This window comes from Rattus norvegicus, chromosome 6 (genome assembly GCF_021556685.1).
Source record: "Rattus norvegicus strain SHRSP/BbbUtx chromosome 6, alternate assembly SHRSP_T2T, whole genome shotgun sequence".
Taxonomy (NCBI): domain Eukaryota; kingdom Metazoa; phylum Chordata; class Mammalia; order Rodentia; family Muridae; genus Rattus; species Rattus norvegicus.
Window position 1 is genome coordinate 121,094,641 of NC_141539.1, and position 288,358 is coordinate 121,382,998.

Genomic DNA, 288,358 nt, shown 5'->3' on the forward strand with positions numbered 1-288,358 from the left:
CACACAACCCCATACCCCTTGCTCTTCCCCTCTGAGAAGGACACAGCTCCCAAGGGAACCACATGCACACAACCCCACTGAGGCCAGACATGACAGACCACCTAGGGAAGAAGGATCCAAAGGTAAGCAATGGAGTCAAAACATCCCCCCTTGAATTACTAGAGGACCCACACAAAGACCAAGCTGCATACTGGTTACACATGTGTAGGGGGCCTATGTCCAACCCATGCATATTCTGTGGTTGGTGATTTGATTTCTGTGAACCATCATGGTCCAAGGTTAATTAACTCTGTAAGTCTTCTTGACACCTCTGGCTTCCTCAATCCCTTCCAGACTCTTCCACAAGACTCCATGAGATACATTTGGCTTGGGTCTCTGCATCTGTTTCCATAAATTGCTGGATGAAGCCTCTCAGAGAACAGTTATGCTAGGCACCTGTCTGTAAGCATAGCAAAGTTTCATTTCGTGTGTCAGGGGTTGGTTCTTTCCTATGAATGGATTCCCTCAACCTCTGTGCCCTGCTCCATCTTTATCCCCGCATATCTTCTAGGCAGGACAAATTCATAATCAGAGGATTTGTGGGTGTTTTGCTATCCCCCTCCCTCCAGTGGAAGTCCTGCTATATTTAGTCTCCATATCCCCTGCTTCTCGGAACCTTAGTTAGGGTCACCTCCACAGATTCTAAGGAGCCTCCCCTGGACCAGGCCTCAGTTCCTCCCACCAATTTCCATTCTCACTCCTAGCTCTCTCTTTCTGCAATCTTCCCACAACAGGTCCCTGACCCAATACCCCTCCCTGCATGCTTACCCACCCAGTTCTCTCCCTTCATCCTCCTATGCTATTTTATTTTCACTTCTGAGTGGGATTCAAAAATTCTTTCTTGGGCCTCACATATTACTTAGCTTCTTTGGGTATATGGCTTATAGTATGGTTATCCTGTAATTTATGACTAGTACTCACTTATAAGTGAGCTCATATCATGATGTTCTCTCTGGGACTGTTACTTGATGAGTAATCGTCTTTTTCTAGTTTTATTCATATGTCTGCAAATTTCATGCCTTTGGTTCTAATAGCTGAGTAATATTCCATTGTGTAAATGTATCATATTTTCTTTATCTTTATTTTCAGGTGAAGGACATCTAGGTTTTTTCCAGTTGAATAAAGTTATTATGAACATAGTTGAAGAAGTGCCCTTGTAATATAGTGGGACATCTTTTGGTTATAGGCTCAGGAGTGGTATAGCTGGGTCTTGAGGAATAACTATTCCCAGTTTTCTGAGAAATGTCCAAAGTGATTTTCATAGTGATTATACAAGTTTGTACTCCTACCAGCAATGGAGGAATGTTCCTATTTCTCCACATCCCAGCCAGCATGTGCTATCATTGAGTTTTTTTTTTATCTTAGCCCTTCTGATTGGTATAAGATGGGATATCTGAGTCAATTTAATATGCAGTTCCCTGATGCCTAAGGATGTTGAACATTTCTACATGTATTTCTTGTCCATCAGAAATTTCTCTGTTGTGAACTATCTGTTGAGCTCTGTACCACTTTTTTTCTTTTTTCTCTCTTTTTTAAACTTATTTAATTATTTATTATATATGAGTACACCATCCTGTCTTCAGACACACCAGAAGAGGGCATCGGATCCCATTACAGATAGTTGCGAGCCACCATTTGGTTGTTGGGATTTGAACTCAGGACCTCTGGAAGAGCAGTCAGTGCTCTTAAACACTGAGCCATCTCTTCAGCCCCTCTGTACCACTTTTTAAAATTTGGTTATTTGGTTTGTTGGTGTCTAATTTCTTGGATACTAGCCCATTGTTGGGAAAAGGATTGGTGAAGATCTTTTCCCATTCTGTAGGCTACCATTTTGTCCTACTGATGGTATCCTTTGCCTTAAGAAGCTTTTCAGTTTCATGAGGTCCCTTTTATTAATTGTTGATCTTCTTACCTGAGCCATTGATGTTCTATTCAGAAAGTTGTTTCCTGTGTAACTCCCCACTTTCTCTTCTATCTCATTTAGTTTATTTGGTTTTATGTTTTTAGGTTTATGATCCACTTGGACTTGAATTTTGTGCAGGATGATATATACATATATATCATATATATACATATATATATGGATCTATTTTCATTCTTCTACATGCAGACATACTTTTAATCCAGCACTGTTTGTTGAAGATGCTTTCTTCTTTCCCTGTATGGTCTTGGATCTTTGTCAAAAATCAAGTGTCTGCTACAAGTGGGTATACTTTTGAGCTTTGATTCTCTTCTATAGATCAACCTATCTGCTTTTATGTAAGGCAGAATTCTTTAAAAAAGTCATTGAACCTTTAGGGTTTTTTATCATTACATTCCTCAGGAATATAAGACCTTAATTTCACTTCTATATATTATAGTTCTGTTCTTATGATCTCCCTGAATCTGGGCAGCTGGAACCTTCTTTGTATCTGCCCCTCTAAAGGGCCATCTATATATTGGTATTCTTACTTCCATACATGTTTGAGTATAATTTGTGTTCCTTACAAACTAATCTGATCATTTTACATCCCTTTGAAAAAGTTTCCCTATCTGCCCAAGTAACTTGGAATGGAACTAAATGTACCTTATTGGCCATGAGCTCTTAGGTGGCACTGGTAGCTACCAAGTCTTGTCTAATCCATAATCCCAATGACAGTATCAGCCTTCCTTTAAAGGGATTTAGTAGGCAGCCTGTTTGCTGTAGGATTTTCCCTTTCTTTTCTGACTGTATTTTTTTTGTTTGTTTGCTTGTTTTTGTTTTTTTTTTTTTGTCCACAGCTCTGTGCATGTTTTGACAGCTATATTTAGGGCTCTTCTGAACAATGGCATTTGCTATTGCCCAAATTTTCACCTTCTTTTCATTATTTAATCCCTTTTAGCACTGAAACAAACTAGAGAAACTGGTAACCCATTTCAAGGTACCAACAGTAATATAAATGCTTTGAACCCTCTGCACTGATGTTTACAACTATCTATGACACCATGGGGAAGTGTTATCCTTTCTTGATCAGATAATTGCCTTTTTACTTTTTCTCTTAACTGATCTCTGCTCTATATAATGACTCAGTCATTATTTGAGAGGAATATTACACTATAGTGAGTAAGATCCAGTGTATCAATCATTAGGCAAATGCAAACCCAAGTCATAGTGAAATAACTCTTTGTACTCACAGAACTGTGCTTCATTATATACAAATTGGGAATGGCCAATTTTGACCATGAGGATAAATTGAATAATTTTACATTCTTCAGAGGATTATAAAATGGCAACTCTGGAAAAGGCTAGTCCATGTATAATTAGCATATGAGCTATCAATTATAGTTCTGAATATGTGTACTCAAAAACATGGAAGCAGAGATTAATACAGATATTTAGATATTCTTGTTCATAACTGTACTGTTTCTTATTTTCCCCCAAAGAAAAATAAAGATAGAATCATTCCGTGTGTGTGGATAGAAGAATGGTTAAGCAGAATGTGGCAGATGCAGAAAATGGATCATTGGTCAGATGTTAATCGAAGGGAAATTTGAGCACACAAGCTACATCCGGAATAAATCTTACATATATTATTATAATGGAAATAAGCTATGTGCAAAAGGACAGCTAATTTTCTTTTGATTCCACTAGCTTGTGGTACTAAATTAGAGAAATCCATACAGAACGTAAATGGTTATCATCCAGGAGTGGGAAGACAGAGGAAGGTAGAGATTTCTTTCTGCGGGTAGAAAGGTTAGGATTTGAAACATGAAAAACACTTGGAAAGTAGATGATGGCAGCACTTGCATAATAGAAAGAACATTCTTAACACCGCTGGACTGCATGGTTTGAAATGATAAAATCATAAATCTTATGCTATATTTATTTTTAATAATAATTTATATGGACAAATAATAATGTGTATAAGATATAAAAGTAGAAGCAAAGTTGTCTCAAGGAAGGGAGAGGACTAGCAGGAGGCAGCTCAGAAAGGGATGGAGAGGGATGGCCTGTGCTTTGTTAGAAAATTTAAGAGCGTTATATATTTATATGGGAAAATACAGATGAAATCCATCCATATATATATATAGTGCTAATAAGTCAGAATGTTTCTTCTTACATTTACATTCTACTGAGAACACAGTGATCGAAGAAGAACTGAATGCCTTATCACAAGGCACAGTATTAAATATCTTGCCACAGCAATTGTCCTCATTTCCCTCTCTACACGTTGTGTTTGTCATTATAGTCTGTATTATACACTAAATTTATATTCTCTGAGGGAAAGAAGGTCAGGACTAATTTTTTCATTTGATTCTGGTTTCTTAAATGTTACACAAAGTGCTGGTCATAGAGTCTCAATGAATATTTGCTAAGACACAATATTAATAAGCCAAGAAGAATATGATTGGATGACATGTATATTCATGTATTTTCAAGTGATTACTCTGTTTTACTTTGATGTTGAAGAGTGGAATCCACCCCATACAGTTTAAAATACAATTGGAAAGAGAATAGAGAATCATGAAATCACTCTACTACATGTCCCTTGGGAGAAGTTTCAAGTGTAAAACTAGAGACAATACTGTAACTTATGTTTTTGTTCTGGATTCAAATGAACGTTTCAATGTGCCTGAAGAACTGTCATTAATGTCTGGGTTGTGGGAGTTAAAAGTCATGGAGAGTTCATGTTCAGGTGGCTGCCGCTTTTAAAACTTCTAGAAACAATTTCATTAACCCTTTATATGGCTCTACACTTACAGTTCCTCATATAATGATTGATGAAGGCAAGGAGATAGACTTCTTTAAGCATTGTGGTAACTATGTACCTTATTGCTAACCTAAAAAGTTTATAAAGGTCTAAAAATTCACCATGGAGAAGAATAAGCAGGGACCAGAAGACAAAGTGGTGGCATCTTTATGGTTTTCCTTCCCAACTCAGCACAGCACTTAATAAAGAACAAAATGAAATATCCAACTTTGAACCTCATTCTGATTTCACAAAACAAGACATAAGATATTTTGATATAAAATTATTTGAGAGTTAACTCTTTTAAAGTCTTGCATGTTACTGCAGGCTTTTTCCTGTGCTAGAGTATGTTCTTGGGGGCTTCTAAATATATGATCTCATGTTCTCTCACTTGTATGTAAGGAGGATATCTTTATCTGATCTCTGGAAGAAACAAGGTCACCAAGTGTGCTGTTTCAAATCCTTAACAGGGAGATGAATGTGTGTGCTCATTCATTAGCCACCATTTTAACCTGGTAGGAAATATACCCTAGTATGCATCTTCTTCTGTACTGAGTAAAAACTGCTTTACAATGTACGAAAGGTCACTACCATCAAAGAGCCATTGCTGGCTGCATCCTTCACTGTATAATGAATGACAAGAGCACCAAAACAGGATCTTTTTATATGCACATGTTTTTGAGTCATTCTGCAATACTTAAGATGTGCCAATAATGCTTCTTGGTTTTAATTTCAGTTGCCATATAAACACCGTGATATGTGGTCACTAAATAATGTGGTAGTATTATGGTTTATATTTTGGAGAACCTCTATATAGATTAAAAATTTGTACCCCACTCCCCAAATTTACATGTTGATTAGTAATTTCCAATGGTTTGTGGACTTGTGGCCTATAGGGCATGATAAATCCTCTTCCAAAAGGTGTGGTTTGCCTGAGGGAAGAGAAAAGAAAGACCTCCTTCATCATTTCTGTTATAGACGATATAATAAGGCATCAGAACATACATCAGGAAGTAAGCCTGCAGCGCACACTTAGTCTGTCTGGGTCTAGTCATGATTTCCAGAACTGTGAGGAAAACATTCATGGTTCTTATGGAACAACCATCTATTTTGTCATGATAGTGATGGCTCACCAGAATAGTCAGACCTTCATGATGTTTTCCCTACAAAATGAGCCATTCTTCTCCTCCTCCCAGTACCATGCAAGACTTCCAGGATTCTACATCCTTCTTCACATTTGGTCTGAAAAGGTACTTCTGCTTCTCTTCCTGTTTCATCTTCTTCATTCTTCTTTTGATTAGAGTGTTTCTGACAGAAGTGAGGAGTACCACATTTTGGGTTTCATTTACATACCTGATGATTAGTGATGTTGCATATACAAAGGGATTGTAACCAAAGTTCAAAATATCAAAAAGAAAGAAATCAACAATAAGTGAACTTCTGGGGTATCACCATACCTGACTTCAAGCAGTATTACAGAGCAATAGTCATAAAAACTGCATGGTATTGGTACAGAGACAGGCAGGTAGATCAGTGGAACAGAATTGAAGACCCAGAAATGAACCCATACACCTCTGGTCACTTGATCTTTGACATAGGAGCTAAAACAATCCAATGGAAGAAAGATAGCATGTTTAACAAATGATGCTGGTTCAACTAGAGGTTAGCATGTAGAAGAATGCAAATCGACCCATTCTTATTACCATGTACAAAGCTTAAGTCCAAGTGGATCAAGGACCTCCACATCAAACCAGATACACTCAAACTAATAGAAGAAAAAGTGGGGAAGCATCTCGAACACTGAGCACTGGGGAAAATTTCCTGAACAAAACACTAATGGCTCATGCTCTAAAATCAAGAATCGACAAATGGGACCTCATAAAACTGCAAAGCTTCTGTAAGACAAAAGACACTGTCATTAGGACAAAATGGCAACCAACAGATTGGGAAAGGATCTTTACCAATCCTACATCTGATAGAAGGCTAATATCCAGAATATACAAAGAACTCAAGAAGTTAGACGCCAGAGAGCCAAATAACCCTATTAAAAATGGGGTACAGAGTTAAACAAAACATTCTCAGCTGAGGATTATTGAATGGCCAAAAAGCACCTAAAGAAATGTTCAACATCTTTAGTCATCAGGGAAATGCAAATCAAAACAACCCTGAAATTTCACCTCACACCAGTCAGAATGGTTAAGATAAAAAAATTCAGATGACAGCAGATGCTGGCAAGGATGTGGAGAAAGAGGAATGCTCCTCCATTGTTTGTGGGATTGCACACTGGTACAGCCACTCTGGAAGTAAGTCTGGAGGTTCCTCAGAAAATTGGTCATTCCACTACCTGAGGACCCAGCTATACACCTCTCCTGAGCATATACCCAAAAGATGCTCCAACATACAACAAAGACACATGCTATACTATGTTCGTAGCAGCCTTATTTATAATAGCCAGAAGCTGGAAAGAACCCAGATGCCCTTAAGCAGAGGAATGGATTTAAAAAATGTGGTAGATCTACACAATGGAGTACTACTCAGCTATCAAAAACAATGACTTCATGAAATTCATAGGCAAATGGAATGAACTAGAAATATCAACCTGAGTGAAGTTACTCAATCACAGAAAAACACACTTGGTATGCAATCATTGATTAGTGATTGCAAAAAGCTCAAATTACCCAAGATGCAATCTACAGACCACAGGAAGCTCAAGAAGATGGTGACCAAAATGCTGATGCTTCCACTCCTTAAAAGGGGAAAAATATCCATAGGAGGAGATATGGAAGCAAAGTTTAGAGCAGAGACTAAAGGAATGGCCATTTAGAGCCTTCTCCACTTGTGGTATATACATATATATTCACCAAAACTAGATAAGATTGATGAAGCTAAAAAAATGCATGCTGAAAGGGACCAGATATAGATTTCTCCTGAGAGACAAATCCAGATCATGTCCAATACAGAGGTCAATGCTAGCAGCAAATCTGAGAATAGGACCTCTTGGGGGGAAATAGAGGAAGGATTGAAAGTGTTGAAGGAGTTTGCAACCTCCTAAAAACAACAATGCCAACCAACCAGAGCTTCCAGGGACTAAACCACTACTGAAAGACTATACATGGACTGACCCAGGGTTCCAACTGCATATGTAACAGAGAATAGCCTTGTTGGAGCACCAGTGGAAGGGGAAGTCCTTGGTCCTGCCAAGGTTGGACCCCCAGTCAGGGGAGTATGGGGGGGGCAATAAGGTGGATGTATAGGGGGAGAGGGAAGGGAGGGAATGGGTACTTATGGACAGGAAACCGAAAGGGGAAAAACATATGAAATTTAAGTAAACAAATATATCTAATAAAAAATTTTTAAAAAGAGAACAAAAGAACAACATTTCCACATGTGACAACAGGAACTTCTCCTAAGGACACCATTGTAACTGAAATAACCAGCCACCAAGAACAGTCACAGGATTCCATTTTTATGATGTATACACAATGCAGAGATTCAGAGAATCCTGGTAGAATAACTGTGCGCAAAGTATAAGGGAGAGTGGAAATATGGTTTCTCATTATTGGTCAGGAAGATTCATTTATACACAATAGAAATTCCAGAGACATGCTGTTCAATGCTGTAGTTCTAATTCACAAAACTGTGTTATTAAGGTGAGTATTTCAGAAATCAGGTGTAACACGGTTCCTTCTAGTATATTCTTCCCCACCATCTCCTCCATCTGGATATACACCTGTTCTGTCTCTTGTTGGAAAACAGGCATATGAACAATAATGATAAAATAAAATAAAATATGAGATAAACAAAAACAAATGTTTCAGTATAGGACACAAGTAACATAAGAAAAAGAGCCAAAGCAAAAGCAGGAGAAGCACATATAGATGTAGAAACATAAATGAAACACAAACCTGGAATCCATAGTATACATGTATAACAAACCTATAGGTTTAAAAACAAACAAACGAAAAACTAAAAGACTTGACATAACATTATGAGACAAAAAAAGTGTCCAAATAATTCTTTGAGTCTGTTTTGTCCTCTTGGCCATATGGTACGCATAGAACCTACACTTAAGAGTTGTCTGTATCTTCAAGAAGAATCCCTTGGGGAAAACTAAGTGTCCATTTGGAAGTGGCTAGCAGATAGAGCTAGTTTCTATGCTAAGGATGGGTGTGTGTTCAGCTCCAGGACTTCCTCTGATGCAAATCTGTTTAGGCCCTGTATATGCTACCAGTTTCTGAGGTTTTTCATCAATCCTGCTGTGTTGGGGAGACCTTATTTCCTTGGTACCCTCTATCCCCTTTTCATTTTACACTCTTACAACCTCTTCTTCTGCAGAATCTCCTGAGTCTCAAGATTAATGTTACATCATCCCATAGGGAGCAATTTCCTAGCCTGGCTGAAGGTGTGAGGCTCTTTTAAGAGGAGGTTACCAGATTTGCCCTGAAGTCTCTCTAGAACTGGAGACTCGGGCCACAGTAGCTGCAGCTTCTCCAAAGCACAGCATGGGTCCAGAGAAAGGTCTGAAATCATACTAGAGAGAGCTAAATGGGCAAAGTCAGACCAACACAGGAAAAGCCTAAAACTGCCCAGAGAAAGGGGTTGACTTGAAGGGGGCAAAACCAGGAGCCAGCAGCCTGCAGGAAGACTGAGCTAGACTGAGCAACTATAGACCCATGCTGGCCTGAGGAACCTGAAGGTTTTCCTGGAGCTTTGATTGGACTAAAAATACCCAAACTTCTGAAGTGGGAAAGTATTAAATTTGAAAACATTAAAATAAAAAAGAAACTATTTATAAAAAATCATAGGAAAAATATTTATTTTGAAAATAAGAAAGTGAAGTCCTTAGGAGGGAGTTAAAGATTAATAAGAAAAAATATTTTCTCTGTTTAAAAAAAGGGGAAATCTGTAGAAGTGGATATATAAACCCCATGTAGTTTTGTTTTGACTGTCAGCATAAAAATAATTATATGTTCACTAACGATTACAAGTTTAAATATGCTTTTTAAAAAAGATTAGAATAAAACAAACTTAAACAAGAAAAGGCCTGCAAGATGAAATGCTAGATTGGAGGCCACAGATGAGGGGTTAGAGGATTCTTTAAATCAGAATAAAGAACATTCAAACGATTCTAATCTAGAAGAACAAAAAGAAAAGTTCCCTATGAGAACCCTATAAAGGCTTGAGGAATTAGAACAGTAACTCATAGAGATGAAATATTCTGAGTAAAAAGACAAGAAATTGTACATATATTGAAGAGGGTTTTAATGCTTCTAGAACAGAAGGGGATATTAGATCTCCATGAAAGATTAAATGATGCTTTATTGGCTTTAACTTTTTAAATTTAATTGATTGACTCTAAAATGTCAATAAAACAGAACACACACACACACACACACACACACACACACACACACACACACACACACACCTGCTGTGCTGAAATAAACTGAATTGTAGAAAGCACTGATGAATTAGATCAACCTAAATATGTGGTAACTTCAGAATGAAAGACAGATAATGTTACACTGGGGGATATATTTTGCCTTTGCTTCTGCAGGAGCAAAAATGTTTTTGATTCCATGCAAGTTGATAAAAATCAGATTTGGCAGGAAAGACCTCCCAAAGATTTAGGCTGCACCTATGAAGAAAGAAACTAAGAAGAACAAAAGAGGTAACATAAATGGTTGAGCCCTCTATATCAGTACAGCTGTGAGCCTGGCTAAGACATGAAGGTGTGTTCAGCCAGAGATTCAGCTATGCATAGCCAGTAAGTCTTGCTAGCTACAGAATTCCCAAGACATATCATGCCATCCTTTCAAATGGCATAGATAAAAATTTATACTACAATTTGTTTATATAATCCAAAGTAACTTATAAAGTAAGACAGATCACTTACCTGCTTGAAAAGAGAGCACAGAACCATCTTTAACTGAATTGTGCACACTGCACATTCGATGCATTTGTTCTTGCAGGAATGTATATCACCTGTGAAACTTTATATGTTTACAGATGTCAATGAAGTCAATACAGTCCTGACAAAATTTGCTTTCAGGAGAGCTCAGACACTGAGACGTATTTATTCCAGGATCCTGCTTGAGCCTACCTCAGACTGTCTCAATGCTGTTTCCTCAAAAGCTGCATCCAGGACACTTTCAAACTGGATAACTAGATCATTCAACATCACATACTATTCCAGTTAGGACTTTAGTTAAACCTTGAAGTTTCTAAGTACGCATAGACTTGACAGCAAATGCTACAGCTAGCTTTCTTCAGACTGACTAATATACCAATTTGAGGGGGATGTGAGTGCAAAAGAAAAGTGATACCTCAAGTCAACAGGAAACAATTTTAAGGGAAAGAGGCCCCCATTCACAAAAGGGGCATTGATTTTTATTTTGGTTGTTCAATGGTTTTGTTGTTATTAAATGAGGGCTGGTTACAATTTGTTAATGGTTTTAGTCAGGAAAGAAACAAAATATAGAAGGTAAGACTCAAGAATTTCTCTTTTTCTTTCCATGATTCTCCTTTCTTATCTATGTTAAGAAGACAAAAGGGAGAAGGGATGAAAAGATGAAAAGGTGGTATAGGAATAATAATATAGGAATAATAGGAATAAATGTTAAATTATTGAATCTACTTTTAAAGTATAGAACAACTACTGTCAAAAATCTTACAGATCTTTGTATATTGATACAAAATTATGTATCAACAAAGGTAACGCTTTGTTAAAACATGCTATTTATCAACTTAAGGTATTGTATTAGATAATTCTTTAAAATGTAATGTTAATTTGTTGTCCTTTTGAATGCTGCTATTACAAACTGTTTAGGATAATTAAGAAATGCAAGTTAATAGTTAATCAATCAAACTATGTTCATGATTGCTACTAGTCTAGTTTATTGCAAAATTATGTTTTCAAAGTCAGATTGTTGATAGCTAGATACAAACAATTCAGATATCAATAGATAGACAGATGGTCTTCAGAAACCTGAGAGGTCTACAGGAAATGTCACTTAAAGATGTTTTATCATAAAAGGCCATTTTTGACAATCAGACAGGTTTGCTCTGGACAGTACCCTATTTTACTTCAAAGAAGATGATGAGCATCGAAGAACTTCCTTATGGTGTTCACTTCATATGTGAAAAGCTAGCCATAGGACAGGAAATTGTGCTTGATTCAACTGCTTATAGTATGCTGTCCAAATTGGAAAAACAAAAAAACAAAACAAAGCACAAGGAAGCTCACTGCTGAGCTTTAATCAAGATAGAGCAAATATTCATTCATATTTTTTGCTCTCCAAAATAGCCTATCAGATTTTCTGGGCCAGAAGGCTGAAAATGATGCTCCAATAACACAGCAAAGTCTTGGAGGATGGTCCAGGAAGCTAGCTTTCTCTGCCATCACATCTATAGTTTTGGAAGCTGCTTACCTGTACCTTCCTACTTAGTAGGTAATTCCTTACTATTACATACTAAGCTGCATACTTAGTAGGTAACACTTATTTCTTCACAGGTCTTTGGTGTGGTTGAAGACTAGATAGATATACTTTCCCATAATGGGGATGACATTAGCTGAAATACCCAACAAACGGGAGAGAGACAACCTGTAAAGACCATATTCAGAGGTTAGGCACGCCGCCCCCCCCACCCCCACAGTTAAGGCTACCTGCCCACCTCAAAAATATTAACCAAGAATTGTTTCTGTCTAAAGGAAATACAGTGACAAAGAGTGAAGAAGAGGCTGAAGAAAAGACCATCCAGAGGCTACCCTACCTAGGGGTCCATCTGCAGACACCAAACCCAGTCACTATTTCTAATGCCATTAAGTGCTTGCTGATAAGAGCCTGGTATTGCTGTTCCCTGAGAGGATGTTGCTAGAGCCTGACCAATACAGATGAGGATGCTTGCAGCCAACCCTCTGACTGGGCACAAGGACCTCAATGGAGGACTTAGAGTAAGGACTGAAGAAGACGAAGGAGTTTGCAACTCCATAAGAAAAACTACAATATCAACCAACCAGAACTCCCAGAGCCTCAAGAGCTAAACCATCACCCAAAGAGTACACATGGAGGGACCCATGGCTCCAGGTGCTTATATAGCAGAGGATTGCTCTATCTAGCATTGATGGGAGGGAAGGACCATGGTCCTGTGGACACTTGATGCCCCAAAGTAGGTGAATGCTAGGGTGGTGAGGTGGGAGTGGGTGCAGGGGCTTCTTTATAGAAGCAACAGAGGGGAAGGGGATAGGAGGGTTGCAGAGTAGAAACTGGGAAGGGGGAAAAGTTTGAAATGTAAATAAGTAAAATAACTAATAAAAACAGAAAAAAAGATTAAGTTATTTAGTATTTAAGAGGCTGCTTTTAAGTCTAGGAAGATGTTTTAGGTTGATAATGCAAGTTATGATAGAAATGTTAGCTATAATACTCTGAACATACGAAAATAGGTTATGTAATATAGTACTTTCTTCAAGGCTGCCAAAGCATATGGACTGGGCATTATGAATCTAATTCTTGCCTGATAGTTTCATGATTGTTCCTATTTTATAGTTTATTGATGCAAGAGAAATAGCCTTTTATTCAAGTAAACAGGGGGGATATATGGACAATCTCCTGTGTTACGTTTGGGAGCATTTCCATCAACAAAATCTGTTGTCCTAGTTATTAGCTTAGGCAGAAAATAGGAAGTGGGAGTTTTGATGGTGGGGTTGTTTTCCCTTCCTAGGGAAATTCATGTGTCTGTTCACCATGGACCTCTTCTATTCAATTAACCTATTTAGGACTACAGATTGTAGCTTAGTTTTCATTTACTTAATGGGTAAAATATAGTATTTGTCTTTCTGGGTCTGTGTTACCTATTAAGCAATTTTTATTTCCTAGTTCCATTTATTAACCTGCCAATTTCATGATGTAATTTTTGTTGTTTTCGTTGTTCAGTTTTTTAAATCATCTCAGCAATATTGCGCTGTGTAAATTTACCACATTTTTATGGCCCATTCTTCTGTTAAGGGAAAAGAATATTATTTCTAGTTTCTGGCTATTATGAGTAAAGCCAAAATGAACATGCTTATTTGATCTTGATTTAAGTTTGGTAAGTGGTACCTATCTAGAAAATTATCCATTGAATTTTGATTTTTCAATTTTGTGGAGTATGAGTTTTAAAATTATATCCTTAACATTCTCTACATTTTCTGGGTATCTGTCATTATTTCTACCCTCTTCTCTCTAATTTTGTTAATTTGGATCTTTTTTCTCCACCATATTTTAGTTAATTTGGATAAAGGTTTATCAATATGACTGATTTTTCTCAAGGCACCAGATATTTATTTCATTAGTTCTTTGTATTGTTTTGTTGTTTTAATTTTATTCCTGCGTTTGATACTTTCTTGCCATCTACTCCCTCTCCTTTTTGATATGACATCTTCTTGTTCTAGATCTTTTAAGATGCTTTTGTGCCTGGTGTTTGCAAAAGAATGGATTGAGCCATCTATAAGGAGTTAGTTGGTATCTGGTGCCCTCTCTGTTTCTTAGTGTAGTGGTTGTGGTTTGCCTAGAAGAGAATGCTTCTGATATCATATTGGGCCAGATATAGAATACTTTCCTAGGTATTGTGAGCTGACGTTTAGGGGTGTGGATGTTCTAGATATGAGGAGACATGAAGGGGTCCATAGCAGAAAGAAAAGCAGTGTGCATTAGCAGTATCTATAGGCCCCTGGGAATGGAGACAGAGAGGGAGCAGAAGTCACAGCAGGTGGTCTGATACAATGAAGAGCATGAAACTAGGGGACTGGATTTGGAAAGAGGTGAATATGTCACTGTTTTCCTGGCCAGCCTGGCCAGCTGGTTCTAGGGACAGAATAGTTATTGTACCTTTACATGAATAAAATAATTTTCAAAGTATTTTCAAAAATATTTAGCTGGGCATTGTGGCACATGCCTTAATTTCATTCAGCACATGGAAGGCAGGATTCGGTGTATCTCTATATGTCTGAGGCCAACCTGGTCTTCATAGAAAGTTTTAGGATACCCAGTTTTACCCATAGTAAAGACTTACTTAGAAGTAATTTTTCCACCTGTGAAATGAGCATCCACTGCTTGGTGAGAGATTGTGAAGGAAGTCTTTAAAAACTGTATTGAGTATTCAGTCAAGCTCCTGCAAGTGACTCTAGGAAATCATCCCTTCCCCCTTCGTCTAGAAGGAACTGAAGCCTTGTTCTGGAAGAGGGGATGTGTATTCTAAAGAAATTACTAAGATGCCTTATGGCTGAAATAAAGTAGAATTAATTTGAATGAGTCTTACCTCAGGAGTTGAGCCCTTTCCTGAGAGAAAGGACCCTGCCTGCTGTTGACTATCATAGAATTAAACTGGGAAGAACTCTACATTTGTAAGTTTTGGATCAACTTAAAAAAAAAGAAAAGAAAAGTGAAAGTAGAAAGAGATCCTTCCAGGCTCAGCCCTGCAGCCAGAAACAAAGCCCCAGCTGTTGGCTTATTTCAATCACAAAAGAGTGTGGTTAGAGAACCCAAGTAACTGGTTCAAGTGAACTCTTGATTTACAGAAGCTGAGACATAACAAGTTGTTTTAAATGTCTGTCTTTGCAGTGTTGATGCTTATGAGAAATTTCTTGACAGAGGACTTTCCTAGTATGTATGGTGTCCTGGGTTAAATACCCCGTCCCACAAAATAAATAATAAACAGACTACTTAACTTCTCATCTTTTGTTGCAACCCATTACAAACTGATGCATAAGAATACGTGAAGACAGCTACTTATTCATGATATTGGCTGTGTTCTCAGGGGAAAGGGACAAAGGACATCTGACAAAAATTCTCTCCTTAAGAGAATCAGATAGCCTGATGTGACAATCAGAGAGCCTGATAGTGTTTTAGAAGCACCATATACCTGCCTTATGTAATGTAAAACACAATTTATTTCAATTTTAAGTGACTACATCATCCTCCCAACCCTTTGAATGCCCACAAGCCACAATTCCAATTATTCCTCAAGTATAAAATATACATCCATCTGGATAAAAGATAAAAAAAAATCTGAGTGATTTGAGAGCTGCAGTTAAACAGAGTCTTATTGTTGAACTCGCTGATAGTCTTGGCTGCTGATCTCTCCATTCCTTTCGTGCTTGTGGAGCATGCACCTGCAGCTACAGACACTGATAAGTCGAGTGACATGATAATATGAGTCAGCATCCCTGAACCACACATGATAATGTGCAATTGATAGGACGCTTCTGTTTATCCCCATGTCAGAGCATAATGTGTACTTAAAGAGTTATAAAACTCACAGTCTTCCAGATAAGTGCAGCAGTCTTTGTATCGTGTTTCTTATTAATATTTCAGCCAGCTTTCTTTTTCTTGTATTCTAGTTTTGTTCTCCAACTAGTTTTTTCCTGTGATAGCATGGAAAGGATACACCCTAAAGCTGTGTTTCAGTCCGGAAAAGTCCTATTTGGCTACAGCTTGGAGGATTTCGGTCAGACAGAACACACAGTTAAATCTAGAACTTAGCATTGTGAACTACAATAAAGCATTTATGTGTGTATTTATTAATTTAGAAGAGGATTAACAGCTTTTCATAATTATAGTACATTGGTAATCATGGAGAATATTACACATATAACACTACTATATTTGTGTTTTATATACATTAAGTGAAAGTGAATGAATAGGAAGGATATTTTATAAAAAACAAAGTAAATTTGATAGACTCTCCCAAATAGAGTTTTAAGGCATGTGTTAAGACACAATTATTGGAAAGTAAGAATTTCTGGAAGAAAATGCAATATTTCCTAACCAATTTTCTAGTTAAATAATTGTGCATATTTTATATCTAAAACCTGTAACATAAGAGAAAGAAATGAATTTATTCTTACAAAGTTGGCATGTAAGAGTGGTATAGGCATGCATTTAAGTAGGAGAGATCATGTGTGCCTAAGTGTGTATGAACATGTATGAGCATAGAAGACAGCTTTCATGTGAGCTGTGCTCCTTCATTCTTTCCACACTTAGTTTGTGAAACGGTTTTTCACTAAATTGATGGGCAATGAACTTGGAGGATTTGCTTGACTCTGTACGCTTCAAGTGCTGTAGTTACACAAGCGTGCAAACAGCTACTACCTCAACTACCACGTCCAGTTGGGAACAAAATCTCAGAACCTCATGCAAACATTCACAGCAAACATGTTGCTGACTGAACCATCTCTAAAGCCCACATTTTTACATGTGTGTATGTGCACACATGTGCATATGTATCAGCATATGCCCATACATGTAACGCAATTATATGTAACATATACTATATATACATAATATATAATGTTTGTACACATGTATACAGGTATGTATGTATGCGTTTATATATTATGTTTATATTATATCTATTAATATATTTTAAATTATATTGTACACTGGAGATTGGACACGAGATTGGTTGTGTAATTTGACACAGGAAAGCTTTTTTAAAAAATTTAGATAGTGGTATTTTATTATAGAATATTTCACCAGCTGCACTGTTAGAAATGTGCACGTACCTGTGAATGTCATGTGGACAGTTACCAAATGCATGACAGTGTTAAAAATTTGGATAGGCAGACAGAAGTTTATGAGAAGTGTGAAATGAGGACAACAGCTGAGAATACTTCCACAATTAGAGTTTAATTATTGAAAGTTTTAATTGTTCAGACATTTCTTATTAAACTTTGTTGTCTCATTGTCAACAATAGCACTGTTTATCAGTAGTGGATACTTGGAGTTTGAAGTGCTTCCCTATATGTTATTTCAAGGAGGGATGATTTCCTTTAAGAATAGAAAAAAAAAATGTTTGTTTTTGCTTCTGCTGAAGGTCACCTTAGGCTGTTGAAATGGAAAGCATTTTTATGCATCCAGATTCATTTATTTTTTGGGCTTGAATTTTTGTAGCAGAGAAAAAGCACCAATTCCACACTGTTTACTGCTGTGAACAGGTCCAGTTGCCCGTGGGTGGTCTAGAGAGTGGTGAAGCAAAGGCTCTTTGCACAGTAAAAGAAGCTGACCATGGTCTTCCAATTTGGGTCCCTAAACTGTAATTGCACAAATTGGCACAATTTCCATGGAGAGAATTTAGTTTGACAAACTCATCACTTTGCTTACCAGAGCATGATTCTATCTAAGAATATATCTCCTATGTGTGGAGAGTAGTACTAAAATTAAAAATACATATTACTTTTAAATTTCATTTTAAAATTTTAACTTTAAATACAATGACTGGGTCATCAATTAATGAATAATTGTGAATTTTAAAAATTATTCAATATGGAAATAAGATAGCATTTATTGTTACGTAAGTGCTAAAAAAGATTAAAATATGTAGACTAGAGAGTGTAAAGTTAGATTCAGGTTAAATTATTGCCCTGGAAGTGCAAATTTTTGTACCTAGAATATATATGAAAATATTTCTTCTTTGGGGAATGTAAATTTAAATATTCTGCTCTATATAATTTTAAGCCTAATATCTTTAATATTTAGTAATTGTTTGTGATATTGTAGTTTGCATAAATTGCTCCCTGTCCTGGCCATTCAGAGATAAATATGATATACCCAGTGGTACAGGCCAATGGTAGAAAAGACCATGCACTCTGATAGAAATAGAACCTAAATAAAGGACGCATGATAGCCAGATAGGACACCTTGTTTTAATCTACCTTTTCTCCAATGTAGAAATGAGAGGGAAGTATGGTTCACTTCCCGGCAGTTAATCATATTCAGGGCCCTTGTACAGGTTGGTTGCCCTTGCAGGGTGGCTGACTATGCAGGAATTATTATTATAGATGGAGAACAGGATGTGAGAAGGGGGGACTCTGGAGTCCAGTAGGCTGAGTGTGATTCCCAGGTCAGCCCTTATTTCCTCACTGTGTGACCTCAGCAAGTAATGAGCATCAGAGTGCAGCATGCCTCCATGGCAACACCAGGGTAGTAACCACGGTAACTCATTATGGAGAGAGGATTAAAGAGGTGATTCACATAAATAATGTAGGACACTAAAGTGTTATTAATGACTATGTATGGGCTCAGTGCTGCTGATTCTTTATAAACATTAAAGTAAAAAAAAACTTGCAAAAAAAAACTTGCTCTATCATAACATAGGAAATTCAAAATACTCTGCATAAGAAACTACATAAGCATTTTAAATATAGATCTGGCTAAAGAAAACAATCAACCTCTAACCATAGGAAGTTAGGAGGAGGATTCAAGTGACAGGTAAGACCAACAGACTTAATTAGAAACTAATTAATTATAAACATTAGGATGATTAATATTTTTTGAGGCAAGGTCTTATTATGTAGCTGAGACTTGCCTGGAACTTATTATATAGTTAGGTTGGTTTTGAGTCTCTAGTCCTTCTGATTAAGCTTTTTCAGTGCTAAAATTATAGGCATGTTCATCAATGTTTGGCATCATCTACACTGGAAATTGTATTCTTACAAGTATCTCTAAAGAATTACGCTTAATAATCAAAGGAATCTACTGAGATTTATTTGATTGTCCAGTTTACAATTAGGATAGTGAAGTCCAGACTGGTTAGGGGATCTGCTCTTGGTTATATAATTATTCAAGTACAGAACAAGATTTAGGCCTAGTACCTAGTATCAGGATGGGCTTGAACTCCCTGAGATACACAGAGATATGTCTGGCTCAACTTCCTGACTGCTAAAATTAGAGGCATGCACCAATGCCCAGTTCTCATTCTTCTTTTGAAGGACATTTAGATCGTCTCCAGTTTCTGGCTAGATGAATAAAGCCACAAGGAAAATAGGTAGGATGGAGTAAATTTTTGGTATGTGTCCAAGAATAGTATATTTGGGTCTTGAAGCAGATCAATTCTGAGGACTGGAATACTGATTTTTCTAATGCTGATTTTTTTGTAATAGTGTACAAACTTTCACACCCACCAACAATGGATAAGTGTTCCCCCTTTCCTCAGCATCTTTGTGACCACATGTATAAGCTGTAACTTGTCTTATTGATCGTAAACATTCTAGTGTCCCACGCGCGACCTCGCCAGCAATAAAACACGCGGGGACATACGAATCCTTGCGGCAGCCAAACTTTATATTAAATCTTAAAGAGAGCCCCGCGAGCCCGCATGGCGTGGCTTATATACACCCTAGTGTGGCGCATCCACACATGATTGGTTGCTTACCCATGATCTCATTAGGCACGCCCCGGAGTGGGCAAAGACCTGGCACGAAGGCACTCTTGCACATGCGCACACAGTTAACTTCCTGAAAGGAAGTCAGCTGGCGCAGCAGAGGCCAGCGCCATCTTGTAATGGCGGAGTCTATCCTGGCCTTCCACGTGGGGCACAGTGGAAGCCAGCGCCATCTTGTGGTGGCGAATGTTAAAGCGGCCCTCTACATTCTAGTACTATTTGATTTGCATTTTCTTGGAGGGTGTTGAATAGTTCTTTTTTTCATGTGCTAGATCCTTTTTTTTTTTTATTTACTGGATTTTTTTAAATTTATATTTCAAATGTTGTTCCATTTCGCAGTTTCCCATCAATAAGCCCCCTATTCCATCCTCCTCCTCCTTCTACAATGACGGTGTTTCCCCTTCCCAATCATTCCCCCTCCAGCCCTGACATTCCCCTACACTTGGGGGTCGAGCCTTGGCAGTACCTAGGGCTTCTCCTTCCACTGGAGTCCAGCAAGGTCATCCTCTGTCACATATGCTGCTGGAGCCATGGGTCTGCCATGTGTACTCTCTGGTAGAAGTTTAGTACTAGGGAGCTCTGGGTGTTTGGTATTGTTGTTCTGATGGGGTTGCAAGCCCCTTCATCTCCTCCAAACCTTTTTCTAATTCCTCCAATGGGGAATAGTTAGCTCTTTGTTTCTCGTCCATCTGATCTTTCTCCATTGGCTTCTCTGCTTATTTATGTAGCCCATTTTAAAATTAGTTCACTTGTTTTTTTATATCAAGTTTTTCATGTTCTTTATATATTTTAGATATTACAATAGCCCTCTGCTAGATGGTAAAATAGGTGGTAAAAATCACTTTTCATTTCTTAGGCTATTACTTTGTACAGTTGATTGATATTTGAACTTGTCTAATAGAACTTTGTAGAGTTGATTGTACTTGTCAATAGAACTTTTTTAGTTTTATGAAGTTCCATTTATTAATTTTTGATCTTTGTGCCTGATCAACTGGTGATCCTTTCAGAAAGTCAGTCACTGTACCTATGCATTCTGCATTTTCCTTTCTATCAGATTCACTGTATCTGGTTTGTTTGTTTGCTTGGGATCTTTTTTATTTTTATTTTGTTTGTTTTTTCTTGTTCTTTTTACTGTTGTTGAGGTCTTTAATTCTCTTGGAGTTGAGTTTTATGTGATAGAAATTGATCTACTTAAGATCTTCTACATGCAGAAATCAATTTGACCAGCAACATTTGATAAAGGTGCTGTCTTTTGTTTAGTGTTTATTTCTGGCTTCTTCTACAATACCTGGTGTCCATAGGTATATTGATTTATGTCTGTGTCTTCAATATGATTCGATTGATTAATCTTTATATTTTAAACTAATAACATGTTTTTATTTTTATTATGATAACTCTGCACGATGGGTTTTAGTTGTGTGTGTGTGTGTGTGTGTGTGTGTGTTTTCATATGTGTTTTCATATGAAGTTGAAACATGTTCTTGCAACGTCTGTATAAAATTTTGTTGGAATTTTGATTGGGAATTCATTGAGTCTGTAGATGGTTTTGATAAGATGCCCATATTTACTAGGTGAACATAAGAGATCATTCATTGTTTTTATATGTTCTTCAGTTTCTTTCTTCAAAGACTTGACCTTTTTATTATATAAGTCTTTCACTCACTTGCTTAGAGTTATCCAAGGTAGTTTATATTATTTGAGGCTACTGTGAAAGGTGCTGTTTCCCTGCTTTCTTTCTCAGTCTATTTGTCATTTGTATATAGAATGATTACTGATTTTTTGAGTTAATGTTTTAACAGGATTCTTTGTTAATATTTATCAACTGCAGGAGTTCCCATATGGAAGTTTTAGTGACAATTGTGTATATACTAGCATATAATCTACAAATAAAGTGCTTTGACTTCTTCCACTGCAATTTTATCCTCTTGATCACCTTCAAGCACCTTGACTTAGTGCCCTAGCTAAGATCTCAAATACTGTGTTGAATAGTTATGAACAAAGTGGATACCCTTGGCTTGTTCCTGATTTTAGTGGAATTACTTTTGAGTTTCTCCCCATTTGATGATGATGTTGATGTTTCCTACAGGATTGCTGTAAATGCCTTGTTATGTTGAGGTATGTCCCTTGTATTTCTAAGCTCTCCAGGACCTTGATTTTTTTAATAAATGGGTATTGTTTTTATCAAAGTTTTTTTCTAACTAGTGAGACTAACTAACTCATGACTAATAAGATAGTCATGTTTTCCTTTTTTTCTGTTTGTTTATATGGTGAAATATAATTATCGTTTTTCATATATCGAACCATCCCTGAATCCTGAAATGAAATCACCTTGATCAGGTTAGATGATGTTTTTGATAAGCTTTTGACTTAGATTTGCAAGTATTTTATTGAATATTTTTGGATTTATGTTCATAAGGGAAAGTAGACTAACTTTTCTTCTTTTGTTGGGTCTTTGTGTTGTTTACATATTACTATAACAATTGCCTTATGAAAAATTAGACAATGCTCCTTTTGTTTCTATTTTGTGTATTAATTTGAGGACTATTGCTATTAACTTTTCTTTAAAAGTCAGTTAGAATCTTTGTTGAAATCCTCTGGCTCTCTATTGGGGTTCCCATACACAATCTGATGGTTAGACCCAAGTATCCTCATCTGTATCAGTAAGGTTCAGGCAGAGCCTCTCAGGAGACATTCATATCAGGCCTCTGTCAGCAAACCCTTCTTGGCATCAGCAATAGTGACTGGGTTTGGAGGCTGCATATGGGATGGATCCCCAAGTGGGACCGTCTCTGGATGGCCTTTCCTTCAATCTCTGCTGTACTTTTTCTCTCTCTATTTCCTCCCATGAGTATTTTGTTCCCCTTTCTAAAAATGACTGAAGCATCTACATTTTGGTCTTCCTTCTTCTTGAGCTTAATATGGTTGATATCTTTGTCTTTCCTGTGGGGTTGCAACACTTTCAGCTCCTTCAGTTCTTTCTCTAACTCCTCCACAGGGGTCCCAGTTTGATGGTTAGCTGCAAGCATCTTAATCTGTATGAGAATGCAATGAACATGATTAAGTGCTAGGAACTTGACTAGAACCACTTTCATTGTTTTTCAAAAGTTTAGGTATGCTGCATCTTCATTTTCATTGAATTCTAGAAAGTCTTACACTTCTTTATTTCTATGATTTTCACTGGATAACAAGTTTATTCATGAGTTTACAAGCTTTCTATTGCTTCTGTTTTTGTTGATATCCAGGTTTAGTAAATAATAATCTGATGGGAAAAAAGAAATTAGTTCAATTTTCTTTTACTTATTGAGACTCACTTTTTTTTTCTACCTATGCAGTCCATTTTAAGAAAGTTTCATAGGATGTAGAGAAGGAGCCATATTCTTTTGTATTTCAGGACACTGTTCTCTAAATATCTGTTCAACCCATTTGATTTATAACTTTATAGAGTTTTTAATCCAACAATTTGGCTGCTCTGGCCAGGGATCACATCCAAAGACTTTCTATGTCTGTGTGTTCTGGCTGGAATAACGCTCCTTTAATCCTCTGCCTGAAATACAGACACACCCTTAGTGCACAAACTATGAAGGTAATATAGAAGGAAATGGCCATATTTGTGTGATTTCTCATTGAGGGACACTAAAATGATAAATTAGAGGAATATTTGATAGAAAAATCAGAGATGAGATGAGCCTGACTCTCATGAGAACGGCACAGTAAAGAGAGGCAACTTAAGAGAGGAGAGAATAGACAGAGACAGAGAGACACACAGACAGAGAGAAAGAGAGAGACAGACATACAGATGAGAGATAGATAGAGATAGAGATAGAGATAGAGATAGAGATGGAGAGATAGAGAGAGATAGAGATAGAGATAGAGAGAGAGAGAGAGAGAGAGAGAGAGAGAGAGAGCAGACAGTTATAACAAGTCAGTTTTACAGAGACATGTTGGTGGTAAAGATAGAATGAGTCAGAGAATGAGGATCCACTATATTAGCACACATTGCCAGTTAGTTTTAGTCCAACAAGAATAATTCAATCAGAAGCCAGTTTGAAACAATCAGCTTGTAGAGAAGATTGAGACACAAGAGCAAAGCTGAACCAGCCAGCCAGAGTTCACAAAAAGATAGAAAGGAAGAGTCCATTCAGCAGTAAACCTCTGAGAAAAAAAATTACATCTGGTGAATAAAAGTTACTTTTACATTTTTTAGTTCCACTGTTTCTCTTTTTTAATTTTTGCCAGAATGACGTATCTGTTGGTGAGCAGTTTATTGGTTTCTCCCACTATCAATGTGTGAGAGTCATTGTTTAAGGTTCAGTAAAAGGATTTGTGATTTAGTGGACTTCTTTAAGGGATTATTTATTTTCTCTTTAAGTAATTCTATCATATTCATAAAGTCTGTTTTAATGTCTTTTTCTTTGCTTCAACTGTGTTGGAATATTCAAGGTCTGTTGTGGCAGGGTAGCTGGTCCCCAGTAGAGATACATTTCCTTAGCTGTTATTGTGTGTTAATCTGGTGTCTACACATCTAGGATTGTGACAGTGACAGGCATAAGTTCTGACTTCTGGAATTGTCATCTTTGGTAAGTGTCCCCCACCCCTCTGGTTTCTATTTCCTCTCTGAATTTTCAGGGTGGATGATGCCTATGCTTGGTCTGGTGGGAAATTTTCTTTGAAACTGATAGTTATGGCCTCTTGGGGTACCAGGTAAAATGTGTTTCTTGGTGTTGTGAACTCACACTATGAATGGGGATGGGCTAAGGGTATGAAGAGTTTAATTAAGAGAAGGAGAACAATGAGTTCAAACCAGATCTGCTTCTTTCTTCTCCTTGAAATAGTGGGAGACACTCCCAGAGGATCTACTTTAGTGCTGGAGAAGACTTGGGGTTGGGATCCAGAGAAACATAAAGAGAGGTGAAGGTCTACCATAGGATTACCTGCTTTCTTGCCAGGAGTGGTCTGGGGATTGGCAGGAAGTGCCTGCTGGCTTTGGGTGCTTGGATAAAAGAGGTGGAGAAACAGAGGGGGTTGTTAGGAGGAGAGAGAGGATCTACAGAACCCACAGGACATGTGGCAGGAGGGGGAAGGAGGGTGCAGCAGGTGTTTTCTTGCAGAGATAGGGATGAGACTGGAGAATTGGATTTGGATGGGAGGAGGAAGTGGTGCTGGTCTTCAGTCAGATTGCCTATTTTCCTGGCCTGCTTAGCCAATGTTTTCACAAGGAAGACCTGCTGGCATTGGATGCTAAGATACTGGGTTGAGATGGGAGAAGGAAGAGACCTGTGAGATCCACTGGAGGTAGATTCTGAGAGGAGAGGGAGAACACATTGTATTATTCCTATTTAGCTGAGGATGTGACCTGGAATATTAAGCCTAGAGGAGTAGAAGGAGAGGTGTGAACAAATCCGCAATCTGCCTACTTGTCCTGTCAGGAGCAGCTCCTGGGTTAGTAGGGATTGCCTACCTCATTTGTGGACTAAGACAAAGCAACCAGTTAAATGAGGGAGGTTAGAAGGAAAGGAAGATCTGTGGGATCTGCAGGAGATGGGGGGCAGGGAAGACTGCCCCCCCATATTCTGCTGCAGAACGAGTCATGAGCTAGGTGACTGGGATAAGGTTTCTTCTTGCTTCAAGTGCTTCCTGTCTCCCCTCTTCTAAGAAGACCTATTCCTAAGTTAAAGTTAAGTTTTGTGATTTTATACAATAACAATTAAATTTTAGCATCTAATTTCTTGAGCATGTACTATTTATTGAAAGAGAATTAAGAATTATTTGATTTCTCTTTCATAGTGGTTTCTAAAGAAAATATAGGTTGAAAAGCAATGCATAAAATGGTTGCAACTTGATTTGTTTAACATGTATCTGTACTGTACCCAGCACCTATGTATAATGAGGGACAATGCACCCATCATCTCTAGTTTATCATGGAAATATAGCATCAAACTCCAATTTATCTCAATTTTAAGCTCATGATTAAACCTTTATTATATTCCCTCATTGCCCAGTTTCTTTGCTTATCTTCCAAAATAACCAAAATTAATCACAATAAAATGTTAGCATATTGTTAAACTCTACGGTGCAGCCAGCTTTTTAAAATGCAGTTTCATTATCCTATCTAATATATTGATTTTTGTGATAAAGGAATGGGAAACAGAGTGTAAGCTCAAGAAACTAGCACAGACAGGATGTGAATGAAGGTGCTTCATTGCTGTATGTGATGTATTCTCATTCTTAGGATACTCCACCCTCAACACAGACAGCATTCTTTATGAGTCCAAATGCACAAGAACAGAATCTCCGTTGTTTACTTCAGATAGCAGTTACTTCATCGGTTTGTAGCTGTGGCCTTCCTTGGAGTCAGACTTTCTCATTGCCAAATTCAGGATTTTATCATCTACCTTCAGGGGCAGCACAGCAAGGGTCAGGGAATATATTGTTTCAGGAGTTGTCCTTTGTGTTTCTGGATATAAATGACAATTGTAACTTCTATGAGTAGTTCCTGAAAAAACATGTTTCCAACCAATAGGAGGGAGTGCAGAGTTCAATCCTATAATATGCTCCAAAGCAATGGGGAACATATTTTCATGGAAAGGTCTGTAATAACAATGAAATAATTAAAAAGTAACTCATTTAATGTTATACCAATTAAGAGACTGTACAAACCCATGATGTTTCTAATGGAGATTATTTTTGTTACTTTTCTTCCCTTTAGGGAAAAGAGGAGAGGTTTAACTTTGCATTTATTTATAATAAGGTGCTTCTCTAAAGTGTCTTGAGAGTTGACTTGTAGTTATTTCAGGTGTTGCTGTTGTTGTTGTTGTTGTCATTATTCTTCATTTTTGAGATTGTTTTGTATTGACAACATTTCTCCCTTCCTTATATTCCAAGCAAATGCTTCCATATACCTGTTCTTAAACTCCTTCAAACTTATGGCCTCTTTTCTCATTAATTGTTATTGAATGCACACACACACACACACGTGCATGCCTGTATACAAATACATATATAACATATATACGCATACATTTCCAAATATATTCCATGGGGTGCATATATTACCTCTTTGAATGTTTTCTGGATTCACCACTTGCACTGGATAAGCAATTGGTATGCTCTTCTCTGGGGAAGACTATTTCTTCATTCCAAGCTTTCTTCAGTTAGCTATGTATAGGGTTCTATGGACCTACCTTTTGGTAGAGCTGAAGCCTTGTAGATATTTCGATTTCCTTTGTGTGACTTGACCTTGAATTGACCTTGTTCAATTCATGTTTGGGCAGTCACCTCGGTGTGACTTTATGGGTATAATTTCTGATGATACTAGGAGACATAGTTTCACAACAAAGTCCCCAGTTCTCTGGCTTTTATGGTCTTTCCACACCATCTCCCTCAGTATTCCATGAGCCTATGTGTAGTACCATTTTGTAGATGTATGCATTGCAACTGTCCTGCATAACTTTGAGTATTATTGGTTGTGGTTTTCTATACTGGGCTTCATTTGTGCAATCTGTAGTCTATATCTGTTTCCTTGATGTGAGATAAGGATTGCATTCACTTGTGTGCTTAAGGACAGATATTTATAGACAGTTGTTAGGAAATATGCTGGTTAGGCAAATTAGTGTTATAGATTTCCTTCCAGTAGCAATGATTTCGCTTGCACCAATTATTTATCCAGGTGTCTAGTTCTAGGCACTACAGAAGAAGATAGGAGGAGAGTAAAGGGGAATAGTGGGACATAAGTGATTCATGTGGGGGAAAGGAAAAAGAAGAGGGGGATCTTTATTGAAGTGGGATGGAAGCAAATACATTCAGAGGAAGGATGTAAGCAAAATAACAATGGATGGCGGAAATAGCCATAATAATAAAATATACTATTAAAAAACACCCCCAAAGCACAATTCATGTAATTCAGTTTATAAATATGCATATATACTTTTAGTAAACTCTTTACATCTAGGTGGACCATGCTCCTACAAAAAATGAAAACTACCTGACAATGTCTCACTACCAAAGGTGAGACATTCTCTTTTGAGTTGTTGTCCATGGTTACCTAGGATACTCCAAACCATGCGGCCTATTGCTCATGCCCTTGGTTATACCCTACAAATGGAAATCAAGTCCCTATTGCTTTAGACACCATGCATTTCAGAATCAACACCTAGAGATAGCTGGGCTAGAACAGATCTGGACGACGCCTTCCTGAGTGCTTGCTTTCATGGTAGCTATCTGTGTTATTCAAGTTTCCAAAGGAGATAGGCAGTCATTTTTATCTTTATATTTGATCTCCTTAAATCTTCATAGATATTAAATAGATTAAACGGCAACCAACAGATTGGGAAAAGATCTTTACCAATCCTACAACAGATAGAGGCCTTATATCCAAAATATACAAAGAACTCAAGAAGTTAGACCGCAGGGAGACAAATAACCCTATTAAAAAATGGGGTTCAGAGCTAAACAAAGAATTCACAGCTGAGGAATGCCGAATGGCTGAGAAACACCTAAAGAAATGTTCAACATCTTTAGTCATAAGGGAAATGCAAATCAAAACAACCCTGAGATTTTACCTCACACCAGTGAGAATGGCTAAGATCAAAAACTCAGGTGACAGCAGATGCTGGCGAGGATGCGGAGAAAGAGGAACACTCCTCCATTGTTGGTGGGATTGCAGACTGGTACAACCATTCTGGAAATCAGTCTGGAGGTTCCTCAGAAAATTGGACATTGAACTGCCTGAGGATCCAGCTATACCTCTCTTGGGCATATACCCAAAAGTTGCCCCAACATATAAAAAAGACACGTGCTCCACTACGTTCATAGCAGCCTTATTTATAATAGCCAGAAGCTGGAAAGAACCCAGATGCCCTTCAACAGAGGAATGGATACAGAAAATGTGGTACATCTACACAATGGAATATTACTCAGCTATCAAAAACAACGACTTTATGAAATTCGTAGGCAAATGGTTGGAACTGGAAAATATAACCTGAGTGAGGTAACCCAATCACAGAAAAACACACATGGTATGCACTCATTGATAAGTGGCTATTAGCCCAAATGCTTGAATTACCCTAGATGCCTAGAACAAATGAAACTCAAGACGGATGATCAAAATGTGAATGCTTCACTCCTTCTTTAATAGGGGAACAAGAATACCCTTGGCAGGGAATAGAGAGGCAAAGATTAAAACAGAGACTGAAGGAACACCCATTCAGAGCCTGCCCCACATGTGGCCCATACATATACAGCCACCCAATTAGACAAGATGGATGAAGCAAAGAAGTGCAGGCCGACAGGAGCCGGATGTAGATCGCTCCTGAGAGACACAGCCAGAATACAGCAAACACAGAGGTGAATGCCAGCAGCAAACCACTGAACTGAGAATAGGACCCCCGTTGAAGGAATCAGAGAAAGAACTGGAAGAGCTTGAAGGGGCTCGAGACCCCATATGTACAACAATGCCAAGCAACCAGAGCTTCCAGGGACTAAGCAACTACCTAAAGACTATTCATGGACTGACCCTGGGCTTTGACCTCATAGGTAGCAATGAATATCCTAGTAAGATCACCAGTGGAAGGGGAAGCCCTGGGTCCTGCTAAGACTGAACCCCCAGTGAACTAGACTGTAGGGGGGAGGGTGGTAATGGGGGAGGATGGGGAAGGGAACACCCCCCCAAAAAAAGAAAAAAAATAGATGGTTTGAAGTTCATCTGTCATATACTTTCTCTGTGGACTCAGTTTATCTTCTCTTAAAATGGCATGAGGAACATGTTTAACAAGGGTGAGGCTAGGGAGAACTGTGCTTGAGGCACTGTTTTAGGCACCTCAGCTCTCCTGTCCTGAAAAGTGTAAGGCATTAGTTTTTAATATGAGTTTCCTTCATGTGTGGTCATTTTTCACTGTTATCTTCTCCTTACTGTATTTACTGACTTGCTTACTTTTGAGTTGTAAAACATTAGGGCTGGTCAGATTATTCAGTAAGGTACTAAGCCTGACAAGCTGACTTTCATTCTCCTTAGGAATTACCTGTTGGGAAGAAAGACCCAGTTCAAGCACGTTAAGTAGGTACACACATTCATGCACAGCCAATAAATTAAAAAAGTTGTTATAGAAGACATTGTTCAAATAAACATTGGAGTAATCATGTAAGTTTTCTGAATAAGTCCCTGGTAGAAATTTCTTCCTAAGGGTTTAAGATGCAGAATCATGTACACATAAGTTATCTTATCATATTTAGACATATTATTTAAACAACTTCACAACAGCTAGAGAATTGATTAGAGCAGTGAAGAGCATTTGTTGATCTTGCAGCAGACCTGTGTTTTGCTTTCCATCCCCATGTGGAGGGTTGCTAACAGCCCTCTGTAAATATAGTTGTAGAATATTTGACTTTCTTGGGAACTGTATGTACAAGGTACACAGACATGTATGAAGGGAGTCCACATATATAATATGTATATATGTGTATATATGTGTATGTATGTGTGAATATATTAATTATATGTATATTAATGTCAAATAAAACAACCTCATGAGATAAGCTAAAACTCATATTCGATTCAATTCTGATTAATAGATATTTGATATTGGAAAGGTGACGGGAAAGGTGACTTGCCAGGCTAGAGGAACACACTTTCTGAGAGCTTAGAATTACAGAAGATTACAGAAGCCTGTATACAATTCACTACCCACCTCACCATGAGCAACAGCTTATATGAGAATGCTTAGAATGTAAGTAATCAGGTTCTGAAAGTGACGTACAGAACTACATTGGGCTTGATCAATACACGATAACGTCTGTGTATGGCTCTAATATAGGTGTTTTCAGTGCATGTTAAACTTCTTTTCCTACACATTCCCCTCCCAACTTTCCTCTTTACTGCTGCTGTTTCTGAAGGACCCGACAGCCATCATATGTTCACCATTCTGATTTTCGCTTGTTAGAATAGATTTGACTCATGTTGTAGATTGTAGTATTTATGTCCCCACATTTATATCTTAAAAAGCAAGCCACAATGCAATGTCATTTGAAATTTCCAGTTCTTAGTTAGCCTTATATAACAGAGAAAAGGCCTCATGTGTATATGTTCTAATCCTATGAGATTTTAGTAATTAGGATCAGGGTTCAGGACCATTGATTGTGTAGGACCCTGTGGAGGACCCTGAATTTTTGTGTTTATGAAACCTATTTTGGAGTTTGGAAATAGCTCAGCAAAGTACGCCATCAACCCTGAGGTTTACATCCAATGGACTTGTGTTATTAGTCTCAGTGTTGGGTATTTCTACTCTTCATTATGGAATTGAGTTGGGCTACAGACTGAATATTTATGTTCATGTGCTAAAATGAAACCAAGATATAATGGTCTTGCAAGATAAGACTTTTAAACATATTTTATGCAAGCGCAGCATTCTTGGTGAGATATACCTAAAACAAAGAATTACAAGCCACAAAACAAGCTTTCACTAGAGATTGGATCAGCTTAGGTCCTGTTCATAGATTTCTTGACCTGTAGAACATGAGGGATTAGATTCTTCTGCTATGAAACCAACTAATTGATGGTATTTACAGCTTGAATTAGTCACCAAGCCCACAATGAGAGCAGCAGCATCTTTAAAATTCATCCTTTAATAATTCAAATTTTATTTTTTTACCAGTTTCTCAGCAAAGTAATAATTGGAAGAGCAGTTACTGTAGCAATATACATATATATATACATATATATTAATGTTTATGATGGAAAAGGAGAATGGAGATATTTTTTCATTACTTTTTTCTGTATTGAGACAAAAAAATCTCAAAGTCTAAAAAAGTCTAATCTAAAGTTATAAAAAATAAAGTTAATTTTTGATTCAGTTTGATATCACGGTCCATTCTAACAGGAGGTGCATCTTCGCATGAACATGACGAGTCACTTTGATCCACAGTCAGGAAGCGTAGAACAGGGACCAATGCTAATGCCCACCTTCCTCCTTGCAGAACTCCAACACGCGGATTGGTACCTGCTACACTGAGGGTAGGTGTTCCCATCTCTCTTAACCTAATCTAGCTAATCCTTCATAGATATATCCCAAGGTTTGTTCCACTGATGATCAGTTCCTGTTGACATTTTTTTATTTTTCTATCATTCTAGTAATAAAATAGGTTACTGTTGTTGGATGTGTGTGTACGTGTTTGTATTTGTGGGGATACATGTGTGGGTACATGTATACAGGTATGTAGTGGTCAGATCAATTTCAAGTGTATTCCTCAATTATTTTCAGCCTTATGTTTTTAAGACAGTATTTCCAACCCTGATCTTACTTGTTGGAGTCTCATAGAAGTCGTAGAATATATACATACTTTTATTTGCTATGTTAAGTTATTTGAACCATGGAGAGTTCCTTCACCCGATGTCTCTGATACCATTTGAGTCCTAGGTGAGCTTTTCTCTCTTTCTTTTTTTCTTTCTTCTTTTTTTTTTTTTCAGAGCTGGGGACCGAACTTAGGGCCTTGCACTTGCTAGGCAAGCGCTCTACCACTGAGCTAAATCCCCAACCCCTTCTCTCTCTTTCTTGTATTTTTATGTTTGCTTCTTGAATTCACTGAGGAATGAACATTATTAGGGAATGTGGGAAATCAGGTGCATTGGAGTGTATGAAGATTGGATACAGTGTGTGAACATCCATGCGGCCCTGTGTGGTTTTTCATGCTAAGGTACAACAGTATGAGAAGATGAGAGATAAAACCCTGCGTGGGGAAGGCATGCATATGCTTCTTCCAGACTTTACAAATTTTATGGCTGGACCTTTTGGAAGTGGTAGGAGAGAAAGAGCTTCAAATAATCGGACTTTAGTTTGAGGCCATTTAATTGCGGTACTGTTTCCTAGGGAAGAGTAAAGTGGAATGACTATGGAGCGACTGACAGGCTGTGTCAGGAAGATTTGGTTGGTTATCCTGTCTTCTGATAGAAAGCAAGCTCACGGAGTCACAAGAATGGCAAGAAAGCGATGCTGAGTGTTAAGACAATTTTAATTGCTACTGGGAACCCGAAGCTGCTTTTAGAGCTTGAATTAAAATGAAAACACAGTAACTGTCCAATTCTAGCAGAGTCTTGATGCAACCTCTGAGACAGTTCCTGCGTCTCCGTCCTCCCCGGTGCATCCTTCCAATTAACCCCAATTCCCAAAGGCCCCGTTCTGTTTCTTGCAAATTGTTTCCTGAGACCTTGAGTAGCTGGACCAACCCTACTGTCTAGGGGGATAATTACTCTCAACTTGAGTGCTTCTTTTTCTTTATCTAGGGAGACTTCTAGTCAGGAAATTTATCCTTCTATTTGAGTTTGAAGTTATCATATCAAAACTCCGATAAACAAGAAAGCCGCCCCTATTCCTTTCAACTGGCAAGAGACAAGCAAGTATGATAATCCAAGGGTATAAACTGAATTATGGAAGAGAAATGGGTTGAAACCAAGGCTGAGTTACTATACAGTCTCGAGAACCCTTTAGACTCAAAGGCATTACTCCAATATTACATTTATACGCCTTGACTCATACTTATTAGGCTGTTTTGGAAACATGGTACAAAATAACTTTTTACAAATGTTCCCATTGTTTTTCTTTATTATTATTGTAACCTTCATATTTGGGGGTTACTGTAGCAAAATACTGAGCATTTCATTTCCTTGACCTGCCACACAAGCCCCGCTCTACAGCTCTAATTTCTAACTCCCGTTGAGAACCATTGTGCGAAGGCATTGTCAGTCTTCTTTGCCCACTGGGTCTCTGGTCTCTCTTCCTAAGCTTCCAGCAGAGCCAATTAGCAGAGCATGTGGTGTGAGTTTGCCGAGTGAATGTGGTCGCCAAGTCCTGAAAATGTGGCCTAAATGCTAATTGGCCTTCTGACAAGTTCTTGGGTGTGAGTGCTGGGGCTTGATTAAATGCAGCGCACATGGGGCATGGGAATTAATCCATTTACCCCTGAAGGTCATGGCATTCCGTGTACATTAGAAAATATCTGAAAGGAGCCGGAATGCTCTACAAATGATGTTTTAAAAAACTAATGAAAAATTGAAGGTAACTAAAGTAAGTAAGTAACTTAAATTTTTACCCGAGAAGAACGTCGGAGGGTGCTAGATTTTCAAGCCTATGCACAGATCTGTTCCCAACCAAAGGTACGAACATCTATTCATCTGTCACTGCTTACTTTTCATTGCTTCTTTCAACACTTAGAGCCTTTATTTTCAGTGAAAAGTGTCATTTTGTATGAATAGACTTTCCTTGTGATGTTTCCCACTAGTTTTGGCTCTCCTTAAAAGTTTCTTTTCAGTAAGTGTTGTCCTCCTTCCAAATTGCACTGAATTCTCCTATAGTTTACTGTCATGTTTTCTGTTCTGGTAATTCTATCTTCATGTGTATAGATTCCCTTGAAAGACAACATGAAAGTTTGATAAGATTCCTTGCTGACCACCTGAAGAAAGAAATTTTCTAACAATTGGCACCGTTCAATGCTGGAATCTCTCAGAACTTTTGCTGTATCACTTATTTAGTGGAAAAAATGGTTACTAAATTATCTTTTTTAATCTGTTATAAGGATTTAGCCACATATGTATAGGGAAAGAAATTTCTTCCAATTCATATACCTTTTTCTTGTGTCTGTGTCACTTATTAAATGATTCTGCCATGGGAGACAAGAGTGGTCCCAGTGACTGACCTGATAGAGTACTATCTTTTTTCAGCAGAATGTCAAACATGCCACAGTCAGTTTCATAAAGGCTTTTGATGCTGTAAGTTTTATTTTAAGGTGGGCTCCAGAAGGTTAAATAGTTCTTTCAAGGCTATACATATAACCACAGGTTGCACCAAAAAAATGTCAAATAAACATCAGCTTAAAAATGTATCATGAGAATTGCATGCATCCATATAACGAAATATGAATGTATCCCCCATTTCCACTTCTTAGAATTACCACAACAGGTTCTGGGTGGGACATCCATTTAGAAATCTTACCAGGGGGCATAACTTCAGTGAAGAATGATTGTCCCTGTCCTAGCAAAGACCTGCTTTTATTTTAAATATCCTTGTGCAACAGTTTCTGCTCTAGTTGTCTCCAGGGCAGCTGACCTTTAGGGGCCTCTAATACTTAAAAGCCTCCAGGCAATAATGGCCTACCCTTTTCACTCTCTAGAGAATGTCATATCTAGCACACACTATACCAACACTCAACCCCCCATCAAATTCCCCCTTTTTTCACTTTGGAGAAAGGTCTGTTAGGAACTCTACTTCCAAACTCATTAAAATGAGCCAAGTATGCACCGCAACTGAATGTCAAAACCCACTTTTTTATGAGACCTTATGTTTTCAGGTTTTTTTTAACATATGTCAAATGAGTGGTACAATACTAAATAACCAACCAATGAGCATACATGGGCTGGACCTAGGCCCTCACATACATATATAGCAGATATGTAGCTCAGTCTTCCCAACTAACTAGAGTGGGACCCTTCCCCAAAGCTGTTGCCTGTATGTGGAATCCATTCCCCTAACTCTGCTCTCTTGTCAGGCCTCCTGTGGGGAAGAGCCCAGTCCTGCAGAGACTTGATGTGTCAGGGAGAGGGGATACCAAGGAGGCCCTTCACTCTCTCAAAGGAGAAGGGGAGGGTGATAGAATGAGGGAATGTGGGCGGAGGACCGGGGTGGGAGGAGACAGCGATTGAGATATAAAGTAAATAAATAAAATAAATAAATAAATAAATAAACATAATAAAAGTAAATATTTCTTTGCTGTCTTTCAGTCACCCCTATTAAAAAATCACATGTGTGCTTGCCTTGTTAGATCACCCAATGAAACAATCTTGTATTGCACTGGCCAGTTAGCATTTTGGCCAAGTAAGAATGGAGCTGTTTTTCTATTTCCTATACTTGCTTTGCCAAGTGGTTTTTCCCATCATAATTTGGGCTTTAGTAAGAACAGAAACTTCTTGCTGAGCAGATCAACTAACTTTCCTCATATGTCAAGCTTTCATCTGAAGTTTAAAAAGGGTCACTCCTGGTCCAGCTGGGTTTAAGTCAGTGACCTGGTCCTTGTGCATATCCTATTACCAAAGCCCAGCAGTACAAACCACAGTCTGTCTAAGTATGTGCATGGAACCCAACCCTGACCAGAGATTACGCAGTTTGGGCTGGCAAAGGCAATTCTGTCCATTTACAAACATCTGCCAGGAAGGTCATATTCAGCCTGGCCACTTCCTGGCTCCTGATTCTGCAGACTGCTTTGGTACTATGTCCAAGGAAAATGAACGAAAAGGAAAGCTCAAGTTAATGTAGACACGTCTGGAAGTTGAATCAAATTCCTACAAGCTAAGATTTCTTAGTCTTTTTCCCAAAGATGTTGAACCAGGAAGATTTTAAACAAGTGAGTGGAGCTTTTTCTTCTAGTTCTCACTTCTAATAAAGTACTTAAAACAATGAGAAAGATATGGGAGGAAGAAAGAGGAGAGAATTAGAGAGAAAGTGAGGAAGAGAGAGAGAGAGAGACAGAGAGAGACAGAGAGAGAGGGAGGGAGGGAGGGGGAGGGGACAGAGAGGGAGAGGGAGGGAGGGAGAGAGACAGAGACAGAGACAGAGAGGGAGGGGGAGAAAGAGTATACTACTTCTTCATTCTAAATTCAGACATTTGTTCTTTTTTTCCATAAAGAAATTGTTTTCACTTAAGCAATAGGCTAACAAAATATGGAACATTTGATTTAATTTTTCTTTTCATGGAAAGCTATGCTAGCACTCAAGTTAATTTAAAAGAAAGTCCCTCATGATAATGTGCAGTTTGAGCAGTGAAAACAGCAGAGACTGTCAGATTCCATTTCAGAGTATTGGAATGCAATGTTCCTTCATTTGGGTCAGTGAATACTTACTGTTACCATCCATTCAATCCCTTGCTCCTAAAGAACTCATTTTCTCAAGCTGATCTGCCTAGCTATGTACTCTATCAGGGAGATTCATTACCAGACTCCCAGTAATGCCAAAGGAACCAAACTGCTCAGGAAAGCACACCGCACAGGCACATGCACAGGAATCAAAACCTATTACCATGCATTGGCTACTACGAGAAATTTCCTCTCATGATCTACAAATATGGCTTTAATTTAGTGGAGTTTATTTTGAGGTAGTGCAAAGGAAGATGGGATAAAGGGAACGGGGAGAGTTTTAGAACACTTTCTCATGTTAAGGAACAGCATGTTTCCACTGACGGGTGTCATCTGGTTCCAACAGGAGACAAACAACAAGCCAGAAAGCTTCTAGCACATGTCAAATTCTTAGCACATTGTAGTGAGGGAAAACTTCAAGAAATACCTGGTCCACGGGTTAGCTGGGAAGTAGTATGAAAGTTCTGTCTTTTTTATTTCAATGTTTTAGAGGATGAGGATATGGGGGTATAAATCCACAGTCTTATGCACGTTAAAAAAATCTTTTCCACTGAGCATCATTCCTGCACTAGTTTGATTATTGTGTGTGATAATCTCTAACAAATGTTTCATCCATCAGCGGGACTTGATAGGATCTGTATCATGTACTGAGACCATTTCACTCTGCAAGGGTATTTGTAGGACAGTTATTAAATCTTAATCTTTTATCAAATGTATCATCAGCTGTCTTAGGGGTAGTCTTAAACGTGATCTGTTGTCAAAGAACTATAGTATAGAACATATTACACACCTTTAAATTCCAACCCCACACCTTTGCTGGTTTAAAATATTTTGTGTAGGATGTAGAGGGAGTGATGTTTGGACTTTGAAGTTTATATTGTCAGAATTCTGATGGATAGTTCTCTAGTCTTTTTTTTTTTTTTTGAGTGTTCAGCCTAGGAACTCTCAGATAGGATGGAGGACATTGAACAACATAGAACTTTAGATTTAATCCATCAAAAGTCAGCATTTGTAACTGAGTCCAGCATCTGGAAAATGGTTGCAGTACTGAAAGCCATGGGTTAGATCCATTAGCTTGACCAGTATAACTGATGAAAAGCCATTAAAATGACAGCCCTTGGAGCAAGAAAAGCTTCCCAACTTATCTGTCAACTCCAGAAGCCACAAGAGTAATTGTTGTTTTATGTGGATGTTAAATATGATAGACATCTGAACAATGTGTCCTACAAGAATGGAAAAACATACTTCGGAACGAGAGAATGGTCACTGGTTCCTATCTCTTTTCTGACATTAAAAATAAAATTAAATCACAGAATCACAGATAGATGTTGCTATGTGAAATTTTCCCTCTATCTGTCTTCTCTAGCCCAGGACAAATCTGAATCTCAGTACCTTTTTTTCAAAGCCTTCTTCTTTAAAAAAATGTAGTTCCTCAATGGTAGGTCATTTTCTAACTTAAAAATCATTGAGTAATGTAGGAAGAACTTAATGTGCATCTCTAGAGAGCAAAGTCTTTCACTCATTACTGTTTACATTTATCACAAATAAATATCAGGCATGTAGGTGAAGTTCAATCATGATATACTGAAAAGTTGCTATGCCTTCTCTTGGCTATTTTTTCTACCTATTATAGGGCACTAGTTATCATAATGACAAGTAGAACCATGTTTGGGTTCTAAATACATCAAATATCAGCATGAGACTGTGTGTATGACAAAGTGCTAAAGTACAAATATTTTAATTTCAATCCAATGCCAGGTATCATCCAACCTCAAGAAAATGTTCACAAAGTGGCTTAAAATGATTCCTTTCATACAGATATTATATACTTTATTAATAATTTTTAAAAACCAGGAAATTCCAAATAAAACTTGATGAATCATTAGTGTGGCAAAACATATATTTCCTTTTGTGCCCATTTTTTCCTCTTTGGGATTTTGGCAGCTAAAAGAGTAAGTTACAAACCTTTATGTTATTTAAAATAAAGCTGAAAATGATTCAGTTTAATGTTACATTATGAATACATCAGGGTGAAGCCATTTGTTTTCTTGATGGAAACTCATTGGCCAATACATGGCATATAGTAGACTTTAAGATGGTTATGTGTTTGGTGAATTTTTAAGAAAATTTTACTGTGAATATATGGGAATTTTTATATATTATTGACTTTCAAGCTTAATACTAAATACAACTAAATAAAATATAAGTTGAAAAGTAAATGGGGATGAAGGAATATGTAGTCAAATCACAAACAATGGGATGGGGACATGGCTCAGCGAATATGCTGCTTGCTGCATGAGTCTAGGACCTTAGTTCAGATCCCCTAGACTCACAAGAATGCTGGGTAAGACCCTGTATTCCTGTAATGCACATGTTGAGTCAAATGGATCCTTGGGGCTTGATGACCAGTCATTTTAGCCAAATGCCAAGGTTCAGTACGAGACCCAGTATCAAGAAATAAAAGTTATTGACAAATTATTCTTATGTCATCTATCTTTGTCTACATGCTCCTACACAGGGTAACACAAATGTAATGCCTCTCTCTCTCTCTCTCTCTCTCTCTCTCTCTCTCTCTCTCTCTCTCTTTCTCCCTCTCTCTCTCATTTCTCTCAAAATTCCAGAAATGATAGCTGCTGTTATGGCCATAACTTTCATCACAAATACTTGAGTTACTCATAGGAATAAGAGTGATAAAAAGAAAATGTTAAAAAAACCTAGGGAATTTGTTTGATGGAAATTAGGGGAATTGTATTCAGCTAATTTCTTTTTATAACAAATTTGTAATTATTTCTATATATTTTATAATTTTATTGTAATTTAATAATAATGATGATACAAATGTCCTTCAATAAGAACTAGCTTGCTGTTATACGTTTTTCTTTTTTAAAAAAACTTGGGTAAATATAGGAGGGACTTTTGATATTACTTATAGATAATTATCATTTAAATTGTTAGTACCATTACAGTTATTCTGCATTGAGATATGAACATTGTTATGGAAATAAATGTATGCATTAATTTTTTGTGCACATAATACTGACATTAATTATTATGTTACAATTAACTTCATCCCATGCACATATCAACATCTCATAGAAAAACATAATTGCTTTACCAAGTGATACTTATGTTTAACTTCTACTGAGACATGGGCAGGTGATCCTGGGAGAAATGTAAGAGGATGGGAATCAATGAAACAATTTGTCAATATTATAAAAAGAAATCAATAAGAATTGGGAGAGCTATGACAACTAAATGGTTGAGGAACAAGGGGCAGATCTTCTAGGCTTCTACCCTGTACTGCTTTCCACATTTTCCTTTTTAGTAACAGTCACTTTCATTCTATGCTCTAAGTGCTTATCCCCTTGGCTTAGGTTCTGATTATACTGTGTATTCCACAGGAAATGAATTTCACTGTATTACTCTCACTGGCTATAACTGCATCATACTGAAAATACAATTTACAGCTCACGATTTCCCTCTTGCTTGTGGTCTTTTCAGTGACCAAGATTACATCTTTACCTTACTAGGATTATTATTGCAGAAATAAGACACATGCAGGAAGAAGTTTTACATGTTTTTAATTTATCTAGTATTTCAAAGATTAGGGGAGTAGGTAACAAGACATCCCACCAAGGGGGCTGCTATGGAACTGTATGCAACCGAAACAGAAAAAAGCCCTAAAATAAGACTGGTTACAGATAAAGAAGTGCTATGTACTTTTTTCTCATAAGAGTGACTGAAACTACTTCTTGTTTCCTCCTGCCTGCTTTCCAGATAGGATGGAGAAGCATATACGCACACAACAATAACACCCAGCGTCTTTCTTCCTATCTGGCTTTTTGCTGAGATGCAGACTAATCCTGTGCTATTATAGGAGCAGGTAAAACATTTTGGTATTCTTACGATATTTTGGTGCTCATTTCTTAAGAATTCGATGTCTGCATTTTGGCTTGGAAGAGTCAGAGAAATGGTATGTATAGCCTGTAGCTCACTATTGTAATGGCTGAAAGAACAGATGTATAATGGATACCAATAATGTGAGCTCAGGGAACTGTTCAGCTTATGGACAGTTCTGTTTCTTGTTTGTTGACTTTGCAAAATTACCCTATCACATATTGTGATGTACTAAGCTTATTCTGAATAAAGCAACCCAGATTTCTTTTTTAAAATGTTACAAGTTTGAATGAGCTACATGGGCCATATCTGTACCTTCCTTACTCTTTCTCCCAGCTTATCGGTGAAAAAAGAATTTAGCTGGGAACACAGTTTGCACACAGAATTAGAATCAACCATTTTGCAATGTCTTGATCAAGTGAATGTTATCCTGGATGAGTGTGACCTAATCAGATAGAAGTATGTGATAATCAAACTTTGATTCTCTTTCTATTTACCAGTCTCTCAAAGGGTGTAAGGCAATTTTCATTGTAATAAATATATGTTAAACTTACTTATAGGTTACATACTTATCTGTATATGTGCAGTATATATACATTATGTGTGTAATTTATAATCCTTTGTTTTATTTCTATAGTTGTAACCTATTTGTATAAAGTATGTGTATAGAAAATAATTTGGAAATATTTGAGATTCTTGAAGTTATTTTTCCATATTAATTCCATCTTAAAGAATGTCTCTATGCACAATAACCAGCAAATAACCAAAAATAAAACACTAGTTGGATGAGCTTACTTAAATTCTGACCTTGTATTCCTGAGTTCATATCCTGAACTCACAAGAACTGTGCTTGGATTCTGAGGTCCTGCTAAGAGATTCCTTCGCTCACAATGGCAGGGTTGTTTCTTATACTTGTCTCTTTTCTAAAGTGCTGTGTCTTGTTTAGGTTTTTGCCTTAATTTAGTAATTAAGGAAGCATATTGAAATTTTAAGTTGTTAATGAAAAGAAATTCTGGGAAATAACCTGCAACGACTCTGAAAAATGCAACATAATACATCTTAAGACTTTCGAATAACTAAAATGTCTCTTTTTATAAATGAAATGTGCCACAGACTGACCCATTAGAGCCCAGAAGAGAAGAATGGAAGTCAATCAGAATGTACTTAGGTATCTGGTGAGGAAATACAACAGATAAAGTCATTGTTGTCAAAACCCACCGATCCCAGCAGCTGAGGATGTGACCTTCTTGTTTTGATCAATCACAGAAAAATTGTCCTTGATATCTTTCTCTTGTGACTACATAGTGTCTATCATTGTGGTGAGGATAATAACAGATCCGGTCTCAAGCCTAAGCTGAATGTGTGTTGTTGAGTCCATAAGTGGTGTGAACAAATTGATAGCTTGCATATTTTGTTATGTTCCTCATATTTAACCATTATAGTGAGTCTGGAATTAAGACAATTCAGGAAATATCATGTCTGTTTGATGGGAATAATTACCATGAGTGATACTCATACTGTTTTTTGAGTACCAACAGTATATTTGAATATTTTTTGTCATGGTAATCATAATTCATCCTACTTTGCACACATTTTTTTTTAATCACTGACAAATTTTATTATCTATGACTCAGGTTTTATGTATGAGGACAACATGATGAAATAAAAGATGGTTGCCATGTGGAACTCATCAGGCTAAACGAAGGAACATTTAAGTAGCAATGCTTTATATTTGGCAGAATTAACAGTTATTTATATATGGTCTTTTTTTTTATTAACTTGAGTATTTCTTATATACATTTCAAGTGTTATTCCCTTTCCCGGTTTCCGGGCAAACATCCCCCTCCCCCCTCCCTTTCCTTATGGGTGTTCCCCTCCCAACCCTCCCCCCATTGCCGCCCTCCCCCCATAGTCTAGTTCACTGGGGGTTCAGTCTTAGCAGGACCCAGGGCTTCCCCTTCTACTGGTGCTCTTACTAGGATATTCATTGCTACCTATGGGGTCAGAGTCCAGGGTCAGTCCATGTATAGTCTTTAGGTAGTGGCTTAGTCCCTGGAAGCTCTGGTTGCTTGACATTGTTGTACTTTTGGGGTCTCGAGCCCCTTCAAGCTCTTCCAGTTCTTTCTCTGATTCCTTCAACGGGGGACCTATTCTCAGTTCAGTGGTTTGCTGCTGGCATTCGCCTCCGTATTTGCTGTATTCTGGCTGTGTCTCTCAGGAGCGATCTACATCCTGCTCCTGTTGGTCTGCACTTCTTTGCTTCGTCCATCTTCTCTAATTGGGTGGCTGTATATGTATGGGTCATATGTGGGGCAGGCTCTGAATGGGTGTTCCTTCAGTCTCTGTTTTAATCTTTGCCTGTCCCTTCCCTGCCAAGGGTATTCTTTTTCCTCATTTAAAGAAGGAGTGAAGCATTCACATTTTGATCATCCGTCTTGAGTTTCATTTGTTCTAGGCATCTAGGGTAATTCAAGCATTTGGGCTAATAGCCACTTATCAATGAGGGCATACCATGTATGTCTTTCTGTGAATGGGTTAGCTCACTCAGGATGATATTTTCCAGTTCCAACCATTTGCCTACGAATTTCATAAACTCGTTGTTTTTGATAGCTGAGTAATATTCCATTGTGTAGATGTACCACATTTTCTGAATCCATTCCTCTGTTGAAGGGCATCTGGGTTCTTTCCAGTTTCTGGCTATTATAAATAAGGCTGCGATGAACATAGTGGAGCACGTGTCTCTTTTGTATGTTGAGGAATCATTTGGGTATATACCCAAGAGAGGTATAGCTGGATCCTCAGGCAATTCAATGTCCAATTTTCTGAGGAACCTCCAGACTGATTTCCAGAATGGTTGTACCAGTCTGCAATCCCACCAACAATGGAGGAGTGTTCCTCTTTCTCCACATCCTCGCCAGCATCTGCTGTCACCTGAGTTTTTGATCTTAGCCATTCTCACTGGTGTGAGGTGAAATCTCAGGGTTGTTTTGATTTGCATTTCCCTTATGACTAAAGATGTTGAACATTTCTTTAGGTATTTCTCAGCCATTCGGCATTCCTCAGCTGTGAATTCTTTGTTTAGCTCTGAACCCCATTTTTTAATAGGGTTATTTGTTTCCCTGCGGTCTAACTTCTTGAGTTCTTTGTATATTTTGGATATAAGGCGCCTATCTGTTGTAGCATTGGTAAAGATCTTTTCCCAATCTGTTGGTTGCCGTTTTGTCTGAACCACAGTGTCCTTTGCCTTACAGAAGCTTTGCAGTTTTATGAGATCCCATTTGTCGATTCTTGATCTTAGAGCGTAAGCCAGTGGTGTTTTGTTCAGGAAATTTTTTCCAGTGCCCATGTGTTCCAGATGCTTCCCTAGTTTTTCTTCTATCAGTTTGAGTGTGTCTGGTTTGATGGGGAGGTCCTTGATCCACTTGGACTTAAGCTTTGTACAGGGTGATAAGCATGGATCGATCTGCATTCTTCTACATGTTGCCCTCCAGTTGAACCAGCACCATTTGCTGAAAATGCTATCTTTTTTCCATTGGATGGTTTTGGCTCCTTTGTCAAAAATCAAGTGACCATAGGTGTGTGCGTTCATTTCTGGGTCTTCAATTCTATTCCATTGGTCTATCTGTCTGTCTCTGTACCAATACCATGCAGTTTTTATCACTATTGCTCTGTAATACTGCTTGAGTTCAGGGATAGTGATTCCCCCTGACGTCCTTTTATTGTTGAGGATAGCTTTAGCTATCCTGGGTTTTTTGTTATTCCAGATGAATTTGCAAATTGTTCTGTCTAACTCTTTGAAGAATTGGATTGGTATTTTGATGGGGATTGCATTGAATCTGTAGATTGCTTTTGGTAAAATGGCCATTTTTACTATATTAATCCTGCCAATCCATGAGCATGGGAGATCTTTCCATCTTCTGAGGTCTTCTTCAATTTCTTTCCTCAGTGTCTTGAAGTTCTTATTGTACAAATCTTTTACTTGCTTGGTTAAAGTCACACCGAGGTACTTTATATTATTTGGGTCTATCATGAAGGGTGTCGTTTCCCTAATTTCTTTCTCGGCTTGTTTCTCTTTTGTATAGAGGAAGGCAACTGATTTATTTGAGTTAATTTTATACCCAGCCACTTTGCTGAAGTTGTTTATCAGCTTTAGTAGTTCTCTGGTGGAACTTTTGGGATCACTTAAATATACTATCATATCATCTGCAAATAGTGATATTTTGACCTCTTCATTTCCGATCTGTATCCCCTTGATCTCCTTTTGTTGTCTGATTGCTCTGGCTAGAACTTCAAGAACTATATTGAATAAATAGGGAGAGAGTGGGCAGCCTTGTCTAGTCCCTGATTTTAGTGGGATTGCTTCAAGTTTCTCTCCATTTAGTTTAATGTTAGCAACTGGTTTGCTGTATATGGCTTTTACTATGTTTAGGTATGGGCCTTGAATTCCTATTCTTTCCAGGACTTTTATCATGAAGGGGTGTTGAATTTTGTCAAATGCTTTCTCAGCATCTAATGAAATGATCATGTGGTTCTGTTCTTTCAGTTTGTTTATATAATGGATCACGTTGATGGTTTTCCGTATATTAAACCATCCCTGCATGCCTGGGAAAAGCCTACTTGATCATGGTGGATGATTGTTTTGATGTGCTCTTGAATTCGGTTTGCCAGAATTTTATTGAGTATTTTTGCGTCGATATTCATAAGGGAAATTGGTCTGAAGTTCTCTTTCTTTGTTGTGTCTTTGTGTGGTTTAGGTATAAGAGTAATTGTGGCTTCGTAGAAGGAATTCGGTAGTGCTCCATCTGTTTCAATTTTGTGGAATAGTTTGGATAATATTGGTATGAGGTCTTCTATGAAGGTTTGATAGAATTCTGCACTAAACCTGTCTGAACCTGGGCTCTTTTTGGTTGGGAGACCTTTAATGACTGCTTCTATTTCATTAGGAGTTATGGGGTTGTTTAACTGGTTTATCTGTTCCTAATTTAATTTCGATACCTGGTATCTGTCTAGGAAATTGTCCATTTCCTGAAGATTTTCAAGTTTTGTTGAATATAGGTTTTTATAGTAAGATCTGATGATTTTTTGAATTTCCTCTGAATCTGTAGTTATGTCTCCCTTTTCATTTCTGATTTTGTTAATTTGGACGCACTCTCTGTGTCCTCTCATTAGTCTGGCTAAGGGTTTATCTATCTTGTTGATTTTCTCAAAGAACCAGCTTTTGTTTCTGTTGATTCTTTCTATGGTCCTTTTTGTTTCTACTTGGTTGATTTCCGCTCTGAGTTTGATTATTTCCTGCCTTCTACTCCTCCTGGGTGTATTTGCTTCTTTTTGTTCTAGAGCTTTTAGGTGTGCTGTCAAGCTGCTGACATATGCTCTTTCCTGTTTCTTTCTGCAGGCACTCAGCGCTATGAGTTTTCCTCTTAGCACAGCTTTCATTGTGTCCATAAGTTTGGGTATGTTGTACCTTCATTTTCATTAAATTCTAAAAAGTTTTTAATTTCTTTCTTTATTTCTTCCTTGACCAGGTTATCATTGAGTAGAGCATTGTTCAATTTCCAAGTATATGTGGGCATTCTTCCCTTATTGTTATTGAAGACCAGTTTTAGGCCGTGGTGGTCCGATAGCACGCATGGGATTATTTCTATCTTTCTGTACCTGTTGAGGCCCGTTTTTTGACCAATTATACGGTCAATTTTGGAGAAAGTACCATGAGGAGCTGAGAAGAAGGTATATCCTTTTGCTTTAGGATAGAATGTCCTATAAATATCTGTTAAGTCCATTTGGCTCATGACTTCTCTTAGTCTGTCGACATCACTGTTTAATTTCTGTTTCCATGATCTGTCCATTGATGAGAGTGGGGTGTTGAAATCTCCCACTATTATTGTGTGAGGTGCAATGTGTGTTTTGAGCTTTAGTAAGGTTTCTTTTACGTATGTAGGTGCCCTTGTATTTGGGGCATAGATATTTAGGATTGAGAGTTCATCTTGGTTGATTTTTCCTTTGATGAATATGAAGTGTCCTTCCTTATCTTTTTTGATGACTTTTAGTTGGAAATTGATTTTATTTGATATTAGAATGGCTACTCCAGCTTGCTTCTTCTGACCATTTGCTTGGAAAGTTGTTTTCCAGCCTTTCACTCTGAGGTAGTGTCTGTCCTTGTCTTTGAGGTGTGTTTCCTGTAGGCAGCAGAATGCAGAGTCCTTGTTGCGTATCCAGTTTGTTAATCTATGTCTTTTTATTGGGGAGTTGAGGCCATTGATATTGAGAGATATTAAGGAATAGTGATTATTGCTTCCCGTTATATTCATATTTGGATGTAATGTTATGTTTTTGTGCTTTCATTCTCTTTGTTTTGTTGCCAAGACGATTAGTTTCTTGCTTCTTTTAGGGTATAGCTTGCCTCCTTATGTTGGTCTTTACCATTTATTATCCTTTGTAGTGCTGGATTTGTAGAAAGATATTGTGTAAATTTGGTTTTGTCATGGAATATATTGGTTTCTCCATCAATGTTAACTGAGAGTTTTGCTGGATACAGTAACCTGGGATGGCATTTGTGTTCTCTTAGGGTCTGTATAACATCAGTCCAGGATCTTCTGGCCTTCATAGTTTCTGGCGAGAAGTCTGGTGTGATTCTTATAGGTCTCCCTTTATATGTTACTTGACCTTTTTCCCTTACTGCTTTTAGTATTCTTTCTTTATTTTGTGCGTTTGGTGTTTTGACAATTATGTGACGGGAGGTGTTTCTTTTCTGGTCCAATCTATTTGGAGTTCTGTAGGCTTCTTGTATGTCTATGGGTATCTCTTTTTTTAGGTTAGGGAAGTTTTCTTCTATGATTTTGTTGAAGATATTTACTGGTCCTTTGAGGTGGGAGTCTTCACTCTCTTCTTTACCTATTATCCTTAGGTTTGATCTTCTCATTGAGTCCTGGATTTCCTGTATGTTTTGGACCAGTAGCTTTTTCTGCTTTACATTATCTTTGACAGTTGAGTCAATGATTTCTATGGAATCTTCTGCTCCTGAGATTCTCTCTTCCATCTCTTGTATTCTGTTGGTGAAGCTTGTATCTACAGCTCCTGTCTCTTCTTTTGGTTTTCTATATCCAGGGTTGTTTCCATGTGTTCTTTCTTGATTGCTTCTATTTCCATTTTAAATTCCTTCAACTGTTTGATTGTGTTTTCCTGGAATTCTTTCAGGGATTTTTGTGTCTTCTCTCTATGGGCTTCTACTTGTTTATTTATGTTTTCCTGGAATTCTTTCAGGGATTTTTGCGATTTTTCCGGCATTTTTGCGATTCCTCTCTGTAGGCTTCTACTTGTTCTCTAAGGGAGTTCTTCATGTCTTTCTTGAAGTCCTCCAGCATCATGATCAAAAATGATTTTGAAACTAGATCTTGCTTTTCTGGTGTGTTTGGATATTACATGTTTGTTTTGATGGGAGAATTGGGCTCCGATGGTGCCATGTAGTCTTGGTTTCTGTTGCTTGGGTTCCTGCGCTTGCCTCTCGCCATCAGATTATCTCTAGTGTTACTTTGTTCTGCTATTTCTGACAGTGGCTACACTGTCCTATAATCCTGTGTGTCAGGAGTGCTGTAGACCTGTTTTCCTCTCTTTCAGTCAGTTATGGGGACAGAGTGTTCTGCTTTCGGGCGTGTAGTTTTTCCTCTCTACAGGTCTTCAGCTGTTCCTGTGGGCCTGTGTCTTGAGTTCACCAGGCAGCTTTCTTGCAGCAGAAAATTTGGTCTTACCTGTGGTCCTAAGGCTCAAGTTCGCTTGTGGGGTGCTGCCCACGGGCTCTCTGCAGTGGCAGCAACCAGGAAGACCTTTGCTGCCCCTTCCGGGAGCTTCAGTGCACCAGGGTTCCAGATGGTCTTTGGCTTTTTCCTCTGGCGTCCGAGATGTGTGTGCAGGGAGCAGTCTCTTCTGGTTTCCCAGGCTTGTCTGCCTCTCTGAAGGTTTAGCTCTCCCTCCCACGGGATTTGGGTGCAGAGAACTGTTTATCCGGTCTGTTTCTTTCAGGTTCTGGAGGTGTCTCAGGCAGGGGTCCTGCTGCTCCTGGGCCCTCCCCCACGGGAGCCCAGAGGCCTTATACAGTTTCCTCTTGGGCCAGGGATGTGGGCAGGGGTGAGCAGTGTTGGTGGTCTCTTCCGCTCTGCAGCCTCAGGAGTGCCCACCTGACCAGTCGGTTGGGTCTCTCTCTCACCGTGTCTGGGAGCAGAGAGCTGCTGCGGGCCGGGATCCGCGGGTGTGGGACTTCCGGTAAACACAGAACGTGCCCGGTCCTAGAGGAATTCTGCTTCCGTGTGTCCCAAGCTCACCAGGCAGCTTTCTTGCAGCAGAAAAGTTGGTCTTACCTGTGGTCCCGAGGCTCAGGTTCGCTCGTGGGGTGCTGCCCAGGGGCTCTCTGCCTATATATGGTCTTATTAAGAACAGTCTATCCCATTCTTGAATGAAGTAAACGATTCACTTAATGCTTAAAATTCTTGCAAGGTTTAAGAGTCACAATGGTGTTTTGTGATAAATCCATTGAGAACTTCTAGTCTAGAAACTGTGTTTGTATGTGTTTGTGTGTTTGTGTTTGTGTGTGTGTGTGTGTGTGTGTGTGTGCGTGTGTGTGTGTGTGTGTGTATTCTGTCCAGTGATACTTTTGAGCACAGGTATGTAAGCTGTTCAACAAATTTTAGGGATAAAATTCAGGGAATAAAAACAGATTGTTTTCTTCCTATTAGGATGCAGACACATTGCATTAATTCATTAACTAAAATGTTGCTACCTGTTCAACTTTGACTATTGTGTTTTATTTTTAATTGTTAGAAGTTATCATTAAAAAATAAGACAAGTTCTTAATATGAAATAAACATAAATATTATTAGCTTTATATGATTTTATAAAAGTGTCTGATCATGAATGTATGTACTTTGTTACCATGGAACTTATCCCAGGAATGCAATAATTTATTTGAAAATAAGTCAATTTTTTGTGATTTATATATTACAAAGACACAAGAAAATGGCTTTATCCTTTCTTCTTTGAGAGTTGCTACCTCATGGACAGGTTGACGTTTTGATAAATATAGGAAGGTTTTCTTTGGATGTGATTAACATTTCTTTACCGATAGCTTTCCTTTATTTTAAATATTATATAAACTATATGCTTGACCTTAAGGTAAAAAGATAGTTGATGGATCCAATTTTAACATTTTGCCATTATGTTTTACAGACAAACAGAGCTCTGGTTAGGCTCAGCTTCAGCAGAACAACACACGTGTTCATTAAGTTGTTTTAAAATAATTGGTTTTGTCAATGTTGACTTCAAATTGCCTTCAACAGCATTGTCAAGCCTGAAGCTAAGCAAGAACATTTCTGATTCACCCATGCTTTGTAGGTGAAGGTTTCATGGATTTGTACTTTAAGCTGATAGTTAAAAAGAAAAGCAACATCGGCAAAATAGAGCTATATGTAAAATATGACATGATCTGAAGTCCACCATATTCAGCCCAGCATTAGAGAATCATGTCTGGGTTGGAAATTTCATATGTGAAGAAGAATTTCATCAGGCTTCTTCAGTCTTTCTCTTTGCCTCCAAGATTCGCATAAGTGTCAATGACATAAAATTGTTTCTACCATTTTCTCTGAACTAAACACACCCATTGGTATCTGACCTGGAAGGAAAATATAGAAAGAAGTAATCAAAACAATATGTTTTGCATAGGTTTTGGAAGGAATAGAACCTTTGTATGAGGTTCATACTTTTTACCTAAAATCAAAACAAAACAAAAGCCTATGTAGTTGATGTTCATTCTTTAATTCTTAGTATCATTTCCTTTTGCTTTAAACTTAGTTCTAAAGATGTACTTATTATCATTTCTAGTTCTGTGCAGCATGACAGTGAGAGTTTATGGGCACTAAGTGTGTGCAAGATCCCATAGCAGACAGAAGAGGACATCGTTATCTCCTGGAAGCAGTTGTAAGCTGCCAGTGTAGGTATTCTTTGGGGAGAGGAGTATTTTATGTATTTACATTTCAAATGTTATTCCCTTTCCTGGTTCCTCCCCATTTCCCTTCCCCCTCCCCCTGCTTCTGTGAAGATGTTCCCATTCCCAGCCACCCACTCCCATCTCAATGCACTTGCATTCCCCTACACTGGGGAAAAGAGCCTTCACAGGAACAAAGGTGTCTCTTGCTATTGATGCCAGATAATGCAGTCCTCTACTACATATGCCGTTGGAGCCATGGGCCCCTCCATGTTTACTCATTGGTTAGTGGTTTAGTCCCTTGGAGCTCTGGGAGGGGGGATCTGTTTGGTTGATACTGTTGTTCTTCCTATGGGGTTGCAAACCCTTTAGGCTCCTTCAGTCCTTTCTTAAACTCGTGCATTGCAGTCCCCAAGCTCAGTCCAGTGGTTAGCATTGTAGGTATTCTTAATAGAACTCAGATTCTTTGTGAGATTAGTATTCACTGTCAACAACAGCTGAACCATTTCTCCATCCCCTGCTTTAAATGTATTGACTGTTGTCTGAACACCTAATTTTTTGAAGCAGTTGGTCATGATTCATAACACCCCATAACACATTTTACTATACTATATTTCTCCATATATCATACATTTATCTTGGATATGTGATATTTTGAGCACAGTTAAGGAAAACAAAATCTCAAGTGCTTTAAAAGGTAGCAGCGGGCTTTATGAATGATGAAATAAGTATTTCCAAAACTTTCTGAACATACACAGTCATAAACAATTATAGCAGCTATTATAAAAATATTATTGATGGTGATGATGTTTTAAGCTGATATAAAAGCCAGACCTACATATATATCTTTTAAAACTAAAGTACTAAAAAGATTCTGAAAGCATTAACCCAGTTGTTATAAGTGTTTCATGATCTATTGTCTTATTTTGATTCTGTTGTTAATATCTTAAGATAATCTCAAAAGAAGAGATGGAGTTTTACTTACTGTACTGTGAGTATCATTTCTATGGGCTTCAGTCCTCTCTCTTTATCATGTTTCCTTTCACTTGAGGTTACTCTGCTTAGAATTCAGTATCCAAAGATATTTCAAAATGTTGGTCAAAGAATGAATTTCCCTACTAGTGTCTGCAGTCTTAAGCTTGTAGAGGACCTTTGTCACTTTGGATGACAGATGATGTAATGGCCTCCAAGTTTGACTGAATCTTGTTCCAGATCAGAACACGTTTAGGCCTTACTCTGACACTAATCTAACTAGAAATGATTTAGTTTCAAAAGCATAGTGAGTTTCCACATACACACGAGACAACACACCCCAGGTTAGTACAGTAGGCTTCTGAGCAGTTCTACCAATTACTGATATTAATGTTCATTTTGGATTATTGTGTATACCATGTGCTAATGTCAAGATATCATTTATCTTGAAACGAATGCTTAGGTAACATATAACACTTCATCTTTTGCCATAGAATCTTTTCAGATCAACCACCGAAAAAGTATCCGGAGATTCTGCATAATGTTTGTTTCACAAATTTGTCTGGACTAATACTTGTCTCAGCTCCCATATCATTCTTTTTAAAACCTCAGTTTTGTCTTCTCATTGAATCAGCCGTTCTAGGACTGCGTGTAGTGGTAATTGGCTACACCACTTTGGCTCTTCTCCGGGAGGGTTGCATACACGCACCCGCCCAGGAGCAGTCTGTAATCACAAATGGAAGACACACATGGACAGGGTAGCTCAAAGCCTGATCAGTTGTAATCCTCCCTGCAGCTAGCAAATATTTCACTCCTGTAATTTTGGCTTAATGCTTTCTAATTCCATATTTTATCTTTGCTGCCTTGGCTCCTTCTGGGCGACTTGCTAGTCTTTGCTGCCCAATATGTTTTTGACTAGCCCTTCTGAGGGCCACATTCCTTCTCACCTACAATTCGGACGACTTTCCTTCTGCACCTTTAAATCCGATCCATCTCTCTCTGATTCACCACAATTCCCTCTTCCTCTCTTCTGGTTCCTAGCCTGCACAATCTAAATGTCCCTCTCCTCTCTCTCTGCTCATTCAATTGGCTGTTGGCTCTTTATTGATGCATCAAACGCCAGTTGGGTACAAGGTCGTTCAGCGTTTTGACATGCAGATTCCCAATTAATTCAGAGCATTAGAACTAATTCCCAGCAAAGCTCATACTTTCTTCCCTATACTATCAGGGACCTCACCCATCGGAATGGTAGTGCTGGCATTTAGGATGGATGTTCTCACCTCAATTCACCTTGCCAAGACAATGCCTTCAGAGGGATACCTAGAGATTTATTCCTAAGGTGAATGCCATATCCCATTAAGTCGGCAAAGAGACATCAGGCCATCTTTAAATGTGAAGGTAAATAAAATTCTGTAAAAAAGTGTTTAAAGAGTATAAAAGGGTAGCTGCACGAACTATTAGCTCTTGTTTATTATGAACATGAAGGCCATTATACTAGGTGCAGTTTTATGTTCTGTTCTTTTGTCTGACAGGCAATTGGTTTGTTCGTATCAGCCTTACCTAGGACCACACAGAATTGAATGGTATGCTCCTCTTACGACTTTGAAATCATGACCTGATAAGGCTGAACTCACTAGGAAGCAGAGATTTTTTCTCCTGTATTACGGATACTATAATATGGTTTGTCAGACACAATTATGCAGGCATTCAGGTACTTTGTAAAGTCTGGTTTCTAAGGCAATTTTGTGAAGAATCCTTTGCTTTTAATGCAAACAGAAAATGGGATTTTCTGAGAGTTCGCTAGGCAACGTTTGACACATTTAAAATTAGGCTGTGAATGATATAAGGACTCTGTACTCCTTGGATCATGAAAGTCCTTGAAATCATTTTTATAACCCATTCATCATCAGTTGTTACATCAATGGTGAACTGCTTTGGCAACAAAATTAATTTAAATATATTTGAGGAACCCTTCATCACAAAGATTGAGAAAATATCTACCGTATTGCATAATGCTGTTTTTTTTTCACCTATTTTCATTGAGCCCCGCGTACCTAGTTTACACTTTGTTAATTCAACCCCTTGATCAGGTGACTACAGAAGCCTGAGCCTAATAATGTACTGCCTCAAAAACTTGTAACAGAATCTGAGCCTTTGACCTCATCATAGCAAAACAGTAATTTATGTCAGATAGACCTTGATAACACTATTAAAACTGTTCTCAACCTTGCAACAGCTAATTAAAGAGTGAAGATTCCTATATTACTTTAGCAAGCAGGGTCCCACAGTGCCTATTATCTTCCTGATTAAATACAGTAAAATTTCCAACACATTAGGGAAATCATCAAATGAGGCATGCTTGGCATAGGATGTGTTTACACAGGGGATGTTTTAAAACAGCAGCGTTCCCCTGTCATTTAGAAAGTGAAATGACACTTTGACCCATCCCTTTCTTTACATGGTGACGGTACAAATTGTGATTGGGGAAGTTATGAAACTTGGCTAAGGTCACTGCTGGGTCCTGCAATCTTGTCCAAGATTAATTTTTCCAATATATTTTGTGGGTGTAGAGAGGATCAGAGGGAACTTGTAGGTCACACTAGTGTCTGATGAAATTTTCCTGTGACACCTGCTGCCCGTCCCACATTTTTCAATGTGGAAAACTTTTAATCTTAATGTACCCAAATATTTTGCCTTTTGCATTATTTACTAAAGAATAAATAAAACCCTGAAAGCCCTACATCATTTCTAGACTCATTGAGTTCTAACTAGAGCTGGAAAATAAAGATATATTTTGCACTAAAACTTTCTTCCAACATTTCATATTAATTAAAGGGTAAGACACACTTGGCAATGCTATTAAAGTAATTTGTAATACCAGGACTTCACACTGTCAACACTTGGTCAAAATAATCTCCAGTCTTTTTAATAAATCTCATGATTAGTTCACACAGTATTATTGGATTTCTTCTCTAAAGTAGATGTGGTATGCAGGGCATTCTTTAAATGGTTTTTTTCCCCCTTGTGACTCAAATAATAAGTGGGGAACGAAAACCAAGTTTACATCAACTTGAAACCTCCAAAGTACCATTTTAAATACAATAAAGTAAGATAAATCATGAAAACAGATTAGTATATACACATGAATAAGTTAAGTTGTAAATTTTAAGTATTACCCTTAAAGAAATTTGTAATTTATTTATTTATTTTTTGAAACCCAAAGGATTTGAAGGAGTTTATATGCTCTTTTATGTACCCATACATATATTTACATTCATATATAAACTTTCCATCTACAGAAATAGTGTTTTCTGTGATTTTTACATTTCCCAGTATTTTATGGACATGTTGGCCCTTACTTATTTATTGCTATAGAGTTAATCCTATAGGACAATGAGACATGTTTTTGAGTTCTTATTAACAGCATGCTTTTTTTAAGTGCAGCTGAAGAATAATTTACCATTTCTCTGAGTGTGATGGTACCATCTTCCAATTCCAGCATTTAGGAGACAAAGACAATAGGATTGCAAGTTGAAAGCCAGCCCAAAACACATAGACTCTCATATAAGGAAAAAAGAAAGAGTTTAGCATACATTTCAACAATCTGTGAATAATCATTTATCCTGAAGCTATAGTTACAAGCTGTGTAAAGGTTCATATTACTTAAAGTAGCATAAGTTTGAAAATAACCAAATTAATACAATCTAAAAGAGAGTGAAATTTGTAATTTATAAGAGGAATTGATAACTGTAATTCTGCTTAATTTCTTCACTGGTTTAGTCACAGTTTAAGGTAGATGCACTTTGATTAGAGATGGGTGATATTGGCTCACAGTCTTTGAATATGTTACACACTGTACATACTAACTTTTCATATTTCTTAACAAACATTTTTGACCACAAAAATGCCCAAACTTTTGTGAAATGTATGACCGCTTCTGGTTACACCAATCACTTATTTCTTACTATTGTCCTTGTAGATACTAGGACTTGTACTGATTCATTTATGCCTGATTTCTTTTTAGTATATTTTTACAATTTTTATTCTTTTTTGATTTATCCTCTCTCTCTCTCTCTCTCTCTCTCTCTCTCTCTCTCTCTCTCTCTGTACTTCCCACTATAGAACCTTATGAAATAAATCTATACAATGGATTTTTTTTATGTTTTATTGTGTACCTGGCATGTATTAATTCATTTAGTTCCACCAGCAATCCAAGACATCAAGAATTACTGATTTCTCTATTTTGCAGAAGTATTTTAGCTTTAGAGGAATTGAATCATTTTTCTAAAGATATTTATAATCTATGTATGTAAATCATATTACAGTGTGTGATGAGACAATAATCTAAATGCAATGATGAAAGTATATATTAGAGGTAAAAATCATTTAAAAGGCTCTTGTTGTGCATAGCAAGACAGAGCTTCAAAGTAGGACTCTACCTATCTTGTGCAACCCACTTGCTTAGGCTGGTCAATTAAACACACACACACACACACTCACACACACACTTGTATACACACATACCTATAAACACACAAACAGAAAGAGAGAGAGAGAGAGAGAGAAAGAGAGAGAGACGGAGACAGAGATATACAGACACAGGAAATGGCAGAGAGATGGAAAGAAAAAGAAAGAGACAGTGACAGTTTAGAAACACACACACACACACACAGAGAGAGAGAGAGAGAGAGAGAGAGAGAGAGAGAGAGAGAGAGAGAGAGACGGAGACAGAGATATACAGACACAGGAAATGGCAGAGAGATGGAAAGAAAAAGAAAGAGACAGTGACAGTTTAGAAACACACACACACACACAGAGAGAGAGAGAGGCAGAGAGACAGAGAGATAGAGAGACAGAGAGACAGAGAGACAGAGACAGAGACAGAGACAGCAGCAGACAGAGACAGCCAGAGACAGAGAAAGAGAACAAAGGCAGAGGGACAGAGACAAAGGCAGACAGAGAGTGAGATACACAGACACGGACCCATGGAGTTACAAAATAGTTCCTATGACACTGGGCTTGATTGAAATGAGTAATCTTTATAAACTATACTAGGAACTTTAAACTACTGTGACAGCCACTTGCTATATTTTACATGAAGTAAACTTAACAAAACATGAAAATAATCCCAGGTCATCACATCTTATGTGATGAGGTTATAACTTAAAATAACTACGTAACACTTTCATGCAATTTCATTGATAATTTATTTTGCTAATGAATATTTTAATGTATTTAGTCAAATTTCTAGGGTTCGTTATAGGGTGTAAAAAGACAAAAGCACAAAAATTGTACAAAGATACGTAAAATTGTCATAAATATTTGTGTCAGAGCAATATACATTCTTCCAATCTATAGTGTCTTTACCTAGGCAAACCAACAAAGTAAAGAGAAAAGAAAAAATATCCAGAAGATAATTTTACCATTAAATTCCTAGCGATTTTCTTAGTAGAAATAAGAACAAATTCAGAAGATTAAACTAAATTTGCACACACACACACACACACACACACATAAATGAGGACTTAAATTTTATTAACAAAAGAAAATATTTTTTCATGAATGTAAGAAACACCTTTTATTCTTTCTGGGTTTTCTATCCTAACCTGGAGCCGTTTCTGGTGGAAAATAATTTTATCTTAGTCATTGGTTTTCAGAGATAGGAATACCTTAAAACTCATCAGTATCTTGAAACTTTTACCCTTTCAGCCAAAATCAACTTTCAATGAGGGGGAAAAATGTGCCCTGTAAAAACACACAAAACAAGGAGATGAAGGTCTAGGTTTCTTTCCTTCTCTGTAGAGGGCTGTCCAACGATTGGAGCAGACATCAGGAAATTAGACCAAATGGCAGTGTTAAATCCATTAACCAGCCTGCGTTCTGCAGTGAAAAATGACATAACTTTTAACAGTTTGGGTGAAAAAAATTGAATATGTGGCTAGGATCTTTAATTCCTCTGTGGCTTACTCCCCTCATAAGTATTCGCTAAAGTTTCACCATATGTACTTACTTGGCTCATGCTTCGGTCACGTGTAAAATTTATTTAACAGGCATAGTCTCAAAACAGGTTAAGCCACAAGAGGTCTTTCTCCATTTCCTTGTTAGGTTTATGTTCCTTGTATTTATCAGGGTTTTCAGGGGCTTGGTACATCTCATTTTTAATCAACCTCAATCAGTATCTCTCTCTCTCTCTCTCTCTCTCTCTCTCTCTCTCTCTCTCTCTCTCTCTCTCTCTCTGTGTGTCTCTTTCTGTCTCTCTTTCTGTCTCTCTAAGTCTCTCTCTGTCTCTCTGTCTCTGTCTCTCGCTCTCTCTCTCTCCCTCCTTCCACCTCTCCTTCTCCCTTTTTGTCTTTCTACCTCACTTCCCTTCCTATCCCTCAGCCCCCTCTGTGTGTGTGTGTGTGTGTGTGTGTGTGCGCGTGCGTGCGCACACGCCTGTGTGGTGTGTTCATATATGAGTTGTTGGATTCCTTTTTTGTTTGTTTGTTTGTTTGTTTGTTTGTTTAATGCTTGATACAAAGACATTTCATTGTAGCTGTAAAGGCAATTTAGAAAGCATAATTATTTAAAATTAATTAGCCCTTTCCATTTTGGACTAATTTTCTTTATTAAAATTAAAATAACAAAGTCTGTTATAACAAAGCACAGAGAAGTAACAATTCTTGTTACCTAAAGAAGTTGGACTTCAAATTTGGATTTCACTTAAGGTGTGTTTCCCAAAGGCATGTTCTTGCAGTAATTCTGTATGAGTCCCAACTTGAAATGCTATTGTTTTTCTCAGCAAGTAAAACTCTTCACAGGATTATTGAAGTGCATCTTAAGCTTTAAATGTGCTTTGAGGCTTCTCAAAACTAAAAGTTGGGGGAGCCGTATTATTATTTTTTCTAGTATTTTCTAGTATCTTATTTCTGAGGAGGCTCCTTTTCGAACACAGACAGGCTTCACTGAGGCAGGATGGACCACTCAAATCTTTGTGATTACATCTCAGAATATTGTCAATATAGTGCCAGAACAAGTGGGAGAACTTACTAGATCTATTCATGAAGACAGGCCCACCTCAATTAGTGTCTAGGGTTTGTCACTGTGATAAAGAGGGTGACAACTGTTTTATGTGAAAGAAACTAGCTCTCACAGTTTTAACCAGCAGAAATCAATGTACTGCAAAACTGGGAAATCTCATGAAAGTGGGAAACCGGGAGAGTTCAGGGGTTTGTTAGACTGTTTCAAAATTTACTCAAAGTCACATCACCCCTATAAAAGGATATCATTTATTTATTTTAGTGTGTGAGTATAAGTGTGTGTGTGTGTGTGTGTGTTTACACATGTGCACATGGGATGGGAGTTAGAAGGTTGGGAACCACGTGGTTGGGAGCTCTAAGCTGATCTCAGGGCTGATGGAAGTGCAGGGAGTTCTCTTAAGCACTGAGCCATGTCTCAAGCTTTAGCTCACTCTTGTTGATTTCTCCCTTTGACTTTGATTTGGATCCTTTTGCAGCAGCCAAATCTGAAGCAACTGTTTGCCTCAATTCCGGAGCACACAGGGCTTTTCTCTTTCTGTACTGTCTGTATCATTCTTCATGGAGGCATACAACATCATTTCTTCCCTTTGCCTTTAACCACTTGGAGTCTTTGACTCCACATTTGTGCTCTATTATGTAGACACTCTCTCAGCTTATTCTGATGCTTAGAGCTATGCACTGGGAAGACATGATGGAAAATGATTTTCCTCAAATGCTTAGGCCTTTTCTTCATCCACAGTGATAAAAAATTGGCTATAGGCTAATAGCTGCTATTTCCTCTAAGTTTCACCTAATTTGACAAGATTTTACTGACTTCCATTGATTTGCATATGTATTCATATGTATTTCTAGTGATAAACTCTTTCCCTGTCAATCTGCATGGTTATGCATGATTAAAACAGCAATTTTCTTTTTTTATTAATCTTTTTATTCATTTACATTAACCCTTCAGCAAAACCCCATCCCATCCACTTCCCCCTTCCCTTTTGCCTCTATGAGGGAGCTCCTCCACTCACTCACCCATTCCTGCCTCACCTCTCTAGTATGCCCGGAAGCTGGGGCATCAATCCTCTCTCCCCTCCCAATGATGTCAGATAAGAGCATCTTCTACTACATATGCAACTGGAGTCCTTGGGTTGGTGGTTTAGTCCCTGGGAGCTCTGGGTGGTCCAGTTCATTGATATTGTTCTCCTTATGGGGTTCCAATCACCTTCATCTCCTCCAGTCTTTTCCCTGGACTTTTGGGGTCCCCATTCTCAGTCTAATGTTTGACTGTTAAGTACCTGCATCTGTATTATTCAGGTGCTGGCAGAACCCCTCAGGGAACAGTCATATCAGGCTACTGTCAGCAAGCGCTTCTTGGCATCATCAATAGTGTGAAAGGTTGGTGTCTACAGATGGGATAGATCTCCAGGTAAGATGGTTTCTGGATGACCTATTGGAGCATTGCTTCCACATGTATTTATTTTAGTTTCTATGTGCTTGCATATTGTAAAAAGGTCAGAAAACAACATGGTTAGAGTCAGTTCCTCTGTTGACCATATGTTTGGGATTTGACCACAAGCATTCTAGGACAGCAGCAAGCACTCACCTGCTTAGCCATCTCACAGACCCCTAAGTAGCTGCTTATTGAGTAAATTCCAAGCAGACTTGCCTAATTTATTTTTGGCTATTTTGAGAAGGAGCCTGCATCTTACAAATTCTACTATAAAAGTTGAGAAAACTTAGCATTCTTTTTGGTGTTTAAATTTTTCAGGGGCAGGTAGTTCAATAGGCAAGCAAGCAAGAGGGTACACAGGAAATGATGGAACTGAATCCAGTAAAAATTTCAAGGGCTGACTAAAATGGTATTAACACAAAATCATATAATCAAGGGATAGAGAAACCCATGACATAAACTCTCAACTCAAATAAAACCCCGTATCCCACATGCTTCCTTTAATAATAAAATGAAGACGAATCTGTCAGAACAGGTTCGTCAGGAAAAGAGCCACCTTAATATTATACCATTAAGAATTTAAAGCTTGAGTAAGTTTGAGCATGAATTTTCATCATATTGTCTTGAATAAAATTGTTAAGAAACAGTAGTGTTTGGTCTGAGGACATAAGCCATAGGTAAATTTCTTGCCTTGTTTGGAGACCCTAGTTTCATTACCTAACCACATTCTCTCTCTCTCTCTCTCTCTCTCTCTCTCTCTCTCTCTCTCTACCACATTCTCTCTCTCTCTCTCTCTCTCTCTCTCTTTCTCTCCCTCTCTCTTTTTAACCCCCTTTCACATACACACATCACACACACACACACACACACATGACCATCTCAGGGCTGGTAAATTTAACCTTGGAAAGCATGTTTCTTGAGTGAAAAGCAGAATCTAATCTGGAGTAAACTGAAGGGGAAGGTAGAACTTACGTCACACAGAGTGTGAGAAACAGACATTGACAAGTATTAGATAAACAAGTCTATAGCAAATAGGTAAAATACTACTTCTCCTGTGTTTGCTCCAAATTTGGTCTGAGTGTTGCATGTCTGCCAAGGAGAGACCAAGAATTGTCAATGGTTTCAGAGTGACATTTCATGTGAGTAGACTTTGGATCAACTTAGCCCTAAGTACAAGGAAAAAAAACAATATCTTATTTTTTTCTCTTACCCCAATTCAAAATATATTTTATTGAACAAATGACAAAAATATGACCAAGGTTTGATGCCATTAGCAGTTCTTAAAGGCTTAGTTAGTTTATATCTCTTGAAGTATTACAGGTAATTTAGTGTGATTTTCAGCAAATATACAAAACACAAACAGACAACAAAAACTTCTTTTGGGTTGTTTTAGGAAATGACTGAAGTGATTATTTAAACTGTTATTGCTCTGAATATTCATGATAGATTGGGGTACTATAGCTAGAAAGAAGAATAATTAGTATTTGTAAAAATTATAGTATCATGAACTCTACACTGATTTGCATACAATGCTAATTATAATAATATATTGATATTGATGTGTCTTTAGAATATTTTGAGGTTTGGCTAACATTAGAAGTCATTAAAGATATTGAATTTAAATTTATCTATCAGTAGAATGCTCTCTAGTTCTAGCAATTAAATGGCACTTAACAAGCATTTTAATAAAAAGCAAAATAATAAATTAAGAAAACAAAGCAAAACTCATGCAAATGTAGTTTTTAATAGAGTATGTACTCAGTCTTATCAATTTCATTGTCCTCAATATTTCTTCATACAGTTTAAAAACATTCATTCTTCACATGTCATGTTGTATACTCTTTTGACTTTTTTTATGTCAACATTTTTCCCTACCAAAAAAAAAAATCATAGGCCCATCTTAGTCATTCAACACCTTGATTTCTTTTAATTCTTAAGTTTGGTACATGAGAGATATCTATATATTTGCAATGAAAATCTACATATTTAACTTGTACCAAAATTATTTTGGTTTGTATCTTAGGTGCAATATTAATCCATTAACTATGGGAGTAGAGAGTAAGTAAGCATTGTGCCTTACTCTTCTGTTTGATATCCTTGTATATATTTTGATGAAGAAGAGACCTTTAAAGATCCAAATGTTAAGTCAATTTAGTTAAGAGTTATATATAAATTGCTAACAAGAGCAATAATTCTAAGCTTTTACTTAGCACATTAACTATCCATATTTCGTTCTGCTTTTGCTATAGTTACAAGGTAGAGAAGAAACAGATACTACACACAACACTTGTTATTATTTTGGGAAAAGAAGAAACACTTCTAGAGCTGCTATGTCTCCTCACCTTAGAGCGTGGGAAAATAAGAATCCATATCAGGGCCAAAGTATTGCTATAGATCCATTTCACCTGCTGCTACCTAAAATGACTTAGTTTATCTTCTCTGTAAAAGTAGAGACAGAAGAGTTTCTAGCTCCAAGGATGTCTGAAGATGAGACATACAGATGCTGGCTTATCCTTCTAAAACTCTTCAGAAAAAAATATTGAAACCCTTTGCATGTTGCCCATATGCTAGTATTGCTCGCTTTTAAATCTCACGTGCCTTTCACTGGAATTTATTCAGGCTACAGACTTTTAAACTATCATTAAACTACCAAATTTTTACTATACTATGACAGGAAGCACAGTGACATGTTAAATTTCTTTCCTATAATGGCAGAAAATAAACACGCCATCTTTCCTAGTTCTCTCCCTTGACTTCTCTACTCCATGTCTGAGGATATTAGGGAAATAATGACAATGTGTGAGGGCATTCCGATAAACAAGGGGATGAAGGATGATGAAATTTTGGCAACTTCCATTGATTCAAGTCTTGTTGACCTAAGTTTAAATCTAATATTCGTCTTCTGAAATGATGACATGTTTTACTGCTAAATATTAAGGAATGTGGAAAGGCTGAGAGAGCTTTGAAGTCCAATTGATAAATTATCTCCAGGCCATGTAAAACGATCATGATACAGCCGGATTACTGCATATTCAAATTCAATTTGCGGCACCAAGAAAATTGCAGCCATGTGTTGAAGTCATAATTTTGTGTGTGTATATGTGTGGCCATGGGAGTAAGTATGGATTAGGGTGCATACACAGGTCCATTCCCACGATGTGTGTACATCAATTTGGAAATATTGCCAGTCAACAAAACTGAGCCTGCATGATGGATGCTTAACTGTAAGGTTCATATGATCCTAAACTATCTGATTGCAAGTTGTTAATGCGTTTCTCTGGTATGTTCCGATACTCTTTCAGGGTAATATAGACTTTCTCTCTAGTGACTTTTCTTACACTACTCGTAACTCTGCTGCAAGATTGGAGGAAATGACCACGGGATCATTGAGAACAATTATTTCTTCATATCAGAAAAGAAATTGCACTTTGCTGCATGCAGAGGGGATCTTCTTTCATCCAGGAGCCTGCTTTTATGACGCAGAGTGTCCAAGAAAGCTGGGCTGTGGAGTCCTCTAGCCAGCACACATCCCAACACGCTGTTTGTGCTGTTTAGCTCTCTTTAGCACTTTGCCCATGCTTTGTTTCACAAACTGTGAAATTACTGTCTATTGTTCATGGTAAAAGCCACAGTTTGTGTTTCACCTTTCAGTTAAAACCATTTCTTTCCCTCCCTTTCCTGAATTCACTCTTCTGGAAATTGAAATTTATCTCTTTGCTAAACTACAAGGCATGCCAAACCCCAAATAGCTGAGGGATCATAATTCAGAAGCCACTGGCTCAGTTTCTTGCATGCAAAGACTGTATGAGTAACCATAGGCATTGAGATACATTTCTTAGAACAGCCAGAAAACTCAGCAGGAAGATGCTGAACTTGCCTGAAAAAGAACTTGCCAGAGAATTGCTGGGGAAACCGTCCATATTTTACACCATATGGTAATATGGGCCGGGTCCCTTCCAGGTAGCCAAACCTTTTTTTACAAGTAGATAAGTGAGTCCTTGGGACACAGCACTTGCTTCTCACCTTCCTCATGATTTAAGAGAACTGGACTGGGATTTTAAAGATTTAAATACTAGTCCCTGCTGAAATGTTAACTAACTGTGACCTTGGGAAAGTTGTACACTCACTTAGCCCGTTTCCTCATCTGAGATTTGAGGGGATTCCAAGAAATGATCTCCATGGCCTTGTCTAGCTCCACATTTCTGTGATTTTGCCCAATGCTTCTTCTCTTACATGGCTTCTCTCCAGGGAAAAGTCACAAGAGGCTTGTATTTACTTAGCTTTGCTTATGAGTGAGTTTGTGTGTGTGCATATATGTATGTACATACCTGAGTGTGTGTGTGTGTGTGTGTGTGTGAGCATTCTTATTTGTTTTTTTTTTCACCATTTATAAAAATAAAAAGGAATGCCCTGTGGTCTGTGAAAATGTTTCACATTGAATGCTGTGTGGGGCAGCCAGGTTTTTCATTTTAATTCTTCTAAAATATTTGTACATGCAAAACAGGCATAAATTCCAACAAAGCTTTCCTGTGAATTGCTGGATTTTGAGTGCTCTGACCTCTCCACAGTGTTGAATTGCTAAAAGAATGGCAGTTTAAATGCTCCCCGAAACCAATTGTGGTATTAGAACAGCATTTGGTGTTTGGCGAGGGAGAGAAAGCGAGGGCTGAACAACTGTGTCTCATATTCTATGTTGCTTGTTTTCCTTGGAGACATAAAATGAGATCACACCTATTAAAGGCATTGATGTTCACATCCCCATAAGGAAAACTGTCCTAAATGAAAGATGGATGGACAACTGAAGAAAGAAAGAGAACACATGTTAGAAAGGGGCAGAGGAGGGATAGTAAAAGGAAAAAAATGGGAAATAGAATAATTAATGGAGAATAAACCAACAAGAGACAAAATGATGCTGTGAAGGTAAGAAGAAGGATGAGCTTGTTAGCATAAAGTTATGGATCCTTGATAACTCTGTGGAGGAGATTGCCTTACGAGGGACAGAAACTCTACTAAAATTAGGATGCATACCAGATTAGGAGACGGATGAGGGACTCTGAGCTTGTCTGCAGAGAGATGTCCAGTAGAGAAGTCCAAGGAATTACAAGCTTCTGTTTCTAGGTGATACCCTTTATTCCGGAAGCACAAAACAATGACAGTAAAAAGATTTGAAATAAGGCTGAGTAAAATGTTTTTCCTTATATACCACTTACACACAGAGATGAAATTCACAACAGAGTTGAAACTGAGGGCCTAGAAACTTAGGAAAGTTTGCATTAGTAATTGATATTTATCCACGAATAAGTTTGATATAGTAGTTTTGTCTGCTCTCCCCCCTGTACAAATCCATTTCTTGTAGCATAAAGTCCACTTAGTTTACTTGTCTATTCATTAGACATCTCTTTGAAGCCAGTACTATGCTCCTGGCTTAGTGGGGTCAGAAAGAAAATGTGATCATTCTTTTGATATTCCAAATTCAAACTATGACAAAAATATCAAACGTGCTTGTCTAAATGTACACCAATATTCCTACAACATCACATAGTGAAAAAAATAGCTATGGTTATTCTCATCAATTACATTTCCAGAGTTTTCCCCTGCACCAGATTTATCTTTAGGTAGAACATGTATTTCAGTCTCGTCAGTAGGTGGTTTTCTTGTGATATTTTTCTGCAAATATTCAGTAGTCCTATACACCTCCATTTCTGACATCTAGAAGTATAATGTGCCTAGACACCCTAAAATTATTCCCACCTGTCATTCTCTCAATCCTTTCTCCCCTTTCTCGTTGTTCTTATGGGGTTGCAAGCTGAATCTTCTATAGGCTTCAAATATTAACCATAGACAAATTGAAAATAAACAAAGTGTATACAGGAATTACAAAGACATTTGAAATTAACTTCACCTTTGACCATTACAAACGTATAAGTGGGAGAGATGTTTATTTTTATGCAGCAGTATGAAAAAAACAACCTTTACTTTATCAAACCTCTTTCTTTCTCTAAATTCTTTTGCCAGGTTCTTTTTGTGAGCAGATGGTATGAGTGGGTTTACTCTCTGCCCCCTCATTCATGTATGTATTTTTCTATATGGGCAGTGGTTAATCACTTAAAAATATTACTGTGACTACTCCTGAGCATATTAAAGTTAAATGTCTCACACAGTGCATGTATGGGCTGTGATGGAAAGAGGGAGGCACAGTATCATTCTTCCCTTGTATCACAGTTGTTCCCATTGAAGATAGAAGCCAAGGATCCCCAGCCTTCTTCCCACCTTCTGATTTATGTTTCTTCCCACACATTTTCTTCTCCATTTTCTCCTTGTAAAAGCACTATAAACATATTTGTCTTATTTCCCTAGCATTTCTCTCTCCAATTATATAACTATTTCCTATATATAGTAAAAAGGACATCATCAATTAACTCCTAACTTCTTAACAACCATGTGAAGTGAATGCTATATTTTTATAGGTGAGTAAACTGAGACTTAGAGGGACTCAATCATTCCCCTAGGCTCCCACAGCAAATAAGCAATGAAATCAAATCATACATTCTCCAAACCAGCTTCACGCAGCACTGCTGTGTTACATGTAATAGAATTATAGTGTTTAATTTTGTTAAAAGATTTATTTTTCTCTTCCAAATGATAATGTAATAATGTGTGTGGTTAATTCTCAAAAAGAAATGGAAAAATAATCTGGAAAGGGAAAATAGTGAAATTTGAGGAGATTCTGAGAAAGTCATTTGAATCTATCTTAGTTCTGATCTAGTTGTTAGGGACGTCTGCCTCAAGTGAACTTGCCTTACCAGTTGCAAGGAACTGTTCTGTGTGGCATAAAATTCTTCTAGAATCATTATTATTTTCAAAGTTTCTTGCATGCCCAGTACGTATCAATCCTCTAACTAGTCTAAATCTCAAATACCACATGAAAAGGTACATGCAAACAAACACATTCACACACACACATGCACACACATATGCACATGCATATGCACACGCATACTCACACAGATATGCTCCTGCCTCCTCTGTATGGTTACAAAAAACTCATAGGCCTTCCACAGTCTCGTCTCCATTTTCATCCTTGAAGTTAGGATGTTAGTTAGGAACAATTCTGGGTCAGAGTTTTTGACAGTGGGATAGCAACCCCATTCCTGCACTTAATGCTTTCTCTGTCTTTCTATTGAAAGTAGACTCTATAAGTTCCCTCTCCCCACTGTCGGGCATTTCATCTGCCTTTTAGTCCTGAGAGTCTCTACCTCCCAGGTCTGGTACTTTCTAGACCATCTCCTCCCACCTCTGAGGTTTTATATTTCCATTCATTCTGCTGGCCCTCAGATAATGTTTGGATACTATGTCTGTGCCCTCTAGTTAGTTTGGCTAAGGTTTTATCTATCTTGCTGATTTTTCTCTCAGAACCATATTTTACTTTTGCTGAATCTTTGTAATTCTCTCTTGTCTGTTGGTGAGAGTAGGGAGTTGAATTCTCTTATCATGGAGTGGGGTCCAATGTGTTTTTTGAGTTTTAATAAATTTTCTTTTATGAATGTGGATACCCTTGCATTTAGGGCATAGATATTTAGAATTGAAACTTTCTCTTGGTGGATTTTTCCTTTGATGAAGTATCTTCCCCCATCTCACTTGATAACTTTTGACTGAAATTCTATTTTATTGGATATTAGAATGGCAACTCCTACTTGTTTCTTGGGACCATTTTCACTGAAGACATTTTTCCAGCCTTTCACACTGAGATAGTATCTGTCATAGTCAGAGGTGTGTTTCTTGTGTGTAGCAAAGTTCTAGATACTGCTTGTGTTTCCAGTCTGTTAGTTTATGCCTTTTTATTGAAGAATCGAGTCTGTTGTATTGAGAGGTATTGAAGAGAGATGATTGTTAGTTCCTGTTATGTTTGTTTTTGTAGATGGTATTATGTGTATGTGATTCTCTCCTTTTGGTTTTGTTGTGAAACGATTAATTTCTTGTTTTTTCTTTGGTGTAGATATCTTGTGTAAGTTTTCATTCCAGAATATTCTGTAGGTCTGTATTGACAGATATTGTTTAAATTTGGTTTTCTCATGGAATATTTTGGTTTCTCCATCTGTGATGATTGATACTTTTGCAGGGGATAGTAGCCTCAGCATTTGTATTCTCTTAGAGTTTGCTTCTTGTATTCTTGTATTCTCTTAGAGTTAACTTCTGTCCAGGCTCTTCTGGTTTTAGGCTCTCTGTTGAGAAGGCTGGTTTAATTCTCATACATATCTGCCTTTATACATTACTTGGCTTTTTCCCCATGCAACTTTTAATATTCTATCTTTTTTGTTCATTTAGTGTTTTGATTATTATGTGATGAAAGGATTTTCTTTTCTGGTCCAATCTATTTGGTGTTCTATAGACTTTTCTTACATTTATCACCATCTTTTTCTTAGGTTGGTGAAGTTTTTTTCTATGATTTGTTGAATACATTTTCTGGTACTTTGAGCTAGAAATCTTTGCTGTCTTCTAATCCTATTACTCATAGGTATTTGTGAGTGTGTGTGTGTGTGTGTGTGTGTGTGTGTGTGTGTGTGTGTGTGTGTGTGTGTGTGTGTCCTGGATTTCCTGAATGTTTTGAGTTAGGAGTTTTTATGCTTTGTATTTTCTTTGCCAATTATGTCAATATCTTCAAGGAATCTTCTAAGCTAGAGATTCTCTCTTCTATCTCTTGGATTCTGTTGGTGAGCCTAACACATTTCCTAGGTTTGTCATTCCCAAGTTGTCCTGCCAGGACAGCAGACATGTAGCATCTGTTTGTTCACTTAGTGTGGAGCCATATTGCTGCTGGTTGACGAAAGCTCTATCACTCAGCCCCATCTTTAGCCTTAATTGTATTTGAATCTTAGAATTATTCTCACACTTTGTTTTTTAGAATCCTTAAGTTATTCAAAGATTCCCACACTCTTCATAAGCTTTCTACCTCAGAGCAGCATGCTACGGAAGAGAAAAGGCCTGAGGAAGTAAAATAGAGCAAACACCTTGATACACTGATGAGACTGACTTATGTAGAAATATTGGGGTACTTTTGTTCATTTGTTTAAACAGTGTAACTCAGGATAGTGGAATCAACTTCAAGAGTTAACGCATGAATCAGAAGTATAAGGTCTGAGGGAATGACTGAACAGATAAGACTGCTTACTCCTCTTGCAATTTTGGTGGTTCATGACTGCTTTTAACTCCAGCTCCAGGGGATACGATGTCTTCTGTCTTCTATGTGCACCTACACACTCAGATACACAGGTCCACACACAGATATGCATACATGTACATCTTAGAAATAGTTAAATTAAAACTATAATCCACACACCTGCTAATTATCTACTTTTTTGAGTTCAATGTCTGAATGATCTCAGTTATTGATATTGGCATCAAATATCTTTCTTACTCTAAACTTCAGACTTTAAGGTTGAGTTCACTTAGCTGATGTACTAAGGAAAGAACAATTAATAGTGGCTTATCAAATCTCTACTTTTTCTGTCCCTTGAAACTACAGTATTCCCCAATAGGAGCCGGGTCAGAATCGACTTGTCATGGAATGTAATGTGGTTACAAAATCAACATTGATTTTGGAAAGTTGCTGAGATGTGTTTTTTGTTTTTTTTTTTTGTAAATAAAGAGTACTATCATGTCTGATTGAGATGTAAAGGGGTGCTATATCCACACACAGTTGTAGCAAACACAAAATACAGTGAAAATGGGAAATTCTAAGTGAATTGAAAATAAGCACTGTCTCTGTATCTTACTTGTTATGTGTATACTTTTATCATAAACTGGATTGTTAATTAATACCTTAAGAAAACTTCAATTTTTGCTGAAATATGGCCTTTCAGAACTGATGATTCAAAGAATGCTTTGCCCTGCATTTAGAGTCACAGCTGTTTCAAGGATTTTAAGCTAAGAAATATAAACTCTGAAATTCGACAAAACACTTAATTTTCTGAACCTCAATGAAATTGCTGCCTTTCAATGTTTTGGGCAGCAAGGGCCACAATTATCTAAAAGTATTTGCTTACTCCTTAGATCCCTGTCAATATTAATTTTTATGTTAAAAACCACTCAAAAATAAAGGAAAATGTTTCATTAAGATGGTGAAAAGTTATGGATCAGTACGTTTCTTTTACTAATGGAAAACCATGTATCTCAAAGTTGATCTATAAATATACAACATTTAAGATTTTTAGTAAAAAATACACTAAATAAACCACTATTTATTATTTAAAATACTCCTAAAAGGGTATTTCTTGTTTTAAAGCAAACAATCCTTCTTCCTGCCAAGCAGTTGTGGCTCTTTGCTATCTCTTTTTGTGCTTCAAACATTTGGTAGAATGTTTTTTCAAGAAATTTGGTTAAGGGTTTTAAAATATCAAAACTATATCTATTTCACACCCAAGGAGGGACAGAGTGATTGAAGTAAAATGAACAAAAATATGATGCCTGTCAGTTTCACTTTATGTGACATAATTAATCTTAATGCAATTTTTGTGAGGGTTGTTTCTGTTTCAAAGATAACAAATTTTTGGGATTGGTATGAAGCCTGTTCATGGTACTAGTCACTGTCCTATATGGTTTCAAGACACGGTGAGCAAAACAAGTTTCATATTGCCACGGACAGCAATTATTTTGAGGTTGGAGATGGAAAAGTTGAACATAGAGTCTACCTGAGATACTACCCATAGACAATAGGAAATTAAAGGTCTAAGAAGACAGACTGCAGAGTTTGCTATGAAAAGATAACTCTGATCTTGTACAAAGCAATGAGATCCCCTGGGAGTTAGTCAGGCGGCTGCTTTGAGCATTGATGCAGTGGCAACACTAAGTGCAGAACAGTCTAACGCTCTGTGCGTCTGAAAAACAACAAATAAACCAGGTAACTGGAGATGTGTGAGCACGAGGCAAAGGAGTTGGATCCAAGTTCAAAGAGTTAGCAGGACCTGAGTGTCTTTCAGTAGGTTTTATGAGCTTGAGAATTTAATCTGACTGAGCTTGTCATCTATTCCAGGATTCTGAACAGAGACCCAATAAACTCTAATATGTTTTAAGAGACTACTTTGGAAAGCATGGGTGAAAGCAGAGAGGCAAGTAAGGTAGTCTGTACAATAATTTAGGGGAGATATGTTTGGACAAGGTGAGGAGTGGCTGAGTTAAAGTTTGCAGTGAGTGTTCAGCTTGGCTATATCTAAAAGTAGGTCAAGTTGGCAGCTTCTCTATTGCATTTCAATGGGCTGTTTCTAGTGCAGTGAACAGCCCATGAGAAATTAACATAATCGTTATACAATATAAAATCTTTTATTTATAAATGATTTACTCTTTTAACGTCTAACAATTTTTATGTGATCTTTACAACAGTGTCTCACACACATATTTCTTCATCTAACAAAATGATCATTACAATGCAATATTGTGTGTGATATAAAATAGATATATACACACATACATACATACATGAATACATACATACACATGCATACATACATGAATACATGCATACATGTAGTCTATGCATATATATCCTGTAATGTTCACAATACATATGTACATATGTACATATATATGTGTGTGTATATATATATATATGTAGTACATATGATGAAATAATGTGATATAATATGAACAAGACAACTTATAGAGAAAAGTTTATCTAGCTCCAGGTAATGGTTTCAGAGGGTAAGACTTCATGATGGTGGAGTGAAGGTATGATGGCTGTGGTAAGAATCCGAGGACTTATCTTCAACCAAGAGTGGCTTAGAAACCTCAATCTCGAAATGATGTAATGCTTTAAACTCTCAAGGCTAACCTACAGTGACACGCTTTCTTCAAAATAGCTCCTATGGTGCTCAAACTGCTATGATGGGCCAAGAATTCAAATGCACAAGGGTATTTGTGCATGCATGACTCAGTGTTGGTCTTTAAATGACAGGAGTCAACATTATGTAGTACTCTTCCAAATAAAAAGCAGTGAATAACACTTTTATGTTCGTGCACATACAATATTATATGTAATCATATTTAACATTAAGTCTTTCAGGTCATGGTTTGTTTCATGGGTACACTGGCAGAAATCCAATTATTATAAAATTATTGATTGTAACTAAATATTCATTGAGCAAAGAGATGATGGACAGTCATGTTTCAAAATGGTAAATATTGGAGAAAAGTTCCTCAGTGCTTTGAAAAAGTTCAAGGCTACTGCTTCCATGGTTGACCGGAGTCTCTGAAATAGATTTGGTTATAACTGGACAACTTCTGTCCAGCAAACAGAGCACTCATTAGTTTTATTGTCCTAGCACAGATTTTTTTCCTCTAAACATTGAAAATCACTTTTTTCACATAGGTATTATTTTGATTATTATTTTTACTACTATTACTCATCCTAGATCATCTTGAGGGACACAAAAACTAACGACAAAAAACTTAAATACCACAGGCATACACACACACACACACACACACACACACACACACGGACACACTGTAGGCTTTCAAAACACTGATAAAAGGTTGAATATGTAAAATGTACTTGGGTCTAAACTGACACTGACTGTCATCAAACTTAGAGGGAGTCGATTGCCTTTCTGCTGTCCAGGCAGCTTTATGTTTACCCAGGTTTATTCCTTTGCATATAATCATTTTGTCAGCTTGCATAGATAATCACATGCTTCCCCTTAGATAATTTTGGACAGCCATGCCTAGGTCCGGTTTAAGTTCATGTGTCAGCTATTTGGTGAAGTTTGGGGCTGTTTCAAGTTGTTTTCTGACCTCTAGTTGACCATTTTATTTTTCACATGATTTCACACTTTCCAAAAATTCTTGGGAGTCATCAGTCATCAATGTTTTCTGTATTATAATTTTATATATCCTATTTCCATATAATTTTCTTCTCCAACTGAGCTGTTTTAAATTACATGAGTATTTGTAACCACAGTGGGCACAAGTAACAGGAAGCAAGAGTAGAAAATTGAGACAGAATGACAGAGTTACTTGTTTTCATCTCATGGTGATTTAGACTGTTGTTTACAGTAATATTTATTAATTCCTAGTGTTTTAATTAAGATCAAATGGAAGGAGACCTGGGATGGCAGGAATAGATTCAATCTGTTTCAGTGACTATATATATGGAGAGAGAGGGGGCAGGGGAGCTGTGTTGTGTATACTCTTGGAAGAAGGTTGCCAGGATAAATTCCAACCATAGGAGCAATGGCTAAGAATTCTCATTTTGTATGACTGATAATTTCTTGCTACAGTAAAATGGATACTGGTCTACATTTAATGTCTAGTGAAAGGAGAAAATTAAGCTGCTACCAATTGCAATAATAATAACAAAAATTATTCATATAATGATATGTTCTGGCATTTTAGTGATTTGTTTCATGAATTTTTTTCATTGCACTTTTATAGTAATATGCTAAGTAAACACTCTCCACTAACTTGCCACCTATATTTAACTGGAAAAAAATATAACAAAAATCTGAATTTTTTTATTCAGGTATTGTCTGGAATTCCCTTGTGACATCCTTTCATTTGTAAGTGAGGTAAATGATCATATTTATTAAAAATCAATAAGAGCCCTCTTCCAGATAGAAGGACAGCACTGTTTTAGCTCAAACTAAAGCAAGTCTAGCCATGGGGATTATCTTTGTATATAATTTATGTTTGCATAAGTATATTGAAATAATAGAACTAATATTTTTGTTCTTATCTTTATATTTCCTTTGGGGTAAAAGTTGGAAGTGTATTTGCTAGGGATTTTCTAAGTACTTTTTCTAATAATAAGGTCAAACGTAATGAACAGTAGTATTTTCTAAGTTTAAATATGTCCTTAAATAAACAAATGAGTAGTATTCCTAGTTTTCTTTAGACTATAGGGTTTAGTATACGTGCCACAGTTATTTACAGACAAAATATCTCTGATTTGGAAGGCTGCAGGCTTGTCAAGTGGAAGGCATATAGGCAATCAGATGTCTGTTTTCTTTCTTCCTTCTTTTGGTTCTTTCCTTTTGTCTTTGTTTTTTGATGTTTTATTTTTAATTGGTGTCTTAGTTGGATTTCTATTACTGTACAAATTATCACGACCAAGAAGCAAGTTGGGGAGAAAAGGGTTTATTTAGCTTACACTTTCCACATTGCTGCTCATCACCAAAGGAAGTCAGGACTGGAACTCAAGCAGGTCAGGAAGCAGGAGCTGCTGCAGAGGCCATGGAAGTATGTTACTTACTGGCTTACTTCCCCTGGCTTGCTTAACTTTCTCTCTTTCTTTCTTTCTTTCTTTCTTTCTTTCTTTCTTTCTTTCTTTCTTTCTTTCTTTCTTTCTTCCTTCCTTCCTTCCTTTCTTTCCTTCTTTCTCTCTTTCTTTCTTTAATGTGTACAAGTTAGATTTCTTTATTTCTTTTTTTATTAGATATATTTCTTTACTTACTTTCAAATGTTATTCCCTTTCCCGTTTCTTCTCCATAAATTCCCATTCTGTCCCCCTCCCCCATACAGGTATTCTCCCATTCATCCTGCTTACTGCCAATCACATATTCCTCTGCACTGGGCGTCCAACCATGGCAGGACCAAGGGCTTCCCCTTCCACTGGTGCCCCAACAAGGATATTCTCTGCTACATATGCAGTTGGAGCCCTGGGTCAGTCCCTGTATAGTCTTTTGGTAGTTGTTTAGTCCCTGGAAGCTCTGGTTGGTTGGCTTTGTTGTTCTTATAGGATTGCAAGCTCCTTCAACTCTTTCAATCCTTCCTCTAATTCCGCTCAAGGGGGTCCTGTTCTCACTTTGGTGGTTTGCTGCTAGCATTGACCTCTATACTGGACATGCTCTGGATTTGTCTCTCAGGAGAGATCAATATCCAGTCCCTTTCAGCATGCATTTTTTTTACTTCATCAATCTTACCCAGTTTTGGTGGCTGTTATATATATGGGCCACATGTGGGGCAGGCTCTGAATAGCCATTCCTTTAGTCGGTACTCTAAACTTTGCTTCCATATCCCCTCCTGTGGATATTTTTTTCCCTTTTTAAGAAAAAGTAGGAGAATCCATTTTTGGTCATCCTTTTTCTTGAGCTTCTTGTGGTCTGTGGATTGCATTTTGAGAAATTCGAGCTTTTGGGGTAATATCCACTTATCAATGAGTGCATACCAAGTGTGTTTTTCTGTGATTGGGTTACCTCATTCAGGATGATATTTTCTATTTCATTCCATTTGCCTATGAATTTCATGAAGTCATTGTTTTTGATAACTGAGTAGTACTCCATTGTGTAGATCTACCACATTTTCTGTATCCATTCCTCTGTTGAAAGATATCTGGGTTCTTTCCAGCTTCTGGCTATTATAAATAAGGCTGCTATGAACATAGTGGAGTATGTGTCTTTGTTCTATGCTGGAGCATCTTTTGGGTATATGCCCAGCTTTCTTATAGAACACAAGACTACCTGCCTAGGGACAGTATCACCCCCAAGTGGCCCTCCCACTCTTGATCACTAATTGAGAAAATGCATTGTAGCTGGGTCTCCTGGAGGCATTTCTTCAAGGGAGGTTCCTTTCTCTGTGATAATTCCAGATTGTTTCAAGTCAATACACAAAACCAACCAAATAATTAATTAATTAATTTATATCCCAAATGCTGCTCCTTTCCTCCCTTGTTACTGAGACCCTTTCCTGGACCCACTCCACTTATCCTCTGAGAGTGTGGGGCTCCTCTTGAGTATCTCCTCATCATGGCACATCAAGTCTTTGCCAGATTAGGTGCAGACCTGTTGGGCAATGAATACCACAGTCAGGCCATAGCTTTAGGGAGAGCATCTTCTCCAGTTGTTAGTTGGCCTACATGGAGAATGAACTGCACACCTGCGACATATGTACCTGGGCCTCTTTCAAGCCTGTGTATCTTCTTTGGTTGGTAGCTCAGTTTTTTGAGAGCTCCCTTAGGTCCAGGTTAGTTGATTCTGTCAGTGGAACTGTGGGGTTTCCATCCCCTTCAGGTCTTTCAATCTTTCCCCGAACTCTTCCTTAAGAGTCTCTGACCTCCATCCAATGTTTGGCTGTGGGTATGTGCATCTGTTATAGTTAATGTTGGATGGAGTCTCTCAGAGGACAGTTTTGCTAAGTTCTTGTCTGCAAGCATAACATTAGTGACAATCAAATTCTTAATTGTAAAACAATGGATTTACTTTTAGAAGTTCAGGTGTGCCTTCCTTAAAAAGTTTTATTCTCCTTCTATACAGAAAACAAAGTTTTGATGGTATAAATAAAGGGATGACTGTACTGACTGTGAAAAAATTGACCAACATAATTAATAATACGATCATATGTAGAATTTTTAGACATAACATATTGACTTACCCCAGGTTTATTAAAACTACCATCACAGTAGTGTGACAGTTCAAACACTAATTTTGCTTCATTTTTATTCTTACATTCTAAAAAATAAGAGAGATGTTTTTACTGTGTTCTGTTTGTTTTGAGAAATGGTATCACTAGATTACTGTTGTACATGAAAACACTATAGGAAAAAGAAAACTAAGATTATCAACTCTAAAAGTAACGACTTTTCTGAGCCTGCACTTGCTCTAAATTTTGCTACCAAATGACATTATTTTCAATCCATGTGACAGTTTTTTGTTTTAATTCGTGCCAACAGACTACAAACAGATCTCTGAGTACAGAAATCAGCATTTGAATACACCATGCACAAAATACCCCCAACAATCAATCACCCATTTCTTAAGTAATAAATGAACTAATTAATTAATTAACAGTTTAGAATGAGTCACATGTAGGCCAAGCTGTCCTTGTCCCTTGTCTTACTCTATTAAGAACTTAGATCACATCTGCGAGCTTCAGGCATTTATTGAAAAAAACTCTGCTGTCACGTGGTACCAAATTCAATTTACATAACTGAAAATAGGCAAAACAATTTAGTATTTTTAAAAGAGTACATCAGTATTTCAAATAATATATGTTGTAAATTTTATTCCCCATCCCATTATAGTCTTTATAAAATGTAATAATTTAGAATAATTATACATTATTTAAAAATAAATATATTAAAGGGTGTTTTTCTCTCAGAATATATGAAAATTAAAAGTGATCACAGCTCTAACATTTTATCCACAATAGTAAGCAAAACAAAGATTTTCTTAATTGACAGCTCCAATGCTTAGTTCAAATACACCAGCTATATTAAGTACAGTTTTTAATATTTTTTAATTAGAACCATTATCATGTCAGTGAACATAAATATTCTGTAGTGGTCTTTCTGGGCTGAAATAGGAGCATCCCTTCTGAGTTAAATTGGGTCGTATTACAGACAATACTTGCTTGGTGGGTCCTCACGGGGTTTGAGGACTCTAGTTTATGATTCTTAAATTAATGTCATTGAGAAAGGAAAATTTTTGAGTAATCACAATACATGCTATAAAACACCTGCACTGAGCCCGGGGTTGCACATCAGAGACCAGTGTGTGCATGGACTCGGCTGAGTTCTGGGCCCCCAGTCAAATCTCTTTTATCAGTTTCAGGCATCAAACTCTTCGCTCACACTTTTCATCAATCTTAGTCACCTTGGAGACCCTCAATGATCATTTACCGAAAATATGTGAGTTTTCATTTTCACACTGTTGGGATTCAAACATAATCCCCATCTATTGCATTTTAAAAACATTTCTGATGCCAATGTAAAAATGCTGGTGGCCAAAATCTCTTCTGGCTTGAATTTGATGTCCTGTATCCTGAAACCCTATAATCAGCACACTCAGGGGATTCACATGAGGTCTTATACATATGAGAAGCAGGAATCTAACCTCCATTTGGGTAGGTAAGTCTCAAGTTTTAGTCTTGGTTTTCTTGTGTTATTTAGAAAATTAGCTGCAAACTGGTTTTGTCAGTTCTAATTCCTAGTTCAAAGGAAACAACTGTATAAAGAAAAGTTGGTGTATAATATTATATATATATATATCAGAGCATAAATGTGCTTATTAAATGGAAGTGCCACAAGAAGGTAGGCTTGAGGAAATATTTATTTCATATCTGCCATTAAATTCCTACTCCCTTTTTGCAATCTCATACCAACTCACTGAGTCAATACTTCATCTCCATGTAGGAGAGGAAATCTTGAATGTCAGTGAAAGCAAAAGGCAGACTGAAGGCTTTGTGACTCGAAACTCATAGTATTTGTAGAACAGAAAAAGTAAAATCTATTTGACAAAGGAGCCAAAACCATCCAATGGAAAAAAGATAGCATTTTCAGCAAATGGTGCTGATTCAACTGGAGGTCAACATGTAGAAGAATGCAGATTGATCCATGCTTATCACCCTGTACAAAGCTTAAGTCCAAGTGGATCAAGGACCTCCACATCAAACCAGACACACTCAAACTAATAGAAGAAAAACTAGGGCATCATCTCGAACACATGGGCACTGGAAAAAATTTCCTGAACAAAACACCAATGGCTTATGCTCTAAGATCAAGAATCGACAAATGGGATCTCATAAAACTGCAAAGCTTCTGTAAGGCAAAGGACACCGTGGTTAGGACAAAACGGCAACCAACAGATTGGGAAAAGATCTTTACCAATCCTACAACAGATAGAGGCCTTATATCCAAAATATACAAAGAACTCAAGAAGTTAGACCGCAGGGAGACAAATAACCCTATTAAAAATGGGGTTCAGAGCTAAACAAAGAATTCACAGCTGAGGAATGCCGAATGGCTGAGAAATACCTAAAGAAATGTTCAACATCTTTAGTCATAAGGGAAATGTAAATCAAAACAACCCTGAGATTTCACCTCACACCAGTAAGAATGGCTAAGATCAAAAACTCAGGTGACAGCAGATGCTGGAGACGATGTGGAGAAAGAGGAACACTCCTCCATTGTTGGTGGAATTGCAGACTGGTAAAACCATTCTGGAAATCAGGCTGGAGGTTCCTCAGAAAATTGGACATTGAACTGCCTGAGGATCCAGCTATACCTCTCTTGGGCATATACCCAAAAGTTGCCCCAACATATAAAAAAGACACGTGCTCCACTATGTTCATAGCAGCCTTATTTATAATAGCCAGAAGCTGGAAAGAACCCAGATGCCCTTCAACACAAGAATGGATACAGAAAATATGGTACATCTACACATTGGAATATTACTCAGCTATCAAAAACAATGACTTTATGAAATTCGTAGGCAAATGGTTGGAACTGGAAAATATCATCCTGAGCGAGGTAACCCAATCACAGAAAAACACACATGGTATGCACTCATTGATAACTGGATATTAGCCCAAATGCTTGAATTACCCTAGATGCCTAGAACAAATGAAACTCAAGACAGATGATCAAAATGTGAATGCTTCACTCCTTCTTTAAAAGGGGGAACAAGAATACCCTTGGCAGGGAATAGAGAGGCAAAGATTAAAACAGAGACAGAAGGAACATCCATTCAGAGCCTGCACCACATGTGGCCCATACATATACAGCCATCCAATTAGACAAGATGGATGAAGCAAAGAAGTGCAGACCGACAGGAGCCGGATGTAGATCTCTCCTGAGAGACACAGCTAGAATATAGCAAATACAGAGGCGAATGCCAGCAGCAAACCACTGAACTGAGAGCAGGACCCCCGTTGAAAGAATCAGAGAAAGAACTGGAAGAGCTTGAAGGGGCTCGAGACCCCATATGTACAACAATGCCAAGCAACCAGAGCTTCCAGGGACTAAGCCACTACCTAAAGACTATACATGGACTGACCCTGGACTCTGACCTCATAGGTAGCAATGAATATCCTAGTAAGAGCACCAGTGGAAGGGGAAGCCCTGGGTCCTGCTAAGTCTGAACCCCCAGTGAACATGATTGTTGGGGGGAGGGCGGCAATGGGGGGAGGATGGGGAGGGGAACACCCATAAAGAAGGGGAGAGGGAGGGATTAGGGGGATGTTGGCCTGTAAACCGGGAAAGGGAATAACACTCGAAATGTAAATAAATACTCAAGTTAAGAATAAATAAATAAATAAATAAATAAATAAATAAATAAATAAAAGAAAAAAAGTAAAATCTAAACTCTAAGTATTATTGTAAAAACCTTGTATTTCAAGGTTTGCTTAAAAAAATACTAGAGATCGCTTAGAGATGGCTTAGACTTTTTGATTGATGACACGATAAGGAATTCTGTAGAGAGAGAAACATTTCCACTAGCTCTGAAATAACTCTGTAATGTGAGTACAGATGTACGTTAGTAGACATAGAGCAATGCTGGGTACGTTCAAAGCTGTCACTCACATCCCCGGGATTATACCAAATAGAAAATGATTGTATGCCCCTGTAATCCCAGAACTTTTGTACGGTAGAAGGATCTGGAGATCAGCGTCTTCGTTTTGGCCAGTTTGAGGCCAGACAGGAGCCACATGAAAGACTGCCTTAAAAAAAAAGTTCGTCCCCAGCTCCGAAAAAAAGAACCAAAAAAAAAAAAAAAGTTCGGGGCTCTCAATGGAAGATTCAGGGGAAGGGCTAAAGGAACAATATGAGATTGCAACCCCATAAAAGGAACAACAGAATCAATTAACTGGACCTATCAGAGCTGCAGGGACTAAACCACCAACTAAAATGTGTACGCGGACCAGCCCATGGCTCCTGCCTCATATGTCACACAGGACTGCCTCATCTGGCATCAGTGGGAGGGGTGCCACTAGTTTCTGTGGAGACATGATGCTCCAGAGAAGGGGGATGCTAGAGGGGTGATCCCTGAGAGGATGAGTGGGTGGGGGAGCATCCTCTTAAAGGCAAAGGGAAAGAGGATGGGGTTGGGGATTCATGAAGGAGGGACTGGGAAAGTGGATAACATTTGAAATGTGAACAAATAAAATGATTTATAAATAATGATAAAAAGAAGAAAGAAAGCATCTGACCCAGATATGTGAAGGCATGCTTCTCTATTTAGAACAGAGGTTCTTGATCCTCCTAATGCTGCGGTCTTTTAATATTTTTATATTTTATCTAATTTTATTTTATTATCATCATTTTTTAAGGTGTGTGTTTGGGTCCTAAGGAGAGATAGAAAGAAAGAATATGGACTTTGGTGAGTGGACAATTGGGAAAGATCTGGGAGATGTTGCAGAAGTGGATACATGTTCAGAATATATTGTATTACAAAAACTATTTCCAGTAATTAAAGAAAACAAACAAAAACACACACAAGAAAATAAATATTATAAGAACATTGATAGTTGTAGAGCAGAAAGATAAATTTTAAGGGATAGGAAGAGCTGTAACCTAGAATGTGAACGAGAGGAATACTGTGGTCAGATGGCAGCTCTCTATGTTTTAAGTGTGACAAAGGATCAATAGTGTGATCTGATCTGTGGTTTGGAGAAGAGGCTTGGAAGCAAAAGAGCAATAATTAGCACTTCAAGACTTTGGCAAGAGATAATTATATTCTCAATAAATTGAAGTTATTACTTATCTGGTAAGAAAATGTGCTCTTTTGGGTAAGTGTCTGGACACTAAAATAACTTCCAGCAGAGGCAACACTTTTTAAGAACATGATTTTAATTTTAGATATTCACAGTAAGTTGCAAAAGATTTGGATATGAGGCACTTATTCTAAGAGATTCATAGTCCGTGTAACAGATAAGAAAATGTGCAATCATAAATGACGTCTTTGAAATGACAATGCAAATTTATCCACAAATTGATCACATTTACAAACTGTTTATTGTTGTAATTTGCAAATAAACAGCAGTGCCATAAACTAGGAACCTATAACACAACATGGAAAATTCTCACGTGTCTTTTAATCTTGTTGAAAGCAAAGCAGACTATGGAATGAGGTGCTTGTCCCTTTTTATTTTATTTTAATTTTGTGTGTGTGTTTATTTTTGTTTTTGTTTTTAAATCCTCTGTCTCGGACTGTCTGGTCAGACTGTGTAATTCAGTAACAAGAAGAAACTAAGAATCTAAAAACATTCTTCTTCCAAGCAACCAGAGCTTCCAGGGACTAAGCCACTACCTAAAGACTATACATGGACTGACCCTGGACTCTGACCTCATAGGTAGCAATGAGTATCCTAGTAAGAGCACCAGTGGAAGGGGAAGCCCTGGGTCCTGCTAAGACTGAACCCCCAGTGAACTAGTCTATGGGGGGAGGGCGGCAATGGGGGGAGGGTTGGGAGGGGAACACCCATAAGGAAGGGGAGGGGGGAGGGGGATGTTTGCCCGGAAACCGGGAAAGGGAATAACACTCGAAATGTATATAAGAAATACTCAAGTTAATAAAAAAAAAAAATTCTTCTTGACAAGAACAAAGAGGGAAACTATTTCTAACTGAAGTTTCTATTGTTTATCTGAGGTTATAAAAGTACCTGAAATGGGAAGATAAAGTATTAACTCATTCATAAAGAAAATGTTTTCTTTGCCTTGCCCAAATCTATGACAAAAATTTGCAGCAAGATTGTTTCTAGGCTCCCCCAATCATTTCTTCTGGATAGCTGCAAATGCCTGATTTGATGGTGTTCTTTTACTTAGAGATCTCACCAGAGGGGCATTCTCGTGCCCTGGACACATAATGAGAAACTCCTGATGACCCTCTCAGCACGTTTTCCCCAGTCTGTGTCTCCAGTGTGTTATGCACATTGCTTGTGATGATTCTACCTTATGATTGCTCCCTTAATTAGTTGACTCTAGATCTCTGCTTATTGTGATGATCACCTTATCTTATGATGTTCATCAAGTATCCTTGTGTCTGCTGCTTGCTTTGTGCTATTTAGCTTGCTTGCATACATAAAAGATTTATTCAATCGAACCAAAAAGTGTACTTACCGTTTACCATTCTCCAGGCTGTAGAGAACATATAAATACCATTGTAGGTTCAAGGGTTTCATAATAACCTTTCAAACATTATGTAAAAGAGAACCGAATACAACATAAAAATATTCCACTCCATACACTAGGTTTTTTTTGGGGGGGGAGCTTCTGTGGTGCTAAGATAGGAAAACAAACAGATGCATTCCTGTCCAAACATCTATGTTTGGTATTTTATGCCAATCACAGACTATTTCTAAAGATCTGCTCGGTGTGTCTCAAAAGACTGTGATGACATTTCACATTGTACTGCATGCACGACCATGAACTGAAACCTTTCAAAGCATGTTCAGTAAATACTTGAAGATGTCTTGGGTGGCCATATTTCTTTTATTTCTCCTGTTCCAGAAGGAAAGGAGGCTGACAAACCAGTGTCATAAAGGTAATTAAGATCTACAAACTATAGCGGTACTGCAAAAGAGAGAGCTCTCAAATATCAGGAACTCCTTGAGGCTCTTATCTAAGAAATGTGAAGAAGGACAGATATGTCATAAGCATCATAGTAAATTTATAGAAGATAAGGGGGATTGTCATTCCTAACAACAGAGATGGCATAAGAAAGGATCTAAACAAGAAGCAGCACTTAGAGATGTTAAAGAAGTAGGTACCAGTGCTCAGAGTGAAGAGTAAGAGTGAAAAATAAAAGTGTGTACCTAAATTTGATGTGGTATAGCTAGGTCTTGGTCAGATCATACATCAAAAAGTAATACAGTACAATATATGGAGAATAACATCCAACTTTTCCAAACAGGTAAAATTACAGAAGAGTAGATTTGAACTATGGCTTGAGATATCAATTTTCCCCTATGCATTTTCTATATTATATACTTCTTTTGATCTTAATATAAAATACAAATGATAAGGTTTTGTCACTACATAAACTAATATAATAGCAGAGTCTATTATTTTCAAAAGGAGAAAATAAATAGAAGAAGAAAAAGGAGAGAGACAGACAGAGAGAGAGAGAGAGAGAGAGAGAGAGAGAGAGAGAGATCCCAATTATCAGGGTAAAGAAAACTTTCATTTGCTGATTCATTTATTCTTTTATTAATTCTCTCTCTAATCTTTTCTTTCTTCCTTCTCTCTTTACTTTCCTCCCACCCTCCTTCCTTCCTTCCCTCTGTCCTTCCTTCCTTCTTTCCTTCCTTCCTTCCTTCCTCCTTTCCTTCCTTCCTTCCTCCTTTCCTTCCTTCCTTCCTTCCTCCCTCCCTCCCTCCCTCCCTCCCTCCCTCCCTTCCTTCCTTCCTTCCTTCCTTCCTTCTTACCTTCCTCCTTCCTTCTTTTCCCACTAGGCTGAATTATCTGTAATGTTTCTTTACTCTCTCCTACTGAAGGACAAAATAAATCCTGGGATGGCAGTCTGTCCATTCAGACCACTATTTTTTCATGGCTTTTTTCTCTCCCCATTTTTCAAAGCACTATTTGTTTAGCTGTACTTCAACTTAAGTAAACTGGTACATACAAATTTTTAATAAATTAATTTTCCCTTAGAGTATCATAAAATTACACCATTTTTCTTTTCTTTAGAAGACTTCCAATCCCTCCAATATACCTCTCTTTGCTCTTTTCTGAATTCATGGCCCATTTACTTATCTATCTATCTCTCTATCCATCTCTCTATCTCTCTATCTATCTATCTATCTATCTATCTATCTATCTATCTATCTATCTATCATCTATTTCTCTGTGTTGTTTCACGAATATATCTATTGGTTTTGTCTGTATAGTGTTACTTGTAGATATATTTTCAGAACTGATTGTTTAGCATTGGACATCCAGTTGATGAGTTCTTAGAGAAGACTGTTTCACCCACTTGCAGAATTCTTCAGTTCCTCTTTTGCCTAATATATTTTCTGATTATTTCTTTGTGGTTTAACTCGAGTTTAAATGTGTTCCATTCTCCAATTTCATGTTGGTAGTAAGAAGAAAAAAAAGTACATGACATTTTCTGTTTATTTTAATATCTGTCTAGCTAGGGTGTCCTTGCTAGGTGAAGAGGTACCATGACTAAGGCAATTCTTTTTTTTTTAAATAATGCAACAAATGTAATATTATATACCTTGGAATTGGTATTATTTAATGAAATAGAATTTCAGCCAGTTCACTGTAAAATAGTTTATTATTGGTAGTAAACAGATTTCTTAAAATTTTTTATTGGCTGTATTTATTTACATTTCAAATGTGATCTTCTTTCCCAGTTCTCCATCCCCCCTCCCTCTCTTTGAGGGTGTCTCCCCCCTCCCCCACCAACCACCCAACCCTTCCCACCTCCTTGCTCTGATATTCCCCTACACTGAGGGGATGTGTTCTAGCCTTGGCAAGACCAAGGGCTTCTCCTCCCATTGGTGCCCAACAAGGCCACCCTCTGCTACATGTGTAGCTGGAGCCATGGGTCTGTCCATGGGTATCCTTTGGGTAGCAGTTTAATCCCTGGGAGCTTTGGTTGGTTGGCATTGTTGTTCTTATGGGTTGCAAGCCCCTTTAGCTCCTTCAATCCTTTCTCTAACTCCTCCAATGGTTTGCTGCTCGCATTCATCTCTGTATTTGTCATGCTCTGGCAGAGCCTCTCAAGAGACAGCTATATCAGGCTCCTGTCAGCATGCACTTCTTGGCATCAGCAATATTGTCTGGGTTTGGTGGCTGTGTGTATATGGGCTGGATCCCCAGGTGGGGCAGCTCTGAATGGCTCTCTGACAGGAATCTTCACTCTGCTCCAAAGTTTGTCTCTGTATCTTCTCCTATGAATATTTTTGTTCCTCCTTTCAAGAAGGACTGAATGATCTATACTTTGGTTGTTGACCAAGGAGATTCTTATTAAAGACATTTAATTGAGACTGGCTTACAGTTTCACAGCTTCAGTCAGTTATCATCATGGTGGATAGCATGGCAGCTCTGAGGCAGACATGGTGCTGGAGAACAAGTTGTGAATTCTCCTTCTTGATGTGAAAGAAGCCAGAAGACTGGCTTCCTCAGGCAGCCAGAAAAAGGATCTCTCTTCTATACTGGATGGAACTTGAACACTAGAAGTCAAAGACACACTTCTTTCAACAAGGCCACAATTATTCCAACAAGGCCACACTTCCTAATAGTGCTACTTCCTATGGGTCCAAAATAATCAAAACACCCCAATACTCATATTTTCCATAGTGTCTGACTGATAGTAAGAAAATGAAGCATTTTTTGTGCACAAAATGAGTACATGCTCACTGTAATTGCTAGTCTAACTGATATCCTGATTGATACATTCTCTATAATGTATCAATGACTATACCTGAGTCTGTATTAATAACATAATTCTTAAACTGAGACATCACAATATACATTCTCAGTAATGTCTTTCTCTGCCGAGATGGACACTACTTTTTTTTTTTAAAGAGGGCTAAACTTAAGTTTCTTCAAGAATGAAAATATACTTGCTGTCCTTCCCAGACAGACTCAACAACAGATCTTTCTGATCAGTTAAGAATCACCAACTATTACCTCCATCCATAAATAATAACATAGCTATAACTGTAGATTCTTGAATATAATATTTTCCTGAATGTCTTCATATCTCCTGTTCTCAGGGTTGAGTTTCCAAGAATAGTTTCTCATCGAGCTCCCACAGTTATAATGGAAATTCAAGTCACTTTGCTGCTTGAATACCTACTCAGGCTGCTCTTAATAAATGCAGCTGTTATTTCTAAGCCAGTTGTTGTAATTATATTTTTGTTGGCTTTCTTCATTATATTTCTTCTCCAGATGGTGCACAATTTGGGTTTTGGCATCCCTCCTAATATCAAGATATAGGAATATTACACCATCTACTTGAAAAACAAATCTCAATTGGTTTCTTATTTGCCAATGGCCAGAACCTTAAAAGCCCTCATCACAGGACTTCATATCTCAGTGATTATATTATGGATGAGAAGCCCATGGGAGACTGTGTTTCTCACTGAAGTTTGAACAGCATTCTGATTTGACTCTGGTATCATGGATTAGATAACGACATCAGTACTTCTCTTCCAAAACTTTGCTGAATTGAGACTCGGGATTTACCTGACTCATGACAACACCAACTGCAATGCGAGACTTTGCTTTAGAAAACAAGCAAGAATAGTGTGGTGGAGACTTTGAAGGGCTTGCTGTATAATTCTAGAGTACATCTCTTCAATTTAAAGACTGTTTATTTCTATATTAATTTTATAAAGAGAAAAAACATATTGTTTACATCAATTATCTGTGAGTTAATTGCCTTTAAAAAATAGAAAAAATCAGCACTGATCTTATATTTCCTTTGAGGACACAATGCCAAAATTACTTATTTCCTCTAACCATGTACAATAGTGTCTGACTTAAAATTTTTTCCACAAACGTTGACTATTATAATTATTAGCTGTAGTGGCAGGAGTGTGCATCAATTTCATACACTGTGTTATTAACTATAGACACGAAATTACTTACTGTTTATATATAATTAGTGGAGTTTGCCAGGGGTGATTATCTTCCCACCTCTCTTTTAAAGAAAATGAATACTAAGAACCACCATATGTAGCTTTTTGAAAAAAAAAAACATGGTCAGTAAATTTAACATACTCCATAAGCAGAAATTTTAACAGCTTAAGCATTACATTGGGAAGGCACTTCAAATCCTAAAAATTTGACAGTGAATAGGTAATTTAAAAATAAGTAGAAGTACTTGGCAAGGAATAAAAACTATGAATCTATAGGGAGGAGTAAGAATTCTCACATGGTTTCCCGGGGAGTGGCTGGTGAAAACTATAATGGAAAGATTTCTTGTCATTGCTAATACCATTCTAACACATCATAATTTTGCATCAGAAGTAACTGCCATCATGCCTGGGGGCAACTTTCAGTAACTCAAAATATGTCTCTGTTTGAAATGTAACATGGGTAGATGACTGTATCATTTCGTGTAGTAGACTCTACTGGAGATTGTCACAGAGAAAGCAGAAGTATTCACCCTAGCCCTGTCTTCCACATGGCACCCTACTGCTTTCCAAATATCTTCTTCATCTAGTGAGGTGGTAATTTATCATTATATAGGATGAATTGATATTAAAAATTAATATGAAGGGGAATAAGAAGAATATAAAGCTAAATGACTATACACTTCTCAAGTTGAAAACATTAAATAATCAATTTTTTGTAACTTCACTATGTAATGTTGAAGACAACACAAACAAAGAGGCAAAAACCATGACATTTGAAAATGCCATCTGGAACCCTGGTGCACGGAAGCTCCCGGAAAGGACGGCGCAGATCTTCCTGGTTGCTGCTGCCACGGAGAGCTCCTAAGGAACACCCCACGAGCAAACTTGAGCCTCATGACCACAGGTAAGACCAACTTTTCTGCTGCAAGAGACCTGCCTGGTGAACTTAGGACACACAGAGGCAAAATTCCTCTAGGACCAGGCACTTCCGGTGTTTACCAGGAGTCCCACACCCACGGATCCCGGCCCGCAGCAGCTCTCTGCTTCCAGACCCCATGGGAGAGAGACCTCGCCGCCTGGTCAGGTGGGCACTCCTGGGGCTGCAGAGCGGAAGAGACAACCAACACTGCCCACCCCTGCCCACATCCCTGGCCCAAGAGGAAACTGTATACGGCCTCTGGGTTCCCTTGGATAAGGGCACAGGAGCACGAAATCGGCTGCCTCTGAGAGACCACCGGAACCTGAAGGGACCGACCGGATAAACAGTTCTCTGCACCAAAATCCCGTTGGAGGGAGAGCTAAACCTTCAGAGAGGCAGACATGCCTGGGAAACCAGAAGAGACTGCACTCTGCACACATCTCTGACGCCAGAAGAAAACACCAAACACCATCTGGAACCCTGGTGCACAGAAGCTCCCAGAAAGGGCAGAGCAGACCTTCCTGGTTGCTGCAGCCGCGGAGAGCTCATAAGCAACACCCCACGAGCAAACTTGAGCCTCAGAACCACAGGTAAGACCAACTTTTCTGCTGCAAGTGACCTGCCTTGTGAACTCCAGTCACAGGCCCACAGGAACAGCTGAAGACCTGTAGATAGGAAAAACTACACGCCCGAAAGCAGAACACTCTGTCCCCATAACTGGCTGAAAGAAAACAGGAAAACAGGTCTACAGCACTCCTGAAACACAGGCCTATAGGACAGTCTAGCCACTGTCAGAAATAGCAGAACAAAGTAAGATTAGAGATAATCTGATGGCAAGAGGCAAGCATAGGAACCCAAGCAACAGAAACCAAGACTATATGACATCATTGGAGCCCAATTCTCCCACCGAAGCAAACACGGAATATCCAAACACACCAGAAAAGCAAGATCTAGTTTCAAAATCATATTTGATCATGATGCTGGAGGATTTCAAGAAAGACGTGAAGAACTCCCTTAGAGAAACACAGGAAAACATTAATAAAAAAGTAGAAGCCTACAGAGAGGAATCGCAAAAATCCCTGTAAGAATTCCAGGAAAACACAATCAAATAGTTGAAGGAATTAAAAATGGAAATAGAAGCAATCAAGAAAGAACACATGGAAACAACCCTGGATATAGAAAACCAAAAGAGACAAGGAGCTGTAGATACGAGCTTCACCAACGGAATATAAGAGATGGAAGAGAGAATCTCAGGAGCAGAAGATTCCATAGAAATCATTGACTCAACTGTCAAAGACAATGTAAAGCAGAAAAAGCTACTGGTCCAAAACATACAGGAAATCCAGGACTCAATGAGAAGATCAAACCTAAGGATAATAGGTATAGAAGAGAGTGAAGACTCCCAGTTCAAAGGAACAGTAAATATCTTCAACAAAATAATAGAAGAAAACTTCCCTAACCTAAAAAAAAGAGATACCCATAGGCATACAAGAAGCCTACAAAACTCCAAATAGATTGGACCAGAAAAGAAACACCTCCTGTCACATAATAGTCAAAACACCAAACGCACAAAATAAAGAAAGAATATTAAAAGCAGTAAGGGAAAAGGTCAGGTAACATATAGAGGCAGACCTATCAGAATCACACCAGACTTTTCGCCAGAGACTATGAAAGCCAGAAGATCCTGGACAGATGTCATACAGACCCTAAGAGAATACAAATGCCAGCCCAGGTTACTGTATCAGGCAAAACTCTCAATTCACATAGATGGAGAAACCAAGATAGTCCATGACAAAACCAAATTTACACAATATCTTTCTACAAATCCAGCACTACAAAGGATAATATATGGTAAAGCCCAACATAAGGAGGCAAGCTATACCCTAGAAGAAGCAAGAAACTAATCGTCTTGGCAACAAACAAAGAGAAGAAAAGCACACAAACATAACCTCATATCCAAATATGAATATAACGGGAAGCAATAATCACTATTCCTTAATATCTCTCAACATCAATGGCCTCAACTCCCCAATAAAAAGACATAGATTAAAAAACTGGATACGCAACGAGGACCCTGCATTCTGCTGCCTACAGGAAACACACCTCAGAGACAAAGACAGACGCTACCTCAGAGTGAAAGACTGGAAAACAACTTTCCAAGCAAATGGTCAGAAGAAGCAAGCTGGAGTAGCCATTCTAATATCAAATAAAATCAATTTTCAACTAAAATTCATCAAAAAAGATAAGGAAGGACACTTCATATTCATCAAAGGAAAAATCCACCAAGATGAACTCTCAATCCTAAATATCTATGCCCCAAATACAAGGGCACCTACATACGTAAAAGAGACCATACTAAAGCTCAAAACACACATTGCACCTCACACAATAATAGTAGGAGATTTCAACACCCCACTCTCATCAATGGACAGATCATGGAAACAGAAATTAAACAGAGATGTAGACAGACTAAGAGAAGTCATGAGCCAAATGGACTTAACAGATATTTATAGAACATTCTATCCTAAAGAAAAAGGATATACCTTCTTCTCAGATCCTCATGGTACTTTCTCCAAAATTGACCATATAATTGGTCAAAAAACGGGCTTCAACAGGAACAGAAAGATAGAAATAATCCCATGCGTGCTACCAGACCACCACAGCCTAAAACTGGTCTTCAATAACAATAAGGGAAGAATGCCCACATATACGTTGAAATTGAACAATGCTCTACTCAATGATAACCTGGTCAAGGAAGAAATAAAGAAAGAAATTAAAGCCTTTTGAGAATAATGAAAATGAAGGTACAACATACCAAAACTTATGAGACACAATGAAAGCTGTGCTAAGAAGGAAACTCATAGCACTGAGTGCCTGCAGAGAGAAACAGGAAAGAACATATGTCAGCAGCTTGACAGCACACCTAAAAAGTTCTAGAACAAAAAGAAGCAAATACACCCAGGAGGAGTAGAAGGCAGGAAATAATCAAACTCAGAGCTGAAATCAGCCAAGTAGAAACAAAAAGGACCATAGAAACAATCAACAGAACCAAAAGTTGGTTCTTTGAGAAAATCAACAAGATAGATAAACCCTTAGCCAGACTAACGAGAGGACACAGAGAGTCTGTCCAAATTAACAAAATCAGAAATGAAAAGGGAGACATAACTACAGATTCAGAGGAAATTCAAAAAATCATCGGATCTTAGTATAAAAACCTATATTCAACAAAACTTTAAAGTCTGCAGGAAATGGACAATTTCCTAGACAGATACCAGGTACCGAAGTTAAATCAGGAACAGATAAACCAGTGAAAAAACCCCATAACTCCTAAGGAAATAGAAGCAGTCATTAAAGGTCTCCCAACCAAAAAGAGCCCAGATCCAGACGCGTTTAGGGCAGAATTCTATCAGACCTTCATAGAAGACCTCATATCAATATTATCCAAAATATTCCACAAAATTGAAACAGATGGATCACTACCGAATTCTTTCTATGAAGCCACAATTACTCTTATACCTAAACCACACAAAGACCCAACAAAGAAAGAGAACTTCAGAACAATTTCCCTTATGAATATCGACACAAAAATACTCAATAAAATTCTGGCAAACCGAATCCAAGAGCACATCAAAACAATCATCCACCATGATCAAGCAGGCTTCATCCCAGGCATGCAGGGATGATTTAATATACGGAAAAACGTCAATGTGATCCATTATATAAACAAACTGAAAGAACAAAACCACATGATCATTTCATTAGATGCTAAGAAAGCATTTGACAAAATCAACACCCCTTCATGATAAAAGTCCTGGAAAGAATAGGAATTCAAGGCCCATACCTAAACATAGTAAAAGCCATATACAGCAAACCAGTTGCTAACATTAAACTAAATGGAGAGAAACTTGAAGCAATACCACTAAAATCAGGGACTAGACAACGCTGCCCACTCTCTCCCTACTTATTCAATATAGTTTTTGAAGTTCTAGCCAGAGCAATCAGACAACAAAAGGAGGTCAAGGTAATACAGATCGGAAAAGAAGAAGTCAAAATATCACTATTTGCAGATGATATGATAGTATATTTAAGTGATCCCAAAAGTTACACCAGAGAACTACTAAAGCTGATAAACAACTTCAGCAAAGTGGCTGGGTATAAAATTAACTCAAATAAATCAGTAGCCTTCCTCTACACAAAAGAGAAACAAGCCGAGAAATAAATTAGGGAAACGACACCCTTCATAATAGACCCAAAAATATAAAGTACCTTGGTGTGACTTTAACCAAGCAAGTAAAAGGTTTGTACAATAAGAACTTCAAGACTCTGAAGAAAGAAATTGAAGAAGACCTCAGAAGATGGAAAGATCTCCCATGCTCATGGATTGGCAGGATTAATATAGGAAAAATGGCCATTTTACCAAAAGCGATCTAAGGTTCAATGCAATCCCCATCAAAATACCAATCCAATTCTTCAAAGAGTTTGACAGAACAATTTGCAAATTCATCTGGAATAACAAAAAACCCAGGATAGCTAAAACTATCCTCAACAATAAAAGGATTTCAAGGGGAATCACTATCTCTAAACTCAAGCAGTATTACAGAGCAATAGTGATAAAAACTGCATGGTATTGGTACAGAGACAGAAAGATAGAACACTGGAACAGAATTGAAGACACAGAAATGAACCCACACACCTATGGGCACTTGATTTTTGACAAAGGAGCCAAAACCATCCAATGGAAAAAAGATAGCATTTTCAGCAAATGGTGCTGGTTCAACTGGAGGTCAACATGTAGAAAAATGCAGATTGATCCATGCTTATCACCCTGTACAAAGCTTAAGTCCAAGTGGATTAAGGACCTCCACATCAAACCAGATACACTCAAACTAATGGAAGAAAATCTAGGGCAGCATCTGGAACACATGGGCAATGGAAAAAATTTTCTGAACAAAACACCAATGGCTTATGCTCTAAGATCAAGAATCGACAAATGGGATCTCATAAAACTGCAAAGCTTCTGTAAGGCAAAGGACACTGTGGTTAGGACAAAACGGCAACCAACAGATTGGGAAAAGATCTTTACCAATCCTACAACAGATAGAGGCCTTATATCCAAAATATACAAAGAACTCAGGAAGTTAGACCGCAGGGAGACAAATAACCCTATTAAAAATGGGGTTCAGAGCTAAACAAAGAATTCACAGCTGAGGAATGCCGAATGGCTGAGAAACTCCTAAAGAAATGTTCAACATCTTTAGTCATAAGGGAAATGCAAATCAAAACAACCCTGAGATTTCACCTCACACCAGTGAGAATGGCTAAGATCAAAAACTCAGGTGACAGGAGATGCTGGAGAGGATGTGGAGAAAGAAGAAGACTCCTCCATTGTTGGTGGGATTGCAGACTTCTACAACCATTCTGGAAATCAGTCTGGAGGATCCTCAGAAAATTGGACATTGAACTGCCTGAGGATCCAGCTATGCCTCTCTTGGGCATATACCCAAAAGTTGCCCCAACATATAAAAAAGACACGTGCTCCACTATGTTCATCCCAGCCTTATTTATAATAGCCAGAACCTGGAAAGAACCCAGATGCCCTTCAACAGAAGAATGGATACAGAAAATGTGGTACATCTACACATTGGAATATTACTCAGCTATCAAAAACAATGACTTTATGAAATTCGTAGGCAAATAGTTGGAACTGGAAAATATCATCCTAAGTGAGGAAACCTAATCACAGAAAAACACACATGGTATGCACTCATTGATAAGTGGCTATTAGCCCAAATGCTTGAATTACTCTAGATGCCTAGAACAAATGAAACTCAAGACGGATGATCAAAATGTGAATGCTTCACTCCTTCTTTAGAAGGGGAATAAGAATACCTGTGGCAGGGAATAGAGAGGGAAAGATTAAAACAGAGACTGAAGGAACACCCATTCAAACCCCGCCCCACTTGTGGCCCATACATATACAGCCATCCAATTAGACAAGATGGATGAAGCAAGGAAGTGCAGGCAGACAGGAGCCGGATGTAGATCTCTCCTGAGAGACACAGCCAGAATACAGCAAACACAGAGGCGAATGCCAGCAGCAAACCACTGAACTGAGAATAGGACCCCCGTTGAAAGAATCAGATAAAGAATTGTAAGAGCTTGAAGGGGCTCGAGACCCCATATGTACAACAATGCCAAGCAACCAGAGCTTCCAGGGACTAAGCCACTTCCTAAAGACTATACATGGACTGACCCTGGACTCTGACCTCAGAGGTAGCAGTGAATATCCTAGTAAGAGCACCATTGGAAGGGGAAGCCCTGGGTCCTGCTAAGACTGAACCCCCAGTGAACTTGATTGTTGGGGGGAGGGTGGCAATGAGGGGAGGATGTGGAGAGGAACACCCATAAAGGAGGGGAAGGGGAGGGGGTGTTTGCCCGGAAACCGGTAAACGGAATAACACTCGAAATGTATATAAGAAATACTCAAGTTAATAAAAAAAAAATAACATTCCCACTTTACTAGGACCTTGGCATTACATTAAAAAGTTTTCCAAGCATTTATATCAGAAATCCAATGTAAACAGTTTCTGAGCTGAAACAGAACCAATAGACAGATCAAAAGCAATCAAAAGGAATAGTAGATGCACTCAGTATATTATCTTGCCATAGACATTTGGCCATCCTGACTGCATACAGATATATTAATTTGATTTAGCTTTAAAGGAAAGCTCAATTATCTGGAAGAATGTGGGTATCTTCATAGAACACAATGCCAAATGGAATATTTCAGCCACAAATTGTCAAGTATAATATGAGCCCATTCATGTGTACATTCTAAAATCTCCTATTAAAAAATATATATCAGTATTTTTCAAGGGTTGTACCTTGGTAGAAATATGGAGATGTCAATCAAAGAGTCAAACAATGAACTATGAGAGGAGAAGCTTTGTGAAATATGAAGTGCAGTGACGATGGATATGCTCCTTTGATTTGGATGATCATTGAATAACATTTCATCTCAATCTTTATTAGTTCAAAAAAGATTGATTCAAAGGAATAAACAATTGCCTCACAGATCAGCATTACTTATTATGAATTTATTTCAAAGGTTTTCTCTCAGTTTCTCTCATGCCATTCTGTCTTGTCTCTGTCTCAGTCTCTCCGTCTCCTTCTCTGTGCCCTCCTCTCTCTGCCTCTCTCTGTCTCTCTTTCTTTGTGTGTGTGTGTGTGTGTGTGTTTTCATATATATGTATATATGACTCCATAGGCATTGGTGAAACTTTAATTTTTCTCATTTTCCAAACAAAACAATATCTAATTTTAACATAATAACTCACAACTTTTAATGTAATAATTTATATTGGCCTGTGTTTAAAATGAACTGTATTTGGAATCATTCCTATTGTTCTTTTTCTCTGCTTATATCTTTCAAGGTCATCCATAATATAGTATGAAGTTTTAATTTGTTCATTCACATTATTGTATAGAAGTACATTTTTATCCATACTATTCTATGTTGATATATGCGTAGAATCCAGTTGTCTCCAATGCCACAGAGAGGAACCATGGTCAAGGCAACTCTTATAAAAGCAAACATTTACTTTGGGCACACTTACAGATTTAGAGGCTGAGTCCACTATCATCATAGCAGGAAGCATGACACCATGCAGGCAGATTTGGTGCTGGAGAAGGAGCTGAGAGTTCTGCATCTTGATTCAAAGGCAATCAGGCAAGATTGGCATCCTCAGGCAGCTAGGAGGCAGTTCTCAAAGTCCACTCTCACAATGACACACTTCATCCAACAAGGTCACATCTACTACAACAAGGTCACATCTCCTTAGAGTGCCACTCCCTGGGCCAAACATTCTCAAACCACCACTTTCTATGCCCTGCTGCCCTTTTAATTCTTGATACATACATTTTGTTTTTTCCTTTCCAAATTTGCTACGTTTGACCAAAACACTCCTCATAATAGTGAACCACAGAACAAAGTCTAAACTTGGTCGTTTTGAGATTTTTCTCCGTCAATGCAATTAATTTGATGAATCTCTTCACATTAGCCTCAGTCAGATTCAAAGGGGAAAAAAAGTCACATTCTTCACCAAAATATTGTTAGAATGATCTCCAGGCAACATACTAAAATTTCCCTCTTCTGAAACTTCTAAAGCAAGGGCTACACAGCTCAAATCATCCCCAGCATCAATATCTCTTATCAATATCTCTACTAAGATGGTTCCTTATGTCCCACTTAAAGCATCCTATTGCTTTCCACATCCAAAGTCCCCAAATTCACATTCTCCTAAACAGAAATATGGTCAGGCCTATCACAGCAATACTCCAGACCCTGGTACTAACTTCTTTATAATCTGGGATGCTGAAGAAGTAGATGCAATTGCAAGGACGTGCAAACAGGCAAAGTAAAAGGAAGCCTTCCTTTTTTCATTGCCCTCATGCAGTCCTCTAGCAGAAGATATGGCAAGATTAAAGCTGTTCTTTATTTGGAAATTGCTCTGTTCCAGGCTGGCCTTGAATTCAGAGATAAGCTTTTCTCTGTCTCCTGAGATTAAAAGTGTGTAGCACCTTGCCTGGGCAAAATTTTTCATGGCCATTATGCCTCAAGTTCGGGGTCAAAAGCCTGTGTCTTCCAGCCTCAAGATCTGGACCATAGGTGTGACTTCCATTTGTATTGTTTTTCATTCCAGACTTAGTCAAGGGGACAACTAGGAATAGCCATCACACCAGTGGAACCTCATTTTATATGTCACTCATGCCTGTGAGTAAACATTTCCATGAATTGTATTTGTTACACATAGAAGTTTTTCTTCTCTTTCACATGTCCTATAAACTGATTTTTAATAAGGGATGCCATTCTGTGGTTTGGCAGTGAAGTGGTTTGGGGGCTCAAAATGTGAGATTATTCTCTATTGACTGGCAGACTCTGAGACAGGGACAGTGGCTATTATGTTGAGGCTCCAAGACGGTTTGACTTAGCAATCATGATATGAGCATATATTTTAAGAAGTGAATGCACAATAAGTTATGTTGAAATATAATAATGGCAGTTAAATAAGAAAGTTTTAGAAGAGAAAACAAATAAGGTCACAACTGCAGCTGCCTAGAGAACAAAGTTTGAATATCTGTATGTATAACAGTTATCAGAGCAAAGTAGAGTAGGTGGTAGCTTTACAATTCTTATGAGGTGATATACTGGCTTTATCAACGGGTGGACATTGTCCGGGTGAAGGCATGAATAAAAAAGAAAGGGGAGAGAGTCATGGCCTCTGGATAGTATCACATGGATTACTACATAATAGTGAGATCTAAAAGCTGATATATGTATATAAAATTTCGAAGTTGTGCTGAGAACGTAAATCCACTAAGACCTGGCCATTATTCATGACATAAGGGTACAGGTGGTTGGTGTTGATAATTTCATAACCTAAGAGGTGAAGGCAAGAGAAATAGAAGAACCTGGTCATCCATATCAACATAATTTATATTCCAGATTCTTTTCTCAGAAATCACACATGCTCTGAAATGACCTGAAAATGTCTGTTGAATGAGAAGTAGTCTAAGAAATCACAGGTCAACATTTGCATGGTGGCAAATGAAGAGGCTCATAGGAAGCATGGTGTGTGAGGAAAGTATGTGGAAAAAAAAACTATGCTAAAAACATAATAAAATGTAGGTCTTGCTGAAGGACAGAATGCTGTCCTTCACTTACACTTGACAGTTAGGTAGGTGCTTGCTGATTTTTGTGACCTGTGTTGTCTTGTAGAGGCAGACTCCACATTAAAGGTTGAAATTGGAGAATGATTTAGTGGAGTACAGAAAGTCAGGAGTTTGCATGAGAAACAAGGGATCAAAGAGGTATATGTGGGAGAAGATATGGGATTAAAAATAGATGGCTCTTTTATTCATTACTTTTTGTTTTAGAACTGGAGAAAACAAAATATTGAAATTAATTTAAAAAATATCATAGACCAAGTGCACATGGATATACATGTCTTTTTTTTAAGACCTTACATATTTAATACAGTGTGTTACCCCTGTACAAATGGAAAAATCTTAAGTTCAACATTTCTAGACCAATATGGCTGTTAATTTCTGTACAGTGCCAACTCAACACAGTAAATGGGGATACTTTTTTCCAAAGTTGACCGCACAGGTAAAGTTTCAAAAAATTCAAATTATATATCTGTATATATATATATATATATATATATATTTATATTTATATAAAAAGACCAATAATAGCAGTGTGTTATGCATCAACAGCAGCAACAGCTTTTCCAGGTTCTGCAGTCATCTGAACAAAACTGTAGAGACATCCAGCATACTCCATTAAAAAAAAAAAAAGTAAAAAAACAAAACCCGAGAAAACAGCACAGTTCTGTTACTCTTGTGGTACCTGGCACCATTTTCTTTTTTTAAATTAGCTTCTCAATCATCATCTGGAAAGAAAACATTCTGAGCAACATCATTAAAAACAGCTCTGATAAAGCATGGTCACTAGTACGTATCATAAAGCAGGTACAAGCTATTTTACATCCACAGAGGTATGATACAGTACTGTCCTACATCTATAATACTAGAGGATACAATTTAAAAGGCATTATTTGAGACTTGATTCTACTTTTCCAGCAGAGGGCCCAAAGGATGGTGTGACACAGCTTTGTAAAGAAACATACTCTAGACAGGATTTCCTTTCACTAGTGGCACAGTTCTAAGGATTCATTCTCTCCATGAATGTCAGCTAAAACCGTTATTAAAAAAATGAAATATCCCTAGAACAAAACGGTATAACCACCGGATTCACATGAAGATGACCTAGTGGAGACAAGCTGGACCTCACCTTACCAACAAGCTATCAAATATGTTATGTTTAAACAGTGAGACCGCCAAGGAAGGAGATGCCAAGTAGTGCTTCAAAGCTTCGGACCACAATCAAACACAGCATCCTTTTCAACAGAAGCAGAAGCTCATCTGAATATGCTCAAGGATGCTGACATCAACATTTAATCATCTCCTCACTCATCCAGGAAGAAGGGGAGATCAGTTACTACTGTACTTTATTGTGTTCAACCAAATCACCATGTTACAAAAATTGCAAGCTGCCATAATAAAAAATAAGGCTCCTCTATTCAGCACCAGATAGCATCATTTTACTTTCAAGCCTAGAAATTGCACACTTGTATATAAACCAATCGAAGATGAGGATTGAGAGTTCATCTTGGTGGATTTTTCCTTTCATGAATATGAAGTGTCCTTCCTTATCTTTTTTGATGAATTTTAGTTGAAAATTGATTTATTTGATATTAGAATGGCTACTCCAGCTTGCTTCTTCTGACCATTTGCTTCGAAAGTTGTTTTCCAGCCTTTCACTCTGAGGTAGTGTCTGTCTTTGTCTCTGAGGTGTGTTTCCTGTAGGCAGCAGAATGCAGGGTCCTCGTTGCGTATCCAGTTTGTTAATCTATGTCTTTTTATTGGGGAGTTGAGGCCATTGATGTTGAGAGATATTAAGGAGTAGTGATTATTGCTTCCTGTTATATTCATATTTGGATGTGAGGTTATGTTTGTGTGCTTTCATTCTCTTTGTTTTGTTGCCAAGGCGATTAGTTTCTTGCTTCTTCTAGGGTATAGCTTGCCTCCTTATGTTGGGCTTTACCCTTTATTATCCTTTGTAGTGCTGGATTTGTAGAAAGATATTGTGTAAATTTGGTTTTGTCATGGAATATCTTGGTTTCTCCATCTATGTTAATTGAGAGTTTTGCAGGATACAGTAACCTGGGCTGGCATTTGTGTTCTCTTAGGGTCTGTATGACATCTGTCCAGGATCTTCTGGCCTTCATAGTTTCTGGCGAAAAGTCTGGTGTGATTCTGATAGGTCTGCCTTTATATGTTACTTGACCTTTTTCCCTTACTGCTTTTAATATTCTTTCTTTATTTTGTGCGTTTGGTGTTTTGACTATTATGTGACAGGAGGTGTTTCTTTTCTGGTCCAATCTATTTGGAGTTCTGTAGGCTTCTTGTATGCCTATGGGTATCTCTTTTTTTAGGTTAGGGAAGTTTTCTTCTATGATTTTGTTGAAGATATTTACTGGTCCTTTGAACTGGGAGTCTTCACTCTCTTCTATACCTATTATCCTTAGGTTTGATCTTCTCATTGAGTCCTGGATTTCCTGTATGTTTTGGACCAGTAGCTTTTTCTGCTTTACATTATCTTTGACAGTTGAGTCAATGATTTCTATGGAATCTTCTGCTCCCGAGATTCTCTCTTCCATCTCTTGTATTCTGTTGGTGAAGCTTGTATCTACAGCTCCTTGTCTTTTCTTTTGATTTTCTATATCCAGGGTTGTTTCCATGTATTCTTTCTTGATTGCTTCTATTTCCATTTTTAATTCCTTCAACTGTTTGATTGTGTTTTCCTGGAATTCTTTCAGGGATTTTTGCGATTCCTCTCTGTAGGCTTCTACTTGTTCTCTAAGGGAGTTCTTTATGTCTTTCTTGAAGTCCTCCAGCATCATGATCAAATATGATTTTGAAACTAGATCTTGCTTTTCTGGTGTGTTTGGATATTCCGTGTTTGCTTTGGTGGGAGAATTGGGCTCCGATGATGCCATGTAGTCTTGGTTTCTGTTGCTTGGGTTCCTGCACTTGCCTCTCGCCATCAGATTATCTCTAGTGTTACTTTGTTCTGCTATTTCTGACCGTGGCTAGACTGTCCTATAAGCCTGTGTGTCAGGAGTGCTGTAGACCTGTTTTCCTCTTTTTCAGTCAGTTATGGGGACAGAGTGCTCTGCTTTCGGGCGTGTAGTTTTTCCTCTCTACAGGTCTTCAGCTGTTCCTGTGGGCTTGTGTCTTGAGTTCACCAGGCAGGTTTCTTGCAGGGGAAAAGTTGGTCCTACCTGCGGTTCCAAGGCTCAAGTTTGCTCGTGGGGTACTGCCTAAGTCCTCTCCGCGGCGGCAGCAACCGGGAAGATCTGAGTCGCTCTTTCCGGGAGCCTCCGTGCACCAGGGTTCCAGATGGCGTTTGGTGTTTTTCTCTGGCGTCTGGATGTGCACAGAGTGCAGTCTCTTCTGGTTTCCCAGGCGTGTCCGCCTCTCTCAAGTTTTAGCTCTCCCTCCCACGGGATTTGGGTGCAGAGAACTGTTTATCCGGTCTGTTTCCTTCAGGTTCTGGCAGTGTCTTGAGCGCAGGGGTCCTGCCGCTCCTGGGCCCTCCCCTATGGGAACCCAGAGGCCTTATACAGTTGCCTCTTGGGCCAGGGATGTGGGCAGGGGTGGGCAGTGTTGGTGGTCTCCTCCGCTCTGCAGCCTCAGGAGTGCCCACCTGATCAGGTGGTGAGGTCTCTCTCCCACGGGGTTTGGGGGCAGAGAGCTGCTGCGGGCCGGGATCCGTGGGTGTGGGACTTCCGGTCGGATATACATGTCTTATGACAATAGTGGAAGGGTAAATAAACAGTCTGTAAGAAGCTTAATACTGCTGAGGTGGTTTCATTTTCCAGTGGCCATCAAGCTAGTTATATAGATCTATAACGATAATATTAATGGCATATAAAACTGAATGAGCAAGTCCCCAGGCTGGGGTAGTGCAGCTTACTCTATATATTCCATATACTTGGGAGACCATCATTTGATTGCAAAGGGCTTACTTAACTTAGGGATTGAAAGTGGCCTCACAACCCTATAAACAAATCAGCTAAGTAAGTAATCAAGACTAAAGAGCTGAACCTGGGTTTAATCCCTGATCAGAGAAGAACTACAATCCCTGCTTTTTCTACTACTCCAATACCCCTGATATGTAAACTTAAATTTGTCATCATCTTCATAAAAATGCTTCTCTGCTAAAAGCAGTAAAACTAATTGTCTAATGCATCTACTTTCATGTCTTGTGAGTAAAGTATGATGCTAAATGTCCTTTGATACGGAACAGTTCCTTTGTTTGACTACACCATCTATAAGAAAGTGTTTGTTGGATTTCTTTCTGAGCTTTCCATATCGTTAGTTCTTAGAATGTACATCATGATTGCCCACTTACGATGGCTAACAAAGAATGCAATTATCTTAAAGATTAAAAAAAGAAATAAATGGATCATTTTTGAGTGTTCTGTGTTAAAATATCTATATTTTATGTAGTACATTTTAAATATCACAGTAGCCTCTCCACTAGCAATCTGGAAGTGAAAAGAGAGACTGTAAATATATGGATCACAGCATTAGAGAAATTGATCTCCAACCCAGGAAGATCATACACAGTGGGATGAATAGCCCTCCTTTGAATTTATACATATACCCTTAAGGAAGCTTACAGGACCAAATATACATTTTCTGAGAAATAGAATATTAAGGAAATATAAACTGAATATGAATATGAATATTGACAATTTTTATTGAGTAGCAAAAGCTACTTGTGGTACTACTGAGGCCTAAGATGTGATGAGGAGAATGGCTTCTCACACATAAATCTCAGGCTGTAGCCTTGTGTCACTATGTCAGCTGGCACATTTTAGTTTTCTTATGGATGATGGTCCTTGATTTCAGAAGAATGAAGCTTATCTGGTAAGATATTTTTCACCTGTTGTTATTTTGCTTTTCTTGAATTAACAAGATCATATTCCTACATATCACTTTGAATTTTTAAGTTACACAGACTGAAGTCTTGCCTGTCCCTACATTCATGTGCCATTTGTTTAAACAATAGTTTGATTCTTTGGGTAATTTATTTAACAATGGCTGATCAGTGATACTCTTTTTTCAATAATTATTTTATTTATTTACATTTCAAACATTGTCTCCCTTCCTTGTGCCACTCCATGAACCCATATCCACCCTCCCTCCCCTTACCCTCTAATACATTTCTGAAACAAACAGATTGAGATTGTCTTTTGTGAATTCTACATTCTCCCTGGGATAAGCTTTAAACAAGAAGGTGGATGCTCACAGCCAACCACTGGGCTGAGAATGGGGTCTCCAATGAAGGAATTAAAGAAAGGACTGAGGTAGCTGAGGGGGTTTGCAACCCCATAGGAAGAACAAAAGTATTAACCAACTAGACACACCAGAGCTCCCAGGGACTAAACCACCAACCAGAGAGGACACATGGAACTATCCATGCCTCCAGCTGCATATATATATAACAGAGCCTTGTCTTGTAGAGCATCAATGGGAGGAGAGGCCCTTGGCCCTGTGAAAGCTTGATGCCCCAGTGTAGGGGAATGCCAGGGCGGGGGGGGGGGGGGCAGGAAGGAGTACGTGAGTGGGTGGAAGATCAACCTCATGGAGGCAGGGGGTAGAAGATGTGATGTGGGGGGAGGGTTTCCAGAGGGGAAACCTGGAAAGGGGATAACATTTGAAATGTAAAAAAGGAAGATATCAAATAAAAGAAAATAAAAATTAAAAAGAATATATTTGATATTAAAAGTTAAAGTCAATGTAGCAACACAAAAGAGGTGCAAAGAAAGTACAATGAGACTGGGATGCTAATGTTGTTATGAAATACCTCCTTCAAGCTTATGGCATTTGGAACGAAATTTAAAGCAGAGGCTAAATAGACAGAACAATTTAATGCAATATATGATTCAAAATTTGGGAATCACATATTTAATGAAATCAGACAATATGCTTCCTGATGTTATAGAGGAAACACAAAGGAGGTTTTGATTCTATATTGATTATTTCCTAATATAATGAATGGAATCATGGGGTATCATTTGAATACAGAAGAATGGGGATTTTATTTCAGAACAAATCAAATAAAGGAACTGACCTTCTTGTAGGCAGAGTGCATCTTTAATGAAAGATGCTATTTTCCCATCATCTCAAAAACAAACAAATTGAGATGGGAAGTGAGAGTCAGATCAGCCACAAAGGTCAGATTACATAGAGCACTTTATTAGTTATTGGGTTTCCTGTGATATAGAATGCTACTTCAATGCCGTTAAAGTATATTTGCCATAAGTTACTATTCAGAAGCAGAGGTAAACAGAGACGGTTTACCGTTCTGTGGACTACATACACACCTTTGCAAAGACGTGTTATGTGGTATTTACTTTTGTGGGAGAAATCTGTGTTTATATGCGTTTTATGTCGGATTCATATTATGTATACTATCCAAGGTTGTCTAGAGTAACACAAGCACTCTTATATGCTAGTGTCTGGGTGGTACAGCCATGCTTGGACGACAACAGAGAACCTGAGATTTTGGGCATTCTCAGTCCGTCGGGTTGGATGTCCCAACAGTACTAGTCTGGTGTAAAAGTATTACAGGATTCTTGGCAATTTTCTGAAAACCAGAAGAAGCTGAATCTAACACCGATAAAGGAGGACAGTAGCGGCAGCTACTGAATATATAATCTTGCCAGCAAGAAAAAAGGAAAGCAGTCAAAAAGCAAAGTTCCCTTCCTCCATCTTCTTTATGTCTCCATTATCTGGAAAGAGTTTCTCACATGGAGAGTGATTCCTTCCAGTTCAAATAAGCTGGTTCCAGGAAAGCCCTCATGTAAAATGTTTGCAAATCAACTTGCCTTTTAGTTGATTCCAAAGCTACTTGAATTGACAACCAAGATATCACAGTGTCAAATGAATACATGGGATAAAATATTCTATATCAGCTTTCCTGGTAATGTAAATGCTGAGTAATCATCCAATAAGCTCTTTTTCGCTTGTTTAGATGCACTTTTCATGAAATGCTGCACTCATTTCTTGAAACATTGATGTCTTGTAGCCTTACTAGGGAAGCTCGGCCTGTATGTGGAAGTCAAAAACACATGGTTCTTATAAAAACACATGTTCAGTATTCAGTTTTAAATTATGGCTAAATGCATGAATTCATTTCCCTTGAGTTAATAGCCTCACAGCTTCGTCAAACCCTTTATTGGAATTAAAATGTCAGGAGAGCGCTGAGATGTTTGTGCTGAAAGTTTATTTCTATTAAGAACTGCTCAATGCTCATGTTTCCCAAGGATTATTGCTGAAACTTCATGGTTCATAAAAATGAGGAGAGGATTTAAGAATTAAAATAATTCTTTTCCGGCTAACATATGCTGTGCACCATAGTCCAGCTCTATGTACATTAATTATTCTTCTATAATTTGCATATCCATACAATTTTTAAGTAAATAGTGTGAGGATTATGATGAAATTTAAATGTTATTTTGAGGGAATACCTAGTGACTCCTAAACTGTACAAGTTTTAAAATAAATGCCTTGCTTGTTTGCAAAAGGAAACAAATGATTTTCTTTCTCTAACAATTTTATGTTGTGAAGATATTATGACCACTAATATCTGTGTAAACTTTTACTTTTATATAAAAAACTATAGAGATAAAAATTGGAAGCAAAATGGTTCCATGTATAAACAACACTTTCTGTAAATATGGAGGACACGTGTCTGATTCTAATGCATAAGATTAAAATCATGGTGGAAAACAATGGCCAGTTCTCCCACATTGTCCTCTGACCAGCATGTACATTATACCACATATAATCACATACACACACACACACACACACACACACACACACACACACACACACACATGCACGCACGAATGCACATGCACAAGGACAAGCATGCACACATGTGCACACACATGCACATATGAAATAAACGAATCAATGAAGTTGTACATGAATAGAACATGAAATTTGCTTTTAGTATCTTTAACATAAATTGAAGTTTTCATTGTCACTCTCTCTGGACACCTCAAAGTTCATTAATTCTTCTGCTCAGTGTAATTTTGTAAAGGATTTGATAATGTAAACCGCTGGCCATTCAGAAACCAAAATGTTCTTTCCTATTTTCAGTTGTCTTTTTTTCTAGAGAAAACTATCTTTGCCTGAATGTTCTAGCTCATCTATATTCAACATTACTTTGCATTATTCTTCTTAGATCCTGGGAGGATTTATATCTGATGAGAGATGTCGATAAATGTTGGTTCAATGCAATTTTTCTGGTGAAAACAATTTGGTAAACCTGGTTCACACAAGCATTTAGGGTCACAAAGATTGTTTCCTCAAGCATTTCAACGTACATATATACTCACTGATCCACTATACCAACCACCATAGCTTACAAAAGCATAGATACTCAAGGCACAGAAAGTAATAAAGTTTCCTTTGAAAAGTACATACTTAGCACGCCTTGTGAGTAAGAAAACTGATAAATGATTCCCAAACCAAACAGATCATGTTACAGTTCACTGGTAACACTGGTTGTAATTTTCAGAGTAAAATGTAATTTAATGATGGGCAAGTCCTGACATTTACCAATATTGTTCAAAGATTAATTTATGGATTATGTGAAATAGACATGTGCTAAATAAAACAAAAAATATCATTTAAATATTAGCAATATCAACAGTATATAATGAGGAAGTCCACAAGTCAGTTCTTTCATGCAGATTGGTTGAGAGGCCCTTTATGCCAAAGATTCCTCAGCTGGTTGAAGATTCAGGAGCTATTGTATCGAATCACTGTCTTAACTAAGCCAGTGTCTTTACTACTAGAATAAAAGACTTTACTACTGAATATAGAAGGCAAAGTAACAAGAACTGACTACAACTTTCTATCCATTTTACTTTTTTCCTTGTGTATATGTGAGGGTTATAGAATATCTGTGTGCTTGCAAGTGCCTCTACGCCTATGGCATCAATTCCATATGAATGTACTTATATGTGAGGGCCAGAGAACGATCATAATTTCCTTTGTCTTCAAGCATTATCCATCATGCTTTTGGAGACATGCTTCTCATTGGAATGTGGGACTCAATACTTAGGCTAGACTGGTTTGCCAGCAAGCCTCAGTTTACCAATCTGTCTAGATTTCTACATGATTAGTCTGACTAAAACCAGCTTCTTATGCGTGCACATTAAGCACTTTGCCTTCTGGGAAGTCTTTCGATCCCTATTGACTTGGCCAGTCTTTGTGCAATGCTCTGAGTGTCTGAGCAACAGGGATATGTATCATAGTCACAGCTATTATCCATGAGAAGGACAGCAGGGCATGGTGAGTCTATCTACAGCACAAGGCATGGACCGACACACCTATGGTTCTGAATTACATTTGAAAAGATATTATTTGATTTCATAGTTATGATGTATTTATCTTTGATAACAACAGAAGCGGTACTTGGATTCTTTGGCCTCTGATGAAATGTTTGTTACTTTGTTTCAGTTTAGAAATATGCTGTTTTTATTTTTTAACATTTTTGAAAACTTTATTATAAATTACCAAATTTCTTTACAGTAATAATTTTTTAATTTTTTAAAAAAATATTTAAAATTTTTCACTTTTTAAAAATTATTAGATATATTTGTTTACTTACATTTCAAATGTTATTCAGTTTTCTGGTTTCCAGTCCATAAGTCCCCATCCACTCCCCCTTCCCCCTTCCCCCCTACCCCTCTTACCAACCCCCGTGACAGTCTCCTGCACTGGAGGTCTAACCTTGGCAGGACCAAGGGCTTCCCCTTCCACTGGTTCCTCAACAGGGCTAGTATCTGCTACCTATGCAGTTGGAGCCCTGGATCAGTCCATGTATAGTCTTTTGGTAGTGGTTTAGTCTCTGGAAACTCTGGTTGATTGGCATTGTTGTTCTTATGGGGTTGCAAGCTCCTTCAGCTCTTTCAGTCCTTCTCTAATTCCCCCCAAGGGGGTCCTGTTCTCATTTCCATGGTTTGCTGCTAGCATTGACGTCTGTATTGGACATGCTCTGGATGTTACTTCATCTGTTGATTCATTTTTAGGTATCATAAAATTTAGAATAATGAACTAAATGAAAACTTTTGTGGGAACTCTCTGACACAGAATAAGAATTGATAAAAGGTTATCAAAACATCTCCAATTATCATATACGTTGCCACTTGGTAGACAGAGGTTGGGTTTAAATTCTAGGGAAAAAAGAAGAGCCAAATTTGTTGTCTTAAGCATGACCATGACTGTCCTTTCTTGCCCTTGAATGAATTGATTCAATAGAACAAGAAATAGAAAAACACACATGCTCCTTACATGCATCAACAGATCTGAAAAACAAGGCAGACTTGAACAAACATGGTAGCATTAGTGTACAGTTACAAAAAGCAGCATATATTCTTTGAATTTGTAAAGGAACTCCAGCTATGGGCTTCATCCTCCCAATATAACAATTTTATATAGTTTATATGACAGAAAAAAGTTAAGCAAGAATCAATACTACTTAGGACTTCAAGCTAGTTAGTTGAAGGTGACCATTTTATAGGTGCATTTTATTCTCATCCTTTTCTTGGGTGTATTGGAAAGGTATTTCGGTGCAGTGCTGGCATTTAGCTGTAGTCACAATGAATTGCAGCCATGATTGCAATTGTTTTGTGATGCCTGTGGTGTCATTACCAAGACGTGATTACCAATTGCTATATGAAATTAGTTATGCATGAAATGAATGGGAAGCATAAATACTAGAAGAGAGAGTCTGAGCGCAGACTTCATCCTCATTGTCTTCCAGATCCACTGATGCTTATGCATAATGCGCTCATAAAACTTTAATTTATTTCAGAGTCAGAGGACTAGAAGGGATCTTTAAAGGTCATCTAGGACAACCCTCAGCTTCCAGGCCCTTGAGCAAACCTAAAATGATAACTGATGAACCTTTTTCTCAGGAGCAAATTAAAAATATTTCATGGACTATACTTAGAAATGAGTCAAGTTGTGATAGTAAGAATTTCTCCTGTCATATTGCACACTATTCACCAATGAGCACAATATAGTTTTATATGTATTATACATTAAACTAATGTACAGATATATTTAACTCTATTTTAAATATTTAATGTAAGAGCATTTTATTGTGGTAAAACTTGTAGTTTTTATAGGGTAATTGCGAATGTATGGAATTTTTCATTTTAAAGAATATCATATCCAAAATAATTTCTCAGTAAATTGTGCGATGTTTAAAATTTCCTGTGTTTGATGGTATATGATGTGTGTGCATATACTGTGTGTGCAAAAACATGCTTATGTGCATTAATGTGTAGCAAGAAGTTTATTCTGGATGCCTTTTTAATTACTTTTTAACTCTTATATTTTGAGACAAATTCTTAGTAAATTTTGAAGATCACTGGTCCACCAAAAGTGGCTGGCTAGAAAAATCCAGACATTCTGTCCTCACTTTGCCACTGTGTATATAAGTTCAACCCATTTCTTTTCTTTTGAAATAAGTAATTTAAGAATTTTGTGTAATATGTTTTGATCATATTTACTCCTGTTACAATTTCCAGATTCACCATCCCTTCTTTACTCACCCAGAAATTTGTATTCTCTTTTCTATTCCTTTGTTTGTTTGTTTGTTCCTCTTTCTTTCTCTCTCTCTCTCTCTCTCTCTCTTTCTTCTTTCTTTCTTTTGTTTTTGTTTTGGGTTGTTTCTTTGTTTCATTTTTCTTCTTTTCACTTGTCAAGTAAAAATTGTTCTGTGATCTTCTGGAAAATGGGCAACACCCTTAAAACAACAACATCAACAACAACAACGACTTTGTCTACCAGAAGTAGGTGATTGGTAATAGCTCTTCTGTGAGAGGTGTGCCTTCATGCACACATTTCAGAATTTGATCTGAATTGAGTTTTGATGGGCTTTACATACAACCCCCAAGTGCTGTGAGTTTACCTGAGCTGGAAGCCCTACTTTTTTCCAGAAAACACTATATCCTTTTATCCATGTACTGCCTCTGACTCATACTTCTTTCCACATCTTTTCCTGCAGTGATCTCTGAACCTTAGGATGTGGATGCATGATACAGATGTCCCATTTAGAGTTAAACATTTTACAATCTTTCATCTCCACCTGTTTACCTGGAATTGGTGTTTATGTTAATATCTCTCCACTGGTGTTCAGAGCATCTCTGATGAGGTTTGAGAAATGCATTGATGTATTAGTACGACAACAACTCATTACAAATCAACGTAATTAACATTTAACAGAAAAAAGACATTTTCCCTGAGGATTTTTTTTTTAATCTCTCCAGCCACAAGTTCTTCAGTCAATAATAATGTTACATGAGAGTTTCATTTTTTGGAGTAGGAACTTAAATTCAAATGGAACCTGTTTGGTTACTTATATGATGTATCATACTAGATGCTAGTTTTGAATCCACAGATATTAATCCACCTTTGAAAAATAATATGGGACTTCTGTGTTTCAGCATCTGAATTGCCTTCTCTAGAATGATTGTTTCCAGCTCTATCTATTTTGGAATTTCATTTCTTAAAAGCTGAATTGTGCAACTTAAAATCTCATTGTGCAACTATAGTGAATTTGCATTATCTATCATTAGTTGATGGAAATCTAGATAGTTTCTATATCCTGGCTCTGAGGAACTGAGCAAAAATAAACCTGGATGAGCAGGTATGTCTATAATTGAATATATAATATTTTGAAAATTAAGTAGTATAGCTGGATCACATAGTAAGAGAAATTTGTAGACTTTTGAATAACCTCTACATAGATTTCATAGTACATTTAACAAGTTGCACTTTCTTTTTTAGTATAAGTACTGGAGGTCTTAACTCAGGCCATTGGGCTACATTGGTAATCACTCTCTCTTTTTTTTTCTCCATCTCTATTAACTTGGATATTTCTTATTTACATTTCAATTGTTATTCCTTTTCCCAGTTTCTAGGCCAACAGCCCCCTAACCCTTCTCCCTCCCCTTCTCTATGGGTGTTCCCCTCCCTACCCTCTCCCCATTACTGCCCTCCCCCAACAATCACTTTCACTGGGGGTTCAGTCTTGGCAGGACCAAGGGCTTCCCCTTCCACTGGTGCTCTTACTAAGCTATTCATTGCTACCTATGCAGTTGGAGCCCAGGGTTAGTCCATGTATAGTCTTTGGGTAGTGGCATAGTCCCTGGAAGCTCTGGTTGCTTGGCATTGTTGTTCATATGGGGTCTCAAGCTCCTTCAAGCTCTTTCAGTCCTTTCTCTGATTCCTTCAGCCAGGTTCTTCTCAGTTCAGTGGTTTGCTGCTGGCATTCGCCTATGTATTTGCCATATTTTGGCTGTGTCTCACAGGAGAGATCTGCATCTGGTTCCTGTCGGCCTGCACTTCTTTGTTTCATCCATCTTATCTAGTTTGGTGGCTGTATATGTATGGGCCACATATGGGGCAGGCTATGAATGGGCATTCCTTCAGCCCCTGTTCTAAACTTTGCCTCCCTATTCCCTCTCAAGGATATTCTTGTACCCCTTTTATTTTTATTTTTTTATCTTTATTAACTTGAGTATTTCTTATTTACATTTTGATTGTTATTCCCCTTCATGGTTTCCAGGCCAATATCCCCATAACCGCTTCCCTCCCCTTCTAGATGGGCTCCCCCTCCCAATCCTCCCCCCATTACCACCCTCCCCCCAACAAACACTTTCACTGGGGGTTCAGTCTTGGCAGGACCATTGGATTCCCCTTCCACTGGTGCTCTTACTAGGCTATTCATTGCTACCTATGAGGTTGGAGCCCAGGGTCAGTCCATGTATAGTCTTTGGGTAGTGGCTTAGTCCCTGGAAGCTCTGGTTGGTTGGCATTGTTGTTCATATGAGGTCACGAGTCGCTTCAAGCTCTTCCAGTCCTTTCTCTGATTCCTTCAACAGGGGTCCAATTCTCAGTTCAGTGGATTACTGCTGGCATTCGCCTATGTATTTGTTGTATTCTGGCTGTGTTTCTCAGGAGAGATCTACATCTGATTCCTGTCAGCCTGCACTTCTTTGCTTCATCCATTTTTTTCTGGTTTGGCAGCTGTATATGTATGGGCCACATGTGGGGCAGGCTCTGAATGGGTGTTCCTTCTGCCTCTGTTCTAAACGTTGCCTCCCTATTCCCTGCCAAGGGTATTCTTGTTCCCCTTTTAAAGAAGGAGTGAAGCATTCCCATTTTGGTCATCTTTCATGAGTTTCATGTGTTCTGTGCATCTAGCATAATTCAAGCATTTTGGCTCATATCTGCATATCAATGAGTACAAGTGTGTTTTTCTGTGATTGGGTTACCTCACTCAGGATGATATTTTACAGTTCCATTCATTTGTCTTTGAACTTCATAAAGTCATTGTTTTGGATAGCTAAGTAATATTACATTGTATAGATGTACTACATTTTCTGAATCCATTCCTCTGTTGAAGGGCATCTGGGTTCTTTCCAGCTTCTGGCTATTATAAATAAGGCTGCTATGAACATATTGGAGCATGTGTCTTCATTATACACTGGGGCATCTTTTGGGTATATGCCCAAGAGAGGTATAGCTGGGCCCTCGGGTAGTTCAATGTCCAGTTTTCTGAAAAACCTTCAGATTGATTTCCTTAATGGTTGTACCAGTCTGCAATCCCACCAATAATGGAGGAGTGTTCCCCTTTCTCCACATCCTTGCCAGCATTTGCTGTGGCCGGAGTTTTTGATCTTAACTATTCTGACTGGTGTGAGGTAGAATCTCAGGGTTGTTTTGATTTGCATTTCCCTTATGACTAAAGATGTTGAACATTTCTTTAGGTGTTTCTCAGCCCTTCGGCATTCCTCAGCTGTGAATTGTTTGTCTAGCTCCGAACGCCATTTTTAATAGGGTTATTTGTCTCCCTGCAGTCTAACTTCTTGGGTTCTTTGTATATTTTGGATATAAGGCCTCTATCTGTTGTAGGATTGGTAAAGATCTTTTCCCAATCTGTTGGTTGTCCTTTTGTCCTAACCACAGTGTCCTTTGCCTTACAGAAGCTTTGCAGTTTTATGAGATCCCATTTGTCGATTCTTGATCTTAGAGCATAAGCCATTGGTGTTTTGTTCAGGAAATTTTGTCCAGTTCCCATGTGTTCAAGATGCTGCCCTAGTTTTTCTTCTCCTAGTTTGAGTGTATCCGGTTTGATGTGGAGGTCCTTGATTCACTTGGACTTAAGCCTTGTACAGGGTGATAAGTATGGATCGATTTACATTCTTCTACATGTTGACCTCCAGTTGAACCAGCACCATTTGCTGAAAATGCTATCTTTTTTTCATTGGATGGTTTTGGCTCCTTTGTCAAAAATCAAGTGCCCATAGGTGTGTGGGTTCATTTCTGGGTCTTCAATTCTGTTCCATTGTTCTATTTGTCTGTCTCTGTACCAATACCATGCAGTTTTTATCACTATTGCTCTGTAATACTGCTTGAGTTCAGGGATAGTTATTCCTCCTGAAATCCTTTTATTGTTGAGAATAGTTTTAGCTATCCTGGGTTTTTTGTTATTCCAGATGAATTTGCAAATTGTTCTGTCTAACTCTTTGAAGAAATGGATTGGTATTTTGATGGGGATTGCATTGAATCTGTAGATCGCTTTTGGTAAAATGTCCATTTTTACTATATTAATCATGCCAATCCATGAGCGTGGGAGATCTTTCCATCTTCTGGGGTCTACTTCAATTTCTTTCTTCAGAGTCTTGAAGGTCTTATTGTACAGGTCTTTTCCTTGCTTGGTTAAAGTCACACTGAGGTACTTTATATTGTTTGGGTCTATTATGAAGGGTGTCCTTTCCCTAATTTCTTTCTCGGCTTGTTTCTCTTTTGTGTAGAAGAAGGCTACTGATTTATTTGAGTTAATTTTATACCCAGTCACTTTGCTGAACTTTTTTATCAGCTTTAGTAGTTCTCTGGTGGAACTTTTGGGATCACTTAAATATACTATCATATCATCTCCAAATAGTGATATTTTGACTTCTTCTTTTCCAATCTGTATCCCCTTGATTTCCTTTTGTTGTCTGATTACTCTGGCTAGAACTTCAAGAACTATATTGAATAAGTAGGGAGAGAGTGTGCAGCCTTGTCTAGTCCCTGATTATAGTGGGATTGCTTCAAGTTTCTCTCCATTTAGTTTAATGTTAGCAACTTGTTTGCTGTATATGGCTTTTACTATGTTTACGTTTGGGCCTTGAGTTCCTGTTCTTTCCAGGACTTTTATCATGAAGGGGTGTTGAATTTTGTCAAATGCTTTCTCAGCATCTAATGAAATGATCATGTGGTTCTGTTCTTTCAGTTTGTTTATATAATGGATCACGTTGATGGTTTTCCATATATTAAACCATACCTGCATGCCTGGGATGAAGCCTACTTGATCATGGTGGATGATTGTTTTGATGTGCTCTTGGATTCAGTTTGCCAGAATTTTATTGAATATTTTTGCGTCGATATTCATAGGGGAAATTAGTGTGAAGTTCTCTTTCTTTGTTGGTATTTGTGTTGTTTAGGTATAAAAGTAATTGTGGCTTCATAGAAGGAATTCGGTAGTGCTCCTTCTGTTTCAATTTTATGGAATAGTTTGGATAGTATTGGTATGAGGTCTTCTATGAAGGTCTGATAGAATTCTGCACTAAACCCGTCTGGACCTGGGCTCTTTTTGGTTTGGAGACCTTTAATGACTGCTTCTATTTCCTTAGGAGTTATGGGGTTGTTTAACTGGTTTATCTGTTCCTGATTTAACTTCGGTACCTGGTATCTGTCTAGGAAATTGTCCTTTTCCTGCAGATTTTCAAGTTTTGTTGAATATAGGCTTTTATAGTAAGATCTAATGATTTTTTGAATTTCCTCTGAATCTGTAGTTATGTCTCCCTTTTTTTTCTGATTTTGTTAATTTGGACGCACTCTCTGTGTCCTCTCATTAGTCTGGCTAAGGGTTTATCTATCTTGTTGATTTCCTCAAAGAACCAACTTTTGGTTCTGTTGTTTCTTTCTATGGTCCTTTTTGTTTCTACGTGGCTGATTTCAGCTCTGAATTTGATTATTTCCTGCCTTCTACTCCTCCTGGTTGTATTTGCTTCTTTTTGTTCTAGAGCTTTTAGGTGTGCTGTCAAGCTGGTGACATATGCTGTCTCCTTTTTCTTTCTGCAGGCACTCAGAGCTATGAGTTTTCCTCTTAGCACAGCTTTCATTGTGTCCCATAAGTTTGGGTATGTTGTACCTTCATTTTCATTAAATTCTAAGAAGTCTTTAATTTCTTTCTTTATTTCTTCCTTGACCAGGTTATCTTTGACTACAGCATTGTTCAACTTCCATGTATATGTGGACGTTCTTCCCTTATTGTTATTGAAGAAAAGCTTTAGGCCGTAGTGGTCTGATAGCACGCATGGGATTATTTCTATCTTTCTGTACCTGTTGAGGCCCGTTTTTTGACCAATTATATGGTCAATTTTGGAGAAAGTACCATGAGGAGCTGAGAAGAATATATATACTTTTGCTTTAGGATAGAATGTTCTTTAAATATCTGTTAAGTCCATTTGGTTCATGACTTCTCTTAGTCTGTCTACTTCTCTGTTTAATTTCTGTTTCCATGATATGTCCAATGATGAGAGTGGGGTGTTGAAATCTCCTACTATTATTGTGTGAGGTCTAATGTGTGTTTTGAGCTCTAGTAAGGTTTCTTTTACGTATGTAGGTGCCCTCATATTTGGGGCATAGATATTTAGGATTGAGAGTTCATCTTGGTGGATTTTTCCTTTGATGAATATGAAGTGTCCTTCCTTATCTTTTTTGATGACTTTTAGTTGAAAATTGATTTTATTTGATATTAGAATGGCTACTCCAGCTTGCTTCTTCTGACCATTTGCTTGGAAAGTTGATTTCCAGCCTTTCACTCTGAGGTAGGGTCTGTCTTTGTCTCAGAGGTGTGTTTCCCGCAGGCAGCAGAATGCAGGGTTTTCATTGCTTATCCAGTTTGTTAATCTATGTCTTTTTATTGGGGAGTTGAGACCATTGATGTTGAGAGATATTAAGGAATAGTGATTATTGCTTCCTGTTATATTCATAGTTGGATATGAGGTTATGTTTGTGTGCTTTTTTTTCTCTTTGTTTTGTTGCCAAAACGATCAGTTTCTTGCTTTCTCTAAGGTGTAGCTTGCCACCTTATGTTGGGCTTTACCATTTACTATCCTTTGTAGGGCTGGATTTGTAGAAAGGTATTGTGTAAATTTGTTTTTTTCATGGACTATCTTGGTTTCTCCATCTATGTTAATTGAGAGTTTTGCAGGATGCAGTAACCTGGGCTGGCATTTGTGTTCTCTTAGGGTCTGTATGACATCTGTTCAGGATCTTCTGGGTTTCATAGTCTCTGGCGAAAAGTCTGGTGTGATTCTGATAGGTCTGCCTTTATATGTTACTTGACCTTTTTCCCTTACTGCTTTTAATATTCTTTCTTTATTTTGTGCATTTGGTGTTTTGACAATTATGTGTCAGGAGGTGTTTCCTTTCTGTTCCAATCTATTGTAGGCTTCTTGTATCCCTTGGGTATCTCTTTTTTTAGGTTAGGGAAGTTTTCTTCTATGATTTTGTTGAAGATATTTACTGGTCCTTTGAGCTGGGAGTCTTCACTCTCTTCTATACCTTTTATCCTTAGGTTTGATCTTCTCATTGAGTCCTGGATTTCTTGTATGTTTTGGACCAGTAGCTTTTTCTGTTTTACATTATCTTTGACAGTTGTGTCGATGATTTCTATGGAATCTTCTGCTCCTGAGATTCTCTCTTCTATCTCTTGTAATTCTGGTGGTGATGCTTTTATCTATGGCTCCTTGTCTCTTCCTTTGGTTTTCTATATCCAGGGCTGTTTCCATGTGTTGTTTCTTGATTGTTTCTATTTCCATTTTTAATTCCTTCAACTGTTTGATTGTGTTTTCTTTGAATTCTTTCAGGGATTTTTGCGATTCCTCTCTGTAGGCTTCTGCTTGTTTATTTATGTTTTCCTGCATTTCTCTAAGGGAGTTCTTCACGTCTTTCTTGAAGTCCTCCAGCATCATGATAAAATATGATTTTGAAACTAGATCTTGCTTTTCTGGTGTGTTTGGATATTCCGTGTTTGCTTTGGTGGGAGAATTGGGCTCCGATGATGCCATGTAGTCTTGGTTTCTGTTGCTTGGGTTCCTGTGCTTGCCTCTTGCCATCAGATTTTCTCTAGTGTCACTTTGTGCTGCTATTTCTGACAGTGGCTAGACTGTCCTATAAGCCTGTGTCAGGAGTGCTGTAGACCTGTTTTCCTGTTTTCTTTCAGCCAGTTATGGGAACAGAGTGTTCTGCTTTCGGGCGTGCAGTTTTTCCTCTCTACAGGTCTTCAGCTGTTCCTGTGGGCCTGTGCCCTGAGTTCACCAGGCAGGTTATTTGGAACAGAAAAGTTGGTCTTATCTGTGGTCCCAGGGCTCACGTTTGCTCATGGGGTGTTGTTTATGAGCTGTCCCTGGGGGCAGCAACCAGGAGGATCGGTGCTGTCCTCTCCGGAAGCCCCCGCACACCAGAGTCCCAGATGGTGTTTGGTGTTTTCCTCTGGAGTCAGAGATGTGGGCAGAGTGTAGTCTCTTCTAGTTTCCCAGGCATGTCTGCCTCTCTGAAGGTTTAGCTCTCCCTCCCACGGGATTTGGGTGCAGAGAACGGTTTATCCGGTCAGTCCCTCCAGGTTCCAAGGGTGTCTCAGATTCAGCGGACTTGCTGCTCCTGTGCCCTTATCCAAGGGAAACCAGAGGCCATATACAGTTTCCTCTTGGGCCAGGGATGTGGGCAGGGGTGGGCAGTGTTGGTGGTCTTTTCCACTCTGCAGTCTCAGGAGTGCCCACCTGTCTGGGCGGTGAGCTCTCTCTCCAAAGGGGTTCGGAAGAAGTGAGGTATGGGCAGTCTCCGTGAAGTTTCGGTATGAGGTTTTCTATAAATTTCTTATAGAATTCTGCACTGAACCCATCTGGAACTGGGCTGTTTTTGGTTGGGAGACTTTTAAGGACTGCTTCTATTTCTTTAGGAAATATGGGGTTGTTTTAATGGTTTATTTCTTCCTGATTTAACTTGGGATTGATCCTCAGGTGGGGTGGGCTCTGAATGGCAATTCCTTCAGTCTGGGCTTCAAACTTTTTCTCCATATCTCCTCCTAGAAATATTTTTGTTCCCCTTTCAAAAAGAACCGAAGCATCTGCACATAGTTGTCCTTATTTGTGAGTTTCGTGTGATCTGAGGATTGTATTTTGGATAATCCGTGTTTTGGGGCTAATATCCACATATCAAGGAATACATACCGTGTGTGTTTTTCTGTGAATGGGTTACCTCACTCAGGATGGTATTTCTTAGTTCCATCCATTTGCCTATGAATTTCATGAAGTCATTGTTTTTAATAGCTGAGTAGTCCTTCGTTGGGTAGAGGCACCACATTTTCTATATCTGTTCCTCTGTTGAAGGACATCTAAATTCTTTCCAGCTTCTGGCTATTGTATATAATGCTGCTATGAACATAGTGGAGTGTGTGTCCTTGTTGGAGCATCTTTTGAATATATGCCCAGGAATGGTATAGCTGGGTCCTCAGGTACTATGTCCAGTTTTCTGAGGAACCTAAAGACTGATTTCCAGAGTGTTTGTACTCATTTGTAATCCTACCAAGAATGGAGGAGTGTTCTTCTTTCTCAACATCCTCACCAGTATCTGCTGTTTTCTGAATTTTTGGTCTTAGCCATCTTGACTGGTATGAGTTGGCATCTCAGGGTTGTTTGTTTTGTTTTGTTTTTGCATTTCCCTGATGACTATGGATGTTGAACATTTATTTAGGTGCTTTTCAGGTATTCAATATTCCTCAGATTAGAATTCTTTGTTCAGTTCTATACCACATTTTTAATAGGGTTATTTGATTTTCTGGAATCTAACTTCTTGATTTCTTTGTATATATTGGATATTAGCACTCTCTCAGATGATGGGTTGGTAAAAATCTTTTCCCAGTCTATTGGTTGCCCTTTTGTCCTAATGACAATGTCCTTTATCTTACAGAAACTGCAATTTTATGAAGTCCCGTTTGTTGATTCTAGAATTTTTTTTTTTGATTCTAGATCTTAGAACATAAACCATTGCTGTTCTGTTCAGGAAATTTTCCCCAGTGCCCAGGTTCTTCCCTACTCATTCTTGTATTAGTTTTAGTGTATCTGCTTTTATGTGGAGGTCCTTGATCCACTTGGACTTGAGCTTTGTACAAGACAATAACAGTGGATCAATTTGCATTCTTCTAAATGCTGACCTCCAGTTGAACCAGCACCATTTATTGAAAATGCTATTTTTTTCCACACTGGTTGGTCTTAGCTCCTTTGTCAAAGATCCAGGTGACCACAGGCATATGGTTTATTTCTGGGTTTTCAATTTTATTTCTGTTGATCTACCTGCCTGTCTGTACCAATACCAAACAGTTTTCTTAATCACTATTACTCTATAATATAACTAAAGTTCAGGGACGGTTATTTCCCCCATAAGTTCTTTCATTTTTGAGAATAGTTTTCTCTGCCATGTTTTTTTTTTATTCCAAAAGAATCTGCCAATTGTCCTTTCTAACTATGAAAAATTGAGTTGGAATATTGATGGGGACTGATGAATCTGTAGATTACTTTTGGCAAGATAGCCATCTATATAGTATTAATCTTGCAAATCCATGAGCATGGGAGATCTTTCCATCTTCTAGGATCTTCAATTTCTTTCTTCAGAGACTTGAAATTCTAGTTATACAGATTTTTCACTTGTTTGGTTACAGTTACAGCTAGGTATTTTGAAGTCTGTCTTTTCTCTAATTCCTTACTTAGCCTATATATCCTTTGATTAGAGGAAGGCTACTGATTTGTTTGCATTACTCTATATTCAGCCACAGGTGGAATTTTTCGGGTCACATAAGCATACTATCAAATCATCTGCAGATAGTGATATTTTGAATTCTTCCTTTCCAATTTGTATGACTTTTACCTCCTTTCATTGTCTGATTACTCTGGCTAGGACTTTGAGTACTATATTGAATACGTGGGAAGAGAATGAGCAACCTTATATACTCCCTGATTTTAGTGGGATTGCTTCAATTTTCTCTCCATTAGTTTAATGTTGGCTACTGTTTTACTGCATATTGCTTTTTCTATGATTAGGTATGGGCCTTGAATTCCTGATCTTTCCAGGACTTTTATCATGATGGGAGTGTTGAATTTTGTCAAATATTTTCTTACCATCTAATGAAATGGTCATGTGGTTTTTGTCTTTCAGTTTGTTTATTTAGTGGAATACATTGATGGATTTCCATATTTTGGACCATCCCTTTATCCCTGAGATGAAGCCTACTTGATTATGATCGATGATCCTTTTGATGTGTTCTTGGATTCCTTTTGCAAGGATTCTATTGAGTAATTTTGCATGATATTCAAAAGGGAAGTTTAACTGAAGTTCTCTTTCTTTGTTGGGTCTCTGTGTGGTTTAGCTATAAGTGTAATTTGGCTTTATAGAAGAAATGGGTGGTGCTCTGTCTGTTTCTACTTTGTAGAATAATTTGGATAGTATTGGTATTAGGGCTTCTATGTAGGTCTGATAGAGTTTTGCACCAAACCTATCTGGTCCTGGGCTTTTTGTGTTGGGAGACTTTTAATCACTGCTTCCATTTCTTTAGGAGTTACAGAACTCTTTATGTGGTTTATCTGACCCTTATTTAACTTTGATACCTGGTATCTCTCTAGAAAATTGTTCATTTCAGCTCATACAATAATGGAGGGAGACTTCAACACCCCACTCTCATCAATGGACAGATCATGAAAACAGAAACTAAACAGAGACACAGAGAAACTATCAGAAGTTATGAACCAAATAGTTTTAACAGATGGCTATAGAACATTTCAACCTAAACAAAAGAATATACCTTCTTCTCAGCACCTCATGACACGTTCTCCAGAAATGACCATATAATTGATCACAAAACAGGCCTCAATAGAGAGAAGAAGATTGGTCTTCAATAACAACAAAAGTGACAGAAAATTTGCATATACATGGAAGGTGAACAATGCTTTATTCAGTGATAATTTGATCAAATAAGAGATTAAAGCCTTTTTAGGATTTAATGAAAATGAAGGCACAACATCCCCAAACTTATGGGACACAATGAAAGCAGTGCTAAGAGGAAAAATCATAGCTCTGAATGCTTCAAAAAAGAACCCGAAGAGAGCATACACTAGGAGCTTAACAGCACACTTCAAAGTACCAGAACAAAAAGAAGCAAGTACACCCAAGAGAAGTAGATGGCAGGAAATAATCAAACTCAGAATTGAAATCAACCAAATAGAAACAGAAAGAACTATAAAAAGAATCTACAAAAACAGAAGCTGATTCTTTGAGGAAATCAACAAGATAGATAAGCCCTTAACCAGACTAACCAGAGGGCACAGAGTACTCAAATTAGTGAAATCAGAAATGAAAAAGGAGACATAACAACAGAAACTGAGGTAATTTAAAAAAACAAACAAACAAACAGAAGAAAAATCATCAGATCCTACTACAGAGGCCTGTACTCATCAAACCTGTATCATCTTTTTGAATGTCAGAGAATACAATATTTTGCTAAGTTTTAGATGTGGTTAGATCGTCAGTGTGATAGAAGAGTAGTCAGAAATAAGAACTAGCTGAAAGGAAGAGGACTGTAAATATTGAAGGAAAATGCTATGTTCCTGAACCAAAACATTCAAAGTCATTCAATGATTTCTACCTTCTCCAAAGATGTTCTAATTGGGAGTAAGGACAAACAGATGAAAAGTTGTAAGGATATAATTGTGAACTGAAACTTCACTATTATATAAACATGAATTATGTACTCTGCAAAGCTAGACTAGTTTCTAATGCCACAATTTACTTCTTCCACAGACATTTGTACAATATTAATGAGAAAAACCTTCTTGTGTATATTGAAAACTGAATCATAATATGAGTCCATCATCTAGTTGTATGATGCATTATTCTTGTCTTCTCCCTTTTTTTCTCCTAAATAAATTAAGTTTTCTTCAAGGTCTTCACCTTTCCAATTGTGATATCTGTAACTGCAATATCCAAACCTACTTATGAGCAAGTCTAAAATCCACAAGTAGCTGCTGGGGCCACGTTAACATATGCCATTTATCCCTTTATTTCTAAAATTGGGTGGTTTCACATTGATCTTTCAAGTACAGTGTTTAACAATGCCTTTTCACCAACAACTTGCCAGAACATGAGAGAGAGCTTTTCTACTATCTTGTCTTCTCTGGCTTGCTGTATACAGATGATGGCCAATCAGACAATAGGATGGAGAGGAATTTTAAGCCAGCAGCATGACTGCTCTGGCAATAGCTCATATCCAAAGCCCTAGGGTTGTGTGATCTGACTGGAATGCAGGCACACCACACATCTGTGGTTGGAGTACAAACATCCCCTTGGTACATACCTTTACCGTAACATTAGTTTGTAGAATGAAGCCGCCATGTTTGAAAGTGATGCATAATCGTGCAGTAGACAACATGATGAATCACAGAAAGACCTGACAGAAGGAGTCAGAGATAGGATACGCCCAACTCTCAATAGAGCAGCACAGGGAGAGATAAAGAGTTAGACATTTGGGAGTCATAAGTGCAGTTCAGGAGTTTATTGGTAAGTTCATAGAATTCAGTGCAAGTCAGAAAAGACAAGAAGCCAGAGAAGAAGAAGAAGGAGCCAAGAGATTAGAACAAATCACCAGAGTTAGTTTGAGGCCAGGTAGAGCAATTCAGTGTGAAGCTGCAAGGAGCCAGATTCTTCTCTCTTCACTCCTCCCAGCTATCTCCATGTCTCATCCCTGCAGATCTACTCCCCCATCATTTCCTCTTCAGAGAAGAGCAGGCCTCCAAAAGCCAAGAGTCAAACAAGACAGAAAAAGGTACAATAATGCAAGGCAAAAGCCCTCCTATAGAAACTAGATAAGGAAACTGATTGAGAGGAAAATGTACCAAGAACAGACAAAAGGGTCAGAAATTCATCTCTTCTCATTGTGGGGAATCCCACACAAACACCAAGCCATACCATAATTGCAGAGGACCTCGTGCAGACTAATTCAGGCTCCATTGTAGACTCAGTTTGTGAGTCTATATAAGTGACCTGTTAGTTGATTTGGTAGACCATGATCTCCTGCTAGCCTCCAACTCCTCTGACTCTTACAATCATCAATCATTCCTCATCATCTTCTGCAGTGTGTTAGGGGAGTGACCTGAGAGCTAGCATCGTGATCTTGATCCACAAGCCAAAAGGAGAGAGAGAGAGAGAGAGAGAGAGAGAGAGAGAGAGAGAGAGAGAGAGAATGAATATGAATGTGTAATGAATGTGTATTGGAGAATGGCTCAAGTCCACTGATTTGTCAAAGCTTTTCCAACAAGTTTATTCATTGTAATGCATCAAAACTGTTCCATTAACTGGGGGCCAAGTATTCAAACATTGAGCCACTGATATTCAAACTTAAAATCCTATCTGTCTTTTTCTGTCAGTCTCTCTGTCTGTCTCTCTGTCTCTGTCTCTGTCTCTGTCTCTGTCTCTCTCTCTCTCTCTCTCTCTCTCTCTCTCTCTCACACACACACACACACACACACGTATGCTGGTGCATAAAGGCTATAACCTTAGAGTGTTCATAAATTAGGATGGGAAGAATCCGAGAAGAAAATAACTGATCCAATTGATAGAATTCGAGCATCCTTCAAGGAAACAGGGAAATGGCCAGTAATCTGCCCCCTCCCTATTTTGACGCTTCTTAGAGAATCAGTTCAAGACTAACTAAGCTGGCTTAACATGATACACTCGGCTGCAGATTCACAATAACATGAATTATAAACACTTGGGTTTTTAAAATAGAATAAAGCCATTTCATCAAAGTAACCATTTTTTTAAATTATTGAGGATGAGTTGCTGTATTTATTAAAATGATATGTCTAGTCAAGAGGTTTTCTGAGCACTTACAATGGCTCTTCAATTTAATCCTGATAATTTAAAAAATTAGGAATAGAAGCTCTATTTCTGAGATGAGGAAACTAGGCTTACAGATTTAAGAGTCAGTTTGTCAAAGCGATTTAGTCAGATTCAACCCCTTATTTATGTGTTCCAAGCTGCACCCTTTGTACTGGGCTTTCTTCCTGCCACTGCTCCGTGCAGTGAGATTGATGAGGCTATGTGCAGGGGAATCTTCAGCCAAATGGTCTAGCTTTCTCTCAGTAACATATTAACTTATTCTGTAGTCAGATACCATTTACCTAATCTCTGTGGGCTTTGGTTTCACCATCCATCCATGAAAATATATCTATATCTGTCTCTATATTTATCTCTATAGCCATATTCATACCTTATCTATCTGTCTGTCTCTCTGTCTCTATCTGTCTATCTGTCTATCATCTATTTATCTATCTCTGTCTCTCTATTATCTGTATTTATGTCTGTCTATCCTTTATTTTCCTTTATTTATTTATTTATTTATTTATTTATTTGTAATGGTTTGTGTGTGTGTGTGTGTGTGTGTGTGTGTGTGTATGAATGCATATGGAGGCTAGAACTGGTTTTTCTTTTTTACCATGTGGGCCTTGGGTATTAATCTCAGCTCTTTGGGTCTTGTGATAATTGCCTTTTTCACACAAAATCATGTCCTGCCTCAAAACTTTTTTTGGATTGTCAAAGAATCATCATTGATGGAAAGGCTGAATGAGGTCAGGAATCCACATACCCTAACTGTGGATTTGAAGTCTGGGTTTTATGGGTTTTTTAATTGAGTAAAACAAAAATATTAAAGAACTTAAAATGTATCTTAAGGGTGATGTGTTTGTCAGAGAATTAAGCTATATAAGTGATAAAGGTAGCAAGATGGTAATAAAGAATTGATCTTAGGTGGATGTGTACCATATGAGGTATGCACTTTGAAAATTAAAGCTGGTTTGAGAAAAAAAGAAGTTATACTGTTGTTATTAGAAGACAGAGGATGGCTTGTTTTGGGAAGGTCTTACCCAAACTACTACTTCATTCTTACAGCAGGCGACCAACTGACTGTAGATATATTTCTTCCATTTTTCCTTAGTGACAACCACGTCTTTTTAATAAAGGAACATCCATGTAAAAATTACTAATTGCTACAAAACCACAATGTCATAAACAGTTTTAGAAAGAAATCACAACAAAATAGAGCTCTATCTCTTTTTCTTAATTTCCTTTTAACTTTATTATTATTATTATTATTATTATTATTATTATTATTATTTAAATTTTTACAATCCTGATGTTATCCCCCTCCAGGCTCACCCTCCAACTTTTCCCCATGCATTCCTTCTCCCCAATCTCCAAGAGAATGTCCTCACCATCCACTGCCATCTCCACAGAATCCCCACTCCCTGGGGCCTCAAGTATCTGGAGGATTAGGTGTATCCATTCTTATCTTATCAATACATAATCTCATATTTACTAAAAATCATTTTAAATTTGTAAAAATTTATTAAAATTGATTTTTGAAGCATAAGGTTTGGTTGTAAATTTAGCCTAGCATGTACGTGTTAAACACAGATAGATATTAGATACAATTCTCTAAAATAATCTGATAGACATTTGAAAGTTAAACATATAGTAAGAGAGTGGTTCAATTCTCTAGGAACTTAAAAATCTTTTTAGGGAATGTGGCATTGTGTAACACAAAGATTAAAAGACTCCCTAAAGAAAAATTCAGACATGAGATCAAGTAAGAATTAAATTCCTAGAGATTTTCAATATAAGTACCACCTATGAAAAATTGACTTGATTTCCAGGAGGGGGAAGATTAGAGAATTCTAACTAATGGTACTTGCTGTGAAACACTTTCCTGTTACAGACCAATGACAATTTTGTTAAGGGGAAAGCATGAAAACACACACACACACACACACACACAAACACACACACAAAAAAAAAAAACAACCAAAAATAGTATAGTAAAGTATCTAAACTTAAAAGGGAGGGACTGGAGCTGGAAAAGAATCTTGGGCATATCACTCCTGTTACTTTCATGATGATGATGATGATGATGGGGATGACAATGGTCATCATCATGAGCAACCTCCTATCACGTTGTCACCTCCTATCACCCTTATCAGCAACAGCAGCAGCAGCAGTTTCACCAACATCACTGTTATGTTGACGTACCACTTAGCAAAATATTTTATTTGGTTTAAATAAAACTTTCTATCGTATTCAATGGGTAAGTAGCATCTTTCTAAAATGTGGTAATTTGTAGGATCAGCTTCTTCCATGTGCCCTAACTAGAGTCTCCGCCCTCTATGTAAAAGCCGTGTTCTGTTTAATTTGGCTGGATTTCATCTCACATTGTACGTGAATTGTCCACAGACTCCTCCAATGAGTGATTTCTACTCTTTCCTTAATTTTTCTTTGTTTTTTTTTATTTTCATGGATATTTTATGAATTTACATTTCAAATGCTATCCTGTTTCCCCTCTCCTATACCCAGTCCTTCTCCCCTTGCTTCTATGAGGATGTTTCCACTCCCACTCCAACCTCAGTGCCCTGATATGGTCCTACACTGGGGAAATGAGCCTTCACAGGACCAAGAGCTTTTCTTCCTATTGATGCTGGACAATGCCATTCTCTGTTACCTATGCGGCTGGAGTCACGAGTCCTTCCATGTGTACTCACTTATTGGTTGGTGGTTTAGTCCCTGAGAGCTCTAGTGGGGTCTGGTTGGTTGATATTGTTGTCCTATGGTGTTGCAACCTGCTTCAGCTCCTTCAGTCTTTTCTCTAACTCCTGCGCTGGGGTCCCCTTTTTCAGTCCAAAGGTTAGCTGCAACCAAAAATATTCACCATGCTTAGTCATCAGGAAAATGCAAATCAAAACACTACCTCACACCAGACAGAAAAACTAAGATCAAAAACTCAGGTGACAGCAGATGCTGGCGAGGATGTGGAGAAATAGGAACACTCCTCCATTGTTGGTGGAATTGCAAGTTGGTACAAACACTCTGGAAGGAAGTCTGGAGGTTCCTCAGAAAATTGGACATAATACAATCTGAGGACCCAGCTATACCACTCCTGGGCATATACCCAAAAGATGCTCCAACATATGACAAGGACACATACTTCACTATGTTCATAGCAGTCTTATATACACTAGCCAGAAGCTGGACAGAATCCAGATGTCCTTCAACAGAAGAATAGATACAGAAAATGTGGCACATTTACATAATGGACAACTACTCAGCTATTAAAAATAATGACTATATGAAATTCTTAAGCAAATAAATGGAACTAGAAAATATTATGCTGAGTGAGGTAACCCAGTCACAAAAGAACACAAATGGTATGCACTTACTGTTAGTGGTTATTAGCCTCAAAGCTTGGGATATCTAAAAAAAATTCACATGTCATATGAAGCCCAAGAAGAAGGCAGACCAAAATGTGGATGATTCATTCCTTCTTAGAAGGGAGAACAAAATACTCATGGGAGGAAATATAGGGACAAAGAGTGGAGCACGGGTTGAAGTAAAGGTCATCCAGAGACTGCAACGCCTAGGGATCCATCCCATATGCAGCCACCAAACCCAGTCTCTATTGCTGATGCCAAGAAAAGCTTGCTGACAGGAGACTGACATGGGTGTCTCCTGAGAGGCTCTGCCAGAGGTCTACTCATACAGATGGGGATGGTTGCAGCTTTCTTTAATTTTTCAATGTCCATTGACAGTATCTAACTTTCTAGAATTTGCCATGGCTTCCGGGATCATTCCATTTCAGGGCAGAGTGCTGACTTCTCATTCCCCAAAATGCATACAATATGTTATGTAACCTGTGATAAAATGACAAAAGAGATCACATGTATGTCCCATTTCAATACCAGAGCTGGGGTCTGCGTTCCTTTTAACCCACAGTAGAGATGCTGAAGGGACAAGCCTCAGGTTCTAGATCCTGCCTTCATCATGCACAAGAGAGTACACGGAAGCATCTTGGCTCCTTGGGAGTCATTTGGCCTAACTCTAATTAATACTTCACCTAATCTTCTAGCAATACCACTAATTGCTCACAAACTGGCCATTTAATCAACACTCTGCTAACAGGCGAAGTCTTTTTCTCTCTCTCTCTCTCCACTCCTTTTGTGTTCTGACACTGTGCAAACTTAGGCAAGTATGTCCCAATTGCTATGTTTCCATGTAATTTAACAGCACGACATTATTTTCTCATAAGAGGTGCTTTGAATTTTTACTGCTAATGAATAAATTAACTAAAAAAGGTTAATCTGCCTACATGTTTATGAAACATTATGCAAATCACTCTCTGAAAGGTTTAATGGTAATTGAAAGCAATTGAAAACCATGGTACATTTCCCCCAGTTTTCATTTATTTTTTTTAAAGTATACAGATTACACAGATTTTTACATTTTGCTGATATGTATATAGAGGGGGGTTTGAAAGGTTCTGCTGTCATCCCTCAGGCTTAAGTCTAACAGCGAAAACAAGAAACAAGGTTGCTGCTACTTCGCTCAGGAACGGCTGTGGACTGTGGTAATTAATTTCAAAGCCGAGCTGTAAAAGTGAAGAGTCAGAGTGATTAATATTGCTAAGGTTAGAAGCAAAGGGGTAATTTTGTTTAGACTTTCATTGTGACGCTTCGACAATGGTTCCTGAATTGATTTCAAGCTGCATGCACCTTGTGACATGTTATTCGAGTGAGAAGTGCTCTGCATGAACGGCCCACGTGCTGATGCCAAAATCATGAATCATTAAGTACTTATAATAGCATCTTTATAGGAAACTTCACCTTATCAAAGACTTTCCCCTTCTCCTTCTTCTGTCCAATAGAGACAGAAAGACTGACAGTGTGTGTGTAGGTGTGTGTTTATTTTGTATGTGTGTGTCTGTGTGGTGTGTGTTTCTGTGATATGTGATGTGTTCCTGTGTGTGTGTGTGTGTGTGTGTGTGTGTGGTGGGGGCATCTATGTGTGTGTGTGCATGTCTGCAGGTCTGTGTATGTGTATGTGCATGCGTGTATGTGTTTGTGCATCTATGTGTGTGTGTGTGTGTGTAAGTGTATGTGACTATGTGTGTGTCTGTTTGTGTATTTTGTGAGCTAGACAATATAATGGGACTCTGGATTAAAAACAAACAGATCAATCAGTTTTTTTAATTTAAATCTAAAAGGCTACTGGTGTGTGAACCTGAAGGAGTAAATAATTGGTTTCGAGCACTGTCACAGTATATTTTATTATATTTCTTTATTTTGACGTATGTTTGCTCGCACAAGGGAACCACAGGATTGGTTTCCTCATACTACCATGAGGTTTTCAGGTATTAAGTATTGACCTCAAGCTGTTAGTGCTTGTGACAAGTGCCTTTACAGAGTCAAAACAAAAGTTTTATTAATTTACTTCTTTAGGTCTATGCATAAATATATGTGTTTTTTTTCTCTATGCACTTACGCGCACTAGATGGGGTTCTGGTGCTTAAAGAGTGCATTTGATGCCCTATTACTTCAGTCCTGGGTCATTTGCAAGAGAAACAAATGCTCTTCATGGCCCAGACCTCTCTCTGTCCATCTTCATTCTCCATTGCTTTAGAGAATACATTGAGTAACAACATTGTTCTCAGACTTCTTTTGGCTTTAGAAATTGTTGCATTCTCAAATGTTAATCGAGTTTCTCAAAGAGATGCTAATTACATAAGTTACGCATGGTGGTATGCTTGACATGTTAAATACAAGTCTCTTGAGAAAGGAGAACATTTGTATTTGCCAACTTTGATGCCAAAATTTACATTGGTTTTACTGTCTTCGCACTCCCAGGTCCTGGTTACCAAAGTGAATGTCCCAAAGCCACTCACGTGTTAACTCTACCACTCAGCATCTGAGCGAAACACTCAGTCGTGCAGTCTCTGAAATTCACAAAACAGCCGATACCTTAGAAGGAAAAACTAACAACATTCCCTTATTAACTTATTCCCTTATTCGTACCAAATAAGCAGTGTGAATATAATGTCAGAATCTTGCTACAAATTGAAATAATGAAGGCATTTTTAAAAAGACACTATATTGCTAACTATGTCAAAATAAATAGCTTATTTTTTTTACTTTAAAGTTTAATCATTTTATTCTGTAAATGACCTTTGATGTCACTATAAGTTACTGGAAAATTATGAAGTTAAATTCTTAGCATAGATTTTACAATTGATCTTTCTATGGTTCATTGTCGTTCGAAGTACACCGTATTAACACAGTGAAAACCTTCCTGTAATAAGTTGAGTTTAATAATACTTGGTCCCATAGTTGATTGTGCATGTGCACAGATATGGGTACACATCTCTCTATGAGTGTGTATAATTCGGTCCATACAGGAAAGTTACTACATAACCCACTCAGAAGGTTCTATTTAAATTCTCAAGGTGTTCACAACTACCAACCCTGTTTTCTACTTACTGATCTTTGAGAAAGGATTTAAAGAAAATAGAACTCTAGGCAGACCATTCATTTTCCTTTTATGTTGTTAAATTATTGTATTTGTTTAACAGAGGGCAGTCATGAAGCTAATAAAGGAGGTGATGGGATTTGTTTGTTTCTTTGCTTCTTTTTTTCTGTTTACAGTACACTATAGTAATCAAAGTGATATACTGAGAAACATGTTTGCTGTGTGAAATTTTTAACCCAGGGTTTTTGTTTATTTCAATAGGTCTTTGATATGTTGCACAATGAAAAACCCTGGCATGCTGTATTCTGCTTTGACATGTTGCCTTGCTAATGAGATGAACATTTGCTAATGTCCCCTCCAGACATCTGATAAGCCGAGAAGCTGGGGGTGACTGACACAAGTTTTTAAACCCTGTTGTGATTTCAACTTAAATGTTAATTTCCTCAGGGATGAGGGATAACAATACTATTTATGTTGTTTCAAGTAAGTGTTCATTCATTTTCTGAGAAATGAAAGTGGCTTCCTCATACTCTAAGTAAGTATTGTTTGCTGATTACTTTTCAAGGAAGATGTGATGTGCCATGGTTTTATAGGACCTATGGTAGCTTGGCAGTTCCAATTACTACACATCCACATTGTCTTCAGTTTACCATCATGTTTAAATAGATTCTGCAGGCAGTGCCATCACACCACTTTTTTACCCTTTCGCTCAGATTATAAAACTGTCTTATACTAAAGGGTCCAATTTTCATAATATCTACATTTTTTACCATCAAATAGGAGCTAATAAGAGTGACTTATGTTTAATTTTACTTTACTTAGTTATAGTACACAATGACTACCCACAAACTTTTGGCTTAAGGTATTTGTTGTCTTTTATTCTTCCTATGTCTCTAGGTCAAATATAATCAACATAAAAACATTACTTAGGCATTGAAAGTATTCAACCAGATTTTGCGAATTCAGAGAAGCTGTTGATAGGAACTTACAATAGAAGTCTCAAAGATGGCCCCTGATAAAATGGCCCCATGGCTCTGGCTTTCACTAACCAAATTTCTGCTTTGCTTTTATGAAGTCGATGCAGTCATGTGTGTACTTCCAACTTCAGTGTGACTGATTCTCAGGAGAGAAAGCTAGACTCTGGCTTCCGAAATTTTAATGAACCTCACAGTTGTCCTCTTTTCCTTAAAACTGTTGCTGGTTTGTTATAGTTCATAATTATAGCACACATATTTGAACATCGATCCTGGCCTGCAGCCCTTATGTGTTACCCTTATTACTACATGAAAGTACCTTTCAGGATTCAGGTTTAGAGTTCAAGACAGTCACAGTCAATTTCTCAATAGAGCCATGAAGTCTTTCTCCTTTTACATCAGACTTTTCTTTAATACTAGCGTTAGTAGCAAAAGGAAGGGGAAAATAGCATAACAAGCAGTTTAATGAGTGCACTTGAGCAATTTATATTTTTAAGATGGGAGAAAAGACCTGTGAAAAATCTGGAAATGGTAACTATAAATATTTTGGCATCTGAAAGACACTCCTCTATGAATGGTCAAACAAGACAGCTGCCGTTCAAGAAGTTAACACTGAAAAATGAATTCAAGCATCTATCTCCATGCCAGTTTATAAGAAAGATAGTAAGCCAAAGCCATGTTGCTCTGCACAGATTTGGCATGCGTGCATGTGCACACACACACACACACACACACACACACACACACACACACACACTCACTGCTATCTAACTTGCCTTCCCTCTATGTGGTGAATATGAATATATTCTTCCTAGCAAGGACACATCTGGAATAAATTTATTTCCAGATAGTTGTTCATGAGAAACAGGCTTTCATTTTATTTTATTTTATTTAGTAAAAACCCTCCACTTGGTGTGTTTTCTGTAAGTACTGGGGTTTAAACACTTGAAAATCCAGTGAATATGAAAGATGAGAAGTATAAGAGCTGAGCGATGAGAGCATCAGAGGACTCAGGAGTGCATTCCCTGGCAGCCTGAACTGCGTCTCATGATACTCGTGATGATTCAACTGTGTTTTTTTAAAAGCTTTCTCCCATTTTCTAATACAACACTGACTTCTGAAGTCTTCTCCTAAATTGGTAAGTAATGTCCCTCTTGGTAAGTCTCCTGTGCCACAGTTTAGGAGGGCTTAACATTATTGCACTCAATAGCAAAAATCACTTAAAATTTCACTGAAACTAATATGTATTCAGTGATAAGATCATTCGTTGTTTAATATAGTTCATTGTTTAGTGGTCCAAATGATGTCTCTTATATTATTAAATTATATCATGGTATCATTTTCAGTATTTTTATTTGCCATCAAACAATTTTTCTATTCGATCATTTTTTATCAGAGAATGCATACTTGTTTATGCTTTCCCAAACAATGTCTTCAATTTGCACTATTGCAGTACTTAGGGTCTGAAATTTATTTTAAAGAAATCTCTTCGCTTGCAGGTAGTATTTTGGAAATACCTTATAGCATTGTCCAAACTTTTATAATGAACTATTACAGTCTTACTAGGAAGGACCAACAGGATGGCACAAATAGGTAAGTATTGCCCAACTTGAAGGCTTGAAATCAACCCCTGGGACTGACTCTGTGGAAGGAGAGAACTGACTGCTTCTAATTGTCCTCTGACCTCTACACTCACATTGTAGCATAAGCAAGACCTCAGATGTACAGAAATAAATGTGACATGACAGGAATGTTGAACCTCTTGAACTTCATGTTAGAAATTAAAGCATTAATTTTGTGTGTTATACTTTTATGAGTTTGGAAATTAACTTTGAGCCAGCCTTAGTGCTGGGCTTACAGCTTATATGAAAAAGTAAGGGTGTCCTTACTCATATCTTTCTTTTCATTTCTTTTTTATAGGATATTATTTATTTACATTGCAAATGTTATTCCCTCTCCCAGATTCCCATCCATAAATTCTAGTTGCAGTAATGAGTTCAGAATTTATGGAAACCTGGGCTTGTTGCAGGATTCTTATAATTATCATACTTAGGAGCTCAAGACTAAAAGTTCACCGCAAGTTTGATGCAGACAGATTCAGGTAGCAAGTTCCAGGACTATATACAAATATCCTGTCATAAAAGACAAAAGATAAATAATCTTTATATGAGTTTTTCTTAACATATATAGTTTGCACAGTTCTAGCAAATAATCTTCACAAATGACCTGTTTGGAGTGGCACATATTACTGATCCATTTTCTCAACCTGAAAGAGATATTATTATTATTTCAGTACTTTGAAACTCACGATGCAGTAGAAGACAATTTCCTTAAGTCTTCAGTTAGTACGGTCATATTACAATCCACTCTCTGAAGAAAAGGTTAGGGAGAAGAAAGACACACAGTGATAACTTGGAACTTATTTTGCAGTTCTTCATATGTGTCTGATGCTCAGAGTCATGTCAACAGAGGCTCTGCTTCCTCCTTCTGCACAACCAATATGTGAACAGTAGTAATGGCTGTCCCTTAAATTAGGCCAGATTTCTAAATAAGACACAGAGGTACAAAAGAATAAGAGCATTCCAGGCTAGGAATCGAAAGGCTCAGGAATAAAGATAGCATGTAAAATAATTTTCATGTTTGATTACTGAGCAGTATCATATTATACCATAGTCTTTGTCATTCTGTTCATATTCACATGTATAACATAGCAACATGTACACACATGAGAATTGGATAATTTTAGCAGTGTATTTAAGAGAATTTAGCATATGCTTAATATTTTACAGTATTTATACCTTTCCAACTTACTCAATAACCAAGAATATGTGAAGATTACAGGAAGGTGAGACTGCGGAATGGCTCAGGAAGTAATGTGCTTCCTGCACGTATACAAGGACTTGAGTTGGGGTGCTTACACTAATGTAACAGCTATACATGCATCAATAATCATCGTCATTGGGATATAAACACACACCTAGATTCCAATAACTCACTTGGCAGCCAGCCTAGCTGACATGTTGAGCTCTGTGTGCAGTTCAAGACTGTCGTTGATAATATGAGATGAGGAATAACAGCGGAGGGCACTCAATGTTACGTCTCTGATCGCCTTGTGCTTATGTATAGGCAAGAACACCTGTGCCTGCCCTTGCATTTTATGTCTTAGGACAATAAACTGAATGCAAGTAAAGAATGGGCAATAATGCTGATAATCTCCAGAGAATGGATGCCAGTGCTGCAAGTTTCAACGAATTGGCTAGATGGCGGTATTTCTGAACATATCAATAACATGTATTTTTGACAACCAAAAGTATGGCTTTCATTCACAATTGAAATAGAGTCTTCAAATAATTCATGAATTTATGCTTAATTCTTCATTTAGCTTGAAATATGTACTCCATAGATCATGTACCTTGAAGATGTGTGCTTATAGTAAAAACAAATCTTTATTTTCTTTTCTAAAACTTAATCCTGTCACAGAAAAACGCTCGGGAAATGTTTATTGCCATCCCACAAGCCTTTGCGGTTCTCAAGGTAAAATGGTGTACAAATCCACACCATTAACATTCTGGCTTTACTTCCTTTGAAGAGATGGCACAGAGAACACTCTCCTGATTTCAAAAAGCAGACTGGATTCATGGCTTATAGCAAAATAAACTCTTTGAAATAATAGGACTTTCATTTAAACAAAGAAAATTAGGAATTTTACATATCTCTGTGCTTCAGTTTCTTTGTCTAACATGTAAAACCATGAATCAATTTGAGTGTTTATCTTGCCTTCTGGTTTGATTTCTCCCAAGCCAAGTGATGCCCAAGGGAGCTTGTCACATGGTATAGTGGGAAACTTGGCAGATCTCAATGCAACACAATAATGTTTTTCTCAATTATATACCTTTTTCTTGTGGTTTTTGGACATATTTCAGATGGTCTTGACCATTAAGTTTCAGTAAACGAATATCGTTCAGAAAGTTCTTTAAAAACTTTCCACGTCCAGCTATTAAATACACCCATGATAGCTCCTATTATGAAGATAGACAAAATTACTGGTTATTTAGTATGAAATACATTATATGACAATAAAGCTGAGTGAAATTACTTGAAAGAAATATGGTGGTTACAAGACATAATTGAGTTGCTCACCCTGTACTTCTTTAGTTAGCACTATAACGAGTTTGATAGGTGCATTGTCATAGTTTTGAAAGGTAAGATAATATGTACTATGTATGAAGTAACTGGATGTTTGGAGACAGCAATGCTAAAGTTACTGTGGGAATCCTTTGTGCTGATATGGGTTTTAATATTTATAATTTTATGTTGTCTGTCCAGTCTCATTACTTCAACCTTATTCTCCATCTCTCTGTCTTTGTGTTTGTGTCTTTTTGTCTCTGTCTCTCTGTCTGTGTCTTTCTGTCTCTGCCTCTTTGTTTCACTCTTTTTATACTGTGATAAATTGGCTTCTTGCCTTTTATCTGTGCCGTTTCACACTGTCCAAGGTACACAGACTAAACCCAAACTTACAGCTAAAAATGACTTTGAACGTCTCATTAGCCAGTACTGATATTACACTCATGCATCACCAGGGCCAGATTACTTTGAATTGCTTTTAATTTTATTTATTTAGTAAATTAACTGTGTACCCATGAAGTACCAGGTAATGTAACCTCAAGAGAAAATGGGGGGACCAAACAACATAGAATTAAAATTATGTGTAATAAACAGCAAGAGAAAACACAGAACATGAACGTACACAGGAATAAAAATAGTCCCAGACCTTGATGTGAAGAATGCTTTGCTTAAGGAATGTAAGCTACACTGAGTTTTAAAATTTTAACTACATTAAGACTTCATGAATTTGATTAATTGGGGAAGATATCTAATAAAATGTAGGTCTCTGGAATCAAATGAAGAGTTTTTTAAATATGAATGAAGCACATTGTTTAAAATACTTTCATTTATATGACCTTTCAGGTGACTGTCAATTTATTGTGGCCACTTTAACAATCAATATCCAATCTCCAAATTCCCAGTGCCCTAAAATTCTTCTTAGATGTAAACATAAAAGAAAAAAATTAGTGTTTTTGTGGATTTCTGTGCCCTGGAAAAAGGAGGATGGTGAAAATTTACTTAACTTGTTAATGAGATTTACATTTGTATAAAAAGATGAATACTAGAGTACAAAAATAGCAAATAATAAATATTCTAAAAATTCTTCAAGCTTGAGGAATTATCAGCATGAAAAATGTGAGTTTTTATTAACCTGGATCCCCGATATCTCTCAAACACTGGGCCATCAACCAGGCAGCATCAACCAGCTGATATGAGGCCCTCAACACATATACTGCAGAGGACTCCCAGGTCTGGGTTCAGTCAGAGAAGATGCACCTAACCCGCAAGAGAGTTGAAGCCCCAGGAAGTTTAGATTTCTGGTGAGGTGGGTGGGGTGGAGACATCCACGTTGAGACAGAGGAGGATTGTCAGCGATGAGGTATGGGATGTGGAACAGTAAGAGGGTGGACCAGGAAGGGAACAAATGTAAAACAAAAACAAAAACAAAAAAAAAACAACAGTATTCCTATGGAATATACCAAGAAGAGAATAAAATGAATTGCATCAATAAAACAAATAATTTCAAATGGAAAAATGTATTTCATAAATAAATATTGAAAGTGGAGCTAGACCAGGAATTCTGAGAAATAGGCAGCTAAATATGTTCATATCACAATGGTAGAGTCACTTCTCGATTAGGAAAATATTATGCCAATAGACAAGTTGAGCAAAACCATTTTTGGACCCCGGTGGCTTTCTTTTAACTCTAATTTGGAGGAATTATGATTATAGACCTTTATATGGCCCTGAACTTTAAATGAGGATACCTAATACATGGATATCTAGTTTTCTCAGAGAATCCAGACATTGAGAGTATTGCATACCTCATATGTGCATATGGAAGAGAGCACAGAAAAAAGAAGCGAGAAGCCAATTCATCATTGTAATGCATGTAGGTCTCTTTCCAGCATGTGAGTCCAGAGACCCAAGACAGTTTTATACAAATATCGAAAGTAATATTGTCCCACACTCAGGAGATTACTGCAAAATATTCTAAGCAGATAATATAAACAGTACACCCCAGACAACCCTGTAGGCTCAACTTTCAGTTGTAGTTTCTTTTAACAAAGTAACAACAACGTTCTCATCCTTTCAGTGTCTATTTCTGAAATATAGTCTTATATTTGTCACTCAAATCATATCATTTCCCCTTGGTTATCTTCCTAATTACATTTTGCTTAAGGTTATATTAAAATCAGGGACTCTCCAGAATAACAGGAAACAAAATCTAATAATTAAAAAATATCCCTGCCAATTATTTTATTACATGTAACTGAATGTTGACTTCATTTTAAATGGACTATTTTATTCTTACAGATTCCAAACCAGCTTTCTTTACCTTAATCTACATTATATAATATAAATATATCTTTCACATCACGAATATTAGATAAATGTTAAAATCTTCTAAGTAAGATGAACTATTACAAAACAAGGATATGGGCTGGAGAGATGTCTCAGCCCTTAAACACAACTCTTCCTTAAACACAATTTATGTTTCCAACACCTAAAGAGGGTATCTTACAACCGACTGTAACTCAGGATCCAGTGGATCTGACTCCCTTTCTGGTGTTTTCCTGGCACCTGCACAGCCATGTTATATTACACACAAACACAGAGACATGTATACATATAAAAATACCTTTAAATATATATATATATGTATACATACATATATGTATACATATATATATAAAGACTTAATTTGTAAAGCATATCTTCTTTTCCATTAAATATGAAAAAACTAAATCAAAAGTGGATTTTTTAAAACTTTATTGTAGATATGCCGGACTGGACTCAGCATCTAATAACACCATTGTTTCTTCTAAATTTATCAAAACAAGAAAGAACAAATAATCCAATCACTTCTTATCTTTCATGGCATGCATTTGTTCCTTCCTTCCTTCCTTCCTTCCTTCCTTCCTTTCTTTATTTATTTATTTAAATTTTACATTTCATTTAGTTTCCTCAATAAAACATATAGATTTTAATAACATCATTCTTAATGTTTTATTTTTGTACTTTTACTTGTGATGGTTTAGAATGAATGATAAACCACTTTAATGTAATATCTATGATACCATTAAAATTGTTAAATAAAATATAAATCTGATTTTTATTAGTACTAAAAAAAACTTCCTTACATGGGTTGATTCTTACAGGGTTCTATAGCTTGTAGTCCCACCCTTTTGAGAAACTGAAATAGTAGACCATAGAATGGACAGAGCATCCTTTTAGTTTTGACAGTGTCCTATGGTCTCATAGGACAACCATTGCATGTGGTCTCAATGTCATAGAATACTGATGTGCTTCTCTTTCTCAGAATATGCTACTGCACACATTGCACATAGACATTGTTATAATGGAAGATGTCTCCAAAGTCATAAAGGGCTTTCTACATGCTTGTAAAAACTCTCAGGAATATGTTTTAGCTGGGATTTTATTGAAGTGATGTTACCATAATGAAGGCACTCTTATAAAGGAAAATATTCAATTGGGGGTTGGTTTACAGTTCAGAGGTTTAGTCTATTGTCCTCATGCTAGAGAAATAGGCTAAGAACTCTGTATCCAGATTGCTATGCAGTGGGAAGAGAGACTGTCAGCGGGCCTGGCTTGAGCATTTGAAACCTCAAAGCCACACCCCACTGAAACACTTCCTCCAAAATTACCTCACCTACTCTAACAAGGCCATACCTAATACTGTATCTACCTACTGGGGTGATTTTCCTTCAAATCACCACAGCATATTTGACTTGATTATATTAGGACTTTACTCTTGGGACTGAGGTTTAACAGAGAAGCAGATTATGATCACGAATACTAAGTGGAAAAACGAGTAAATAGTAAATTTCTGTATTATAATAGCTTGTTATCACATTTTTCTTCTGTTTTGTCTATTTCTTTATTTTTAGAAAAGTTTATTCATTTACATCCCAAACACTCTGTCCCCCAACTCAGTCTTCTGACCACAGAGTCCCTCCCCTGAGTCCCTCCCCTTCTCTTTTGAGTGGGTGGGCTTCCCCCCAATTTCCCCCCATTCTAGTACATTGAGTGTCCTTTGCAGGGTGAGGTGCATCCTCTCCCACTGTAGCCAGATGAGAAAGCCCTGTGTGCTTGGGTGGTGGTGGTGGTGGTGGTGGGGTAGTCCAGCCCATGTACGTTCTTTGGTTGGTGGCTCAGTCTCTGACACCTGGCAAGGGACAAGATTAGTTTACTCTGTTGGTCTTCTTGTGGAATGTCTACCCTTTTTAGGGCCTTAAATCTTTTCGTCAACACTTCCATAAGAATCACTAACCTTGAGAGAGCCCCTGGGCAGCACCCCACGAGCGAACCTGAGCCTCAGGACCACAGGTAAGACCAAAATTTCTGCTGCACGAAAGCTGCCTGGTGAGCTTGGGACACACAGAAGCAGAATTTCTCTAGGACCCAGCACGTTCTGTGTTTAGCGGAAGTCCCACACCCGCGGATCCCGGCCCGCAGCAGCTCTCTGCTCCCAGACCCGGTGAGAGAGAGACCCAACCGCCTGGTCAGGTGGGCACTCCTGAGGCTGCAGAGCGGAAGAGACCACCAACACTGCTCACCCCTGCCCACATCCCTGGCCCAAGAGGAAACTGTATAAGGCCTCTGGGCTCCCGTGGGGGAGGGCCCAGGAGCGGCAGGACTTCTGCGCCTGAGACACCACCAGAACCTGAAAGAAACAGACCGGATAAACAGTTCTCTGCACCCAAATCCCGTGGGAGGGAGAGCTAAACCTTCAGAGAGGCAGACAAGCCTGGGAAACCAGAAGAGACTGCTCCCTGCACACACATCTCGGACGCCAGAGGAAAAAGCCAAAGACCATCTGGAACCCTGGTGCACTGAAGCTCCCGGAAGGGGCGGCACAGGTCTTCCTGATTGCTGCCACTGCAGAGAGCCCGTGGGCAGCACCCCATGAGCGAACTTGAGCCTCAGGACCACAGGTAAGACCAAATTTTCTGCTGCAAGAAAGCTGCCTGGTGAACTCAAGACACAGGCCCACAGGAACAGCTGAAGACCTGTAGAGAGGAAAAACTACACGCCCGAAAGCAGAACACTCTGTCCCCATAACTGACTGAAAGAGAGGAAAACAGGTCTACAGCACTCCTGACACACAGGCTTATAGGACAGTCTAGCCACTGTCAGAAATAGCAGAACAAAGTAACACTAGAGATAATCTGATGGCGAGAGGCAAGCGCAGGAACCCAAGCAACAGAAACCAAGACTACATGGCATCATTGGAGCCCAATTCTCCCACCAAAGCAAACACGGAATATCCAAACACACCAGAAAAGCAAGATCTAGTTTCAAAATCATATTTGATCATGATGCTGGAGGACTTCAAGAAAGACATGAACACACTTAGGGAAGCACAGGAAAACATTAATAAACAAGTAAAAGCCTACAGAGAGGAATCGCAAAAATCCCTGAAAGAATTCCAGGAAAACACAAACAAACAGTTGAAGGAATTAAAAATGGAAATAGAAGCAATCAAGAAAGAACACATGGAAACAACCCTGGATATAGAAAACCAAAAGAAGAGACAAGGAGCTGTAGATACAAGCTTCACCAACAGAATACAGGAGATGGAAGAGAGAATCTCAGGAGCAGAAGATTCCATAGAAATCATTGACTCAACTGTCAAAGATAATGTAAAGCGGAAAAAGCTACTGGTCCAAAACATACAGGAAATCCAGGACTCAATGAGAAGATCAAACCTAAGGATAATAGGTATAGAAGAGAGTGAAGACTCCCAGCTCAAAGGACCAGTAAATATCTTCAACAAAATCATAGAAGAAAACTTCCCTAACCTAAAAAAAGAGATACCCATAGACATACAAGAAGCCTACAGAACTCCAAATAGATTGGACCAGAAAAGAAACACCTCCCGTCACATAATTGTCAAAACACCAAACGCACAAAATAAAGAAAGAATATTAAAAGCAGTAAGGGAAAAAGGTCAAGTAACATATAAAGGGAGACCTATCAGAATCACACCAGACTTCTCGCCAGAAACTATGAAGGCCAGAAGATCCTGGACTGATGTTATACAGACCCTAAGAGAACACAAATGCCAGCCCAGGTTACTGTATCCAGCAAAACTCTCAATTAACATTGATGGAGAAACCAAGATATTCCATGACAAAACCAAATTTACACAATATCTTTCTACAAATCCAGCACTACAAAGGATAATAAATGGTAAAGCCCAACATAAGGAGGCAAGCTATACCCTAGAAGAAGCAAGAAACTAGTCGTCTTGGCAACAAAACAAAGAGAATGAAAGCACACAAACATAACCTCACATCCAAATATGAATATAAAGGGAAACAATAATCACTATTCCTTAATATCTCTCAATATCAATGGCCTCAACTCCCCAATAAAAAGACATAGATTAACAAACTGGATACGCAACGAGGACCCTGCATTCTGCTGCCTACAGGAAACAGACCTCAGAGACAAAGACAGACACTACCTCAGAGTGAAAGGCTGGAAAACAACTTTCCAAGCAAATGGTCAGAAGAAGCAAGCTGGAGTAGCCATTCTAATATCAAATAATATCAATTTCCAACTAAAAGTCATCAAAAAAGATAAGGAAGGACACTTCATATTCATCAAAGGAAAAATCCACCAAGATGAACTCTCAATCCTAAATATCTATGCCCCAAATACAAGGGCACCTACATACGTAAAAGAAACCTTACTAAAGCTCAAAACACACATTGCACCTCACACAATAATAGTGGGAGATTTCAACACCCCACTCTCATCAATGGACAGATCATGGAAATAGAAATTAAACAGTGATGTCGACAGACTAAGAGAAGTCATGAGCCAAATGGACTTAACGGATATTTATAGAACATTCTATCCTAAAGAAAAAGGATATACCTTCTTCTCAGCTCCTCATGGTACTTTCTCCAAAATTGACCATATAATTGGTCAAAAAACGGGCCTCAACAGGTACAGAAAGATAGAAATAATCCCATGCGTGCTATCGGACCACCACGGCCTAAAACTGGTCTTCAATAACAATAAGGGAAGAATGCCCACATATACGTGGAAATTGAACAATGCTCTACTCAATGATAACCTGGTCAAGGAAGAAATAAAGAAAGAAATTAAAAACTTTTTAGAATTTAATGAAAACGAAGATACAACATACTCAAACTTATGGGACACAATGAAAGCTGTGCTAAGAGGAAAACTCATAGCGCTGAGTGCCTGCAGAAAGAAACAGGAAAGAGCATATGTCAGCAGCTTGACAGCACACCTAAAAGCTCTAGAACAAAAAGAAGCAAATACACCCAGGAGGAGTAGAAGGCAGGAAATAATCAAACTCAGAGCTGAAATCAACCAAGTAGAAACAAAAAGGACCATAGAAAGAATCAACAGAACCAAAAGTTGGTTCTTTGAGAAAATCAACAAGATAGATAAACCCTTAGCCAGACTAACGAGAGGACACAGAGAGTGCGTCCAAATTAACAAAATCAGAAATGAAAAGGGAGACATAACTACAGATTCAGAGGAAATTCAAAAAATCATCAGATCTTACTATAAAAACCTATATTCAACAAAATTTGAAAATCTTCAGGAAATGGACAATTTCCTAGACAGATACCAGGTATCGAAGTTAAATCAGGAACAGATAAACCAGTTAAACAACCCCATAACTCCTAAGGAAATAGAAGCAGTCATTAAAGGTCTCCCAACCAAAAAGAGCCCAGGTCCAGACGGGTTTAGTGCAGAATTCTATCAAACCTTCATAGAAGACCTCATACCAATATTATCCAAACTGTTCCACAAAATTGAAACAGATGGATCACTACCGAATTCTTTCTATGAAACCACAATTACTCTTATACCTAAAACAAAAACCCAACAAAGAAAGAGAACTTCAGACCAATTTCCCTTATGAATATCGACGCAAAAATACTCAATAAAATTCTGGCAAACCGAATTCAAGAGCACATCAAAACAATCATCCACCATGATCAAGTAGGCTTCATCCCAGGCATGCAGGGATGGTTTAATATACGGAAAACCATCAACGTGATCCATTATATAAACAAACTGAAAGAACAGAACCACATGATCATTTCATTAGATGCTGAGAAAGCATTTGACAAAATTCAACACCCCTTCATGATAAAAGTCCTGGAAAGAATAGGAATTCAAGGCCCATACATAAACATAGTAAAAGCCATATACAGCAAACCAGTTGCTAACATTAAACTAAATGGAGAGAAACTTGAAGCAATCCCACTAAAATCAGGGACTAGACAAGGCTGCCCACTCTCTCCCTACTTATTCAATATAGTTCTTGAAGTTCTAGCCAGAGCAATCAGACAACAAAAGGAGATCAAGGGGATACAGATCGGAAAAGAAGAGGTCAAAATATCACTATTTGCAGATGACATGATAGTATATTTAAGTGATCCCAAAAGTTCCACCAGAGAACTACTAAAGCTGATAAACAACTTCAGCAAAGTGGCTGGGTATAAAATTAACTCAAATAAATCAGTTGCCTTCCTCTATACAAAAGAGAAACAAGCCGAGAACGAAATTAGGGAAACGACACCCTTCATAATAGACCCAAATAATATAAAGTACCTCGGTGTGACTTTAACCAAGCAAGTAAAAGATCTGTACAATAAGAACTTCAAGACACTGAGGAAAGAAATTGAAGAAGACCTCAGAAGATGGAAAGATCTCCCATGCTCATGGATTGGCAGGATTAATATAGTAAAAATGGCCATTTTACCAAAAGCAATCTACAGATTCAATGCAATCCCCATCAAAATACCAATCCAATTCTTCAAAGAGTTAGACAGAACAATTTGCAAATTCATCTGGAATAACAAAAAACCCAGGATAGCTAAAGCTATCCTCAACAATAAAAGGACTTCAGGGGGAATCACTATCCCTGAACTCAAGCAGTATTACAGAGCAATAGTGATAAAAACTGCATGGTATTGGTACAGAGACAGACAGATAGACCAATGGAATAGAATTGAAGACCCAGAAATGAACCCACACACCTATGGTCACTTGATTTTTGACAAAGGAGCCAAAACCATCCAATGGAAAAAAGATAGCATTTTCAGCAAATGGTGCTGGTTCAACTGGAGGGCAACATGTAGAAGAATGCAGATCGATCCATGCTTATCACCCTGTACAAAGCTTAAGTCCAAGTGGATCAAGGACCTCCACATCAAACCAGACACACTCAAACTAATAGAAGAAAAACTAGGGAAGCATCTGGAACACATGGGCACTGGAAAAAATTTCCTGAACAAAACACCAATGGCTTATGCTCTAAGATCAAGAATCGACAAATGGGATCTCATAAAACTGCAAAGCTTCTGTAAGGCAAAGGACACTGTGGTTAGGACAAAACGGCAACCAACAGATTGGGAAAAGATCTTTACCAATCCTACAACAGATAGAGGCCTAATATCCAAAATATACGAAGAACTCAAGAAGTTAGACCGCAGGGAAACAAATAACCCTATTAAAAAATGGGGTTCAGAGCTAAACAAAGAATTCACAGCTGAGGAATGCCGAATGGCCGAGAAACACCTAAAGAAATGTTCAACATCTTTAGTCATAAGGGAAATGCAAATCAAAACAACCCTGAGATTTCACCTCACACCAGTGAGAATGGCTAAGATCAAAAACTCAGGTGACAGCAGATGCTGGCGAGGATGTGGAGAAAGAGGAACACTCCTCCATTGTTGGTGGGATTGCAGACTGGTAAAACCATTCTGGAAATCAGTCTGGAGGTTCCTCAGAAAATTGGACATTGAACTGCCTGAGGATCCAGCTATACCTCTCTTGGGCATATACCCAAAAGATGCCTCAACATATAAAAGAGACACGTGCTCCACTATGTTCATCGCAGCCTTATTTATAATAGCCAGAAACTGGAAAGAACCCAGATGCCCTTCAACAGAGGAATGGATACAGAAAATGTGGTACATCTACACAATGGAATATTACTCAGCTATCAAAAACAACGAGTTTATGAAATTCGTAGGCAAATGGTTGGAACTGGAAAATATCATCCTGAGTGAGCTAACCCAATCACAGAAAGACATACATGGTATGCACTCATTGATAAGTGGCTATTAGCCCAAATGCTTGAATTACCCTAGATCCCTAGAACAAACGAAACTCAAAACGGATGATCAAAATGTGAATGCTTCACTCCTTCTTTAAATGAGGAAAAAGAATACCCTTGGCAGGGAAGGGAGAGGCAAAGATTAAAACAGAGACTGAAGTAACACCCATTCAGAGCCTGCCCCACATGTGGCCCATACATATACAGCCACCCAATTAGACAAGATGGATGAAGCAAAGAAGTGCAGACCGACAGGAGCCGGATGTAGATCTCTCCTGAGAGACACAGCCAGAATACAGCAAATACAGAGGTGAATGCCAGCAGCAAACCACTGAACTGAGAATAGGTCCCCTATTGAAGGAGTCAGAGAAAGAACTGGAAGAGCTTGAAGGGGCTCGAGACCCCAAAAGTACAACAATGCCAAGCAATCAGAGCTTCCAGGGACTAAGCCACTACCTAAAGACTATACATGGACTGACCCTGGACTCTGACCCCATAGGTAGCAATGAATATCCTAGTAAGAGCACCAGTGGAAGGGGAAGCCCTGGGTCCTGCTAAGACTGAACCCCCAGTGAACTAGTCTATGGGGGGAGGGCGGCAATGGGGGGAGGGTTGGGAGGGGAACACCCATAAGGAAGGGGAGGGGGGAGGGGGATGTTTGCCCGGAAACCGGGAAAGGGAATAACACTCGAAATGTATAAGAAATACTCAAGTTAATAAAAAAAAAAAAAAAAAAAAAAGAATCACTAACCTCCATCCAATGTTTGGGTGTGAGTAGAGTCTCTCAGACGTCAGTTATGCAGGTTCCTGTCTGCAACCATAACAGTGTATCATTAATAGTGTCAGGGATTGATGCTTGCCCATGAGATGGGTCTCAAAACTGGTTGGTTATTGGTTGGCCATTCCTTCAGTCTTTGCTACGTCTGTGTGTATTGATTTTAGACAGCACAAAATCTGGGTCAAATTTTACTCCCCCTTCTAAGTGAGATTTAAGCAGCCTTACTTGGGCCTTTCTTGTTTAACTTTGGATCTGAGGGTGTATCATGGTTATCCTGTACTTTATGTCTAATATCCACTTATAATTGATATTATGATAAAATAATAATAGATTTATTATTATAAAATATTAATAAAAAGTTTTATGTGAGGGTTGGTGTCCTTATCTGTCCACTGGAGGTTCTGCTTGGCTACAGGTGGTAGCCTCTTCAGGTTACAAATCCCCACTGTTAGGCATCACTGCTAAGGTCATCGGCATTGACTTGTAGAAGTCTTCCCCATCCTAGGTCACTGGGACTTCCTAGAGATTCTGCCCACCTCCTCCCCCAGCAGCTGCAGGTTTCCATTCATTCTCTTGGTGTGCTAGGCTTCTTTCCTTTCTGTCTCCACATTTGATTCTGCTACCCCTCCCCATTAGCTTCTCCTTCCCTTCTCCCACTTAGGTTCCCTCATTGGATGGGACTAGAAAAATACCATTCTGAGTGAGGTAATCCAGATTGAAAAGGACATGAGTAATATGTACTCACTGGTAATTGGATCTTAGCCATAAAGTCCAGGATACCCATGATATACCCACAGATCCAAAGAACTTAACCAAGAAGGAAAGCCCAAGTAAGGATGCTTGAATCTCACTTAGGAAGGGGAATAAAATAGTCAGGGAAGTAGAGGGAGGAAGAGAACTGGGTAGGAAAAAGTATAGGGAGGGGAATTGGGGATGAGGTAAAAATCAGGTGTGGGGAGAGAAAGAAAAGATGGCCAGAAGGACAGGAGAATGAATGGAAATCTGAAGTTGTCATGGGTGGGGACATGGGAGGAATCTCAAGGATGTCCTTAAGAGCTTTTACGAGATGTTAAGTTGGAGTAACTGTTAGCCACTTTAGCTCAGTTTTGAATTGTGCTTGATTGATAAATGGAATAGAAAAATATCCGAAAGCATAGCTAATAAAATTTCCATGGTCACAAGATGTTAACTCATTTGATTTTCTTGCTGGCTACAAGGCACTTACATACACACACATTGCTAGATGTAGCCAGTGGCTTCTATTAGACATGTCACTTGCTGAAGCCCTTTGAGGGTTTTACATGTGTGTACAATACAATGCTATTCCTCTAGGGTAGAGGGTTTCACTCTGTGATCATCAACCTGAGGATTCTGCATTGAACTTGAAAAATGTTGCTTGTCAAAGTGACTGCTGTAGTACGCAAATGCATGTGATTCAGATTTTACTCTCTCTGAGTGTTTCTCCTTAGATGTATGGAGTCCGCATGCTTCCATCAATGTTCTTATTGAGGAAGCAACATGTCTTTAATTTAAATGAAAAATAAATCATTGAATTGGAAAGGAAAAGCGGAGCCTTAAAATCAATCACTCCCTCTCCCTCCTGAATACAGCAAAAAGCTACGAGGATCAACAACACATACAAGTACTGTTATAAATGCCAAGTTCTTCAGCCTCTCTCCACCAGGCTCCTTTACTTTATCCACAGGCTTAAACAATTTGATCACCTAATGATCCATATACTGAAATATTTTCTATAAGCTGAAAATTGTGATAAATTCAACTAACAAATCAAAGAAATGGAAAACTCTGTGTGTAGGGTACATCAAGAAATTATAAATAAATATGTATATGGTGATCTAGTGAAAATAAAAAGTCAAAAATAATGAATGCTCTATATAAATGGTCACACTGCTTTGGCTGCGCACGCCTGTGGGTATGTGAGAATAACATGCTTAACGGTGCATAATCCTTCATTCTTCTGCACAGAGATGTTGGTGTATTTGCACAAGTAAATGAACATTTCCATATCCTATACACAAATGTCAAGTGCAGTGAACTTGAGCTATTTGGCTTCTTTACCATAATAGGAAAAGTGTGAACTTAAGCGTGTATAAAACATTCATTTTATAAATATTATATTTAGTTGTTACCTCAGGGTGAGATAAGAATGAATATATTCATTGTTTCTCCTGAATTCTCCTTCTTTCCTTACACATACACCAAAGAATGTGGTATCCTATTAGCTGGAATCGTAGTGTATAACTATTCCCCCTAATGGGAGGCCCAAAATCCTCTCTGGAAATCAAGAACACTTGTATTTCTGTAGAACTAAAACATAGCATTCCATATAATGTCAGAAGAAAACTAGATAGGGACAAAGACAAACTATCTAGATCCCATAGGAAGATATAATTTGTCACTTGGGAAATTCTGGCAATGTTTATGGAGTATAGGAAGAAACTTAAAATGTGAGATTCCAGGCAGTTGCTTAGTCAAGAAAGCGGTGCTGGTTTATACTTAAAGTGACCAAAACGTCATTCTATGGGAAGGACCTATTACTTTGTTAAGATTTGTGAGTCTCTTTATGTGCACGGTACTTTATGGAGGTTACCAATAGGTCAAATAAAATATTATAAGGAACATGATTTCAATTCCCTCCAAGTTAAAACTAGGTCAATATTTGCAAGACAATTTTATAATGACAGACTGTGAATACCTTGAGGTAAGTTGATGTAAAAATAAGAAAAGAAAACATTTTATTTATTTATTTATTTGTTTGTTTGTTTGTTTGTTTATTTATTACCTTGCATTTTACCAACACCTCCCCATTTATTTTAACATTACTTTATTTTGCTCTTTACTTTCACTGAGCATTCCTATAATATATTTTGATCATGGTTTTCTCTTCCCCATCTCCTTCCAGACGTTTCTCATCTCCCTAAACCATGTCTTTTTTTCTCTTTGTCCTTATGAAACAAAAAGATAACTCAAACAAGAGTAAAAACAAATAAATGAGTAGAGAAAAACCCCCAAGAAACACACACATACACAGATTTATGAAAACATAAAATTGCAAAGTATTACATAAAAGCAAACGAGTGGTGCGATTAAAAGTAAGTTCTCAAACGAAGCGATACGAGACACAACTGTATAAAACCATCATTAAGTTTATTTTATGTAGGCCCTCTACTGCTGGGCCTAATTTTAAGTGAGACTCCATTTGAGAAAACTGATTTTTCTTTTGCAAGTGTTCATCAATTAGAGATCTGTTCTTGGCCATGACTTTCACTTTTCCCTCTTAGTACCAGGAGTCCATCTGACTTGGATCTGTGCAGGTGCTGTGCGTGTTGCCACGGGGTTTCTGTGAGTTCCTATGCACATTAGTTCTGTTGTGTCTGAAAGATAAAGTTTCCTTGCTGTCTCCCATCCCCTGTGACTCTTAAAATCTTCCTGCCTCAGCCTTTCACATCGCTCTGATCCCTGAAGGGAGGGGTGTGTTGAAGGCATCCCAGTCAGAACTGTGTGTTCCGAAGTTTCTCACGCTGCACATTTCTTAGTTCCCTCATGTATTTAAAAAAAATCTAGTCACTTAGTGTTGTTTGTTTCTGTGATAAAGAAGACATTGTGGTGCTGAATGAATATGTAGTAAAAGGAGAAATGTGTAACTATCATCAGAACACAGTAGGTCCACTGTTCTAAGCCAATATTAGGCTAGGTCAGGAAAGCAGTATTGAATAAAGAAAGCAAAAGGAAGGCAAAATATACATTATATTAGGAAAAGATCCATTTGTTCAAAATGCAAGATTAGTCCATAGAAATAATTGAATAAATTAGCAAACCTGGCCTTGGGATCTCATGTTCTAAATAGCTGTCATGAGACTATATGTATTCTAGATATTGTAATTTATATTAATTTTACCTTATATCACCCATAAAACCAAGCATACTATAATTTCTGAACTAAACCAACTAGACCTTTTGCTCTTTCTCTGTCTCTTTCTGTCTCTCTGTCTCTCTGTCTCTGTCTCTCTCTGTCTCTCTGTCTCTCTGTCTCTCTGTCTCTCTGTCTCTGTCTCTGTCTCTCTCTCTCTCTCTCTCTATATATATATATATATATATATATATATACTCAATGGCAATTGTTCAAGAGAACTGATAACAAAAGATGTTCGCCTTCTGTAATTTGTTTTATAATAGCATAATGCAACTCAGGAAGTCAACTTAATAAGTCACATATTAAACACACTAATGAAGCGTTCCTGTTAGGAAAAGAATCAAAAAGAAGAGAAAAGTAATTCTGGTTTGTGTGGTTATATAAGTGGACAACAGAAAATAGGGAAAAGTTTTAATCGAGATGGTGACATTTATCAAAAATCTGAAGATATGTTCATGTGTGTATATGCAGAAAATATTCTAAGAATAAATAAATAGGATAAGAGTGAACGTACCACTTCAACATTCTGCAGGGTCTGTGCGGAACGCAATTATAGCCAATGACATGTCACCAGAGTTAGATGTATTTCCACGGGGTAGCCAAAACTTTAACCTGATTAAAATTTCACAGTTAAAAGTCACCTACTTAGAAGTCTGTGCAAAGTAATGGACTCCTCTTACAAATGCTTCATATAATATGTGAATGAAAGTCTTCTCTAAAGAGTGTAAAGTTTAAAGAGATTACTGAAATTGAGACTTTTTTGCAGAATTTAATTTTTTGCAGAATTTTGCAGATGTTTTTTACAGAATTTCTTCTTGCTTCTTTGTTATCTAATCACTCAAAGAAACACGAAGATTCTATGGGATATACACTATCACATATTCAGTCAAAATTTAATATTACATGACAATAAATAAAAAAGTCTAATTATTAGTATGCAAAACTGTTTCTATTTTACTAGAGGATAACATCAAGTATGCACCAAGAAGTTTTCAGAATACAATTATTTTTATTCAGATTTATTTCGTTTGAAATATGTGCATGTGTATTCCTGTGTAAATGCACCCGAAAGCAGTTCCCTCTGGGGCCAGAAGTGTTGAATCGTGTGGAGTCAGATTTGGAAGCAATTGTGAACATCCTGATCAATGTGCTTGAAACTAAATAAAGATCCTTTGGAAGAGCAGCGAATGCCCTTAACTAAAAATTCATCTCTTAATCTTCCCATCCACCAAACAAAGTAACCATGATATATTTAATATTGTCATATGGAAATCCTGACATAGATGGTAACAGGAGAGACATAGGAAACTCACTGAAGATAGCACTTTATACCATCTAATTCAGTTCAGTTTGTTATCTACAAGATAGAGATCAACACTTCTTACTTAAGAGACTCCCCAAGCTGTGATGAAGACTGAAATTCCCAGTAAACACTGTAGTAGTCAACTAGGAATTACCTCAACAATGATCAACAAGTGGGCAGGAGACTTTTCTGAGCTATGGGGTCCTGAGGATTTCAAATGCACAAGAACTGGATATTTTAAATAAGTGAAATCAAGGATATTGTGTGGGTTTAGAAAAGAGAAACTTCATTTAATTAAAACTTGGTATGATAGCAAAAATAAAGCTATTCTTAGCATTGGAATTCAGATTGTAAGATGTAGTTTTTTTTTTTTTTCTTTTTCTTTTTTTTCGGAGCTGGGGACCGAACCCAGGGCCTTGCGCTTCCTAGGCAAGCGCTCTACCACTGAGCTAAATCCCCAACCCCAAGATGTAGTTTTTAATCTAAAGAGAAATGCCTTATCCAATGTGGTGGACTCATCCTAAATATACTAAGCTAATAAACTTCAAATGGACATATAGCTGTAGATTTCCCAAGAGTCAGTTTAGTTGCTGTGGGTAAACCTGTATTATAGATTTTTGGTGTGGTCCAAACAGCACTGCGTTACATGGCGTGCCTTCAGAGATCTAGTCTTGATGATTTCAGTATCCCAGTTATGTGATCCTAGGAACTAGTACCATGTCTGTGAGAGGTTTTCCTCACTTACCTGGATGTTCAGATGAGAACATGAAAAGACTCCACTTCTTTAGGCATAGTATGGTCTACTTAATCACTGAATCTCTCCAAATTCCATTAAATAAGACAGTTATTTTTGAGAAACATTTATATTTATACTTGTTATTTCCAAGGCCTCTTCTTAGATCTAAAATTCCATTTTTTTCCAATTACTGTTTATTTCTCCAAGGGATTCAGAAATAAATACCTTGCATTAAAAATGTTGGTAGCTAACCAGCAAAGGAACTTGAAGACTTTTCGACACCTGCCTTATCCCATTAATGACACGTGAATACTGAACTAAATTGTTGACGTGAAGCTTAGATTTCTCAACCTGTGGTTATAGAGTTTCATATTAGTGCGTGAAATACAACTTCTATCTGTAATGATAGAATCCATGGGGAAATGTGAGTTAATTAGAGTATTACTGCAAAAGCTTGGACAATGTCCCATTAAATGTCACAGTTTCAACAGACACAGAAAGTCAAAAAAAAAGTAAGTTCCTAGAGATACATTCATACCATATTGTTATGGGACAAACTATAACTCTTGTCACCACTATAACCTGAAATAATTGTTACTCTGGATCTCATGGGAACCAGCGTATTCACTTTAGTAACACAAAACAATAGTCCATATGTTCTCTTTTCCATCTGCAAGAAAGCATGGTTCAGATTATTCAAAGAAAGCTGCTGAAAACTCCTGTTCTAATAACTCGCACACGCAAAAGGTGCTGTGAATAGATCAACACTCTGGGTCCATGTTTGCAAGGTGAGTAACTTCTTTCTGTTAGAGATATAGAGGTAGAATGGCTGTCTCATGCTTATTAGTAAATATTTATGCATCTTTAAAAAGGGCTCAGAACAAAGGACAGTTTCAGTAGATAAAAGTATAATCATTTGTTTAGGTATACAGGGAGAAAGGCAACCAAAATTTTAAATACAGGTTGGAATACGAGCATGTTTCTGGTTAACTGTAACTATTGCTTAAGTTGACAGGCCAGTAAGTAGTTATTGGAAAACGTTTGTGAATATTTAGTATCACTTCACCATTATTAGCCCATAAGTGCCTGCATGAATAGTCACTGTTGTTTGTCACAGATTAGTCCTATGTCTCTGATCTTGTTAGGACACGAGAAACTGGACACTCAATTCTGGAAATATAGAAGCTCAGCTCTCCTGTGGATTAGTATAAGTCCCACAAGACCATACCACATTTTAGTGATTGGTACGGGTTCAAGAAATAGCCTCAAATGAGCTGATAAGCTGGTGTAGCACACACACAATTAATCTCTGTTAAAAAGTCAGTGAAATCATGGTGAGGGAACCTGGCCAAAAGTTTCCTTAGGAAAAGCGGGTCCAAGAGATCAATGATAATTTTTAATATTTGCCTCAATAATTAACAACATAAGTTTATAGGCAGAGGAAGGATACCATTTATGGAAACAGGTTGCACAGAACAGACGTGGGGCAAGGCACAGAAGGGTATTCAGTTTGGAGACCATCTGCTTATGACAAGTTCGAAGGTGTGAAGGTGACGCAAGAAAGCCTCTAGAAAAGTTGTGTCATAAACTCCAGCTTTCCACTTGATTCAAGGCACATGGTTTGGGATCAAGTGCTCCTTTTCATATACACTTTAAGCAGATAGAAAGCAGACGTTTTGGGAATCTTGAAATTTTATAAAAGGCTTTGACCCATTTATTATGATAGGCAGGGTGATAAAAATGGAAGATTAATCAGAACAGTTGTTAAACAGACAACTTATACATCCTGAACTTAATTCATTTAAACCAGAAAAAAATATTACAAGAAGTTCTCCTCCAAGTAATGTTGGAATTGCATGATTTTAGCCATCTTGAAGTCAGAGTAGCTTTGACTGTCATCAAGAACACCTCATACGACCAGGGCTAGTCAACTTTGTCATTGGTAGGTAAGGGAAGCTTAAAGGGCTCAGGAGGACCATGTAGTTCAGACTACTCAGTCTCCTTTCTCCCACCTCCCTCCTCAAAGACTTGACATACTTTTCTTCAGTGATGCTGTTGGTCGTAAGTTTCTCATTCCCTTATATGTAACTCCTCAGCTATGATTCTGGGAGAAACCCCATACCTATGTCCCTGTAAAAAGCCCTAGGTATGCTCTGTAAGTAACCACTTAGCCATGTTCTGTAAGCAATCACTCATCAATGTTCCTGGATGTGGACTCATAAACATGGTAGGAATTAAATAGAATTGCTCCTTCAGTCTTCCACTGCCCTCTCAGTATCAGGTAGATAGACATTTGTTGGCATATCTCTGGGAACAGTCAGTAAATTAAACGGAATTACCCATGATCCACTATGCCAATTCACTGTCTGTTGCTGTGAATACTCTGACCAAACTTGTAGAGGGAATGGTTTATTTCAGTGTAGACAGTATAGTTCGCTATTAAGGTTTGCAACTCAAGACAGGTACCTAGAGGCAAGATCTAAAGTAAAAAGCAGAAAGGCTACTCACTGCCTTGCTCCGTCTAGTCAGTGGTACACCACAGTATATACTACAGGGCCACTAACCTATGGAGAGTACCACTCGCAGTAGGCTGAGCCCTTCTAAATTGATTGGCAATTAAAACTTTGACTCAAGCGTGAGACCTCAGTCCAATCTGGTCTAGGGAGTTCCTTATTTGATGTTCCTTTTCCCAGGTAAATCTGAGTTGTATCAAGTTTACAAGCCAACTCATCATATTCCACTCTTTGTCAACTTTGACATACTAACATCATTTTATTATATCTATACCCATTCATTCATTCCTCAGCCATAAGATTGCACATTTATGCCATAACATCAAATGTGTACAAGCTTAAATGTTACAGTATTTGAAAACTCCAATACATAAAAATATTTAATGCATCTTTTTTCCCCATCTTTATTAAATTGGGTATTTCTTATTTATATCTCAAATGTTATTCCATTTTCTGATTTCCATGCCAACATCCCCCTAACCCCTTCCCCTTCCATTGTATATGGGTCCCAATCCTCCCCCATTACCACCCTCCCCACAGAATTCCGTTCACTGAGGGTCCAGCCTTGGCAGGACCAAGGGCTAAAAGCTCAAAGTTTCTTAATTTTGAGCTTTTGCAAAAAAAAAAAAGAAGTAAACAAAGTATACACTTTCTTATCTCTACAGGGAACAATTAGGGCATTCAAACAATGAAATTTAAACAAAATTGTAGTTCAGCAGTCTTGGTGTACCTTTTAGCTTAAATTCTGATGTCTGTGACTCACTCATGTACTTTCAATCTCCAAAAGCCTTGGATAGCTCTACTATTCAGCCATCCTCAAGATAGCTTGTTTGTTAGGCTCTTGCCAGCTTCCCTCCACACATTTGTGTCCTTGCTTTTCTCTGTTCCTTCAATTCTACAACTTTTATGTCATCATATGAGTACCATGTATAATTCTCATACATTACTGAGTTCAGATGATGACTTAAGATCTTATCTTTTGTTTGTCTGGACAACACCTTGTGTGTCCCAACCTGGAGAAAATATTTTTCAGGAGACTTATGTAAATGTTTCTGTTACCGATCTCTTAATAACAGCTTATCTTTCAACCCCAGTGAACCAATCTTGTCCCAGTATAAAACAAAAGGTTTTTACATCAATAGAATCTTAATTAAAATGTCACATCAAGAGTTCTAATAGTCTTGCTTCACTCAGAAACAATATAAGCAAAGCTCCCACTGTATTTTACAACTCAAGAGTTAGAAATGTTTCCATAATTCTCTCCAAATCAACAGAGTAATATCTGTGACAGTACCTCAATCTTCTGGTGCAATTTTTAGTGTTAGTATGTTTATGTTGTTGTTATAAACTGCATAACCAAAAGCATCATTAAGAGAAGACAGTGAAGTAACCCAATCACAGAAAAACACGCATGGTATGCACTCATTGATAAGTGGCAATTAGCCCAAATGCTTGAATTACCATAGATGCCTAGAACAAATGAAACTCAAGAAGGATGACCAAAATGCGAATGCCTCACTCCTTCTTTAAAAGGGGAACAAGAATACCCTTGGGAGGGAAGAGGGAGGCAAATTTAGAACAGAGGCAGAAGGAATACCCATTCAGAGCCTGCCCACATGTGGCCCATACACATACAGCCATCCAATTAGATAAGATGGATGAAGCAAAGAAGTGCAGGCCGACAGGAACCGGAGTTAGATCTCTCCTGAGAGACACAGCCAGAATACAGCAAATACAGAGGCGAATGCCAGCAGCAAACCACTGAACTGAGAACGGGACCCCCGTTGAAGGAATCAGAGAAAGGACTGGAAGAGCTTGAAGGAGCTCGAGACCCCATATGTACAACAATGCCAACCAACCAGAGCTTCCAGGGACTAAGCCACTACCTAAAGACTATACATGGACTGACCCTGGACTCTGACCTCATAGGTAGCAATGAATATCCTAGTAAGAGCACCAATGGAAGGGGAAGCCCTTGCTCCTGCCAAGACTGAACCCCCAGTGAAAGTGATTGTTGGGGGAAGTGATTGTTGGTAATGAGGGGAGGATGGGGAGGGGAACACCCATAGAGAAGGGAAGGGGAGGGGAGGGGTTAAGGGGATGTTGGCCCGGAAACAGGGAAGGGAAATAACAATAAAAATGTAAATAAGAAATACTCAAGTTAATAAAGATGAGAGAGAGAGAGAGAGAGAGAGAGAGAGAGAGAGAGAGAGAGAGAGAGAGAGAGAGAGAGAGAAAGAAAGAAGACAGGGCAGATGCTGCAGTCATGGACTTACAGGTAAAAGCTTCAGTGGAAAGTAGTAGGGTTACTTACTGGCATGGTCCCATTGTCATTATCACCTGCCTTCCTTATATAGTCCAGTCTCACTATTTAGGGTACCACGTATTTTAGGCTGTCCTGGTGCCTTTAATTTTCTGTTACAAAAATTCTGCAAACACATGGGCATAGGCCAGTCTAACTGACATAATTTCTCACTAAGGTTTTCTTCCTCCTGGGTGACTCTGAATTGTGTAAAGTTGCCGTCTGAAGCTAACTATTCACGGTACACTAGGAATAAGACTTCTAAAATGGTGGACAAACATTTTTAAATCAAATGTTAGCAGTGCTCAGAGCAGTAAGAGAAGCATGGTACCTATCACATGATCACATGATTGTAGTCAATGGAAACAGCCAGGGGTGAAACAGAAGAAGACGCCTGTGTCTTAATCATAAGAAGGAACAAAGGGGAATGGCAGAAGTGCTCATGTTTGGCTTGGTTATTAAAATCATTGCATGTACTTCCTCCTGCCAATAACAGAAACAAAGACATTAAACTATTTTCCTGTAGGAGATAAAGAGTGTGTCTGGAGAAGAAAAAAATATATTATCATAAAAATAACATCTATGTACCACTGTTACATAGAGTGTTCAAATCAAGTCAATAGCTATACTGGGTTGTAAATTTCAGACATGTTCTCACAATTTTCAGTATATTCCATCAACCTAAATTTTGACCTTCAAGTGCAATAGATTGGTGATAGATTTGCTTTATCTTAAATATTTCATAACCAGAGTATTTCTTCTCTAAGAACAGATTGTTAGAAATTAATGCCATGGTGCTACCTCTGACTCAGATTCATGATTCTACTAGATTCTCAGGTAGAATGAGGATGTCAGGAGTGATTGAGAGTTGTAAAAATGAAATTATGTTCATAGTATTTTAAGACGGTAAATCTATTTTGTATAACACTTGAATGGAGGGTTCGTACCTCTCTCTCTCTCTGTTTCTCTCTCTCTCTCTCTCTTTCTCCACATGTGTGTGTGTGTGTGTGTGTTTGTGTGTGTGTGTGTGTGTGTGTGTGTGTGTGTGTGTGTGTGATTAGCCTTGGTCCCCACTGTGCAGACATAGGTAGTATCATTTTGCATCTCTGTCTCAAGGGCACATTGCAGCTCTGCAATATGTCAAGATTCCTAAGCCATGTGACAACCATCCTTACATCATATTTTGATACACAAATGGACTCCTCACAGCCTGGTTTGCAGCAGTCTCATATGTAATTTCCTGATGCCACTTAGGAGCCAACTGGAGACTTAATTCAGTTGCAATTTTGTATCAAAATCTCTATCTGTCTATCTATCATCTATCTATCTATCTATCTATCTATCTATCTATCTATCTATCTATCTATCATATATGTATATGTCTTTCTTTTTTTTTATTAACTTGAGTATTTCTTATATACATTTCAAGTGTTATTCCCTTTCCCGGTTTCCGGGCAAACATCCCCCTCCCCCCTCCCCTTCCTTATGGGTGTTCCCCTCCCAACCCTCCCCCCATTGCCGCCCTCCCCCCATAGACTAGTTCACTGGGGGTTCAGTCTTAGCAGGACCCAGGGCTTCCCCTTCCACTGGTGCTCTTACTAGGATATTCATTGCTACCTATGGGGTCAGAGTCCAGGGTCAGTCCATGTATAGTCTTTAGGTAGTGGCTTAGTCCCTGGAAGCTCTGGTTGCTTGGCATTGTTGTACTTTTGGGGTCTCAAGCCCCTTCAAGCTCTTCCAGTTCTTTCTCTGATTCCTTCAACAGGGGACCTATTCTCAGTTCAGTGGTTTGCTGCTGGCATTCGCCTCTGTATTTGCTGTATTCTGGCTGTGTCTCTCAGGAGCGATCTACATCCGGCTCCTGTCAGTCTGCACTTCTTTGCTTATATATGTCTTTCTATCTTTGTGTTTCTCCTTTAGAGTCTACACACACACACACACGCACGCACATGACTATGTATGAATATACATATGAATATATATAGCACTCTCCATTTTCTGTCTCCTCTTCTCTCTCTCTCGCTATATATATATGTATATATATACATGTGTGTGCATATATATATATATATATATATATATATATATATATATATCAGAAGATAATGATGTGTCAACATTGATTGATGACTTCCACAAATGTACCACTTTATAGCAGAGGAAAGATTATGTAGGGGTCTGTGTAGGAATATAGTTTTGGGAATTCTTTCTTCTTTCCTCTGTGTAGTTCATATTGCTCCAGAAAATAAAGTGTATTCCCCCAAAACAAATAAATTCTTTTTGTCAGTGAAAACACTAAAGAAATTATTTTTATAAACTACTGCCCTCAAATGGTATTTATGGATTTGAAAAGAGTCATTCACTTAATATCCAATTTCTTCTTAATTTGTCACCCATTCCGTATGACAGAATTCACAGGAGGTGGCATTTAAAAGGGATCAAGTTTGAAACTCAGAGGATATGGGATCAATGCTTAGATATATAAACTCCCACCACATGAGCTTTGGGGAAGGTATTAGGCTTGCAATTTTTTTTTAAATATTCAAGTTTAAAATTTATGAGATAACCACAAATTTAAATAAATAGCATGATAAAATATATTAAGTGTCTTTCCTATCAGCTGAGCTTAAAATATTTTTTTTTATTTTGAGTGGGAAAGAGATGGAAAGTTGGCATGATAGGTTATTGTGCTTTGAGTTTTCTTTTTGGCTCACATCCCCACATATTCTTCCTCACAAAGGGTGATGCGTAATTAGTGAACTCAGTTCTCTTTGTTTTAGGCACATAATTTCAAAATTTAAATCTATTAATCAAGAATATATATATTTTTAAAATCGGGTTAGGAAAATAGATCGGTACCTTGCTCAGTCAGCTTCTTAGAGACGTCCTCCCACAACAGAGGGGGAGAGCAATGAAGACCCACTGCCTGACGCTAAGCAGAGAGTTACAGACTTTGGAACCCTCATTCCCAATGGGATGTTTCAGGGAACCCTGTGGCAGAAGAGGTTAAAAGAGATGATAATATCTAAATCAACAATTTCTCACACTTGATTCTTTACATATGTGATCTCTTGGGATGCAGGAAGACTATGGAGGTATATGAAAGGCAGACACAGCTGTCTATTTCATCTCTTGCCTCACTCAAAATAAAAACAAAACATTTTAAGCTCGACAAGAGAGATACTTAATATTTTTTATCATGCTACTTATTTAACTTTTGTGTTTATCTCAAAAATTAAAGATTTAGAACATTTTCAATATTAATTCCTTTCAGAACACCCATGGGATGGTAGTTTACCTATCTAACCATTGATCCCACACTGTATGTGTTCCAAACTTGACCAACTTTAAATGCCACCTCATGTGAATTCTGTGTCTTCTCTTTAAACATGTGACACAATGGACTTAATGCTACGTGAAGCAGTAGACCCCATTCTACTTTACAGGGCATGAGTTGAGAAAGAGCTGACAATAACCCATGCTCAGAGTTCAATGAAACAAAGGAGTTGAATTCTATTAAGTGTTTTTAAGTCACCCAGAGTGAGGGCTGGTTGACATAACAAACAAGGAGAGTATTGAATTATTTTCATATATTAAGAAAATGGTTAGTCTTTGTTGATAAGTATTTACAACTGGAGATAATCATATTTTCAAAATTAAGCCATTCAATATAAAAAACAAAATATTTTTACTAATCTATATATGTAAAATATCATATTTAGTGTTCAAATCTTTATCTTTATTTAAGAGTCCTTTTTTTTCATAAAACAAATTTTTATTTGACTTAAGGAAGTGTCAACAGACAGCACATTTTCCTGGGCCCATTCTTTACTGATGCTTCTTTGATATCTTACTTCAAAAAATGATAGATTATTCTAGACAGACCAAAATAAACCTTAGGATGACTCCTTTGCTGAGAAGGAGGAAGCTTTCATCAATTTGTCAAACAATTTCATTTCTCTAGTCCATTAGGCATTGGCCAGTGACCTAACTGTATTGTGGAACAGAGGAAGGGAGCTGAGAAACTAAACCCCAATGCTCAATATACACATTAAACATGGAGTAACTGAAGACCTATCTGCCTTCCTACTGCCTGTCCCTAGAAGTGACTGCCCATAAGTCATAAAAGTTCAAGTGGATAAAATTTCATTGTTTTATGCTCCCGTTGGCATAAGTTATGTGCTTAAAGGTTCAATCATGACCACAGGAGATTCACTTTTATCAGTGGGGAGGATATGTATAAGTCAGGATGACCATTTTGAACTCTGTTGCTAGGACGTGTGGGAAGAGTATAGAAGGGTTGATGTCATAGCTTTCTTTCTTTCCTTCCTTCTTTCTTTCTTTCCTTCCTTCTTTCTTTCTTTCTTCCTTCCTTCCTTCCTTCCTTCCTTCCTTCCTTCCTTCCTTCCTTTCTTTTCCATTTTTTTTTTAGTTTCTAAAGCATTCATGTCCTTCGTATTCTTGAGTCTTTGGACTTAGAGGTGATTCTTAATACTAAGAATTCTTGATCACACTGGGCTCCTCTGTATGCCTCAGCTTCACTGGACAGGTTGCTGGCAAGGATGTTGGTAAGAACAAGATTAGTTCCTTTGAATGACTTGTCGTGTTGCTTAATTATAGATTCTTTCTGGACTTGCCTGTTCTTTGCTTTTTCTCCTTGCAAGCTCCACTGCCAACAGTGTCAAATCAAGCCATTCCTAGCACATGTTTCCCTTTCATTTCTTTGTGGGGGAAATAGAGCAAGAGTTGGTTAACAATTGTTACTCTTTGGCTATTGAAAGTAATGAAAGCAAGTGCCATGATTCCACTACGGGTTCTCAGGGGTGTATGTATATCGTGGAGAATGAGTTGCATGGGCTCTTAATTACCCCACACAAAGGGCAGTGTTTGCTCCTCAAACACAAGGGATTGATGGCCTACTTTACTTTCCTGTCAATGGAGTCTCTCTGTGTACTTCTCCTTCTTCCCCACAGTATTAATCCTGGAAATGATGCCAACAGAGCTTTAGCTTAGATTCGAAATGAGGCAGAGCAGACAAAAGCTGAGTCCACTCATGCCCCATGCACAAACTCCAGGCACTACCTGCATTTCCAGACCTTCTTTCATTTGTCTCTGAGTAGGAGGCAATAAATGTCCCTCTGGACCACAACTCTCCAATTCCAAGCCCTTGATGCCCATTTTTATTTCTTTCTCACATCAACTCAATTTATTCTATCCTCCCTGACACAAATGGATGGTTTTAATGTGGTCAAAATACTAGAAAATAAAAAATCTTCTCTGAAAATATAACTTCCTTTATGCCCCCAAGAGCAGAATTCCCTATGGCTTTCTTTTCTTTCTAAAATATACTCACTGACTAGTCATGCTCTTTTGCCTGTTTGCTCTTCTTCCAAACATTTTCTTTGTCATTTTTGATAATTTTGCTTTTATATTGTGTTTTTAAGATTCTTGAAATCTCCAGATTACCTAAAAAGTACTGAGATTACTGCTTGCCTATATACAATTCGTAAATAGGAGACCAAACTCTCATTAACTATATATAGTTTATGTTTGTTATGCTGACCCAATGTCTTGTTTATTCCTTAATTTTATTGTTTTATTTACATCTGAGTATACCTCCTCTGTTTGTCTGTTTGTATGTTCAGCTACTCGTAGTGTACTGGAGTGAGGAGAGAGATTTGGGTTTCTCTGGAAGCTCTAAAAGAATGATCATTTAAAATAAGAAAAATAAATGCCTTGGGAATTACCTAACACAAAGGAAGAGGTGAAAAAGAGAGGACGAAGCTGTGTATCTGACAATCCAATTAAGAAATGTAATCAACGGGGCAATAAAATAGTAAAATACCTGTGATGTGAAAAAAAGAGGAACACCTGGAGTTAAAGATCAAACCAGGTTATGAAGGGGGAGATGGTAGGCTATTGATATAAGTTAATGAAAACTATGGCTGTATGAACAAACCTTATGGAAATCAATGGTTCTCAATCTACTTTCAAAATATAACTGAAAGCAACAGTTTGCAAAGACTTAGCTGTGTGTGGTGGTTTGATTAAAAATGATCCCCATTGACTCATATATCTGAGTAGGACTTAATGATCACAGAGTGAAACTACTGGGAAGGGTTAGGAAGTGTGGCCTTGTTGGAGAAGGCAGGGCACTGAGAGTGGGCCTTGATGTTTCAAAAATCCATGCTCAGCCATTTTTTGCCTCTGCCTCTGTCCTCTGCCCCTCTTCCCCTGCCCCTCTGCCTCTCTGCCCCTCAGCCCCTCTGCACCTCTGTGACTGCCCTTGCCCCTGCCCCTGCCCCTGTACTTACCCCTGCTCCATGTCCCCACCCATCAGAGTAGGGAGCAGCACCCTCCATGGGCTCCAGTTTACAAGGGCACATGAATTGATGGATTGCATTAATGGTTGGCAGAAAATGGAGGGAGGGAGTTATTCCTTTCTGGCATTCTTGATGGCTTGGTCCCTGTGTCAGGGCATCATGAGGATCAGTTATCACCATCCAGGGGGCTGTACCCAGGACTTCTTCACAAAAGGAGGGTCAAGTTCATGCCAAGAATTCTGAGTTATATTTTTAGCCTCCTGAACTGGGACTGCTTTGGAGGAGATGAAGATTTTCTCATTATAGGGACAGTGTGTGAAATGCTGAGGTCAAAGGTAAACATTCTGGTGGTGGCAGGTTCCACAGGGGATTCCCAAAAGCCCTAGACTCAAGCCTGCCCTTAAATTTCAGAGAAAGCAGAAACTGACATAAGGACTTTTAATTGGTTGTAGCAGTACATTTTTCTTTCTCAGTGAGAGAAGAAAATAGGGATTTGGATCAATGCCCAAGTGAGCTGTTAGGGTCTGGACAGAGGGCTTCAGGATTTCTACCAATACCAAGAAGTACCAAATTTAAGGTGTCAGAAGGTGTCAACTGTTCCTTCACTATAACTAGTTCCTTTGACAGGGTAAACTTAAAATACAAGAGAGAAGACAACAAAAAATAAAACAAAATAAAAACAAAACAAAAAACAAAAACAAAACAAACAAACAAACAAACAAACAAAAAATAAAACCAGACTGCTAGCCCTCATCATGGGGAGGCAAGTTAGGCAGGGTCAATCAAAGTCTCCTGAGCAGAGGGAAAATCCTTAAACCCTTCCCCTTCCTCTTTAGTGTCCTGGCTGTCTCTGTGACCATGTAGTTGCATCACCTGATATTCAGGTGCTGCCTCTCCACCTGTAATCGCATGAGTGGCCCATGATGATAATTGGTGGATCCTTAGAGGAGAAGCTGGGCTGGATGGAAGCAGAAGAGACTGAAGGCTGTGGGTGCACATGGTAAGAAAAGACTCTCAGGAGGCAGCTTCAGTGAGATAGTTCATTTAGTTAGGGAAACAAAGGTCATTTAAACCTTTGGGTGGTAGATAAGGACTTTTGGGTGAGGGTACATATTGGTTAGGGTCAAGATGCTGGGGATGCCTCATTATCATGAGAATGTCATGCTAGAAATGACCTTATAAGGAGAAAGGAAGTTTAATGTGAGTACCAGGCCACATAACTTCCTCTGGTGTGGCAAAGGTGGGATACAGGGCTGTGTGCACCCAAGAGAAGCAGGACTAGGGTAGGGAGGGGAGGCAATCCTACACCTGCCAACAGAGCCCAGGTGGTTGTGTGTATGGTCGTGTGTGTGCACATGCACTTGTGCAAGTGCAAGGAACACATGTTTGTCAGTCATAAAAGTAGAAAATGGACTATGAGAAAGAAGGAAATAATCTTAAAGAAGAAAGAAAATGTAAAGAGCGACAGAGGACATTTAAATGGAAGCGGAAGGGAGACTTAACTCCTAACCATGGAAAGAGAGAATTAGTTGGGTTGAGGACAGCATGGGAAGAGAATGAATGGACAAAAGATAATGAGATGGATGTGACAATACTCTGAGAGTAAGCCTATTGTTTTGTATACTAGTCTGAAATACAAATATAAAAATTGTAAATCTTTTGACCAATATAAATTATATACAAAGTTAAAATAAATGTAAGTATGACGTGAACCAACATGACATCTCTCCAGGTATCACTGCTTATATCAGTCAATAAAAGACATTTGTGTAGTTGATCAAGTGTGTGTGTGTGTGTGTGTGTGTGTGTGGTGTGTGTGTGTGTGTGTGTGTGTGTGTATGTGTGTGTATTTGTGAGAGAGACAGCCAGACAGATAAACAGATAGAGAGCTTGTATCCTTTAAGATTATCAGGGTTTTTTATTATAAAATATCTGATCAACCCTGTTTAAATTCCTCAGAGACTAGATTGCTGCTTTCAACATAAAATCGTTTCAAATGTGGCCTGTGGTGATAGAGGAGGCACTGCTCTGTCTACCCAGATGTTGTTATGTAGGAAAATGTAATTGATCCTTAACAGATCTTGCTATTAAAAAATTGAGGTTGAATTTTCCATAAGAAAGCATCTACTAATGTTCTTTCTTTAATTTTCCTTTATTTTTTAACAGTTTCTCACATATAAATCCTGAGCTTTAACTCTTTACACTTTCACATCCCCACTGCTCAAAAAACCATTTTTCTAGCCAGTCTTCTCCTACTCTTAAGTTCCTTCTCTTTCTTTTGTCTTTCAGCCGCTCCCTTTCTCCCTTTCTCCCCTCCTTCCTTCCTTTCATTCTTTCTTTACTGTTTACTTGCTTGTTTCCTTTCCCACTGAGTTTATTAAAACTACTTGAATGAACATGAGTGGGAAGTTATGTACCATAACCTGGACAATTTTCCAGAGGCCTTTTCTTTTTCTCATCTGCCCTTAACTACATTTTGGTAGAGAGCAAGGCTCATGAGCGTCTCCCCTATTCTCCATAAAACAACAGTAGCATTTTGTGCTCATTTTACCCAAAGCAGAAGCAAACTTATGAGCTCAATGGTCACATTTTCTCAGGAGATAATGTTTTTCATCCTTCAGCTCCAACCTCTGTTTCTAAGACTTTTACCCTCATCTTCTTCTATGTTCCATAAGCTTGGTGGGAGGGGTACAGATATTTTGTTTAGGGACAAGAACTTCATAGATACTTATGTTCTAGATCTTTCAAGCTGTGAATTTATGCTAACTGCTGTTCACTTTGAAAAGAAGCTCCACTCATAATAACAATAATAATAACTAATAATAGCAATAACAACAATAATCTGATGTCATCTACAGTGGTATTCCCAGTCTCAGCGCACTCCATGATCAGACTTCAGGGGAAGTCTGAATCTCTGCACCTTCCTTGCCTTCCCAGTCCTACTTGTAAAGGGTTCTAGAATTATGGCATATTTGCATGTGTTAATTTTTCTACGAATCCATCATAGTCAGGGAAAAAATATCTCAGATCTGCTAACAAAGGAAGTCAGGGGACCAGTGTCTTAGCAGTCTGATGTAGCTGTGAACCTGTGGCTACTTTTCCAAAAGCGTCACTACGGTTTGGTAATTAAGAGCAAGTGACCTTGCTGATAAGCTCTATAATACTTAATACTCTTCCGCATTTCAGAGATACAGGCTAGGTTGAAGTGAGGAACTCAAGGAGTGTCTCTTAACAGGAGGGGAACATATCACTTATAGTTATTGATAGAGATCTAGTAGGATAAGAGAGAGGATGAAGGATGAAGGACATATTCTTGGGAAAGTCTAGTTGATTATGTAAAAGTGATAAATGTCTTTAAGAAAAGCAAGCATCTAGGTTAGAAATGAAATAATTTGAAAATCAATGCAGCATAGATTTTAAATTACTTTTGGCCTATAAGCTTAATACACTGGCACACTTGCATAATAATTAAGCCTGGGAGTTAAGTTTTTAGAGAGCAAAATGATCACTCTTCCTAGACAGGCAGGAAGCCTATAACTGGTTGGATTTTAAGAAAAAAGAAAGTTAGACACAAAGATAAAAGAAAAAAAAGAAAGAAAGAAAGAAAGAAAGAAAGAAAGAAAGAGAAAGAAAGGAAGGAAGAAAGAAAGGAAGAAATATAACCCCCTTCTGTCTCATAAGGAGTGAAGGTGACGTTTCAGGGGGAGACGTCTGTTTGGTTATAAATTAACTAATTTTCCACACAAGCACCTCATTCATATACAGGGATGATTAATGTCGAGTGACTATGTCTTAACACCCAGTAGCATTAGCAGGCTTGGTTTGATTGGATGTGTGCTCAGTGGCCATTTAATTTTTTTTTTCTTAACACATTTAGTGACCTCTAGTAGTAAGGTCTGCCCACAATCCTCCTTCTGCCTCTGTTGATGCCCTAACTAAAATGTTATGAGAAATAAATAAAGTGGAAAAGCACTCAGCAAACAGTAGGTGCTGTGTGGCTTAGCTAATGGTGGTGGCTGTGATGTTCATCACCGTCATGAATCACTATAATAGATAGACACCTAGACCTGTGAATAGGCTTGCTCAAGAGGACAATTTAAATAAGTAGATGACAAAAATTCGGCTTTATAAATAATTCATGATTCTGTAGCATGGGGGACAGAGGGAAGATGCATACATAAATAATGAAATGAATCAACTAAACAGTAAGAGAAAATGCCACACTGAGCTGAGAACTACATCTGTTCTAGTGAATCACAGGGTTAAGATGTGTCCCCAAATTCATGCCCCAATGACTTGTTAATTTAAGAGGATCAGAACTGGGAGACAGAAAAGGACAGCTACTCCGGCTATTATCAGGTTCTATCGAGGCTCCTAGAAAAGTTATTATCGGAGTTAATAATAGTGAGTGCTGCTTACATTATGGTTCAAGTCCCCCTGCCTCAGTGGTATTAGACATGCTACCCACTAAAGGTAGCTCTGTCTGTTCCTGACCTTTGAAGCTAACTCAAATCTATTTTGGGGGAAACAAGGTACCCACATTTGAAATAAACTTCTTAGTTTATTTATATACCCACTTCAGTTTTAAGGCCAGGATCTTGGATATAAAATAGCATCTTTTGAAATTTTTTTTCAATGATTTAATTGAAAATTTTTGTTTTGCTTGGGGTCTTAACAATGACTTTTCTTTTTCTGTATCTTTTAGCTTAATTAAAAGTATAGCAGACACCACAGACATGGTGAAAAACCAGTGGAAAACACAGGAGTCTCTAAAGAACGACTGTAAGTGTCATCTTTCCCACATTTCCCCAAGTTACTTTTATTTCCAAGTTGTGTGTAGAGAGGCTAGATATCCTGACCCATGCTTCCTCTTTTTCTGTTAATAAAACAAAGGATACTATTTCCAGGTAACCACACATTCCTGCAGAGTGCTAACATAGACTCAGTTTTCTTGAACATATTTGTTTATGTAACAAACTTCAGTCAACTGGAATTACTAAGGGGGATGAAGCCTTCATTCCAGACCAGATAAACACTATTAATTCTTGTCTCTTTAACAGAAACAACTAGAAGAAAAGCCATCCATAAGGTGGCTATGGCAAGAATTTTGAGTTCATTTGCATCATTTTGCTTCATGCACCTGATATTATTTGTCTTGGGGCAAGAAGCTATTCATAGAACGCTCTTCCCACCTCACCCCCAAAACAAAATCAAACAAAAAACAACAAAAATAACCCAACCAACTAAACAACAACAATGACAAAAAAAACAAATCAAAAGCAACACATACACACACACACACACACACACACAGAGAGAGAGAGAGAGAGAGAGAGAGAGAGAGAGAGAGAGAGAGAGAGAAAGGAAAGAACAAAAAACAAAACCATGAAAGACTGTTTGTCTGAGTTTGTTTCTAGAGCAAGAATGACTATTGAGGCCAGTTTAGAAAACTTTCTGCTTATAGGCTCTGTTGAGTTGTGGACAGTAATAAGGAAACAGCTCTAACACCAGGGTGAGTGTCATCACTGTGTGTCCCATCGACAGCCCAGTTGAGGTCCAGCATCTTCAGTCAACTCTTCTGCATTATGGAGATAATTGTGCTTCATATCCCCTCGAGTGTGCAATAGTGAATAATACATACCATCTGCCTTGTGCATCCTGATTATTGTAAATTTCTACAGATTTACCTCTGCGTGCTTCTTTTGCATGTTAGGAAGCTAGTACGTGAATTGGGGTATTGAGCTGGAACAAAAAAAGTAAAACACTAAAAACACTTTGGAATTATGTGGCTGAATTTAATATGAGATAGTGTATGAACGAAGGCCTCTTGCAGAATGAAAAACCAAATCAAACCAAACCAAGACACACCAACTCAAAACAAAACAACACATGTTTGATTACAGTCCAAATGAAAAATATGTTTTGCTTCAGAAAAAGGCTGGGCTATCCCTAGAGAAGTGTGATGAAAAGAGATGGCAGACCCACAGTTTGAAAGCAGAAAGCAGCAGGAGATAGTCATACTTCTTAAGTGCTACACTAAAGATAGAATGAGTTATTTGGAAAACCAACTCTTTGCTTCTCATAGCTCTGGAGACTTAGGCATCCAAAAGTCTCTCAGATCTCTTGTGGTCAATTTTTTTGGCCAGGATACACTGCAGACCTACGGGGTGAGTATCTGTTGATCACCTTCCGCTGTATTTTGGGAAATAATGAGCTATTGGTTATGAACAGCTGAAAAAAAAAGAGAAGGTCATTGTATTGCTAAAATGTGAGATGTTGAGAAATGTGAAGGTTTTTCGGACTTCTAAAGTACTGTCATGCAGGAAGCAGGGCAGTAAGTAGGTTCATCCATCACTAGCAAAACCATGGACACAACATCACTGCTTGAAGGTTGGCATGGAAATGTTCAACCCTGATTAAATGGCTATAATTCCTCAAGGCTGTGACACAGCTGGCAGGCATGGGAAGCTGGGGCCTTAAAATATAAATTGGTGGAATTTGTAACAGACTGTCATAGAAAGAAAAAGAAGTGTAAGTGTTCTCCCTAAATTCAAATTATTGAGTCATATTTTAACCTTTTGAAATGCTGACTTGCAAATGAGTTTTGATGAGCAATAAAAAATTGTTTTTTAAATCTTTAATAAGAATATCATGGGTGGTGTTTAATGTTAGTATTATAATATAATAGCAAAATGTTTAATGGTACATTTAAACTCAAGACCACTAGTGATTTTTGAAGATTGTTAATGGTGTTGTTTGAATGGAAGTCATGATTAAGAATGGTGAAGACCCAGAAAAACACACATGGCATGCACTCATTGATAAATGGCTATTAGCCCAAATGCTTGAATTACCTTAGATGCACAGAACACATGAAACTCAAGAAGGATGACCAAAATGCGAATGCTTCACTCCTTCTTTAAAAGGGGAGCAAGAATACCCTTGGGAGGAAATAGGGAGGCAAAGTTTAGAACAGAGGCAGAAGGAGCACCCATTCATAGCCTGCCCCACATGTGGACCATACATATATAGCCACCCAATTAGATAAGATGGATGAAGCAAAGAAGTGCAGGGTGACAGGAACCGGATGTAGATTTCTCCTGAGAGACACAGCCAGAATACAGCAAATACATAGGCAAATGCCAGCAGCAAACCACTGAACTGAGAACGGGACCCCCACTGAAGGAATCAGAGAAAGATCTGGAAGAGCTTGAAGGGGCTCAAGACCCCATACAAACAACAATGGCAAGCAACCAGAGCTTCCAGGGACTAAGCCACTACCCAAAGACTATACATAGACTGATCCTGGGCTCCAAGCTCATAGGTAGCAATGAATAGCCTAGTAAGAGCACCAGTGGAAGGGGATGCCCTTGGTCCTGCCAAGACTGAATCCCCAGTGAAGGTGATTGCTGGGGGGAGGGTGGTAATGGGGGGAGGATGGGGAGGGGAACACCCATAGAGAAGGGGAGGGGGAGGGGTTAGGGGGATGTTGGCCTGGAAACCGGGAAGGGGTATAACAATCGAAATGTAAATTAGAAATACTCAAGTTAATAAAGATGAAAAAAAAAAAAGAATCGTGAAGACCCAGAAATGAACCCACACACCTATGGGCACTTGACCTTTGACAAAGGAGCTAAAACTATCCAGTGGATAAAAGACTGCATTTTTAACAAATGGTGCTGGTTCAACTGGATATCAGCATGTAGAAGAATGTAAATTCACCTATTCTTACCTCCTTGTACAAAATTCAAGTCCAAGTGGATCAAAGACCTCCACATAAGACCAGATAGACTGAAACTGATAGAACAGAAAGTGTCGAAGACTCGGGAACACATAGACCAAGGGGAAAATTTCCTAAACAGAATACCAAATGGTTTATGTACTAAGATCAAGAATCAACAAATGGGACCTCATAAAATTGCAAAGCTTCTATAAGACAAAAACCATGGTCAATAGGACAAAATGGCAACCAAAAGATTGGGAAAAGAGCTTTACTAATCCTACATGTGATAAAGGGCTAATATCTAATATATAAAGAGAACTCAAGAAGGTAGACTACTGAGAATCAAAATATCCTATTAAAAATTGGGGTACAAGGGGTTGGGGATTTAGCTCAGTGGTAGAGCGCTTGCCTAGGAAGCGCAAGGCCCTGGGTTCGGTCCCCAGCTCTGAAAAAAAGAACCGAAAAAAAAATTGGGGTACAGAGGTAAACAATGAATTATCAACTGAGAAATACAAATCGACTGAGAAGCAACTAACGAAATGTTCAATATACTTAGTGATCAGGGAAATGCAAATCAAAACAACCCTAAGATTCCACCTCATACAGGTCAGAATGACCAAGTTCAAAAATTCAGGTGACAGTAGATGCTGGTGATATGTAAAGAAATAGAAACACTCTTCCATTGTTGATGGGAATGCAATCACTCTGGAAATCAGTCTGTCAGTTCCTCAGAAAATTGGACATAGTTCTACCTGAGGTCCCAGCTATATCACTCCTGGACATATACCCAAAAGACTGTACCACCTGGTGATCCATCCCATATGTAGTCACCAAACCCAGTCACTATTTCAGATGCCAAGAAGTGTTTGCTGACAGACGTCTGATATGGTTGTCTCCTGAGAGCCTCTACTAGAGCCCTTTTGATACAAATGAGCATGTTTGCAGCTAATACTTGGACTGAGCATGGTGACCATGATGACAGAGTTAGAGAAAGGAATAAAGGAGGTAAAGGGGTTTGCAACATCATAGGAAGAACAAAAGTATCAACCAAAAGACCCTACCAGATCCCAGGGCCTAAACCTAGATGCTTTTTTCTACAATATCCAACACAGTGTTCCACTTACTACAGACACTGTGTAAATTCATGTTGCTTAAATTCCCAATCCCTCACTCTCTATGAATAATAGAAAAGTTACATTATACTTTTTGGTGAAACTAGGAAGAGCCAATGTTTTTTTTTTTAATTTTTATTTATTTTTACACTCCACATTTTATTCCCCTCCTGGCCCACCTCCACTCTTCCACATCCCATACCTCTTCTCTGCCTCCCCTTGTCTCCTGGATGTCCCTACCCAACCCACACCACCAGACCTCTAATTTCCCAGGGGCCTCCAGTCTCTTGAGGGTTAGATGCATCTTTGACTGAATCCAGACCTTGGAGTCCTCTGTGTTCGGGGCCTCATCTCAGCTGGTGTATGCTGCCTGGTTGGTGATCCAGGATCAGGGAGATCTAAGGGGTCCAGGTTTATTGAGACAGCTGGTCCTCCTACAGGGTTGGCCTCCTCCTCAGCTCCCTCCAGCTTTTCCCTAATTCAACCACAGGGGTCAGCAGCTTCTGTTCATTGGTTGGGTGCACATATCTGCATCTGACTCTTTCAGCTGCTTGTTGGATCTTTTTGAGGTCAGTCATGATAGGTCCCTTTTTGTGAGAGCACCATAGCCTCAGTTACGGTATTAGATCATGGGGCCTCCCCTTGCACTGGATTCCACTTTGAGCCTGTTGCTGGACTTTTCTTTTCCCCGGTTCTTTTCCATTTCCATCCCCAAAGTTCTTCCAGACAGGAAGAATTATGGGTCAGAGTTTTGACTGTGGGACAGCAACCCCATCCTTCACTTGATGGAAGTCTTTCTTCTGGAGATGGGTTCAATAAGTTCTCTCTCCCAACTGTAGGCATTTCATCTAGTGTCCCACCCTTTGAATCCTGAGAATCTCTCACTTCCCAGGTCTCTGGTACATTCTAGAGAGTCCTCCCAACCTCCTTTGTCTAGAGGTTTCCTGTTTCCATTTTTTATGCTGGCCCTCAGGGCTTCAGTCATTTTCCCCCACCCAATACCAGATCATGTTCCCCTCTCTCTCCCACCCCTATCCTCTCTCCCTCTCCTGTGCCTCCCTCCCTCCTACCTTGTGGTTCCTTTCTTCTCCCTCCCAAGGTGGACTGAGGTGTCCTCACTTGGGGCCTTCACCTTGTTGACTTTTATGAGTTCTGTGAACTGTAACTTGGGTATTTCTGTACTCCTTTTTATTACTGAGAACGGTGCCTTTTAAAAAAAATCCTTAACTGAGCAGAGGAGTACTGGTAGAAAGGATGGTGTATGTTGAAGATTAGGCTGACCTTGTTCACTTTTGTATGTTGCAGTATTGCTAGAGATGTTTGATGAATAGGCAGGTTGGTATCCATTGGCAATTGTATGGTTGGTTCTTCATTCACTTTGTGGTTCTCACTTTGGTTCAACACCGCACCTGAAAGCATTGTCAGGTTCAGATAGATGAGTTAAATGAGTACAATCAAGGCCTAAGCAGTTTAGATATCACCTCCCACAGTACCCCGTCTTATTTTTTCCAGTTATTGCTTTACTTGGTGAAGGTACACTACCATAGTAATAAATAGTAATTATATTCAAGTACATCTTTGACTCTACAATGAAGAGAACATGCCTTTCATGAAATAAAAATATCCAACAATTCCCAGAAATTGTATTTCTATCTTAACTCAAAGTTATTGAGGTTTTATAACTTGATTCTTAGTAAGCCATGTCTCAACAAGTTGAACAGCATAGGAACCACGACTTCAGTACTGTCTCTGTAACTTGAATATATTCCAGGTACAAATTACACATTTTCTTTATTACTTAGGAATTTTCCTTGTCGAGAACCATGGACAGACATTCTACTTTTTCTTGGAATGTTCACTTTAAATTTATGGCCTTTAGTGAATATAGATTCTTAAAAAAAATCGCTGATGTGTTTTCTTTAAAATACAAAGGACATTTTTTAGTGGTCCATTATTAGAATAACCTTTGTTTGGTAATCTCCCTTATACTTACTTGCATTTCTCTGTCTCTCTGTCTCTCTTTCTCTGTCTGTCTGTTTGTCTGTCTGTCTGTCTCTGTCTGTCTCTGTCTCTGTCTCTCTCTGTATATGATGTCTAATGATGAATATATAAAGATTGCTTTCAAGAGTATGGGTATAGCATTATTTAGGGGCATAGGGGATTTATTTATGCCTATGCCAGTGAAGATAATGAATGGGTCTCCTTCCTGCAGAAACCATAACCAACCTATTGTTTTAAGATGTTAAAAAAATAGAGATGGGAAATCAGTTATTCCCATGCAGATGAAGAACTCTAGAGAAGTTCAGTACTAAATGAATTATAATAATAATTCACAGAATTAAAATTATATTACAACTATTTCATTTGAGAAATTAGGTACCTTTATATCCACTGAGAGCTATGAATTCTTGAATTCCTGATCATATCCCTCTCATGATATTTCTGAGGTTTTTCAATACTTGTATATGTAGCAGATCTTGTTGTGTTCACAATGCAATTAGTTCTCTCCCCTAGTCTTGCGAATTCTGATCTCACAAAAAAACAGTATCATAACCAAGTTGGCAGGTGCAGGCATTCAACCTAGTTTTACCAGACTAAACCTACACAAGGAATTGCAGGTCAGTGGCCAGTGCCTTTCTAACTAGTTCAAAGTGATTCATTAGCACCAAGAAAATTCAAAGTAGCAACAGATCTCAAAGCCTTTGGCAAGCATGCTGAAGCAAGCCCATAACAGATTAAGTCAATGAACTGACATCTTAAATAGCAGTTGGGAGCTGAGAGAAATGAATGGGCTGACCTCAGAACAGTGAACAAAACTTCATGACTAGAAAACACAAACTTTTGGGTCCTTATGGGAGAATATTTCCCATTATGTATTAAGGGGAGGAGCGAGGGGCCACATAGTTCTACACATCATTAATTAAACTTATCACAGAGAGGCCACTGATGTCTACCTTGCTGCCTGATTAACATATTGGGTAAAGGATGTTAGATACTTACTGCCTGTTTTTGCATCAGAAACCATAAGGGGAATGGGCCCTCAGAAGTACATCTATAATTCATGGATCAAATCAGAAGCTGTGCGTGCAGGCTTACATTGCTATGCATTCTTTCCCCTGATTCAAGTGGGAGCTAGCCATGCGTAAGGAAGGTCAGAGCATGCTGTGTGATTCCATTTGTTTACGTTCTTTTCAAGATGTTTTGGATATCCTGAGGCTTGGGCAAGGACGTTGGAGGGGAATGGGAAATGTAGGTTAAATTAAAGGATACTTGTTTATTTTAGTAAATCTTTCAAGGACTTGCAGGTACTAATTAGGGAAAAACAAATTATTAGATTTGGTATGCGTAAAGATGCTTAATATGTATCAATATAGGACTAAATTATAAAAAAATATGTGCAATTGATTTTATCCAATACTTTGGATTTTTTAGTATATGTACAACATTAGAAACTATGAGAGGTTTGCTCAAAATATTTGTATTTGCTTCTATCTTTATGTAGACTTTCATTTTTGTAAATTTGTTTTTCAAATCAGCTATTCATATTTTGGGATACATGCATATTATTAATGTTTGAGTATTAGCAAAATCTCATGGAAAATACAGTGAGAACTTCTCTTTATGATTTTGCTTATTTAAACCATATGTTTCGTATTTAATGGAGTTTTTTTTTAATGAGCACTTTGAATAAACCCTTTGGAGGAGAAATTAAAACAGCTTGTTATCTCATTATAGAATTTCTATTTTAAACCTGAAAGTATGACAGCGGAGTGTGCAAGTCAAGCATGAAGGATGTGTAACTAATCAGTTTCACAATTAATCGTTCAGATCCACCCTTTGCTATGGCACCAGGGAACAGCATAGCCCATCTCACTCAATAACATTGAGCTTGAACCAATCCATTGCTAAGTGGAATGATGGGGCTACAGCCTGCAGGTAACAGACTAAAACCAGACATAGACCATGGGTTATAAAACAATTTGCTTTCCAGTGTTATCCATTACAGACACTATAAACCTCTTTTAAATATATTCTAATTCGAAGAGCTTTTGGTTAACTCCACTTTGGATCTTAAAATGCAGACTGAATCAGGCCTGATTCCTATTCTCTCAGCTTGGAATTTGTTGTGCGTTTGCATACTCAGCTCAGGCAGCAGGAGTTCAGAGAGGATAGACTTTCAGTGGTTTTGATGAGCTCAACTGTCTTTCCCCTGCATACAGTAATATGAAATGGACTGATTTATAGACATACATTTAAAAGTATTTGTTATCTAGGGGCTGGGGATTTAGCTCAGTGGTAGAGCGCTTACCTAGGAAGCGCAAGGCCCTGGGTTCGGTCCCCAGCTCCGAAAAAAAAAAAAGTATTTGTTATCTGATGATTTGCTCCCTATGACACGTGGTTTGTGGTTCTAGACTCTTCCAGAAACAACAGCCAGGTCTTGACATCTCTTTCAAGGAGATTGCTCCTTTCTAGCGATGTGTTTATAGAACTGTGATTGGAACCTATTTCTGAGATGATTGTACCTCTTGTTATACTTCCTAATGGACAGCAGAGATGCATCCACACTCAGTTTGTCCCCACAGACCACGAAACACAGGTAATTAACAAGACAGAAGATGAGGTGATTGATCACATTGCTGGTGATTGATTGAGCACCTGGAATTGGCAGAGCATTGGAAGAGTTCTTCAGATATGGATGAACTGTTTCAATGTGGGTGAATTTGTTCATCTGTGCAAAGCAGCTGTAATCTTCAGTTCAACTTCATCCAATGTAAGAATCCCAAGACATTGAAGAAAAGAGCACTTAACTCGGTTCTACAGACAAAATGTTGTTTTAAATGAATTCTTGCCCAATCCATTGTCAGAATGCAGTGAAGGTAAGGGTGGTCATAGTGACACTTTTCCTATTGTTTTAATTTGTTGATATGCATTTCAGGAATATTTTTATTCGATCAGACAAAGACTATTTTTTCTTTTTCTAACCAGTGGACATTACCAAGTGGAACTATGCAAAATAACTAGATATCTTGCAGATTCCTTTATTTATTTATTTATTGTAAATGAAGTACACATTCATGCAACAGCAATATACCATTTACTTATTAGTATGTCAAAACACCTACAACTTAAGAGAAAGGTGAATTGTTTTTTGGGGGGTGTTTCATAGGCATTTAACCTCATCAAAGGTGGGGTAAGGCAGCACGCTGTGACTCAATGGCAGTTGAAGCTGAAGTAGGGAATGAACACTTATCAAGATGAGCCAGGGTGCAGAGGGTTCAGGTGCAGAAGTGAATACAATATTGAAGAGCCCCATTAGTGATCTACTTGTTATATCCTCTACAGTCCCAAGTCTCTATGAATTCACTTTCATCTATATAGATCCACCATCTTGGAAACCACCATTTAAAATATGAGCCTAGTTGGAACATTTTGGATTAAAACAACAGCAATCAGTGTGACAGATTTCTGAAGAGGGCTGTGTTTTATAATATGAGAGAATTTCAAGGCTAGATCGTTATTTTTTGGGATAATATCATTCATCTTTGCTTCAATTCCTAAGATTCTCCTGGAGAAAACCTCAGTCAAAATGGAAATGCAAAGAACTAGTCAAGGAAAAAATTGAAGAAAATGTGTGAGAGTTGGTAGGATATTACTATCATTAATAATTAGTTTAGAATTTCTTTAGGAAGGGTCAAGAATAATATGAAATGGGAAGGGCAGTTATGTTTCATAAGACAAAACATTTGAGAGAATGATTCTGCCAGGCATTACCAATCCAAAGGAGAGCTCTTCTGAGGTGTCGTTATAAGAATTATTATTAGGATTTTCATGATAAGACTCATTGCTGCTCATTACTGGTATGAAATCATTTAATGGGATCACTTAATAGGCAAAAGATAAGCCATATGGCAACCTGCCCTAATCTTTCCTTCTTGGGCACATCAGCCCCCCTCTTTCTGTGTGTGTATGAATATAAAGACTAGATCTTATTTCCCAAAGACTGTGATTTTCTTCCCTCTCCTAGTCTGTCATATTGGCATTTTCCTCTTTGCACAGAACTGTCTATATTCAGTCAGGTTTTTACTTAAGGAAATAGATCTAACAAATTTATTTTTTGGATGAAATCAATTATTGTTGGTTCTGGAAGATAATACTAACTTTAGTTTGCAAAAATTAATAATATACAGCTATTTTGAAATCTATTAAAGGGGAAAGTTTCTAGATGAGGTGGGCATATTGAGAGACTAAGTAATGTAATTTGAATAACTACATCTTATTTCTCCATTTTATTTAAGATAAATCAATGTCTATATTTTGTGTGAAAATTCAATTTAAAGGTCAATTTAAAAGGAGATGTATTATTAGAAGGGGCAAATATCATGGCTGCAGTCCAGAAACACACAAGGTCTCCAGTGTAGGTCTGGGAATGCTGGCTGTGACTGTAGCTTAGTGATAGATCTGCTCTATGCAGTGTACCATATTTAAGAAAAATACAAAAAATTCAAGGGAGGAAGACATTTCTATAACATCCCGAGTAAAGCCATTTGCATCTTAATGAAGTCTTTCTCTACCTAAATTCTATCTCAGAGACTCTTTGTAGGGATAGGAAATAGCCTCAGTTATCAATATGCTTGTAGCTTGCTTTATAAAACCGAGGGGCTATTCTCTCATTAGTGAAAATCATAAGTTAGAAAAACGTATGTCCCTGTGTGTATTTATCTCTCATTTCTTATTTCCTCCGTGGTTCTATGAGTCTAGTTATATATAATAGTTGCTCCACAGAAGTTTTAATCGAATAGCTTCCTCATTTTAATTTGCCTCCAGATAATGGTTTGGTTTCTTAATTAAGACAATGAGAGCACACATTATGATCTTTACCTGAAATATGTTTTGATTAGCACCAATACCTACAATCGCGTTTGACTAAAGTACTGTTTCCCCTGCAGAGTGACTGTGTTAAAACCCATGGCTTCACTTTTTCACAGACATAGATCCATTTCCTTATTAAAATTCTTAGTAAAATTTGTAAAGTTTTTTTGTATCCAGTCCAATAAAAATCTGCCTGTTCTCTGGGCATTTTTCTCTCTGTGTCTTCTCTCTGTCTCTTACTTGCTCTTCTTTCATGACACGTTTGAATGGGGAAGGTCCCCACAATGGCTTGTGTCTTTAAACATTTGGTGCCAGCTGGCAGGACATTTTGGTAAGGTTCTGGAAACATCATGAGGTAGAGACTCACAAGAGGAAGTATTTCAGTGGGGGCAGCCCTTGATGTTTTACAGCCTGTCACCTCTTCCTGTTCTCTCTCTGATTTCTAACTATTGATGCAGTGAGACAAGCTGCCTCATTTTCCTGCTTCCATGCCTTCTTTCTTGTGAAGACAGATTCCTTTGGAGCTGTAAATTAGATCAAACTCTTCTCCCCTTAAATCACTTCATCAAGTGTTTTGCTGTAGGACCATTTCAAATAGTCAAGACCCTTCCTGTAATAAAAAGTCTCTCAGCACACTTGAAAAGAGACTCATAATGGCCATGGTTAAAAAAAACATGCAGGCATCTTACCACATTTTTGTGTGTGTTTATTTTGCTTATAAGTCTTTTTGTATGAGCAAGTCTTCTCTTTTTATTTAAAATTTGTACAATATATTCAGATCAGGTTTTCCCTTCCCTCATTTCCTCCAATATCTTCCCCCCTTAAAACTATTTAATTCCATAGTTTTTTTCTTTCTTTTGACAAAACAGACAAATGAATAATAATAATAATAATAGGAATAATAAATTAATGATGAAAAAGCGAAAGAACCACATACATAGACACATATAAAAGCAAAACATGGGCTGGAGAGATGGCTCAGTGGTTAAGAGCACAAACTGCTCTTCCAGAGGTCCTGAGTTCAATTCCCAGCAACCACATGGTGCTCATAACCATCTGTAATTGAATCTGATGCTCTCTTCTGGTGTGTCTGAAGACAGCTATAGTGTACTCATATAAATAAATAAAAAATAAAAACAAAACACATAAAAACACAAAATTCGAAAGCCCAATCTAACAGCAAAAGACTAGCAATATTTAAAATATCTAAACAATTTAATGTGAGACAACAACTGGAAGAAAATCACTGAGTTTGTTTGGTGTTGATCATGTAATGCTGGGATCGGGCCTGTCCTTGCATATGGCTTATATACCCATTAAGACTTTGTTGGACAAACTACAATTGTTTTTACTGCAAGTGGTCGTTGACTAAAGGGAACTTCTCAGTTAATGTTAGAAACTCATGTCTGCTTCTCCTCTATCTGTCTTGTTTTGAATGGAAAATGCTGTTTTATTGGTGTTAGTCACCTTCTCTTTCTTCTGCATAACTTCTTGAGCCATGAGGAAATGGATTTTATGAAGACATCTCATTTAGGATTGAGTATTTCCAAGTCTCTCTCTCTCTCTCTCTCTCTCTCTCTCTCTCTCTCTCTCCTCTCTCTCTCTCTCTCTCTCTCTCTCTCTCTCTCTGTATATTGTACAGTTTTGGGATATGTTATATGTTTCTAAATAATCCTCTCAAACAAGGAAAGTAGCAGAGCCTCAGAATGTTTATGTGGTGACTAAGCATAGAAACAACATTTTGCCTTCTCTGAGACTATTTATTCTTTGAATTGAAATTAAAAATGTAAGTACAAGCCACATGGATTAAGAGACAACTCATTTCTGCAACCAGGATGTTTGTTCTAAAGTGGACAGTTGATCACGGCATTATCTCACTTAAAATTATTTAATTGATCCCAAATTCCCTCAAAATCAAGTTGAAGTTTGTTAGTATTGTTCTTGACACCTTTCTTCTCAACTGTGGTATATAATTTAAGTCCTCTTCTCCTGAAAACCAGCCTTATTTTCAACTATTTTTATGTTTCAAACTTTGTCTACCTACAGCAGATATTTTCTGATACCCTGGATGAATTTTATTCTCCTCAATCCTCAACTAGAAGAATTCTACATTTGGGAAACAATCTGAAGTCTCTACGTCCTCTATTTGCTTTTTTCTTGTCTTGTCATAGGAGATTTCTTATTTATTTTACAACTTGAGTTTTTCTTCTATTTATACAATAATGAGATCCTTGAAGGTACAGATAGATTGCCCAATATTCCTTTCCAATTTTCCACAGTAACAAATGATATACAAAATTCTCAATTACTGAATATGTGGGGAACTAAGAATGGCCTTAGGTAACCTTTTGGTATGACTTTGAGTTAATGTACATTAAAGTTTATCACTTCAAATGCTTCAATAGGAAAAGAGTTGTTTCCACTTTGTAAGCCAGTGCATAGTAGTTGATTGGTTTAAAGAAAGCATATAAATAGAGAATTTAATCAGTTAATTTTAGAAATTTATAAGTTCTCTATTAAAACATTAATACCTAATTAATATGTAATACACAAAACATAAATTTAGATTTTTCGGGTATTATACTTACTTTAATTTTGTCAATCACCATACATTTTTATGTAAAATTCTAAAATGTACATATTGTCATATTACTTTGCTTCTTCAAGTGCTTCAGTCAAATGCTCAGTCATTAGAAATATGCATTTCCAGAAGACTTGAGTTCAGTCCCCAATATCTGCCTGTAACTACAAGTCCAGGGAATCCAGTGCCCTCTGCTGACCTCTACAGGCACCTGAATCCAGGATGTATGTCTGTGCACACATGTGGATATGAATAAAATAGTCTTTAAACAACCACCTTAATAGTTCCCTAGTACTCTTTGATGACTGTTTTGGTTGTGAATAAATGTCTTGGCACAAAACCCCTCCCATCGTATTGACTGTTCCATAGAGTTTAAAGATTTAACCCCTATATTTATCATTCTCTATCCATATGTCATTTCTCCCTTCCCTACATTGGCATATAAGTTCCTTCCTTTGAGATTGTGCTCCTTATCCAACATTATGAATCTAGAATCTACAGATAGTTTTTTAAACCTTCCTGTAAAGCACCTGTGTCTTACCATCTATAAAATGAACATTAGTTTTTAATTCCTGACAAGATCTCTGTGAGATATATCTGATCCTTGGGACCAGCATAGGTTTCTGGTCAATCTTAATAATACATTAGTTTTAGTTGATTTTAGTTATCATACTTGTATATATTTTTATTTACCATACTCCACTATGCATTTACCTATGACTCATTTCACATATATATATATATACATATATATATATATATGTATATATATATACCCAATTGTATATCTCTGTATAAAACCTTGAAATTGAGAATGAGTACAAATAAATATTTCTCTTTCTTGGATTGGTTTAATTCATTTAATATAGTTATATCCAGTTGTATCCATTTTTCTTTAAACATTACTTTGTCACTTTGTTAATTTTTATAACTGAGACAATGCATCCACTGTGGACATATAACACATTTTCTTATTCATATCTCTACTGAGAGAAAACTAGTTGGCCCTCAAATTTAATTATTATAGAAATGTTGAAGTAAATATCATTGTGTAAATATATATGTTGACAAGGACTAATATGGCTGGGCCTTGAAGCAATTAAGTACTTAATATGTATGCCTAGAATGAATATTCAAGTCATTTAAATAATAAAAATATAATTCTTAAGCCCCTTGAGAGAATGCATCATTCTGAGAGATACTGCAAAGCCAAGTCAGTAGACAAATGTAGGATTCAACCCTCCATTTCTGACTCTGTGTACTAATTATACATTTATTGTGCTGTCCCAGGATAAAGAATGCATCATATTTTAAGCCAATATGAAGTTACTATTCTTGATCTCATTTTAAAGATTCAAAAGGCAACAGTAATACCTTTTTTTTTCTGTACCAATATGAAATGGTGTTAGCAAACTTTTTCTCTAAGGGACCAGAGACCAATCCAGTTAGAAGAAGATCTCCATTATAGTCGTGGATTTTTCACCCACCTAATTGTGGGGATTTTGATCATTTCCAGTGGTGAGAGTCCTCTAAGAATTAAGCCAGCACAGTCAGAAAGCAGTAGACTTGGAAGGAGAGGCAGCGAGTTTTAAATGAGAAGACTATACATGAGCAAACATATGGAAATAGTTCAATTATTTGGAGGTCATCTTGTGGACAGTGTCTGTTGCGCCCAGCTGGAGCTTAATACAAAAACCCTCAGGCTGTAGCAATACCTTCCACCCGTTCAGTGCATTTCGCCAAGAGCTAGGCAGCTCCGCATCCTAATTAGGTTAAGCTTGTGACTAGAGTTGTTCCAACCAAACAAAGGCGTTTTTATATGATATTGGCATGACCACATCCTAATTTTCAGAGAGTGATTGTTTTGTATATGTGTAAGGTTTCTTAAGGCCAAATTACAAATACATGTTTTCTTCTCTTTCCTTTCTGTTTGCTCAGCTTGATGGACCCATGTTAGAATTCTGGGTGTTCTGTGTTCAGAAAAATCTCACCCGATTTAGCTTCTTATGTGTGGTTTATTATTTAATTGTACATTGTTTACGTTTTAAGGAAAATTGGTAGCAGTGTTCAGAATCACCTTGAAGGCTCCAACACTACACATATAGTACAACCTTTGAAATAATGGAAGTTGCAACATTGGCTTAGAGTCACAGACACCAAATTGAGGTTGTCCTAAAATTCAGTGTTATTACATTGTGTGTGTGTGTGTGTGTGTGTGTGTGTGTGTGTGTGTGTGTGTGTGTGTGTACATGGTGTGCACTTTTATAATGTAGCAAAACTACATACCTACATAAAGATGTAGAGACAAATAGAAGGGGATTTATCTTTTGAGGAACTGGCTCATATGATCTAAAATGGTGAAAATGAAGTCTGGAGAATAAGGTGGTTTGTTGGGAACTCAGGGTAAAGATCAACACTTATGTTCTATTCATTTTGTGATAACATCAGGATCAAGAGTAGTAAAATCCTTTAGGAGGACCTCAGAGAGATTCAGGGCAATGTCTTAGAAACTTTATAAGAGCAAAAAAGGAGTGCCAAGAATATGTTTCTATTTTACCACATCACACGGTGACTCATCATATTATATAGCAAGTGATTGTTTTTATTGCACAGAATTCAGAGTTAAGGCTTGTGTACCTGATAACTCTAAGTATTTAGAGGATGCCCAGAAAGTCTTTTGTGCTTCAATTCTAAAGGGATTTTGTCAGTGGAAACATCGTTTCCTTGAACAAAAGCACATAAATATGCTTTCAGACTGTCATCCTTTTATTTTAGAAAAGTGTTCATAACAAAAGCCAGGTCTTAGAAAACAAGACAAAAACACTCAGGGAACAGAAATAAAAAAGTGGAAACTTAGACACGGGGATAAAACTGAGCCTTAAAATGTGTGACATGTGCTCATTTCTATTTCAAATTTGTTGGGGACCATCACCTAGAACATACTTATTCTTTTTTTTATTTGTTTGTTTTATTGGGCATTTTATTTATTTATATTTCAAATGTATCCCCTTTCCAGATTTCTTCTCTGAAAAACCCCTATGCAATCTTCTCTCCCCCTGCTTCTATGAGGGTGCTCCCCCTGCCTCCCCACCCTGGCATTCCCTTACACTGGGGCATCTAGACTTCAAAGGACTAAGGGACTCTCCTCCCATTGATGTCCTACAAGGCCATCCTGTGTTACATATGCAGCTGGAGACATGGATTGCTCCAAGTGTACTCTTCGGTAGGTGGTTTAGTCCCCTTGAGCTCTGGAGTTTCTGGCTGGTTGTTATTGTTGTTTTTCCTGTGGGGTTGCAAGCCACTCCAGCTCCTTCAGTCCATTCTCTAATTCCTCCATTGGGGACCCCTTTATTCATTCCCTTTCATAATAGGGAGATATTGGGTAGTTTTCCTATACTTGTCTTATGAGTCCAGTCACATAGTAAATGATTGAGAAGATACATTTGATTTGTGTGTGCATGTGCATGTTCCTGTGTCTGTGTGTGTGTGTGTGTGTGTGTGTGTGCATTATGTATCTATATACATGTGTGGAGGCTAGAGAAAGACACTGTATTCTCCTCTCCATAGTATTCCGGTATCTGTCACTGATCCTAACAAGCCCCAGTGATCCTACTGTCAACAGACCCCACAGCACTGGTGTTGCAGCTACTCAGAAAGAAGACACTTTCTCTGTGGGTACTGGAAACTTGAACTTGGGTCATCTTGCTTGTGAAGAAAACACTCTTAACTCTCACACTTTATTTAACCTCTTTCCCTTTTGCCCTGCCCATCTGTGGATAGATATGAGCGTCTCCTCAGGATTTGCTTCTCCCCATGAACCATATTTAGACGATCTGACAGTCCTTAAACCTGCTAGCATAATTCAGTCAGACTTGGGAAATTTCAAAATGTGATACCTATATTTTGCTCATTAAGAATATGAATAAAAGAGGAATGGATACAGAAAATGTGGTACATCTACACAATGGAATATTACTCAGCTATCAAAAACAATGACTTTATGAAATTCGTAGGCAAATGGTCGGAACTGGAAAATATCATCCTGAGTGAGCTAACCCAATCACAGAAAAACACACATGGTATGCACTCATTGATAAGTGACTATTAGCCCAAATGCTTGAATTACCCTAGATGCCTAGAACAAATGAAACTCAAGACAGATGATCAAAATGTGAATGCTTCACTCCTTCTTTAAAAGGGGAACAAGAATACCCTTGGCAGGGAAGAGAGAGGCAAAGATTAAAACAGACACAGAAGGAACACCCATTCAGAGCCTGCCCCACATGTGGCCCATACATATACAGCCATCCAATTAGACAAGATGGATGAAGCAAAGAAGTGCAGGCCGACAGGAGCCGGATGTAGATCGCTCCTGAGAGACACAGCCAGAATACAGCAAATACAGAGGCGAATGCCTACAGCAAACCACTGAACTGAGAACGGGACCCCCGTTGAAGGAATCAGAGAAAGAACTTGAAGAGCTTGAAGGAGCTCGAGACCCCTTATGAACAACAATGCCAAGCAACCAGAGCTTCCAGGGACTAAGCCACTACCTAAAGACTATAATACATGGACTGACCCTGGACTCTGGACTCTGACCTCATAGGTATCAATGAATACCCTAGTAAGAGCACCAGTGGAAGGGGAAGCCCTTGGTCCTGCTAAGACTGAACCCCCAGTGAAAGTGATTGTTGGGGGGAGGGCGGCAATAGGGGGAGGATGGGGAGGGGAACACCCATAAAGAAGGGGAGGGGGAGGGATTAGGGGGATGATTGCCGGGAAACCTGGAAAGGGAATAACACTCGAAATGTAAATAAGAAATACTCAAGTTAATAAAAAAAAGAATATGAATAAATTTCAACCAGAAAGGAGAATGTAGTGGCTTAAGTGGGCCACAAATCCATTATTATTCCCTTCTACAAAGAATTAAGTTTTAATTCTCCTGTTTAATATGACAGGCTCTGTGGTAGTTTTGTAGTGACCTGGCAATGAAAATGACTGAGTCTTTCTATGGCATTCATGGGACCAGACACAAAACTCTTTGATGTTGGGGGGAAAGAGCCTGTTTTTCTTTTTCTTTTTTTTCTTTTTTGGTTTAGTATAGAGGTTAGCATATTTTACATATGAGGATAATTTGATCAGGTGATTACTACACATGTTTATAAGCACCTGCTACATTTCACATATTTTTCTTTATAATTGTAAAATTTATGTTCTCTTTGCCATATTTTATTTCTCAAATGTGATGCCTTCAAACTCAAAGTTAGAAAAGGTAGTTAAATATTCATATTATCAACTTGGAATTCATTTTTATTTTTCCAATAAGATTTTACAATATGTATTTTGCTCATTTTATGATCATATGTAAATAGCCTAAGGTTATATAAAATCAAGGTTAGTGACAAAGAATGGAACATTAGTTATTTTATAACTGCTATGAAAATCACACAATATGTAAAGGAAATGGTTTACACCTGGTATAGGGAACTGTTCATTTCATGAGTTACATAATGGGAAAATTGGTTATTTGTGAAAAATGTAAAATGCCGAACATTGTAGTATAGCGATATTAGCAGAAACCAGTTCTCATTTGATATTGATAATAAAACATGGTACATAGTTGCTTTGTACAAGGTGATATCGAAGGAAGGAAGAATCTTAGAGGCAAGTGTACTTTTGCAAAAGGAGCAGTTTAAAGTGAGAAAATTAAATAAACATTTCAAACACCAGTAAATCAGACCATACTATCCAGTATTTTCTCAAGAAGATAATACAAGCTATTTTAATTAATTATATACTATTAAAGTAATGATCGAGTACTATTCCTGTGATTAAAGATAAGAATAATGAATGTGTAAACCTTTTTGTATCTTCAGTGAAATAATGTATTGCAAACCCGGTCCATGTACTTGGAAGATCAGTATGTTCCAAATCAGCATTTGTACACAAAATTTTTCTTACGTAAACAAGATAGAATTTAAGTATAATTAGGAACAAACTTTGGTAACCAAGGAATTCAATTTCCAAAACTCATAGCCTCAAAGCTTCCAAAACAGGAATACATGGAGCAAATACCCAATGCAGATAATTAGGTGATAACTGCATGTCAATTTTTTTTTATCCTCAGCTGATAAAAAAAAACTTGTACATATGGTGAGTGGGGCAATCTGAAAAATACTAGATTTGAAATGGTGCTTACCTCTATTTTTTATTTTATTTTTCTCAAATATTTTATGTATTTACACTTTAGATGTTATAACCTTTCCCCCCCTCTCCCATACCTCCTCTCCCCTGCTTCTATGAGGATGCTCCCACTCCCACCCAACACACCCTTCTCAACACACTGGCATTTCCAAACATTGGGGAAGTAAGCCTTCACAGGATCAAGGGCTTCTCCTCCTATTGATGCTGGACAATGCAGTCCTCTGCTACATATGTGGCTGGAGACATGGGTCCCTCCATATGTACTCATTGTTTACAGGTTTAGGCCCTGGGAAATCTGAGGGGTCTGGGGAGTTGATATTGTTGTTCTTCTAATGGAATTGCAAACCCCTTTAGGTCCTCCAGTCTTTTCTCTAACTCCTCCATTAGTTTCCCCTTGTTCAGTCCAATGGTTAGCTGCAACTGTCCTCACCTGTATCAGTAGGGTTCTGGCAGCTCCTCTCAGGAGACACTCATATCTGACTCCTGTCAGCAAACACTTCTTAGCTTGAGTTTGGAAGGCGCAGGTGAGAGAGATCCCCAGGTGGGGCAGTCTCTGAATGACTTTTTCTTCAGTCCCTGCTCCACTCTTTGCCACTGTATTTCCTCTTGTGTTCTTCCTTCCAAGAAGGACTGAAGCATCCACATTTTGGTCTTCCTTCATCTTGAGCCTCACATGATCTGTGAATTTTTTCTTAGGTATTCAAGGCTTTTCGGGTAATATCCACTAATCAGTAAGTGCATATCACATGTGTTCTTTTGTGACTGGGTTACTTCACTCAGGATAATATTTTCTAGTTCCATCCATTTGCCTAAGAATTTCACATAATCATTGTTTCTGACAGCTGTGTAGTAATCCATTCTGTAAATGTACCACATTTTTTTGCATCCATTCCTTTGTTGAAGGACATCTGGGATCTTTCCAGCTTCTGGCTAGTATAAATAAAGCTGTATGAACATAGCAGATCATGTGTCCTTGTTATATGTTCGAGCATCTTTTGGGTATGTGTCCAGTACTAGTACATCTGGGTCCCCAGTTTCTGAGGAACTGCCAGACTGATTTCTTGAGTGGTTGTATCAGCTTGCAATCTCACCAGCAATGGAGGAGTGTTTTTATTTCTTCACATCCTCACCAGTATCTACTGTCACCTAAGTTTTTGATCTTAGCAATTCTGACAGGTGTGGGGTGGATTCTCAGGGTTGTTTTGATTTCCATTTCCCTAATGAATAAGGATTCTGAACACTTCTTTAGGTCCTTCTCAGCCATTCACTATTCCTCAGTAAGAATTCTTTGTTTAGCTCTGTACCCCATTTAATAATAGGATTATCTGTTTCTCTGGAGTTTTGTTGTGTTTCAATTTCCTGGTTGTCAATTTGACTATGTTCCAAATTAACTAAACCAACCTTGGCTGGCCAACCTAGGTGGATCTTCGTGAATAGGGAATTGATTTGGAAACCACACACCAACTGATTATTCCAGACTCCTGCCCCAAACCCAGGCCAGACTTGAAAGGAATTAGCCCACATAAAAGAACACAGAAGGAGGAAGCATTTGAACTTGGCCCTTTTACCCTTACTTTTACTGGCAAGTTCATTTATACTGTTGCATACATATTCCTTCACTGATATTAGAACCTATTTCTCAGTGATTCCTACACATATTGAAGAGCAGCAGCTCATTTGAATTTCTGCTGGACTCTAGTACCAGACTATAACTACTGAGACACACAGTCTCATGAACTAAAGAAGCATGGAATCTTTAGCATTTACAGTGGAGAAAAATACTGAGATATCATAAAATACTTAGTAGTACCCAGTTAAAAATATAAAATGTTACAGAAGCTTTGCAGTTTTATGAGATCCCATTTGTCAATTCTTGATCTTAGCGCATAAGCCATTGGTGTTTTGTTCAGGAAAATTTCCCCACTCTTTCTTCTATTAGTTTGAGTGTATCTGGTTTGATGTGGAGGTCCTTGATCCACTTGACTTAAGCTTTGTACATGGTGATAAGAATGGATTGATTTGCATTCTTTTACGTGCTGACCTCCAGTTGAACCAGCACCATTTGTTGAAAATGCTATCTTTCTTCCATTGGATGGTGTCAGCTCCTTTTCACAGATCAAGTGACCGTGAGTATGTGGGTTCATTTCTGGGTCTTCAATTCTTTTCCACTGATCTACCTGCCTGTCTCTGTACCAATACCATACAGTTTTTATGACTATTGCTCTGTAATACTGCTTGAAGTCAGGGATGGTGTTTACCCCAGAATTTCTTTGACTGTTGAGTATAGTTTTTGCTATCCTGGGTTTTTTTGTAATTCTAAATGAATATGCAAATTGCTCTTTCTATCTCTATAAAGAATCGAGTAAGAATTTTGATGGGGATTGCATTGAATCTGTAGATTGCTTTCGGCAAAATGGCCATCTTTACTCTATTAATCCTGCCAATCATTGAGCATGGAAGATATTTCCATCTTATGAGATCGTCCTAAATTTCTTTATTCAGAGATTTGAACTTCTTGTCATACAGATCTTTCACTTGCTTGGTTAAAGTCACACCAAGACGTTTTATATTATTTAAGACTATTGTAAAGGGTTGCATTTCCCTAATTTCTTTCTCAGCCTGTTTATCCTTTGAGTAGAGGAAGGGTACTCATTTGTTTGAGTTAATTTTATACCCCGACACTTTGCTGAAGTTGTTTATCAGGTTAAGTAGTTCTCTGGTGGAACTTTTGGGGGTCACTTAAGTACACTATCATATCATCTGCAAGTTTTGATATTTTGGTTTCTTCCCTTCCAATTTGTATCCCTTTGACCTCCTTTAGCTGTCTGATTGCTCTGGCTAGGACTTCGAGTACTATATTGAATAAGTACAAAATGGGAACCAACAGATTGGGAAAATATCTTTACCAATCCTTCATCAGATAGAGTGCTAATATCCAAATTATATACAAAGAACTGAAGAAGTTAGACTCTAGAGAGCCAAATAACACTATTAAAATAGGGCACAGAGCTAAACAAAACATTCTCAGTTGAGGAATAATGAATGGCTAAAATCACCTAAAGAAATGTTCAACATTCTTAGTCATCAGAGAAATGAAAATCAAAACAACCCTGAGATTCCACCTCCCACCAGTCAGAATGGCTAAGATAAAAAAAACACAAAACAAAAAACAAAAAAAAAAACCTCAGGTGACAGCAGATGCTCGTATGCTGGCGAGGATGTGGAGAAAGAGGAACACTTCTCCATTGTTTGTGGGATTGCAAACTCGTACAACCATTCTGGAAATCAGTCTGGAGGTTCCTCAGAAAATTGGACATTCCACTACCTAAGGACCCAGCTATATCTCTCCTGGGCATATACCCAAAAGATGCTCCAACATACAACAAAGACACATGCTCTACTGTGTTCATTGCAGCCTTATTTATAATATTAAGAAGCTGGAAAGAACCCAGATGCCCTTCAACAGAAGAATGGATTCAAAAAATGTTGTACATCTACACAATGGAGTACTACTCAGTTATCAAAAACAATGACTTCATGAAATTCATAGGCAAGTGGAATGAACTAGAAAATATTGTCCTGAGTGAGGTAACCCAATAATAGAAAAACACACTTGGTATGCACTCATTGATAAGTGGATATTAGCCCAAATGCTTGAATTACCCTTGATGCACAGAAAACATGAAACTCAAGGCAGATGACAAAAATGTGAATGCTTCACTCCTTCTTTAAAAGGGGAACAAGAATACCCTTGGGAGGGAATAGGAAGGCAAATTTAGAACAGAGTCAGAAGGAACACCCATTCAGAGCCTGCCCCACATGTGGCCCATACATATACAGCCATCCAATTAGACAAGATGGATGAAGCAAAGAAGTGCAGGCTGACAGGAACAGGATGTAGATCTCTCCTGAGAGACACAGCCAGAATACAGCAAATACATAGGCGAATGCCAGCAGCAAACCACTGAACTGAGAATGGGACCTCCGTTGAAGGAATCAGAGAAAGAACTGGAAGAGCTTGAAGGTGCTCGAGACCCTCTATGAAAAACAATGCCAAGCAACCAGAGCTTCCAGGGACTAAGCCACTACCCAAAGACTATAGATGGACTGACCCTGAGCTCCAACCTCATAGGTAGCAATGAATAGCCTAGTAAGAGCACCAGTAGAAGGGGAAGACCTTGCTCCTGCCAAGACTGAACCCCCAGTAAAAGTGATTGTTGGGGGAAGTGATTGTTGGTAATGAGGGGAGGATGGGGAGGGGAACACCCATAGAGAAGGGAAGGGGGGGTTAGGGGGATGTTGGCCCGGAAACAGGGAAGGGAAATAACAATCAAAATGTAAATAAGAAATACTCAAGTTAATAAAAATGAGAGAGAAAGAGAGAGAGAGAGAGAGAGAGAGAGAGAGAGAGAGAGAGAGAGAGAGAGAGAGAGTGAGAAGACAGGGCAGATGCTGCAGTCATGGACTTACAGGTAAAAGCTTAGTAGAAAGTAGTAGGGTTACTTACTGGCATGGTCCCATTGTCATCATCACCTGCCTTCCTTATATAGTCCAGTCTCACTATTTAGGGTACCACGTATTTTAGGCTGTCCCGGTGCCTTTAATTTTCAGTTACAAAAATTCTGCAAACACATGGGCATAGGCCAGTCTAACTGACATAATTTCTCACTAAGGTTTTCCTCCTCCTGGGTGACTCTGAATTGTGTAAAGTTGCCGTCTGAAGCTAACTATTCACTGTACACTAGGAATAAGACTTCTAAAATGGTGGACAAACATTTTTAAATCAAATGTTAGCAGTGCTCAGAGCAGTAAGAGAAGCATGGTACCTATCACATGATCACACGATCACATGATTGTAGTCAATGGAAACAGCCAGGGGTGAAACAGAAGAAGACGCCTGTGTCTTAATCATAAGAAGGAACAAAGGGGAATGGCAGAAGTGCTCATGTTTGGCTTGGTTATTAAAATCATTGCATGTACTTCCTCCTGCCAATAACAGAAACAAAGACATTAAACTATTTTCTATAGAAGATAAAGAGTGTGTCTGTGTTGTGGTTTGGGGAAGAGGAGGAGTCAGGAGGAGGGGATAAGAAAGAAAAATGCGAGGAGAGAGGAGTGGTGGGAGAAGGAGAAGTTGGAGACCTGGCAAATAAAAGGTGCAAGTGATGAGGGAAAAAAATCATATTCTGCTATACTCATAAATTAACACGATGTTCAGCCATCATCAGATAAGCTTCCTCCTGCAACAAATGGGAACACAGAAGTCCACATCTAGACATTACACACACACACACACACACACACACACACACACACACAGAACCTTGGAACATGCAGATCTAAGAAAGATGTCTTCATTAAATTCCTCACTTCAGAACTTAGAGAAGCTAACAGGTGAAAGGGCATAGAGTGTAAGAGCAGAGGGGATGAAGGTCATCTGGAGACCAAGCACTTCTATATCAACTGACCCAGGCTCACTTGAACTCACAAGTTTAGCCACGAAGCACAGAGCATTCGCACATCTATACAAGTATACATTATTGCACATATATGATGGTTTTCATTTTATTATATTTTATTTTATCATGTTTAGTTATTTTCTCTCTGAAGTCTATGTTTTGTAACAAGAGACAGAAAGGGAGTGGGAATGCAACTAGAGGGGAGGGAGCTAGGGAAACTGTAGCCAGGATTTATCATAAGGGAAAACATCTAGTTTTTAGAAGGGGTAGTATAATATTCAAAAGATATAAGTTTATTCTGCCTGAGGTTATCTTTTGTTTTTAAAGCAAGATTTGGACTTTATGAAAGTCCACAATTGACCTCCACATCTTTGTTGTAGACAAGATTTTATAAGAAATGAAACATTTTATCTATTCTAAATCACTGTTTTCATTGGCCTTATTGGCTAGTTCCATAGGAGATGATCTAGTGCAGTGGTGATGATCTAGCTTCTGGGTATATTTTAATCATAGTGTTTTCTCTTTATGGGGCATTTCTCCTCAGAGGAATCCAACCTTATGACATTTCTCCCCATCACTTCTGCCAAACTCTCCAATATTCTCCTCCTCCTTTTTCAAATTCATGGTTTTTTCATTAATTTTTCTATATACATATAAATAGATTTAAGTGATATTAGTGCTTGTTCCATAGTTTCCCATGTTTCACGTTTTATATTTTTATTATTTTTTATTTTTTATTAGATATATTTCTTTACTTACATTTCAAATGTTATTTCCTTTCCTGGTTTCCTGTCCATAAGCCCCATCCTCTCCCCCTTGCCCATAGGGATATTCCCTCCATCCATCCCCTTAGTGTCCCCCCATTGCCATACGATGGGGGTCCAACCTTGGCAGGACCAAGGGCTTCCCCTTCAAGTGGTGCTCCAATAAGGCTACTCTCTGCAGTTGTGTTCTTGCCCTTCTTTTAGTTTTGTACTGTTGGTTTAATTTTAATGGATTTATAATTGGAATTGGTTTTCTTTAATCCAGGCTTGTGAATGAAGTAAAAATGACTTCATATGTTCGAGCTGTGAACTATGAAAATATAACTAGCACTGGGTGACAATATTCCTGATAAAAAATATCGACACAGTCACCGGACGAACCATTAAGTATTGTACTTTAGGTCATCTCATCATCTGTACACTCTCCTCAGAGTTAGCTTTATTGGTTACAAAATCTTTTCCTATTATCTAGGACATAGCTGTACCAGTCAAGTTTAATGTGGCAGTCACGTAGCAAAGAGCTCTTAGCATAAATGTATTCGTTTGTGCTGGGGCAATAGTTCAGTGACAGAGCGCTGCCTTGCATTCATGAGGTCCAAGTCAGCTTCAGTTATAAGTACTGCAAAATAAAAGAACAACCACCCAAAAAGCAATGAAACAAATAAAACAATACTCAGTAGTGATGCTGAATTAAAAAAAAAAGAAAGAAAAAGAAAAGAAACCCAGAATCTACTGAGAGCCCACAGCATGAGGAACTGGTCTTTCTTAGTAGGATATTCCTAATATTTATGTCATTTGTGATTAATGTCACTCATCATTTATTATGTCCCAATCTTTTAGCTTATTTATTTTATTTTATATAAGTCTGCAAGGGTGCAAATGAATTTATATGACTGAAGAATGAGACAGTAAATCCAACTGTGATTAAAATCCAATAAGCACTCAGTGCTGGAAATACTAGTCTACACGGAAAGACAGATGAAGAATTCAGTCTCAGCCCATTTATCTTTATTTATTTGTCCATTCTCTTATGTTGTGGTAGTGTCTCATTGTGCCTGACCTTAAATGTATGAACACATTAGGAATCCTAAACTGGCCTTAAACTTCACTCTATTTCTTCTTTCCAAGCTCCGGGGTTATAGAATGGCTTCACATCCAGGTTTATTCTGAATTCTTAATTGTATACTACATGAGTGTAAACAAAAAAAAATCAGGGCTAACATGACCACATACTTATACAAGTCTGTCTGTATAAGAAAGCAGTTAGGACTTTTTGGCATGGGGTTAAGGACCACTCACTCACAGTTGCCCATGAGAGGAATGATTTATTGCAACTCAGTACTAAACTATTAAGAACCTGAGTCTGAACTCTAGAGAACAAGGCTTATGACAAATGCAACCAAGGAAAATAATGGCATCAAGACAAAGATGAGTGGTTGAATTCTTGAGAGTCATGACAAACTGGGAGTTTATTGATGGATCTAGTAATTTTGAACCTGTACCTAAGAAGCACATCAAAATTAGGTCAAGGTTGCCTCATAGGATTTTAAAATACCCATGCACACACTGTACAGATATACATTTAATTGAGTATAAGTACATATTAAATTGAAAAATGTATGCATTGCTTAATAGAGAGGGAGCATTCTTATTTCCAGCGGAGTCTAAATTTCAGCATGTCTTGGATCCCTTTTGTTTTTGTTCTTTAGTACATGTTTTGTAGACACAGGATCTGGGGCTCTTGAAAACGTGGTCGTAAAAATCTTACTTGAGGACTTTACTTCATGGGGAGATAAAACTTAAAATGAAGAATTTAAGAAGTTAAGTTAACCTGAGCTAATTAGAAATGCACTTCCCCTCATTTTATTGCTGTTTTAATACCCATTATAGATTGTCATTCTGGCTAGCTATTTCACATGCCAACTCTCATAATTTTGCTCTCATATAACGTCCACTTTGGTGGGCTTTAATGTTGTAGTAATTTCTTTTATTCCTTGTATTTTAAAGATTCACTAAATTAGGCTAACCTATAATCTATTTTTCTTCAAAACTGATAGTACATTAATTAGAGCATGAGCTCATGCAGCTTCATCGGTATTCATAGATTTATCACATATCACAGTACAGGAGCCACAGACAATGACAGACAGAACTGTATTTATTCTATGGAGAAATATATTTGTTATTTATAAACTTAATCTCATTTGTAAAACTAACCACAGCATCTTTGCTACTCGTGTATTATATTTACTTTAACTTTATTCATTTAGCCAAATACCCACTTTCCTTATTAGAGAAATCATGTTTTATTTGTTGTCTTTCACTTATTAACTCCAAGTGGATCACATGGAATCCACTAAGTCAATATCATATCTAAAACGCCAGAATTCAAATCATTGTGTGTCTGTATTGTGCTCAATATGAATTCAGATCTGGGGGCATTATTGTCAAAAGTGTTTCAACTCAAACAATTTTTAAATTTTCATGGAACTTTAGAGATGGATTTTTGTGACTGGAAACTTTGTAAAGCCACAGTATGGCCAGACCTCAAAAGTTATTTAGTTGGTTGTTTTTCTTCTTTCTCTCTCTTCCAAATTGAAACTGAACTTTACATCATCTCTGATTAGAAAGCGTTTTCCACATTCTTTTCTCTCCTCAGTAAGAACAGCTCATTTTTAAAGTACTACTAAAGCATCATTGAAATGAAATGTGGGAGACAGTAATTACTGAACTCTGGCATAAAATATTTATCAATACAATGTTGTGAGTTTAATTGTGAAGTAAACATTAAGGTACATTTAATAGTTTCTCATAAAATTAAAAAAAAATCCTGTCCAAGTTTTTGCAGCCTGGAATACTGGACTTTACAAATAAAAAGCTCATATTGGGCCAAAACTGAATTGCCAAGTGATTGACCACATCCTATCCTGCTGAAGGAAAAGGCCACATTGTTTGTACAAGTGTGTTTCATTCAGTGTTTGGCCTTGGTAGATAAATAGTGCAAGGTTGGCATTTCTAAATTAGCCATTGTTTTCAAATTACTACAGATGAAGGACCATTGGCAGAGGTAGAACATGCTCCAGTGTTTAAAGGAAAGTTAATACCAGGATGCCAGAACCAACACTCTGCTGAAGTGTTGCAGGTTTTTAAATAGGGATTGATGAGTATTACAGACAACCTATTTATTTTTTTATTTTACTATCAACTTTGATATATGGAAAAGAATTGACGCTTTGGGTGAATGTGATGATTTAAAAAAAAGATTTAAGAAGTAGATACATGGATTAAAGAGATACAAGGTGGATGAAATGTTTTTCTTTATCACCAAAAGATGGGAATGATGGTATTTTAAACGAGTTTTGATAACTGCATGTGTAATTATCTAAAGAAAAGCTGGAAGTCAAGTCTAGTGGTACAGTTCTATGACCCCTGTGCTGTGGATACTGAGGCCAAACCACAAGTCTAAGGCTTGCTTAAAATAGAGAAATTGCTCAAAGTTGTTCTGAGAAAATTTGTGAGATGTGCTTTCAAATTTATATATATATATATATATATATATATATATATATATATATATATATATATATGACAGAGGCTGGGATTTTACATCATTTGTCCAGTAGGTGCGAGGTCCTAGTTTTATTATACTATGTACTTTTAACACAACAGAAAAAATTGAAGAAACACTGGGAAAGTTTTGTTTTCATTTATTTTTGATTTAATTGGAAAGGACACCATCAATATATTCTAAAGTAATTACCTTAAAGTATTTTACATTCAGAATGAAGTCTCTAAGCCATTTGACACATTCTAGCATGCTTACATTTGTGTAAATCCACACATATACATATAGACATACCTACATACACATCTAAATTAGTGTCCTGGCATCCTGCATAGACAATTCATACAGCTTTACAGAAGAAAATTATTGTTTTGAGGGTTCTTAATAGTTAAGTACCAATAAATATTGACTTTTTAAATGTTTCCGTTTTAATAAACATGTGATAAGAATATTCTTAATGTAAAGAGAGAGATTTATATGATAAAAATAGTTAATTATTATGGTCCTTCAGAAAAGGATTAATGTCCTTTTTCTTTGAGCCTAATTAGAAACACTGGCTGAGGAAATCATTGGCCTAAGTAAAAACTATCTACAATTATTTTTGCTAAGAAGAAATAGTGACAAACTGTCTTCTAGTTAGGTTGTATTTTAAAATTTAATTAATTAATTAATTTACATGTGCATTTGTGTGTGTGCATACTTTTCTATGTGTGCACCTGCATGTGTGTGCCCATGCAGGGACATAGATGAAGTTAGAGCTCCTGGAACTGGAGTTATAGGTACTTGTGGTTCACCCTACATAGTTCAGGGAACTGAACCTTGGTCTTCTGGAAGAACAAAACAAGCCCTTAATCACTGAGCCCCCTCTGTAGCCTTGTAACAGCCTTCTGAATATTTATGTGCCCACCTATAAGTCAGTGATGAATTCTGCCTTCATCTAAAGGTTTCTTACTTGGTAAGTGATGGTGGAATATTCTTCTCTATATAGAACATCAAAATCATCCTTCCCAAGGATTAGGAAATGTTGTGTAAGAGGGGGCAGAAAGAATTTAAGAGCTAGGGACCGTGTGAAGCCAATGTGGTATCTGCAAAGGACTTGCACTAGGTTGAGCTCATCAACATTTCTTGGGGCATAAGTCCTTGAGGGTCTACTCTGTTCTAAGGGATTCATGACAATAAACAGAGTGGGAGAGGCATTGTCATTTTCTTCAGTGGTATATCCACTAACAAGTGTTTCCTCCTTTTGTAAATAACTCCTGGCTTATCATTTGGTTGAGAAACTGCAATTAAACTCATTATGTCACACAGAAAAGATTAAGACAATAATATGTTGAAAAGGCATGTTCAGAGAGATAACCAAGGGAGACAGATTGTGTGAAAATAACTCATTATATGAATCCATGAAGTTGCCAAAAGTAATAGTCATTAGCTGATGGACATGGAAAACTCACAGTTAGATTAGTAAGTGACCTTCTAAGACTTAGAAGTAAACTCTGTTGTTATTTGGAAGGAAGCCATTTAGAAAGGCATAGACCTAACTTTAGAGAACTCTACCAGCATTGATATCTTAGAAGTATTATCTTTTAACCTATGTGAAATAATGGCCAAATATAACTAAAATATTTGCAGTATGTCCAGATAGAATTCTGCCCCCTTTTACTAGACAAAATATTCTTTCTGAAAATAATGACATAAAATATAATTTTGGTCATGTATGGCCATTATTGCTGGCTAATCTATTTTTTTAGTTCACTATCTCAATATCATTTAAGAAAATACAAGGGAAAATGATGTTGACAAAGGAAGGAAAAGACCAAGCCAACAGCCACTATGAATCTGAGAAGCACAAAGCTATCATGTTACAAATAGTAGTTTTCCTGAACTCCATTCTTTTTCTTTCTGCAATTAATGAAAAATTAACCACCAGTCCACAAAGATATCCAGAAGGACAGTCCCTTTTCCTAATCCTCCATCGCCTTCTGTATCACTACCTCAATCTACTAACTACTTTGGATCCTGAAACTTTGTTGTCACTTGTCACATGTGACACATTTAATAGGAGATTGGCAAAGAATTTTTCCAGTAGTAAGAAGTACAAGTGATAGAACAAAGAAACCACCATGGTATCTTTTCATGTGATGTAGAATTCTTATGCAAGATTTCCATGAACATAGAGTGAATTACATAGTGTTCCTTCTGTTTCTATTTTATGGAATAGTTTGAGGAATATTGGTATTAGGTGTTCTTTGAATGTCTGATAGAATGCTGCACTAAATCTGTCTGGCCATGAGCTTTTTATGGCAGGGAGATTTTTAAAGACTTCTATTTCCTTATCAGATATAAAACGATTTAAAAAGTACAGCCACCCAATTAGACAAGATGGATGAAGCAAAGAAGTGCAGACCGACAGGAGCCGGATGTAGATCGCTCCTGAGAGACACAGCCAGAATACAGCAAATACAGAGGCAAATGCCAGCAGCAAACCACTGAACTGAGAATAGGTCCCCGTTGAAAAAATCAGAGAAAGAACTGGAAGAGCTTGAAGGGGCTCGAGACCCCAAAAGTACAACAATGCCAAGCAACCAGAGCTTCCAGGGACTAAGCCACTACCTAAATACTATACATGGACTGACCCTGGACTCTGACCCCATAGGTAGCAATGAATATCCTAGTAAGAGCACCAGTGGAAGGGGAAGCCCTGGGTCCTGCTAAGACTGAACCCCCAGTGAACTAGACTATGGGGGGAGGGCGGCAATGGGGGGAGGGTTGGGAGGGGAACACCCATAAGGAAGGGGAGGGGGGAGGGGGATTTTGCCCGGAGACCGGGAAAGGGAATAACACTTGAAATGTATATAAGAAATACTCAAGTTAATAAAAAAAAAGTTTACCTGCTCTTGATTTAACTTTGGTATGTGGTATCTATCTAGAAAATCATCCATTTCACCTATATTTTCCAGTTTTGTTGAGTATGGGCATTTGTGCTAAGATCTGATGATTCTGAATTTCCGACATTTCTGTTGTTATGTCTCACTGTTCATTTCTGATTTTCTTAATTTAGATACTGCTTCTGGGCACTTTACTTAGTTGGGCCAGGGGTTTATCTATCTTGTTGATTCTCTCAAAAAACCAACTTTTGATTTTGCTTGTTATTTGTATTCTCTTTGTTTCTATTTGGTTGATTTCAGCCTTGAGGTTTCTTGAATCTACTCATCTTGGTTGAGTTTGCTTCTTTCACCACACAAAGACCCTACCAAAAGAGAGAGAGAGAGAGAGAGAGAGAGAGAGAGAGAGAGAGAGAGAGAGAGAGAGAGAGAGAACTTCAGATGATTCTTGGTTATGAATATTGATGGAAAAAAATCTCAATAAAATTTTTGCAAACAAAATCTAAGAACACATCAAAACCATCATTCAACATGATCAAGTAGGCTTCCTCCCAGGGATGCAAGGTTGGTTCAATATATAAAAATCCATTAATGTAATCCACTATATAAACAAACTCAAAGAAAAAATCACATGATCATTTTCTTGGATGCAGAAAAGACATTTGATAAAATACAGCATCACTTTATGTTAAAAGTATTAATGAGATCAGAATTCAAGGCCCATAACTAAACATAATAAAAGCAATTTACTGCAAACCAACAGCAAATATCAAATTAAATTGAGAGATACTTGAAACAATACCACTATGATCTGAGATAAGACAAGGATGCCCACTCTCCTATATAGCATTGAATAGTTCTGAATAGCACTATATCTATTCAGTATAGTATTTTAAGTGCTAGCTAGAACAATAAGACAAGAAAAAGAGATCAGGATGATACAAATTAGGACAAGAAATTAAGGAAACAATTCTATTCACAATAGCCACAAATAATATAATGTATCTTGGAGTTAACGCTAACCAAACAAGTAAAAGATCTATATGATAAGAACTTCAAGTCTCTCAAGAAAGAAATTGAAGAAGATCTCAGAAAATGGAGAGATCTCCCATGATCATGGATTGGCAGATTTAACATAATAAAAATGGCCATCCTACCAAAGGCAATCTACAGAATCAGTGTAATACCCATCAAAATCCCAACACAATTCTTCAAAGACATGGAAAGACCAATTCTCAAATTCAAATGGAAAAGCAAAAAAAAAAAAAACAGGATAGAAAAAACAACTTTTGACAATAAAAGAGTAGCTGGGGGAATCATCATCACTGACATCAAGATCTACAACAAAGCAACAGTATCAAAAACTGCATGGTATTGGTACAGAGAAAGACAGGTTGATCAATGGAATAGAATAGAAGACACAGAAATAAAACCACACACCTATGGTCACTTAATCTTTGACAAAGGAGACAAAAATATACAATGGGAAAAAGAAACAATGTTCAGTAAATGGTACTGGTCTAACTGTCTGTCTGTATAGAAAAATCAAAATAAACCCATATTTGTCTCCATGCACAAAGTTCAAGTCCAAGTGGATCAAGGACCTCAACATAAAACCAGATAAACTCAATCTAATAAATGAGAAAATGGGAAAGAGCCTTGAACTCATTGTCACACTCAGAGAGTTCCTAAACAGAACTCTAATGGCTTACACTCTAAGAACAAGAATTGATAAAATGGGACCTCATGAAACTGGAAAGTTTCTGTAAGGCAGAGGACATAGTCAATAAAACAAAATGACAACCAGTAGATTGGGAAAAAATCTTCATTATCCCCACATCCAATAGAGGACTAATATTCAAAATATATAAAGACCTGAAGAAGCTAACCACCAATAAAACCAAATAATCTAATCCAAAATGGGGTATAGAACTAAACTGAGTAATCACAGCAGATGAATCTTGAACGGCTGAGAAGCACCTAAAGAAATGTTCAAATCCTCAGTTATCAGAGAAATGCAGATCAAGAGACCCTGAATTCCACCTTACACCAATCAGAATAGCTAAGAACAAAACCACAGGTGACAACACATGTTGATGAGGACATAGAGAAAGGGAAACTCTCTTCCATTGATGGTGGGATTGCAAAATGGTACAACAACTCTCGAAATCAATTTGGAGTTTCCTCAGAAAATTGGAAATAGATAAATCTAAAGGCCCAGAAATACCACTCTTGGGAATATACCCAAAAGATGAGTCACCATGCCACAGGGGCATGTGTTTCCCTATGTTTTTAGCATTCTTATTTGTGATAGCTGGAAGCTGGATACAAGCCAGATGTGCCACGACAGAAAAATGGATGCAGAAATGTGGTTCATTTACACAATGGAATACTACTTAGCTGTTAAGAATTAGGACATCCTGAGTTTTGCAGGCAAATGAATAGAGCTAAACAATATTATCCTGATTGAGGTAACTAAGACTAAAATGGACATGCACAGAATGTACTCACTAATAAGTGGATATTAGCCAAAAAAATAGTACACAATACCCAAGATACTATCCACAGAATTTAAAAAGTTCAATTAGCTGAAGTGATGACACCTCAGTGTCACTTGTGGGGGAGAAGAATCAACCACAAGGGATGAGGGACATAGAAACAGGGGAGTGAAAGGTTGTGAGCATGAGGCAAGAGGGGAACATGATCTGGCTTGAGTGGGGGGAAAAGGACAAAAGCCCTGAGGGCCAGCAGAAAGAATAGAAACAGGTGACCTCAGGAAGAAAGAGGTTGGGATAACCTCCAGAATGTACCAGAGACCTGGGATGTGGAAGACTCAGAACTCAAAGTGGGAGACCCTATATTAAATGCCATACAGTGTGAAGAGGGAACTTGTTGAGCCCATCTCCAGCAGAAAGACAGGGCATCAAGTGAGGGATAGGGTAGCTATACAACAGACAAAACTCTGACCCATAATTCTTCCTGTCTGAAAGAAATGCAGGGATGGAACTGGAGAAGAACTTGAGGAAAAGAAAATCCAGTGACAGGCCCAAAGTTGGATCCAGACTAAGAAGAGGCTCCAAGACTTGACATCATTACTGAGGCCATGGGAAGTTCACACAAAGGGACCTCTCATGATTGCCCCCTGAAAGACCCAACAAGCTGCTAAAAGAGGCAGACGCAGATATGTGCACCCAATCAATGAACAGCTGCTGACCCCTCTGATTGAATTTGTAAAAAGTTGGAGGAAGCTGAAGAGGAGGTCAACCCTGTAGGAAGACCAGCAGTCTCAATTAACCTGGTGAGTTTCTCAGAAACTGGATCACCAACCAGGCAGCATATACCAGCTGATATAAGGCCTGCAACGCATATACATCAGAGGACTCTTGGGTCTGTGTTCAGTCAGAAAGATACACCTAACACTCAAGAAACTGGAGGCCGCAAGGTGTTTACAGGTCTGGTGGGGTGGGTGGGGTGGGGACATCCTCATGTAGATGGGGGGTGGGAAGGAGATATAGGATATGGAACAGTCGAGTCAGAGGATGGACTAGAGGGGAATAAAATCTAGAGTGTAAAAATAAAAAGATTTATTTGAACTTCCCCAGATGACACACTGTTAGCATTTGTTTTCCATGATCTTTCCTCAGTAGAAATCTCTTGGATTCACAAAGATACACCAATGAACTAACAAATATTGGAAGTCAGAGCTTTAAAGAGATCATCCCACTACCTTCCACTTCTCAGGGTTACTTTAGCAACATGATCATTCATAGAGAAGGCATTGTAAATTACAGTCAACTCCTTAAGAAATAGCTGTGAGATATTAGACATTTTTTTGTTATTTTATTTATTCACATTTCAGATACTGTCTCCCTTCCCAGTTTCCCCTCTGCAAACCCCCATTCCTTTCCCTCTCCACTTTGCCTCTCTGAAGGTGATGTCCCCCATTCCCACCTGAGAGCTCTAGTATTCCCTTATGCTGGAATATCAAGCCTCTACAGGACCAATGGCCTCCACTCCTATTGAAGTCAGATAAGGCCATCCTCTTCTACATATGTAGCTGGAGCCATAGGCCCCTCCATGTGTACTCTTTGGATTGTGATTTTGGCCCTGGCAGCTGTGGGTGGTCCAGTTCGTTGATATTGTTGTTCTTCCTATGCAGATGCAATCCCCGTCTGCTGCTTCAGTCTTTCCCCTAACTCTTCTATTGGTGTCTCTGGACTCAGTATGATGGTTGGTTATGAATATCTGCTTTTTGATCAGTTATTTAATCATAACAACCCTGAGATTCCACCTCACATAAGTCATCATGACTAAGATAAACTGAGGCAACAGAAAATGCTGGTGAGGATATGGAGAAAGAGGAACACTCCTCCATTGTTGGTGGGTTTGCAAGCTGATATAACCACTCTGGAAATCAGTCTGGTGTTTCCTCAGAAAATTGGACTTAATAATATCTGAGGACCCAGCTGTACTACTCCTGGGCATATACTCAAAAGATGCTCCAACATATAACAATGACACATGCTCCACTGTATTCATAGCAGCCTTATTTATAATAGCTGGAAGCTGGAAAAACTCAGATGTCCTTCAACAGACTAATGGATTTAAAAAATGTGGTACAATTACACAACAGAGTACTACCCCGCTGTTAAAAACAATGACTTCATGAAATTCTTAGGCAAATGGAGGGAACTAGAAAGTATCATCCTGAGTAACCCAATCACAAAAGAACACACATGGTATGCACACACTGATAAGTGGATATTAGTCCAAAAGCTCAGGATACCCAAGATACAACTTACTCACCACATAAATATCAAGAAGGAAGACCAAAGTGTGGATGCTTCAGTTCTTCTTAGGAAAGGGAACAAAATACACACAGGAAAAAATAAGGGGACAGAGCAGAGACTGAAGTAAAGGCCATCCAGAGACTGCTCCACCTGGAGACCCATCCCATACAGAGTCACAAAACATAAACACTACTGGTGATGTCAAGAAGTGCATGCTACCAGGAGCCTGATATAGCTGTCTCCTTAGAGGCTCTGCCGGAGCATGACAAATACAGAGACAGGTGCTCACAACCAACCATTGAACTGAGAACAGGTTCCTTAATCGAGGAGTTAGAAAAAGGAGTGAAGGAGTTGAAATGGAGTTTGCAACCCCATATAAAAAACAAGAATATGAACCAACCAGACCTTCCTGCCCCAGAGCTCTCAAGGACTAAACCACCAACTAAACAGTATACATGGAAGGACCCTTTGCTCCATCCACATATGTAGCAGAATACAGCCCTGTTGGGCATTGATGGAAGGAGAAGCTCTTGATCCTGTGAAAGCTGGGTGCCCCAGTGTAGGTAAGTGCCAGGGTGTGGAGGTCGGAGGGAGGGAGTGGTTGGGTAGGTAGGGGAGGACCCTCATAGAAGCAGGGAGAGGGGTTTGTGATAGGGGAAAGCAGGAAAGGGGATAACATTTGAAATGTAAATAAAGAAAATACCCAATAAACGAAAAGGAAAGAAAACCTCTTTGTGAGTCTGTGATGTAGCATAGAGTTCAGATATGAGAGATGGCAACACTTTCTAAGCCAGATGACACATATCAGAAATATTATATTCCACCTCTAGCAAGATGTCCCAGTAAGTATAGGCTCTGACAACTAAATCTGAGATCCTCAGTTCAGTCCCTCAAACATACATTGTACAAAGAGGAAGAACAACTACTGGATGTATTTTGATAACTGCATACTTGTGATTTTGTGGCCACGTAAATATACTCATACACACACAAATAAAAAGTAAATAAACAATGCCTCTATTCTCCCTTTAAAATTATATACTCTTCCTTTATCAATATTATTATACGAACAAAATTCTCATCTACGGATGGTGGTGTTTGTTAATTGCCTAAAATGAAGATAGAGTATCTGATTACTGAAAAAAAAACATATTCAAGATGTAACTGATAAGACATTAACGATATTTCTTTCTTTTGTATGAAAATTTAAACAGTATCAGGTTGTGGATTTTTAATGTTTCTCTGTTCGGATAATGCTTTAGATGAAACCTATAGACTTCTCTTGTCCTAAGTGCATCATTTGAGGCAGAGGATGCTTAGAGTGACCAAGATACTCCTGAGAATTGTTGGCTGCTTTTTTGCAACATGTGTTTAATAAAATTATATGTATGCCCATGCTAGGATGTATATTATCTAAAACATTCGCAGTTACTCTAAAGCAATGGGACAGTGTAAGGAATTAACCTTACTATAAGATGTGTTTTGCCACCATGATTAAAAGTTGAAAAATACCACCAACCTTTGTCCATGAGTCATTCTAAAGGAGCCCTTGTCCTAACCCTGTTGACTGGAGAACTGAACTTTTAAATTAAGTCATATTAATGTTTTTTTATTTGCTTATTCAGCTACCGAATTTTTACAATTAAAATTGATCTTTGAAACAATAAGAACACTGGACAAAACATTTTAAAATTAAAATCAGTGTTAATTTGTTTTTTAACAATGAGATATTATACTAATATTTGAATTGGATATTTTGTTTTATATTTCATTTATTTGTATTTCAATTCAAATAATGCAAATGAGAAGCCATCTGTATTCTCATACTTAACTTTTACAGGGCAACGATATACATTCGTGGTCCTTTTGTTAGTGTTTGAGTGGGAAGTGTCTCCTATAGATCATGTATTTTACCACATGACCCCACCTTTTAGCTGTTTTAGGAAGCAATGGACCTTAATAAATGGAGTCCAATTTGGAAAAAAAATCAGTTGCTTGAAATTTTCTACTAGGTGTTATGCCTTATTCCTTTTGCATTGCTTTGTGGGTTCCTAAACTTTGCCATGCAGGTTAGGGTAACTATTCAGGGAGTCCAGGGATCAACTTGTCTCCACTTTATTTGCATTAAGATTAAAAATAGTCACTCCTATTTGTCATTGTGCTAGTAGTTGTTGTTTGTTTGTTTGTTTGTTGTTTGTTTGTTATAATTTTACTTCTTTACTTCTTTAAGTCTCACTCACTGTCTCCTCCTGGTCATCCACTTTCACAATCTTTCCCCATAGCCTGTTTCTTCCTCTTTGATTCTTCTATTGAGAATTCTCTGTTTAGCTATGTGCTCCTATGTTTTAATTGGTTTATTTGGGTTGCTGGTGTCTAGCTTCTTGAGTTTATTGTAAATTTTGGATATTACTCTGTTATGTGTAGGGTTGGTGAAGAAATTAATACATATAATCAAAGGCATACATAATATACCTGTGTTCTTATGAATACACAGGTATCTAGGACTTTCCCTGCAGTAACCTACCATTAGTAAGCAGATTTCACATTTAATGACAACTATAGAGAAACATAGGACAGAGAATAAGATAATTTTATTATAAGTGGATGTGTCCTTCAGTGAGAGAAAGAGGAGATTAGTGGGAGTCTGGTAAGAACAGACCTTATTAAGTAGGCCTGGAGAACAAAAGCAAAATAGAGTGTTCACCTTGATAGATAACACCATAGCAAATTTCATTTCAACTCTGGCATCTGCAGGAAGGAACTAGGTACTATTAGAAAACAATCATAGTTAGGAAATGACCAGTTATGAAAGATATATCAGTGCATGCAATGAATATTGAGTTTAGAATACTAGTGATGGGAACAAGATTTGTATTCACCCTTTAATTATATTTTAGGATTCAGATAAGCTAGAGTAAAACCAGTTATTATCTTCTACTTTTAGGCTGTCCTCTATATGACTTCCATGTACTTTATCATCACACTACTTACCATATCACTGTGTATACTAATATCACCCAAGCATCATGTGAGCACAAGAAGGATGCCTAGCTGAGTTCTCTATTATTTTCACATTTTAATCACAAGCCTTCTACGGCCAAGACCATTTTGGAGCTTATGAGCATAGTAGGATTAAAAATACTGGTTGGTTTTGTCAACTCAACTTAAAAACAAGTCTGTGAAGAATTGTCTTGATTACTGATGCAAGTGCAAGGCTCATCCACTCTCCAACGTTCCACAGTATGTGACTGTGGCATCATTTATTTTGTGGGGTTTTGACAAGTGAAAGAATCAATCAGTAATACATAATAACAAACATTTTTATATGTGTATGGGTGTTCTGCTCTCATGTAGTTTTGTGTCTGCTGCTCATAAAGGCCAATAAGAGAGTATTGGATCTGTGACTAGAGTTACAGTGAGCTGTAGGTGATGAGACTTGAACCTAGAGGCTCTGTGTGAACAGCCAGTGCTCTTAACCACTGGGCTATCACTCCAGCTCCAATAACAACCGTTTTAAGCTGTGAAGATGAATCACTTGGTAAAGCATTTACCTTGCAAGAAAAACACTCCAGCTGGATTCCGAGGTTCCAAGCAAAACAAAACCAAAAGCCTGAAATATAGTGAGAATTTATAATATAAACATGAACAAGCTATGATAGTGACTGCTTCCAATCTTAGTGCAGATGAGATGGAGACAAGTTGATCCCTGGGATTCCCTGAATAGCTGGCCTACATTACATGGCAATATACAGTTTAAAATCCTTACTCTAAACAAACAAACAATTAAAAATGCATTTCACATGATAAATGACATCCATAGTAGTCCTCTAGCTTCCACCTGTGTCTGTTTGTAGATACATCCATGTTCAGATATTCATAATTACCTGCACACTCTCAAATAAGTACATACTCAAGCACGAACACACACATAGACACACACACAAACACACACACAAATATATGTATATGTATATGTATACACATACTCGTATACACATACACATAGACATATACATGTATGTGCATCTCAATAAGAACTTCAGAATGCCAAGGTATGAATGTTTAATTAGAGGAGAAACTTGGAGTGTCTTCCAAAGTTTGTAGTATTTTTGCAGTAACTGAAAGTAGATATTTCTATATCGACTTATCAGCATTTGGTAATTTCAGTGTTCTGAGTTGTGCTTACGTAATTCCTAGTAATAGTATCTTATGGCCTGAATTTGAGTATCCTGAGTGCCATGTGAAGGGATCCTCTTTTCAGGCTCATTCTTGCCATCTTTCCTCTTTGTTGTTGAGCTACTAAACCTTTCTTTTATTTTAAATGTTTTAGAAATTAGGCTGTTTGTTTTCCCAAACTATCGAGTTTTTTCACTGATCCTTAAGGCCTCATTTGTTCAAGAGAATAAATCACATGGGTAGCTAATTAAGCATGCTGATTGAGGACCACTTCTAGGTCTCTGAAGCCATAATTGTTGGGATGAGAGTGACAAATTCTATTTCTAAATAAATGTGTTAATTTTTAACCTTAATTAGTCCAAAATGTTACAAATAATATGTCATAAATACATCCTTCAACAAATCTAGATTTCTTTTAATCTTAAGGAAACCAAACAACTTTACTTTAGTATATGCTGTGCTGGAAGCCATAGATATGACAAACTTCTCTACAGTGCATGTATTGTTATTCAGTGTGTGTGTGTGTGTGTGTGTGTGTGTGTGTGTGTGTGTGTGTGTGTGTGTTATGTTATGAGTCTCAAAATTGACCTCATGTCTCTAGGCTATGTCGCAAATACATTTAATCAATGAGCAATATTACTGATCTAAGCCTGGTAATGTTTGAGTTTAGTAATTTTATAGTCTTATAAGTTTTCTTTTTCAATTAATAGTGTTCAGTTATTCTTGATTATTTTTAACATCTCCTCTCTCTTTTGTTAGTCTGCTCATCCAGTACTTTTCATGCATTACCAGAGTCCTGCACATTTGGTCTTTGCTCTCTGGATTTCAAATTTAGCTGCATATACTATGAAGATGAATATTTTTGGTTTCTGGGAGATCAGTAAAGAATTATAAGCCACGAGGAAACGAGGAAAATGTCCACTGGCTAGTATGAGGAGATCAGTTGAAGTTAAAAAAAAAAGCTGAAAAAAAGCTCTGGATCTTTGCCAGTGAACTGGGGGCCACTGGTTCAGGATTTTGAGTGCAAAAGTGATATCAAAATTCTAGTTCAAGTTACTGATGAATATTATTGATAATGGTTTCTGAGCATTTTGATACCTATGGGATTACTATAAATGTTCAATGTCTTTATTATCATATTGGTAAACATTGCAGTTCCAGGAAATCAGCGGCATGAAGTAGGAATTGTTGAATGCACAGGGCTCACATTCTGCCTGTGTTATTCTCAAAGAAACCACAGCTCCTGTATTAATCTTCCAACAACTCAGGAACCAATTCTTCCTAAAAGCAAAACCTTGTACTGAGTATCTGGAGAGAAATGCCTATTTACTGGGAATTTCTTTTAAGAACTCAAAAACGGTTTATATTCAATGCTACAGATTCCCATTTGTCATTTCAGAATTTCCCACAAGTAGTCCTCTTTCAATCATCAGCTCTATACTCAAGTGACAAACTGTACAGATGCTGTGTTTTCCCTTTTGTATTGTCTTTATCTCAGAACTTACACCTTCCCACTAGCTATTCCTGTGATTTTTCTCCATGTTATTCATTACATCATTAGTTTATAATTATGTCAGTCTTTACTCAGGTTTGTTCCCAAATTCAATACCTGTGGTGCACACAACACTAATCTGTTTGTTGCAAAGTTTTAGTTTTCTGAGCTATCACTGGAGATTGCCACATAATCCACGTCTTTTTGTTTCCACAAATATAACACATACATACACCACACCACCACACACTGCACACACACACACACACACACACACACACACACAAAAACACACAGAATGTCCAGCTTTTTGTACTACATTACTACATTCCTAACCTCTCCAATATTCTTTATCCTTTGAAAGAGTAAATGTATTTATCTCAAAAGACAATATTAACTGGCACAACTGCATAGTTTAAAAGTGTGCTAGCATATATTAAGCTATGGAAACTCATTTTAATTAACTGAATACATACATTTATATATATATGATTATTACAATACATTTTGATATAGACATCTCTGTATTCTTAAAATAATGAATAAATTTAAAACCAATGAGCTGTGGCCTCAAACAATAATTTGAACTGAAGTTTAAAAACAGGATTATAGGTTCATTTTATTCCTCATTAGTTGACTTGACAAGACTCAAGCATAGCTCCCTGACCTCACTTTGTACCCTATGAAAATGATCTATCTCCCTTTGAATCTCTTCTTTCTCTCCAGTTGCTCTTGGACACAGCAATCAGATAGTCTACTCTTACACTTGGTAAGTGTCAAATTTTACATAGGAACTTGAAGGGGTTGTCACTGAATGGCTCCAGGCATCTTGCCAGGTTGTGAATATTCACTTGGGTTTGTATCTCATCATTACAGCAACAGCCTTCCAATGGAGAACCAAAAGGGCCAGACAGCCATGAATTAATGAAGCTCTGTGGGAAGTCTAAATAGAGACAAAAGTTTTCATCTATATTTGTTTAAGAGTGTTGAAGTAGAGCCTGCTTTCCAAATGCCATGTCTAATTTAAGAGCAGGCCTGCAGTGGTAATAGCCTGATATCACCATGTCTCTACTGCCTGCTGAAGCTGATATCAGGGGACATCAAGCTGTGGAAACAATTATATCAACATAATTGGAAAATATTTTTGGTGCCTTTCTGCCTTAATTAAAGCTCATTTTACATATTGGGGAAGGAAATGCTTTCACAAAACTTCAGGGTATATTCAAATTTCTTTCAGAAAATAAAGCCTGGATAAAATACATAAAGGATGGTCCAAGCCAGAACTGATTAAGGATAAAGAGAATCAAATGGAAATTTTCCTTCTTCTTCTTCTTCTTCTTCTTCTTCTTCTTCTTCTTCTTCTTCTTCTTCTTCTTCTTCTTCTTCTTCTTCTTTCTCCTCCTCCCTCCTCTTCCTCCTCCTCCGGACCTCCTCTTCTTCTTTAAACAAGAGTCAAAAGTTTGAGTTCTAGTTCTGTTTTTTTCCTGGTTTTATAACAAGGAGTCAGTAATTCTATTATCTGTAGGTCTAGATTTTATTTATTATAAAATTTTTCTTAAATAATATATAGTAATGGATATCAATATAAGAAATGATGCACATTCATGAAACTATCTTGAGAAATTCTAGGAGGTGAAATGGATGTCATTATGATCAAATGAAAAAAAATTGAACATACAGAGTAGCATAAGGATAAGCCAAAGTGACAAGAGTTGGCCAATAACAGAAACCAGAGCTTGTGTGGATTCCTAGACATTTAGCAGCTCATGATTGGATATTTAAAACTTTTCAATGTTAAACAGTAAGCACATTGAATGTACAGTTTCAAGTTGCTACCTAATTTAAATGTGACTCTTGCATTATAATAGATTGTCAATGAGAGCTCACAAATGTATATATATATACATGTGTGTGGTCATGAGCATATTTTTTGTTAGAGGTGTTAATAGGGAAACCTGAGCAGGAGGAAGACTTAGCTCAATTTTATCGCTGGTTTACTTTGGTCCATAAGAGGTCATTGCTGGAAACAGAATCTTGTTCTAGAGTGACAGTGAAAACATAACTCTACCAGAAAAATCAAATATCTTAGGGAGATTCCATTTCCAACAGACCATGGTGAGTGAGTCTGTGATAAAGGTAATTTGCTTTGCAACTATATGTGATAATAGATATACAGTAAGCCCTTCTCAGACTAGCACATGCATACCCTCAATGATTTTTCAAATTATGATTATGAGGGTTAAACCAATAAGAGTTATTTGGAATGATAATATGCAATTCATATTTCCAAACTCTATATCACACAGAATTGGCTGGTTTTTTTACCTCTTACAGGATTTCCCAAATCTTAGTCATTAAACACATTGAAAATTGGAGTATAAACACACACACACACACACACACACACACAGACACACACACACACAGACACACAGACACACACACACACACACACACACACACAAGCGGGGATTCCTCACAAAGTACACTATGTCCATCTTGTTTAGAGTTATGTTCCCAAATATTGGTAAAAGTTTTTTTTTTTTTTATTAACTTGAGTATTTCTTATATACATTTCAAGTGTTATTCCCTTTCCCGGTTTCCGGGCAAACATCCCCCTCCCCCCTCCCCTTCCTTATGGGTGTTCCCCTCCCAACCCTCCCCCCATTGCCGCCCTCCCCCCATAGTCTAGTTCACTGGGGGTTCAGTCTTAGCAGGACCCAGGGCTTCCCCTTCCACTGGTGCTCTTACTAGGATATTCATTGCTACCTATGGGGTCAGAGTCCAGGGTCAGTCCATGTATAGTCTTTAGGTAGTGGCTTAGTCCCTGGAAGCTCTGGTTGCTTGGCATTGTTGTACTTTTGGGGTCTCGAGCCCCTTCAAGCTCTTCCAGTTCTTTCTCTGATTCCTTCAACGGGGGTCCTATTCTCAATTCAGGGGTTTGCTGCTGGCATTCGCCTCTGTATTTGCTGTATTCTGGCTGTGTCTCTCAGGAGCAATCTACATCCGGCTCCTGTCGGTCTGCACTTCTTTGCTTCATCCATCTTGTCTAATTGGGTGGTTCTATATGTATGGGCCACATGTGGGGCAGGCTCTGAATGGGTGTTCCTTCAGTCTCTGTTTTAATCTTTGCCTCTCCCTTCCCTGCCAAGGGTATTCTTTTTCCTCATTTAAAGAAGGAGTGAAGCATTCATCTTTTGATCATCCGTCTTGAGTTTCGTTTGTTCTAGGGATCTAGGGTAATTCAAGCATTTGGGCTAATAGCCACTTATCAATGAGTGCATACCATGTATGTCTTTCTGTGATTGGGTTAGCTCACTCAGGATGATATATTCCAGTTCCAACCATTTGCCTACGAATTTCATAAAGTCGTTGTTTTTGATAGCTGAGTAATATTCCATTGTGTAGATGTACCACATTTTCTGTATCCATTCCTCTGTTGAAGGGCATCTGGGTTCTTTCCAGTTTCTGGCTATTATAAATAAGGCTGCAATGAACATAGTGGAGCACGTGTCTCTTTTATATGTTGAGGCATCTTTTGGGTATATGCCCAAGAGAGGTATAGCTGGATCCTCAGGCAGTTCAATGTCCAATTTTCTGAGGAACCTCCAGACTGATTTCCAGAATGGTTATACCAGTCTGCAATCCCACCAACAATGGAGGAGTGTTCCTCTTTCTCCACATCCTCGCCAGCATCTGCTGTCACCTGAGTTTTTTATCTTAGCCATTCTCACTGGTGTGAGGTGAAATCTCAGGGTTGTTTTGATTTGCATTTCCCTTATGACTAAAGATGTTGAACATTTCTTTTTTTTTTTTTGTTTCTGGTTATTTCTTTTTTTTTTTAATTAACTTGAGTATTTCTTATATACATTACGAGTGTTATTCCCTTTCCCAGTTTCCAGGCAAACATCACCCTCCCCCCTCCTCTTTCTTATCGGTGTTCCCCTCCCCACCCTCCCCCCATTGTCCCCCTCACCCCAACAGTCTAGTTCACTGGGGGTTCAGTCTTAGCAGGACCCAGGGCTTCCCCTTCCACTGGTGCTCTTACAAGGATATTCATTGCTACCTATGAGGTCAGAGTCCAGGGTCAGTCCATGTATATTCTTTAGGTAGTGTCTTAGTCCCTGGAAGCTCTGGTTGCTTGACATTGTTGTACATATGGGGTCTCGAGCCCCCCAAAAGATGTCCCAACATATAAAAAAGACATGTGCTCCACTATGTTCACTGCAGCCTTATTTATAATAGCCAGAAGCTGGAAAGAACCCAGATGCCCTTCAACAAAGGAATGGATACAGAAAATGTGGTACATCTACACAATGGAATATTACTCAGCTATCAAAAACAACGACTTTATGAAATTCGTAGGCAAATGGTTGGAACTGGAAAATATCATCCTGAGTGAGCTAACCCAATCACAGAAAGACATACATGGTATGCACTCACTGATAAGTGGCTATTAGCCCAAATGCTTGAATTACCCTAAATGCCTAGAACAAATGAAACTCAAGACAGATGATCAAAATGTGAATGGTTCACTCCTTCTTTAAAAGGGGAACAAGAATACCCTTGGCAGGGAAGAGAGAGGCAAAGATTAAAACAGAGACTGAAGGAACACCCATTCAGAGTCTGCCCCACATGTGGCCCATACATATACAGCCACCCAATTGGACAAGATGGATGAAGCAAAGAAGTGCAGACCGACAGGAGCCGGATGTAGACCGCTCCTGAGAGACACAGCCAGAATACAGCAAATACAGAGGCAAATACCAGCAGCAAACCACTGAACTGAGAATAGGACCCCCGTTGAAGGAATCAGAGAAAGAACTGAACATTTCTTTAGGTGTTTCTCAGCCATTCGGCATTCCTCAGCTGTGAATTCTTTGTTTAGCTCTGAACCCCATTTTTTAATAGGGTTATTTGTTTCCCTGCGGTCTAACTTCTTGAGTTCTTTGCATATTTTGGATATAAGGCCTCTATCTGTTGTAGGATTGGTAAAGATCTTTTCCCAATCTGTTGCTTGCCGTTTTGTCCTAACCACAGTGTCCTTTGACTTACAGAAGCTTTGCAGTTTTATGAGATCCCATTTGTTGATTCTTGATCTTAGAGCATAAGCCATTGGTGTTTTGTTCAGAAAATTTTTTCCCGTGCCCATGTGTTCCAGATGCTTCCCTAGTTTTCCTTCTATTAGTTTGAGTGTGTCTGGTTTGATGTGGAGGTCCTTGATCCACTTGGACTTAAGCTTGGTACAGGGTGATAAGGATGAATCGATCTGCATTCTTCTACATGTTGCCCTCCAGTTGAACCAGCACCATTTGCTGAAAATGCTATCTTTTTTCCATTGGATGGTTTTGGCTCCTTTGTCAAAAATCAAGTGACCATAGGTGTGTGGGTTCATTTCTGGGTCTTCAATTCTATTCCATTGGTCTATCTGTCTGTCTCTGTACCAATACCATGCAGTTTTTATCACTATTGCTCAGTAATACTGCTTCAGTTCAGGGATAGTGATTCCCCCTGAAGTCCTTTTATTGTTGAGGATAGCTTTAGCTATCCTGGGTTTTTTGTTATTCCAGATGAATTTGCAAATTGTTCTGTCTAACTCTTTGAAGAATTGGATTGGTATTTTGATGGGGATTGCATTGAATGTGTAGATTGCTTTTGGTAAAATGGCCATTTTTACTATATTAATCCTGCCAATCCATGAGCATGGGAGATCTTTCCATCTTCTGAGGTCCTCTTCAATTTCTTTCCTCAGTGTCTTGAAGTTCTTATTGTACAGATATTTTACTTGCTTGGTTAAAGTCACACCGAGGTACTTTATATTATTTGGGTCTATTATGAAGGGTGTAGTTTCCCTAATTTCTTTCTCGGCTTGTTTCTCTTTTGTATAGAGGAAGGCAACTGATTTATTTGAGTTAATTTTATACCCAGCCACTTTGCTGAAGTTGTTTATCAGCTTTAGTAGTTCTCTGGTGGAACTTTTGGGATCACTTAAATATACTATCATGTCATCTGCAAATAGTGATATTTTGACCTCTTCTTTTCCGATCTGTATCCCCTTGAGCTCCTTTTGTTGTCTGATTGCTCTGGCTAGAACTTCAAGAACTATATTGAATAAGTAGGGAGAGAGTGGGCAGCCTTGTCTAGTCCCTGATTTTAGTGGGATTGCTTCAAGTTTCTCTCCATTTAGTTTAATGTTAGCAACTGGTTTGCTGTATATGGCTTTTACTATGTTTAGGTATGGGCCTTGAATTCCTATTCTTTCCAGGACTTTTATCATGAAGGGGTGTTGAATTTTGTCAAATGCTTTCTCAGCATCTAATGAAATGATCATGTGGTTCTGTTCTTTCAGTTTGTTTATATAATGGATCACGTTGATGGTTTTCCGTATATTAAACCATCCCTGCATGCCTGGGATGAAGCCTACTTGATCATGGTGGATGATTGTTTTGATGTGCTCTTGAATTCGGTTTGCCAGAATTTTATTGAGTATTTTTGCGTCGATATTCATAAGGGAAATTGGTCTGAAGTTCTCTTTCTTTGTTGTGTCTTTGTGTGGTTTAGGTATAAGAGTAATTGTGGCTTCGGAGAAGGAATTCGGTAGTGCTCCATCTGTTTCAATTTTGTGGAATAGTTTGGATAATATTGGTATGAGGTCTTCTATGAATGTTTGATAGAATTCTGTACTAAACCTGTCTGGACCTTGGCTCTTTTTGGTTGGGAGATCTTTAATGACTGCTTCTATTTCCTTAGGAGTTATGGGGTTGTTTAACTGGTTTATCTGGTCCTGATTTAACTTCGATACCTGGTATCTGTCTAGGAAATTGTCCATTTCCTGAAGATTTTCAAGTTTTGTTGAATATAGGTTTTTATAGTAAGATCTGATGATTTTTTGAATTTCCTCTGAATCTGTAGTTATGTCTCCCTTTTCATTTCTGATTTTGTTAATTTGCACGCACTCTCTGTGTCCTCTCGTTAGTCTGGCTAAGGGTTTATCTATCTTGTTGATTTTCTCAAAGAACCAACTTTTGGTTCTGTTGATTCTTTCTATGGTCCTTTTTGTTTCTACTTGGTTAATTTCAGCTCTGAGTTTGATTATTTCCTGCCTTCTACTCCTCCTGGGTGTATTTGCTTCTTTTTGTTCTAGAGCTTTTAGGTGTGCTGTCAAGCTGCTGACATATGCTCTTTCCTGTTTCTTTCTGCAGGCACTCAGCGCTATGAGTTTTCCTCTTAGCACAGCTTTCATTGTGTCCCATAAGTTTGGGTATGTTGTACCTTCGTTTTCATTAAATTCTACAAAGTTTTTAATTTCTTTCTTTATTTCTTCCTTGACCAGGTTATCATTGAGTAGAGCATTGTTCAATTTCCACGTATATGTGGGCATTCTCCCCTTATTGTTATTGAAGTCCAGTTTTAGGCCGTGGTGGTCCGATAGCACGCATGGAATTATTTCTATCTTTCTGTACCTGTTGAGGCCCGTTTTTTGACCAATTATATGGTCAATTTTGGAGAAAGTACCATGAGGAGCTGAGAAGAAGGTATATCCTTTTGCTTTAGGATAGAATGTTCTATAAATATCCGTTAAGTCCATTTGGCTCATGACTTCTCTTAGTCTGTCGACATCACTGTTTAATTTCTGTTTCCATGATCTGTCCATTGATGAGAGTTGGGTGTTGAAATCTCCCACTATTATTGTGTGAGGTGCAATGTGTGTTTTGAGCTTTAGTAAGGTTTCTTTTACATATGTAGGTGCCCTTGTATTTGGGGCATAGTTATTTAGGATTGAGAGTTCATCTTGGTGGATTTTTCCTTTGATGAATATGAAGTGTCCTTCCTTATCTTTTTTGATGACTTTTAGTTGGAAATTGATTTTATTTGATATTAGAATGGCTACTCCAGCTTGCTTCTTCTGACCATTTGCTTGGGAAGTTGTTTTCCAGCCTTTCACTCTGAGGTAGTGTCTGTCTTTGTCTCTGAGGTGTGTTTCCCGTAGGCAGCAGAATGCAGCGTCCTCGTTGCGTATCCAGTTTGTTAATCTATGTCTTTTTTTGGGGAGTTGAGGCCATTGATATTGAGAGATATTAAGGAATAGTGATTATTGCTTCCTGTTATATTCATATTTGGATGTGAGGTTATGTTTGTGTGCTTTCATTCTCTTTGTTTTGTTGCCAAGACGATTAGTTTCTTGCTTCTTCTAGGGTATAGCTTGCCTCCTTATGTCGGGCTTTACCATTTATTATCCTTGGTAGTGCTGGATTTGTGGAAAGATATTGTGTAAATTTGGTTTTGTCATGGAATATCTTGGTTTCTCCATCAATGTTAATTGAGAGTTTTGCTGGATACAGTAACCTGGGCTGGCATTTGTGTTCTCTTAGGGTCTGTATGACATCAGTCCAGGATCTTCTGGCCTTCATAGTTTCTGGCGAGAAGTCTGGTGTGATTCTGATAGGTCTGCCTTTATATGTTACTTGACCTTTTTCCCTTACTGCTTTTAATATTCTTTCTTTATTTTGTGCGTTTTGTGTTTTGACAATTATGTGACGGGAGGTGTTTCATTTCTGGTCCAATCTATTTGGAGTTCTGTAGGCTTCTTGTATGCCTATGGGTATCTCTTTTATTAGGTTAGGGAAGTTTTCTTCTATGATTTTGTTGAAGATATTTACTGGTCCTTTGAGCTGGGAGTCTTCACTCTCTTCTATACCTATTATCCTTAGGTTTGATTTTCTCATTGAGTCCTGGATTTCCTGTATGTTTTGGACCAGTAGCTTTTTCCGCTTTACATTATCTTTGACAGTTGAGTCAATGATTTCTATGGAATCTTCTGCTCCTGAGATTCTCTCTTCCATCTCTTGTATTCTGTTGGTGAAGCTTGTATCTACAGCTCCTTGTCTCTTCTTTTGGTTTTCTATATCCAGGGTTGTTTCCATGTGTTCTTTCTTGATTGCTTCTATTTCCATTTTTAATTCCTTCAACTGTTTGATTGTGTTTTCCTGGAATTCTTTCAGGGATTTTTGTGTCTCCTCTCTATGGGCTTCTACTTGTTTATTTATGTTTTCCTGGAATTCTTTCAGGGATTTTTGTATCTCCTCTCTATGGGCTTCTACTTGTTTATTTATGCTTTCCTGGAATTCTTTCAGGGATTTTTGTGTCTCCTCTCTATGGGCTTCTACTTGTTTATTTATGTTTTCCTGGAATTCTTTCAGGCATTTTTGCGATTCCTCTCTGTAGGCTTCTACTTGTTTTCTAAGGGAGTTCTTCACGTTTTTCTTGAAGTCCTCCAGCATCATGATCAAAAATGATTTTGAAACTAGATCTTGCTTTTCTGGGGTGTTTGGATATTCCATGTTTGTTTTGATGGGAGAATTGGGCTCCGATGGTGCCCTGTAGTCTTGGTTTCTGTTGCTTGGGTTCCTGCGCTTGCCTCTTGCCATCAGATTATCTTTAGTGTTACTTTGTTCTGCTATTTCTGACAGTGGCTAGACTGTCCTATAAGCCTGTGTGTCAGGAGTGCTGTAGACCTGTTTTCCTCTCTTTCAGTCAGTTATGGGGACAGAGTGTTCTGCTTTCGGGCGTGTAGTTGGTAAAAGTTTTTTTATTGGATATTTTATTTATTTATATTTCAAAGGTTAACCCCTTTCCTGGTTTCCCCGTCTGAAAACACTATCCCATCCTCCCTGCCCCGACTTCTATGATCCCTCACCCACCTACCCACTCCCATCTCCCTGCCCTGACATTCCCCTATACTGGGGCATCTAGCCTTATCAGAAACAAGGGCCTCTTTTCCCAATGATGTCCAACAAGGCCATCCTCTGCTACAAATGCTGCTGGAGCCATGGGTTCCTCCATGTGTACTCCTTGTTTGGTTGTTTAGTCCCTGGGAGCTCTGGTATCTTCTTGGTTGTTATTCTTGATCTTCCTATGGGTTGGAAACCTGTTCATCTTCTTTAGTCTTTATCTTCTCCATTGGGGACTCAGTCCAGTGGTTGACTGGGAGAATCTGCCTCTGTATTTGTCATGCTTTGGCAAAGCCTCTCAGGAAACAGCTACATCATGCTTCTATCAGCAAGCACTTTTCGGTATCTGCAAATGTGTCTGGGTTTGGTGTCTGCATATGGGATGGATCCCCAGGTGTAGCAGTCTCTGGATGACCTTTCCTTCAGTCTCTGCTCCACACTTTTTCTCGATATTTCCTCACTTCAGTATTTTGTTTCCCCTCTAGGAAGGACTGAAGCAACCACACTTTTGACTTCCTTCTTCTTGAGATTCATGTGGTCTGTAAATTGGATCTTGGGATGTTTGAGCTTTTGGGCTAAATCCATGTATCAGTGAGTAAATATCATGTGTGTTCTTTTATGACTGGGTTTCCTCATTCAGGATGATATTTTCTAGTTCCACTCATTTTCCTAAGAATTTCATTAAGTCATTGTTTTTAATAGGTGAATGATACTCCACTGTATAAATGTACAATATTTGCTTTATCTGTTCCTCTTTTGAAGGGAATCTGGGTTCTTTCCAGCTTCTGGCTATTATAAATAAGGCTACTATGAACATAGTGGAGCATGTGTCCTTCTTATATGTTGGGGCATCTTTTGGGTATATGCCCAAGAGTGGTATATCTGGGTCCTCAGGTAGTTCTATGTCTAATTTTCTGAGGAACTGCCAGACTGATTTCCAGAATGGCTGTACCAACTTGCCATCCCACCAACAATGGAGGAATGTTTCTCTTTCTTCACATCCTTGCCAGGATCTGCTGTCACCTGAGTTTTTGATCTTAGCCATTCCGTCTGATGTGAGGTGATTTCTTAGGGTTGTTTTGATTTGTATTTCCCTAATGACTAAAGATGTTGAACATTTCTTTAGGTGCTTCTCAGTCATTATGTATTCCTCAGTTGAGAATTCGTTGTTTACCTTTGTACACCATTTTTAATAGAATTATTTCATTCTCTGGAGTCTAACTTCTTGAGTTCTTTGACTATATTAGATGTTAGCCTTCTTTCAGATGTGGGGTTGATAAAGCTCTTTTCTCAATCTGTTACTTGCTGTTTTGTCCTATTGACTGTGTTCTTTGCCTTACAGAAGTTTTGCAATTTTATGAGGTCCTATTTGTCAATTCTTGATCTAGAGCATAAGGCATTGGTGTTCTGTTCAGGAACTTTCCCCCAGTGTCCATGTGTTTGAGGCTCTTCCCCACTTTCTCTTCTATAAGTTTGAGTGTATCTGGTTTTATGTGGAGGTCCTTGATCCACTTGGACTTGAGCTTTATACGGGGGATAAGAATGGATCAATTTTCATTCTTCTACACACTCACCTCCTGATGAACCAACACCATTTGTCTAAAATGCTGTCTTTTTTCTACTGAATGGTTTTACCTTCTTTGTCAAAGCCTTAATTGGTAACTTAAAACGATTTGTTGGATGTGTAGGTGGGTTTGTTTCAGTGTTAAACTGGTTTAGACCAGATTGTTCCTCCTTTATTTGGTTTGGGGATGGAGTCCAGAGAGCAATGCTTAAAAGCATTAACTGAGTGACAGTCACACACTACACCTGAGTCTTCATTACATTAAGGATCTTTCTCACTGCACTTTCTAGCTGAAAGTTTTTCCAATCATAAAAGTCAAAAAGTAATAGAATTTAAAATTTCCAAGATAATTACCTTACTTTCAGGGAAAATTAGATAATTACCTTGTTCTAATGGTTATTATTCTAAAATGAGATTGGAATCTTAATGATAGATTTCATAAATTTGGATCTTTTGGTGCTGGGTTCATTCTTCATTCCTCAAAATTAAATAGCACAACTTTTAATTCACTGTACTACTTTTAGAAGCAAGGAAAAGAATGCTATTTGTATTGGAGAAATGAATACATGACCTTGAAATGGAATGGGAGTTCTTGAAGTCCAGTCTCTACATCCTTTCTCTAGATTATTACTTACTGGCTGTACCGAATTTGCCTTTAAGTTTTCGTACTGTGTCTTGCCAGTAGAAGGCAGGTACTGAAAGATTATCAGGAGATCCCAAAAGTAGAGTAAGAGTCATGCTTATCTGTCAGGTTGTTTCTTTATTTATATAGCTTTATTATCAAACTCAGCTCATATCTCCAAAAATAATTTCAAATTAAGTTTCAAAACTTTACCATTTAATTCTGCTTTCCTGCTTTCTCTCAATGTGTGATTTAGTTCTAGATATAGTTTTAGATATTTGACCATGAATTTTAATATATAATACCAACGGTTGATATTGCATGGATTTTCTAATTTCCAGTATGCAGATATGCAGAGGAAAAAGATTGTCTCTGGACTACTTAGAGATATTCTCATTGCTGCAGATTCATTCTGTGGTTTTGCTATGAGCTAGGGTGTTACTGGTACCATTTGAAATATTTTTAAAAAGGAATTTATGAAGATCGATAGATAGATAGACGGACAGACAGACAGATAGATAGATAGAAGATAGAAAGAAACATACAAACAGGCAGACAGATAGGCAGGGAGAAGATATTATGGGAAGAATATGGTCTATATTGACAAGCTCAGGTAGAATATAGTTAGTGAAAAACGTGAAAAGCTTTAGAGACAGTTATAAAAATATATACAAATTCTAATTTACAGTGACTTTAAGTAGACACCAGATTCCCAGTGTTTTATGCTCTTCAAGGACAACAAAGGTCATCCAGAGCACATTTATATACATGTGCAATACTTACAGAAATATATTTCTTCTGCCCTCTTTAGAAAATAATCAACAATTTCCCGAAGCCACAGGGTGGCTGAGACTGCCATCTACACAGAGTGACTTTGCATTTGCTGATTGATGTTTTTAATGGCACCACCTAACAGGTAAAGTGGCTCTCTGGTTGGTATATTCTGTAGGCCAGGAAGGGGGTTAGTAATGAGAACAACAGAATATACAAGAGCTACTTCTCTGGAGTTCTTTCCCCATGTACCTGCTACTAGCCTAGAATATTAACCGAAAAGAATGGTGTTCTCAGGGAGAGATTAATGGCTAGAAATCAAGTACTGAAGAGAGATTTTCAAGAGTCTCCTTTGGTAGAACAGTAAACACTGTCTATAGGTGATAGAAGTAGTTAGGCTAAATTTTCAATTCATTTTGCTAGGTGACAAAGCAAAGAACATTAGATATAAAGACTAGTGGCTTCAATGGTGTTCTCTCCTACCATGACTGGATATGGGAAATTCCTGCCAGGTTAATATTGTCTCAGCAAGGTGGAGATATTTTGACATTACTTCTGGAGCATAGCCCAATATATCTAGGTAAAACCTGACACAGACTTTAATAGACAGGAAAAAGAGACCAAAAAATGGTATCTTTTATTTTTAAGTGCTGAATTCATAATTTAATATTCCCACAATTTACATGGTTTTGAAAAACAGAACTATGAGGGGAAAAATTAAATTTCTGAACTCATCTATCCTATTGTTATGGAGTGATTACATTGGAATATGCATGATGGCCTTTTCATACTGCTCTGAAAATTGATCTGACTGCAAACAACTTTTCCTGTGCTCCATTTTATTCATTGTTCTGACATATTTTAAATGATATGAAAAGCACAAAATAAATATAAATTCTCTTAAGGAGACAAAGAAGAAGCTGGTTGTCTAAAAAAATCTGCTATAATGTGATTAATTTGATGCAAATACTATTATGCTAAGGTTTTATCCTAAAATGTGTATTTTTCATTATTTCCTTGAGATGAACAAAAAGAACTAGCAGAATGTGCTCACCACAGTACCAGGATTTTAACCTGAGGATGCAATGGAAGTTAAAGCTCATATTGGTTGTATTGTTTTTGCACCGTTCTGGATGAAATAATTTTCACTCTGTGTGTTTGCTAATAAATACATACACTTGCATATATGTGTACATATACATAATTCATCAACAGTTTAACTCTATGTTAATATACAGTTAATGATTGAATCTTCAACAAATAGGGTTGTGATAATGAAAAGTGAGAATTTGAGTATGATAATATAAGAAAATATCTCCTTATACAGGGACTCATGTAGCCTAGGCTGTCCTCAAACTTATAATACAGCCCAGGATGACCTAGAACTTTCAATCCTGATGTCTCTACTTCCAAAGTTCTAGGATTGCTTGCATGCACTTCTATGACCTCTTCATGTAGAGCTGTGACTCAAAGAACGTAATGCATCTGAAGGAAGCACTATACAGATTAATGCATCTGAAGGAAGCACTATACAGATTAATGCATCTGAAGGAAGCACTATACAGATTGCCCCACATTCACTCTTCCAAACAACCCATTGTGTGTAAAGCTTAAAATGGCCTCATTTTGATTTCTATATGTTCACCTCTCTCTCTCTCTCTCTCTCTCTCTCTCTCTCTCTCTCTCTCTCTCTCTCTCTCCCTCTTTCTGTTTGATATGTTTGTGGTATCTGCATAAATGTGTCTGGAGCTTCACATGTTGTATGAGTCAGGCATCCACCAAAGGACTTTTAGTTTTTTTGCTCTATTTCTGTTTCTTATTTGTTAATACTGTCCTTCAGTTAACCTGAACTTGGCTGGTAGACAGCAAGCTACAGAGATCCACCTGTGTCTGTTTCCCACTATTCTGAGTGCTTACATGTATTCTCATCCTGTGCTATATTTTTGGTTGTTTGGTTTTAGGAAAAAATGAAATTATAATGTCATTAAAGTATTTCCCCATTCCCTTTAATCTTTCTAACATCTCTCATATACCCCTCCTCAGATTTTTCTTCAAATTCATTATTCAGTTTTAATTCATTCTTGTCATGGCTATTCTTGAATGTCAACGTGACTATGTCTGAATAAACTAAAACTTAAATGGTTGTGAACACCTGTGTAGTATGCTTTTTCAATTAAATTCTTAAAACTAGGATGACCTATTCCTAATTAAGAAGATGCACCTATAATCCATGTCTTTTGGGGTAGGCATTTATTTTCATATATATGTATATACATACATACATATATATATGTATATATATATGTGTGTGTGTGTGTCTGTGTGTGTGCATGTGTGTGTGTATGTGTGTATGTGTGTGTGTCTGTGTGCGTGTGCATGTGTGTGTGTATGTGTGTGTGTATGTATATATTTGTTCCCTTTACAACCCAGTGTCAGCCCTTCTTCCCCTTGTAGTAGCCCCTCATTCAACTCCTTCCTCCATTCTACCTTCCCCTACCTTTTTGAGGTAAACAGGCAACAGGTTCAAGAATACCCACTGTAGCTCCAGTTTTGGGGAAATCACATGAAGACCAACCTGCTCATGTGTTACATATGTGAAGGGGACCTAGGTCAAGCCTGAGCTCACTCTTTGGTTGGTCACTCCGTCTCTAGAGTCCCCATATTACCAGGGTAGTTGACTTTTTGTCTTCCTGTGAAATCCCCAATCCTTTTCCCCACACGTCCAGATCTACATCTACTGTTCGAATGTGTCTCCATTGGCTGCTGGGTGGAATCTCTCAGAGGACAGTTATGCTCGGTCACTGTCTGCAAGATAGCAGTGTTTCATTATTATTGTCAGTGATTCTTTTGTGCCCATGAGATGCAGCTCAGTTTGAGGGAGTCATAGGTTGGCCATTCTCACAGTCGCTGCTATCTTTGTTCCTGCACATTTTGTAGCCAGGACACATTTGGGTCAAAGGTTTAGGAGGTTGAGGTTGCTGTCCTTATCTCTCCACTGGGCATCCTACCTGGTTATAGGAAATGAACAGTTGAGGAAATATGCCCTCCACTGATAGGACTCTTGGCTAAAATCATCCCCCTAGACCCTCTGGGGTCTCTTCCGTACTTAGTTTCTGTCAAGTTCTAGAAATTGCCCTACCCACCACCAATCTCCCATTCCCTGCTCGTCATACATATAATCCTCCCTGACCCTGCACTTCTCCCCATCTCCTCTTCCTACTTTCATAGACATTCTGATATCTATTTTGTTTCACCTTCCAAGAAATATGCAACTGTTCTCCCTTGGGCCCTCTTGGTTAATTGGCCTTGGGGTCTGTTGATTATAGCATGGTTATCCTGAACCTTAAAGCTAATACCCACTCATAAGTGAGTACATATCATGCACACCTTTTTTGTGGATTACCTCACTCAGGATGGTAATTTCTAGTTCCATCCATTAGCCTGCAAGGGTCATGATGTCCTTGTTTTTAGTGGGTGAGTAGTATCCATTGTGTAGATATACCACCTTTTCTGTATCAAATTTTCAATTGATAGATATCTGGATTGTTTCTCGTTTCTAGCTATGAAGAATAAAGCTGCTATGAACATAATTGAATGAGAGTTCTTGTGTGATAGTGGAGCATCATCTGAGTATATATCCAGAAGTGGTATATCTAGTTATCAAGGTTTACCATACCCAATCTTCTGAGAATCTGCCAAATTGATTGCCAGAGTCTTTGCACAAGTTTGCCCTCTCACCAGAAGTAGAGAAGTGTTCTCCTTGTTCCCCAACCCTGCCAGTATGTGCTTCTCTTTGATTTTGTGACCTTAGCCATTCCAAAGAAGGTTGAGATAAAATCTTAGGATTGTCTTGATTTTCATTTCCCTGATGACTAAGGAAACTGAACATTTCTTTAGGTACTTCTCAGCCTTTGGAGATTCCTCTATTGAGAATTCTCTCTTAAATTCTGGAACCCAATTTTAAAAATTGGGTTATTTGAATTGTTGGTGTGTAACTTCTTAAGTTCTTTACATAGTTTGGTTATTAGTTTTCTGTCAGATGTAGGGTTAATGAAGATGTTTTCCTAATCTATATGCTGTCATTTTATCCTAATGATGGTATCCTTTGACTTACAGAAGCTTTTCAGTTTCATGAAGTCCTATTTACTAACTCTTGACTTTAGTGCCTGAGCCACTGGTGTTCTGTTTAGGAAGCTTTCTCCTGTACCAGCAAGTTTAAGGTTACTCTACATTTTCAGTTCTAATAGAATTAGTATAACTGGTTTTACATTGATGTCATTTTAAAATTATTTATTTACAGTCCAATTTTTGCCTCCCTCTCCCTTTCCCCTTCCCTTTTTCCTCCAAGAGTGTGATCCTCAACACCATCCCTCCCCATTCTCTGGTGCCCCAAGTCTCTTTAGGTTTAAGCACATCTTCTCGTACTCAGAGGCAGATGTCTCCAAAATATGTGTCAGGGGCCTAGGACTGGTCTGCATATGTTCCTTGTTGGTGCCGCAGGCTCTGGGAGCTCCCAGAGGTTTGGGTTAGTTGAGACTGATGGCCTTGCTATGGGATTGCTTTCCCTTTCAGTTTCTTTGATCCATTTGCCCTTGAGTTTTGTGCAAGGCGATAAATATGGTATATTTGCCTTCTTTTCATGCAGACAAATACTCAAATACTATTTGTTGAATATGCACTCCTTTTTGCATTGTACGCTTTTGTTTCATTTTTTTTAAACAAAATTCAAATGTCAGTAAGGGAGAGTGATACCTATAGATGTTCTTTTATTGTTAAGGATGCTTTTACCTATCCTGGGTTTTTTATTTTTCTATATAGTTTTGAGAATTGTTCTTTCACAATCCATGAAGAATTGTGTTGGAGTTTTGGTAGGAATTGCACTGAATCCATAGATTTCCATGTATTCTATGAAGCCACAGTCACCCTGATACCTAAACCACGAAACAATACAACAAAGAAAGAGAATTTCAGAGCAGTTTCTCTTATGAACATTGATGTAGAAATATTGTAAACTGAATTCAAGAATACATCAAAGACTTCATCCATCATGATCACGTAGTCTTCATTTCAGGGATACAAGGGTCGTTAAATATATGAAAGTCCATCAACATAATCTACCATGTGAACAAACTGAAATAAAAGAAGACCACATAATCATGTCATGAGATGCTGAAAAAATGTTTGACAATATCCAGTACACTTTCATGATACAAATCTTGGAGAAAATAGGGATAAAATGCTCACACCCAAACTCAATTAAGGCAATTTGCAACAAACCTATAGCCAACATCAACTTAAATGTAGAGAAACCTAAAAACATTTCTGTTAAAATCAGGGAGAGGACAAGGTTGTCCACTCTCCCCATATCTCTTCAATATTGTACTTGAAGTTCTAGGTAGAGTAATAAGATAACTAAAGGAAATCAAGGGGATACAAATTGGAAAGGAATGATTCAATGTATTAGAATTTGTAGATGGTAGGATAGTATACATAAATGACCCCAAGAATTTTACTAGAGAACTCTGAGAGCTGATAAGCAACTTCAGTAATGTAGTTTAATTTACTCAAAGAAATCAGTGACCCTCTTCTACACAAGGAGTAAGTGGGCTGACAGAGAGGTTAGGGAAACAGTACCCTTCACAGTAGTAGACACAAATAAAATAAAATAACTTTTTAACAAGTGAAAGACCTGTATGACAAGAACTTCAAGTCTCTATAGAAAAACATTGAGGAATATATAAGGATAAGGAAAGATCTCCTTTGTTCATGGATCTGTACAGTTAATATAGAGAAAATGACCATCTTACCCAAAAGGAAGATCCATCTTTAGTCTTGGGTATGCCTTCTGCTGGCAGCCTATGGAAAGGAAATGGAAAAGCATACTCTCTTTCCATTTACATGTATGCTGTTGCTCTTGTTAGCAATCTATTTCTTCACTGGCTTTGGGAACTACTTCTTTTGGATTTCCACATGTACTTTTCATTACAAGACCAGCTGAAACATCCAGACTCATGTGGTGAACAATGACTGGATTTTTGGGACTTCCGTTTATAGATTGCCATTGTTGGGCTAGCTAGATCACAGCCTTTAAGATGTTCTAATAAATCTCCATATAGATATCAAATCCCCATATATATGTATGCATATGCATATCAAATTCTATGTTTAACAATATAGAAAAATTAAGATACTGAAATTATCCCATAAAACAAAATTGTATTCTTTTTATTTATTTAATCTATCATTTACAATATTAGTTATTTATCTGTATGTACATTTCAGAAAATTAAAATGGAAATAGAGACAGTGGGTAAGAGTGTTTGCTGTGTGAGTATAAAAGCCTGGGTTTGATTTCTAGGCATCCTTATTAAAAAAAGATAAGAATAAAAATATGCTTGCAATAATCATTATACTAGTAAGGGTTCTTTAAAGGATGACAAACATCTAATATAACTCAATTTCTTAAGTACTCTATTTTCATAGATTTCCTTTGAGATTAATAAACAACCTATGAACTCATTTCCATACTTGAAAGAGTGAGATTGGCCCAGAGAATTTTACATTTCCCAAACATCGTAGAACAAGTTACAAAGGAGATAAAATGTTTGTGTGATTAATTAATATAATTTCTTGTTTATATTTAATTTTAAGTCTACCACTTAATAAAATTAAAAAGTGAGCCATAAAGTTAAATAGTCATAATGATCATTATACTAGCCATTAATTTTTATAATACTATATATAGGAAATAAAAAGATAAATTGTAACCAGAACCATAATATACATTTGTCTGTTAATAGAGATGCTTTATTGCATTGTGAAAAAAAGTATTAATGAGGCAGGGAATCTTTCACTCATTCAAACATTCATTTATGAATTCATTCATTTATTTAAACAAATATGCACAAAGAAAGTGCTACTTATGCCATAATGTAAATTATAAAATGTATCTATGAAAATGAATACATTTTTCATGTTTAAAAAAAGTACATATATTGAGAAGCAGACAAGTAAATGAAGGAGTACTGTAGCTTGTCTTCTCTGCATGGCGTTAACAAATGTAATATTTCGGATATGAATTGATATTTAATACAGAGGACAAATTAAAGTACCCATCTGAAAAAATACGATATGTTCAAATGAAGTAGTGTTTTCTCAGAAAAATCCATATTTTGATTGTTTACAAAGATATAGCTAGCTATAAGGGAACCAGTAGATAACACTAACTTTATGACGTAAAGTATTGGTCACGTCCTTGCTATGTGATGCTAAAGAAACAGAGATTGAAGGATATACAGAGAACTATTCCAGACAGGAGCTGGAAATACTGGGCAGATAAATGAGGAAAGAAACTACCTGGTAAAGGAGTCCTAGGGAAATAACAGGCTGTATTTGCTCCACTCTGTCCAAGTAACAGCAATGATCAGTGTTAGTGAATTTAGTTTGAAATAGGCAAGTACAATACACAGGTCTGCCCTCAGGAGCATGCAGATGACTAAGTGTGGATTCGAAAGCACATGGTGCTTTGATCAAAAGCTCAAACTCTAAAACCAGACTGCTTAGTTTCATACACTAGTTTTGCCACATGTTAACTACAGTCTTAGGAATGTTATTTAAATGGTGATTGCTGTAATTTATTTTTCTTTATAATGGAGAGTAATGCCAGTACTTCCTAATTGAATTTCTACCAATAAACATATTTTAAAATTTAGACCAGTTTTAGATTTACAGAAAATCTGAGATGATTATGACGAGTTGCCATGTGCCCAGTATCCAATTTCCTCAAGGCTAACACTGTACATGACTGAGGTACATTTGTCATAATTAATGAAGCACTATTTGTACATTAAACTGAAGCCTAGGCTTTAATTTCATTTCTTCTTTAGATTTTTAACTATTTGGGTTTTTGTTTGTGTGTCTTGTTTTGTTTTGTTTTGTTTAGATTTCCTCCTGGATCACATCAATATACCCATTGCATTTAACTGCCCAGTCTCCATGGCTTTGTCTTGTCTGTGTCAGGATGAAGTATATTTTGATCCTTGTACTTTCAGGAAACACTGATCAAGTAACAATGATGAATATGAGTCAGGGTGGCCCTTGAGGTTTTAAAACAGGTTTAATTTTTGGCTTTGCACAGTAAACTTGTACCATGAGAACTTCTGTACTCTTAGCTTCATGACTTGCTTATAGAAGATGGAATTTCCCACACGAGTGTTGGCATTTAAGCATAAAAGACAGTTGTAATTTTTCTTATATGTCTCAGTTTGTTTCAAGCAATATGTGGAATTACAATGAGTAAAAACAGCTTTCTTTTCTCTATGCTTAGTAGACTGTTCCTAATCTCTAAGTATTAAATGCAAATGTATATATATTTTACCTGGCAAGGGTAACGTGTGGGTGGTTGGGTGGGTGGGGGAGAACTCTCTCTAAAGCAAAGAGGAAGGAGATGGGAAGAAGAACTTGGGGAGGGTGGCATTTTGAATATAAATCGATCAATATTTAAAGCAAAAACAATTATTTAAAAGAACATTCCTGTTTCATGTTCACTAAAAGTTTAAAATTGAAGAAGTCTTAGATTTAGCTATAATTTTTTAGTGTCATTTGATATAAGGGTGTGATTTCTCTTCATGGATTCCATTAATACTTTCTTACATTTTAAATGTACAATATTATTACGTATTTTTCTTCTCCTTTTTCTACAGCAAACACTCCATTAACACCTTTTGTTTTCTCTCAAATTTATGTCATCTTCTTTTCTTCTTTCATCATGCACATATATATATATATATATATATATATCACATGCATGCATTCATACACACCATATTATATATTCATGATACATATGATATATCACACATGTGATATATGTGTATGTATGCATATATGTGTGTGTGTGTGTGTGTGTGGTGTATTCATAAATACAACATACAGAATCTGAATAATGATTCCTGATTGTATATGTTTAAATAACTGACTGCGTTGTGTTAAAAAAACAAACAGTTGTCTGGGCTCTTCTCTAGGAACATCTATTTCTTCAACCCTCAGTGTTCTTTGGCTGTTCATACTTCACAGTGCAGGATGAAGGCCCAAAAATTTACCTTTTCCATATTACTTTGCCTATTGGTTTCATGTCTAGATTGTTAGGCTTATGAAAGTTTATGGTTGTTGATTCTGACTGTCCAAAAAGATGCAATATGACTGAAAATTTTGGTGTTCTTCTGCATCTTACCACTTTCTGTACCATTTGTGCAATAATGCCAAGCCTTAGGCATAGAAGTTATATTAACAATATATCACTTGATATTAGATACCAAAACTCTGCATTTTGGTTGGTTGCAACCATTTGATTGGTTTCTAACATTTTTACCTAAAGCGACTTATATTTTTAGGGAAATTCCAATCTACATTCCCATTTCATTCTTCATAGAAGAGGTAAAATCAAACCCTAAAATTTCTTGGAAACAAAAATGAAAAGGCCAAATAATTCTTAGCTTAAAGAGCAGTAGTGGAGTGAAACAGACATGTACACCAGTGAAACAAAATTAAAGACCATACTATCAGTACATACAACGTCAGCCATTTGGTATTGGCCTAGAATACAAAAATATATGCTGGAGGAATAGAGAACCTTTTCAACAAGTGATGCTGACCAAGCTGTAACTTCCCATGGACAATAATCAAAATTTATTCCTTACCTGTCACCTTGCTTGAAAAACTATCATCAAGTAGGCCAGAGAACTATCTGTGAACTGAAAATGCTGAAACTTCTAGAGTAAAGCACATGTTGTGCCTGTAAGCTGTAGGTTTCAAATAGGAGTTTCTAAAGAGAATTCCATTTCCAAGAATCAAGGTCAAAAATTTACAAATGGAAAGAGAGAAAACAAAAATATGGAGGCGTACGACTAAAAAGATAAAATCAATTTAGTGACTATGAAATCTTCGCAGCGGAAGAAACTCCTAATTATACAAGTGAGAGTTAGCAAAAGAAGAAAAAATGTTTAAGAACTATCTGAAAAAAAATGTTCACAGTCCATAGCAATAAGGAAAACATAAATCAAAGTAAGTTTGAGAGTTCTTAGTTATATTAGAATGGCAAAATTCAACCAAACAATAAATCCTGGATAAACCTTCATTTACTCTTTGGGATACTGCAGAGTCTAGGCACTCTGGAAATCCATGGAGCGAATACTCGAAAAGCTATCAATAAATCTAACATATTGCTAGATATACTTCTCCTTGGCATATTCCCAAAGGATTCAGCATACTACTAAAGATGCTTGTTCAACCATGTTCACTGCTGCTCTATTCACAATAGCTACAAAGTGGAAACAACCCAATATTTAAATCGACAAATGAATAATATATATTTGAAAGCAATTCATCTTTTCATACTAGGAATAAATTCTGCTTACCTTTGGTGCTGTCATATTGTGACTATTATATTAGTGTTTATTTGAAGAGTTTTGCATCTATTCTTGGAGGAAATTTGTCAGCAGTTTCCTTTTAAACTTCTTGATTGGTTTGAGGAGTAATGTGGATTCTCATATCATATATTAAGTGTAAGATATCCCTTCTATATTACTATCTGGAAAATATTCTTCAGTAGTAGAAAGATGAAAACATTAGCTACAGTTAATTAATGAAATCATTTAGTTCTTCTGTTTACCTTCTTATGGAGTTTTAAATGTATGAGTGTTATTTATTTAATATATATATACACATATATATACATATATATGTATGTACATATACATCACCACAGATACTGCTTCTATTTCTTCATTGGTTTTGCACATATGGCACCCAAAGTATTTAACCATCAATTTTAAATTATCAAGTCAATTAGCATAAGATTTGGTCAGAGTAGTCTATTTTTAAAAAGCTTTCAATATACATAGCTTTCATAAAATGACTCATTTCTGATGATGATGATCACTGTAGTATTTTTAAAAATCATTCCATTCATTTACATCTCAAATGATATTGCATTTCCCTGTTACTTCATCCAACACCTCCCATCCCATGATAATCTCCTTCCTGGTTACCACTCCACCAAGCCCCCATCCCACATCTGCCCTCTGTCCACTTTGACTGTATGAGAGTGCACCCCCCCCCCAGCCATACTCTCCTGCCCTACCACACCATCATCCCCCTATGTTGGGCTTCAAATCACCTTGCTCAGTGCTGTCAGGCAAGGTCATCCTCTGCTACATATGTATCTGGAGCCAAAGATCCCTCCAGGTACACTCCTTGGTTGGTGGTCTTAGATGCTGGGAGAACTGGATGGTCAGGCCAGTCTATGTTGTTATTTCAATGGGGTTACAATCTCCCTCAGATCCCCCAGTCCTTCAGCCAGCTCCCCAAACACGTTCCCTGAGATCAATCTGAAGGTTGGCACCAAGCACCCACATCTACACATTGGTCGGTTGCTGGCCAGACCTCAGGAACCAGCAAGCGCCATTCTGTCAGTAAGTGCCTCCTGACCATGGCAACAGTGTTACATTTGGTGTCTACAGACAGGATGGATCCACAGATGTGGCAGTCCTACCTTCAGTCTCTTTTCCTTTTTTTCCCCCCTGTACTTCCTTTGGATAGGTATAGTTCTGGATTAAAACCTTTCAGATGGGTGGGTGGCCCGATCCCTCCACCAGTGGTCGTGCCTATCCACTGGGGATTGTCTCAACAGGTTCTACCTCACCCTTTTCTGCACATTTTGGGTAAAGTCATACCTTTTGGGTCATGGGAGCATCACGTTTCTATGGTGCCTGAGACCCCTAGATCACCGGTTGCTCATTGTCCCCTGCTACATAATTTTGTTCGATTTCCTGACCCTTTGTACTTCTCTCATTTATCCTCCAGTTCCAGATATTGCCACCCTTATTTTCTCCCCTTCCTTTCTCCCTTCCTGGTTCCCCTCACCCTCCACCTCCTACAATCATTTTGTTCCTCCCTCAGTGCAGGTCTGAAGCATTCACAGCCTGGTCTTCTTTCAATGCATCATAAGATCGGTGGGTTGCAAGCACGGGCACTGTGAGCTTTGGGGCTAATACACACTTATTAGTGAGTACACACCCTGTGTGTTCTTTTGTGTCTGGATTACCTCACTCAGGATGATATTTTCTAGTTCCATCCATTTGCCTGAGAATTTCATGAAGTCATTGTATTAAAATGTGTAGTACTCCATGGTGTACCACATTTTCCTGTAACCATTCTTCTGTTGAGGGAAATCTAGGTTGTTTCCAGCTTCTGGCTAATATGAATAAGGCTGCTATGAACATAGTGGAACATGTCTTCTTGTTAGATGTTGGAGTTTCTATGGGGTATATCTCCAGGAGTGATATAGCTGGGGACTCAGGTAGAAATATTTCTAATTTTCTCAGGAACTGCCAGACTGATTTCCAAAGTTGTTCTATCAGCTTGTATTCTCACCAGTAATGGAAGAGTATTCCTTTTTCTCCACATCCTTGAAAATAATGTCCCCTAAATTTTTTACCTTAGGTATTCTGACTGGTGTCAGGTAGAATCTCAGGCTTATTTTGATTTGCGTTTCCCTGAAAACTGGGGATTCTGAACATTTCTTTAAGTGCTTCACAGCCATTCAAGGTTTCTTAGTTGAGAATTCTCTATTTAGCTCTGTACTCCACTTTTTAATAAGGTTATTTAGTTCTGTGGAATCTACCTTCTTGAGTTCTTTGTATATTAATCTGCTATCAGATGTAGGATTGGTAAAGCTCTTTTCCCAATCTGTTGGTTGTTGTTTTGTCTGATTGACAGTTTTCTTTCCTTTGCAGAAGCTTTTCAATTTTAAGAGGTTCCATTTGTTGATTGTTGTTCTTTTTTTTTAATTTTTTTATTATTTTTTTATTAACTTGAGTATTTCTTATATACATTTCAAGTGTTATTCCCTTTCCCGGTTTCCGGGCAAACATCCCCCTCCCCCCTCCCCTTCCTTATGGGTGTCCCCCTCCCAACCCTCCCCCCATTGCCGCCCTCCCCCCATAGACTAGTTCACTGGGGGTTCAGTCTTAGGAGGACCCAGGGCTTCCCCTTCCACTGGTGCTCTTACTAGGATATTCATTGCTACCTATGGGGTCAGAGTCCAGGGTCAGTCCATGTATAGTCTTTAGGTAGTGGCTTAGTCCCTGGAAGCTCTGGTTGCTTGGCATTGTTGTACATATGGGGTCTCGAGCCCCTTCAAGCTCTTCCAGTTCTTTCTCTGATTCCTTCAACGGGGGACCTATTCTCAGTTCAGTGGTTTGCTGCTGGCATTCGCCTCTGTATTTGCTGTATTCTGGCTGTGTCTCTCAGGAGCGATCTATATCCGGCTCCTGTCGGTGTGCACTTCTTTGCTTCATCCATCTTGTCTAATTGGTATGGGCCACCTGTGGGGCAGGCTCTGAATGGGTGTTCCTTCAGTCTCTGTTTTAATCTTTGCCTCTCCCTTACCAGCCAAGGGTATTCTTTTTCCTCATTTAAAGAAGGAGTGAAGCATTCACATTTTGATCATCCGTCTTGAGTTTCGTTTGTTCTAGGGATCTAGGGTAATTCAAGCATTTGGGCTAATAGCCACTTATCAATGAGTGCATACCATGTATGTATGTCTTTCTGTGATTGGGTTAGCTCACTCAGGATGATATTTTCCAGTTCCAACCATTTGCCTACGAATTTCATAAACTCGTTGTTTTTGATAGCTGAGTAATATTCCATTGTGTAGATGTACCACATTTTCTGTATCCATTCCTCTGTTGAAGGGCATCTGGGTTCTTTCCATTTTCTGGCTATTATAAATAAGGCTGCGATGAACATAGTGGAGCACGTGTCTCTTTTATATGTTGAGGCATCTTTTGGGTATATGCCCAAGAGAGTTATAGCTGGATCCTCAGGCAGTTCAATGTCCAATTTTCTGAGGAACCTCCAGACTGATTTCCAGAATGGTTTTACCAGTCTGCAATCCCACCAACAATGGAGGAGTGTTCCTCTTTCTCCACATCCTCGCCAGCATCTGCTGTCACCTGAGTTTTTGATCTTAACCATTCTCACTGGTGTGAGGTGAAATCTCAGGGTTGTTTTGATTTGCATTTCCCTTATGACTAAAGATGTTGAACATTTCTCTAGGTGTTTCTCAGCCATTCGGCATTCCTCAGCTGTGAATTCTTTGTTTAGCTCTGAACCCCATTTTTTAATAGGGTTATTTGTTTCCCTGCGGTCTAACTTCTTGAGTTCTTTGTATATTTTGGATATAAGGCCTCTATCTGTTGTAGGATTGGTAAAGATCTTTTCCCAATCTGTTGGTTGCCGTTTTGTCCTAACCACAGTGTCCTTTGCCTTACAGAAGCTTTGCAGTTTTATGAGATCCCATTTGTCGATTCTTGATCTTAGAGCATAAGCCATTGGTGTTTTGTTCAGGAAATTTTTTCCAGTGCCCATGTGTTCCTGATGCTTCCCTAGTTTTTCTTCTATTAGTTTGAGTGTGTCTGGTTTGATGTGGAGGTCCTTGATCCACTTGGACTTAAGCTTTGTACAGGGTGATAAGGATGGATCGATCTGCATTCTTCTACATGTTGCCCTCCAGTTGAACCAGCACCATTTGCTGAAAATGCTATCTTTTTTCCATTGGATGGTTTTGGCTCCTTTGTCAAAAATCAAGTGACCATAGGTGTGTGGGTTCATTTCTGGGTCTTCAATTCTATTCCATTGGTCTATCTGTCTGTGTCTGTACCAATACCATGCAGTTTTTATCACTATTTCTCTGTAACACTGCTTGAGTTCAGGGATAGTGATTCCCCCTGAAGTCCTTTTATTGTTGAGGATAGCTTTAGCTATCCTGGGTTTTTTGTTATTCCAGATGAATTTGCAAATTGTTCTGTCTAACTCTTTGATGAATTGGATTGGTATTTTGATGGGGATTGCATTGAATCTGTAGATTGCTTTTGGTAAAATGGCCATTTTTACTAAATTAATCCTGCCAATCCATGAGCATGGGAGATCTTTCCATCTTCTGAGGTCTTCTTCAGTTTCTTTCCTCAGTGTCTTGAAGTTCTTATTGTACAGATCTTTTACTTGCTTGGTTAAAGTCACACCGAGGTACTTTATATTATTTGGGTCTATTATGAAGGGTTTCCCTAATTTCTTTCTTGGCTTGTTTCTCTTTTGTATAGAGGAAGGCAACTGATTTATTTGAGTTAATTTTATACCCAGCCACTTTGCTGTAGTTGTTTACCAGCTTTAGTAGTTCTCTGGTGGAACTTTTGGGATTACTTAAATATACTATCATGTCATCTGCAAATAGTGATATTTTGACCTCTTCTTTTCCGATCTGTATCCCCTTGATCTCCTTTTGTTGTCTGATTGCTCTGGCTAGAACTTCAAGAACTATGTTGAATAAGTAGGGAGAGAGTGGGCAGCCTTGTCTAGTCCCTGATTTTAGTGGGATTGCTTCAAGTTTCTCTCCATTTAGTTTAATGCTAGCAACTGGTTTGCTGTATATGGCTTTTACTATGTTTAGGTATGGGCCTTGAATTCCTATTCTTTCCAGGACTTTTATCATGAAGGGGTGTTGAATTTTGTCAAATGCTTTCTCAGCATCTAATGAAATGATCATGTGGTTCTGTTCTTTCAGTTTGTTTATATAATGGATCACGTTGATGGTTTTCCATATATTAAACCATCCCTGCATGACTGGGATGAAGCCTACTTGATCATGGTGGATGATTGTTTTGATGTGCTCTTGAATTCGGTTTGCCAGAATTTTATTGAGTATTTTTGCATCGATATTCATAAGGGAAATTGGTCTGAAGTTCTCTTTCTTTGTTGTGTCTTTGTGTGGTTTAGGTATAAGAGTAATTGTGGCTTCGTAGAAGGAATTCGGTAGTGCTCCATCTGTTTCAATTTTGTGGAATAGTTTGGATAATATTGGTATGAGGTCTTCAATGAAGGTTTGATAGAATTCTGCACTAAACCCGTCTGGACCTGTGCTCTTTTGGGTTGGGAGACCTTTAGTGACTGCTGCTATTTCCTTAGGAGTTATGGGGTTGTTTAACTGGTTTATCTGGTCCTGATTTAACTTCGATACCTGGTATCTGTCTAGGAAATTGTCCATTTCCTGAAGATTTTCAAGTTTTGTTGAATATAGGTTTTTATAGTAAGATCTGATGATTTTTTGAATTTCCTCTGAATCTGTAGTTATGTCTCCCTTTTCATTTCTGATTTTGTTAATTTGGACGCACTCTCTGTGTCCTCTCGTTAGTCTGGCTAAGGGTTTATCTATCTTGTTGATTTTCTCAAAGAACCAACTTTTGGTTCTGTTGATTCTTTCTATGGTCCTTTTTGTTTCTACTTGGTTGATTTCAGCTCTGAGTTTGATTATTTCCTGCCTTCTACTCCTCCTGGGTGTATTTGCTTCTTTTTGTTCTAGAGCTTTTAGTTGTGCTGTCAAGCTGCTGACATATGCTCTTTCCTGTTTCTATCTGCAGGCACTCAGCGCTATGAGTTTTCCTCTTAGCACAGCTTTCATTGTGTCCCATAAGTTTGGGTATGTTGTATCTTCATTTTCATTAAATTCTAAAAAGTTTTTAATTTCTTTCTTTATTTCTTCCTTGACCAGGTTATCATTGAGTAGAGCATTGTTCAATTTCCACGTATATGTGGGCATTCTTCCCTTATTGTTATTGAAGACCAGTTTTAGGCCGTGGTGGTCCGATAGCACGCATGGGATTATTTCTATCTTTCTGTACCTGTTGAGGCCCGTTTTTTGACCAATTATATGGTCAATTTTGGAGAAAGTGCCATGAGGAGCTGAGAAGAAGGTATATCCTTTTGCTTTAGGATAGAATGTTCTATAAATATCCGTTAAGTCCATTTGGCTCATGACTTCTCTTAGTCTGTCTACGTCTCTGTTTAATTTCTGTTTCCATGATCTGTCCATTGATGAGAGTGGTGTGTTGAAAACTCCCACTATTATTGTTTGAGGTGCAATGTGTGCTTTGAGCTTTAGTAAGGTTTCTTTTATGTATGTAGGTGCCCTTGTATTTGGGGCATAGATATTTAGGATTGAGAGTTCATCTTGGTGCATTTTTCCTTTGATGAATATGAAGTGTCCTTCCTTATCTTTTTTGATGACTTTCATTTGGAAATTGATTTTATTTGATATTAGAATGGCTACTCCAGCTTGCTTCTTCTGACCATTTGCTTGGAAAGTTGTTTTCCAGCCTTTCACTCTGAGGTAGTGTCTGTCTTTGTCTCTGAGGTGTGTTTCCTGTAGGCAGCAGAATGCAGGGTCCTCGTTGTGTATCCAGTTTGTTAATGTATGTCTTTTTATTGGGGAGTTGAGGCCATTGATATTGAGGGATATTAAGGAATAGTGATTATTGCTTCCCGTTATATTCATATTTGGATGTGTGGTTATGTTTGTGTGCTTTCATTCTCTTTGTTTTGTTGCCAAGACAATTAGTTTTTGCTTCTTCTAGGGTATAGCTTGCCTCCTTATGTTGGGCTTTACCGTTTATTATCCTTTGTACTGCTGGATTTGTGGAAAGATATTGTGTAAATTTGGTTTTGTCATGGAATATCTTGGTTTCTCCATCAATGTTAATTGAGAGTTTTGCTGGATACAGTAACCTAGGCTGGCATTTGTGTTCTCTTAGGGTCTGTATAACATCAGTCCAGGATCTTGTGGCCTTCATAGTTTCTGGCGAGAAGTCTGGTGTGATTCTGATAGGTCTGCCTTTATATGTTACTTGACCTTTTTCCCTTACTGCTTTTAATATTCTTTCTTTATTTTGTGCGTTTGGTGTTTTGACAATTATGTGACGGGGGGTGTTTCTTTTCTGGTCCAATCTATTTGGAGTTCTGTAGGCTTCTTGTATGCCTATGGGTATCTCTTTTTTTAGGTTAGGGAAGTTTTCTTCTATGATTTTGTTGAAGATATTTACTGGTCCTTTGAGCTGGGAGTCTTCACTCTCTTCTATACCTATTATCCTTAGGTTTGATCTTCTCATTGAGTCCTGGATTTCCTGTATGTTTTGGACCAGTAGCTTTTTCTGCTTTACATTATCTTTCACAGTTGAGTCAATGATTTCTATGGAATTTTCTGCTCCTGAGATTCTCTCTTCCATCTCTTGTATTCTGTTGGTGAAGCTTGTATCTACAGCTCCTGGTCTCTTCTTTTGGTTTTCTATATCCAGGGTTGTTTCCATGTGTTCTTTCTTGATTGCTTCTATTTCCATTTTTAATTCCTTCAACTGTTTGATTGTGTTTTCCTGGAATTCTTTCAGGGATTTTTGTGTCTCCTCTCTATGGGCTTCTACTTGTTTATTTATGTTTTCCTGGAATTCTTTCAGGGATTTTTGTGTCTCCTCTCTATGGGCTTCTACTTGTTTATTTATGTTTTCCTGGAATTCTTTCAGGGATTTTTGCGATTCTTTCAGGCATTTTTGCGATTCCTCTCTGTAGGCTTCTACTTTTTCTCTAAGGGAGTTCTTCACGTCTTTCTTGAAGTCCTCCAGCATCATGATCAAAAATGATTTGGGAACTAGATCTTGCTTTTCTGGTGTGTTTGGATATTCCATGTTTGTTTTGATGGGAGAATTGGGCTCCGATGGTGCCATGTAGTCTTGGTTTCTGTTGCTTGGGTTCTTGTGCTTGCCTCTCGCCATCAGATTATCTCTAGTGTTACTTTGTTCTGCTACTTCTGACAGTGGCTAGACTGTCCTATAAGCCTGTGTGTCAGGAGTGCTGTAGACCTGTTTTCCTCTCTTTCAGTCAGTTATGGGGACAGAGTGTTCTGCTTTCCGGCGTGTGGTTTTTCCTCTCTACAGGTCTTCAGCTGTTCCTGTGGGCCTGTGTCTTGAGTTCACTAGGCAGTTTTCTTGTAGCAGAAAAGTTGGTCTTACCTGTGGTCCCAAGGCTCAAGTTCGCTCGTGGGGTGCTACCCACGGGCTCTCTGCAGCGGCAGCAACCAGGAAGACCTGTGCTGCCGTTTCCGGGAGCTTCAGTGCACCAGGGTTCCAGATGGTCTTTGGCTTTTTCCTCTGGCGTCCGAGATGTGTGTGCAGAGAGCAGTCTCTTCTGGTTTCCCAGGCTTGTCTGCCTCTCTGAAGGTTCAGCTCTCCCTCCCAAGGGATTTGGGTGCAGAGAACTGTTTATCCGGTCTGTTTCCTTCTGGTTCTGGTGGTGTCTCAGGCACAGGGGTCCTGCCGCTCCTGGGCCCTCCCCCACGGGATCCCAGAGGCCTTATACAGTTTCCTCTTGGGCCAGGGATGTGGGCAGGGATGAGCAGTGTTGGTGGTCTCTTCCGCTCTGCAGCCTCAGGAGTGCCCACCTGACCAGGCGGTTGGGTCTCTCTCTCACAGGGTCTGGGGGCAGAGAGCTGCTGTGGGCCGGGATCCGTGGGTGTGGGACTTCTGGTAAACACAGAACGTGCCTGGTTCTACAGGAATTCTGCTTCCGCGTGTCCCAAGCTCACCAGGCAGCTTTCTTGCAGCAGAAAAGTTGGTCTTACCTGTGGTCCCGGGGCTCAAGTTCGCTCGTGGGGTGCTGCCCACGGGCTCTCTGCAGCGGCAGCAACCAGGAAGACCTGTGCTGCCATTTCCCGGAGCTTCAGTGCACCAGGGTTCCAGATGGTCTTTGGCTTTTTCCTCTGGCGTCTGAGATGTGTGTGCAGAGAGCAGTCTCTTCTGGTTTACCTGGCTTGTCTGCCTCTCTGAAGGGCCAGCTCTCCCTCCCACGGGATTTGGGTGCAGAGAACTGTTTATCCGGTCTGTTTCCTTCTGGTTCTGGTGGTGTCTCTGATTGTTGTTCTTAAAGCTTCAGTCATTCATGTTCTGTTCAGGAAGTTTCCCACTGCTCATGTGTTCAAGGCTCTTCTACACTTTCTCTTCTATTAGTTTCAGTGTATCTGGTTTTATCTGGAGTTCCTTGATTCACTTGGACTTGAGTTTTGTACAAGAGAACAAGAGTGGGCCAATTTGCATTTTTCTACATGCTGACTTCCAGTGGAATCAGCACTATTTGTTTAAAATGCTGTAGTTTTTCCAATGGAATGTTTTAGCTTCTTTGTCAAAGATTAAGTGACCGTAGGTGTATGGGTTCATTTCTGGGTCTTCAATTCTATTCTATTGATCTACCTGCCTGTCTCTGTACTAATACCATGCAATTTTTATCACTCTTGCTCTATAGTAGAGTTTGAGGTCAGGGATGGTGAGTCCTCCAGAAGTTCTTTTAGTGTTGAGAATTTTTTTTGCTATCCAAGGTTATTTTTTTTTATTCCAAATGAATTTGAGAATTGCTCTTTAATCAAACTCAGTGCTGAAATCAGCCAAATAGAAACAAAAAGAACTATGAAAAGAATCAACAAAACTAGAATCTGGTTCTTTCAGAAAATCAAAAAGATAGGTAAACCCTCAGCCAGACTAACCAGAGGATACAGAAACAGTATCCAAATTAACAAAATCAGGAATGAAAAGGATGAAATAACAATAAAACTTGAGGAAATACAAAAATAATCACATCCTACTACAAAAGTCTGTATTCAACAAAACTGGAAAATGTGAATGAAATGGATGAATTCCTAGACAGATACCAGGAATCCAAGTTCAATGAGGATCAAGTAAACCATCTGTGCAGCACCATAAACCACCCAAGGAAATAGAATCAGTCACTAGAAGTCTCTTAACCAAAAAAGACCAGGGCCAGATGACTTTAGTGCAGAATTCTACCAGACATTCAAAGAAGTTCAACTACTAATACTCCTCAAACTATTCCACAAAATATAAACAGAAGGAACACTACTAAATTTGTTCTATGAAGCCACAGTTACACTGATTCCTAAACCACAAAAAGACCCAACAAAGAGAACTACAAATCAATTTTCCTTAAGAATATTGAAAAAAGTCACTAAAATTCTCCTAAATGAAATCCAAGAACACATCAAAATGATGATCCACCATGATCAAGTAGACTTCATTCCAGTAATTCAGAAATGGTTCAATATATGTAAACCCATCGATGTTATCCACTATATAAACAAACTTAAAGAAAAAAAACCCCATAAGGTCCCATCATTAGATGCTAAAAATGTCTTTGACAAAATACAACACCCATTTTTAAAAGTATTGGAGAAAGACCCCGTGGGAGAGAGACCTCACCGCCTGGTCAGGTGGGCACTCCTGAGGCTGGAGAGTGGAAGAGACCAACAACACTGCCCACCCCTGCCCACATCCCTGGCCCAAGAAGAAACTGTATAAGGCCTCTGGGTTCCCGTGGGGGAGGGCCCAGGAGTGGCAGGACCCCTGTGCCTGAGACACAGCCAGAACCTGAAGGAACAGACCAGATAAACAGTTCTCTGCACCCAAATCCCATGGGAGGGAGAGCTAAACCTTCAGAGAGGCAGACACGCCTGGGAAACCAAAAGAGACTCCACTCTGCACACATTACTGATTCCAGAGGAAAACACCAAACGCCATCTGGAACCCTGGTGCACTGAAGCTCCCAGAAACGGCAGCGCAGATCTTCTTGGTTGCTGCCGCCACAGAGAGCTCGTGGGCAGCAATCTGAGAGCGAACTTGAGCCTCGGGACCACAGGTAAGACCAACTTTTCTGCTGCAAGTGACCTGCCTGGTGAACTCAAGACACAGGCCCACAGGAACAGCTGAAGACCTGTAGAGAGGAAAAACTACACGCCCGAAAGCAGAACACTCTGTCCCCATTACAGGCTGAAAGAAAAGAGGAAAACAGGTCTACAGCACTCCTGACACACAGGCTTAGAGGACAGTCTAGCCACTGTCAGAAATAGCAGAACAAAGTAACACTAGAGATAATCTGATGGCGAGAGGCAAGCACAGGAACCCAAGCAACAGAAACCAAGACTACATGGCACCATCGGAGCCCAGTTCTCCCATCAAAACAAACATGGAATATCCAAACACACCAGAAAAGCAAGATCTAGTTTCAAAATCATATTAGATCATGATGCTGGAGGACTTCAAGAAAGACGTGAAGAACTCCCTTAGAGAAATACAGGAAAACATTTATAAACAAGTAGAAGCCTACAGAGAGGAATCGCAAAATTCCCTGAACGTATTCGAGGAAAACACAATCAAACAGTTGAAGGAATTAAAAATGGAAATAGAAGCAATCAAGAAAGAACACATGAAAACAACCCTGGATATAGAAAACCAAAGAAGAGACAAGGAGCTGTAGATACAAGCTTCACCAACAGAATACAAGAGATGGAAGAGAGAATCTCAGGAGCAGAAGATTCCATAGAAATCATTGACTCAACTGTGAAAGATAATGTAAAGCAGAAAAAGCTACTGGTCCAAAACATACAGGAAATCCAGGACTCAATGAGAAGATCAAACCTAAGGATAATAGGTACAGAAGAGAGTGAAGACTCCCAGCTCAAAGGACCAGTAAATATCTTCAACAAAATCATAGAAGAAAACTTCCCTAACCTAAAAAAAGAGATACCCATAGGCATACAAGAAGCCTACAGAACTCCAAATAGATTGGACCAGAAAAGAAACACCTCCCGTCACATAATTGTCAAAACACCAAACGCACAAAATAAAGAAAGAATATTAAAAGCAGTAAGGGGAAAAGGTCAAGTAACATATAAAGGCAGACCTATCAGAATCACACCAGACTTCTCGCCAGAAACTATGAAGGCCAGAAGATCCTGGACTGATGTCATACAGACACTAAGAGAACACAAATGCCAGCCCAGGTTACTGTATCCTGCAAAAATCTCAATTACATAGATGAAGAAACCAAGATATTCCATGACAAAACCAAATTTACACAATATCTTTCTACAAATCCAGCACTACAAAGGATAATAAATGGTAAAGCACAACATAAGGAGGCAAGCTATACCCTAGAAGAAGGAAGAAACTAACCGTCTTGGCAACAAAACAAAGAGAAGAAAAGCACACAAACATAACCTCACATCCAAATATGAATATAACAGGAAGAAATAATCACTATTCCTTAATATCTCTCAACATCAATGGCCTCAACTCCCCAAAAAAAAGACATACATTAACAAGCTGGATACGCAATGAGGACCCTGCATCCTGCTGCCTACAGGAAACACACCTTAGAGACAAAGACAGACACTACCTCAGAGTGAAAGACTGGAAAACAACTTTCCAAGCAAATGATCAGAAGAAGCAAGCTGGAGTAGCCATTCTAATATCAAATAAAATCAATTTTCAACTAAAAGTCATCAAAAAAGATAAGGAAGGACACTTCATATTCATCAAAGGAAAAATCCACCAAGATGAACTCTCAATCCTAAATATCTATGCCCCAAATACAGGGGCACCTACATACGTAAAAGAAACCTTACTAAAGCTCAAAGCACACATTGCCCATCACACAATAATAGTAGGAGTTTTCAACACCCCACTCTTACCAATGGACAGATCATGGAAACAGAAATTAAACAGAGAAGTAGACAGACTAAGAGAAGTCATGAGCCAAATGGACGTAACAGATATTTATAGAACATTCTATCCTAAAGCAAAAGGATATATATTCTTCTCAGCTCCTCATGGTACTTTCTCCAAAATTGACCATATAATTGGTCAAAAAACGGCCTCAACAGGTACAGAAAGATAGAAATAATCCCATGCGTGCTATCGGACCACCACGGCCTAAAACTGGTCTTCAATAAAAATAAGGGAAGAATGCGCACATATACGTGGAAATTGAACAATGCTCTACTCAATGATAACCTGGTCAAGGATGAAATAAAGAAAGAAATTAAAGACTTTTTAGAATTTAATGAAAATGAAGGTACAACATACCCAAACTTATGGGACACAATGAAAGCTGTGCTAAGAGGAAAACTCATAGCGCTGAGTGCCTGCAGAAAGAAACATGAAAGAGCATATGTCAGCAGCTTGACAGCACAACTAAAAGCTCTAGAACAAAAAGAAGCAAATACACCCAGGAGGAGTAGAAGGCAGGAAATAATCAAACTCAGAGCTGAAATCAACCAAGTAGAAACAAAAAGGACCATAGAAAGAATCAACAGAACCAAAAGTTGGTTCTTTGAGAAAATCAACAAGATAGATAAACCCTTAGCCAGACTAACGAGAGGACACAGAGAGTGCGTCCAAATTAACAAAATCAGAAAAGAAAAGGGAGACATAACTACAGATTCAGAGGAAATTCAAAAAATCATCAGATCTTACTATAAAAGCCTATATTCAACAAAACTTGAAAATCTTCAGGAAATGGACAATTTCCTAGACAGATACCAGGTGCCAAAGTTAAATCAGGAACAGATAAAGCAGTTAAACAACCCCATAACTCCTAAGGAAATAGAAGCAGTCATTAAAGGTCACCAAACCAAAAAGAGCCCAGGTCCAGACGGGTTTAGTGCAGAATTCTATCAGACCTTCATAGAAGACCTCATACCAATATTATCCAAACTATTCCACAAAATTGAAACAGATGGATCACTACCGAATTCCTTCTATGAAGCCACGATTACTCTTATACCTAAAGAATACAAAGACCCAACAAAGAAAGAGAACTTCAGACCAATTTCCCTTATGAATATCGACGCAAAAATACTCAATAAAATTCTGGCAAACCGAATGCAAGAGCACATCCAAACAATCATCCACCATGATCAAGTAGACTTCATCCCAGGCATGCAGGGATGGTTTAATATACGGAAAACCATCAACGTGATCCATTATATAAACAAACTGAAAGAACAAAACCACATGATCATTTCATTAGATGCTGAGAAAGCATTTGACAAAATTCAACACCCCTTCATGATAAAAGTCCTGGAAAGAATAGGAATTCAAGGCCCATACCTAAACATAGTAAAAGCCATATACAGCAAACCAGTTGCTAGCATTAAACTAAATGGAGAGAAACTTGAAGCAATCCCACTAAAATCAGGGACTAGACAAGGCTGCTGACTCTCTCCCTACTTATTCAATATAGTTCTTGAAGTTCTAGCCAGAGCAATCAGACAACAAAAGGAGATCAAAGAGATACAGATTGGAAAAGAAGAAGTCAAAATATCACTATTTGCAGATGATATGATATTTAAGTGATCCCAAAAGTTCCACCAGAGAACTACTAAACCTGATAAACAACTTCAGCAAAGTGGCTGGGTATAAAATTAACTCAAATCAGTAGCCTTCCTCTACACAAAAGAGATACAAGCCGAGAAAGAAATTAGGGAAACGACACCATTCATAATAGACCCAAATAATATAAAGTACCTCAGTGTGACTTTAACCAAGCAAGTAAATGATTTGTACAATAAGAACTTCAAGATACTGAAGAAAGGAATTGAAGAAGACCTCAGAAGATGGAAAGATCTCCCATGCTCATGGACTGGCAGGATTAATATAGTGAAAATGGCCATTTTACCAAAAGCGATCTACAGATTCAATGCAATCCCCATCAAAATACCAATCCAATTCTTCAAAGAGTTAGACAGAACAATTTGCAAATTCATCTGGAATAACAAAAAACCCAGGATAGCTAAAGCTATCCTCAACAATAAAGGGACTTCAGGGGAATCACTATCCCTGAACTCAAGCAGTATTACAGAGCAATAGTGATAAAAACTGCATGGTATTGGTACAGAAACAGACAGATAGACCAATGGAATAGAATTGAAGACCCAGAAATGAACCCACACACCTATGGTCACTTGATTTTTGACAAAGGAGCCAAAACCATCCAATGGAAAAAAAGATAGCATTTTCTGCAAATGGTGTTGGTTCAACTGGAGGTCAACATGTAGAAGAATGCAGATCGATCCATGCTTATCACCCTGTACAAAGCTTAAGTCCAAGTGGATCAAGGACCTCAACAGCAAACCAGACACACTCAAACTAATAGAAGAAAAAGTAGGGAAGCATCTGAAACACATGGGCACTGGAAAAAATTTCCTGAACAAAACACCAATGGCTTATGCTCTAAGATCAAGAATCGACAAATGGGATCTCATAAAACTGCAAAGCTTCTGTAAGGCAAAGGACACTGTGGTTAGGACAAAACGGCAACCAACAGATTGGGAAAAGATCTTTACCAATCCTACAACAGATAGAGGCCTTATATCCAAAATATACAAAGAACTCAGGAAGTTAGACCACAGGGAGACAAATAACCCTATTAAAAATGGGGTTCAGGGCTAAACAAACAATTCACAGCTGAGGAATTCCGAATGGCTGAGAAACACCTAGAGAAATGTTCAACATCTTTACTCATAAGGGAAATGCAAATTAAAACAACCCTGAGATTTCACCTCACACCAGTGAGAATGGCTAAGATCAAAAACTCAGGTGACAGCAAATGCTGGCGAGGATGCGGAGTAAGAGGAACACTCCTCCATTTTTTGTGGGGTTGCAGACTGGTACTAGCATTCTGGAAATCAGTCTGGAGGTTCCTCAGAAAATTGGACATTGAACTGCCTGAGGATCCAGCTATAACTCTCTTGGGCATATACCCAAAAGATGCCCCAACATATAAAAAAGACACGTGCTCCACTATATTCATCGCAGCCTTATTTATAATAGCCAGAAGCTGGAAAGAACCCAGATGCCCTTCAACAGAGGAATGGATACAGAAAATGTGGTACATCTACACAATGGAATATTACTCAGCTATCAAAAATAATGACTTCGCAGGCAAATGGTTGGAACTGGAAAATATCATCCTGAGTGAGCTAACCCAATCACAGAAAGACATACATGGTTGCACTCATTGATAAGTGGCTATTAGCCCAAATGCTTGAATTACCCTAGACGCCTAGAACAAATGAAACCCAAGACGGACGATCAAAATGTGAATGCTTCACTCCTTCTTTAAAAGGGGAACAAGAATACCCTTGGCAGGGAAGAGAGAGGCAAAGATTAAAACAGAGACTGAAGGAACACCCATTCAGAGCCTGCCCCACATGTGTCCCATACATATACAGCCACCCAATTAGACAAGAAGGATGAAGCAAAGAAGTGCAGACCGACAGGAGCCGGATGTAGATCGCTCCTGAGAGACTTAGCCAGAATACAGCAAATACAGAGGGGAATGCCAGCAGCAAACCCCTGAATTGAGAATAGGACCCCCGTTGAAGGAATCACAGAAAGAACTGGAAGAGTTTGAAGGGGCTCGAGACCCCATATGTACAACAATGCCAAGCAACCAGAGCTTCCAGGGACTAAGCCACTACCTAAAGACTATACATGGACTGACCCTGGACTCTGACCTCATAGGTAGCAATGAATATCCTAGTAAGAGCACCAGTGGAAGGGGAAGCCCTGGGTCCTGCTAAGACTGAACCCCCAGTGAACTAGACTGTTGGGGGGAGGGCGGCAATGGGGTGAGGGTGGGGACGGGAACACCCATAAGGAAGGGGAGGGGGAGGGGGATGTTTGCCCGGAAACTGGGAAAGGGAATAACACTCGAAATGTATATAAAAATACTCAATTAATAATAATAATAATAATAATAATAATGATAATAATAATAATAAAGTATTGGAGAAATCTGGAATTCAAAGCCCATAGTAAAAGTAATATTAAGCAAACCAGTAGCCAACATCAAACTAACTAGAGAGAAACTCAAAGCAATCCTATTAAAATCTGTCACAAGAGAAGGCTGCCTATTCTCTCCCTACCTATTCAATATAGTACTTGAAGTCCTAGCCAGAGCAACTAGATAATCAAAAGAGATCAAAGAGCTACAAGTTGGGAAGGAAGAAGTCAATATAATACTATTCGCAGATGATATAGTAATATACATATTTGACCCTAAAAATTCTACCAGAGAGCTCCTAGAACTGTTAAACGACTTCAGCAAAGTAACTGAATATAAAATTAACTCTAACAAATCAGTAGCTTTACTCTACTCAAAGGATGAAGGGCTGAAAAAGAAATTAGGGAAATGACACCCTTTACAGTAGTCACAAATAATATTAAATATTTTGGTGTGAATCTAAATAAGCAAGTGAAAAATCTGTATGATATAACTTCAAATCCCTGAAAAAGCAAATTGAAGCAAACCTCAGAAGATGGAAAGCTCTCCCTTGCTCATGGATTGGCAGGATTATTATAGCAAAAATGGGCACCTTAGCAAAAGCAAACTACAGAATCAATGTAATACCCATCCAAATTCCAGCTCAGTTCTTTATGGAGTTGGAAAGAGAGATTCCTAAATTCATTTGGAATAACAAAAATCCTTAGATAGCTAAAACTATTTTTGATAGCTTTCCAAAGTTCCTTCAACTTCAGTGATTTCATTTAACAATGGTCCATTGACTAACTTGATGTTCTCTATTATTTTCTGGTTTACAATTTATTTTTTCTTCCTCCATCTTCATGAGAAATTTTATTCCTGCTTTTATTTGGCTCCTATTATTCTACCTTTAATTTAATAAGATAGGGTGTTCATTTTAAATTTCCCTCAAATTTTAGTAAAAAAACCTCAAAGCTGTGAATGTCTATGCACGGCCTTCACTGTGTTCGTTTCAATGTTGACAAGTTGGAATTTTATTTTCTTGACTAAAACTACTTTTGTATTCTGCAGGAAATGTTTGATCTTCATGATTTTTATATGTGCTGTACTCTTCAAATACTTTCTAAGATTTCAGCTACTCTTCTGATTTTGATTTCTATTTTTAATCCTACTGACATCTGAATTTATACTTCCTACCTCCACATAGTTCTTAAAGTTCACTTAATGGATCAAATTATAATCCAAGTTACTGATTCACAAACTTAAATCAAACTGTATTCTTCTGTTTACTTTATAAATGTTTGATAAAATTGATTTAAACTGTCGTTCAGGTTATTTTATCCTTACTGATTTATCAATTATTGCCGAAGGACAGTTGAGGTATAAAATCTTACTATGGATTTTTATATTCTTCTAGTTCTATGAGTTTTGCTTCATTTAATTTTATGCATTCAGCTAGAGGGTTGGTTTGTTCCTTCATTTAATCTCTTCATCAGGATATTGCTACCATACTTTACCCCAGAGGGTCTTGTTTGCTTTGATTACCTTTCCAAAACTGACATTTTTTAGAGTACACCTTCTGTGAAATACATGGTTAGATTTTACTTATTTATCCTGCTGTTCAATCTACCTGAAGTCAATACGTTTAGGTTACTCACATATAAAGTGATCCATCTCATGTTTCGGTATGAATATTGGTCACTTTATTTGTAATGCTGTTGGCTATTTTTCTACTATGCCCCTTTGTGATTTCAGTTGTGTATTTAAATACTATTATTTTTTCTTCCTTCAATATATGAATTATACTCAAAAATTGAAATGAGTTTTCAAAATACATTTAAAGAAATATAAGTTCTTCTTCACACAATTTTATATATGGTACAGAATCTCACACAGAATAATTTTAATTCCACCTTATCCCTTGGGACAATGCTTTCACTTATTCCTTGTATCTTCATATTTGATTCAGCAAACACCTTCTTACTGCTAACCCTTTACATATGTAACTATTGTATTTTAATATATGTAACAATGAATAAATGTTTAAAAAATAGAAAAAGGTACTGGAATTGAAATATCTCTGTGGGTAGAGGTACTGTCAAGCATGGCACCCTAAGTTTGACAACAAGAAAACACATGGTAGATGGAGAAAACATATCAGCTGGTCTCTGACCTCTATGTGTATGCCATGATGTGCATGGTCATGTTCCTGTAAAAAAACTATAAAAATATTTTGTCCTATTTTTATCTCTTCTTGATGTACTTTCATGTCTGAATCATGTATTTTCCCTTGCTTTCCTTTTGAAGAGGGTTTACTTATGCCTCCATAGCTGGCTTCAACATATAATGTTCATCTCCATTTTTTTAATGTCTGAAAACTGTAGTTATCTTTCTTTTTATTGGTTATTTTGTTAACTTAAATTTCAAATGTTATCTCCCTTCTGGTTTCCCATCCAAAAACCACCTATCCCATCTCCCTTCCTCTCTGCTCTATGAAGGTGCTCCCCCACTCACCTACCCACTCCTGCTTCAATGTCCTAGCATTCCTCTACATGGGATGTAGAGGGAGTGAGAGATTTGGGAGTGAAAGAGAAGGGGGTGGGGAAATAGGGGCAGGACCAGGTGTGGGAAGAGACAGAGAAGGTGTACAGAGGGTCAGGAAATTAAACAGAGGTGTGTAGCAGTGGGTGTGCGGAACTGTGGGTAGCTACCAGAAAGTCCCAGATGCAAGGAAAGCCAGAAGCTCCCAGGACCCAAGGGGACGACATTAGCGACAATACCCCAAAAAGGAAAGAGAGAACCAGTAGATACCACTGCCAATTTTTATTAACACTATTTTTTCTACAATTTTCAGGATAATTACTAAAAGTGGAATATTTCTTAACAGATCATTTCTTCTAATCCTTTAAATAATCTTTTTTCTTACATTATTTCCGATCCTATGTTTTTCATATATTTGTATCCCTTGAGACAACTTTCTTTGTGCTGGTAATTTACAAAGTGTCATTCTGAATTTTATATATATATATATATATATATATATACATACATACATACACACATTCATTCATGTCAAATATCATTTTATGCAAAAGGAAAGAGCATTTTATTCTGCAGAAGTACAGCCAGCTGGATTCTGCCATTTATCAAAATGAAAACCCTTAATGATCTCACAGACCCAATTTAAACATATTAGGGTAATTCTAGGGAGGTGGAGGTGACCTTTATCTTAATTGGTTGGCACTATATTTAGGGACATTCCACAACCATTGCTGGGGTTTGGGTGACTGGAAACTGTTGCTGAGGGAGCCTGAAAACTTGCTAGACAATTGCCCTTGCCTCATGCCAGGTCACAGGGCAGTTACTGATGGCAGGGCAGTTTCTGATTGGCTGTCTGAGGCCTCAGTTTTTTCCAGTAAATGAATTGCCTGGACATTCCTAGCTCTTTCAGAGATCAAGGCCTAGTCTCCTGACCTGCCAGTTTAAAGCACATCATAGAGCCAGTCAGTCTCAGTCCCTTCATTTGCCCTTCAGGAATGGGCCATTTCAAATCCTTGAGATGTTTCTATGGGCTGGTATTGTTGTTTGAGAATCATCAATTGAACATTGGAAATCTGTTCTTTAGCAAACATAACTAAAGTATCAATTACACAGGGATGTCAAGTCAAGGCCAGCATCCATAGGATAAGTGGACAAGGCAAGGCAAAGACAAGAGTGATCATGAAAGGAGGCTAGTTGAAGAGGATCATATTAATCGTGAGACTGTTCGCTTTCTGTAGGGAGCGGCGCAGTAAAACAAAGATGGCGCCGACATCCAGTCCCCTCCGGTAGTAAAGGACTTATCGAGCATGTGCAGGCTTGTCCCCTTGCCAGGGTGGCCTTAGGATAATGAGGTGATCTGGCGCCCACCTGTGGTAAACAACGGTACTGTGCATGCGTGGGTTTTGCACCTGGTGCCAGTTGGCAGGGACATTAATATGCTAATGAGAAATTCATGCTCCGCCAATCCCTAAAGGACAATTAGCATAGCCTCAGCCTGCTGTGTATATAAGGCGAGCGCTTTTGCTGCTCGAGGTCCCCGTATCAGCAAAGAGGTGGTCCTGCAATAAAGGCTGTTGAGAAGAATCCGACCCTGTTGCGTCTTCCTTGCAGGCCGAGGTGGGCGCGACATCTTTCTATTATTCTGACTTGTATCTTTCTGACTAAGCTATAGATTCTTTGATCACTCTGAGTAGTCTTCATAGAAATAACATTCCTCATCTAAGGATACACCGAGTCCTCCTTAGTGGAGGAACAGCAAGCCTCTTTTGTTCTGTAAGACTACTTCTGCAAGGGAGGATAGGGAATTCTGTAGGTCCTGGATGGACTTTCCCATCTCATGTATGTCTGCATCTATACAGCTTGGAGTATTAGGGCTGAGGCCCTGACACTAGGAGCTCTGCCCAGCCTTATGTCAAGGAAAGAACCCAGTAACACAGTGGAGATGGTCACATGTTTCACCTGATTGTGTGGAGATGCTAGCTGGTTAAAGACATCCTCCCCAGAGTAAGAAATCACTCTGGGTACAAGATGTAGTAGAACACATATTTCCAACCAGGCCCTAAATACATGGAGTAATCCTGAACATACAATCCCACCACGCCTTCTTTGGGGGCAGCATGTATCCTGCAACAGTAATCAATACAGTGCTGTTGCAGAGGTGGGAATAGGCTGGGAGTACATTATTCCCAATTCAGAGTCCATGTCCCATAACCAACAGTTCTGTGTTTAGTCTGTGTAGGAAGAGTTGGGACCTTCCTGGGGTAAGACTCCTGATGAGGAAGCAAGAGTGGGCTGAGGGAGAGGATGGAGGCCAATTCCTTTGGCCTTGCTAATATCTTGTTGGGAACCATGGGTCTTGAGAAACTATATTGAAGCAATTGGACAGTAAATAGGAGTCCGACATCATAGCCAAAGACAGTCTTTTTCCCTCACCTGCAGTTCAATTGGCCTTCTTGCCAGTCATTGTGAACTTGAAGGGTTGTTACATCACCCCTCGGAGGTAAAGGGGCTCAAAACAAAGTCCACAAGTCTCGCTCCTAGGAGCCTGGGTATCCTTTCTCATGTCTTATGCAAGAACTGGCCCCAAGTGTCTGTGTAACCCCAAATGGGGTCACAATGATGAGGTCATCTTTAATGGACAAAGGGGTTAATGGCTTGTGCAGGAAAGCTTAAGTGGCAAGGGAACAGGATCAGGAGATCTGAGGTAACAGTTCCAGTGGATCAACAGGGTATGCTAAGACATTCCTTGGCTTTTGTTGTGGTTTGTCTGGAAGTCATCTCCAACAAGACCTCAACTTTTGGGTTGACTCTCTCTCAGCAGGATTAAAGAGGGAGTACTGTATCCATGTCCCGATTTAATCCATTTTAGTAGTAATAGGTATGGTCAGAATCACTGCATGAGTTACTTTCCACTGATGTTCAAGTGTCTTGTGGTTATGTTTCCTTTCTTTTCTTTTTCTTTTTGCAATAGTATGCAAAAGCAAGGAGCATTTTATTCTCCGGAAGTCCAGCATGCTGTGGTGTACCATTTACCAAGATAGTGACTGAATATGATTTTCCTTTTTAAAATTTTTCTTTAACTGGGTATTTTTTATTTGCATTTCAAATGTTATTTCCTTTCCCGGACAAAAGCCCCTTATCCCCTTCCCCTCCCCTTCTTCTACAGGGTATTCTTATGGGTTATAGATTTTTATTTTTATTTTTGCAAAAAATATCCTTAAACTAGTCTTGAATTTTCTAGAGTTTGTCTGGCATCTTCCATTTACTTGGTGATTTAATTGACATTAATAGTTCAAAATTTCATATTCCCCTTGACCTATTTTCCATTAATACTGTGTATGATATGCTTTTTAAAAATTATCACTAGTTTTGAATGCTCACAAATATTAATTTGCTTCTCTGTGAAGATATTTTGGGAACTGTCTAATAGTGTATTATCAACTCTTGAATTCCTTACTGAGCCTTCTTTGGTAACGAATCAACCCAAAGCACCATTTATCCTTTTCTTTTTCTGTTACAGAAGTTTTTATTATCAGTATTTCACTTTCCTTCTTTATATATGCTCAACTTGACACAGAAAAGTTCAGTTCACCCATGATAGCTAAAACTTAAAGAGGACAACCACGTAAATGAAGTAGAGAAATTTCAAGTATCTTTATTCTTATAAGCAAATCATATGTTGAGGAATTTTTTAAGATTATCTGTTTATTTTGAAAATATTTCTAGTGAATGGAAAACATATACAAACTATTTGCAAATTATATGAGATGGTCAATCTAAAGAACAGAGAGAAAATTATCAAATTCTAAATTCTGAAATGATGTATAGCCAAGGTATCCACCAGAATTAGAAGCAAAGTGAAAATTACTTATAATCTAATGAGAGAAAGCAATGAGCTAGTCCCCGTTTTAAGCAACAACAAATATGAGAGCCCCTAAAATGCTAATAGAAAAGCAGAGAGAATTATTAGCTGTATAATTCTCCAGCAGCATATATTTTGACCACTCATTGTTGAGGCATATGAATACTATAGTAGCGTTTGGCCTTTGTTCAGCTCTAAAAATCTTTTAGGGTTTGTTTTATATATAATCTGTTCCTAAGGAAACTTTGGTTTCTGCCTTTATTTTTCACATCTTTTTAATTTCTTTTGTTGTATTGCCCTTCTAAAACTGACCATTGTACAGAATGCAATCTAAAGATTCATTACAGTATAAAGCATAATTCTACGCTACTTTTTTGGAGGTAGAGGGAAAAAAGGTAAAATACATATGGAAGCACAAAATGGTGCAAAGATGACAACAGCAGTCTTGAACAAAACAATTGCTAATCGTCATAGGAATAAGCATGTCTGATTTCATGCCATACAACCAGACCCACATCATTTCAAAACAGCATGAAACTGAGACAAAACAAGATCAAAGGAACAGAATATTTAATATATATGTAAGGGAACTAAATTTATTTGATTTTTGACAAAATTGCCAAAAAAAAAAATCATACATTGCAAGTGGGACAGCATCTTCAATGAACGATACTGGAAAACATGAACATCAGCATGTAGAAGAATGTTTTCCTCTCAATTTGCACACAAACTGAACTCTAAATAGATCAGATCTCTTAGTAATGAGGATGAATGATCTGACAGAACTAGAACAAGAAGTAACATGTACATAGCATGTACATAGCAAATACATAGAAATTACATATAGCAAGAACATATAGGAAGTAGATGGTAAGGGGATATGGGTACAGCTACTTTCTGAATAAGGCATTTTAATGTGGATACACAACTTAAAGCAGGCATAAAGAATATAGAAAAGGTATCTAAAAATCTTTTGTTAAGGTAATAAACTTTCATTAGAATAAAGAGGCCATACATCAAATGGGGAAACATCTTTGCCTGCAACTCACTAGATAACATATTGCTCTCTAGAATATATAAAATATCAAAAGCAACAATAACAACAACAAAAACAACAAAACACCATGTAAAAATGGTCTATGTGACTAAACAAAGTTATCAAAAGAAAAAATACAAATGGCTATGAAAGGCTTGAAAGGACTTCAATATCCTCGCAGGGTTAAATGTAACTGTAAACCTTCTAAAAAGTCAAAACCTGCTACTGTACAAGCCTCATAAAATACATATATAAACATAAGACTTCAAATGGAGTTATTGCATTACCAGAAAACCACAGCCCCTACTAGGCATACCAAGTAAAATGTTCAGTCCCACATGTTAGTTAATTCTTTTGGAACTGATGGACAGTGGCATTGCCAAAGAAATTGCAGTTCACCTTTCAGAGAATCTTCTTTTAGAGTTGGCAATGGTCAACAGAGAGATACACCACCGGCCAATGGGCAGAGAGTAAAGTCCTTCAGAATGTTCAGCTACAAAAATAATATTTATTATTATATTTAAGCATATATTATATAAATATAATGAATATAAAATATATAAGATATAACTAATAATAAAGTATAACATAAATTATATTTTAAATAAACAAAATATTATAATTTATGTATTTCATGCCCAATTATATAATTAATAAATTTTAGAGGGTAAGGGATAGGAAGAAAGAGGGAGGTTCTGTAAGAGTGTGGCCATAAGTTTTACAAGTTTACCGGTACCAGTTTAAGATGACAGTGCCAATAATTTTGTAGTATCATAGATTGGCATTTATTGGTGGAAAAAGGGGTATGTAGTTAGATGTGAAGGGAAGAAGTGTAATGGTCTGGGAAGGGTTAGGAGAGGGAGGGTGAATATAATAACATATCATCATGTGAAATTTTCAAGAGAAAATAATTCAACACCCTTTGTAGGGAAGTCCAGATTAAAATTAAAGACCCATCCCATGGGCAAGCACCAATCCCTGGCACATTATTAATATTTGCAGGCAGGAGACTAGCAGCCTTTCCTCTGAGAGGCTCCACCCAGTAGCTCAAACAGACAGAAGCAGAGACCCACAGCCAAACACTGGATAGAGTTTGGCTATTCCTAAGAGAGTGTTGGGGTAGGATTGTGGGCTCTGAGAGGCATAGGAACTCCGTAGGAAGAACAACAGAATCAACTAACATGTATCTTTCTGGACTCTCAGAGACTGAACATTCAATCAAAAAGCATACATGGACTGTGCCAAGCCCCCTGCACATATGTAGCAAATGTACAACTCAGTCTTCATGTGGGCCCTGAACAACGAGGGAGGGGATTATCCCTAAAGGTGTTGTCTGTCTGTGGAATATGGTCTTGCAGCTTGACTGCCTTGTTTGTCCACAGAGGGAGAAGTGCCCAGAGAATTGAAGTGCCAGGGTGAGGGGATACTCAGGCAGGGCCTCCACTCTCTTAGAGAATGGTAGTCCAAAGGGGAGGGGCTGTGGGAGGAGCGACCAGAAGGAGTGACGGCGATTGTGATGTAAATAATGAAACAACAACAAAAGCAAATGAACGAAAAAGACTCTACATCTCCCCAGTCAGGATGACATCCACCAAAAATAAAATTAACAAATGCTGGAATGAATATGGGGAATGGAGAGCTTCTACACAATACTGGAGGAAGCATAAATGAATGCGGTCACCTTTAAAGCCATTCAGGGATGTCTCAAAATCAAGCAAGCAAACAAACAAAAACCTAGAAGCAGACTTACATTATGACCTACATGTGCCATGCCTGGTAATTTACCCTACACTACGACCAAACTATTTCCTAATCTCTATGTGTTTCTGTTCTCAGACATAGGACCATTCTATAAACTAAACAACAGATGAATGTTTAATGAAAGTGTACTGCATATGCACATGGCGTTTCATTACACTGAACTAGAAATAATTATAGGACGTGAGATGCCAGGCCCCGAAAGATGATCATTGTCTGTTCTTTCTCATATGCGTGTGAAGTTTTGAGTCTACTCATGTTGCTTATTTAACCTATATACCCATGGACATCAAGAAATCAGGAAGAAGGCAGTCTGTCAGGGGGGATAGCTCAAGGGAGAATGGGAAGTAAAACATGGATCAAAAGGAAACAGGGAAGGTACTAAGAACAGATTTCAAGCATAGAAGGGTGTAGATTGTAAAGAAGAGGAGAGTCCATCAAAAGTTTAAGCCATACTGAAGCTTTCCAATGTACAGTTCAATATAAAATATAAATGAGGAGAAAAACACTAGAGTTTCTTGTGCATGGAAGCCATGTGAGTAATATTACAAACAGCTATCGTATGTTGCAGTATACAAGTGCTAAGCGAGTGCTGCCTGCTAATCTGATTGAAGACATTCACCAGATGTTCTTGAAAGAGTTATACAAAGCACTTTGCCCACCTCTCTTTCAAATTCCTTTCAGCTCAGAGTGCACTGTTTTTCTAATTAAACTTTCTCCAGGCACTTCTTTTTGAAAAGGTTAACATCAACATGACATATCCTAGGAACGGCGAAAACAATTTCCAGCCTCACTATTTCATTTCAACGCACCACACAATGTATCACTCTTTCCTGATGCTTTCAGTGTAAGAAAGAAAAAGTGTTTGAATACAGAACTGCTAAAATATTCTTGATTTCTGCGAAAAAGGGCTAAGAAAACATTTTTTTCTTTCTACAAAATTCTGGAAAGCAGAACATATTAGAGTGATGATCACTATAGAATGAAATTTTTTATACAAAGTGTCAGGAAACATATAGACTATGTGTTCTTGAACAGTAATTGTAGATTTTAAGGTTGGCATTATTCTTAATTGCAGCCATTAATTAGGTCTGACCTATTCATGAGAATTCATCTGTATAGCAAGGTACTAGTGCCTCTTTGCATCTAGTTAATTTCTATCAGTAAAATCATGAGCAATTTATTTTCTAATAAAAATAACAGGAAAATGTATGTGTCATTTTTCAGGTCACATTTAATATCAAACCCAGACCTAAAAGTCTTATGACATATTGTCTTCTGATAGTATTAGATCAGAGAGAAATATTTGTAGAAGGCTGTGATTGAAAAATGATCAGGATAATATATTACAAGTAGGAACAGATTCTCTGAGATAATTGTTTATGTAATTGATGAGCAAATTAATGTCTAAATATGACTATTTCTCCATGTAGTATTGAAATTACAAATTACATCATCAAGTATACAGTCATGAGAGGTATCACAGAGGTCGGATATATAAATATATATATGCATTCATATGTATATGTATGTATATAGTCAAGGTGTCCTGTGAGTTAGACCAAATGTGAGAATCATTTATTTATTAAATTAATATGAATATTAACCATATAATATGTTTCAGAAAAAGTGCTAAGCCTTCCTACATATTAAGAACAGTATACGTGTGCTTTCCTCTCTATAGGGCTACGTTGTGCTGGTAGAGCTAAGCACTAATAGCATAAGCCTTAAAACATCACTTTAGTTGTGATTGGTATAATGGAAGATAATGATGAAAACCCCAGCTTTATACCTTGTGCACTGCAGAAGACAAGCATCTCAAGTTTGTCTTGCAACGTTCACACTTCTTCAGAGAGCCCATGAGAACACAGGCACTAACTGATGAGCTTTCATTATGATGGAGCACCTTTGTTTTCTTATAAATCAACTTCTATTTCTCTACTGCATTCTGAGGTAATAACTGATTGAGGTACTCTTTCACCACATCAGACCGACCTTGTTACAATATTTAAAAGAATTTATGCTGTTTTTCTTTCTGTTTAAGTTGTAATCATTTTTTGGACCTAAAAAAATATCCATGACTCATAACTGACCATTTTTCTCCATGTCAATATTATCCCAAGCTTACCTTTTAAGATTCAAGGCTGTATCTTTCAAAAAGATGATTTAAGCTTTGGTTTCCATAAAATTCTAGTTTGATCTCATCCTGGTTTATACATGATATGTCTCTTTGATTTTATTAATATTTCTATTCTCCTTTATCTCCAATATTGCAAATTTTCAGAGTGATCTATGATTTTAATTTAGTCTCTGATTTCCAAAAGGGGGGTTGAGAAATAAAGACTGCACGTGACTACTTCAGCTGTAAGCATATACTATTTAGCATACTCATCTCTGGTCATCAGTCTGTAGAAATCACTGACTGCTATCCAGGGCAATACGATTAGAATGAGGCCATTTGTACTAGCATATATATGAGAGAATGCTTAACAAACACCATATATAAAAGTATGATCCTAACTAGAACATGTAAAACTTGTCAAAATCAGTGCTAATAATTATTGTTACAGCTCTTAGTGTTAACATGATCATTCCATGTGTTTTGATTATACTCCTATAACATCACTAAACACACGGGACTGAAATAAATATTTGCATATTCCTGTGCCTCTAAGATTCACAGGGTATCCTCACCAGGACAAATCAGGTCGGAATGTGAAGATGCCTGTATCTGTTCAGGCTTTGTTATTTTCTCAGTATCAAATGCACTTTTCTAAACTAAATGTCTGCCCTTAACTAAAGTGCTAGTTTTCCAACTCATATAATGTCTAGGTGTTAGATATTTTCCATTAGCATCAAGGAAATCATGCCCAATTGAAAAGTAATTAAATTTGCATATTTTCTGGTACAATTTAAATGTAGACAGACTAAACAGCTCAAGCTTGGCCCTCAAGTGTTGATTCTTTAAAACAAATTCACAAATTGCATTCTGTGTTTAAAAAGAAAAAATGTTTCTGTTCAATTTTTAAAATATACTGAGCCTAATAAGCTAATAAAGTGTGTTTCTCTTTGAATTCAAGAACAGGTAATGAATGTTATTAGTCAAACCATTTGGCTAGTCTATAATGTAAAAAAAAAAGCAATTTCTATTAACAAATCCTTAATCCTTTTCAAATCTCTCTCTAAGAAATTTAAAATCATGAATTTTCTGACATAATAGGCAAGTCAAATGCATTGTAGCTGTACACTAAAAAATACTTTCAAGCCATCTAACTCAAGAATGTAGCCATACACAGTGAACAATAAGCTTTTGTTAATATTTCCAATCAAAAGATTCCATTTATATTAGTACATGAGGGTATAGGAAGGTGAATTTAAATTTTTCATAATGAAAAATAGATATGCCTCCTATTTTCTTTTTTCTAACATTATTAGAAATATTACATTCGGGCCCAACTGAGGTAGGATATGGAATGAGTCATTGGGCTAAGAAAGTATCTCACCGGAAACAGGAAGTTTCATTCTTCCTCTAGGGAAGTTCCAACAGCAGTTATACTGTCTGATTGCTCTTTAAGAAACATTGTATCTTACAATGTGTTCCAGCTTACTCTTGACTGCTGCTTGGGTAGTTATCTAGAAGGCTGCTTTGTTTTGGAGCTACAGGAGGAGAATAGAAATATTAATAAAAAGTTGTATGTTGTATATTTTATATTTTAGTTTAAAGTTTGTTTTATTTTTAATTATATGTATTTATTCTTACATGTACATGTATTACCTAAGAAAGACATAAAAGGCACCAGATCCTCCCAAACACACACATAGACACACACACACACACACACACACACACACACACAAACACACACACACACACACACGCACACAAATTTAAAGCTACAGGTGGTTATGAGTTGTACAATACAGTGGGTGCTGTAAATCTAACTCTACTCCTTGGTAAGCAAAAGTAGTACTCAAGAATGCAGAGACATCTTTAGCCCTCTTTCTGTATTTTAAATTTATCGCCATAGATGTCTCTTTACTTCCTTGATTTAGTTTATATTTAGATTCATTTTATTTATTCACTTGATTTTGAAGCTGTTATAAGCTGGCTCATTTTTCTGTGTTCTTTCTCAACATGGCAAAATGAAATTATGGATGGAACTGGAGACTATCATATTTAGTGAAATAAGCAAGTCTTACAAATATATCATGTTTTCTTTCAAACACCGAATGTGGGATTTTAAAAAAAAAAAGTAACTTCCCAGAATAAAAACCAGTGGGAAAGAAAAAAGTGGGAAAAGACAATGAAATGGGTAAAGGTGGTCAAAGTAATTTTTTACATGCATGAAACTCACAATGCACCCCTTTATCAGTACAATTAAATAGCTCAATACTTTTTAAAACTTAAGAAATTTAAAAGTACCCATCAATAGACACAAACACCAAAATAATGACTGCAGATTCATTTGTTGCAGAATACTGTGGATAATGAGTTTTCCTCAAGTCTTCATTTGTCAAAATAAATTCTAAATTCTCCAACAGCAGTCACTAGCACACAGTCTTTTTCACAGGAATCCATTCCATGAACTTTGATTTTGAGGCTGGCAAATACAAATGATACTCTGGTATTTTTTCTTCCTAAGGCAGGAGACAATCAGTTGTATTTCTTAGCAATTAATGGGAAAAGTCTTCTCATCTTCCATCAGAAAAGTTTCCATTTGAGAGTACGTGGAGGTTTCTAAAGAAATTCACAAGCAACCAAAACACATATAGTAAGTGATGGTAAGGTGTCACAACCCCAGTTCAAACAGTTAGAACTCAACCTGTAAACCTAAGACTCAGACGACAATATGGACGGAGGGACAGGCTCCAGGTAAATGCTGCAACACATGGCAGAGGCATTGCCCTCAACATACGGTTGTCTAAATGAGACCTGTGAAATGACTACTCCATGCCAGTTTGAATGGAATAAATTTCACAAGGCCTCACACCTAAATAAAGAGCTACAGATAATTTATGGCTGTAAGAGATTCAGGTCGAATTCTCTAAGGATAAGAAAACTTGTAGGTTTTCAGGTCTAAACACATATCCAAGTAAGAAAACACTAAATAGCTGAGTGGATTATAAATCTCTCATCCATCAAATAATGAAACTTTCAACTATTTATCAATAAGTCAATCTAGCAATCAATGAAATATATATTCCATCTATGTATGTAGAATCTATGTATCTATCATCTATTTATTTATATATCATCTATCAACCTGTTATCTATATATCTACCATCTATCTATATATCTATCTACTTATATATCTATCATCTATTATCTATCATGACAGCTATTGACAGATTGACTTTCCTCTCACTACTTTATCAGCTTTTGCTTTTAAGTTTTAGATATTTTATCTAAATGACAAATTTAAATACATTAGTTAATGCAAACTTTTTTTGCCAATTTTTAATCAATGCTATTCATGTTCAACAAGTATCCTTTTTCCACCTCTTACTTGCTTTATGATTTCCCTTCTGCTATATTCCATGAGCCTTAGAGGTCATGATCTATCTGTCCTACCTACTATTAAGCACATCACTATTACAAATTCTGAACACTGTACATAGTTACTAGCCTTTGTTAATGACACTTTTAAACTAATTTTCAAAATTATAATGCATAAGAAAGGTCAAGTGACATATAAAGGCAGACCTATAAGAATTACACCAGACTTCTCACCAGTGACTATGAAAGCCAGAAGAACCTGGACAGATGTCAGACATACTGTAAGAGAACACAAATGCCAGCCCAAGTTACTGTATCCAGCAAAACTTTCAATTAACATAGATGGAGAAACCAAGATAATCCATGACAAAACCAAATTTACACAATATCTTTCTACAAATCCAGTCCTACAAAGGATAATAGATGGAAAACTCCAACACACGGATAGGAACTACACCATACATAAAGCAAGAATATAATTTCCTTTCAAGGAAACCAAAAGAGAGACAAACATAATTCTACCTCTAACAACGAAAATAACAAGAAGTAACAATCACTATTTCTTAATATCTCTCAACATCAATTGACTCAATTCCCCAATAAAAAGACACAGACTAACAGAATGGACCCAGAATATTGCTGCATGCAGGAAACACACCTCGGAGATAAAGACAGACACTACCTCAGAGTAAATGGCTGGAAAACAATTTGTCAAGCAAATGGCCTGAAGAAACAAGCTGGATTTGCCATTCTAATATCAAATAAAATTGACTTTCAGCCAAGAGTCATTAAAAAAGATAAGGAAGGACACTTTATATTCATCAAAGGAAAAAGCCACCAAGATGAACTCTCAATCCTAAAAACCTAAGCTCCAAAAGCAAGGGCACCTACATTCATAAAAGAAACCTTACTGAAGCTCAAAGCACACATTGCACCCCACACAATAATAGTAGGAGATATCAACAGCCCACTCTCATCATTGGACAGATCATAGAAACAGAAATTAAGCAGAGATATAGAAAGCTAACAGAAGTTATTAACCAATTGGATTTAACAGATGTTTATAAAACATTCCATCCTAAAACTAAAGGATATACCTTCTTTTCAGTAACTCATGTAACCTTGTACAAAACTGACCATATAATCAGTCACAATCAGGCCTCACCAGATACAGGAAGATAGAAATAATCCCATGCATCCTATCAGATCACCACACACTAAGACTGTTCTTCAATAACAAAAATAATGACAGAAGCATCACATATACATGGGCGATGAACAATGCTCTACTCAATGACAACTTGGTCAAGGAAGAAATAAAGGAAGAAATTAAAGGCTTCTTAGAATTAAATGAAAATGAAGACACAACATTCCCAAATTGATGAGACACAATGATTGCGGTACTAAGAGGAAAACTCACAGCTGTGAGTGCCTGCAAAAAGAAACAGGAGGGAGAATATGTCAGCAGCTTAACAGCACACCTTAAAGCTCTAGAACACAAAGAAATAAATAAACCCAAGAGGAGTGGAAGGCAGTAAATAATCAAATTAAGAGCTGAAATCAACCAAGTAGCGACAAAAAGGACTATACAAAGAATAAACAGAACCAAAAGCTGGTTCTTTGAGAAAATCAACAAGATAGATAAACCCTTAGCCAGACTAATGAGAGGACACAGAGAGTGTGTCTAAATCAACAAAATCAGAAATGAAAAGGGAGACATAACTACAGAATCAGAGGAAATTCAAAAAATCATCAAATCCTACTACAAAAGACTATATTCAACAAAACATGAAAATTTGCAGAAAACAGACAATTTCCTAGACAGATACCAGGTACCGAAGTTCAATCAGGAACAGATAAACCAGTTAAACAATCCCATAACTCTTAAGGAAATAGAAGCAGTCATTAAAGGTGTCCCAACCAAAAAGAGCCCAGGTCCAGACGGGTTTAGTGCAGAATTCTATCAGACCTTCATAGAACACCTCATACCAATACTATCCAAACTATTCCACAAAATTGAAACAGATGGAGCACTACCAAATTCCTTCTATGAAGCCACAATTACTCTTATACCTAAACCACACAAAGACCCAACAAAGAAAGAGAACTTCAGACCAATTTCCCTTATGAATATCGACGCAAAAATACTCAATAAAATTCTGGCAAACCGAATTCAAGAGCACATCAAAACAATCATCCACCATGATCAAGTAGGCTTCATCCCAGGCATGCAGGGATGGTTTAATATACGGAAAACCATCAACGTGATCCATTATATAAACAAACTGAAAGAACAGAACCACATGATCATTTCATTAGATGCTGAGAAAGCATTTGACAAAATTCAACACCCCTTCATGATAAAAGTCCTGGAAAGAATAGGAATTCAAGGCCCATACATAAACATAGTAAAAGCCATATACAGCAAACCAGTAGCTAACATTAAACTAAATGGAGAGAAACTTGGAAACAATCCCATTAAAATCGAGGACTAGACAAGGCTTCCCACTCTCTCCCTACTTATTCAATATAGTTCTTGAAGTCCTAGCCAGAGCACTCAGACAACAACAGGAGATCAAGGGGATAAAGATTGGAAAGGAAGAAATCAAAATATCACTATTTGCAGATGATATGATAGTATATTTAAGTGATCCCAAAAGTTCCACCAGAGAACTACTAAACCTGATAAACACCTTCAGCAAAGTGGCTAGGTAAAAAATTAACTCAAATAAATCTGTAGCCTTCCTCTACACAAAAGAGAACAAGCCACGAAAGAAATTAGAGAAACAACACCCTTCATAATAGTCCCAAATAATATAAAATGCCTTAGTGTGACATTAACCAAGCAAGTAAAAGATCTGTATGATAAGAACTTCAAGCCTCTGAAGAAAGAAACTGAAGAAGACCTCAGAAGATGGAAAGATCTCGCGTGCTAATGGATTGGCAGGATTAATATAATAAAAATATCTATTTTACCAGAAGGGATCTACAGATTCAATGTAATCCCCATCAAAATACGAATCCGATTCTTCAGATGGTTAGACAGAACAATTTGCAAATGCATCTGGAATAACAAAAAAAAACCCAGGATAGCTAAATCTATCCTCAACAATAAAAGGACTTCCAGGGGAATCACTATCCCTGAACTCAAACAGTATTACAGAGCAATAGTGATAAAAACTGCATGGTATTGGTACAGAGATAGACAGATAGATGAGTGGAAGAATTGAAAACCCAGAAATGAACCCACACACCTTTGGTCACTTGATTTTTGACAAAGGAGCCAAAACCATCCAATGGAAAAAGATAGCATTTTCAGCAAATGGTGCTGGTTCAACTGGAGGTCAACATGTAGAAGAATGCAGATCGATCCATGTGTATCACCCTGTACAAATCTTAAGTCCAAGTGGTTCAAGGACCTCCACATCAAACCAGATACACTCAAACTAATAGAAGAAAAATTGGGGAAGCATCTCGAACACATGGGCACTGGAGAAAATTTCCTGAACAAAACACCAATGACATATGCTCTAAGATCAAGAATCGACAAATGGGATCTCATAAAACTGCAAAGCTTCTGTAAGGCAAAGGACACCGTTGTTAGGACAAAATGAACACCAACAGATTGGGAAAAGATCTTTACCAATCCTACAACTGATAGAGGCCTTATATCCAAAATATACAAAGAACTCATGAAGTTAGACCGCAGGGAGACAAATAACCCTATTAAAAATGAGGTTCAGAGCTAAACAAAGAATTCGCAGCTGAGGAATATCAAATGGCTAAGAAACAACTAAAGAAATGTTCAATATCTTCATTCATAAGGGAAATGCAAATCAAAACAACCCTGGGATTTCACCTCACACCAGTCAGAATGGCTAAGATCAAAAACTCAGGTGACAGCAAATGCTGGCGAGGATGGGGAGAAAGAGGAACACTCTTCCATTGTTGGTGGGATTGCAGACTGGTACAGCCATTCTGGAAATCAGTCTGGAGATTCCTCAGAAAATTGGACATTGAACTACCTGAGGACCCAGCTATACCTCTCTTGGGCATATACCCAAAAGATGCCCCAACATAAAACAAAGACACGTGCTCCACTATGTTCATCCCAGCCTTATATATAATAGCCAGAACCTGGAAAGAACCCAGATGCCCGTCAACAGAAGAATGGATACAGAAAATGTGGTACATCTACACAATGGAATATTACTCAGCTATCAAAAACAATGAGTTTATGAAATTCGTAGGCAAATGGATGGAACTGGAAAATATTATCCTGAGTGAGGTAACCCAATCACAGGAAAATACACATTATTTGCACTTATTGATAAGTGGCTATTATCCCAAATTCTTGAATTACCCTAGATGCACATAACACATGAAACTCAAGAAGGATGACCAAAATGTGAATGCTTCACTCCTTCTTTAAAGGGGGAACAAGAATATCCTTGGAAGGGAATAGGGAGGGAAATTTAGAATAGAGGCAGAAGGAACACCCAGTCAGATCCTGGCCCACATGTGACCTACACATATACAGCCACCAAACTACATGAAGCAAAGAAGTGCAGGCCGACAGGAGCCGGATGTAGATCTCTCCTGAGAGACACAGCCAGAATACAGCAAATACAGAGGCGAATGCCAGCAGCAAATCACTGAACTTAGAACACGATCCCCGTTGAAGGAATCAGAGAAAGGACTGGAAGAGCTTGAAGGGGCTCGAGACCCCATATGAACAACAATGCCAAGCAACCAGAGCTTCCAGGGACTAAGCCACTACCCAAAGACTGTACATGGACTGACCCTGGGCTCTGACCTCATAGGTAGCAATGAATATCCTAGTAAGAGCAGCAGTGGAAGGCGAAGCCCTTTGTCCTGCCAAGACTGAACCCCCAGTGAACGTGATTGTTGGGGGGAAGTCGGTAATGAGGGGAGGATGGGGAGGGGAACACCCCTCGAGAAGGGGAGGGGGAGCGGTTAGGGGGATGTTGGCCTGGAAACCGTGAAGGGGAGTAACAATCGAAATGTAAATAAGAAATACTCAAGTTAATGAAGATGGGGAAAAAAAGGGGGGGGGAATATCCATAGAAAGGGATATGGAAGCAGAGTTTAGAGCAGCGTCTCAAGGAGTGACCATTCAGAGCCTGACATACATGGGGCCCATATATATATATATATATATATATATATATATATATATATATATATATATATATATATATATCCACCAAACTACATAAGATTGATGAAGCTAAAAAATGCATGCAGATAGGGACTGGATATAGATCTCTCCTGAGAGACACATCCAGAGCACATCCAATACAGAGGTCAATGCTAGCAGCAAACCATTGAACTGAGAATAGGCCCCACTTGGGGGGAATTAGAGGAAGTTTTGAAAGAGGTGAAGGAGCTTGCAACCTCATAAGAACAACAATGCCAACCAACCAGAGATCCCAGGGACTAAACCACTATCCAAAGCCTGTACATAGACTGACTCAGGGCTCCAACTGCATATGTAGCAGAGAACAGGCTTGTTGGAGCACCAGTGGAAGTGAAAGCCCTTGGTCTGGTCAAGGTTGGACCCCCCAGTGCAGGGGAATATGGGGGAGGGGGAGGGGAGGGAATGGGGACTTATGGATAGGAAACCGGGAAGGGGAATAAACTTTGTAATGTAAGTAAAGAAATATATAATATATTTTTTTTATTAACTTGAGTATTTCTTATATACATTTCGAGTGTTATTCCCTTTCCCGGTTTCCAGGCAAACATCCGCCTCTCCCCTCCCCTTCCTTATGGGTGTTCCCCTCCCAATCCTCCCCCCATTGAGGCCCTCCCCCCAACAGTCTAGTTCACTGGGGGTTCAGTCTTAGCAGGACCAAGGGCTTCCCCTTCCACTGGTGCTCTTACTAGGATATTCATTGCTACCTATGAGGTCAGAGTCCAGGGTCAGTCCATGTATATTCTTTAGGTAGTGGCTTAGTCCCTGGAAGCTCTGGTTGCTTGGCATTGTTGTACATATGGGGTCTCGAGCCCCTTCAAGCTCTTCCAGTTCTTTCTCTGATTCCTTAAACGGGGGTCCTATTCTCAGTTCAGTGGTTTGCTGCTGGCATTCGCCTCTGTATTTGCTGTATTCTGGCTGTGTCTCTCAGGAGCGATCTACATCCGCCTCCTGTCGGCCTGCACTTATTTGCTGCATCCATCTTGTCTAATTGGATGGCTGTATATGTATGGGCCACATGTGGGGCAGGCTCTGAATGGGTGTTCCTTCTGTGTCTGTTTTAATCTTTGCCTCCCTATTCCCTGCCAAGGATATTCTTGTTCCCCTTTTAAAGAAGGAGTGAAGCATTCACATTTTGATCATCCTTCTTGAGTTTCATTTGTTCTAGGCATCTAGGGTAATTCAAGCGTTTGGGCTAATAGCCACTTATCAATGAGTGCATACCATGTATGTCTTTCTGTGATTGGGTTAGCTCACTCAGGATGATATTTTCCAGTTCCAACCATTTGCCTACGAATTTCATAAAGTCATTGTTTTTGATAGCTGAGTAATATTCCATTGTGTAGATGTACCACATTTTCTGTATCCATTCCTCTGTTGAAGGGCATCTGGGTTCTTTCCAGCTTCTGGCTATTATAAATAAGGCTGCGATGAACATAGTGGAGCACGTGTCTTTTTTATATGTTGGGGCATCTTTTGGGTATATGCCCAAGAGAGGTATAGCTGGATCCTCAGGCAGTTCAATGTCCAATTTTCTGAGGAACCTCCAGACTGATTTCCAGAATGGTTTTACCAGTCTGCAATCCCACCAACAATGGAAGAGTGTTCCTCTTTCTCCCCATCCTCGCCAGCATCTGCTGTCACCTGAGTTTTTGATCTTAGCCATTCTCACTGGTGTGAGGTGAAATCTCAGGGTTGTTTTGATTTGCATTTCCATTATGACTAAAGATGTTGAACATTTCTTTAGGTGTTTCTCAGCCATTTGGCATTCCTCAGCTGTGAATTGTTTGTTTAGCTCTGAACCCCATTTTTTAATAGGGTTATTTGTCTCCCTGGGGTCTAACTTCTTGACTTCTTTGTATATTTTGGATATAAGGCTTCTATCTGTTGTAGGATTGGTAAAGATCTTTTCCCAATCTGTTGGTTGCCGTTTTGTCCTAACCACAGTGTCCTTTGCCTTACTGAAGCTTTGCAGTTTTATGAGATCCCATTTGTCGATTCTTGATCTTAGAGCATATGCCATTGGTGTTTTGTTCAGGAAATTTTTTCCAGTGCCCATGTGTTCCAGATGCTTCCCTAGTTTTTCTTCTATTAGTTTGAGTGTGTCTAGTTTGATGTGGAGGTCCTTGATCCACTTGGACTTAAGCTTTGTACAGGGTGATAAGCATGGATCGATCTGCATTCTTCTACATGTTGACCTCCAGTTGAACGAGCACCATTTGCTGAAAATGCTATCTTTTTTCCATTGGATCGTTTTGGCTCCTTTGTCAAAAATCAAGTGACCATAGGTGTGTGGGTTCATTTCTGGGTCTTCAATTCTATTCCATTGGTCTATCTGTCTGTCTCTGTACCAATACCATGCAGTTTTTTCACTATTGCTCTGTAATACTGCTTGAGTTCAGGGATAGTGATTCCCCCTGAAGTCCCTTTATTGTTGAGGATAGTTTTAGCTATCCTGGGTTTTTTGTTATTCCAGATGAATTTGCAAATTGTTCTGTCTAACTCTTTGAAGAATTGGATTGGTATTTTGATGGGGATTGCATTGAATCTGTAGATTGCTTTTGGTAAAATGGCCATTTTTACTATATTAATCCTGCCAATCCATGAGCATGGGAGATCTTTCCATCTTCTGAGGTCTTCTTCAATTTCCTTCTTCAGTGTCTTGAAGTTCTTATTGTACCAATCTTTTACTTGCTTGTTTAAAGTCACACCGAGGTACTTTATAGTATTTGGGTCTATTATGAAGGCTGTCGTTTCCCTAATTTCTTTCTCGGCTTGTTTCTCTTTTGTGTAGAGGAAGGCTACTGATTTATTTGAGTTAATTTTATATCCAGCCACTTTGCTGAAGTTGTTTATCAGCTTTAGTAGTTCTCTGGTGGAACTTTTGGGATCACTTAAATATACTATCATATCATCTGCAAATAGTGATATTTTGACTTCTTCTTTTACGATCTGTATCCCCTTGACCTCCTTTTGTTGTCTGATTGCTCTGGCTAGAACTTCAAGAACTATATTGAATAAGTAGGGAGAGAGTGGGCAGCCTTGTCTAGTCCCTGATTTTAGTATAATACATTTTTTAAAAAGTAGTAGAATGATAGAGCAAGATTTTCTGCTTTTTTTCTCTTAAATCTCAAATGGGTTTTGGGATTTTATATAAGAATTAATACAATTGGTAGGAGGTCAAAAATCAGTGGGATAGACTACTTGAGTAAGTCTAGAGTATAAAGGTGCAGATAATTTAAATTATGAAAATAGTTCTATGTCTGTCTATGTTTATGCATGTGATGTATATGATATATCTGTCTCTGTCTCTGTCTCTCTGTCTCTCTTTGTGTGTGTGTATATGTGGTTGTGTGTGTGTGTATGCACATGTGTGTATACATGTGTGTATGTCTATATAAGACATTCTATGCAAAATGAAATAGAATTAGGTGAGAGTTTTCCAGGAATATCTAGAAATACAAATAACTAACAATATCCTATGCAAACTGACAGAGGAATCTATAGATAAAAGACCTACAGAACTATGTCTCCAAAGCTAACTAGAAGCAACAAGAGGGTGAAAGTGTAGGTCTAAGTTAGAGCAACTGTCTAAAATAATAATAAGTCATTCCAATATAGTGTCAGCTAAATATTGTTGTGAGAAAAAACTGTAGGCATTAAAAATAAACTGTTTCAGAAATATGTATGAAACAATAGTAGCAATTAAAAAAATATCAAAAGAGAGTAATACTGATTTATCCTTTCCAATAAAGCAAAGTCTATGACTTAGTGTATAGAAAAAAATACCACACTGGCTCTTTGGATAATTATTGAGAGAAATGATTTTCAATTCTTAACCATACATTATGGATTGAGTAGTGAACAAGAAAATATAGAATAAAAATTTTAGGAAGAAATTGGAAAATAGTTTTCCAATTTGTAGTTTGTCAAATGTTTCTTGACCAGCACACCTAAAGCTTGCAAAAAAAAAAAAAAAGACAAACACAAATCAGAAACACCTGATTTTATGAAAATTAAGTTTTGTATTTTTCAAGATTAGCATGAAAATGTGGTGTTGTGGTGCATGCTTATAATCACAATAATCTCAAGGTATGGTCAAGAATGTTTTAAGTTCAAAGTATTCCTCAAAATGTAGAGTTACATGACAGCCCAGGCTATGAGATGTTGTATTAATAAAAATAAAAAAACACAATAGCAAGCAAAATGAGCATAGCATGAAAGCTGGGAAAGAAAATCCATAGAGACAGATAAGATATATTGACTCGCATGTGCTTTATTCTTATAAACTTACAATGATATAAGTTTTGTACATGAATCAAACTCAACGTGTGTGTTAATATAAGTTTCACACACACACACACATTTACTATTTTCATTGGAATATTGGAAGAAGACAAGTTAATTTGCAATTAATAAGAAGAGGACTTAAAGATACACTTCAGGAAGGAAGGGAGCCAAACTGACAGTAACATACAAAGGCACTCAACTTCAAAGGCTGCCAGGAAAATGTAATTTTTTGCCAACCATCAGATGACAGAAATGAGAAAGACAGAAAATATCCACTTTTGACAAAGAAATGAAACAAACTGCAACTCTGATAATTACCACTGTGAGTGAAATCAATTTGAAAACCAATAGTTTCAGATTCTATGAGTCTGCAATTTTAGGTCTTGGTACGTGTCCAACAAAAACGTGTTCATGTAGAGTTGAATTAGAACGTTAATAACAGCACTGTTAAGTAGCTTTAAACTGGAACCTGTACACATGACTCTTAGAATATATATATATATTTACTATCCAGGGTTAAGAAAGATTAAAAATGATGTAGAATGGCAATATTGGCATTCACACTTTGTACTAACCCTAGGAAATTCTTAAGACTGAACCAAACACTAAAAATAACAAAGTACATCTAAGTTTGGACAGTCATTACTTTTGTGGGAAGCACTTGCTTGGAATCCAGTTAGTTCTTTCAGATTATTTTCTTTTTGCCCATGTACAGATAGAAAGTCTTCAGTGGACAGAAGTAACAAAATTTTTCATGTTCCCTAAGGGGAGTATACGCTAGTAAATTTTCTCCCACTGTGAGACACATTTGCTAGTATGTAAATGAGAATCACTAAAGCAATTAATGGTGTTGTAACCAAGGTTACTATGATAGTACCCATATTTTAAATGTGTCTAGACAGTCTATACATTTTTATGATTGTTCTATTGGCATGTATGTCATCTAGTGGTTTCCTTAAAGAAATGTTTTAGCATAAATATGTAGGTTAAATTAATAAATATTTAAGACTAATTATTATTTTAAGGACCAGGACCAAATCATAGACATACCTTTGTCCTTTATTTACATATCATTTTGGAACGGACTTTCCTCACACATTCCCAATGAAAGAGTTGAACTTGGCTCAACCACTTAAGTACCATTTCATAATTATAGCTCTCTTAGTAACATTTTTGTCTCATATCAATTCTACACTAATACTTTTTTGTTTTTTTATTTGTATTTATATCTTCGACCTATTCAGTAAAAAACCTTCCTATAATAAAGTATTCAGCTAATTTGTTACTTTTTGTACTCCTCTCTCATGAATATTTAAAAAATTTTGTTATGATTGCTCAAAGTATCATTTCCTCTTTTAGGTAAATAATACCAAATCCAACTGATCTTGCCCTGCCGAATATACAGTAGAGCCAGATCCGTGTTTTTCCTGCTATAGAAGTACTTTCTTAAGCCTAAGATTTGGGGTCTGTAACGTAAGGCATGGCTCTACTCTATAGCTGAGTCTCCAGTTCTTAATTTTTATTTTTAGTTTACCATGAAATAAATTCTTGTAAAAAGTACAAAGAACTGTTTAATAAAGTCAGTAAGGAGTAGAATTTAGAAAGCCCAAAATGCTACAAAATTGTTAAACTTTGAACTCTGAAAAAGAAGGCCTGAACAAACAGGCCTTAGGAACAGGATAGATTGATTTGGAAAAGAAAAAAGGTACTGCAGCCTCAGTTTGCTTGCAAGGACACATGATTTCTAAGTGCTTAAAGATATCACAATTTTAGAAATGTTTGTAGGAATTTGAAGATCTTCCTTCATCCAGGCTCTGTTCACAAGCATGAAACTTGAGAAAGTCGTCTGAAACTGTATTTTTACATTTTATGCATCTCTAAAACTGGTTAAGAGGAGATCACCTTTGGGCCTAACATTGGAGGACTGTTTATGATTCTTCTTTGAGAACAAGGTCATGTCTTATGCTTCAATATTTTTTCTCCTCAATGTAAACTGTAGCTGCTGACATTCTTTCGGGAAACATCGTTGATATGATTTGATTCATTTCTACATTTAAGTCCATAGGAGAGTATCCTAGGAAATAGAGACAGACCTCAGACACTTACTACTTGTCCTCCACTCATTTTATGAAGGCTCTCACAGTCTTGCATGGCTTGTGGCAGGAATCCATGCAGAGATAATCTTACTTTCATACACAGGACTGCATAAGTCCCTGAAGAGGTAGAGTCTGACCAAGTTGGCAATATTAAATTCTGCAGCAGCCAAGGCCCTTGAATTTAGTCACAATTGAGCCTTTTCTCCAAGTTGCCGCCCACATTTTTCTTTCTAACCACAGACGAGAACTCCGGTGTAAAGTAACAAGACACATTTTTCTTTTTTTAAATGAAAAGGAAAATTATTGACTGTATTACACTATAAACTCTCAATACCTTATAAAGGGAAATTTGCATTTTTTGAGGTGGAATCTCAGGGTTGTCTTGATTTGCATTTCCCTGATGACTAAGGATGTTGAACATTTCTTTATTTTCCCTCAATCTTTATTAAATTGGGTATTTCTTATTTACATTTCGATTGTTATTCCCTTTCCTGGTTTCCAGGCCAACATCCCCTAACCTCCCTCCCCTTCTATATGAGTGTTCCCCTCCCCATCCTACCCCCATTACCGCCCTCTGCCTAAAATGCTGTTCACTGGGGGTTCAGTCTTGTCAGGACCAAAGGCTTCCCCTTCCCCTGGTGCCCCTCCTAGGCTATTCATTGCTACCTATGAATTTGGAGCCCGGGGTCAGTCCACGTATAGTCTTTGGGTAGTGGCTTAGTCCCTAGAAGCTCTGGTTGTTTGGCATTGTTGTTCATATGGGGTCTCAAACCCCTTCAAGCTCTTTCAATCCTTTCTCTAATTCCTTCAACGGGGATCCCGTTCTCAGTTCAGTGGTTTCCTGCCTGCATTCGTCTATGTATTTGCCATATTCTGGCTATGTTGTAGAGTAAAACACTCAAGCCATTGCTCTTTTCTCCTTTTCAAGGTTCCTAGTTTGTATGGTACTAAATGTTTAGCTCTTTCAGATTGTGATTAAGAGAAGCCAATCAGTGAATAGGAGAGAGAATGACTTGATAATTGTCATATTTAAGTTATGCCTCCACATAAAATATCACATACTGACTGGATTAAACAACAGAACCTATTTTCTAGAGTTTCTAAGTTTATTATGAAGGTCTTAACAGTTTCTGGTGAGACCATTCTTTAGAGTTTTCAGATGTCTGTTAACTTATCTTGTCTTAATGTGACCTTTTATCTCTTTTAAAGGGCTCTTCGTTTGGGGGCCAGGATGTTTCTTCTCTTTGTTATGAGTAGCCACATGGGATTATGGTATCCTTCTAATGACACCCTGGAATGTAACTTACTTCATTAAAAGTACTATTTAATCAAATGGAAATCTGAATGAAATTGGCATTGTAATATCATTAAGTTTTTAAAAAAATATTTGTTTACTTTGTCTTAAAATAACAAAAAATTAAATAGGTGGTTTAAATATAGATTATATATGTTTAGATTTATAATATGTGGATTATACATAGGAAACTAGTAAAAATTGAGACCAATAATATCATTTACCTATTGAAAAGCCCCAGATACAAAATCCAATTCATTCTCTTGTTATGCTATAAAATAAACATTTTATATAAAAGCAAATTGTGGTACCGAAACATTCTTAGGGTCAATGTTTTCACTATGAATTGATAGGGTGCATTACTATGCACAGTGCCAAAGTCTCCTTTATCATTATTTAAAAAGAAAACACTGAGATACAGATAAAATATTGGTATTCAATATTTTAATATTTCTGATGAAAACATCACAGTACCTGTAAAGTATACCTTAATTAACTTAAAATTATACCCCGGGAAGTTTCTTTTCTAGTAATCAAAAATGTGATAGAGTAGTAGAGAGATAATATAAGTGAAAACACTTGCCCTCTTCAATGCTAAAGTAAAGTTATACTATCAGTTAAGCACTTCAATATTCTCATAACCAATTTGATCTCTTTTACTTCATGGTAATATCCAGAAAACTCAAATTCCTATTTGCTATGAATGTTTGCATTGGCAACATTTCCTGTTGCAGAGGGAAACAGAAGTAGTGGGAAAAGGGTTCCCACAATAGATCTATTCTCATATTTTAATACTATGTTTTCTTGAGCATCATGACTTCAGTCGTGGCAAATATCCCTATATTTTGAGTGATGGCAATATTAAACACAAAATGAATTTGTACCTGCTGTGAAATTCCAAACCGAAAATTGGAATAAAAATTTATAGAACACACTGAACTGAAATGCAGCTGGAAGATGGCACTTTTCAGTTCAGTTTAGAATAAATGCAACTGGAGATAAATAAATGTCATCCCTAAGCATCCTCAGACAGCTGATTCTACCAACACCCACAGTGGATATTGTCGGGCAAGCACACAATACCATGATAAATTTACATCCCATGTGCATCTTTTTGTAAACATTAATACAATCTTTGCTCTAGCAGGTACACGCAAAAAGAAATACCAATTCAGGCTACAATTAGCAAATTGATTCTCCCATGATTTTCATGGCGGCCATTAGAAGTGAAAAGTAATGATTTTGGTCCTATCTCAAAAGCAGTAAATGGGAAAAAGAATGTTGGTGCAGGTGTCTGCTTGTTGCAGCTTTTCTTTTTTGTTTTCCATCCACGCTCTTATTCTCTCTGCCTCAGTCATTTTTTGTAGTCTGTATCAATTATGTTAGCTTTTAAATAACCCATAATTTTACCCACTGAGAAGCAACCATGTTATGAGTTATTATGTAACCATTCCCATTGCTTTAATATGTTTTGCATTTTTCACAAATCCGTGAACAAAGAACAATTCCAGATTTCAGATATGGAAAGTATTTCATGAAGAAGAAAAAGGTGGAACATGATTTTCTTCAAACTTATTAACTCAAAGGCTTTCAGTCTGTCTCTATAACTTTACTTAAAATTTAAACAAATGCCATAATCTTTCATCCGCATCACTATTACTTCTAAATACATATTTAGCATCAGTGATATGATCTTATAATTATTATTTACATGTGTTTATTTTTTAACTATCCACAGCACTAGGCTCTAATCTGTAATGCATCAGGCACATTATATATAATACGTCAAAAGTTATTTGTCTAGTGTAGTTATTGCTAGCCTTTATAATGATTTAATTTTCTTCAACCAATGAAGGGATAAAGAAATTTTCATACACATACAGAAGTATTATTCAGGTGTAAAGAGGAAGGAAGTTTGCAGGTAAATGAATGGAATAAAAAAGATACTATAGTTATAACCAAGACCCAAAATAGAAACACAGCATGTTGTCTCTAATCTTTATTTCTAGCTTCAAAACTTCAGATGAGAGTGTATAACCTGCAGTAAGTTCAGAAAATACAAAAGTAAAGAGGGGACTATGGTGGCCAATTGAAAAAGAAATAGTGGGGTCACAGCAATATTAAGAGATAAATGTGGAAAATTTGTAGGGTGAACTGGGAGGGTGAAGAAGGTTGACAAAAAAAGGAGAGAAAGAGGAAACTCTAAATTAACAATAAGGATATCTGAGAAAAGTTACTTAAAATCAAATCATTGTCTGTTTTTCTGAAATTATAAATGATGCATATACATGTATACCTTAACATGTTATATATAAGAATGTCTGTATATACATATATCTATATGCATGTAATAATAATTAGTGAGAAAAAGGCATGAATTTCAGAGGAGGGCAGATCTGAGCTGGGGATGACCTAAATGTCACACCCCTAGTGGCTAGCTTTTATGATACTACAAGGTACCATATGTTTCTAAAGGAGGGAAGCAACTAGCAGTTCTATGCAGACTTGATACCTGTGAATCGCACCGATGAACAGCATAGTGTGATATCTCTAAAGATACAATATGTGCATTCATATCTTGGTGGCAACAAACAGCTTTTTAATTAGAGCAAAACCCCAAATGAAGGAAAGGAAAATCAAGCTTGATACTGGAAACTTAGCCAACCACCCAGGACTTGTGAGATCATGGGTTTTATTGTACAGTTTAGAACAATTGATTTACTAGATTAGAATGGTTTTAACTGCGTTATAAATACTTACACTTGTTCCCAAATATAAATGGAGTTTTACCCCTCAACAAAGAAACTCTGTTTGCAACAGATGGAAACCATTACAGAAAACCACAATCAATCAAAATGTAGAGAACAAGTGATATATCATATGGTTCTCAGCCCGAAATGGTCCACCTACAAAACAATGCTTACTCCTAAGACTTAGGAATCATCCCTGAAAGATGTTATGACCCAGAGAAACAGTATGTCTGCTCAGAGATTAAATCTACTACAAATGGGGAGTGTACTCTATCCCTGTGAAGTTTCAGCAGCATGTCTGCATACACATGACTTGAGTAAGGAGGACACAGGAGAGAGTACCTATGCCTCAACCCTGGACAGACATGCATACATACATACATACATACATACATACATACATACATACATACATACATACATGAAAGTAAAGCAGAGGCCATTAATGCAGGAGAGTATCACAGGGGCTGGGTAATGGTGCATGGAGGATGTGGAAGGACAATGGAAAGTTGTGTACAGCATGACTTTGAACCAAGTTATCAAAGGTAAAGCTGAGGCATTTTCTTCAGCATATACTTTTAGATATTTGGTCCAATTCATTTTAGTTTTAAAATATTTGTAGTTATAATTGCAAAAATGGTAAACATTCAATAAAACTCATTTATATTAATCATCTAATAGATGGGTATACTTTTCATAATTTTTTCATGAGATTCCATTTTCCTATTTATAACTTGAGCCAAATTCTACTGTCTTTCACGGGAGATAATTATCTTTCTTCCCACGGATTCTTCCAGATCCTTTTTCTTTATGTTTTAATGTATATCCTTCTTGACACATTCTATGAGAATTAACACCAACCTCATCCACAAAAAGGGCTTTTGAAAACAATCTAAATTTCAATATTAACTTATAAAGTGACTTGTAACGGTATGATTTTGTAGCTTGTGCAAAATCTGTGAGCTTACACTTTACAATTAAACATGAATGATATTTAACATTAAAAAATGTTGAAAAATTACAACCCTATAGAACTTGAATTTCAGGACTTCCAAAAGAAAAGAAGTTACTTGTGCTCATTTTCTTATCAGAAAATATTGAAATATCCTTAATAAGACTGTTAAGGCAGTTTTCATTATTTTTGGTTTTGTACTGTTTTGTTTTAATTCTAGACTCTTTAATGGTGACATTTACTTCTGTTGCTGGAGATAGACAGATCATTTTAATCCAGTTAAATCTAAAGATGTTAGTGTGTGTATTGGTTCCTTCCTCTTTCTTTTGTGTTAGACATCAGTCTCTTAGTTAAAAATTGTGATATTTACCCAGGTTCATTTTTCCTTTGAACAAACTCATTCTAGAATATGCTTAATAGAAAGTTCCTCGAATTTCAAAGTTAAGTATTTATATGCAAGCTTTCTCCTTTGCGTTCTCAATCCCTGTTTTAGTCAGGGCTTGCATTCTTGCACAAAAAATCATAACCAAGAAACAAGCTAGGGAGGAAAGGGTTTCTTCGGCTTTCACTTCCTCATTACTGTTCATCACCAAAGAAAGTCAGAACTGGAACCCAAGCAGGTCAGAAAGCAGGAGTTGATGCAGAGGCCATGGAGGGATGTTAGCTACTGGTTTGACTCCCCTGGCTTGCTCAGCTTGCTTTCATATAGAACCCAAGACTACCAGCCCAGAGATGGTATCACCCACAATGGGCTCTCCCACCCTTGGTTACTGATTGAGAAAGTGCCTTACAGCTGGATATCATAGAGGCATTTCCTCAAGGGAGACTCCTTTATCTGTGATAACTCCAGCTTGTGACAAGTTGACACACAAACCAGCCAGTACAATCTCTCAAGACCCTGAATGCCTTGATTATTGCTGTTATTGCATTTACACTCTAGTCATGTAATTTACACTCTGGTCCTGCTCCATTCCTCCTCTCACCATTTCTCATTCTATTTCTCCTCTCCCTTGCCTTGATTTTTGAAATGTTTTAGAAAAAATGTTTTAAAGGGTGACTCCCCCTAAACTCTTCCTGTCTTTTTTTCCCTTGGTAATAAAAGCTTACCCATCAGCAAAGGAGGAAAATTCTAAACATGAAAATTTTGAAATGTCACTTTATTCAATAACTCAAAATAAACCCTTTAGAGTACTTTGATACCCCATGTGATGTTATTATTGATGAATTTCCCACAACATAATCACAGATAGTCACAATTAGGTTTAACTTGAACTCGACAATGATTGTTACCAATTGTACTCAAATATTAAAATGTCCAATACCATATTGCTAATATTGAGATTTAGTTTCCATTTATTTTGCAATATTTTGCATTACGCAAAAGTCCATTACAAAACAGAGTGCCTTGTTATATAAATAAACCCTGAATGACTTAAGATGATTTGGACCAAATGCCTACAACTGCATGCTGAAGAAAATACATTAGCTCTACCTTTGAGAATTTGGTTCAAAGTCATCCTATATACAGACAACTTTCCATCAGTGCAGATTTGCCTGAAATGTTTTGTTTCCTTCTACAGTTGACTAACTGTGAGGGCCTCAGTGTCAAACTCTATTTTCATGTGTATATGTAAAATTAATCAACAGACCTAGCAACTTGCAGAACTGTGGTCCTTAGAGCCTGAGGTTAAACATCTGTCTGAAGTGATGTTTCCTGAAAAGCTTTATGTAATGGACAAAGGAGCTGAGAGTGGGCACTTAGTGTGGATGGGAGGGCAAGGGAGGCACTTGAGGGGAAGTGCTGGGTTTCAGGGAACTGACAGCCTCACCCTTCTATCCAAAGGTCACCACCTTAGTCTCAAAAAGCTTTTAAGGCTTCCTGCATCTGGGTTGCCTGACTGCCGTTAGCATTAAGCACTTATGTCTATGACACTTTAAGCATACTTCTCTTTCAAAGTTTATTTAATAAGGATAGGAGATCATTCAGGAATATCCATCTCATAGATCATAACTCAAAGTTACTGAGTTTGGTAAAAACTGTTCCCTATATTACCAACCACCCCCTGTTTGAATTTACTAAGATCATTCAGGAAGGTCTTCAAAACCAGTTGGAGGTTTGCTTTCACGTGAGTAAGTTTTCCCTAATGTTACCCAGAGTTTTGTGTCTTCTGTGCTAACTAGCAGAATGATATAAACAAAGAACAGGATCTTGGAGTTTGATCCTGAGTTCTGCTACTTCTGAGCTATATAACAGAACCTATTTCCTTGCTAGATTCCCTACATGATCACACGTGGTTAGCAATACCATGAGTGTGCAGAGTTTCTATGGCCTGTGATGAATCTGGAGTCTGACAGAAAGGCACTCTGGAATCAGACTCAAGAATTTTACCTCACTTTCTGTTACTATAATTTATATTACAAAACAAAACAAAACAACAACTTGCTATTTGTATAGACCACATGAAAATAGGAAAACAATTACGGTAGAAAATAAATTCAAATAGAAGAAAATCTTGCCTTTATCTTTTGAATGGAAATATAACGAAATGATAGCAAACCTATTATTAAGGCTACCTATATATAAGATGTAAATGATTAAGAGATCTCTTCAAGGTACTGTGAGGTAAATAGATTCATCACCAAGTAGCAGTTCTTTGGAAGTAATGTATATTCAGATAACACAGAGTGGAATAACAGGGTTCAGAATGCTTGAAGGTGAAAAGTCGACTGTTGTAAAAATTTTGTTATATCACTCTGGTAATGAAGAATAACAGTATTCAAATACAAAATGAACTGATATTAACTTAGACAACTTTTTCTATAGAAAATTAGTGGGCCTCTAGGACAGACTTTGAAAATTAGCAATATGTTTCACTTATCACCTCTTAGCTTGAGCTATGCACATGGGCGTGTGCATGTGTAAATATATATGCATATGATATATATGCATATGTATATTAGTATTAGGATGTGTATTTAAATGTCAATATAATATGTGTATATATGTATAATTAATATTATTATTCTCATCATATAATATATATCTTCAAATATCTATTGATTCACATTTAAATGAGAATTAGCTTTTAAAACATTACCTTTCAAAATAACTATATGCTCAAATGGTCAATGAGGGGAAGGCAATATGCAGACTCTTCATTGGCTTGGTGGTAAAGCAGCAGATTGGAAGTAGGGGACAGCCACAGTCAGGCATTATTATAGATGTCAAGAATACAAGTTAATTGTGTAGACAGATGCGTGTAGTTGGCAGGATTGTGCTCATATAAATATAGCCAGGCCTTATGAATACACTGTTTTCCAAGGGATGTGACAGATACAATTAAATATGACGTTGAGATGGGTACATTAGCTGTGATTTTCTGAAGAGGCAAAATATAATGAACAGCCTGCAAAAAATAAAAAAAAAAAACAGGGAGAAAAAATATCTGAAGGGTTACTTGATAGAAAAAGTCCATGATCTAAGGAATGCCATTGGTCTCTGAAGTCTAAAACTCTATGTAGTAAATAAATTCTTGCATGAGGAATACAAAAACAAACGCCATCCAATGTATAGCTTTAGTTTGTCCTCACTTCTGACCTATTGATTTGTTTGAGATTAACTTTGTTATTTTAAGACATTGATAATTTAAAAATGAATCCAGTTTCTTATACAGCAATGACCATAAACAGTATATCCATAAACACAAAGAGGTTTAGGTTCACTGGATTAATAAATCAACAGCTATTGAATATATCACTAAGGTGTCAATCCATCAAGATTTTAATAAAGAAAATTCCTAAATGGATGAAGTTACTTCTCCTATATTTCACCCATCCTTTAAATTAACAGGCAATCCCCATTCTTAGGAGCCCATTGTTCTAGCTACCAACATATAAGCAGGTTATCTGGGGTGCATTTGTTGGAATATAAACAAAATATTACCAAATCATTTTCTTATTAAGGAAACAAGTTGCTTCAAGTAATAACCATGATGTCTCTTCACACATAATATTCAACCAAGACAAATATAAAAGCACTGGGTTTTAGATGAAATAATGATCTTTGGAAAAGATGCCAAACAGAAATTGACCCAGAGTCTCAAATCCTTAGAGGAAAAAATCTTTAGTCTCAAATCCTTAGAAGAGACTTTTGACCATTCTAAGTCATGAAGTAATTTTGAAGCACGCTGTGTTAGATATTTTTGTCACTATGATATATTGGAAAATGGTTTAAAGACTGATAAGTTTTATTTTTTGATAATGATTTCAGAAGTTTATATTGGTAGCCATTGGCTTTGATGATTCCAGGCTTTGGGTTTAGCAGCAGCTTGTTAAGGTGGGGGAGCATGTCACTCGAGCACTTGCTGACATCAGGGCGTCTGGGAAGTAGAGACTCAAATAAACGGAACATCCAACAAATGCATGCTACCTGTGAACCAGGCTTGAAACCAGACCTCATCTAGCAATTCTGGAGCCTCCTGACTGATTAATAAAAGACCTAAAACAAATAATCCATGTGTGCTGGTGTGGTGAGTGTGTGTGTGAGTGTGTGTGTGTGTGTGTGTGTGTGTGTGTGTGTGTGTGTGTGTGTGTGTGTGTGAATGCCACTGCTTATGGAGGCTACAAGAAGGTGTTGGATCCCCTAGAAGTGAAATTATATGGTAGTAAAGTATGTTTGATGGTCAGGGTCAATGCTAGGAACTGAAATCTGGTTCACTGGAAGAGGAATAAATGTGCCTAATTTCTGAGTCAAATCTCTTGAATCTAGACTTTACAAACAGTGAACCCATATCCCAAGACCCAGGAGTTATTGAAAGCCTACCTCTGTTTTATGCTATGTATAGAACCACACTTGCAATAATGAGCCTTTTCAAGGAACAGATCATATTCAAACCATGACACATGCTAAGCTCCTGTTTCTGATGCCTTAGGTAATCCCTAGTTTTTAATACATGTTGATAAAGATCAAATTTTTGTTTGAACATCTATTTTAATATCTAAAGAATATTAAACAGTTCCAGAATCTGGAATTTATTTTCTTTCATATAAAATACAGAAAATTTAATGTTTGTTATATGATCCCATTTCTATAGGGAATCCACTCTATATTTGTTTTGTGTTTGTTTTTGTTTTTATTATTTTATTCATTCACATTTCAACTGTTGTCCCCCTTCCTAGTCCCTGCTCTCCTTTGCCTCTTAGAGGGTGCTCTCCCACCACCTATCCTCTCCCACCTATCCTCTCTAGCATCCCCCTTTGTTGGGGCAACAAATCTCCACAAAACCAAATGCCTCCCCTTGCTGATGCCAGGCAGTCCACTGATACATACATAGCAGGAGCCAAGGATCAACTCAGTATATTCTTTGGTTGGTACGTTAGCCACTGGGAGCTCTGAGGGTCCCAATTAGTTGATAATGTTCTTCTTATGGGGTTGTAATCCTGTTCAGCTTAATCTCCTAACTCTTCCTTTGGGTTCCTCGGGCTCAGTCCAATGGTTGGCTGAGTCTGCATCCGTTTTAGTGAAGTACAGGCAGAGTTTCTCAGAGAACAGCTATACCAGGCTCCTGTCTGCAAGCACGTTCGGTATCAGCAATAGTGCCAGGGTTTGGTGTCTGTGGATGGGATGAATCCCAA